This window comes from Paroedura picta, chromosome 1, assembly GCF_049243985.1.
Source record: "Paroedura picta isolate Pp20150507F chromosome 1, Ppicta_v3.0, whole genome shotgun sequence".
NCBI classification, from domain to species: Eukaryota; Metazoa; Chordata; class Lepidosauria; order Squamata; family Gekkonidae; genus Paroedura; species Paroedura picta.
In genome coordinates, this window is record NC_135369.1 from 24,140,614 (window position 1) to 24,422,838 (window position 282,225).

Here is a 282,225-nt window from a genome sequence, read left to right on the forward strand (position 1 = left end):
CATCGGTACCTTTCTTCCATGGTGGAATACAAGACAGCACAGTGGGGGTGTCCCTGGGCACAGCCCAGACCCCACACTGTGTCGCTTCTGCACAGCGGCATCATTAGCTGGTTATTAAACATTTATACCCCACTTCTCTGTAAAGTTCAAAGCCGCTTCTCCCCCAGTCACAGGTTAAAATGCAATGGCAGCAATGCAAAATTAAGGTCAATTAAGCATTAAAGAATTTGCCACAGTACCTTCTGGAAAACTGGAACCGCACACATGCTGGTGATCACCCAAATGGATCTATTAAAAAATCACAAGGTATTTGAAGGATGAGCAGCCTGAATAGCCCAGACTTGTCAGAGCTTGGAAGCTAAGTAGGGTCGGTGACTGGCTGCAAGACCATTATGAAAGACCAGAGTTGCTTTGGAGAGGAAGGCACTGGCAAACTACCTCTGCCCAGCTCTTGCCTTGAAAACCCTATGAGGGGTTGCTATGAGAGTTGGGTGTGACTTGATGACAATTATTAGTATTTTTCAAAGGAATGAGCTATCAGTGGCCATGATGATTAAACAGAGCTTCCACATTCAGAGGCAGTCAACGAATGTCAATGCTGAGGGGGAACAAGAGGTGGTCCTGGCCTTGATGTTGTGCCTGGTCATCAGGTGGGTCACTGTAAAACTGGCTGACAAACTGCATCCACCCTACATCTGATCCAGTAGAGTTGCTCTTACATTGGACAGATAATTATCCTAGATGCTTTAGGCTGATCCTGCACTGAGCAGGAGGTTGGTCTAGATGGCCTGTATAACCCCTTCCGGCTCTAGGATTCTATGACTCTACATTTTTAACAGCCACAAGGAAGTAAGCCTTGCCCTGCAAACATCCACATAGAGGCCATGCCATAAAATGGGGACCACAATCACGAAAGAAGTTGGTTTGGCAGAAGAAGACCGCACCTGGCAAACACACTGAACAGTCAATAGTAATTAATGCGTAGACTCAAGATGACAAGTGGGTGGATAGACCATAGACTGCATCAGATATTTTGTAAATTATAGGTCTGCGTGCACTGAGGTCAAGTTCACTCATATCACGACTTCGTACTGAATGGGGAGAAGGCAGAGCATCAAGGGGAAGTGGAGCTCCTGAATCCCTTCAAGAGGAGGAGGGAATTTAGGCAGGGGGAGATTCTCACCCCATGCACGACACTGCGCTGATCAAGAGTTGCCATGCAAGTGTTACGGCTTGAATCCATCATTGCATCCCACCACAGATTGCAGTGGAGGAAATCACCCCCAACATCCTGCTTTTCAACAGAGATCAAAGGGAGCAGGCATTAAAAGATCAGCAAGCCCCCCCCCTCAATCTGTGCTTCAGCCTCACCATCTGCAACATGCAGCTGATCTGGTTGATCTTGCCAGATTATGGAGATCATGTATAATAGGGAGGTGCTTTTTTCGGTCATTGGAAGCTTTGCTCTGTAAATGCTAAATATGACCAAGGGTAATCAAGAGATGTACTTGCTGGTTTGAGCTAGGGATCAGTGGCGCAGACCTGGGGGGGGGCTCTGCCCATGCTCTGAACCCATAACTAGGGAACAGATCCGAGCACTTAGTTTTGGCTAATGAAAAGCGAGACTGCTCAGCTGCACTCAGCAGCCATGGCTCACCCTTGAACTGAAATCTAGCCACAAAGGGGAGGGGGGAGGGAGAAAGACGGCCGGCCATCTTGTATTCAACCACAAAATAAACATTGAAAATGGTAGGCCTAGCTAATATGATCAGTAGAAGTACCAGCTATACTGCTGCAGACTTCAGGGGAGGAAAGACTGGGAGAGGTTGCCAGGAGGGAGGGAAGGAGGCCAGTCTTGTAGGCCTAACTCCTGTTGCCTGCATATGAACATGAAATCTGGCAAAGGACGAAATGTGGTTTCTGTGGGAAGGCACACAGGCTCTCTGTGGCCTTTAATCCAGGGCCAAACCCTTCAAACCAGCTAACAAAGGCCACTGCTCAACTTGGGGACTGATATAGCCCGACATGTTTTTAGGCCAAAGCAGAAGGAGGAGGAGAAGGTTGGTTCTTATATGCTGCTTTCTCTACCAGGAATCTCAAAGTGGCTTACAATCCCTCTCCCTTTCCTCTCCCCACAACAGACACCCTGTGACATAGGTGGGGCTGTGAGAGCTCTGAGATTACTGAAGAAGAGTTGGTTCTCATATGCCACTTTTCTCTACCTGAAGGAGTCTCAAAGCGGCTTACATTCGGCTTCCCTTTCCTCTCCCCACAACAGACACCCTGTGAGGTAGAAGAAGAGTTGGTTCTTCTATGCCACTTTTCTCTACCCGAAGGAGTCTCAAAGTTGCTTACAATTGCCTTCCCTTTCCTCTCCCCACAACAGACACCCTGTGAGGGAGGTGAGGCTGAGAGAGCCCTCATATTACTGAAGAAGAAGAGTTGGTTCTTATATGCCGCTTTTCTCTACCTGAAGGGGGCTCAAAGCCGCTTACAATCGCTTTCCCTTTCCTCTCCCCACAACAGACACCCTGTGAGGTGGGTGAGGCTGAGAGAGCCCTGATATCACTGCTCAGTCAGAACAGCTTTATCAATGCTGTGGTGAGCCCAAGGTCACCCAGCTGGCTGCATGTGGAGGAAGAGTGGGGAATCAAACCCGGCTCGCCAGATTAGAAGTCCACACTCCTCACCCTAGCAGCACAGGTGCCAACCTTGGGCTGGTCTCTTCTCCAACCACACCTACCTCACGCAGCTGTTGTGAGGATAAAATAGGAGAGGGCGCTACTCGTACTAGCCGTCTGCTCGTCCCCAGTAGCATATTGGATACCTTCCGACCTGAGGGGCTCATCTTCCGGCGTCATATCGTTTTGCCTTTCGAACCTGTCCATAGAGTTTTCATGGCAAAGATACTGGAGTGGTTTGCCATTTCCTTCTCCAGTGGATCACCTTTTGTCAGAGCTCTCAGCTATGACCTGTCCATCTTGGGTGGCCCTGCACGGCATAGCTCATAGCTTCACTGAGCTACGCAAGCCCCCTTGCCACGACAGCGATCCTTGAAGGGGAAAAAGCAACATACAAAGTTAAAACATTTACAGTGTTCTTAATACCCCCAGCTAAAATTTCCCAGACAGGGTTTTGTGGTAAAGGAGCCAGTCTTCTAACCCTGCTCCTCACCCAAGCAGTGAGGCCAGCCTTTACTGGTAGATGTTCTTTTGGACCTTGACCATAAGTCCGGTAGAACAGCTCGGTCTTACAGGCTTTGAGGAACTGATTTCGGTCCTACAGGGCCCTGATCTCTCCTGGGAGTGCATCCCTGATTGAAGCCAGTTTCACCTCCTTTGGGCCAGGGACCCTGAGCAGATGTTAATCCGAAGATCTCTTGGGCGACTGTAGACTGTTGGAATATTTATTTATTTATTTTAGATTTATATGCAAGATATAGGTAAAGGTAAAGGTACCCCCTGTGCAAGCACTGGGTCATGTCTGACCCTTGGGGTGACGCCCTCCAGCGTTTTCATGGCAGACTCAATACGGGGTGGTTTGCCAGTGCCTTCCCCAGTCATTACCGTTTACCCCCCAGCAAGCTGGGTACTCATTTTACCGACCTCGGAAGGATGGAAGGCTGAGTCAACCTTGAGCCGGCTGCTGGGATTGAACTCCCAGCCTCATGGGCAGAGCTTTCAGACAGCTGCCTTACCACTCTGCACCACAAGAGGCTCATGCAAGATATACAGTGTGCATAAGATAAAGGGTGTCCTGTAGGGCAGGGGTAGTCAAGCTGTGGTCCTCCAGATGTTCATGGACTACAATTCCCATGAGCCCCTGCCAGCAAACGCTTTAGGATGCTTAGGGCTAATCCTGCGTTGAGCAGGGGGTTGGACTAGATGGCCTGTATGGCCCCTTCCAACTCTATGATTCTATGGTTCTATGATTCTATGATTCTATGAATTGTAGTCCATGAACATCTGGAGGACCACAGCGTAACTACCCCTGCTGTAGGGGGTATCGGAAGACATATATATTTAGCATGGATAGGATAGGAACTTCCTGATGACTTTCAAATTATCTCCTCCAGTGTCCTGATTGGCTCAACAGACTTACTTCTTGTTTGAGGACGCTTTCTCCCTGCTTGGCTCCAGAGCAGTTGTTGAAAACTGCCGCTAGGTAGGATGTTTAAACCTGAATACTGCTGCTCCCAGCAAGCTGTCTTGCGGTGGTTCACAAAAGAATAAAAATCATATACAACACAGTCACATCATTAATAATCCTATAAACAATCCCTGAAAATCCTCTCTCTCTGTGCTTAGATAGCTGTTTCTCCTCTGAATAAAAACTATTTTATTCTTTAAATTGCCTGGTGCTGCACCCAATCTGCACATTCAAAATCTGCCCACATAGAAGCCAAAAGTTCCCACATCGCTGTCCCTTCTGAAATACCGGGGTACTTTGTAAAAAAAGACATATGCTGGCATGTGCCATACAGATTCTCAATGTGAGGATAGCCCAGGATTGCCCGATCTCATCAAATCTCGGAAACGAAGCAGAATTGGCCCTTTGTAGTACTTGGCTGGAACAGCAAGGTCATGATAGAGGCAGGCAGCGACAAACCGGCTTAGAACGTCTCTTGCCCAGCTGCCAGACAATCCTAGGACCTCCTAGCTATACTACACAAGTGCCCCATGATAAAGATGATAAATAACAGTGTTTGACCCATTTTGAACCAGTTGGCCTCCAAAGCTGTAAGGAAATAGAAGATGCAGAGGGATGTAAGGATGTTTCCTGTTTGTGTAAAGTGAGAGGGATCCATCCCCATAAAACATTAGGATGTGAATTTCATCAAAAGGGAAAAAAGGCTGGCTATAAATTCACTAAGATGAAATGCCTCCTCTCATCCACTTTCCACAGAATGCTGCTTCTACCACGATGTCAGGCATTTCTACCTTGCTTTTCTCCCCAAGGGAGACCCAAAGCAACTTAGGAAATTATCCCATCTCCATGTTATCCTCACAACAATCCTGTGAGGTAGGTGAGGCCAAGTGTGTGCAACGGCCCAACCTGATCCAGTGAACTTCCATAGCATAGGTGGGGGTGGTGGGGTTTGAACTGGATTCTCCCAGTTGGTAGCCTGAAATCATAACCACTACCTCTGCACCAGTACAAATGGCACCTTTTTGGCCACCCATCAAAGAACAGTTGTTTTTTATGCCCTGCTTTTCACTGCCCAAGTAGCTTTACAGTCACCTTCCTTGCCTCCCCCCATAACAGACATCCTGCGAGGTAGGTGAGGCCGAGAGAGCTCTGAAAGGACTGCTCTGTGAGAACAGCACTATCAGGGCTGTGACAAGCCCAAGATCACCCAGCTGGGCACATGTGGAGGAGGAGCAGGGAATCAAACCCGGCTCACCAGATTAGAAGCCGCTGCTCTTAACCACTACACCAAGCTGGCTCAGATGATGCCACAGCTCCAAATACAGCCCACTTGGAAGGAAAAGGACTTACACTGCAGGGGAGGACCGAAGGCTTGATTTTTTTCAGAGGAGTTTACCAAGGCATTTGAGAGAAATCCGAAAGAAAGCCTCACTTCAGGGAATATTTTGGAATCTAAAAGCTTGGGGGGTGGGGGGGAGTGTGACCTGTTTTTCTGCCCAGCCTTTGATGCTGATCTGGGGCAATGAGGCGCAACAGAGTCATCGGCTGTCAGGGGGAAAAAATATCCAGGCTGTCTGCTCCCATCAGGTCAGAAGGATCTAAGGCAGCGCTGTGATGCCTAAAGGTAAATTCCTGGAATAAGGAGGATTTGTCAGCAGCTTTTGATCTCAGCTCTGTAGCATCTTACAAAATGGAAATCTGAGAGGCACTGAAAAAAAAAGCCCAGTTATGAAAAGGTGGGGAATTCTAATTTATTGCAGACATCTGGGGTGGGGGGAAAGGTGGAATTTGGGACATCCAAAATGCTGTGCAGTCTGGAAGAGATTTTGCAAAATCATATTGTTGACGCCAAAGGTGGCTAGAGCGGATACATCAGGTGACAGAGGCAGTGCGCTGGCAGAGCAGAGAACTGGGATCTGCCAGACTGCAAAGACTGTGAGACACGATCCATTTTTCCCATTCTGCAAAGCCTGCCCACCTCTAAACCAGTCTTCTGACCTAGGGGAGGGGCTGGGGCTCAGAGGCAGAGCATGGGCTTGGTCTTCAGAAGGTCTCCGGTTCAATCCCCGGCACCTCCAGCTGAAAGGACCGGGCACTAGGTGATCTGAAAGGTCCTCTTCCCCAAGATCCTGGAATCTGCTGCCTCTCTGAGAAGGCAGCACTGGCTGTGATGGACCAAGGGTCTGAAGCAGCATATGGCATGCGTCCCTCAGCATGGTTGCAGTACCTTCCTGCATGGTTGCAGTACCTTCCTGAAAAAGGATCCACTCTGTTGCAATGTGGGCGAAAAAATTACATGAAGAGACCTCTTCTTAAAAAAAGTCACCCTGATTTATTATCCTTACAAAACCCATACAACTGGCAGACAAATCCAGACACCCCCCTCCTCCCCCTTATTGCAAATACGACCCCAGAGGCAGCAAGTGCGACGACCTCACCCTTCCCCTCCGCTCAGCTTCATTTATCTTCGCGCACACCCCCTCCCCTCCCTTCCCCTCCCCAGGCTTTCCTGTAAACAAGTGTCTCAAAGGCTCTGATCCGCATTTCTAGCCAAGCGGGGGCAGGAACCTGCTGGTAGCAAAGCTTCTTTCTGACAACGGATAATATTGGGCACACCAAGCACCCATCCATTGAGAGAGCCACACCTGAAGCATTCACCTAATCCTGCTACTTTTCAGGGCCCCTGTTGTGGGAAGAAGAGAGTCTTGTGGTCCTTGGGGTATTCGGGAGGAATTTTGACCCCTGTGTCGGGACAGGTATTGCTTTCCACGCTCCCCGCTAGGCACAGCAGGCGACGCAGCCGTGCTCAGCGAACAGACACAGTCCTGAGCTCCGAGTTCAGCCCCCGGCTTGGTTCAAAGGGACTTCCGGGGCCGCTTGAGGAAGGAGAGGGTGTAGTCCCGGGGGGCTGAGGCCTTCTGCTTCTTCAGCTGCACCTGGGACTGAGCCGTGAGCTGCAGCTTGATCGCGCTCGAGTTAATCTTGGCGGCCACCAGCAGCTCTTTCATGCCCTTCATCTTCTCGCTCTGGAAGGTGAGGAGGGGCCCTTCGGGAGGGGGGCTCGGGCCGCTACTGGGCACCTCCTCCTTCTCCAGAGTGGGCTTGTCTGGCCGCTGGCCCGAACTCGGACGTCGGCGCTCGGTCACCTTCTTGGGCAGGGGTGGCTCCTCGGGCTTGGACTCGCGGCGGGGACCGCGGCGTCGCCCCTCCCGCGGGTCCTCGCTGCCTTGGTCGTCATCATCGTTGGCATCTACTTCTCGGCTCACCAGGGTCACTTTCTGTCGCACCTGACGAAAGGGAGAGCGGGCACGAATCATACACGGGTTGGTGAGCCTCAACACAACTACTTGCGATGACCACCCGCCAAGTTACAGGATGAGTCAAACATGCTGCAAGTGCTGGGGGAAGAGAGTGTCAGTCACGGAATACTGACAATCAGTGCAACTTCTGCAAGCCCAGTGGGGAGCTACTGCCAGTGGAAGGAAAAGCTCAATGACATTTGGTTTTAGGCACAGGACAGGTTGTGTGCTACTGGAAGGAAGTGGGAGTTTGGGGCCGGGAGGACAGAGAGCCCAAAATGAGCAAGGCCAAGAGTTAAGGAAGCAGCAGCCTTTTACACAATGAGCAGACACCACTATAAAATCTTGTCTGCCAGTTTTTAATCTTTTTAATGCTTCTTGAGTGCCATATATTACCTCTGGCAGGGTGATTTCACAAACCCCCTTGGGCTTGATCCAGGGCTTCCCACAACCAAGCCAAGCTTACAAGCCTCTGAAGATTTAAGTTCAAAAGGGGTTAGTCAACCTGTGGTCCTCCAGATGTCCATGGACTACAATTCCCAAGAGCTCCTGCCAATGTTTGCTGGCAGGGGCTCATGGGGATTGTAGTCCATGAACATCTGGAGGACCACAGGTTGACTACCCCTGACCTAGATTACCCTAGGCATCCTATCCCCGTTTCCTAAACCTGCTTGGCTCCAACTAGAATGGATCTTTATTTCCTTCTGAGAACTGCACTCCCTCCGCAAATATCATCAAGCTTTGATTATCCCCTGCCCTACAAGAATACATCTCCAGCCTCACAAGGCACTGCTGGCCTGTAGACCCCTGAAGGTTATTTGATACCAGAAAGGATTCTCCTTCTCTGATGCACATACAGAGAGGCTGGATCTCCCTGACTTTCAAAACCACATTCCACCCATCACTCACCGTCCCTTCAAAGCGGCTCAGAGACTGCACCAAGAAAGTGGCCCAACCCACGTGGAGAACCGGCGTGGGGCTGCCCTCTTCCCATTTGCAGATGCCGTCGTAGAAACGGAGGAGGTGAGCGAAGCACTCGGGATCCTGCAGGGCGGAGCCACCTGCCTGGGAGGGAGAAAGCTAGGAGAGGGGAGAGGGGTGGGGTCAGTTTGTTACTTAAACGGGGTGGTTTGCATGGGGTGATGAAGGACACCCAATGAAGGACACCACAGTGAGCTTCCAGAAGTTATCTGAATAAAGGAGAACCCCGGCTATAAACGCCTTGAGTTCTCAAGACCAAGTAAAGTTACGTGATTTTTATAACAATTTCTGGCCATGCAGAAATGTCCCCTATAACTTCATGCAAACTTATCTTAACACGGTCACGTAGATATATGCAGACAAGCATATAATAATCAATCTTGCTCACCCATCGTAAGTCATGCGTCCCCATCTTTAATAAACACCAACCAGGTATAATAAAATATTAATTCGGTCAAAAAAACCTTTCCAAACTCTTCTTTAGCATAAACCACTCTATGTTGTCAAACCTCTTGCTTAGTCAAAGACTTCTTGCAGCCACTCTTACTGTCAGTCTTAAAGAACCAGACTACAGGGATGATATATCTCCTAGACCTCTTTTATATGCCCCTGCAAGGTAGGTAATTCTCACTGTGATCTAACTTGAGGGTTCCTCTCCTATCTATGCAGCCACCAAATTTGGTTGATTCTTCCTTTTCAGTTTCTCCCTCTCTGAATCCAAGGGCAAGATTCTTCATGTGTTTTGATTATGCCCGTCTGACCTCTTGGATTCAAAATATGTTCCTGCGCAAGACATCTTTCTCCAACAACCATAACCCTCATTGTAAATCCTGTAGTCCAAGCTTCTAGTCCTTGCAGTTTACAGCTCTCCACTTGCTCGCCTCCCACGCCCTTCTCCTGCATCCTACTGTGCACCAGAATGGCCTTTTTAGCTTCCAGGAAAAGGGACATGATTCAGTGGTATGCAGAAGAGCTTGAAGGATGGGGGTGATGTGACAGAGTTCTACCTGCATCCCTGGAGAGGCATTGACTGTCAGAGTAAACAATACTGACCTTGACAGTCTGACTCAGGGGAAGCAAGCTTCCGGTGTCCACCCTTCCATACTTGGGTCATGCATGCAGAGGAACTAGGTGCTAAATTGGGCTGCACCAATGCAGACTTACAGATCAGCTTTTCAAACACTCCCTTATGTTTAAAAAAACACCCACCCTGGCCAATAGAAAAGCAGCTCTATAAGCCAAGAGAAGGGCAGAACCTTTCTCCCTGCTACGCTCCTTTGCTGCTTAGAAACCGGTCTCTCTTTTTTTAACAGGAAGGAACACTCAGAACTGGAATTCGCCACCTGCAGTCTGAAGCTGGATGGCCCATTTCAGCCACCTCTGCACTCTGCCACTTCACTGCCACCTCATTCTCCGGCATGTGTAAACCACCGCACTTCCTGCCACACTGTTTCCTTTGCCCAGGCACGCCTGCACTCCCCCCCCCACACACACACGACTGCTCTGTTTGTGAAGCCTAGCTTGCAGCTCAGAGAATTCCTCTGCCCCAGCCTACGACTCACAGTCAGCTAATTTCTGCTATCTACTGTAGGCCGCAGGTCTTTGGGGTAGGTATCCTATTTTTTCCATGTTCTTTCCAAAGCTTCACACAAAGCACTGATTAAAAAAAAACCCAACCCAAATGCTGCTTCTCTCCCATTTCTGGACACCGGCAGGCAGAGCGACCTCCACTCCGGGCCCCTCGCCACCCTCCTTACCTCTCCTCTCTCACCGCCCCCCTTCTCCTCTGCCGAGTCAGCAAGGCTGGCCACCTCTTTCAGCAAGTTGGGAATGACGTCGTTGGCCACGTCAAAGAATTCCTTGTAGATCTCTTCATCCTCCCGGCAGTAGTTATAACTAAGGAAGGGAGGAGGAGGGCATGTGAATGTGGGGGAGCTCCCACCTGCAGGGCTAGGAGATGTTTTACAAATGAGAGTCTAACGCACTGGGCAGAAAGTCACTAGAACTATACAAAAGACATGTGTATTTTGACCAAGCTCTTCCACAATGCCAAGTCCACAGGGGTAAACGTTTCCTCAATTGGAAAGCTATAAATTCCCCCCCATCATCTCCAGTTCCTTTTATTCTTGTGCTCTACAGCAGTGGTCCCCAACCTGTGGGCCGCGGCCCGGCGCCGGGCCGCGGCTCCCTCTCCCCGCCCCCCCCCCGCAGTAAAAAACTTCCCAGGCCGCAATCTTGCGGCCCGGGAAGCTTCTTACTGCGGGAGGGCGGGGAGAGGGAATCAGCGGGTGTGGCCCGATGCCCTGCCAGTCCCCAGCCTAATAAAGGTTGGGGACCACTGCTCTACAGCACAAGTCTTAAAACTGAGTGCCACCAGAGGACTGTCAGGTTTTGTTGACATATTACACAAAGATTAGACGACAATGATATGTCAACTGTGAATTTTAAGTTGTAATGATATATCAATTACAAATTGCTTTCAAAGCCCCCCAAGGGGGGGAATGTCACTCGCAAAGGGCTGCAAAGGGGAAGATGTCACCGGGAGGGAGGGAGGGAGGGAGGGAGGGAGGGAAGGAAGGAAGGAGGGAAGGAAGGAAGGAAGGAAGGAAGGAAGGAAGGAAGGAAGGAAGGAAGGAAGGAAGGAAGGAAGGAAGGAAGGAAGGAAGGAAGGAAGGAAGGAAGGAAGGAAGGAAGGAAGGAAAATTTTGTTTTTATGCCACCCTTTCTTGGTGGGCTATGGGGGTTTAACAACCAAGTTCAAAACCATCAGAATGTTGTGACACCAATAAAATAACAAAAGCCCGCCTCCTTAAGAAATTTGTTCTTATGAAGGATGCAAAGAGCTTGGAGGGTTTGTCTTAACTGCAGGTAGATTTTTGGCAGGGAGGCCCAGTGGTTATCCTTCTGGTTTCAACCACAGGCCTGGCAGAACAACTCCATTTTACAGGCCCTCTGGAATTGTCTGATCCCACAGGGCCCTGATCTCTCCTTCAGGTAGATATGAAACAGGAGTAAAATCTCCTTGGAGAAGCAGCCCATGATTCCTAGCTGGCCCTTTTAAATTCTCCCCTTCCCTATCTATGTGGCCAGTGGGCCCGGAGAAGACACTCACTCTTGGATCACCGTGGCCGAGTCTGCCCAGGCCTCTAGTGCCTCCTTGACGTTCTTGTTCCGACAGTGGTAGCCCGCAAGGTACATGTATGGGTAGATGTGCTCATTGTTGTAGTACTGCTTGGCAGAGTTGATCCCCTGTGGAAAGAGAACCAGAGACAGACGGGCCTTAAGGCAGAGTGGCATCAGATCTGGACATTTTTAGGATCAGTTAATTATACATATTGAAGGGGGAGTTAAGGGAAAAAAGGTGATCAATTAGCCTTTTCAGAGAAAGACACAACCATGTATCATTTAACCCAAGCAGTTGAGAAGCCAATTCCCCGGCAGTATCGTCAGAACGTAGTAAAGCGACTCCATGTAAACCAGGAGGATCCCTTGCCATGTGGAGCAGCCAATTGTACCGTTGCTACCCCCTCGGGTAACAGAACATCTCAGTTCAGTCCCCTCAAATGTCAGGCACGTATTAAGTACCCCTCGTCAGTTTACAGGAAATGCTCTCATTGGTCAGGAAGCCCAGCTGTAGAAGGATGAAGACCAGGGATGCAGAAGGAGACCCATCCAGTCCCATGCAGAAAGATTTCCTGCAGCCACAGCAATATTCTCCCTGCTCTTGCGATCAGAAAGCAACATGCAGTTTGTCGGAACAGAGGGATACCTTGTGGTAGAGAAAGAGGGGATCGGGGCGGCCAGGAGTGGGTTCGAGCTCCTCCAGGTCAGCCAGATTCCCCAGAGCCATCGGGTACCTGTGATGGGAAAAGAGGCGTTGAGAAAGCTAGTGGAGAGCAGACTTTTTCTTTACAGTGTTCTCTCTCAGTCACAGCTACAGCCACTTTGAGTCTTGGATAGTCCTGGAACTGTTAGGAATCACCTGGTATGCTTTATACACAAAATGTAATTTTATGAAATTGTTAGGGATGGAGTTGTTGGGGATATCCCAGTTTCCTGCTGGCGAAAAGTATCCCCTTTTAACTTTTGGAGCCAGTTTGGCAATTTGGTGACAGAACTACACTAGGATCGGGGAGACTCAGGTTCCAATCCGCAGTCTGCTGTGAAAGCTTGCTAGATGACCTTGGGACTCTCCGGGTCAACTGGTGGTGGTAGGAAGTGCTGTCAGGTCATAGATGATCCATGGTGACCCCGTAGGGCAGGGCTGGCCAAACTGTGGCTCTCCAGATGTCCATGGACTGCAATTCCCATGAGCCTCTGCCAGTCCTGGCAGGGGCTCATGGGAATTGTAGTCCATGGACATCTGGAGAGCCACAGTTCAGGCACTGCTGCTGTAGGGTTTGTATGGCAAGGAAAGAGCAGAGACAATTTGTCATCACCTGCCTCTACATAGCAATCCTGGTGTCCCTTAGTGGACTTCCATCCAAATGCTAACCAGTGTTGATCCCTCTTAGCTTCCCACTTCTAACAAGACCAAGCTAGTCTGGGCCATCCAAGTCAGGGCCACCGTAGCCCACCTCACAGGTTTGTTGTGGACATAAAATGGAGGAGAGGAGACTGACGTGCTGGGTCTCCACTGGGGAGAAAGGTGAGGGATGCATGAAGTAAATAAATAAATGTGGCCATGCCAGAACATCACAAATGAATGCACAGGGAGACGGCTTATAGTGAGTCAGGCCCCTAGTCTAAAAAACACGGTATTGCTTGCTCTGACTGGCAGCTGCTCTCCAGGGTCTCCGATGAAGATCTTTTACTGAGTCAAAGCCCCACTCCAAAGTGGCAATGCCTGTGCACGAGGTCTCATAGGAAGGAAGGCTGTTGCTGTCCGAAGGCGAACAGTCTGGAAATTAGCAGGGTTTCTAGGCTGTTGCTTCACTTTAGAGAGGCTGTCTCCCTCCCTCCCCCTTCTTGGGAGGTAACATTAGGAAGCAGCAGCTGTTTCAAGCCAAGTCCACCCCCTCCATCATCTGACAGTGAGACAGCAAAGGACTAGAACACAAACACACAAATCGGCCTTCCGGGCGAATGCGACGAGAGGGAGGGGCTGCTGCTGAAATAGCGGCCGGACAGAAGGTGCCCACGGGCAGAGGCAGGCCTTCTCCAGAATACTGACCTCTCCAGATGGCCCAGATCAAAGAGAACCCACAGCAACTTCTGCAAAGGACGGAGACAGAGGAGGACGTGAGAACAGCCAAGTTCCATCAAGCTCCTTGCCTCCTGTTTCGCACAGTGGCCAACTGCATCCCCCCCATCCAGTCCCCAACAAATAGTATTCAGAGAGTTGCAGTTTTTGAACAGGGAGATTGTATTTAGTCATCTAAACACCGCCTGCGGACTAAATAATTCGCTAACGGGTAATGAGGCCGGATCTGTCCGTGATGAGGAAGGGTCCGGATTGGACCCTTCCTCTGGACAGACAATCAGAGGGACCAATCGGCAGGCGCAGTTGCTCCCAGCCTGATGAGGCGAGAGGCGCGAAGCGCCTCTCGCCGCGTCAGGCCACCACCAGACAGAGCCCCCGGCAGTCGCGCGGAGCACGGCTGCCGGCGCCTCCCTGCCTCCGCGGGCCTCCCTGTCGCCGCCGCCGTGGACAGCCGCCCCCGCCGCACGGAGCCGCCGCAGACAGCCGTTGCCGCGGGACAGGGATCTCCCCTCCTTTATGAAGAAGAGTTGGTTCTTAAATGCGGCTTTTCTCTACCCGAAGGAGTCTCAAAGCGGCTCACAATCGCCTTCCCTTTCCTCTCCCCACAACAGACACCCTGTGAGGTGGGTGAGGCTGAGAGAGCCCTGATATCACTGCTTGGTCAGAACAGCTCTATCAGTGCTGTGGTGAGCCCAAGGTCACCCAGTGGCTGCGGGTGGGGGATCAAACCCGGCTCACTAGATTATAAATCAGCACTCCTAACCACTGCACCAAGCTGACATGTCATCCCCTCCAAATAAGAAATAAGAGGCATCTACTTGTCCAAAAACTGTACTTAATAGGCAGGGAAGGGCCGCTTGACTTTTTCTACCCCATCTATATTTTTTTCTAAACGTGTCTTTTGCCCCAAAGCCAAGTGGGGGAAGGATGAAAAGGAGATCTAGAGGAAATGACCAAAGTAAGAGATACGGGGATTGGGCAAGAAAAATATTCTGGTCTAAAAGAGGCCTGTAATTTATTGCACAGGGGTAGGAGACAGGAGTTCCTCGGGAGCGGCTCTCCCCCACAGAGCAGGGATTTGGGGGTGTCGCCAGACCCATCAGCTCACCTGTTGTAGCTGCAGCAGTTCTAGGCTGTCGGTGTGCAGATCAATAGAGGGGTTGATGGCGCACACCATGAACGCCACCTCCATCTGGCGAGTGCAGCGCAGGTAGGAGCCCTTCAGATAAAGCCAGCTCTGCCAAAAACAAACAAAAACCAGAGGAGCGCATTGGCAGGTGAGAAATCCAGAACTTCAGTGCATGCTTGCCCACCTCTCCCCAGTGCTGAATGTTGGGGACTTCAGACACTATGGAAGACGGGGATGGTGATAAAAACAACATTACAAAATACACGTTTCACGTGTCCAAAAGTAGGTCCCATAAATTCTTTCAGGAATCTTTGCAAACAGCCTTGTGAGGTAGGCCAGAAGGGTTATCTAGAGCAGGGGTAGTCAACCTGTGGTCCTCCAGATGTTCATGGACTACAATTCCCATGACCCCCTGCCAGCAAATGCCTCCTGCAAATGCTGGCAGGGGCTCATGGGAATTGTAGTCCATGAACATCTGGAGGACCACAGGTTGACTACCCCTGATCTACAGGTTTTTATGAGCCTTCAGTACAGTGTGCCTACTGGACCCTCCATGACACTTCCCTCCTCTCTCCAATTGTTTCAGCTTTCCCCACCCCCAATTATGGCTCTATCCTGCCCTGCTCTAATTGTACCCACCTTCATATTTCCGGCAAGGCAGAGAGGCCAAGAGAAAAGCGGTTTGTCTAATGCCACCTAGCAAGATGAAATTCAAACCAGATGCTTCCCAGAGCATACCTGACTTCTGCGTGACACCAGGTGTGTGCAAAACCCTCCCACAGACACGCCTCCACCCCTGAGCTAAACTTGGTTACCCGCTCTGCGACGCCAGAGTTGACCGTCTGCCCTCTCCGGTCCTCGTTGCCCTTGCCATGCCACGTCACCTCCGCCGTCTGCTCACCGTCCTCGCCAAACACAACCCAAGCGTGGTCCTCGGACAGCGCCAGGTGCACATCCAGCAGCCCCAGTGCCTGGCAGGCCCCCACGACAGCAAATGCCACGCCGGAGCTGTCCAGCTTGGTGCCTGAAAAGGAGAATCTAGTCTCAGACAAAAGCGGGTATGACAGGCCAGAGATGAAGTCACCAGTATGACACCACTGCCTGCCAACCGGTTGTGTCAAAAGGCAGGACTTTTCAAATCAACCCTGTGTTTCCATATCTCATGGAACTGCCTTATAATGAATCATACCCTTTGTGCATCAATGAATTATCTACTTAGACTCAGAGTTTCAGGCAGAGACAGGTCTTTCACATCATTTGCTGCTAGTCCAGTGGTTCTCAACCTTCCTAATATCGCGACCCTTTGACACCGTTCCTCATGCTGTGGTGACCCCCTACCATAAAATTATGCAAGTGTTGTTTCAGAGAAATTAAACAAACTGACCAGTGGCGTGAAGATCCATTTTCATGATTGTATATACATTGTTTTTTTTTCTGGGGTTTCTCAGTTCAGTTCTGTCTCTTGTCCCACCATACCGATCTCGCTCTGTTCTTCTGCTCCAGACAGACGAATAATCTATCTCTATCTACCCTGCAAGGCTGTTGTGTGGATGGCGCCCCCCCCCCCAGCCAAGCAGCTTGCCCTGCCGCGACACCTGTGAAAGGGTCATTCGACCCCCACGTTGAGAACCATGGTGCTAGACCCTTTTAACTGTTTTTTTTTATGGGGGGGGAATTGAATCACAGAATCATAGAGTTGGAAGGGACCTCCTGGGTCATCTAGTCCAACCCCCTGTACTATGCAGGACACCCACAACCCTATCGCTCACCCACTGTAACCTGCCACCCTCTTGAATGCCAAGCAGGTGCCCTACACTGAGCCACGGCCTCTCCCATCACAACGGGAGGCCACAAAATGGCAGCACAGGGACCCATTCAGAGAGCATGAAACCTCACCTGTGATAAAGCTGAACAGGGATTGGATGTGTGCCCGGTCTTTGAAATACGAGCGGCTCAGGCTGTTCCAGATGACGTCTGAGACTTTCTTAACCAGCTCCCGGGAGGAGTAACCATCAGGGCGGGGATAGAGCGAGAGATCAACTGCCCCACGGATCTGGGCTGTGAAACGGGCGTGCAGAGCGCCAACAATGCTCAGGTCGGCCACTGGGAAGTAAGTCAAGCTGTCAGGGCCTTGGGCTGGCTCAAAGCTGATCCCGGGTACATTGGTGGGTAAGACGCGGTTGACAGCCAGGAAGTGCTCCACAAAGCCCAAGACTAAGGAAAGAAGCACCAGGTCCGGTTGTTCCCGCCGAAGCTCCAGCTCAAAAAGGCGCACCACATCCGACACCGAGCGCAGGGGGAACAGTGCCTTTTGTGCGCCTTTCAGCCCCATGGTTAAATACAGCCCTGCATGGGGAGGGGGGAGAATATGAAAGGGTCACATACAGTGGAAGAATTTATCACTCTCATTCTATCAGGCAAACAATAGAAACAGACAGTCTAAGTTCGGAAGAAGTGGTTAGAGACACAATTTTAAAAGTTTGTTTCTGTCTAAGAATATCCCAGAGAGCCAGGAAAGAAAGTTTGCAGAATGTGAGTGGCTACAGAGCTCACATCAGAGACCTAAAACAACTAAGGTAATACAGGCACTTATTGTAGCTGGATATTACAACCTTACTGTTCAAATGTCAGCAGGGTCATGAATTCCCTAGGGTGGGGGTCGTCAACCCCTGGTCCGCAGCCTGGTACTGGGCCATGAAGGCCTCGATAATGGGCTGGCGGCGGCCACCACTGCCTCCCCCCCCCCCGCAGCGAGAAGCTCACCAGGCCATGAGAGAAGCGGCCGCCCGGCTAGCTTCTTGCTGCTAGAGGGGGGAAAGAGGCACACGCAGTGCCCGGGCCGCTGGCTCTTCCCCAGCCCCGGAGGCAGTCCTCAACCATCAAAAGGTTGGGGACTGCTGCTCTAGGGCAGTGGTTCTCAACCTTCCTAATGCCACTACCCTTTAATACAGTTCCTCCTGTTGGGGTGACCCCCAACCATAAAATTATGCAAGTGTTCTTTCACAGAAATTAAACCAAAACTGACCAATGGCGTGAAGATCATGATTGTATATAAATTGGTTATAAATTGGCGGCCGCCTTCAGGAGGAGTGGCAACAGTGATCTCCCCCACCAAGCTGCTCGACCTGCCGCAACCCCTGTGAAAGGGTTGTTCGACCCCCAAAGGGGTCCTGACCCCCCGGTTGAGAATCACTGCTCTAGGGTATCTGAAGCAAATATTTATTTCCGCTTCCATTCTTCTTGTTGCATAGGCATAACATCAGTCTAACTTACAGGGTTGTTTTAGGGGTGGCAAATTCCTGGAGGTTTTCAAGTAGTGCCTAAGAAAGTCTGGAGATGGAACTCGAAGTGGATGTGACAGCACATGATAGGACTTCCAAGTCAAAAGTCAACTCCTTCCTTTCCTGTAATGTTACTTCTTCTACCAATGTCCGGATTTTAAATATATCACTATACTCTACAGCAGGGGTAGTCAAACTGCGGCCCTTCAGATGTCCATGGACTACAATTCCCATGAGCCCCTGCCAGCGAATGCTGACAGGGGCTCCTGGGAATTGTAGTCCATGGACATCTGGAGGGCCACAGTTTGACTACCCCTGCTCTACAGATTCTTTTAATTGATAAGGTGAAAAATCCTCTCTGAAGACCTACAGAAAGTCAACTATCAGCCACAGTCTCATACCTGAGAAAAATACTAATCAGTTTATCCTAGTTTTTAGAGCAGCCTTTCTCAACTTTTTTACCATTGAGAAACATCTGAAACATTCTTCAGGCTTTGAGAAACCCCAAAAGTGGCATGATTGTGCAGGATATGGTTGGAAAGCATAGTTGTGGACATGGCCACCTAAGGCCCTGCCCTTCCCTTCCAAGACCATCACTGGTGATTTGGGGAGGGGGGTCAACATGACCAGATATGCTCATAGCAGATAAATGTTTAATAAACTTAAAAAATATATTAAAAATTAATTAACTTCCACCCATTTGAGAAACTCTTCCAGGGCCATCAAGAAACCCCAGGGTTTCACAAAACCCTGTTCCAGAGGCTCAACAGTATATTACAGAAGTGAACTTCCTAGAACAGGGGTAGTCAAACTGCGGCCCTCCAGATGTCCATGGACTACAATTCCCAGGAGCCCCCTGCCAGCGAATGCTGGCAGGGGGCTCCTGGGAATTGTAGTCCATGGACATCTGGAGGGCCGCAGTTTGACTACCCCTGTCCTAGAACATGCACCCACTGTAGTCACTGTAAGACTTCCAATTCTCCTAGACTATGGTATACATTACTGACCAGTTTTCAAAGCTGCCAGTTCTTTCAGAAGAGCTAATGTCTGTAGTCTGGAGATCAGTTGTAATTCCAGGGAAACTCTTGGTCCCCTCTTGGAGCTGGGAATTCTGACTGTTTTGAAGCATGCTAATTGCTTCAAGCTCCAAGAGCAGAATACTATATGAGTATTTACAAATGTACAATATGGGGGGGGGAACGGGACTGATCTTTAATTAATACAAATGTGCCAGCTTAAATAGTGATCCATCACGGCATCAGCTTTGTGTGGGGGCAAGCCACTTCTTCTACTTGAGCTGTGACCCCTGTTAGTGGGTCAGAAGACAGAGAGGCATGGGCAGGCAGAGCGCAGCACCAAACAGTCAGGACAAAAATGGCAAGAGGCCGTTTTAGACGTATATGCTCAGTGCCTATTCGCAACAGCAGCAACGGGCTCCTGCTATTGCTGCAGTGAACGCACACTGGATTTACCGGTCTCACAAGAGCTGATCCTACAAGAGATCTTTCAGGTGCCACAAAGCTCCTTTCCCCCCGTCACAACACAATAAACAGAGCTATCCCACAGGTTTTTGTGTTAGATGCACAGAGAGGAGGGTCATCAATCAACCGCAAGCAGAACTTGCGAAGAGCTGCTTGGTTTCAAATGCCCTCCCCGCCCCCCCAGTTACCGCCAAAACAGGGAGGCAGATGACATATGCTCTCCTCCAGCACCACCACCGGCACTCCCCCCGCCTCCGGCTTGCAACTGAATTCCCCCCCCCCCTGCTTCTTTTGAGGAGGAAAGAGGGGGCTGCAAACAAACCCGCATCCCTCCCGCCACACCCCCTTCTCCGTCTCACCTCTCCAGCTTTCTAATTTGAATGCACTGCTGCAAAATTCGCAGCCATGCTCAGCGCGCACGGAAACACGGGAGTTGGAGTCTTGCGCCGCGGAGGCATGCCGGGAAAATCTCCGCGGGCTTCTTGCCACGGAGCACGCCCCTTTTCCGGCAAAGAGCCAACCAGGCAGCCGCGGGGCATCCTGGGAGTCTTGTGTGGATTACCGATCGTTGCCCTCCCCCGTGTAAGAAAGAGGGCGGCTCTCCGGTGCATGTTGGGAATCGTAGTCTTTTGTCCTTTACTGTTTTTCAGGTGTTGCGCAGCAAGTTTTAGGTACTTGAAGAGATTGGAAGAAAAGGCTGGCCGAGGGAGGGGTGAAGAGGTTATAGTTGCGATTTTGGGGGGTTCCAAACTTTAGAAATTCCGTATTTTTGCTGCGGTTTGCAGGCCTTTAAAGCTTCCGTCTCAGAACAGAGGGGGACGGCGGAGGCTCGTCGTTTAGCGTTGCTCAGATAATGCCTTTGAGGTCAAACCTTGACTCAAAACCTGTAATTTTCGGCCTGAAGTGAGCTGGAAAGCGGTTTGCATCATGTGGTTGGGCTTAATATGAAAGGTCTTGAGTGGTTTTCTCACGTGGTTTTGGATTTTGCATGAACCAATATAGGTGTACGACTTTTATCTATTTCATAGAATCAGAGCTGGATGGTCATCTAGTCCAACCCCCTGCACAGTGCAGGAACTCACAACTCATGGTGACCCTGATTTCATGCCCTAGTGATCCCCTCCGCCCCCAACCAAAAATCTCCAGAATCCATCCTGGCCTGGAGGAAATTCATCTACCATTCCACAGTGGCGATCAGCAATTCCCTGGGTAGGCAAAGAGCCCACACACTGGCACATCCCTTCCTGCCCACCCAAGGGTACCTACTTTCAGACAAGACTGAAAGGTGTTTAGCAACAAAAGCAGATCTCAGTATAGACTGTATAAGAACAAGGTAATGCCACTAAATTTGGCTTTAAATCTGTTACCTTGTGCAACACAGCCATAGTTCATGGACAGAGATGTTGAGGTACTTCCTGTTGCTCTTAACCTGCAAGGCAACTGTGTTTCCCCTCTGGTGTTTGGGACTATTTTGGATGGGTGTGGAGTGGATTTTCAATTTCCGTTACTGAAAAAAGAATGGGAAATGTGAACTCTGCAGATAATGCGCTGGTAGGTGACAGGGCAGCGGTAAAGTTTAGTTATTTGCCTGCTGCTATTCCTCAGCGAATGCACCTGCTCCCCTCCCCCATCTTTTTAACTTTTGTAACATTTAGACCAGGGGATATTTCCCCTCCTGCCTTAATGGACTCAGCCACAAGCTAGAGAACCAGCAATGTTTGTGAGTTCTCTTATAGCTTATGCGCCTGCATGTGTCCTCTGCCTTAAACTGCCTCCTGTCTCTCCCCCACTCAGTTCTCCCCAAGCCTGCCTGTTAATGTGGGTGGTGATACTTCTGGAGGCATGGTTGGCAGGCGTGGCCAGCTGACATCACTACCAGGGCTGCTCAAAGTTCGAAAAATTATTTCAGTGGCTCCTCCATAGTTAAAAGGTTGAAAAGGGCTGTTCTAGACTGATAGTTCTGGTGAGCTGGAAGAATGATGTGCAGTAGAAGAGCAAGGTTCAAGTCCAGCAGCATCTTAAAGACCAAGATTTACAAGATTTCCAACTTTCAAGAGTCAACGCTCCCTTGATCTGACATAAGGAGATATGATTCTCAGAATCTTATCCCCTGGAAATCTTATTGGTCCCAAAAGTATTGCTGAACTTGAATCATATGTTGTGTGCATTTTCACAAAATAGGCCAGTGTGGTGAATCATTCCTTGCCTTTACTGAAGGGGAACTAAAGCTGGGCGATTTCTCAATGGCCTTCATCCAGAGAGTCCATTTCATAGCATCATCTCCTCTGAAGGTCAATTACCTCTGAATGTTGCCAGCATGCCTAGAGAAATATGTTCTCTCTGTTGAGTAAAGACTTAATGTGCACAAATGGGCAGTGAAAGCTTATCATGGGCCAGTGGTAAATAGCACCACTTGCTAAATAGAGTCCTATTAAGCCTCTATTAAAGTGAGAGGACATTTGTCTCCATGCTAGCTGGCAACCTTAAGAGGAGGGAAGATGACCAGGAGGGAAGTGGTTATCCATCCTGTGCTGCCTGGAGCTGGGAATCAGAGGTATCATGATAGACCTTGTGACAAATAGCAGGAAGCTCCACTATGCATTTATCGCATATATGGTCCTTAAAAATAATCCAAAAGAACTAAAGGGTAATGCCAGCGGAAACATCACAAACTAGTAAGCAGCCTTTTAAACTGAATTTAATATGTTGTAACCTGCCCCAAGCCTGTTCACAGAAAGGGGCTGTCTATACATCTTCTAATAATAAATAAAGCTCTCCAGAACCTTTCTGCAAGCAGGATATTTATTTAACTATGTGATCCATTTAAAAAGATGCATCCCATTGTTAAAAAACAGAGGATGCATGGGCATGCTATGGCTCCCACCTAGTGGAATGACCTGCCCAAGAAAGTCAGGAAGGGTTCATATGCAAAATGGGCAAAGCAGAAATGCTCACAGAAACATTTTTGTAAGGGAATCAGACCTGTGGGGCCTGGACTGGTCTGAAAGGGCATTTTTATAAAGGACTATATGATTGTCACCTACTGCAATGTTTAGTGTATCATCTTGCTTTAGCTACATTGCTTTGTATTTTGTTAATTCCCCCTCTGCGTAGTCCATGTTATGTCAAGGTTTCAGCCAGCGTTTGTATTGTTTCCTAGCCTCTGCGATCCTAGGCTCATTGCGTGGCTAGTGGATGTTCTGTGCTGGCTGATGGAACTGTTATTTTGTAATCCACTTGATACTCTGTGAGAAAGGTGGGCTGCACATTAATTAATTAATTAATTAATTAATTAATCAGGAAGCCAGATGAAGCCTCGTTTGTGGATGCCCAGTAAGGGAAGTCCCCATAATTTTGGTGGTTTAAACGGTAATGACTGGGGAAGGCACTGGCAAACCACCCCATATTGAGTCTGCCATGAAAACGCTAGAGGGCGTCACCCCAAGGGTCAGACATGACCTGGTGCTTGCACAGGGGATACCTTTACCTTTTTATTAGGATTTTACCTATTAACACAGGAAGCACCTCCTCCTTCCCAAACTCAAAGCATGCAACTGGTGGTGTGATAGACTGAAAGCCAGCTGAAGACATTTTGGGGCCTCAGGCCTCGTTCTCTTTGGTGACTGGCAGTCATTTTAGTGTAGTGGTGCAGGGGTAGTCAAATTGCGGCCCTCCAGATCCACAGACTACAATTCCCATGAGCCCCTGCCAGCATTTGCTCATGGGAATTGTAGTCCATGGACATCTGGAGGGCCGCAGTTTGACTACCTCTGGGTTAGAGTGCTGGAACAGGATGTGGGAGACCCAAGTTCATATCTTCACCCTGCTATGAAAGCTCATTGGGTGACCTTGGACTCTCAGTCTAATCAGCCTCACAGGGTTATTGCTGTGAGGATAACATGGAGACTGAGGGAATGCTAATGTAATCCAGTCTGGGTCCCCCTGGGGAGTAAAGCAGGCTATAACTGTCTAAATAAATAATTACAAATTAATATGGGCTTCAATATGACTCAAAGTTCTCTTCAGCAAAGCTTCATTGAAATGGACAGGAGGCCCTGTTCATTTCAGTGGACCATACCCTGGTGAAATTCCCCTACTTCAGATCTGTCTCCTTCCCTCAGAGCTGCCCTTAATACTCTTTGACATCTGCTGCTTGAGGGGAGGTCTCACCTTCCTGGAGAGATCCAGGATCAATCATCTTTGCTGCTTTGACCATTTAGATTTCGTTTCACCCTCATACAAAATCTCACCCTTCCCCTCCTGTAAAACGTACCGATTTCTTCATGTTTTTTATGCGTGTGTGTGTGATAGCAAGTCAAAATTATATGAATATTAAATGTATAAACAGAATCTATTGTCGTCCATACACACGGCTTATAAAAACTGTACAGTATACGTACATTACACAACTGACACTACAAAACTGACAGCGCGGAAGGGAACCGAAAAAGTATAAACAAATGCAAGAAGGAATTAAAAAGGAGAACAGTTGCACGTCCCTTGTTTAAATGCTGCTCAGCCAAGAAGCTCAACTCATGATCTTTGGTGTCCGTGTCTCTCAAGCTAGTTTTCCTCTCGGGAGCTGCGATGAGGATCAGAGACATAACATCCCCCCCCCCCCCACAAACAACAAAACCCTTGGAGCAAGGGCAAGCAATAAAAGTTATAAATAAAACAGTAACAAATAATTGCTACAATGTACAAAGGTGGTCATTAAGAATAGGACCAAGCAAGCTTTGATGGGAATGTTATATACAAACACCACTAACCCGCGTGATTAAAAATACCTGCACAGAAAGACGCTAGCAAACCAGTCTAACCAGCTCCCTCTTCTGCCTATGCACCATTTCTGTAGACAGCACCAAAAGCCCAAACTGTGGTTGCTATCCCCACAGAGGTTACTCTCTTCAGCCAGAAGCTCATACAGATGATATAGACCAGGGGTAGTCAAACTATGGCCCTCCAGATGTCCATGGACTACAAATCCCATGAGCCCCTGCCAACAAACGCTGGCAGGGGCTCATGGGAATTGTAGTCAGACATCTGGAGGGCCGCAGTTTGACTACCCCTGATACAGACATTCTGTTGCTTCCACAGGGTGGTAATAATTCTGGGTCTTTGCCACTGAGAATATAAAGCATTTGCAGTGGCAACACAGTATGCACAAAATGGTTTCCCCCTGTACTTTGTTTTCTGCCCCCATGGCCACCATTCCCCTCCTTACGCTACCCTAGGATTTTGCATGCTTTTATTATTATTATTTCAGTTTATATCCTGCCACTCTCTGTAGACTCATGGCGGGTTACATAAAACCAATAAACCCCCAACAAAACAGACGCCACTTCTAACATCCTAAAACACAAAAGGCAGCATAGCCCCTATTCTTTCCCCATTCTACAGTCCATCATCATAGGGTGGAGATTTGTAGAGTGGTATCACATTGGCCAGAGGAGGGGCCCCATATGTTCCTAGTCCCGGTCTCCAACCAAAGAGCTGGCGGGAGAGCTCTGGTTTACAGGCCCTGCAGAACTAAGAAACCTCCATAAGGGTCATCAGCTCTTTAAAAAAAAAAACAACCTGATAATTGATACATCATTACAGCAATATGTCAGTTACATTTGATAACTAATTGGTAGCCAACATATTGCTGAACTTTAAGGCTAGAGTGATATGGTAATTATTGCTGTTTTTTTTAAAGCCACGCAAAGTGCTGTAAAGGTATTACGGGGCAGGGGGGGAGTGGCTGCAAGGGTTTGAAGTAAGGAAAACGGAGCTAATCTGGTCAGGATTTACAAAAACATGCACCTTCCTTTCCTAAGGTCACGTGAATACACTCCGATTGAGATCTTTCCCAAAAGATCGTATCAGGTAAAGTTAGGGAAAGTTCAGAGCAAAGGAGGGGGAAGCCTCAATAGTGAACTATTAGGGGACAACATCGTGTGGATGCTCGAAACCAGACCAAAACCGTCAATGAGGAAGCAGCTTAGTATACCCTAAGTGAGATGCTTGTTTTCCTATTTGTTTTACCTGCTGCTCCATGTCGTTTACCAATGGCTTCCCGTTCAGAGTGCTGATCTGATGCACCCTTGCTTAGTTTCACTAATGCTACAGCATCTGTGCTCAGAACATTCACCGAGCACAACGTTCCCACATTCATAGTGAACCTACAGACAGGGATGGGCAAAAGTTAGAGCACATGACCCCCTCCACTCACCCAACATCTGAATGTTCTTCAGTAGATTTTTCACCCCATTTCAGAGTAAGGGATGAACTGACAGCTATGAAAACTGTAGGTGGCAATTTTGGACGATCCATAAAATGGGGGATATTTATCTCCCAAGTGCCTCGGGAAAAAACCCTCTCCTAAAGAGAGCAATATTATCAGCATTTATCTCCTTTGCATCTCACTCTTCTTCCAAGATGCTCCCAGAACACACCTGGAGTTACCCCAACCAGCCGCACGTAGAAACCATTGCAAATTTAAATGCCCTTCACTGGAATGCCCAGTTCCCCCTCCCAGGGGAATCCTTCAAGGACATCCTGTTGCTTGTTTTGCAGGTTGTCACCAAAGCCAACCGTCCTCCCACCTCAGAAGACTCGAAACCTTTTATTGGAATGTTCCTCTCTCCCTCTCCTAGTTCAGTCTGGGTGTTTCCCCTGCCCCCTCATCAACATCTGTTATGTACAAAAAGAAGCTTTATTTCTGGATCCTACAGAAACAAGTGCAAACCAAATGCAGTTTTTAACCCTAATGATAAATATCCAGCAGGTTAGGGAGTTGAAACAGGGAAAGGTGGGGGAGTCTATAACAACATCATCAAATGCCCCTTCATCATCGCCAGTACAAAAAAATGAGTCCGTAAGAACTTCAGAATTGCCTGGCTGTATCAGACCAACAGGTTCATCTAGCCCAGTGTTCCGTTTCCAGCTGCGGTCTGTCAGAGGATGCCCTCCGTGGCCAGCCCGGTGTGAGGAGGTTGCCTGCGACAGGGACCCCAGGCTACCGCTGCCGCTGGGGGATGCAGATTCCGTGGGAGCGAGAACGCACATAGCCAGACTTGCAGGTGCAGCGGTAGGAGCCGCTGGTGTTCACGCACCGTTCCGTCTTGCACAGAAGCCCACGCTGATTCAGCTCCCGGCACTCATCGATATCTGAAAGAACGGGAAGGGAACAGAACCGCACTTTGTAATCTGGAGTATGCAAATGAAACATCCCCACATTCATTTTCTTAACTGATTTATTTGGTGGTTCTGAACTTTGTCTGTCCCCTTCTGTTGCCGTTTTGCTTCAGTGGGTGAAGAATTTTCTGTTTTATTCAGCATTCCCTCTCTGAGCCCTTTTTCCTAACCAAAGTTTTGATGGCTGCTGTTATGCCTTGTATGTGGTTTTAACTCTGTTTCTAATTGTTTTAACGATGTGTTTGGGGGAGGTTTATCTTCATGGTCTTACAATGTGCTTTTATCAAGTATGTTTTAAATTGGTAGCTACCTTGGTGGCTAAAAAGGGCAGAAAAAGTGAGATATAAATTTTGTAAATAAAAAAGTAAAATGTGGAACTTGGAAACCCCTGGGGGCAATTTTTCAATCATCAAAGAAGAAGAGCTGCTTTTTAATATCCCTCTTTTCACTACCTGAAAAAGTCCCAAAGCGGCTTACAAACACATTTCCTTTCCTCTCCCCACAACAGAAATCCTGTGAGGTAAGTAAGTCGGAGAGAGCTCTAAGAGAACTGCTCAGTGAGACCCTAAGAGAACTGTGACTAGCCCAAGCTCACCCAGCATGTGGAGGAGTGGGGAATCAAACCCCATTCTCCTGATCAGAATCCACTGCTCTTAAGATGGAGATGCTTTTAAGCAGTCTTCTGCAGTAAGGTAAAGGTAAAGGTATCCCCTGTGCAAGCACAGAGTCATGTCTGACCCTTGGGGTGACGCCCTCTAGCGTTTTCATGGCAGACTCAATACGGGGTGGTTTGCCAGTGCCTTCCCCAGTCATTAACGTTTACCCCCCAGCAAGCTGGGTACTCATTTTACCGACCTCGGAAGGATGGAAGGCTGAGTCAACCTTGAGCCGGCTGCTGGGATTGAACTCCCAGCCTCATGGGCAAAGCTTTCAGACAGCTGCCTTACCACTCTGCGCCACAAGAGGCTCTTTCTTCTGCAGTAAGGAAGGCTATAGAATTCAGGAAAAGAGGAAGCTGAAAAGAGGAGGGGGGAAGGTCCCAGAATTTGACAGGAGTATTGCATGCTCACTTTAGAGTTATCCTGTCTGTATACTGCAGTCTGTTTTGCATTAACCACTGAAGGGGCTGCCACATCCATCGGACGTTTGGTCTGCCCAAGAGTGCCGCCTCAGGGCATGCTGGGAAAACAAAGACTCCCCCACTCCTTACCCAAGCAGCGGGTGTGGGTGCTGTCCAGCTGGAAGCCCAAGGGGCACTCGCAGACCAAGCCCTGCTGGGTGCGGACGCAGCGGCCGTTCACGCAGCGGCATTCATCGGAGTCCTCCTCTGAGCTGTCAGCATCTGGGACAAAGACAAGACAGAAGCAGTTAGGTCTCCAAGTTGCAAGTTGCCACCCTTAAAGTGTTCGTATCCCAAGTGGAAGAAATCCTCCAAACAGGGGCAGGCGAGAGCTGAAACAGCTTCCGTGCCACTGGGTTGCTGCCCCTTGGGGAAACGGCAGAGCAGGAAGAGCCAGGGGGCTGCTGCACAATTATGGCCCCCTACACCCAATTTTCCTCTGCATTTGCACTGGGGTAATGGTGCGTCTGCACTAAGATTTGCTCCATGATCCCTGTCCTACACACACACACACAGACAGACACACACAGAGTGAGCTAGTTGGATTATAACTTTTTTAACCCAATACAAAAAGCTAGTTAACTAGGAAGGGTGGTAGGTAGGAGGGGAAACAGCACTGGTAATGGGCAGCACACCCCTTTCCTTCCATGCTCTATCCAAATTCTTTCAGCAGTGAGCTACCAAAGGAGCTTTAGGAAAAATCACAGTGGAGTGCAGAAAATCACAGCACGATGACATCATGCCAAAGCTACAATCAAATCTGGAGTGTGTGGGGGAAACAGAGCAATAATTTGAGAGCCATCTGCCCGCCTCCAGATTCACTGGCTCAGGCCCATTCAGCACACACAGGATAATGCACTTTCAGTGTGCTTTGGCAGCTGGATTTTCCTGTGTGGGACAGGAAACTCTACTTCTAAAGTGCACAGAATAGGCCTAAGAAGGGCAAGAGATGGCGGAGGAAACCTGGATGTTCTTATCAACTGCCTTCATATCCTGGCCGTGCCTTTTCTCCAGACCAACAGAAAACAGAGCACCAAAGGTTGGATGCTGAAGGGTAAAGAGGTATTCAGGAAATGCAGGGGGGAAGCCTATTTTTATAATACCAAATGGTGGGTTTTCTCAGCTGGAAAGGCTATTTACACTCAATGGAGTTATAGTCCCCCCTTTATTTTTTTAAAATTAAATGTTATTAAATTAAATGTAATTTAAATTAAATGTAATTAATTATTAATTAAATGTTTAGCCCACTACGCTAAAGACTCATGGCGGGCTATAATGTATAAAACCTAAAAATCCCACAGAACCCTATAACCCCTATCCCGTAAAACAGAACAAAGATGTAAGATTGGTGGCATAATCGGCCCCCCTACCCCGCAGCTATCCACCACCAGGGTGGGGTATGCAGGATGTTACTGCATAGCCTGAGGAGGGGCCTCGTTGTTCCCAGCCCTGGCCTCAACCAAAGACCTGGCAGAAGAACTCAATTTTGCAGGCCCTGCAGGCCATGATTATCCTATTTAGACAGACCTCAGTTGCTTCCCTCCCTCAGCCCATGGATCTCACCTTTATGCATTTTGCTGAACAATGAACTGTATTCCCAGAAAGAGTTGCTCTCGCTTGGAGTAGACTGGCAGTTCAGGCCTAGGACAAGACAGGGAAGCCGAGGGTCTCATCACTCTCACAGGCAGCAGGGTTGGCTCATTGTGTTGACCACCCAGTTGTGCATTGAAGCCTTTCTTCCCAGCCCCTCAATGGGAGGAGAAAAGACACTCTGCACATGCTTGGGGCCAAGGCTGTCTGCATCCACTGCATCACACATGCCGCAGTTACCTGGGCCACGCGGGGGGCAGGGGTGGCACTGGTAGCTCCATCCTTTCCCATACTGGCAGCAGCACTCCTCGTAGCTGAGCTGGGGACCGTTGAAGGGAGACGAACACATCCCGTCCTCCCCACGGAGCTGCCAGCAGACATCGCGGCGGTCGGTCACCCTGTCTGGAGGGGAGGGGCAAAGAAGGAACAAAGAGAGCAACCAGCTTCGTAGTACTTAAGAGAGTCTGCATAGCGCTCATTCATTCATTCATTCATTCATTCATTCATTCATTCATTCATTCATTCATTCATTCATTCATTCATTCATTCATTCATTCATTCATATATTCATTACACTGTCAGTCACTATGACATCTAAGCATTCTATTATGCTTTGCTTCTATCCCGAAAACAATCCTGTTAGGCAGGCAAGAAATAAATATAACCCCCAGATAGCAAAGGGATGGGTGGGTAGAGAAAGTACAGTGGGCCTAAAGCCATTCGGTAGGATCAGGGCAGAAGCAAGCTTTGATCCGGTGGTTTTTTGATTCAAAGTTTATTTTCAGGTCCAAACTAGACATTTGCTCTTAAGGGTCCGGGTTCCCTATAACGGTGGCATTCTGAGTCCAAATTTAAATTACTATCCCTGGCATGCATGAAATGTACCTGGCCTCAACCGAGGCCAGGACCTTTTCAATCCCGGCCTGGCGGAATGAGCTCCTGGAAGAGCTAAGGGCCCTGATGGAGCTCATACAGTTCTGCAGGGTCTACAAGATGGAACTCTTCCGCCAGGCTTCTGGTTGAGGCCAGGCAAGGGAAGATCTTGGGCCCCTCCTCTAGGCACCAAACCTGAGAAATATGGCTGCGGGGGTGGGTTGAGGTGATCGAGATGGTTTTAAAATTGTTTTTAGACTGCTGCATTTTTAATGTATTTATGTTGTTAATTACCGTGAGATGGCTGGTCCAGAAGCGGCAGTTTTCAAATGCAATAAATAAATGAATTCTTTGCATAGTTGGGAGAAACCCGGACCCATCTTTCCAAAAACACTAATGTCAGTTACAGGACCTCTTCGACACACATACCCAGAATCCACCGGGCCGAATCCTGCAGAGTTCTAGGGCTTACCTGCCTGTGTTTCGGGGAGCTGGCATTCCTTTCCACTGGGGTCCAACGTCCAGGGAGGGTGGCAGTCACAGGAAAAAGACCCCACAGTGTTGGTGCAGTGCCCCAGTTTGCACACCCCAGGATCCTGGCATTCATCCACATCTATAAGCATGAACAGGAGAACAAGCCTTTCAAAGTGTGTCTCCTCTGCAACACACATCCCCTCCCCAGTGAGATGGGACATCCCTGCCTGGATGTTTTAATGCTTCTTTGATCTCTGATGCATAAAGCCAAAGTAAAGACAGTTTATTTATTTATTATTATATTTGAATACCGCCCTCCCCAAAGGCTTGGGCCGTTCACATGAAACAGAACAGAAACAGTACAGGTAACTTAGATTAACAATGATGAATGAAATGAAACAACAAGCAACATGGAACCGTAGAAAAAATAAACATTAAAGTAACGCATACTGATAACCCAGAGGGTTGGGCGGAACTGCAGTAGGTGCCATAGGAGGGGGCTCAGGAGGAGGGCCCTTGGGAAGTGATGGTACAGGTTGTCCTCAGCCAAATGCCTGGTGGAGGAGCTCCCTTTTGCATGCCTTGCAGAACTGTTCAAGTTCCATCAGGGCCCTGATCTTCTCTGGGAGCTTGTTCCACCAGATGGGGGCCAGGCTCTGTCCCTGGTTGAAGCCAAGCGAGCTTCCCTGGGGCCAGGGATCACCAGGAAGTTGGAATTGCTAGAGTGTAAGGCTCTTTGGGGGTGTAAGCAGAGAGGCGATCCCTCAGGTACACTGGGCCCAGACCATGTATGGCCTTGAAGGTGATAACCAGAACCTTAAGTCTGATCTGGAATTCAACCAGAAGCCAGCGCAGCTGCCGGAAGATGGGCTGAATGTGGGACGTCCAAGGTGTTGCTGTGAGGAACCTGGCGGCTGCAGGATTAGTTGCAGTTTCCGGATCAAAGTCAAGGACAGGCCAGCGTAGAGCGAGTTACAGAAGTCCAGCCTAGAGGTGACCATCGCATGGATCACTGTGGCGAGGTGTTCTGGAGCCCAGTAGGGCACTAGTAGTTTGGCTTGACGAAGGTGGTAGAATGCCAGCCGTGCTACCATCGTGACCTGAGCCTCCATTGAGAGGGAGGCAGTCCCAGGCATAGTTCTCTGATTCAACAACAAGGACAGCAGGTGGGTGGTGTTCCTTACAGAACGGCTCACTACGGAAGACAACTGGGACACCAAACAAAAGGATATTTGAAAATTGATGCTTTGATGCAGGCGGGCGTGTTCAAAAAGGGTTGGCTGATTGGGCGGTGAGAAGGCTGATGATTAAGGTAACCTGCATCTAGTCAAATCCTCAGTGCAGCCTGTTTCAAGCATCTTCTTTTGTTCTGTTTCTCATAATTGGTTTTTATGCTGTTTATTGCAATTGCCAGCGGGGTGTAGTGGATAAGAGAGGTGGACTCTAATCTGGAGAACCGGGTTTGATTCCCCACTCCTTCGCATGCAGGCAGCTGTTGTATTGGACCTTGGCCAGTCACTTCAGACCATGCTGATCTTGGGTTGCCTTCGCCTACGAAGACCATGCTGTCTGAAAGCCCACAGCATCACTTTCCTTCTCTTTTCCCATTCTCCCCACCCTCTGCTAATGAGGTCTGTGCCTCAATTTAGTTTGAGGCAGGGTTGCCAAACTTCATGTGTTGTCTGGAGATTTCCACTCCCCCCCCCACATATACACACACCTTGTGCTCTGCAGGTACAAATCTGTTGGGCATTCCAGGCCCTCGGGAAGCGCGTCTGGCCTCGACCAGGGCCAGGGCCTTTTTGGGCCTGGCCCCTACCTGGTGGAATGAGTTGCCAGAGGAGCTATGGGCCCTGCGGGAGCTTTCAGCATTCCACAGGGCCTGCAAGATGGAGCTCTTCCACCAGGTCTATGGTTGAGACTGGCAAGCTAAGGAAAATCTGTTGACCCCTCTCAGGACAAAGACATCACTTTATGAATGGCGGACTTGGTTTATTTGCCCTTCCTTGCCTTTTTTTTTTCGGGAACAGAATTGGGGAATTTTATGGTTTTGCCGCATCTTATTGTCTTTATCTGTTGTATTTTTATGTCTGTGTTTTTAAGGGGTATTTTATCCGGGGTTTTATACAGACACTTGTAACCACGAGCCATTAGGAGTGGCGAGCACAAAATCTAATGAACAAACCGACCGACCGACCAACCAACCAACCAACCAACAAACAAACAAACAAACAAACATTACAACTGGTCTTCAGGCAACAGAGATGAGTTCACTTGGAGAAAACGGCTGCTATGGAATGTTTTTCTCTATGGAATTATACCCCACTGAAATCCCTCCCTTCCCTAAATCAGTCCCTCCATCCCCAAAATCTCCAGGTATTTCTCAACCTGGAGCCGGCAACCATGACTTGAGGCTTTGCCAGATATTCCACATGCCTGGGCAATAACACCTGGTTTATTTTGCTACGTAGCCGGGACAACAGAAGACCTCTGGGAATCTCCAGCTGGCAAAGAACCTGCAGCTCGTTCCTTGGCCCAGGGCTTAAGAGGGAGGTGGAAGCAGGCCGTGAACTGCCTTCCGAGGGGCACGCCGCTCACCGATTTCACTGGCGCTAATGCACTTCTTCTGGGTGGCATCGTAGATGGTAGAGACAGGGCAGGCACAGCGGAAGCCCCCTCGGGTGTTCTCACAACGCCCATTCATGCAGTTGGATTCATCTAAACACTCGTCCACGTCTGAGAAAGCAATGAGCATACAATTCAGATCCTGTATCTGTCACATGCACAAGCGCCCCCAGGTGCCCTCACCCACAAGGGGGGCACATGCAAGGGTCTTCCCACATAGGGAGACAAAAGACCACTGCCTGCACTTTCTTGCTCACTTTCTTGCCCCCCCCCCCCCCCGTTCCTACCAACACACTCCAAGAGGTTGCCATCGTAGTAGAAGCCTTGCTTGCAGTAGCATTCATAACCGGGCTGCGTGTTGACACATTTCCCTTCCTTGCAGATTTCCTGTCCGAACAGGGCGCACTCGTCTATGTCTGTAACAAAGGGAGGAGGCAGTCAGGCCACACCACACCCCTCCCCGCCCCTCTCAGCAGTACACTGAGCAATGCGTTGCTCCAAGAAGGCAGTTCTTCTCGATTTTCACAAGGACTACACTACCACAGTTGCAGGGGTGCTGCTAAGCTGTTAATGAACGACAAGAGCAAGCAGCAGCTATTAATTATGCCCAATAGCTAAATGGAACCTTCATGTTCTAAGGCAGTCTACCCCTCAGTGTGCCATGCTTGAGACAGGGAATGGAGGGTGGCCACTAGAACGAACGCAGGAACACACATGAAGCTGCCTTATATGATAATGAGACCTACGGCCCATCAAGGCATTCTGCTCCTGGACTTGTTTGCATTATTATTGTTAAATGTTGTACTGTTACCCTGTTATTATCAGTTAGTAATATTAATTGTTATAGTTATTTACATGTATGGTATAGTTCTCAGTTCTCTATGAACCGCCCTGAGCCTTCAGGGAGGGCAGTATATAAATGTGAATGAGAATGAATGAATAAATGAATGAATCATAGTCAATACAGTCTACTCAGACTGGCAGCAGCTCCCCAGAATCTCAAGCAGAGGTCTTTCATGCCACCTTCTGCCTGGTCGTTTAACTGGAGAAGCTGGGGACTCAATCTGGGCTTTCTGCAGGCCAAGCACACGCTCTAGGACAGAGCCACAGCTGATCCCCTTCCAGTTTTTATGGCTCCAGGAACGCCAAGGCGAAGCCATACTGTTTCCCATGGAAGCCCTTCCCCAAGTCCAAGGAATGCAGGGGAGGGAGAAGGCACTTTGCTGAGAATCACTCCCTGTTTAAACTGTTCCTGTGACGCAGTTCCAACCCGGTGGGGCTGAGAATGGGCTGCAAGTCTATCCAGGGTACCTGCTTCAGAACAGGACGTGCTCACGGGAAAGACCCGGGGTTCATACAAGCCCTTTCTTGTGGGCAAGCTGGGGGTGGAGGCTGGCTCTCAGGAGACTCACCGCGGTGTGCTGGGATGCCGTAGTTGAGAATGGCGTCGTCTAGAATGAAGCCTTTGCCATCTGGGCAGAGGGTGTGGAATTCCACTGGGAGGGGCGGCAGGGAAGAGAGCAGAGATGTTACGGGACTGCAGACCAGCTGTTTGGCGCCTCCCACTCCCAGGCCTACCCCTCCCCGCACATCTGGCCCCCCTACCAGAATTGAGGACAGGACACGGGTAGATTTCACAGTGGTCCCCCCACCCGGCCCCCAGCGAGCAGCAGCACTCTTGGCGGGTGATGTTCGTGGCCAGGACGCTGTCGCAGAAGACGGTGTCGTCGAAGTTCAGGTAGCACTCTTTTTTGTTGTGGGGCAGCTCTGGAGAGAGAGAGAGAGAGAGAGAGAGAAACAGATAGGGGTCACCATCCCACACTGAAGATCCCCGAAATAGCACTCTCTCAGAAACACGGTGGGCTACGCTGACTCCCCCCGCCTAGAAGAAGAACAGTTCGTATATGCCACTTTTCTCTACCCGAAGGAGTCTCAAAGCCGCTTCCAATTGCCTTCCCTTTCCCTCTCCCCACAACAGACACCCTGTGGGGAAGGTGAGGCTGAGATTGCCCTAAGATTACTGAAGAAGAAGAGTCAGTTCTTATATGCTGCTTTTCTTTACCAGAAGGAGGTTCAAAGCGGCTTACAATCACCTTCCATTTCCTCTCCCCACAACAGACACCCTGTGAGGTGGGTGAGGCTGAGAGAGCCCTAAAATCACTGCTCGGTCAGAACAGCTTTATCAGTGCTGTGGCAAGCCCAAGGTCACCCAGCTGGCTGCATGTGGGGGAGGAGCAGGGAATCAAACCTTGCTCGTCAGATTAGAAGTCTGGGCTCCTAACCACTACACCAAGCTGGATCCTAACCACTACCCCAAGCTGACCTACTGACGCACTCACCCTCACAGCTCTGCCGGTCTTCCGAGGGAGCGAACCCGTCATCACACACGCACACAAAGGAGCCCTCGGTGTTCTCACAGGCTCCATGCGGCTGGCAGAGGTCAAGGTCCTTGGCACACTCATCCACATCTGCAGGAGGCAAGGACACTCTCGGTCCCTGGTTTGCACCACCAGCAAAGGCACACCCCCCCACCCCCCCACCCACCCCTGGGGCAACAGGCAATCTCGCCTCTTGGAGCCAATCTGTCCACGTCCCCCACAGCCTGCAGGCCAGAGGACTGGGTGCCTGCAAGGGCTACTCAAGATATTTGGGGCCCAAGCAAGACACCCCTGTCCTTCCTTCCACATCGCTGGCAGTCACAAGCTGAGCTCTCTGCACAGTGCTAATACGGCCTGGCAACCGGGCTGGTCTGAAGGCTGCCATTAGACGGAGGCCATGCCGGGAGCAAGCCCAGCTCCACCATCACCGGCAGCAACACAGGCTCAATTTGGACCCGGCCAGTGCAGTCCCAGGAGGCAATGATCACGTCAGCATTGAGGGAGCTAAGCCCAGTGACTTTGCAATGGGAAAATTTGCAATGGGAAATTTGCAGTATTTTGCAGGCAGGACAGCCTCCTGTTCAGGGAGGAGCTTCCACTTGCAGAGGACCGGGTCTCCCATTCCGGGGGGCCGTTTTCTCAGGCTTCCTGGCTGTCCAGGCAAGCGGACCGCCTCTTCCCGCCCCCCACCCCACGGGGACGAGGGAAGCGGCTCCAAACCTTGGCACTTCCTGCCGCTTTCCAACTGGTAGCCGGGTCGGCAGAGGCACTGGTAGGAGCCCACTGTGTTCACGCACTCTCCCCCCACGCAGGCCGCTGGGAAGTCGCACTCGTTCACATCTGTGCTGGCCAAACAGGGAGAGAAACAAGGGGCTCATTTCGAATGGACAAAGGGAATGGCTGGCTGGGTGGGAGGCTTGCCTTGATCGGGTTACACGCATACAGGGAGGCTGCTTGTAGTGAGTCGGTGGGGAGGGGAAAAGGCACTTTCAGCCGGATGGCCATTTCCTGTGGAGGCTGCAAATATGAATCATAGAATCATAGAGTTGGAAGGGGCCATACAGGCCATCTAGTCCAACCCCCTGCTCAACGCAGGATCAGCCCAGAGCATCCTAAAGCATCCAAGAAAAGTGTGTATCCAACCTTTGCTTGAAGACTGCCAGTGAGGGGGAGCTCACCACCTCCTTAGGCAGCCTATTCCACTGCTGAACTACTCCGACTGTGAATGGTGTCTATGAATACGAAGGAAAGAAACACACACGGCCCTTGCGCCCTGCAGCCTTTTTCCTGTGGGTGCCCCTGCCAAGGGTCACTTTCCTCACACTCACCCACTCCCTCCCTCCTGAAAGGGGCTGCAGCCCAAGCACCTGTTGCAGTTCCTCAGGGAGGCAAGGAATCACAGCAGCATTCTGCACATGCTCAGAGGCACTCAGACAGAATTCCTTCTCTTCCTGGAATTCACGCCCCATTTTTGAGGCTGTCTCAAAGGAAGCTTCTAAGAGCCCCTCTTCCCACGCCTCAAGCCAGCACGGAGGACGATCCTGCACACAGCCCATGGCCTGTTCTCACCTTCACAGCGGGGGCCTTCCTTCACAGCCTGGAAGCCCACCGGGCACTGGCACTTAAAGGACCCCAGGGTGTTCACACATGCCCCGTTGGCACACAGAGACCCGTCTTCACATTCGTTGATATCTGCAGAGGAGGAAGCCAGCAGGTTTGCCCAACAAAGGCCTGAGCAGCCCCTTTCTGGGCAGAGACGTTGTCCGTGTTCTCCCATGAAAAGCACCCAGCTTGTTCTCTCCATGGGCAGTTAGAAGGACCTGACATCTATTGCAGGGGCAGCCAAACTGTGGCGCTCCAGAGGTCCATGGACTACAATTCCCATGAGCCCACACCCCACACCTATTTGCTAAAGAGAAACTGGCTGATATTCAACGCAGCAGTTACCCCAGGAGACAGGTACTCTGCACCTTTGCAAAGACATGCAGCGTAATACATTCTGCCTTTGAGCCCTGTTGCTCTAACCCAGAACCTAGGACACCTCCCCGGTCAACACCCATAGCTCCTAGGTCATTCTCTCCCGGAAGAGTGGCGCTTCAGCTGCCATTGGTTGGGCTGCTGTGAAGTCACACACAGCAGATGGTAGGGATTCCCGCCTCCCCCCTCTGCAAACCAAGGAAAGGCAGTTACCAAGACAGCTCCGAGAATCCGGCGCAGGAACAAATCCATCCCCACAGGTGCAGCGGAAGGAACCCGCCACGTTCTCACACCACCCATGCTTGCAGACGGCCTCTTCGGAGCACTCGTCCACATCTGTGGGGAGAACAATCGAGAGGGTTTGTGCTCCCAGGACATCAGTGGGGGAAGAGGGATGAAGACGAGCAGAGCTGAAAGGCACTCCCCAAAGAGCCCCTTTCGTGGAAATACAGAGCCAAAGGGGACCCCAAAGCCATCCAGTGAAAGACGGGCCATGAGAACTAAAGCCTTTAAAATTAAATAGAAACTGGTTCTCCCTTGTGGATAAATGTCATCATGGAGAGCAGCTGTACATTAGCAGCAAACCCAGAGGTGGGTTATAACCAGCCAGGATTCTGCAACCAGCACAGGAAAGGGTGGCAGTGCACAGTGGTCAGAGCAATTAGCAAGCTCTAAAATTCTGGGGAGGAAGGTCAATTCGATTCTGATCTGGAAACTCTTGCACACAGGCCTTGATGTCTTAAGGTTGGTGTCAGTCACTAATTTCTGAAGAAATGGCCTTTGGCATATACCCCAAGTCACTCTGTTGTTTGCTTTTATCTCACAGGTTCTGGGCCAGGATTCTCCCACTGAAAATAAGTTCTGGAGTAAAGAAGCCGTTCTCAAGTTTTTTACCACTGAGAAACCCCTGAAACATTCTTCAGGCTTCGAGAAACCTCAGAAGTGGCACGATCGTGCAGAAAAGGGTTGGGAAGCATAGCTTGGACACGCCCACCCAGGACCCTTGCCCTCCCCACCCCCTCCAGTCCCATCACATTGTGGGAGAGAGGGAGCAGGTCAACATGACCATATAGTCCTATCACCCAATCATTTTTAAAATTAAAAATGTACTAAACTAATTAACTCCCACCCATTTGGGAAACCCTTCTAGGGCCGTCAAGAAACCCCAGGGTTTCACAAAACCCTGGCTGAGAAAGCCTGGATTACAGCAAGCCCTGGGAGGGAGCCCACACCCGTCATCTTACCATAACAGACTCCATTTTGGGCGCGGAAGCCTGGCTGGCAGGGGATGCATTTGTAATTGCCAGGCCGGTTTTCGCATCTCCCGTCAGGGCACGTCCCGGGGTCAAGGCACTCGTCGATATCTGGAAAGAAAATGATGGTAATAAAAAAGGACGAGAAACGCAACAAACACCAGAAATTAGCAAAGTGCTGGGAAATGTCTGGAGAGCTGTACTGGCTGCACGCAGCAATGGACACAACTATTCCTGCATTCTGGCCACCTAGTGTGCAAGGATTTTGATTTTGGGTGCCTTGAATTTTCCCTCTGCAACATCTATGATTGATTCGCAGTGACCCTACCTTTCCCCCACGATATCCAGGAGTGGATATAAGTCACTGTATTTGAAGAACCAGCTTTGAAAGCCTTCAGTATAAGTGTAAATGTTCTGCATTTTGCCGGATTAACTTCCTGGCCTGTGCCTCCAACGCTGGCAGCAAAGCAGGCTGTCCCTGATTGGTCAGTGCCTGGTTTTCTGGTTGCGAGACTTCCCTTTTTGCCCTCATTTTAGGATCTATTTTAAAGTGACTGCACTCCAGAAGTCCAGACTTCTCTCAGCGTAGATTCACCTCTTGAATTTATTTCCCCCTCCTCGTTCTCTGCAAGGCTGCTGTCTCCAATCCTCCCCCCCCCCCGCCGCCGCCCATTCAGGAAAAGAAAAAGAAACAAGTAGCCTCCTGCTGCAATTGGCTCCTCTCCCAGCTTGCTCTGGCTCGGCAGTCAAAAGACAGAAATAAAGCACTCTCCTATAATGCCGGCTGGACTCCCCCCGTCCCCCCTTGTTCAGGAAAAGAAAAATAAACAAGCAGCTTTGCAACCACTGCTCCCCTCCCCGCTCTGATCTTTCCCAATCAAGTGCAGAACACTTTCTGTTTCAATTGGGGGGTTAGACAGGAGGAAAATCTGGGTTCAAATCGATCTGAATTTAGCAGGATCGATAATGGAAAAAACAAAGTAAGTGCAGAAATAGCCCTGGACAGCTATGTTTCCCCCCCCCTCCCCTTTCCATGGTCAATCCTGTACCTTCACACAGAGGCTGGCGGGAGGACTTCAGGCGGTAGCCCAGGTGGCAATCACACTTGTAGTGTCCTGGGAAGTTGATGCAGGAGCCGTGGTCCCCACAGACATTGGGCTTGGCGCATTCATCAATGTCTAGGTCGGGGAGAAGAGGTGGCAGAGAATAAGCAGCCCCTCATCCTCTGGTTTGCTGCCCCTCCTCCTCCCTCGGCCCAGGCCTACGGACAAACTCACCCATACAGGAGCGCACACCCTTGTGGATCTTCAGCTGGTATCCCCGGTTGCAGTGGCAGTTGTAGGACCCCCCCGTGTTCATGCACACGCCCTTCCCACTGCCACACGGCTCTGTCTCGCACTCGTTCACATCTGGGGAAGGAAGAAGGATGCTGAGCAGGAACACGGGCAAAGGTAGAACTCCAGAGTCAGCATGGTGCAGCGGTCAGAATGCTGGACCAGCATCTGGGAGACCTAGGTTCAAATCCCAACTCTGCCGGGGAAGCTTGCTGGGCGATCTGGGGCCAGTACCGCCCCCTGGGCTGGCCTGCCTCACAGGGTTATCATGCGGGTAAAATGGAGGAGAGACAAATGGTCTAAGCTGTTCTGAGTCCCCATTCAGGGCAAACGCAGTAAAAATAAATGACGCTTTGGTATCTGTTCAGCCCTTCTCATCTCCCTAATTATGAGGGATCCCCCATTAAGGGACCACCACTGTGCTTTTCAACCAGAAATGCCGGGAAGGTCCTAGTAACAAAGGAGAAACAGAATCTATCCAGTGGCTTAACTGAGTATAAGAATATGAAGTCTCTTATGTCATTTATTTAGATTTTGACTCTGCCAAAGAGTCAAAGTCTAAATAAATGGCATAAGAGACTTTTTATCTTCTTATACTCAATTAAGCCACCGGATAGATTCTGTTTCTCCTTTGTTACAATTTTGGAACCGTCCACTTTTTCCGTGCAACACTCAGTGTTATATTATGGCTACTTGGGAAGGTCCTAGGGGCAGAGACTCACAAGGCCCTGGCTTCACTTGCTAATGATTATTTCTTTTTCGCAAACAATGTACTGAAATGCGGTTCAATGCACACCAGCACCTACCTACGCAGTGCCTCAGCTGAGGATGCCAGCGGTATCCTGAGTAGCAGTGGCACATGTAGCCTGGCGTTCCAGGGATGCATTCTCCGTGGCCACAGATGTTGCGGTTCAGTTTGCAGATGTCCGTCTCTGAGGAGAAAGCCCGAGCCGTGTTAGCTTGTCGACAGCAACAGGAGACAGTAGAGCCTTAAAGACCGACTCCATTGGCAGGAGAAGAGCTTTCGTGAGACACTACTCCCTTCTTCCGGAACAGGTAGACAGGAATCTGGAGAAGCAGTGGGGCGTGGCTCATGAAAGCTCCTCCCTGGCTGCAAATTGGGTCAGTCTTTAAAGCGCTACTGGACTCTTGCTCTTTTCCACTGAGGAGGAAGGCAGAGAGAGATGGGAAAACAGACTTCTCAAGACCCCAGGGAAGGCAGAGACAGCCCCATCGGAACAGGCTTCTTGTCTTCACCCCCAGGTCCAGTTGGAAGTTCAGGCCTGCCCAGGTATGTGTCTCTTCCACTTGAGAACCCCACTGCAGACCACGGCCGGCCCTGGAAAGAAGCTGTGGGAGGACATTGCCCTGACCCTTACCTGTCACCTGAGTGGGTGCGACATCCATGGTGCTCCTGTTTTTATCTTCCTCCTCGAACTTCACCACCACGGCCATGGTGGGCTTAGCCATCACCTCTGGGAGTCAAAATGGAGACGCTGCCTGAGAATCTGGCCCTGCATGCTCCCCACCCCCATCCCAGGCAGCACAGGGGCACATCCAGAGGACATTTCCAGCCCCAGGGTCCTCATGCGCCACCCCCCCCCCAGATCCTGCCCACTCACCAGGGTAACGGGGGGTGAGCGTGGGGATGTGGACCGGGATGGGCTCCACGCGGTGCTCCTCTGAGGTCGTCACATACGCTGGTAACTGGAAATGGGGTATTGGTAGCCTGAAGCGCCATTGCTCCAGTGCCCTCCCCATGAGAGGGGGAACGCTTCCCAAGCAGTAGGCCCCGCCAAGGCCCACCCAAGATGTTCTGGTGCCAGGACAGAGGAAGTCACACGGCATCTCCACTTTCCCGCCAATCAGCATGGGGCCTGGCTGGGGGAAGCGATTCTCTTGAGCCAGCCTCCCACACGGGGAAGAGCAGCTTTCTTGACCTCCTCCCGTTTCACGTGACTTTGGGGTGGGGGGAAGCGAGCCCAGGTTCTGCAGATGTGTAGGAGCGCTAACACAGTTCTCGCATAATTGCACGGTTGGGCAAACCATCCATCACAGCAGGGGTAGTCAACCTGTGGTCCTCCAGATGTCCATGGACTACAAATCCCACGAGCCCCTGCCAGCAAATGCTGGCAGGGGCTCATGGGAATTGTAGTCCATGGACATCTGGAGGACCACAGGTTGACTACCCCTGCATCACAGCACCCAAGCCCCACCTCCTCACGGGTCTGCCCTGGTTTCCATCTCCACAGTGCCGAAACCATCTCTGCATGGAGCTCTACCTCTGAAGGGTTCCCACTCAAACCAGCAATCATTTCGTCTTCTTGAACAAGCCATTAACTTCATTTCCATCCCACATGACTACAGATTTCCTCCTCTCCTCGTCCAGAACTTACCACAGCTAGAGTCGCCGCTGCAAGACACAAACCGAGAAGGAAAGGAAAAGAAAGGAAAAGGAAAAGGTTAGAGCTTCCAAAAACGGGATGTGGTGACAAAATCCCTGGGAAATTACGGGGCATGTAGCTGGGTAGGATTTTACTGATGACCATTTGGTGGCCCCCATCCACCCGAACACCGATGGCAGAGTGGTAGAGAATCTGTCTTGCATGTGTAAGGTCCAGTGTTCACTCCCAGCACCTCCCGTTCAAAGGAGCAGGTAGTGGGCGATGCGGGAGACTTCCCTCTGAGACCCTGGAGAGGTGCTGACGGGGGCCAGGACTCAATAAGAGTAGGAAATGCAGTATACCAGCGTGCTGCATGCCTTCCTGCCCATCCTTCTCATTAGCGGAATAAATCACACCAAACAAGAAGCCGATGCAAATTAGATTAATTTATATACTGCCTGCACGCTTTACGGTTTAGCATGCACATTATTTCTGAAGGCGTGCTAAGGTTCATGTGAGGTGGCACTTCCTAGGTTTCCCTGACCTGGAGCCTTGGGAATTCTTCAACACACAGAATTTGCCTAACACAGAGTCAGGCCACTGGTCTATCATGGTCTGTATTGCCTGCTCTGACTGGCAGTGGCCCTCCAGGGTCTGTGTTGCCTACGCTGACTGGCAGGGATCTTCAATAGAAGAAGAGTTGGTTCTTATATGCCGCTTTTCTCTACCCAAAGGAGTCCCAAAGCGGCTTATATTCGCCTTCCCTTTCCTCTCCCCACAACAGACACCCTGTGAGGTGGGTGAGGCTGAGAGAGCCCTGATATTCCTGCCCGGTCAGAACAGCTTTATCAGGGCTGTGGGGAGCCCAAGGTCACCTAGCTGGCTGCATGTGGGAGAGTGCAGAATCGAACCCGGCTCGCCAGATTAGAAATTGGTGCTCCCAACCACTACACCAAACTGGCTCTCACTTATTATCTTATCCTTTTAAAACTGGAGAAGCTGGAGATTGAACCTGGGGCCTTCTGCATGGGAAGCAGCCACCCTGCCGCTGAGCCAAGCCCCCCCCTGCCCCCACCTCTTAGGCCTCCCCTCTTCCTCTCTTAATCCCTCCCCGCTGGCTCCTGACCTGGCTCCTGAGAATCACTCTTGGCGGGCGGGTAGGTGGGGAGCTCTGCGCGAGGCTGCTGCTGCTGCTGCAAGTCAGTGGTCCCTTCCGGGTGTATCTGGAGTGTGAATTCGCTCTCCCCTTGGATGGTCAGGGTCTGGTGTGAAGTCAGGATGTGGTACCCTTTTCCCGCAGGGCAGATCTCTCGGAAAGCGGCTGCCAGAGTAGAGAGAGGCATGAGCTCACCCGTAAAAAGAAGCCCACAGTTGCAGACTCCTGCAAACACCCGCAAGCCTCTCTAGTACCAGCAGCACGCTAAGCGCTGTACAAAAACGCAGCGAAGGGCCGCATTCCCCCTACGCTGTGCATGTGAGCGACTGCCCATTGACACAGGAAGCCCCACTCAGCAGGAATCTGGAGCCGTGTAAGGCCTTGCATTCAAGAAGAAGAAGAAGAAGAAGAGTTGGTTCTTATATGCCGCTTTTTCCCTACCCAAAGGAGGCTCAAAGCGGCTTACAGTCGCCTTCCCTTTCCTCTCCCCACAACAGACACCCTGTGAGGTGGGTGAGGCTGAGAGAGCCCTAATATCACTGCCCGGTCAGAACAGTTTTATCAGTGCCGTGGCGAGCCCAAGGTCACCCAGCTGGTTGCATGTGGGGGAGCGCAGAATCGAACCCAGCATGCCAGATCAGAAGTCCACACTCCTAACCACTACACCAAACTGGCTCTGTTCTGTTCCAATCAGGATGTGAACTGTCTTGCTCAGTGTGTGTGTGTGGGGGGGATTAGAGGGACCTTGCAGGGGGGGGAAATTCAGGACGCATAAGAGGAAACATTTCTTCACTCACTGAAAAGTTAAACTGTGGAACTCACTGCTACAAGATGTGGTGTTGGCTGCCAACTTGGAAGGCTTTTGAAGAGGAGTGGACAGATTCATGGAGGACCGGTCCACCGATGGCTATTAGCCATGATGGATATTGGCCCTTTCTGGTACCAGGCCAGTCGCTGGGGGAGCCAGGGCTGTTGAGGTCATCCAGCTTGTGGGCTTCTCAGAGGTAGCTGGTTGGCCATGGTGCAAGCAGAAGGATTAACCTGACGGGTCTTTGGTATTTCTTAAGACTGGAGGAAATGAACTTGAGGCTGACTTACAGAAATTCTGTTGATGTCTACAGCAGGGGTAGTCAACCTGTGGTCCTCCAGATATCCATGGACTACAGTTCCCACGAGCCCCTGCCAGTGTTTGCTGGCAGGGGCTCGTGGGAATTGTAGTCCATGGACATCTGGAGGACCACAGGTAGACTACCCCTTGTCTACAGGATGCAAATGTGTATGCAAATATTGATACATATCTGTATTGTTGCGGGTGAAGGAGGAGAGTGCAAAAGTTGGCTTGAAACTCAACATCAAGAAAACAAAGATCATGGCATCCGGCCCTCTCAATTCCTGGCAAATAGATGGGGAAGAAATGGAGATAGTGACAGATTTTATTTTCCTGGGCTCCAAGATCACTGCAGATGGGGACTGCAGCAAAGAAATTAAAAGACGCTTGCTCCTGGGGAGGAAAGCTATGGCAAATGTAGACAGCATCCTAAAAAGCAGAGACATCACCCTGCCAACAAAAGTGCGTTTAGTCAAGGCTATGGTATTCCCAGTTGCAATGTATGGCTGCGAAAGTTGGACCATAAGGAAGGCCGAGCATCAAAGAATTGAGGCTTTTGAACTCTGGTGCTGGAGAAGACTCTTGCGAGTCCCTTGGACTGCTAGGCGAACAAACCAGTCAGTCCTAGAGGAGATCAGCCCTGACTGCTCTTTAGAAGGCCAGATCCTGAAGATGAAACTCAAATACTTTGACCACCTCATGAGAAGGAAGGACTCCCTGGAGAAGAGCCTAATGCTGGGAGCGATTGAGGGCAAAAGAAGAAGGGGACGACAGAGAATGAGGTGGCTGGATGGAGTCACTGAAGCAGTAGGTGCAAACTTAAATGGACTCCGGGGAATGGTAGAGGACAGGAAGGCCTGGAGGATCATTGTCCATGGGGTCGCGATGGGTCGGACACGACTTCGCACATAACAACAACAACAACAACAATCTGTATTGTTCTTTGTTATACGTAAACCGCCCTGAGCCTTAGGGGAGGGTGATATATAAATATAATAACATAACTAACTAAATAAATAATCTAGTGGGTGGCCAAATTGTAGCTCTCCAGATGTCCACAGACTACAGTTCCCATGATCCCCTGCCAGCAAGTGTTGGCGGGGGCTCATGGGAAATGTAGTCCATGGACATCTGGAGAGCCACAGTTTGGCCACCCCTGGGCATGAGGTGCTCAGGAAAAACAAGGGCTCCTGTGGGAGGGGCCAAAAAGAAATGGACAGGGGCTAATCCAAGTCTGCCAGAATGCAGGAGGCAATGGGAAGGGGAACAGGCCTCTCTGCTGAGGTTCTGGCACTGCCCACTACCCCACAGTAGGCACGGGCAGGGGCGCTGCTCCCACTTACCAGTCCCATCAGCCGGGCAACGCTCGCAGCGGGCCCCCCAGGCCTTGCCCACGCTGCAGCAGCAGGTCATGCGGGTGAGTTTGGTGGGCAACGGGTGCTGGCACTGGTTATCGGAGCTCACCAGACGGAAACACGAACTCTTCTCCCCGGCTTTCTCCGCTGTCCCTCCCCCAGAGATAGAGAGGGAAGTCAGAGCATTCTCAGCCCAGCCCCCCCCCAGCGCCCCAAAATGCACTCTGGCCTCTCATTCCATCCTGAAACCACCAGACAAGGGTTTGATTTAGAAAGAAAGCAGCAGGCGTCTGACCTCCTGGTGACTGTGCCCCAGGGCTCAGCATACAGAGGGCTCCGTCTGGCGATATATAAAAGGAGACAGAAGCGGCGCTGACTCTGCGCAGCGTGTTTCTGGCTCCCGAGAAATCGGAGCACGGCAAAGAGACAAAGGCTGGAGTCACGGCACAAAAAGCCCCGCAAGCCTCTGCATTGGCTGAGTCTGATTCCCTCTGTTTCTCCCCATCTCTGTTGCAACTTCGGTCCTCCTCCGCCCCTTGCAACAAGGATGCTGCCAAGACTCACATCAATTCTGTGCAAACAGCCTGCGAGGCACTGCAGAGAGCCCAGACATCACTCTGGGCTGGTCCCAGAGGACTACAGCTCACCAGAGGGTGGTACCTCACCTTGAATCATAGAGTTGGAAGGGGCCATACAGGCCATCTAGTCCAAACCCCTGCTCAACGCAGGATCAGCCCTAAGCATCCTAGAATCATAGAATCATAGAGTTGGAAGGGGCCATACAGGCCATCTAGTCCAAACCCCTGCTCAACGCAGGATCAGCCCTAAGCATCCTAGAATCATAGAATCATAGAGTTGGAAGGGGCCATACAGGCCATCTAGTCCAAACCCCTGCTCAATGCAGGATCAGCCCTAAGCATCCTAGAATCATAGAATCATAGAGTTGGAAGGGGCCATACAGGCCATCTAGTCCAACCCCCTGCTCAACGCAGGATCAGCCCTAAGCATCCTAAAGCATCCAAGAAAAGTGTGTATCCAACCTTTGCTTGAAGACTGCCAGTGAGGGGGAGCTCACCACCTCCTTAGGCAGCCTATTCCACTGCTGAACTACTCTGACTGTGAAAAATGTTTTCCCTGATATCTAGCCTATATCGTTGTACTTGTAGTTTAAACCCAATACTGCGTGTCCTCTCCTCTGCAGCCAACAGAAACAGCATCCTGCCCTCCTCCAAGTGACAACCTTTCAAATACTTAAAGAGGGCTATCATGTGCCCTCTCAACCTCCTTTTCTCCAGGCTGAACATTCCCAAGTCCCTCAACCTATCTTCATAGGGCTTGGTCCCTCCGCTGCTGCAGCTCAGCTGGTGACAATCTTATTTCTTTTAGGCACCAGGGCAAAAGTATCTATTTCCCCAGGGCTCTCAGGGAGTTTCATCTTTTATGAGCTGTTCTTACAGTCGGCATCTAGTCCAGTGGTTCTCAACCTATGGAACGCGATCCCCATTGGGGTCGCATGGCTCCTTCTTCAGGGTCCCCAGGTTGGTTGCCACGGCGGTGGCTGCCTCCACGCTCCCCTGGACGTTGTGCGCCTGTGCGTGCACACATGCCGCCGCCGCTGACCCTGCCGCCACCGCAGTTGGGGTCGCAGCATCAGAGCAGTTGAGAACCACTGATCTAGTCTGATTCAGGGAACTCAGTATTCAAGCTGCTCAATGTTTTGTTTTTGTATTATGTTATGGTTGTCTGGTTGCAAGGCACCTCAAGCAGGGGCCCTTCCACACACTTTGGATAATGTACTTTCAATATGCTTTTGCAGCTGGATTTTCCTGTGTGGAAGAAGAAGAGCTGGTTCTTATATGCCGCTTTTCTGTACCCGAAGGAGGCTCAAAGCGGCTTACAGTCACCTTCCCTTTCCTCTCCCCACAACAGACACCCTGTGGGGTGGGTGAGGCTGAGAGAGCCCTGATATCACTGCCCGGTCAGAACAGTTTTATCAGTGTCGTGGCGAGCCCAAGGTCACCCAGCTGGTTGCATGTGGGGGAGCGCAGATTCAAACCCAGCATGCCAGATTAGAAGTCCGCGTTCCTAACCACTACACCAAGCTGGCTCTGAAAGTGCATTGACAACATGTGTGGAATGGGCCCAGGTCTCTGGAGAGGCAGCATATCTCGGAACAAATGCAGGAAGGGTCTCCCTCAGTCAGGATACATACGCACACAATGGGTTCGCGAGGGCCCCAGCATGTGTCCCGGCTTGCACGCACAGCGGAAACTCCCTTGGGTATTCAAACATTCGCCCCCTTGGCACACTCCTTGCATGGCACACTCGTTGATATCTGCAGGGGGGGAAAGAGAAGCACATGACTTGTGGTGGGGGACGAGGAGCTGAAGAAGAGGCAGGAGCCACGATTCTGCTTCCTTTCCCCACAGCAGCCTATCCCCATTCTCTTCCCTGGGGCTTCCATACAGAATTTCCCAGTAGATTGGGCCCCACATTAATCACCACGTGGAAGGGTGCTTTTGGGGCATCCAGCCCCCAAAATATTCTGTGACAGGCCAGCTGTTATGTCCGGTTTACAGATGGTGAGTTGAGTCTGGCTGGCCTTGGGTACGTTGGACTGGCAGCCAGATTTGAGCCCAGATCGAAGACTTTCCTTTTTGTTGCATATCCCAGACTTAAACTGGCTCATAACTCCACAATGAAGCCAAGAGCTCTCACAGGAGCAGGCCCTATCACCCAGTTCACCCTAAAACCCTCAGGCTTGCTCTTTCTTCATACCTTGGCAGTGGCTGCTGTTCAGTCGCTTGTACCCCTGCGGGCAGTCACTCCCCATCTCCCCGCGGACAGGGCCTGTCTTCTGCACTCCTACGTCTGAAAGACAGAAACATGCATTTGAAGAACACCCCCAGCAGCTCTCTAACAGGCCATTCCAGCAAGCTGTCTTAAGGGCTGGGCCTTTGGCAAGATGAGATGCTGGCAAGATGCGTTAAGGTGCCTTCCAGAAGCCTCAGAGTCCCTATCGGGAATTTCTACATAGGATTCTTAACCATCTTCCACCCACCCCTCCTCACACACGCCATTCTCTCCTGCCCTCTGTTCTGGAAGGAAACGGGGGCTTCGCGAAACCCAGAATATTATTTCTCTTTGGAGAGGGGCAGGATTATTGTTTTGCCATCAAATCACAGTTGACTTATCACAATCTCTCAGAACAGTGGATCTCAACCTTCCTAATGCCCCAACCCTTTAATACAGTTCCTCCTGTTGTGGAGAACCCCAACCATAAAATTATACAAGTGTTCTTTCACAGAAATTAAACCGAAACTGACCAATGGCATAAAGATCCATTGTTCAGGATTGTATATAATTGTTTTTTTTCCTGGGGTTTCTCAGTTCAGTTCTGCCTCTTGTCCCACCGTGCCGATCTCACTCTTTTCCGCTGCTCCAGACAGACGAACACTCTATCTCAATCTACCCCACAAGGCTGTTGTGTGGATGGTGCTGCCCCGGCCAAGCTGCTCGCCCTGCCGCGACCCCTATGAAAGTTTCATTCGACCCCCAAAGGGGTCCCAACCCCCAGGTCGAGAACCACTGTCTCAGAGGGTTTTCAAGCAAGCAGATGTTCAGAGGCGATTAGCCATTGCTTGCCACTGCACCATGACTCTGGCATCCTTTGGAGGCCTCCCATCCAAATACAAAGCAGGGCTGACCCTGCTTAGCTTCTGAGATCTGACATGATCGGACTAGCCTGGGCTGCCCAGGCACAGGGAGGTGGCGGAACTACGAGCCTCAAACGGGATGTGGTAGGTAGAGGGGGGGACCGAATTTCCCAGCCCCACTGTCAACATCACCCAACAGCTTAAATCTGTGGGAAACAGGGAGGGCCCACACTGTGGGTGAGGGGAAGTTTCCCAGGAGGACAAGAATGCCGATTTCAGTTTTCCCAGGCCATAAACCGTGAGTTTGACAGGAAACACCAATGGCTAGGAAAGGGGAGAGAAGAAAATGAGAGACTGCCAAAAAACTACAGAGCTGGCGGGGTGTGTGTATGTGTGTGTGTCAGGTAGAATGACTTGTCAGTGAGTAGGCCCCACAGAAAACTCGCTGGTTGGAGGAATATGGCTAGAAAGGCCGTACTCGATCCCTTCTGCCCCATGGTCCAGTGATCCCTCACAAAGACACAAGCACACACTCACATCTGTTTCCTGGAAGACTCTGCTTTGCAAACCACTGTGGGAACACGGCTGGTGCCAGCCCCGCTGCGATGAATGGGGAGGAGGGGCCGACAAGTGCACACTTGTGCATTTCCAAGGGCCTTGCACCAGGAATGCGCCCGCAGAGACAGCAACCGATTCACGGGTGCCCACGACGGACGTGGCATGCGATGGCCAAACATGACATTCCTTGTGGGGAGGGGAGTTAACCCATAGGCTGCCTCGGGGCAACCGGAGTACCAAAGCGAGGGAGAGGCCTGCCGACTGCGGGGGGGGGGGGGCTGGGGGGCTGGCTGAGCACATTCCGAGCGACAGCCAACACAAACAGCCCGGCCTCTTGCACAGCGGCTGCATGAACTGGAAAATCCATTAAGCCAGGGCTGGGGGGGGGGGAGGGAGGGTGAGAATTCAGACTGACATTCTGGCCCCATTCTGCCACGGTTGGGCCCGTAGAGACACCACTGGCAGATGTAACCCTGAGGGCAAATGGATTTCGCCCCCCCCCCCCACTCTCAACCTCCATGCGCTTCTTGAATGCAATGAAATATATGGAAGTCGACAAGTTTCACCCTCCTGATATGGAAGGCTCCCACTGTTCCTCTGGCAGATTGGGCAGGGAGGGAGTGTCTGTGCATTCAGCAGCTGCGTGGCAGGCAAAAATTCACCCGGTGTGGCTTTCTTCTGGCAGGGGGAATGCAAATTGCCAAGGGTTGTTCTCTTTGGCTCAATAAGGATTATCATCTCCAGTATCTGGGAATGGCTTATCACAGCTGGAGGCACCAGGGAGCCAATCAAGCAGGGTTGCCAACCTCCCAGTGGTGACTGGGAGCTCCTGTCATCTCCAGGCGACAGAGATAAGTTCCCTTGAAGGTCATGGCTGCTTTGTAGGGTGGGCTCGATGGTCCAGAATACCCCACTGAAGTCCCTTCCCTACTGAATTCCTGCCTTCCTCACACTCCACCCTCAAATCTCCAGGTATTTTCCCAGCCTGGAGTTGGCAACCCGACAATCAAGCAGAGGGAGGGACCAGTGGTCTGACTCCCAAGAAGGCAGCTTGATACCTTCCAAAGCTTAGTCAAGGGGACAACTTTATTTAGGAGGGAAACGGCTGGCAGGTCGTAGTGATTAGAGGGCTGGAACAGGCCTTCTTTATGCCCCGTTCTTCTCTCCATTTGCAGTGACAACTGCATTCACAATCCATAGCCCGATATTCTTCTCTGCAGTCTCCCTTCATTTTACTTCATGCCTCCCAGCACGGTAGGCATGAAGGGATGGGGGAAGTGGAAAATTGCCCCAGATGCAGACCTGGAAATCTGCATCTCTGACCCACACGCTGACCTAATCCACTTTTGAGAGATCATAATAAGGCAACATAGGGGGGGGGGGGGCTCTGTGAGGCAGCAGGAAACCAGAAGGTGAAGAATTGTGCAATAATATCATGCTGCAGTTTAGGGGGGAAAACCCTGCTGAGAGGAAATGCTCATTTGCTCTGAAACTCACTGGGAGACCATGGGCCAGCCATTCTCTCTCAACCTAATCTGCTCCACATGGTTGTCATGAGTTTCAGGGCAACACAGAGCTAAATGTCTAGGCCTGGGTGACCCAAGTTGAAAGGCCCGCTTGTCCCAAAACTCACTAGGAGACCTTGGGCCAGTCATCCTCTCTCAGCCTGAGCTGCATCACAGGGTTTCCATGAGGACAGAATGAGGAGGGAGCCCACGTATACCCGCACCGAAAGCCCCTCAGAAAGGAAGGTAGGATAAGATCATTTGAACTCAGCTCTCCCTAGTTTAGCAATGGCCAAACTATGGATCTCCAGATGTCCATGGACTACAATTCCCATGAGCCCCTGCCAGCGTGCTAGCAGGGGCTCATGGGCATTGTAGTCCACGGACATCTGGACAGCCACAGTTGTGATCACCCCTGCCCTAGTGTAAGCCCAATACCTCTCCCCCCCATATTGTCATTCCCCCTTGCCTGTGTGAGCCCAGTAATGCAAGATGGTATGTGGAGGAATCAGGGGGGAAAAGCATTACAGGGCAGGACAGTGTGGGAAGCTGACGGGGATGAAACAATCACAAAGAGCCAGGGAGCTAGAGACTTCACCAGCACACGAGATTCCGAAGCCATAACCAACGGGTGTCATAGCCTGGGGGAGAGAGGAGACAACAAGAGACTTACACTGCAGGTGGGGGCATTTGTGGCACTTATTCTGACCCCAGGAGGTCCCGATGCTTCCGCAGCAGTCCTCCTGCTTGGTGAGGCCTGGGAGGGGGTTGCTCCCGCACTGGGTCCCCAAAAGGAAGGGCAAAGGCAAAAGTTAGAGGAACAGATCTCACTAGTTCCAGCCACAAACTTCTTGAGCACATGTCCACACCATATGCAAAAACGACTCATAAAACTAGGAGAGGACATAGGGTTGCCAGCTCTGGTTTGGGAAACACATGGAGATTTTTTTTGGGGGGTATGGAGCCAGGGGAGAGTGTAATTAGGGGGGGAGGGACCTCAGCAGGGTCCAGTGCCACAGATTCCTTGTTCCAAAACAACATTTTTCTCCAGGGGGACTGATCTCTACTGCCTGGAGATCAGGTATAATTCCACGAGGTTGCATTGCCCCACCAGGAGGTTGGCGACCCTAGAGAGGAAAGGGAGTCCGATCTGGTTTCTGGTCTTCAAACATTTCTTGCGCTCAGTAACCAAAGGACATGGTCCTCAGCATTTAAAAACACAAGTGGGACAGCTGCAGCCATGTACTTGCAAAGATTTCTCCTATGATCTGGGCATGGCCTTCTTGCAGGGGACTAAAAGACTCTCTTAACACACTGAATCATAGAATCATAGAATCGTAGAGTTGGAAGGGGCCATACAGGCCATCTAGTCCAACCCCCTGCTCAATGCAGGATCAGCCCAAAGCATCCTAAAACTGCTTTTTTCCCGAAACAACAGGCGGCCCAAGGTTGCAGGAAACAGATGAACCTCTTCTTGGGCTGCTTTATCTGAATGCCCCCCAAAGTTCAGCACTGCAAGAAATGGCAACTGTTCTCCCTTCACACCTCCCAGAATGAACAATTCAATGCTCCATCTACTCTAAGATTGCCAACCTTCATGCAGTGGCTGGAGATCTTTCCACTATTACAACTCATCTCCAAGGGACAGAAGGGTCATGGCTCAGAGGTACAACATCTGTTTGGCACGCAGAAGGTCCCAGGTTCAGTCCCTGGGAGCTCCAGATAAAGGATCTGGTATAGGTGATGTGGAGGATCTCTGCTGGAGACCCTGGAAAGCCATGGCCAGACTGAGTAGACAATACTGACTTTGAAGGACCAAGGGAGTCTGATCTGACATAAGGCAGCTTCATGTGTTCACCAGGAGTAAATTCTTGCTGTGGAAGGTGGACTCTATGGCATTATGCCTGACTGAAGCCCCTCCCCTTCCCAAGCCCCGCCCTCCTGGGCTCCACCTCCAATATCTCCAGGTATTTTCCAACACGGAGCTGGTTGCCTCCCTCTCCCCCCCCCCCCCCGCCAAGTAGATTCAACCTCCTGATCAGTTATATCAGCTGCTTTCCTTTGCCTTCTGCCATCCTAAACTATTTTCGACAATGCACCAATCCCACTCACCATCTGTTTGGGCAGCGTCTCCTGAAAGCAGCGTCCCAAAGGCTTCTGGGTGGGAGGCCTGGTATACGCAGGCTTGGGGGCTGCCGGGTGCTGGATCAGGTGCTGCTGGCTGCCTGGGCCGCTGTTCTCCGAGCTGAGGCTGTCGATCCGGTGGACTTGCACTGAGGCATCCGGTGGGTGATGCACACGGACGTTGACCAGGGGCTGGTGCACCTGAACTGGAGGGCAAAAATATGAGCCTTCAGGGGCGCCTTGGCAAGCACTAGCCCCTAATCCCAAAAGCCCTGGGAGGAAAAACGAGGTTCCCGTCTTGGAAGCCTTTAGCCCATGGTTTGCCTAGCAGAGCACAGACCAAAGAGTCTGGGGATGTCTGATTCAGGATGGCCATTTGTTGGGGGCAACTCTCCCCAGTTTCTCAAACTTAATTTCTCCTGGGGGCACCCACATGTTGGACCCACCAGCGCTATTACAATTATTAATAATTTCATTTAGAAGAAGAGTTGGTTTTTATACCCCGCTTTTCATTACCTGAAGGAGTCTCAAAGCGGCTTACAGTCGCCTTCCCTTTCCTCTCCCCACAACAGACACCCCGTGAGGTGTCTCCATGAGAACAGTTCTAACAGGACTGTGACTAGCCCAAGGTCACCCAGTTGGCTGCATGTGGAGGAGTGTGGAATCAAACCTGGCTCTCCAGATTAGAAGCTGCTACTCTTAACCAATATACCAAGCAGGCTCTGGGCGGTTCACAAGCTTAAAATATAAAATTCCAATAAATGTATGATTGCTATAGTTTAAAATAACTGTTCCAATCAAAACATCTCCTATTTCAGGGGATGGGGAATGGTGATGTATAGGTAAATGGGTGGGGTGTTGGTTCTTGAAGAAGAAGAGTTGGTTCTTATATGCCGCTCGTTCACTGGTTCACAGATATTAGCAGTAATTCCTGGCCTCAACCACAGGCTTTGGACCCGGGAACAGCAGAGAGGTACCCTTGCACAGCTGAGTCCCCTAAGTCTGGAGCTGCATCATTTGCAGTGGTCCAAAGATTACTTTGGGGTGAAGAGCTTTTTCAGTATTGTTAATACCGGTGGCTGGATTAGGAACCAACTTCAGCCTCGTGCCATAAGTGGCAGAAAACAAACCCTGTACACATCCCAGGGGACATCTATCTATCTATCTATCTATCTATCTATCTATCTATCTATCTATCTATCTATCTATCTATCTATCTATCTATCTATCTATCTATCTATCTATCTATCTATCTATCTATCTATCTATCTATCTATCTATCTATCTATCTATCTATCTATCTATCTATCTATCTATCTATCTATCTATCTATCTATCTATCTATCTATCTATTTATCATACTTATATACCGCCCTCCCGGAGGCTCAGGGCGGTTTGCTTTTTCTTCACTATCTCTGCCTGGGTTTACCCCCGGATTCTGTTTTGGCTTGTACCGAGGAGTAATGCAGGGCTAAGGTTGCACCAGAGGAGGGTGTGGGCCTTTGGGTAAGAGCAAACTTTAGAATGGTGACCCCATTGTGGATTAGGCTGCTGGGCCATTTCTGGCATTCGGGAAGCCGGGAGTGATGGAGTGTGATGTCACATCTGGTGGGAGTGTATGGATGATGTCATTTCTGGTGTCATGTGACTTCCATGGGTGTGGCAGGGAGGTGTGGCCTGCTGACATCACTTCCGGAGTTTCTCAAAGCCTGAATAATGTTTCAGTGGGGTTCTCAACAGAAAAAGGTTGAGAAAGGCTGGTATAGACAGATATGCAAGGTCTTTTCCTTTAGCCTGAAGGAATGGGGCTGAAGGTGGTGGTGAGAAGTACCAATTGCGCACATGCTCAATGGTTCATACTTTTCAATTAGTCATTTATTCCTGCAGAGCAGGGAACACAGGGGTCAGCCTTGTAATCTGGCTTTTGGGTGTGTGCATGTGTCGGGGCTCAGCTCTGGAGCCTATTTACCAAGACAAGGCAGCTTTTGAGAAGCAGCAGCATGTGTGCCTTCTTTCTAGTGAACGGCTGTTCACAACAACCAACCCTACGAGTCTGGACTCCCAGGCAAGCTTGAGCATCTCTCCACTTAGAAACTAAGCGCTGCTGCTGAGACCTGAAATGCCCTCTGTGCATGCTCAAAGATCCACATTTCTTCACAAGTTCCTAGAACTGAGGCTTGGTTTCCAGTTAAAGCATAGGAAGAAGATGAGTTGGTTCTTATATGCCGCTTTTCTCTACCCGAAGGAGCCTCAAAGCGGCTTACAGTCGCCTTCCCTTCCCTCTCCCCACAACAGACACCCCTTGAGGGAGGTGAGGCTGAGAGAGCCCGGATATTACTTTAGGTCAGAACAGCTTTATTAGTGCCGTGGGGAGCCCAAGGTCACCCAGCTGGCTGCATGTGGGGGAGTGCAGAATCAAACCCAGCATGCCAGATTAGAAGTCTGCACTCCTAACCACTACACCAAACTGGCTCTCAATATGGCCCAATTCTGCAAAAGGTCCACTCCACGCCCTCAAGCTTCTCTACTGGGGTACCTTCTGAGGAGTGCTGGCTGGGTCCCAAAGGCACCATGAAGGTGGAGTGGCTCACAGTGCCCTTTGAGCCAGGCCCGGAGGAGGAGTCGCCATGGCTGTCGGAGATGAGCTGGACCGCATAGATGGCATGCTTGCTGGAACCCGTCTCCATGGGGAGACCTTCACTGGAGACCCGAGCCTGCTGTCCTTGGCTCTGCTGACCCGCTGGCACCTGGCAGAAGCGACCTGTGAATTCTGGCGGGCAGAGGCAGTGATTCCCAGATGTACACTGGCCGCCATTCATGCAGGGAAGAGGGCAAACCACTGTGGGGAGGAGGGGACAGAAGAAGAGTTAGCACAGATGGCACAAGCTATCTTCCCAAACCAAGTCTGCCGGCCCTCTAACAACCCACCCACTACCGCATCCAGTCAAACAGGGCATTATGTCTAAGAAGACACCCAAGTTAGCTGTGGTCACCCAGCAGTGAGTGACTCATGTTCAGAGGACATCTGCTTTCGTGCAGCAGGTCCCAGGTACAATTTGCAGACCTCTCTAGTTAAAGGTTCTCAAAGCAGCAAGTGTCAGGAATTATCTCTCTAAAACAAAAAAAGTTGGTAGCCATGTTGGACTGTAGCAAAATCCAAAAATAAATTCCACATAAAAACTTACTAAGGCCATAGAGCGCATGACACATGGATCGTATCTGGTTGCGTCCTAGCATGCTTTCTCTATCTAAGACACTGGAGAAACTCTGGGGGCCAGAGGCGGCAGATTTGGCACAAGATGGCTTCATATTTTCCCTATAGACACTCTGCACATGCTCAGCAGATCTCTGGCTAAGGTTATCTCGTACCATAGTGGTAAAAACATTACTCTGAAATTTAGTGGTCTGTGAAGATTAGGACCTCACCTTCTTCCTCCCCACAGTAAAGAGTACACAATCCAAGGCTCACACATGCAGAGGTAGGGATGAGATGGTAGAATGGATTATAACATTACAAACTTCAGGTGGAGAACTGCAGGAAAAGGTGGGAATTTCCGCACATCGGTCAAAATAGCGAAATGTCTGCTGAATGCAAATGCGCAATATTATATTGCGCCTCACCTTATAGCTGTCTCGCCTTTTTCAGCCACCTTTTCACATGTTTTACCCTCCTCATTTGCGGAAGAAAAAGGCAGAAGAGAGAGCAATGTGCCTTATACTTCTTGTGCGTTGGCCTGTCAATCACTTCAGGCAACCAATCCCCCCGGCATATCTGGTAGCTGTTTAAAGGTCCCACGATGGCCGCAATTTAAAAAAAATTACTACTTATTTGTTGCAATGCATATGCATGGCATCATTAAGCCAGATGTTATGTCGATCTCACTTCCATGCCCTCATGACACACCCATGGCACACCTGTATAAATCCGCCAGGCAGTATTTTGGAACATTCCTGGAATATTAAGAACTCACAGTAGGCACAAAAGCAGTATAACAAACAAACTGTGCTAGTTTTCTTCTTGCAGGCCATTTTTAATGCAAAGGAACATGCAAAACTGAATTTCATCACCTACAGTTTAACATGGTGCAGCCCAGTCTGTTCTACTCCTTCTGATCTTTGTGTGCATATAAAGTGCAGTCAAGTTACAGCTGTCTTATGGTGACTTTCAAGACCAGAGACATTTAGGGCTGGTTTGCCCTTCCCTGTCTCTGCATTGCGCTGGACTTCCTTGGTGGTCTCCCATCCAAATTCTAGCCAAGGCCAACTCTGCTTAGCTTTTGAGACCTGACAGGATCAGCTAGCAAGAAAAACCAAACTTAAAAGAAACAAGTTTACAGTGCTGTATTTTGCTACATCCAGTGTTCTGCATTTAATAAAATCCTTTGGGATAAAGTGTCCCAGTTACCTACCCATTTCCCCACACATGAGAACCAGGCCCGACCCTAGCAAAGAGCAAGCAGCCCTTTGAAGATTTGTGTGTTTGTAGACACAGAGAGACAGGTGTATAACAGGGAACATATTTGGATTTAAATATGTCAACAGCTCTGTGCCAGACAGCTGCCAATCATAAATGACCCAGGAATGTCCCTTCCCTGGGGGCCAAATCACTGCATAAACCGCCCCCAGACAGAAGGGCGGGGAATAGATGCTTCATTGGTCTGATTAAGCCGCCGGCACTTTGGGGACTTTGCCACGGAAGAGGCTCCGGTTATGACAACAGTTCAGCCTGTCTGAAGAATCTGAGCCCCGAATGAGTCAGCTGCCAGGAACCTGGCAAATAACCCCTCCAGCACACAGGCCCCTCCCTGGGCACTTGTCAGCCGGTTCCTGGTAGCTCTGCCCAAATGTCTCCATTCACAAAACAAATAAGGACAGAGCCCAGCAAGGAAAGGTCCTTCCCCGTGTGTATTTGCAAATAAATGCCTTCACCTCCCAGGCAAAGTAAGGCAATCCATTGCATACCTCAGGTCTGAGGTGGGAGGTGGGCCAGGCTTGCCAGGCATATAAACATGTGCATGAAAGACCTCTCAATCGTTCGGTTTCCTCGATATTTATCCTAGCAGGGCCAGGCCCATGGACAGACTTCCTCCCTCAATGTGGCTGCTGCCACGTTTCCAGGTGGGGCTCCAGACTAATGCCCACACGCCTCAGCCATTTCCTCAGAACCACCGGAAACTTCTAGAACTGTCTCACCAAGTCCAAGGTGTCTGTGTGTCTGATGCCTACGAATTGTTGGTGTCTTATATGTACAATCAAAACTTGCCTTTACCTTCCCCCTAAAGTTCAGAAGCCTTTGCTTGCTTATAACGAACACTTTCTATAAATAACATTTAAAAATTTGCCCACATACCTTTTAAACTAGGAAATCATGGCCCAGCCGTGGTAGCTAAGGAGGATGTATCCCCCCCCCTTCCCAGTAACACATTAATTATAAAGATCCTGAAAAAATACACTCGGAGCACGGAGAAATCTTGGGTGGGCTTGATCCACAACTAGGTGGAGAGCAGGGGAGGGGATCACACACTACCAAGTAATCTCCCCTCCAAATTATAACATTGCCTATTCTCAGTCTAACCACTCTTTTCCTCTGATATTCCCTACTATGGTAGCACTTAGATTTAAGGGGCTTTATAAAATCGGAATGGGAGAGACTGAAATATTGAATCATAGAATCATAGAGTTGGAAGGGATCTCCTGGGTCATCTAGTCCAACCCCCTGCACTATGCAGGACACTCACAACCCTATCGCTCATCCATTGTAACCTGCCACCCCCTTCAGCCTTCACAGAACCAGCCCCTCTATCAGATGGCTTTCCAAAGATGGAGAATCCACCACCTCCCGAGGAAGCCTGTTCCACTGAGAAACTGCTCTGTCAGGAACTTCTTCCGGATGTTTAGACGGAATTCCCCTGGGGAAAATGGCTCCTTTGGAGGGTGGGCTCCATAGCATTGTATCCTACTGACGTCCCTCTCCAAACCCCACCCTCCTCAAGAGCCACCGGCAAAACCTCCAGGATTTCTGGATTCCCCAATCCAGAGTTGGCAACCCTACTTAAGATTCAGCTTTAACATGCTTATTCTTGCAAAATCAACCGAGTAAAACTGTTAAATCCTGAAGGTGCCACAAAGTTCTTTACCAAATTCCGTCAACAGCCGTTTAACATTACCGCTAAGAAATCCCCCAACAGAAGACGCTGTTGTTGTTTTAAAATGTCCTACACCAAGCTGTAACTTTTGGACTTAAAATTCCAAAACATTGCCAGGTCTTGATTTTTTATTTTTACTTCTGCAAATGTCCTTTCAGATTCGCTCTGGAGAGCCGTCCATGGTCACCGAGATACCTGGCAACGCACGGCTTGTTCTGTTTGCTTGGAATAAATTCAGCAGCTCGGTAAAAAAACCTTCTGCAGAGATTGGTTCCATTATTCAGCTTCGCTCCACTCTGAAGTGGGAGACTCTTGAAGTTCAAATGCCAGCTGGGTTGCATTCACTGGATGGTAGCCTCAAATGCTCCCATTTGCACTTGTGGCGGAGTTTCAGCAGCTGACGTGAGACTTCCCAGCACATTTAAGCACCGAAGCCCAGATATGCCTACTTCAGAGAGTGTTCCTGTTCACTGCCCCACAATAATGACAGAGCCACTGGCTTTATAGTACACTTGCAGAACTTAGCAGAAGACTTTCAAAAGGGGACTCCTGCCTAACTTGGAATTCATCTGCAGGTTCGGACTCAAGAGAAGCTTGCAATGATGGCTGTTGTTCTTATCGTCAGCTATTCAGTCGTGTCCGACTCTTCGCAATCTCATGGCACACTGGCCGCCACAATCCTCAATCCCGCACCGCCTTCCCTGGCTGTGCAGTGTTATGGCCGGTGCCCATTCTGATTGTGTTGTCAGCCTTGGGCTTATCCGCACTGGGCTTTTAAAGCTGGTTGGGTTCAGATAAACCAAAGCCTTCTACACTTGATAGTGATTTCCGGTCGGGATTTCCCCCCTCATCTGCACAGGTGAGCACTGACCTTGAAGTCAAAGGACTTATTCTCTGGAATATCCAAGAGTGGATTTTCCATGCTTCACCAGAGAAATGGGAGCCCATGGCACTCTATTCTGGGTGCAGATGAGCTGCTTCATTCAGCTTTTCCCCTCCCCACCTGCTGCAGCCGCACCTCCAGCACTGACATTGTGCTGAGGTTTCTCCTGATTGGTTGATTATGCCTAAACTCCTGTACTGTGGAAGTATTTTTCTGCTTTTCCTGGCATTAATCATTCCCATCAGAAGGAGTTAAAGATGAACCTGTGGTTGTCTTCAGCTGTCCCTTCTCCCAATCTGTTGCATGTGTTTGGGCAGGGTGGGGGAACGCTTGCAAAAAGTCCGTGAATGTTCTGAATAGGGACACAGGCAGCAAACTTAGCCAAGTTAGCTCAGTGGGTAAAGCACGTGCCTTGAAGCCATAGCTTTATGAATTCAAGGCAGGCTGTGGGTCTTTTTTCCCCAAGCAGGAGTTTTTATTTATTTATTTTGCTTTTGAACAGCTCATGTTTTTAAAATACACCCTTTTAAAATGTAATTTTCAAAGTAAAAAAAATTAAATAGAACTCCTGCATGGGGGGGGAAAAGACCCATATGCATCCTTGAACCCATAAAGTTGAGGTTGTAAGGTAAACAGCTGACTCACTGAGCCAGTTAGAACTGGCTGCCTGTGGCCCTACTAAGAACATTCACTGACTTTTTCCAAAGTGTTCCCCACTCAAACACAGGCAGCAGATTGGGAGAAGGGACAAAATACCTCCACACAGTTGTTTTTTAAATAAAAAAATCCCAGTGTAAAACACCCACTTCGCTTTAAAAAAAACCCCACAAAGAGGGCAGCCTGGGGAGCATTTCTCACCCCACCGCCCCCTGAAGCCGTGAAGCAATAAACAGCTCATCTTTACTTCTGATATTAATGCTTATCAGTTTGCTAAAGCTTCCCCCTTTAGTGCAATGGAACCACCAGAAGTTCAAGGGGCTGCTCCTGCTGGAAACCAGACGATCAGCAGAGACCAATCAAACCAAAGGAGAGGGGAGAAAAAACTCTCAGTAATCAGGTTTTTCTGGTTTCCAGGGAGAATAGTCTATTTGGGTGCAGATTATAGCAGGTGGGTTAATGCTCTTTCCAGTCGAGGAAATAATTGTTGTAGATCTCCACCAAGATCCGAGTCTGATTCGAATAGAAAACAGCAGGACCAAGCCACCAAAAAACATGGGTGCAGACTCAGCCCCGGTTTCCTTTTTCCACTGACCAGTCCTAGCATCATCACTGCATGATATGCCCAAAATAAGCGAGCTGGAGTTTTGTGATTTTGCCTACCAGTGACATATCAGGCTTTATGTGCTGTAGTATTTCCCTGTTTGTGACTTCTGCTGTCCATGGAACCCACAGAAGTTCAAAGGAATCCTCTTCTCCGATTTTTTCATCGTCCAACTTTCACAGCCATAAGTGGCTATTGGAAATATGATAGATCTAACTAATCTACATTTGGTAGGCAGGCTTATATATCTAGCTCTCTACAAAAAGCAAGTGTTTCTCCTTACGGTCTGATGCACTTCATTCAGATTCTGCCCACATTGCCAGTTCATCAACAGTCCGTCATGGTCTGTGCTCACTCTGATTGGAGCCTTTTCTCTTTTGACCCAATCTTCTTTTCAACTGTGTTCTGTAACGTTATGTAACATGCCCATCTCTTTCACACTTACCTGCACCTGACCTGGGCCCATTCCACACACAATAGATAATGCACTTTCAATGCACAATGCAGCTGCCAAAGCACACTGAAAGTGCATTATCCTGTGTGTGTGTGTAATGGTGGATAGGCCAGGCAAGCCCAATCTTGCCACATCTCAGAAGCTAAGGAGGATCAGCCCTGGTTAGCCCTTAAAGGTTGACTTCCAAGGGATGCCAGGGTTGTGACGCAGGTAAGGGAAAATCACTTCTGAATGTCTCCTGTTCGGCAGCTGGATAGCCTTAAGCTCTCCTGGCTATATTACACACGTGCCACACGACAAATAAACAATACAATCACCTGCCTCCTGATCCTTTTCTTTGGAGAAATCGGGGCTTGAACCTGGGACCTTGTGCAAGAGCCACATCCCACCATTTGCAAAAGCTTTATTCCACGGTGAGTAGGCTCGTTTTAAAATGCAGTAAAATTCTTCATCATTTTAGCTTTGGCAGCTGTTTCTGGAAAGTCAGCTGAGATGCTAGGTTGCCAGATCAGGCTGCTAGGCCCATAGGTTAGCGCATACTTTCCAGAAATGAAAGTACTACTTCTGTATCCTCTAGCTGGTATCTAAGAGGTTATGAATGAACTGTGTGCATTCAGCACTTATTTCTGTTTGTCAGTCACATGCTAATTCAAATGTATATGTCTAAGGAAGTTGGAATCCTTATTTATCTTTATTTCTTCACCTGCATTGATACAGTCCCCTTTGTCAATACAGTGGACACTTGTTGTTATGGATTTTCCCAGCTGTGTGGCTGGTAATCTGGGGCCGCATCACATTTCTGTCTTATTTGAGAGTCTCCTGGGGGATAGACTGAAACTAGGAAGCACTTTTCCTGTGTCCGGGTGGTTAATTAGAAAGTCTATTAGGAAATATTTGTCCTGTGTTTGGATGGAGTTCATTAGAAAGCCCATCAGTCAAGGTCTTGCCTGTCTTATCTGATGAACTTTTGTTTTTAGAGTCCCATGGTTTTTTATTCTAGTGATTTTTAGGGCTGGTAGTCAGAATGTCTGATGGAAATTCCACAGATATTTATCCCAGCCTGAAGACCTGGTGCTGATGCAGTGAAATGCTAGCATTTATCGAATGGCAACAGACTGCATGGTGTTTTATGGGTAGGTACTAATGCATGATAGTGGCTGAGAGGCAGCATGGCACAGTCATTAGAGTGTCAGACTAAGAAACCCTGGTTAACCCTCCCCCCCAATCAACACTTGTCATGGAAACTTGCTGGGTGCCCTTGGGCCATTTTCCTTCTCGCAGCCTAATCTACCACACAGTGTAGTTGTGAATATAAAAACAGAGGAGGGGGAAATACACTTTTGGATTTCTATTGGGAAGAAAAGAGGGTATAAATAAAATATATAAAAGAAGGTAAATGAAAGAAGAATCATAGAGTTGGAAGGGTCCTCTAGGGCGGTGGTCCCCAACCACCAGGCCGCGGCTCGTTGGCGGGCCGCGAAGGCCCTGGCACTGGGCCGCAGCTCCCTCTCCCCGCCCCCCCACAGTAAGAAACATCCCAGGCCGCAAGCTTGCAGCCCGGCAAGCTTCTTACTGGGGGGGAGAGGGAAGCAGGGCCGCACACGTGCAATGCGCATGTGTGGCCGGGACACGCATGTGCGCATGTGCGGCCGAAAAAGCGCATGTGTGGCACTTTTGTGCATGCATGCATGCACAAAAGTGCCATGCATGCACGTTTTCGGCCGTGCATGGTGCATGTGCATTGCATGTTTCGGCCGCGCATGCATGGCATGCGCGGCTGGGCAATCGCCCTCCCTGCTGCCACCAGTCCCCAGCCTGAAAAAGGTTGGGGACAACTACTCTAGGGTAATCTAATCCAACTCTCTGCAGAATGCAGGAAATTCACAACTACCTGCCCACCCACAGTGATTCTATGCTCAGATGATAAAGAAGAGCTGTTTTTTGTCCCTCACTTTTTAGTACCCAAAGGAGTCTTAATGTGGCTTACAAACAAACACTTCCTCTCTCCATAACAATAGATTCAAGTGGGTAGATTTGTTGGTCTGAAGTAGCACAACAAAATTTGAGTCCAATAGAACCTTTAAGCCCAACAAAGATTTATTCAAGCTTTCATGTGCATGCACACTCTGAGGAAGCCATTGGACTAAAATGTTGTAGTTCTCCCCACAACAGACACCCTGCGAGGTAAGTGGGGCTGAGAGAGCTCTGAGAGAACTGTGACTGGCCCAAGGTCACCCAGCTGGCTGCATGCAAAGAAGGAATGTGGAATCAAACCTGGTTCTTTAGATCAGTGGTCCCCAACCTTTTTATCACTGGGAACCACTCAACGCTTGACAATTTTACTGAGGCCCGGTGGGGGGGGGGTAGTTTACTCCTCTACTCTCAACCACTGCCCTAGTGCTCTCTGATCGCTATGGTAATGTTTAAACATCCCTTCAAAATAAGATACAGACACGCCACAACAATGAACATAAGGAACATTTTATTTTCATGGAAATTTTAACTCATGACAATGACAAATCAATGGGAACCCTGAGCTTGTTTCTCTGCAACGAGATTGTCCCATCTGGGAGTGATGGGAGACAATGACACCCGAAGTGTGTTGTAAAGGGCCGGGGAGGATGAAGTAAAGGGCCGGGGGGGGGGGAGAAGGCGTCCTTCGGGGCCCACCTCCAATTAGTCGACGGACCACATGTGGTCCGTAGCCCACAGGTTGGGGACCACTACTTTAGATTACAGTCTGCTGCTCTCAACCACTATATCAAACTGGCTTTCAGCATGGTGTAGTAGTTAGGAGAGCACCTTGGTGTAGTGCTTAGGAGTGCAGACTTCTAGTCTGGTGAGCCGGGTTTGATTCCCCACTCCTCCACATGCAGCCAGCCGGGTAACCTTGGGCTTGCTACTGCACTGATAAAGCTGTTTTGACCAAGCAGTAATATCAGGTTTCTCTTAGCCTCATCTACCTTACCAGGTGTCTGTTGTGGGAAGAGGAAAGGGAAGGTGATTGGAAGATGCTTTGTTTCTCCTTCTGGTAGAGAAAAGTGGCATATAAGGACCAACTTGTCCTCTTCTTCTTCTATCTCACAGGGTGTTTGTTGTGGGGAGCGGAAAGGGAAGGCAATTGCAAACTGCTTTGAGACTCCTCCTGGTAGAGAAAAGCGGCATATAAGAATCAACTCTTCTTCTTCTTCTTGTTGGTTTTCTTCTGGACTAAAGCACTGCTTACATATCCATCAAGCAGTTATACACCAATGTCCAGAAAGTCACAGCAATGTCCAGAAAGCCCAGTTGAATTTCTAAAGGGCTTCCCATGGGGGTAGTCAAACTGCGGCCATCCAGATGTCCATGGACTACAATTCCCATGAGCCCCTGCCAGCCTTTGCTGGCAGGGGCTCATGGGAATTGTAGTCCAAGGACATCTGGAGGGCCGCAGTTTGACTACCCCTGGTCCAGATTATGGAAATGCAACTGAGGCATCTCAAGTAGAGGTCAGACACTTGAGGACAGACGCTGAGCATTATGCAGATCCATAATTACACTGGTATATTTTGGGGGCGAGTGGGTAGCACACACTTGAAGATGCAAGGTGTCTCGAAATAGATAACAGTGGAGACAAAGCCCCGGTGCGTAACAGCCAGATGTGCTGTGGCATCACCAGGGACATTGTTGCAGCCCATCTTTTTGTGGAATGTCGGTTTACAGACTCTTTGCATCCATGCAACTCTGTTAGAAAATCCTGCAAATCACTAGGAATGCCAGTAACAGAAGGTCAAAGAACAGAGTTCTCATGGGCTGATATATACCCTTTGCCATTAGGGTGGATTTTTTGTAGCAAACAGAAGACCCCTAGTTGAGGCTTCTGGCATAGATTTTGCCTTTTTCGCCACTGATGCACACTGAGCTAACATTTTCATTGAGCTATTTACAAATTTTCTTTCCTAGTCGGTCATCACCAGTTTAGACCACAGCTCAACATATGGACACATGTGCATCCCCACCGGATGTGGCGTTTTCCACATGTGCACTGGGTCAAGTGACCACTGGGGTTTCCAAAGCAAGAAACTTTCAGACACGGTTTGTCATCGCCTGCCTCTGTCTCAAGACCCTGGACTTTCTTGGTGGTCTTCCTTCCAAAGACTGACCAGGGCCAACCCTGCTTAGCTTCTGAGTCTGACGAAAATTATGCTGGCCTTGGACGAGCCTGGTCAGAGCATAAGTACACCTACAGGCACTCAGGTCATCTGCCTTACACCCCCCCCCCCAAGTACCTTGGCATTACCCTGGATAGGACCTTAAACTATCCATTTACTTAAATTTATATATTGCCCTGTGTTCCAAAGTGGACTCATAGAATCATAGAATAATAGAGTTGGAAGGGACCTCATGGTCATCTAGTCCAACCCCCTGCACTATGCAGGACACTCACAACCCTATCGCTCATCCACAGTCACCTGCCACCCCCTTCAGCCTTCACAGAATCAGCCCCTCCATCAGATGGCTATCCAGCCTCTGTTTACAAATTTACAAAGATGGAGAACCCACCACCTCCCGAGGAATCCTGTTCCACTGAGAAACCGCTCTGTCAGGAACTTCTTCCGGATGTTTAGATGGATTTTCTGTTGAATTAATTTCACCATCTTACAAATGCAGCAGCGAAATTCTCACATGAAACAACATTTTCCCCAAATGATGTGGCACAACTTGGGGGGCGTCTGCTATAACACTTAGATGCTCAGCTTTGGGGCTGGCCTATAGTACTGCAGAATATGGTGTGTTAGTGTGGCTCAATAGCCCCTGTATCCACAAATTTGATGTCCAACACAAGGCAACAACGAGAACCATCAGCAGATGTATTAGACCTCCTATGACCTTTTTGCTAACGGCCTCGTGCCACGTTGCTTCCCTGCATCTCCAAGGACAAGATGTTTTTCTTCATGAGTATAGAAAGAACATAGAGAACAAACATTTCCACAAGGACATGACTGATGTGGGTCCATCCAGACCAAAGTCCTGGCACCATGCAATAAGATCTACACAAATCCCGCAGTCACAAAATTTCAATCTAGGGAACGTGGATGCAAACAGGTCCACCGGATATCCATAACCTGATAAACACCAACGAAAGGCCCACAGAATTTGCCTTGCCATGCAAAATGTGGAAGATGGCTAATAGAATACAAGCAGGCTTTGGCAGTTGTGCAGACCTATTGTTTAAAGGAGGCAGAATACCAGACCCTGAATGTGATTGTGATGCAGTCGGCTAAACTATTTTCTATCTGTCACAGGAATGTGAGCATTGTTCTTTCCAGGGAGATGTGAGGGAGCTCTTTGAACTCTCCCCACCTGCAACTGAGTGGACTGAAATTGAGATATTAATATTTAGGGGGATTGCCCACTTGGCCTGCATACCCTTTGCATCAATTTGGTTACGTAGTTTATATTATGCTTAACACTATTTTGCTCCCTTATATATTTGGGAAGTAGCCTCCTGGGAGGAGACTGTCTGGGGCTCTGTTCATCCAGGTCCACCCTGATTGGCCCTCCCCCTCCAGGTCCCACCCTCCCTCCTTGCCTGCTAGAAGCCTTGTGGCTGCAGCCCTGGACAGTCTCCTCCCAGGAGGCTGTTTCCCAAATATATAAGGGAGAGAAATAGTGTGAAGGATGCTTTCTCTGTGTGACTCTGCCAAATGATAAATAAATGCTCAAAAGTGTGTCAGAGGTCAAGATCCACAATTCACCCAGATCTTGAGAAGTTTGTACTGCACTGCCTCACAGGGCAGCCTTACCAGACCAGTCAGCTGTTGCTTTGGAAAAGATGCCGTTCTGCTACCCTCTTCTGCCCACTTGCTTCTGTGGGCTACCAGGGTCCCTGCTGGCTCCCACTCAAAGTCTACAGAAGAAAACACGCCCTGGCGGGGCTCTTCCACAGCAGACCTACAGCCTGTGGTCTGTTCACAGCTGGGAAGCCTCTCTAGGCTTCAGCCTCCACGAAACTGCACCACAAAGGGAAGGAAATGATTAACTGGAAATCCCGAAATATAAACTATCTTAAGGACCTAATAGAAACAAACAGAAACACAAGGGCAGCCAAAAGAACAGACCGTGAATCAGCAGACTGTTTAAATAAAAGGCCAAGGGGAACAGAAACATCTTTAGTGAATGCCAGAAGTTCATCAAGTCCAGCGGCACATGAACAGCTGAGTGGAAGGAACTCCGCGACTGTAGTGTCACAACCAAAGAGGCCCTGCATTTTGTAGCAGTCTGTCTTAACTGACCGACAGGAACGTACAGAATCAGATGGTCCTACAGACATCGTGGTGCAATGCTGTTCAGGGTCTAAATTGGCACCTTGAATTCAGCTTGGAAGGTAAGTGGCAGCCAGCGTACCTCTTTTGAAGCTGAGAGCGGCGGGTAATAAATCAAAATATAATAAATATAATAAAATAATAATGCATGTCATTCTCTAAAGGAGCCCCCTGTCGCCAATCTGGCTTCCGCATTCTGCACCAACAGCAGCTTCTGAACAGTCATCAAGGGCAGGTCTATGTTAAACAGATTATAGTAATCCAGCCTAGATGTCGTGTATGCATACATCGCTGTGGCCACACCACATACTCAAAGTAAGACTACCACTGAAGCTGCCGGGAGGCGCTACGTGCTATCAGCCTCCTCAAGTGCAAATTTGGATCAAAGACTACACCCCCATCCCCCAATTACAAAGTTGTTCTTCCTTCAGGAGTACGACTTCACCTGCAACAAGCCAATTTCTTGCCCTCCAACGGCACTGTATTCTGAAATATTCGTTGGTAGCATCTTCCATATGGATATTAAACAGCATGAGATAGCAAAGGAAATCTGCAGATGCAGGGGCACAGCAATAGCTACCCATAACACTACCAGTAAGTTCTGCACCGGGAACCATCAGAGGAATTCACAGCAAAATTGTATCTCTTAATTTCATACCAGACAGATGGCCCCAAGGGCCAACGGCATCCAAAGTCCCTTGAGAGTCACCTGTGAGACTTGTACCTTTTCCACACAAGGACTAAGGCCCGGGCCAGCGCTAGTCTGATTGCGGGGCCTGCTTCCAGATGATATCAGTGCCGGGCTGGTCTGACTCAGGGTCTCTATTGCCCCATGGCAAGGGAATGTGGATTCTTCCATGTTCCCTTCCTTGCTGTGGGAACCATTGGGCCCTCTGTTTGGGCAGGCCCACATGGTAGGGAAGAGTCTGGCTGTCCAGGCCTGGCTTCTCCTGATTACGGTGTCCCGAAAGGGACAAAAAATGCCCCAGGTGGCTCCGCAGGTCAAATGCCCTCATGCGAAAGCAGGAGAGAATCAGCCCTCATGCGAAAGCAGGAGAGATGTAAGCCATGCAGAAATACCCAAAAATGAGGCTCACATTAGCATCATGTTGAAGGTATCAGACAAGTCTTGAGATATTAAGGGAAACTGGAGAATATTTACCTAGTTCCATAAAGAATGACTTGTGCATGGGGAGATTCTAGCTCGGAATTTAGATTTCAGCAAAGCTGGGCTAGACCAGACAGGAGAGGAGAGAGAGGAGTATGTGGGGGGGGGGGGCAGGGAGTCAGCAGCCAAGCCAGCCGAGAGGAGGGCAGGTTCCTTCCCACTCCGGCCCCATCCCTTCCACCACCGGCCTCTCTCTATAATTCCCTCCCAAGCAGCAAAGTCAACAAATGCTGCGGTTTCTGGTCACTCCGGGCACCTCGGACTTCTGCGTGAGGAAAACAAACACCGAGTCACTGAGCGGAAGGCCGTACAAAAAAGGGGACGGAAGCTCCCATCTAAAGTACGGGATGTGTAGGAGGAGGGAGGGAGGGAGAGAGAGAGGGGGAGAGAGAGAGAGAGGAGGAGAGCATCGTAAGACCGGACTAATTCAGAGACTTGGCTCTCTGTACGTTCCCAGAGGCCCCACCTCTCCAGGTCCTGGCTAGCAAGATGGACTCCTAGGCCAAAGTTCCGCCTTTGGATTCTGTAAGCTGAAGAGACAGAAAAAGCTCTGCCCAGCACACAAAGTCAGCCATGAAAAGCCTTCCACAAGAGCTTTCCACCCCAGTTGATTCCTAATAGGAAACTGGCAGCTATTTTCCAGCCCAGCTGCTAAAGTGATACACACTGTGAGCAAGTGGGAAAACCAGGAGACGGCTGGGAACACAATACCACTTGCCAGTTTGTGTGTGTGTGTGTGTGTTGAGCACATTGACACACCTCCAGTCACGCAGCAGCAGAATTCGATAAATGTGAACAAAACACTTTAAAAGTTTCCAAGTCCATCCCGAGAGCCTGTTCAGAAAACCACAACTAACATTTTTGTCCGATCGGTTTAAACTTTCACTTTTCATCTTTCACCTCATATGTAATAAAATATACCCCCATATAATAACACTTTGCAGTTTGTGTGGCGTAAATGGCATATATTTCCCCCCAGCAATCCTTGCAACAGGAACAATATGGCACAGCCTGATCTTGTCAGCCCTCAGACGCTAAAGGAGGGCCGGAAGCGAGACCACCAAGCAAGAGTCCGCTGGAGAAAGCAACAGGGGATTACCTCTGCATCTCCCTTGCCTTGAAATTGGTCCATAAATTCCATTATTTGGTCACCACCAGACAGCACAATCATACCCGTACTCCTTACAGTGGACTGGTTCAGGGCAGAAAGGACCTTTCAACCAGGGAGCTCCTAGTTCAGAGACTCCCAACCAGGGGTCAATGGACCGCCTGGTAGCTCCCCTCCTACCTTAATGGACTTGGCCACAAGCTATGGAACTGGCTGTCCAGAGGGCGCAGTGGGTAGGCCATGGGTGTAAAAATCAAAGTTAGTTGTGTCATGGTATTGGGGAGAGGGTCTGGGCTGTCTCCTCAGCTCCTTCCATTCTTTCAAGCCGACATGAGGCAGAGTCATCATAGTAGTAGTGAAGATGATGAAGAAGAAGAGTTGGTTATTATATGCCGCTTTTCTCTACCTGAAGGAATCTCAGAGTGGCTTCCAACTGCCTTCCCTTTCCTCTCCCCACAACAGACACCCTGTGAGGTTGAGAGAGCCCTGATATTCCTCCTCCGTCAGAAGAGCTTTATCAGTGCTGTGGTGAGCCCAAGTTCACCCATGTGGGGCTGCATTTGGGGAGGAGCGGGGAATCAATCCCAGCTCACCAGATTAGAAGTCGGCGCTCCAAAGCACTACACCAAGCTGGTATAGCGGAGAGGAGCAAAAGGAGAGCAAAGGGTGGTGATGTCACTTCCGGTGACGTGTCACTTCCGGTGACGTGTCACTTCCGGTGACGTGTCACTTCCGGTGACGTGTCACTTCCGGTGACATGTCACTTCCGGGGTGTGTGACAGGGAGGCAAGGCCAGCCGACATCACTTTTTGGGGTTCTCGAAGCTTCAAAATTTATTTCAGGGGCTCCTTCACAGTCAAAAGGTTGAAAAAGGCTGTCATAGTTCTTGAGTTCTTAGTTTTCCCCCCCCCCTCAGCACTGACTTTCTCTCCCTCCCTCTTTTTCCATAACAACGAGGGAGAGATCCAGTGGGCCATCCAGAAGACTCACAGAGTAACCCAGCTGTGGGCTGTAAGCCATCTATGGATTCTGGATTATGTCACCACAAATATTCTTAAATTGGTCAATGCAATATTCAACACAATTTAGGGAGGCATTGCTTTTATGGCTCCAATTGCTTTTATGGCATTCATAAAGAAGAAAGCCATTGGAGTATTAAAAGTCAACATTCATTGTAATGTACCACACACTAATGCAGATGCAAATAATTTATCTATTTAGCTTAATTTTTCCTCCTTCCTAGCTGTCTCCTGCATTTTATCCCTCTTTTCCTACGAAGTCCTCAGGGTGGTATACATGGTCCTCCTTGCCTCTTTTCATTCTCGTAACCATGGTGTCAGGTAGGTTGGGCTGGGAGAAAGCTACTAACCCAGGGGAGGCCAAACTGTGGCTTTGCAGGTGCCATGGACTACAATGACCATGAGCCCCTGCCCGCAGGCAGTCCATGGACATCTGCAGAGCCACAGTTTGACCACCCCTATACTGACCCAAGGTCATCCAACAAGCCTCATGGCTGAGTAGAATCTGGGTCTCACACATGCTTAACCAACGCGCCGCAGGGGCCTTGTGCACTGAGCAGAATGGCTCTGGCTGTGTGGCAAAGCCTTCAGACAGCTATTTTCCCACTTAGCCAGTGCAACAACTCAAGCAGGACTGTGGTGCACACAGAAGGCCGTTAATGAAGGGGTAAAGGGAGAGTGGCTCCTGGGTGGCCACTACAGACGGCAAAGTCTCAAGTGACTCAGAAATGCCCTTGGGGCATGGTTTCTTGGGCATCACTGTGGCACGGAACTTAATTCAGAACTTACTGAAGGCCATTGTTCCGTCCGCATGACTTGTTCCTCATGCCCAGTGGACATATGAATAGCTGCCTGATGCGAAGTCAGACCCTGGGCCTATCCAGATGGAAGCAACCCTCACACCTGCCTGGATCTTTTTATCACTGGAGAGGCCAGAGGCTGAACCTGGGACCTCCTGCTGGCCTGGCGGATGGTCCACCCCTGAGCCGGCATTCCCACCCCGCCTTTTCTTGTTTATATGTTTCAGCCTGCCCTCAAATCGAAAGGCCACAACACCTCTTGGAACACCTGCCCAAAGAGGCAGAATTCTGTGCCGCTCGGAAGCTGGCCATGCCACCTGCAACCGGCAGGAGAAAGGACCCTGGGAATCTGGGGCTGAAACGCTCCACGGTCCAGACTGAAAGCTGAGCCGTTCTGGGGCTGAGCCACAGGCCAACTTTGGCTGAAGCTTCAGCTCGCTGCCCAAATCATCTTGGCTGTTGCTTTTCCTCAGCCAAGGCTTTGGGGCCCCGTGGGTGCATGTGCGTGCGCGGGTTTGTCTCAGCCAGCAAACCAGTGCGGATCTGCCTGTGTGCACAGTTGGCTAACGGTTCTGAGCTCAGCCGCCGCACGCTGAGGCTGTCGGGCCCCAGGAGACGGGCCGGGACATGAGGTAAGGTTTTCCGCCAGCCAAAAGCAGCTGAGGGAAGAACAGGCAAGGGGGGAGAGCGGGAAAGAGAATGGAGAGGGGAGGGGAGGGGAGGGGAGGCTCACTGGAGCAGCCTGTGCCTTATCTCACAAGCGGGCCAAGTGGAGCACCCTGCAGCAGGAGGGGCCCGGGGCACCACCCGTGTCCAGAAGGAAGCATATAAAAGCACACAGCTTTTTTTTGAGGGGGGGAGAGGACATTTGCGCTTGACTAGGCCTCCTCCAGGGGGGACAGATTCAAGAGGATAGCTGCATTGGTCTGAAGGGGCACAACAAACTTTAGAGTCCAGAGGCACCCTGAAGAGCAACACAGTTTGATTCAAGGCATGAGCTTTCGTGTCCAGGCACCCTTCCCCAGACCCCGAGGGGCAGTGGGTCTGGCATTGCCCCTCTGAAGGGCCTGCGTGGGATCCCCCAGGCGCAAGGGAACGCCATGCCCAGGTCCTGGGTGGGCAGCAGAGCCAGGGAGAGGGCAGAGGAGTGATCGCACCTCCCTGCGGAAGGGAGACGGGATGAGCGACTGTCTGTCAGAGCTGAAGGGCTAGACGGAGGGCTTAACCCTTTGCTGGCGGGACTCGCCGGCGCTTGTTTTCCAAGAAGCCCTGCCCAGGGGAACGGTGCCCTCTGCGCCCGGGGTGGGGGGCAGAAGGGAGGCCATTCCCCCAGAGAGCACCCGATGGCAGGGGGGGCACTGAAGGCATGGGCATGGCGCTCCCCCTCCCAGGCGGCTGAGCCCCCGACGGGCGAGTTCGGGCAGCCTCGCCGGGCCCCCATCCATCCCGCCCGCCCGCCCCGGCGCGGCGCCTGCTCACCCACGCGGAAGCCGGAGCCGGTGAGGGTGTCCATGGAGTGGCCGTTCTCGCCGATGAGGGTCATGTTGGAGCCCGGCTTGCAGCTGTCGCGGCACTGGCCCTTCAGGCACGTCCGCTTGCAGATGAGGGGGGCGAAGACCACCTTGAAGCGCTCCCGCGCCAGCGCCGTCCGCTCCGAGGGGCCCGCCGCGGCCGAGGCGCCGGCGACGGCGGAGGCAGCGCCCGGCCAGCCCAGCGCCAGCAGCCACAGCACGGCCAGTCCCCGCGGGGGCATCTTGGCATCCCGCGCCCCGAAGGACAGGCCCACTCGCTCGGCCGCCGAGCAGCGCAGCCGAGCGCGCCTGGCCCCGACGGGGCGCACCGGAGGCGCCGCGCTCAAGGCGGACGAGCGGGCGACGAAGGAGGGCCGGGCGGGCCGGGCCGGGCGCCTCTGCCAGGCTGGAGAAAGCTCGCTCCGCCGGGCCCGCTTGCTCGCCTCGCAGCCAATCTCCGGCCGGGGGCAGGAATTTGGGAGCGCCGCCAAGAGACGCCGCGCCGGCGGCAGGAGGAGAAGAGGAGAGGCGAAGAGAGGAGAAGCGAGGCGGCTCCTGGCCGGGGGAGAGGAGCCGCGCCGGGACGCGCCGCCAGGGGGCGCGCGAAAGAAAGAAAGAAAGAAAGAAAGAAAGAAAGAAAGAAAGAAAGAAAGAAAGAAAGAAAGAAAGAAAGAAAGAAAGAAAGAAAGAAAGAAAGAAAGAAAGAAAGAAGAGCGAACAACCGCTGGAAGGACAGAAAGTGAAGAGGGAGGGAGACTGGCGGAAAGTTATGGGCCTCAGTCCGCTCTCTCTGGAAGAGATGCGCCGCTTCTGCGCTAGACCTTACTAATCGGACCACAGCCTCAGCCCCCTGCTCCCAACCTTAGGCTGTCGGAAGCCAGCCAGCCAGCAAGGCATAGGAACAGCCCTGCCCCCCCGCCCCTTCACAGCTAGGATTAATTTTAGAGGTATTGTGCCTCTGTCCATGGAGGTTCCATTCAACTCTCCTGGCAGACCGACAGCTGCGCGGACAGGCTATTGGCATTTATCAGTCCGCCTAATTAGGACCATGCAATCCAACGGGGGGGGGGGAGCCTTTATTAGGACCTAGACTTGTAAAACAGTGTCATAAAGCAGTCCCCAGTTTTTGAGTCTCTCAGCACGTTTCCATCGAGTTCTGGAGAGGGGTGAGGTTTGCAGTTGTCCCCCCCCCCCCCAAGGAACGTGTGAACCAGCCAGCAATCCCGAAAGGGAACTGGCTTGTTTGAGAAGTGATCCTGGCTGCCCCCTGCATGCGTTAATTCCTAAAGCACTGTGGGTGTGAAAAGTGTGTTTTACACTAACAACCTGGCCCTTTGGGCACTCTCATCCTGCCTATCAGACTGGCAGGGAACCGAGAATGAAAGATGACCAGCAGAGGGGACCAAGGGGGCATGCGTGAATTAATCTGGCGCGGATCCCTCACCACGAACTTTCATGTCTGAACTCAAGCCCGGTTATTGTCCAAGGAAGTTGGTTTGGCTGACAGCCACTCAGGGATGAGTGTTGTACAGGTACATGTACGAACCAGCCCCAAGGGGGGGGGACAAAAAAGGGGGGGAACCACCCTTGACACGATAAAGAAACCAGTGGGAACAAATTGGCAGTGATTCATGCCGAGTTGGCTCCAGACATTTTGGCGCTCCATGGCACCCCTCCCCCGACCAGCGCTGTCTCACGTGCATGTCCTACTAGAACGCACAGGCGTTGTGTTGCAAATGATGATGTCATCCGTTCAGTCCAACCATCGGCGATTCTATAGGAAAGACTTTGCCATGCGCCCCTGTCTCTGACTGCTTCTTTTAGTTGGTTCATGGTCATCCCCTTGAAGTCCTACTGTATTCCTCAACGTGGTGAGGGGGGGAACTGCGGCACTCATGCCCCACAGGCCAATTACAGAGGCACAGGGAAGGACCTGGCAAAGCACCCCGTTTTCTTGCCAAGAAAATTCTATGGAAAGTACGGCAACTATGGTATGGAGTGGCAGGCCCCCCCAGGCCACAAAGTACTGTGTTGGAAAAGTCCCTGTGAATTTATCCCCCTCCCGTCTCCTACAATACCATCCTGGAGCTTTGGATACGTTCCAGAGATGCTGTAAGGTCATAACATAGAATCATAGAGTTGGGAGGGACCTCTAGGGTCATCTAGTCCAACTCCCTGCAGAATGCAGGAAACTCACAACTTCCTGCCCACCCACAGTGACCCCCATTTCAAGCCCAGAAAGTTCCATGCCCACCACAGTGACCTCAGTTCTATACCCATTCCCCATCATCATCTCAGAAAACTCTTTCAGGTGCCAACCTGTAAATGGGCAAGCTCAATCAGTGCCCATACATGTGCCCCGACATTATGGGATGGCCTTCATGATAAGGCCAAGGAGACTTCTGCTCTGTCTGCTTTCCGCAGACTGTACAAAACTGAATGATTCAAGAGGGCTTCTGTTTCATAGTTAATAGAGCTTGGCTGTAACTAAAGGGTTCAGAGAGTTACTTGGTAAAGGGTCAGGGACCGTGGTTTACATGCTTTATATATCACTTGCACTGCCTGTTGCGGTAAGCAGGATCCTGCTATTTACTGTTTATTTACTGCAGCAATTTATTTACTGCAGCAATTTAATAGGCCATGTTAATACTGGTGCTTTGCTCCATATCTCTGTTTCCTATTTCTGGTTGGTTCCCAAATCCTATTGCGTTGTTTCTCAGATGCCCCACCCTGTTGACCATATTGACTACCTCTGCGTAATCCACTAAGTCTCAGTTAGAAAGGGGGAGTGTGAATAACATGAATATATAATCGCCACCTGCATCCTGAATGTTCACTTGGAACGCATCCGTAAGAACAGAAGAATCCTGTTGGATCAGACCAATGGTCCAGCTAGTCCAGCATCCAGTCTCACACTGTGGCCAACCAGTTCTTCTGGAGGGCCAACAACAGGGCATACAAGCTGAGGCCTTCCCCTCAGGTTGCCTCCTGGCTCTGCTTTTCAGAGGTTTAGTGTCTCTGAATGCGGAGGTTCCCCTTACTCGCCATAGCTAGTAGATAGGCCTGTCCCCCATGAATCTATCTAATCCCCCCTTAAAGCTTTTTTCTATTTCTGAGGGCATCACCACATCCTCCGGCAGTGAATTCCACACTTGAATCACTCTCTGTGTCACAAAGTGCTGCCTTTTGATCCGAGCCATCACTCACGAATACTTGTTGACAGTTTTGCATTCAGCCGCCGCAAAGATGTCCGTAACGGCTGGTGGAAACTATTGATCTGTATTCGTATTCTTGTTCACGTTTGTTTGTTTAAAATGATGGATTGGGAACCGCCGTGGACACTTGGGTAGAAAACCGGAACAGAAATCGTTTCCAAAGGAGCACAAAAGAATGGATAAAGGAGCTTGGCAGTTAATGAGTTAACCAAGAGCTGCTCTCTCCCCCCCCCCCCAAAAAAAAAATCAGCAACCACAGTGTCTCTTTCCTTAATGGAATTTGGCTTGCCACTTGGAAGGGCTACTGCAGAGCACGCACATTAAGAGGCTGTGGCCCAGAGGGTCCCGCATTCCAATCCTGGTATTGGCAAGGATCGGATGGCAGGTGATGTGAAAGACATCACCCTGGAGATGTCTCCCGTGGATACCCTGGAGAGCCATGGCCAGTTAAAGAAGACGATACAGACCTTGTGTACTGATTAGGATATCAAGTTGGGATGGGGAGACCCAGGTTCGAATCACCACTTGTATCAGGGAAGCTAGTCACACATTCTCAGCCTCACATACCTCGCAGGGTTGTTGTGAGGACAGAATGAAGTTGCTTTGGGTCTCCATTGGGGAGGAAGGTGGGTTCTGAATGGAATAATAAAGGGTATGACTTAGACAAAAGTCTCTTCATCTGGGAACAGGGTAAAGTATCTGGGCACCAAGCCCTCTGAGGAAAGGCTGAGGGACTTGGGAACGTTCAGCCTGCAGAGAAGGTGGTGGAGAGGGGACATGATTGTTCTCTCTCAGTATTTGAAGGGTTGTCACGTAGAGGAGGGCAGGGAAAGGTTCCTGTTGGCAGCAGAGATTAGGAGCCACATTAATGGGTCTAAACTACATAGAGAATGAGATTGGCAAGGTATTGGGGCGGGGGGGGGGAGCATAGAGTAGTTCAGCAGTGAAATCGTCTGCCTAAGGAGGTGGTGAGCTCCCCCTCACTGGCAGTCTTCAAGCAGCGGCTGGACAGATACTTATCCTGGATGCTTTAGGCTGATCCTGCATGGCCTGCCTGATTCCTTCCTAGGATTCAAAGGGGAGGGACACAATTTTTAAAATAAAGATTAATAGAACGTAAGTTAAGTGCTCTCTAAAGGTGTTTTGTTACCCACTTTGGGGCTCCTTTGGGTAGGAAAAGCAGGGTATAAAAACCAGCCCTTCTGCTACCTGCTGGTCTTTGCTTCTTAAATAATCTCGCCCTGCCTTCAAACCCTCAGGAGAGGCACCTGGAAAGAGGTGACCAACAGACATTAACGTCAAGCAGCCAGTTAAAAGGCCCACAATCAAGCCATGGACCCTTTCTAATTGGTGAACAGCCCTTCTGGCCATAGTGCCAGGACTGTAAAAATGAAATTTCTGGTGGGGCAGAGGCTGGATTTGGGGCAGAGAGCAAGAAGAGCTCTTTCAAGGGAGGGCGAAGTGTCAGGGGGGGGGGAACTTCCAGGGACAGTCCTGCCAAAAGTCAAACTATCCAGCTAAACTGTGAGATCCCGGAGGACGGGACGAGAGGGGGCTTTTTGTACCTTCTGGCTGAAGCCCTTGAAACTCCTGTGCTGGTGGTGGTGGTGGGTTGTCGCAGGACACAAACCGTACAACAGTGTGGTAGGGGGAGAAAAACCCTTTCAACTTCGGTTCTCTTTGCTACTCTTCACCGCTCGGATTTCTCCAGCCCGGGGGACCAAGGGGTTAATGGCAGACAGCTCCAGAAGTGTGTGTGTGTGTGCATGGGAAGGGGTCTTTTGTCTGGCATCTGCAAGGGGGCCTCGCAGCTTTATGGAGATGGGGGTCAGGGGGGTCAGGCCAGGCGCGTGTCTGTGCTTTTCAGACACGCTTTCCTGGGGGGAGGGAGAGGCAGCCATTTTTCAATGGGCCAGGAGGCCTAGCCTGGCCTGCCCCCCACCCCTAGGGAACAGGGGGCAAGGGTGCAGGGGGTGGAGGGGCGGGGAGGGGTGTTCCCCCTGTGTGCAGAGATCCGAGACCAACTGCGCCTCTCGCTCGCACACAATGAGCGACTGTGCAGCTGAAACAATCCCCCCCCCCAGCCGAACACAATTGAAAGCCCCCCTTGGCAGGCCAGCCTGTTTGTGTGTGTCGGTTCAGCCTACCTTGGGCAAAGGATACCTGGGGGTGATGCTCCTGCAAGGTGTCTGGAGAAAAAGAAGGAGCCTGGGTACCCCCAAATCTGCCAGGGGGAAAATCATGACTGTGAGTCTTCCGAACAGAGTCACAGTAAGAAGAAACCATCCCTTTTGCATTGTGTATTCTAGAACACGAGATAATATGCACCTTGGGCTGCTAAATCTGCAAGCCCAAAATGCTCCTGGCCTGGCTGGTTTTTTTTTAAGGTAACTGACCGTTCAACAGTGGTCAGACCTGAATCATTTCAGAGTTTGTGTTTAACAGCACAATTCTTCTCTGGGCGATGTTAAACGAGGGAAAGAGACCAATGGAACACACCCACGGTGCACGCATGTGCTTGGTTGCACCTTGCTGCATGACTAATGTCCAGCAATCCTGTCTGGAAGCCCTGCTGTGTCCTCATTCAGTGGAGCATAATCTTGGATCTGGAGTTACGGTTGGAGGCAAAGACCGAGGTCAAAATGAGAAGTCCAGAGGGGCTTTCCACTGTAAGGACACAAATGTTTTCCACACAGTGAGATCCCCTCTTTCAGTCTAACGGAGTGGTGGATCTACCTCCAGGAGCACCCCTTGTTTACAGCCTCCAGCCCTGTAGTGGCAACACCAGAGGGAAAATAGTTCTGGCTTGGCAAGGAGAACAATTGGATGAGGTGGAGTCAACACAGAGTAACATCTTAGTCTCTAGCACTAGGGAATACCCAAGTTCAAATCCCCAGTCAGTGCTAACGTCTCGAATCTAACTCTTCGCTTGGAGCAAACCCAAATAATGCCAAATGAGTTGCAAGCTTTCGCATCCTACTGGACTTTTCTTCAGGCTGCATACTCAAGACAAGAAGAGAAGGAGATGCTTCAGGAGACTGCTGATTCCAGAGCCTTACCGGATGTGTTGCAGACTTGGCTTGGGTGGTGCTGGGTGCAGCACAGGTCTCCAGTTACACCCCTGGCAGCCAGGACAAAGAAGCAAAACAAAAAGTAGTTTTCCCATGGAGAACAGAAAAGCTGGCCATTCGTCGGATGCCTCTCCAGCACGCCACGGAATTCTCCGGTCCCTCGTGAGGCAGAGAGCAGCAAGGCAACATGGCTGCCTCCATCGTGACAGAACTGGGGAAGGAATTTTAGGAGATGCCCTAAGCGGGAGTCAGTGGGAACCAGATCAGGTGATATTACCTGGTGGTTGGAAGACAAACCCCCAATGAGCATCGCCGTGTGCAGCTGAAGAATCCTTTCCCTTCCACTATTTTGGGCAATTCCAAATTTACCAGTCAAAAACGTGTTGAGGCATGTTGGTCTTTAGAGAAGTCGCACAAAACAAAATGTCACAAAGATCTCACTCACTCACTCACAAGACCCACCCTAGAAGTTCCTCCTGGAAGGCTAACCCATCTTCAGTGGCTGATCTCAAGCTGTGAGCAACAAAAGGTGCTCTTGAACATGCACAGAATGCCTTTTCCTCCCCGAAGAAGCGAAACCAAGGCCCTTTCCTCTATAGAGAGACTGATGCTGGAAGCCACTTCATACGATCCTTGGAAGGGGACAAAATAAATATAGAAATGTATCCTCATTCCACGGCTCCAATGAAAATTAGGTAATCAGGTGAAAAGTTTCTCACTGATTAAAGTGAAATGAGCTTCAGATTTTTAATGGGTAATTTTATCTCCTGGACTGATTTGGGGACCAGTCTTTCGATTCCCCAGCTGGTGTGCCGAGTCGGGCCAGAACTTCAGGGTAACAAATTAATACTTGTTAAAAATTAAAATGCCTTCTCTGGACTTTTGCGGAGTCTTTTGCGGGGCAGGGCCCATCTGCCCTCCTTGCTCCCCTCCTTTCCCTGCAAAGGGTTAACCTCCCACCAGCTCTCCTCCCCCCCCCTTCCCGGCCCATTGATGCTGTCAGCCTCCCTGGGGTATCAGCGCACAGCCCACCCCCCCTTTTGTGGCTGGCGGTCGTGTGCCACCCCTTGCCCCCAATCTGCATAATGGCAGGGCCCACGCGCCAGAGCTCCCATCTGCTGCCTCGCCCCCACGGGACCCTCAGCCACGCACTCAGCCCAACGCCCATTGGCTGCCCCACACCAGCCATCTGCAGCCTCCAGCCCACACAATAGGCGCTCAGGCCTTTATATAGGGGGCAGCCTGTGCACAGAGGCCAGCTGGCTCCCCACTGAAGGCAGGGCAGGGAGAGGCCCACCGGCGCACGGCAGCTGCAGAAAAGCCGGATCAGAGCCGTCTGACCCGCAGGCGCTGGGGGGACCAAGAAAGAGCCCCAGCCCTAACTCGGGGAAGCATTTCTAAGGCCAAGAGTCCGGGAGGAATCCAGAGAGAAGCCTGCCAGCACCGAGACCTCACTGGGCTGCAAGAGCATACCAAGCCCACAGCCTCGACGGGGACATCGCTGCTCACTCCAGCTGGTCAAGCGAGTCCAGATCTTGGGACACGCAGGCCCCGAACAATGCCTCGTGGGTTCCTGGTGAAGAGGACGCGCCGAGAGGGCCCCGTGTCCTACCGCATCAGAGCTCTGCAGGACGACCCCCTGGCCGTGCCACCTCCCAGCGGAGTAGTTCTGCCCTCTGCCCACCGGAAGCTACCCAGAGTGGGGGGAGTCCTGCCGGAGTCCTGGCCTCCCTCCCAGAGCCCCCTGCGCTTGGTAAGCACCACTCCGCTGGCCAGCTGCCTCGATCGGGGTCTGAACTCTGGATCTCCAGCACCAGGGGAATCTGCTCCAGCGTGCAGCTCGCAGTCTCCCGGCTTGGGTTCAGCCTGTGCCGTAGCAAAGCAAGCCCCCCCGCTGCCTAAGAGAGCCAGCCTGGGTTCCAAGGAAGGGTCCCCGGATGCAGTAGTCTTGCTGGGTGCCTTTGTCTGCCAGCTGTGCCAGGAGTCCTACCCTGGCCCCCTCGCCCTGGCCCAACACTGCTGCTCCCGCATTGCCCGGGTCGAGTACCGCTGCCACGAATGCAGCAAGACCTTCAGTTGCCCGGCCAACCTGGCTTCCCATCGGCGCTGGCACAAGCCCCGAGGTGGCGGGCACGTCGGGGGCACCAAGGAGAACGAGAGTCCGGAGGCAACCAACAGTTCCAGTCTGCCACACCCTGGCTCCGTGGAGGGCAGCTACCGATGCTCTCATTGCCCCAAGAGGTTTCGGCGTCGGGCCTACCTCTGCAAGCACCTGGCTCTGCACACCGCCACCGCCACCGCGCCAGTGCTGTCGGAGAGCCAGCATCTCCACGGCAACCTCACTCCTCAGTGTGCTTCCTGGCCCAAGAAGCCGTTTTAGATAGGCCACTCCTCCCAGCTCCTGGACCAGATGCAGGTAAAAAAGGGAGAGGGGGACACTAGTGGATGGGGAGAAGGCCATTGCCACACTGAGAAACGCCTCTCCTCCACAGCTCCCTTCCTGCCCCGCTAACTACACTCCCCAAATCACCCCCCTGCCTCCCCCCACCCCATAACCAAGGACTGGAAATTATCTGACTTTGTGGCCGAGACCTTTAACTGTCCAGCAGCTGGGCCCATTTCTCAATGAGGCTGAGAGCTACTCCATCCTCCTGCAATTTTGCACCAGTCCTGTATCCCGTGAGGACGGAGCAAGGATCAAACTGTGCTCAGACAGAAAGACAATCTCAGTCCTGGACTCGAAAGGCTTTGGGATGAAAATGTTAATGGGGTCAAAAAGGAGGTTCCAGGCATGGCTGTTTCCTCCCTTCCCAGGCCGGGCCAGGCCAGGAGAGAGGCCCAAAGTCTTGGACACAAGAAGCTTGCGAGTTGTCAGAATTGTGGACTTTGCTTAATTTTTTTTATTTGGGGTTGGACGGGAAAAGAAAGGGGGATATCAATGCAAAATGTTGACAAATGGCTTGTATTTGTTTGATAGTAAATGGAGTATTTAAAAAAACAGTCTTGCATCTTTCTATGCATGTGTGCAGAAGGGAGCCTGTGGTGTAGAACCAGCGTTGTGTTAAAGAAGAGCTAGAGTTCCCACTGGGCCGAATTTTCCTGCGTTAAACTGTTGTTTGAATGCCATGGCAACCCGCAAGACTTGCTGTGTGCACCGTGCTCCCCTCCCTGCTGTGAGGACATAGAATGTCTGCAAATATCCCAATTCGCATAATGTATGGGCCTAGTGATTCTGATGCGCCTGATGAAAGGAGCGCTAGGTCACAGGAGCTGGTGCTAGAGAAAGGGCCACCCGTCTGTCAACTGCCAGGGGTTCCTGCTTTATTCCAGTTTCTCACTGGAAATGGTAGAATGCAGCCAACCAGGCTCTGAGGAGAAAGGGCCATTTTGCAAGGGGAGGGGGGACCTTCACAGAGCTCCTGAGGACAGGAAAAGTTGGGTGCCGCTGGCATGCAGACTGCACTGCTGGGCAGACCAGGTGGCCAAAAACAAGGAAGCTGAGCAGAGAGATTAGTGACACCATGAAGTGGAAGGGCTAAAGGACACCAAGGCCCACTGGTGGAAAGAAAAGGGGGAGAATAAACATGTGCACTAAGAGGTAGAAGAAGAGCTGGTTTTTGTGCCACTTTTTAGAGTTGGTTCTTATATGCTGCTTTTCTCTACCCGAAGGAGTCTCAAAGCAGCTTACAATCACCTTCCCTTTCCCCTCCCCACCATGGACACCCTGTGAGGTGGGTGAGGCTGAGAGAGCCCCGATATTCCTGCTCGGCCAGAACAGCTTTATCAGTGCTGTGGCTAGCCCAAAGTCACCCAGCTTGTTGCATGTGGGGGAGTGCAGATTCAAACCCGGGTCTCCTAAGCACTACACCAAGCTGGCTCTCCCAAAGGAGTCTCAAAGCAACTCACAAAGGCCTTCCCTGCCTCTCCCCACAACAGGCACCCTGTGAGGGAGGTGGGCCTGAGTGAGCTCTGTATCTCAAAGTGGCTGACCATTGCCTTCCCTTCTTCACCACACAACAGATACCCCGTGACCCAGCTGGGTGTAGTGGCTAAGAGTGGTGGCCTACAATCTGAAAAGCCAGGTTTGACTCCTCTCTTATTCACACGCAGTGAGCTGGGCAACTGTGGGCTAGTCACAGTCCTGTTAGAGCTGCCTTCATAGAACAGTTCTCTCAGAGCTTTCTCAGCCCCACCCTCACTGAGTGCCTGTTGTGGGGAGAGGAAGAGAAGGCGATTATAAGCTGCTCCGAGACACCTTCAGGGGGTGAAAAGCAGGGTCTAAAAACCAACCCTTCTACTTCTGAGAGAGCTGTGACCAGCCCATGTGAAGGAGGAGTGGGGGATCAAACCTGGCTCTCCAAATTAGAGTCTGCTGCTAGGGATTTGCTGAGCATTGGGGGGCGGCCAGTGAGACAGGCAGGCGGGCAAGAGACTCGCATGGGTTCCATTAGATTGACAACAAAATGTCCTCCGTGAGACCCAAGACTGAGCCCACTTAATTATACAGCCCACATGGAAGAAACAAACCACTAAATACCAGTCTCACAAGAACAAGCCCAGACAAGCCCAGAAATGGCTTCCGGCTTTAGTCTGGAAAGAAACCCCCAATCATAATAGACTTGGAAGGGACCTCCAGGGTCATCTAGTCCAACCCGCTGCAGAATGCAGGAAATTCAAAACTACTGCCCACCTACAGTGACCCCAATTAAATGACCAAATGACGCCCCCCAAACCAGACACGGCAGCCAGTTAAGGTGTGTGCCTTTTGCAGGAGGGAGAGGAACAGGAAGGGGGGTGTCTTTTGCAGGAGGGAAGTGGCTGCCGCCTACTTGGGCTGCCCTTCCAGGCAACTCCTTGAGAAAATCTCATGCTGGGATCCAGGTAGTCCCTCTTTCAGGTGCTGCTAGACTTGCGTTTTGTGCCGCCCCTCCCTCTCCCAGGCCTCCCCTTCCCCAAAGAAGAGAGACGGGCCCAGGGAGTAGATGCAGACCATGTCTTTATTGCACAAGTAGGGGGTGCGCGTTCTGTACATTCAGTTCCAATACAGGCGGGAGGCTGAAGAGGTCGGGGAGGGAGAGACAAACGGACAGGACGACGGATTCTCTTCCCCTGCCCCTGCCCTCCCTAAGCCTTGGTCCCCGGAGAAGAAAGACAAACAGAGAGACCAACTAGACAGACATCCTCTCTGGAAAGTGATTATTTACACAACACAAAGACCAGGATCCAACGAGGGGGGAGGGGGACTGCGCCCCGAGACTCTCTGCACCCGCAGGCAAGGCAAGGCCCGGCTCCGAGGATGGAGGGTGGGGAGCAGAGAGGGAAGATTATGAATGAATAGCACCACGGAAAGAGAAAAAAAGGCTGGCTGGGCAGATGCCTCTCCCCCCCCCCCCCCCCCCAGGAAGAGTCCACAGCTAGGCAAGAGAGTGGAGAAAAGGCAGAAATACGGGTCGGGAAGGGGGTAGGGTCTGTCACAGCTTTCAAATAATTTCACAGTTAACGAACGTGCGGGCTGGTGACCCCCTCCATCACTTTAGAGGCGGGACACAAACCAGCCAGAATCAGTGCTGGAATCCAGGATCAGGATGGCGGAAGGAAGAGGAAGCAGAGAGAGGATCTCAAGGCAGGTTCAGCTCCCTGGATGGAGGGTCAATTGACGCAGGTACGGGACGCTCTCCCCTACCTCCCCCCCATCCCCCGCCCCCCCAGAAGTGGTCTGCAGTTATTGCCTGGTGAATGATCCGCCAATGGACCCACCGTTGGGGGGTTTCCAGAGGGGCTAGTGGTTATCAACAAAGAGAGGCCTTGGGTCTAAAGCAGGGGTAGTCAAACTGCGGCCCTCCAGATGTCATGGACTACAATTCCCATGAGGGAATTGTAGTCCATGGGAATTGTAGTCCATGGACATGTGGAGGGCCGCAGTTTGACTACCCCTGGTCTAAAGTCACGACCCGCTAAAAACCTATCACTGGTCAGTGAGTTGCATTGCACAACTGCGAATAAAGGTGACCGGCTGGTGCTCAAATCAACGGGATATTGAGCAGCTGCTCCGGAAGGGGGAGTGTGGGGGAGCGGGCAGGCTTCCCCCGTGGGTTGAGTGGGGCAGCCAACCTCCAGGCGGTGCCTGGAAATCTCCCACTATTACAATTGTCCCCAGGTGACAGCGATCAACTCCCCCGGAGAAAACGGCCGCTCTGGAAGCTGGACTCTATGGCATCATGCCTCAAGCTCCGCCTTCCTCAGGCTCCGCCCCTAAATCTCCAGATGTTCCCAAGACAGAGCTGAATCCCTAGAGCTGATCCTGTTTTTCTGCCTCCCCCCTCCCTTCCTAAAATGTGCAGTGCCTCCAAGTCAGCGGCGAGAGCAGCTTAAGACTGCATCTCCCGGATATAGACCATGAGCCAGTGCAAGGCGGGCCCTGGAGATAGGGGGTAGGGTAGGGTGGGAAGAGTTGGGGGCTGGTATCACACAGACCAGCCAAGTCTCTGCTGTGCCTTCAGTACATATTGGGGGGGGAGGGAGAGTGAGAGGCAGTACACCCCCACCCCCCTGCTTCTAAGAACAAAAGGTGAGAGGGATGTCTCAGGGACAGTGCGGGGGTGTGGGAGGCCCCCCCAGCATCTGCGTGACTTGGCTGAGCTGAGCTGCCGCCGTCTCGGATGCCTCTTTCAGGCGCTGCGTGTTCTCTTGGAGGCTCTGCACTTCTGCCTGCAACGCCGCCTTCTCGGCCTTCTCCTGGGGTGGGGAGAGACAAAAGCAAGGATAGAGCTGTGATTGTGGGGCAGGAAGGGGGGGGGTGGAGTCTTCCTCCCCACTTCACCCTCAGTAGTTAAAATGCTTTAAAATGACACCACCCTTCTTGTCCTGAACCTGGAACCCGCTATCGTTCCTTGTCGATTACACAAAAATTAAAAACCACACTGCGCTAACCGTTTGGGCGGAACCAGAAGAATCGCAGCCCGAGAACGGCTGGCCAGTCCGAACCAGTGTGACATTCGCCTCTCCTGTCCCCTCCTGGGTGTCTGGCTATTGCCCCCCATCCGTGTAGCGGTCAATTCATCCACGTGGAGAGTCTACTACAGATTGCTATCCTTAATACACACCTCTCGTGAAAACTGTAACTGGATTTCCAACAGCTAAGTGCTTTAATCGGCACCGTGAACGACTTTATTTGTATGAATGCTAAATATTTGTGCTTGTTGGACATTGTTGTGTTTTTATCATCGTTATAATGGTAAGAATAACTTTATTTTTATAGACCGCCCTTCCTTGGTTGGCTCAGGGCAGGTTAGAAATGTCTAAGAGATGGAAAATAAAAACATACCTCCACCTTACTCCCTCTCATGGTCCCAGAGTTGCTCTGAGGTGGCCTAAGACATCCATTTTGCAAATGGAATACACTCAGGCAGACTTTCTCAACCAAGGGTTCATGAAACCCTGGGGTTTCTTGCCAGCCTTGGAAGTGTTTCCCAAATGGGTGGGAGTGAATTAATTTTTATATATATTTTTTTATTCTGCATGATTGCACCACTTCTGGGGTTTCTCAAAGCCTGAGAATGATAAAAAAAAACTTGAGAAAGGCTGCACTAAGGTATGAATGCACAACATTAAGGTCTTAGGTGAGAACACTTTGCTGTCACATTGCACACGGGGAATCTGGAATAGCTACACGCAACTTAACACACAGGCATTGCACAGTCTGCACAGCATTTTCACACAGTTTTAAGGGCTGCTGGCATTTCCAGGGCCACTGCCCACACAGCTGGCATATTCCACACAGCTGGAAGTAAATTCCAGACACAACACAACACCCTGTGCTTGAGGGGAAAGCCAGGCTCAAGAGCAGCGCGCCTGGTTTGTAGGCAGGTATGATCTTGGTCTCGCTAGTTCTAGGAAGTCAGGTGCTGTGAATTATGTGCCACTTTGGGCAAAACGAATTGCAACAGCTGCCACCATTTTAAAGCGCATGGGGCTTGGTACTTGAAAAGATCCAGGGTAGGTGGGAGTAAGTTCAGTGTCCTGCTCTCATGGCATTTAAAAATCATTTTACAGTGATGACAGCATCCATGCGGCACCTGTCAGTTTATTATCATGTTTAGTTTGGCCCTCAGAATAGACAATATTGAGCTATAGAGGCACTTTGGTATAGTATTTGGCATGCAGGACTCAGTCAGCCAAGCCCAAATCCCCAGTCTGCCACCGTAGCTTATCTTGGCCAGCCATACATCCTCGGCCTAACCTACTTCATCTGAGATTAAATCGGAAGAGAAAAGTTTTTTTAGCCACTTTGGATCTCATTGGGGAGAGAGGCTGGCTATAAATATACCGAAATAAATAAATACATGAGTAGTCATTGATTTTTCCAGAGTTCAATTCTACTTTGAACCCACAGGCTTCAAAATGGGACTCATTTAGCTATAAGAAGAAGAGCTGGTTTTTTGTACCCTGCATTTTTACTACCCGAAGGAATATTGATGCAGTTTACTATCCCTATCCTTACTATCCCCTGTCTTTCCTCTCCCCACAACAGACACCTTGTCAGGTAGGTGAAGTGGAGAGCTTGTGATCCAGCAGTGGGGCAGTCACCCACCTAAGGCCCCCAACCCATGGGCCAAAGACCACTGAGGTCAATGGATTCGATTCATAGAATCATAGAATAACAGAGTTGGAAGGGACCTCCTGGGTCATCTAGTCCAACCTCCTGCACTATGCAGGACACTCACAACCCTATTGCTCATCCACTGTAACCTGCCACCCCCTTGAGCCTTCACATGAAGCACCATCACAGGTTCATGCAGAATCAATTTCAGCCCTCTTCCTGTGGGTAAAGTGGCATTTGAGTTGAGCAGAGAGATGTTTTGCCGAGAGCATGCAAGTGAATGCCCAGCCGAAGAGCAAAGGTTAGCATGTCCTTTATTTTCAGAGCAGCCGAGCACTTCTGCTGCAAAGCAACACGGCAGAGTCCAAAACTGACTCTGAAAGATGTTCTTTTACCCCAGAATAAGCACCAACACGCCAACACCCCGCCAAGCACGCTCTGATGCTCCTCCTTTCAAACACAGTGGCCCACTGGGCATTTCTTACTTCAAGGAAAAGGATCTTTGATCTGGCAGGACCAAACGTTCCCCTTCCCGCCCCCAGTTTCCTGCCTCTGTTTTTCCAGCTCACCCTCTGCAGATCTTCCTGTAGTTTCTTGAGTGTGGATTCCAAATGCAGGACCTTGTCGGGGAGGCTGAGAGCCTGCTGTGATCTGGGCCGGGTGAAAGGGGATTTGGGGGAGGAGGGGGAAGGAAGACACAGGCAGCCAGTTAATGTGTTGTAAGCAAACACACACAGAACTGCTTTGGGAAATGTCTGTTCTCCTTGCTCTCCGCCTGCTTCCTTACACAGCAGGAGGCCTTATCTGGAGCCCTTTCAGCTTGCAATCTTAACCTCACCACTCCCTCTTCTGGCTACTATCCCGTCTCTGTTGTTCCTAAAGATTCACCCCCTCCCAGCCTTCCTCAATCAAATTAAATTAATGTGCATGTCTATATATTCACCAAGCCCCACTAACAAACACAGGACTCATTTTGTTTCCTTTCAGTTCATTTCAGACCTTGCAGAAACCCCCTGGACTGCTTTTGCAATCCTATAGAGGTGCTGTGAGAAATGTTCATGCTTGTTATTGTCAGGAATCCCCTGGAATTACAGCTCATCTCCAGGAGGGAGAGATCAGTTCCCTTGGAGGAAATGGCTGCTTGGGAGGGTGGACTCCATAGCTTTATATGCTACTGAGGGCCCTCCCTGCCCCAAATCCTGCCCACTCCCAGCTCCACCCCAAAGCCTACAAGTATTTCCCAACCAAGAGGCAGCAACCCTAGCTGTTGTTTTTTGCCATCAGGTCCCAGTTAACTTATGTTTGACCTTGTGGCGTTTTCAAGGACAAAGGTGTTCAGAGGTAGTTTGCCATTGCCTGCCTCTACGTCACGCCCTTGGTACTCCTTGGAGGCTTCCCACCCAAACACTAGCAAGAGTTGACCCTGTTTAGCTTCTGAGAGCTGACGAGATCAGGCCAAGCCTGGGCTATCCAGGCCAGGGCCTACCCCCTCCTTGAATTTTGCCCCGTAGTATTAACAGTGGCTGTGGGCACAGCAGCTGCCTGTGGGCACAATTAAATCAACCTGCCTCTCAGATAATAACCCACAAATATTGAGAAGAGGATGTCCCTCTGTAGGTACAGAAAACCTGAAAAGGAGCAGCTAGCAGCAGCAGGGAAAGAAGGTCCAGACAGAGGGTCAAACCAGGGCAAAATGGACAGCAGCGCATTATTTGGCCACTAGATGGCTCCATACAGAGGTCTTTGCAGAGGCAGAAGAGAGCAGGGGTTATGAACCGTATTGCCCTGAAGATGGAAGGGAAGGGAGGCAGGAGGGTGATGTGTGTGTGTGTGTGTGGGGGGGGGCACGCTGCAGGACAGAGGAAATCCCCCCATGCTCCTTGTTCCTCCCCAGCATGCTCAAAAGGACAGACACACATGCAGCCCCTTCTTACTCCTCAATGGGTTGCTGCTGAGCGGAGCCCCTCGGGACGGCCATGCACAAAGATTCCCTGCTCTCCAGCACGTGTTGTCCTGGGAGGCAGGAAAAGAGGCACAAGATCAGAGACCCAGCCCAAGCCCCAGACGAAGAGCGCCTCACAACACGCTCTCTCTCTTTTTGGTTCCACTTTCTTGTCTCGTGGAACTCCCTGCCGCAGGACGCCACAAGGGCCAAAACGATGATGGACAGTTTCAACAAAGCCTTAGAGAAACATGCGGGAGGAAGCTGACTGATAAGCCACATACGGCTAGACGGAAGCATCCTAGTTTGGCAGCAGTGCTCTTTGGATACTGCAGTTCCTCAGGAGCAGAGGGGCCCTTGTTACATATGCTCAGGGGGTCAATATGCTTGGCTAATGGAGGGCTGCAAAGCATTTCTCATGTTCCCTTCCCTGCTGTGCTGCCGCTGAAGCCCGCCCGCCCTCTTCAGCTCTTAAGGTAAGAAGCGCGACATCCAGGCTGGCTTGCACAACAGAACCTGTCGGGATCTGTAGCTTGTGACTAGAACCCAGGACCCTTCAGGACTATCCCTGCTGGAACAACACAGCCCTTCCGGGTCCCCACTCATTCTCCAAAACAGACTTAGGAGAGGCCCTCCCCCATGGTCCAATCCTGTCCTGGATCCTTCTGTAAGCACAGGGATTCTTCCACTTGCCATTCCCCATAGTCCTCGGCTTCATCCGCTCCTAGATCCGGTTCCTGTGCCCACCTCCACCCCCATAGAGCCTTGCCCTGGGTCAAGCATACCTTCCCTGGAGAGGGCTTCCAAGATGCTGTTGCAAGCAGATGCCAGATTAGCAATGGACTCCCACTCATCCTCCAGGGGCTCCCCAGCTTCAGAAAGGACTGTGGGCAGAGGAGAACACCAGTGCAGTGAGCCCCGCCAGGGGGGGGCGGAATCGGTGCCTCTCGGGGGCCAAAGTCAGCGTTGGTGTGGGTGGATGGGGCGAGGGGTGGGGAGAAGCTCTTACTTTTGGTGATGGAGTTCCTGAGAGAAAGCGTCCGTGGCAGGAACTTCTCGGTTTCGCTGGATTCGGAGGGGGAAGAAGCCCTCTCCCCAGAGGGCAGAGTCCGGGGACCTCTGACCTCTTGGCTTGTGTTGGAACCTTTCTTGTTCACACCTGGGTCTCCAAGATGGTCCTGGAAGACAGAAGAGGACACTGTGCATTTTGCAGTTCTCTGTAAAGACAGCTTTCAATCCTGAATGTGAAGTTCAGCAAGCAGAGATTTTTAGCTTTTCTTTCTTTTCAACTATTATTATTATTGTTTACATTTGTTGTCTGCCCTGTCTCTGTGGACTCAGGGTGTTCTGAGGAGAGGGGGTTCGAACGTGGGTCCCTCAGATCCTAGTTTAACATGCTAACCTCTACAATACATTGGCTGGTAGTTGATCAAAATTCCAATATGCCATTAGCAAATATGTTCTTGGCTCCTCAAATCCTCTTTTAGCTCACCTTATTGCCAGCTTATTTTGTTTCGCCAGAACCTCTGATCCCTTCTGTTCACCTTCTTTGGAAGATAACAAAGACCTTCCATTTTGAAAATGAAACCTTTTGCCCTTTTATGGCTTTGCTGGCATAGGTTGTCAGCTGTGCAAAAATCCTTTTACACTTGGTGGGACTTTTCCTGACTTGAGGTATGTATTCATTTGGGGCCTCAGTTAATGTAGTTTTAAACTGTTTCTTGGCATCCTGGAGGAATTTGATGGTCTTAATTCTCCCTTTCTCCTTCCTGCTGGCCGACGACTTCATTTTTGCAAAATCCTCCCTTTTGAAATCCCTTTTGAAGTGATTGCTTTGGACTTTGGGGACAATTTTCGCCTGACGTGAATGCTGTTGGTGCATAATCATCTACTTCTCAGCCCAGCGTTGAACCAGTTCCATCTCAGATAGGAGGCACACACAAGACAGTTATTGAGAAAATTGTCTAAATTTACAACTGTTCATAGGAGAGGAGATGATAACATACAAAGAGTCCTGCTGGATCAGACCAATAGTCCATCCTGTCTCACACAGTGGCCAACCAGTTCCTCTGTAGGTCCAACAACAGGGCAGAGAGGCCAAGCCCTTCCCCTGAAGTTGGCTCCTGGCACTGAGATTCAGAGGCTTAGTGCCTCTGAATGTGGAGGTTCCCTTCAGCCACCAGGACAAATAGCCATTTATACTTATCCTCCATTAATCTATCTAACTCCCCTTTTTAAGCTGTTCATTCCTGTGGCTATCACTACAGCCTCTGGCAACAAATTCCACATTTTAATCTCTCTGTGTAAAGTAGTGTTTTCCTTTTGTTTTTCTTCAACCTACTGCCCGTCAGCTTAATTGTATGCCCTCAAGTTCTAGTATTTTGGGAGAAGGAGTAAAATTTCTCATTGTCAACTCTCTCCACCCCATGGATAATTGTATAAACCTGGACCTTGAGGCATCCAGAACTCAGAAAAAGCTATATACACAAATATTAGGACAATACCCAGCTACTTACGGTCCCCTGCTCTGGAGGGACTTTAGGTGTGGCAGCCAAGATGAGGTCAGGAGGGGGACTAGGGAGGACAGGGGTGTCCTGAGATGGTACCCTGAGGAAAAGAAGAAATGGGGAGAAAGGAACAGATAATTTGTGTTGAGGGATGGGAACAGAGCTGATCCTTATAAGAAATGGGGAACTCAGTAATCACATCTAGCCCACTTATGGCAAAGCCTGAACTGTTTTGATGACTATATAGATATATCAGTCATTTGTAAACATGTGCCACCTGGGGGGTGCTATTCCCTATCATTTCCTCACTGTGAAATTTCTTCAGTACTGAAGCTGGAAGGGTACCGTTTACTCTGCTCTTTTGCTGGAAAAGAAGGACATGCCCTCCCCAATCCAAACCCTCCTCCCAAAATCATGAACATACGAATACACGAAGCTGCCTTATAATGGCATTCTTTCCTTTGGAATTCTTTCCACCGACTGGCTTCAGCTCTCCTGGGCCTCAGGCCGAGGTCTTCCACATCACCCTGCGACTTAGATCCTCTCAAATGGAGATCTCCAAGAGGGATCTTGGGACCTTCTGCCTCCAAAGAGGAAGCTTTACCTTTAAGCCTCAGCCTTGATAGTACAGAGCACAGCAGGCCTCACCAGCTGGAGAGGGCATTGCTAAAATTGTGCAGAGTGATTTAGCTCCAGACATTTCATCAGAGATGAAGGGGAAAAATGGCTCTCCCATTTCCTTGTTCCACCTCACCCCACCTGAAGGTTTCCACGGCAGCTTCACATGAAAGAAATATTCCTGTTTACAGCAACTAGATCCAGAGTGGGATCTATTTGCATATATTTATTTATCTCAAGCTTTTCCTCCCACTGCTGGGACTCACAGCAACTTAGAACACCCGCCATTCTCTCACAACAACAACCCTGTGATATGATGGGCCCAAGGTCACCTAGCGAGCTTCTATGGTAGAAACGGGGATTCAAACCATGGCCCTAGTCCACCACTGTCTACTTCACCACGCTAGAGTTCGGATGTCCAGTCTCTGGGGTGGCCACCTTGTATTCTCAGGGGGTAGTCTATGCCAGCCATTCTCCATAGGTGCCCTGGCACATGTGAAGGGGGGCAGAGATGGGAAAATGTGAGAAGGGGAACCCAAAGGGTTTATAGAGAGCCCTGGTAACTGAACCAATGAAATACCCTTTTTGTCACAAACAATGTCATTAAGTGCTAGGAAGTTCATCCTTTGTCAGGGGAGAGAAAAAGAAAACCTATAATTCATCCCTTTGTATGTGGTTGAATTAATGCATTCAAGGGGAAAAAATGTTCCAGTTACCTGCCTTGCGTATATACAAGACAAGGCACATCGAGCATAGTTAATTCACTCTTAGCTGACGCCTTTTTTAGCCTAGCTCAAGGTGCAAACGGCCAGCCTACCACAGGGGGCCCTGGAACCTGAAAAGAGCTCCTAAAGGGGCCGTGGCAAAAAAACCAAAACAAAACATTTGAGAATGGCTACTCCTACCCCAGAGGGTGTTCTAGGAATCCTGTTCTATGAAGTCAGCACCATCCACTCATGGCAAGAGGGATGGCAAATTAGGGCCTGGAGGGTCACCCCTAATCTGTAAGAGCTTTTCATCTGGCTCTCAAACGCCTTATGGGTTGTTAGAAAGCTTAGCCCAGGGGTTGTCAACCTGTGGTCCTCCAGATGTCCATGGGCTACAATTCCTACTACTACTACTACTACTACTACTACTAATGTTAATGTTAATGTTAATGTTAATGTTAATATACCACCCTCCCCGGGGGCTCAGGGAGGCTTACATAATAACATAAGAATAATACATGGAACAGTCTATAAAACATTTGAATAACCGTGCAATAATAACTTATAATTGTAAACATATAACATTATAATTGTATAACCAATAAACAATTCAACGTTGCAACATACAAACAGGTCCAGAGTGTATAGGTGGTGTCCTGAGGGGGAGGGCAGGGGGGAGCAGGGGCCTTTGGTCGCTGTTGGTTATGTCTGGTGTCAACCAAATGCCTGGTGGAAGAGCTCCTCCTTGCAGGCCCTGCGGAACTGTTTAAGCTCTCCGTCAGGGCCCTGATCTCCTCTGGGAGCTCGTTCCACCAGGTGGGGGCCAGAACAGGTGAATGCTCTGGCCCTGGTTGAGACCAGGTGGACTTCTTTAGGGCCAGGGACCTTTAGCTGGTTGGTAGCAGTGGAGCGCAGGGCTCTTTTGGGGGCGTAGGCAGGGAGGCAGTGTTTGCTGGCAGGGGCTCATGGGAATTGTAGTCCATGGACATCTGGCGGACCACAGGTTGACTGCCTTAGCCCACTGGGCGATGCTCTTGAGAAACTGCTTGACAGCTTGGGGCCAAGAGCCATTAACATCAGAATTGCTGGCCACACCTGAGTCTTTGCTGACTTTTGAGGCTCCAGGGTGGACCACTTTTTTCAGTATGCCTCCCAAAGGGTGTTAAGATCATCTGACCAAAATCTAAACCAGTTGGGGGAGAACTGAAAAATAAAATGTTTTATTGTGTATAATGACTGGGGAAGGCACTGGCAAACCACCCTGTATTGAGTCTGCCATGAAAACGCTAGAGGGCATCACCCCAAGGGTCAGACATGACTCGGTGCTTGCACAGGGGATACCTTTACCTTTACTGTGTATATCTATATAGGATTTTATATCTTCATTGATGTTTTATCTCGTTACAAATGGGTTTAAGAAGAAAGATTTGTGTTTTTTATTTATTCTTTCTGTGCTTTTTGCCAGTTCCCAGCACTGGAGATTCAGCTCAGAACCCTGAGCAGAACACAGAGACCCAGATGGGGACTTCAGGCCGAAAACTTTGCAGGAACTCACAATTTGGAAGAGTAAAAATCAGGAGACAGACCCAACCATCATGTACAAATGTGCTCCTTCTGCTCTCCTCACTTCCGTACTCTGCCTTACACTGTCTGAGAACCACTTTCTTTCATTTTTAGAAAAACCAGTCAGCCAGCCTTTTACTACACTATGACAAAAAGTTGCTACCAGTAGTAGGGTTGCCAACCTCCAGAGATGGCTGGAGATCTCCTGGCAACAGAGATTTGTTTACCTGGATAAAACTGCTTTGGAAGGTCCTTCCCCTCCCTAAACCTCGCCCTCCTCCTCCTCCTCAGAAAAGTTGGTTCTTATATGCCGCTTTTCTCAACCCAAAAGAATCTCAAAGCGGCTTACAGTCGCCTTCCCTTTCCTCTCCCCACAACAGACACCCTGTGAGGTGGGTGAGGCTGAGAGAGCCCAGAGATTACTGCTCGGTCAGAACAGCTTTATCAGGGCCGTGGCGAGCCCAAGGTCACCCAGCTGGCTGCATGTGGGGGAGTGCAGAATCGAACCCAGCTTGCCAGATTAGAAGTCCGCACTCCTAAACACTAAACCAACCTGGCTCTCCAGGTATTTCCTGGAGCTGGCAATCCATAAAGTTGCTTTCTGGCCACAACATATCAGGTGCCTAATCCTGCATCAAGTTATCCTCAGAAGAAATTTTACCAAGAGGCTCTCCTGTCTGCCCATGGTGGTGACTTCTCTGCTGGAATGGGAATTCCCAAGATTTTAAGCAAACAGCAAACGTCTTTTCTGCAAACGTCTTTTTCTTCTGTGTGGGCATAACTGAGGCAGTAGGCCTCAACCACATTTTCTTCACGTTTCCCACACACACACACCAAGTTCCTTTCCACCATCACCACCACTACTACCCTTCTCAACAGCCAAGAGGGTCAAAATGTAGACCCAGCCACATCTGGGACCCAAACTGAAAGTGTTTTTCACAGCCCTGGCTTCACAGTTTCGCACAGTTTTAAAAGCTGACTAATACTGAAGAAACCGGATGGTGCATCACCCACACAGTCTGGACCAAGCCTGCCCAGTCTGCTCTCAAAAGAATGTAAACACTAATCATGGAGGTTAGCAGTGAGCGGCCACCAACTGGAGCCTGGCCCACCGAGATACCCTGAGCGCTCTTTTGGATTCCTCCAGCTCCCTTGAGACCCTTGCATGGAAACAGGTGTTGGAAGGGGAACACAAATGCCTCTTCATATCTCTGCCAGCAAAGACCATCCTCTCTCTCTCTCTCTCTCTCTCTCTTTCCTTAGCCCTCTTCCTTGTCTGCTCAGGTAGTACAGAGAGTAAGAGAGAGGAAGGGAGGGAGTTCTAATAGTTAATCTTGCGAACACACTATTTGCGTCCTGGCTGGCACCCCCAAAGCCAGCTTGTGAGTAGGGTGACATGCTCACCGTGTATTTCTGTGAGAGGCAGACAGAACAGGTGTGCTGTGGATGTCAAGAAATCCAGCACACAAGCTGCAGGCTGGGGCTACTCACGGGTTAGAGGGCAAAGGCGAGGCATCGCTGTGACTCCGAAGGAACTCTGTCCTCTCCTCTGCCAGGCTGTGAGGGGGCCCATCCTGCAGGGACAGCGAGTGGAGGACCTGAACGGTGGCTGGCTTGAACCCGGCTTCGCTCCCTGGCCTGGTCAGCTCTGCTTCCCCGGCGGGCGGTTCGCTCCTCCTCTTCTCTTGCAAAGATTTCTGGTAGAGCTCTGAGAAACTCCTGCCCAAAATGAACAAGCCAAACGGCATCAGAGTCCTGCCCAATGGGGGATGCTCCAAGGTGGGCTCAAACTAATCTCTGGAAATTGTATCAAGCGGAACAGCTTGTGCGTTTGCAGCAGATGACTAATCCCTGCAAGCATCAAGGGAATCAGTGGATGGAAAGACTCTTGCCATCAGGACAGAGCTTTTACTGCCTCCTCTGTTCTCTTTCCTTCCCTCGTGGAGTGGAATTGTTAGGTTTTTGCATGTACTTTGGGCCTGTTGCTCCTTTGTATTGCAAACTGCTTTTTAAACTGCTTCTGTATTGTATTGTAAGCTGCTTCTGTACACAGTACAGAAAAGCAGCATATAAGAATTCATAGAATCATAATTGGAAGGGACCTCCTGGATCATCTAGTCCAACCCCCTGCACTATGCAGGACACTCACAACCCTAATACCCAAACAAATACATTTTCACACTTGTTTCTTATCTCGTTGTCACTCACCCTTCAATTTATCAGAGAAAGGTGGGCTCAAATGACTTAAAGGAGGTCTGAGCAGGGCTGCCCCTGAAAACTATGTTTTTATATGAATTTTATATGTTTTATTCTACTGTAAACCACCCTGAGTCTTACAAGATAGGGTGATTAGTAAATAAAATAAAACTGTTCAGAAATGCCAGATGGTACATTTGGAGGAGGGCAGGATGCTGTTCCCATTGGCTGCAGAGGAAAGGGCATGCAGTAATGGGTTTAAACCAGTGGTCCCCAACCCCCGGTCCGGGGACCGGTGCCAGTCCGTGGATCAGTCGGTACTGGGCCGCAGCTCCTCCTCGTCCTCCTCCCCGGCTGCTGCCTCGGGGGCTGCCCTGCCACTCTGCCGCCGGCTCACCTTTGGTGCTCTCCAGCGCCCACCATGGCTGGGGCTCCCCCTCGGCATGGAACTGTGCAGCTGCTGCTGGCAGAGCCCCCCAGCGGGTGGTGGGAAGATGGGGCACTGGCGGGAAAGCAAGTGGAGCAGGCAGTGGTGCCGACGTCCCTCGGCAAAAGACTACCCCTCCCCCAGGCCTCAATATAATTGTCAAGTGTTGACCGGTTCCTGGTGATAAAAAGGTTGGGGACCACTGGTTTAAGCTACAAGTACAACGATATAGGCTAGATCTCAGGAAAAAATTTTTCACAGTCAGAGCAGTTCAGCAGTGGAATAGGCTGCCTAAGGAGGTGGTGAGCTCCCCCTCACTGGCAGTCTTCAAGCAAAGGCTGGATACACACTTTTCTTGGATGCTTTAGGATGCTTTGGGCTGATCCTGCGTTGAGCAGGGGGTTGGACTAGATGGCCTGTATGGCCCCTTCCAGCTCTATGATTCTAGGATTCTATTACAGAGTGCTTTAAACCAGAATGATATGAAACTGGTGCTTAGGTGCCTTCACCGGCTACCCATTTGTTTTTGGGCCCAATTCAAGGTGTTGGCTGTTTTCAAGCCCTTCCCTTAGGAGTCCACGTACCAACGAAGGTGACAGGAACATGAGAAGAGCCCTGCTGGATCAGACCAGTGGTCCATCCAGTCCAGGTTTCTCCCTGACATCATGGCCAATGCAAGGGCCTCTGCAGGTCCAGCAACAGGGCATAGAGCCTGAGACCTTTCCTGATGCCACCTCCTGGCTCCGGCTTTCAGAGGTTTAGTGCCTCTCAATGTGGACGTTTCCCTCAGTCACGAGGGGCCTCGTTTTTGGATGGTCCTGCCTACCGGGGCTGTTGGTTCCGCTACAGCCTGTGCGTGTTCCTGTTCAGAGGCTGTGGCCCCGGTTTGAAACAGCCGGCCCAAAATGGTGCCGAAACCTCCTATACTCTCTTCCTTCCACAAAAGGTTTAATTATTTTGATGCAATTTTAAGAGGACGAGAAGAGCTCATTTTTTATACCCCGCTTTTCACTACCCGAAGGAGGTCCAAAGCGGCTTACACACACCTTTCCTTTCCTCTCCCCACAACAGACACCCTGTAAGGCGGGGGTGAGAGATCTCTGACAGAACTGTGCCTGGCCTAAGGTCACCCAGCTGTCTGCATGTGGAGGGTCGGGGAATCAACCCCAGCTCTCCAGATTACAGGCCACTACACCACTCTGTCTCTCTCTGATTCAAAGTGTCAGTTCTGACTTGTTGCCAGTTTCCAGGACCCTTTTGGTCTCCTGAGATCCTGCTTGCCATTTTGGCCACATGCAACTTGCTTCCTCCTCGGCCACACAGTCACAGTGGTGCATAGAGGAAGCCCCCCTCCCCTCAGGTCCCACAGCAAGAGCCCTGCTTCGAGGCCACTGGCTATTTGCACAGAAAGAGAGCCTATCACCAGGACAAGGACCAGGGAAGAAATCAAAGCACAAGAAAGCACACCAGGGTGCCCTCCCTCCCCTAGCCCGCAGCAGCCTCACCTCCTGGGCTTCCCGTTCTCATCCGGGGGAACAACGGTGATGGTGACCTTCTTGGCGGTGCGTAGGAGCTCCGAGGTTTGGCTGTGGCTGAGGCTGGGCAGAGCTCTCTCGCACACCCGGACCAGGCGGGCTCCGGGCTGAAGACCGGCCTTCTCAGCAAAGGTGAAGCGCTCCACTTCGGTCACGAAACCCTCCGGGTCCATCTGGAATCCCAGCTGGCCAACTCCATTCCGCAGCAGGGTTAGCTCCCGTGTCTCACACCCTCGGGTCACCAGCTGTTAGGGGGACCGGGGAGGAGGAAGAGAAAGACAACAAGAAGGGATTATGGGCCAGGAAGACAGGGGACAGCACCCACAGGAGCTGGCATGTGAGCCATTCACTTGCAGTCACCATCACAAGCAGGGAGTAGTAAACGCCCTTTGCGTAAATGCCCTATTTGATCTGGGCGAAGACACACGGACACATGAAGCTTCCTGGTACTAATTGGACCCCTGGTCCATCAAAGTCAGCATTGTCTACTCAAACTGGCAGCAGCTTTGCAGGAGCTCAAGCAGAGAAAAGTATTCCACATCACCCACTACCTGGTCCTTTTAAATGGAGATGCTTGGGATCGAACCAGGAACTGCTGCGTGCCAAGCAAATACTCTGTCATGGAGCCACTGGGCCATTTCTGTTGAACCCCACTGATGGCCTGTTTAGTTCGCAGCCAAATTAAAGGCACAGACACTTACCTTTAAAGCCAGGGACCCACCCACCTTAAAGCTGCTGGCCTCTCCTTACGGGAGCCCCTGTAGCTGTTGCGGTCAATAGATTAAGATCCGCTTGGGGTGGCTTTGTTGACGGATGTCGGGAGGCTGGCTGAGACAAGCCATGCAGAATGCCTTCCCAGAGATGAAGGTACGGAGGTACGGAGTGTGGATTTTCTCATCTCTTTCCAGACAAGATCATAGAATCATAGAATCATAGAGTTGGAAGGGACCTCATGGGTCATCTAGTCCAACCCCCTACACTATACAGGACACTCACAACCCTATTGATGCAAGTCATTTGGGTTGCAAATCATTTGGGTTGCACAGACCTGCTACCAGCTCTACTGATTTCATTTACAGCCTCTTGTTTTGCGACAGGCTCTGTTATTGCTGCAAGCGAGAGGCTAAAAGCATCTGAATTTCAGGGTTTGGGGTTCCAAAAAGTTATCCCTGGTTTGGAGGAATATCGTTGCAAGCCACCTGAGCAGGGCAAAGGCAGGATGAGTTTTTATACACACATAAGGACACCATAGAACCATAAAGTTGGAAGGGCCAACTCCCTGCTCAGTGCAGGATCAGATACATAGGTATATATGTAAATCTGTGAAATCAAAGTCACAGGTTAGCTCTGAAAAAGAGCTTCAAGGCAAAACATCCCAGAAACCTAGGCATTGTCCTAGAGAGTAGACATATAATCTGCAAGGAAGAGATTTTGTATTACATCGTGCAGCTTTCAGTGTGGCTTCTTGAGCATCTGGGACAGTCTGGCTTTACACTGGCCAGTGTGGGGCGGTGGAGAGCATTTCAGTCTAGGATCTGGGAGAGCTGGGTTCAGTTCCCCACTCTGGCACAGAAACATGTTGAGTTTCCGCAGATTAGTCATGCTTCTCCGAATATACCTTGCAGGGGGATTGTTGCAAAAATAAAATGGGTGGGGGAAGCATGATGTTATAAACTTTTCTGGGGTCCCTCTTGCCGTACAGCCATTTCAAAAGTTTGTGCTGCTCCTCTGGAACTGTGAGATGTCACTGGACCCAGAGGTTTTGAAGTTTATTTGAGCCCCAGTTGCGGTTCTCGTAAACGGCATCCCAACCCGGTAAAAGGTAAAGGTAAAGGTATCCCCTGTGCAAGCACCGAGTCATATCTGACCCTTGGGGTGACGCCCTCCAGCGTTTTCATGGCAGACTCAATACGGGGTGGTTTGCCAGTGCCTTCCCCAGTCATGACCGTTTACCCCTCAGCAGCAAGCTGGGTACTCATTTTACCGACCTCGGAAGGATGGAAGGCTGAGTCAACCCTGAGCCGGCTGCTGGGATCGAACTCCCAGCCTCATGGGCAAAGCTTTCAGACGGCTGCCTTTCCACTCTGCGCCACAAGAGGCTCAGACCCGGTAAAAAGCTCCAAAATGCCTCTGAGAGTACCAAGAACGCCAGCTCCCACACACAGAGAACAAGCCATGTGCCACACTCCACAACGTAGAAAGCAGACAGCCAAAGGGCCCGAATTTCGCATCTCGAACCAAATCCTACCTGCAACCGGTGGACGATATCCTTGATGTCTGTCGCCTGCCCCTCGTCCACACGCATGCAAATGTAGTCCCCGGTCTCGTAATAGAGGTCCAAAGTGCAGCTTTCTAAGAAGGTCCAAGCCAGGATGTCCCTGCAGGAGCAGCTGAACACCACCCTCTTCTCCCGGGCCTCAATGAGGACTAGAAACTCAGCCGAGATGCCCAGGAGGCACCGGAGCTCGGGGGTCTTGCACTCGGGCCCTCTGCTGCCGTCCCGGGCCCACACGCCCCACACCAAGGCCCCCGCGCTGTGTGCCTCCGCCCCCTTGGTGTTCTTGGACTTCTCGCGCTTCTTAGAAGCCAGGGCGATGAGTGCGAGGCGAGACGAGGAGGCCTCCAGGGTGCTCGTGGTGGCGTGGTTGAGGGCCAGGTCCCGCAGGTACTCCTGGCGCGTACGGGTCGCCATCGCGTGGAACTTCCCTGAGCGTTCAGCAGCGTTTTCGGCGTTGATGACCTTGGCGAGCAGGAAGTCCCGGAAAGCTGGGCCCTTCACAAAGCAGTTCTCGGCCGGGATGAAGGGACCGAACGGCGGGATGTCCTTGGTGCAGCTGACAGCCACGCTGGGCGAGGTTCAAAGGAGGAAAGGAACAGGTCGTTTATGTCAGGGCAGAAAAATTCGGCTTTGGAATCCTGGCTGCATCTTGTCCTGAAAGTCACCCTGGGGTGGTGACTTTTTCTACCCATTTAAAAGAAGAAGTATAGTTGTTTTTTATATCCTCCTGTTTACTGCCCAAAGGCGTCTCAAAGAGGCTTACAATCACCTTCCCTTCCTCTCCCCATGACAGAGGAAAGTGGGACTGAGAGAACTCTGACAGAACTGCTCTGTGGGAACAACTCTAATAGGACTGTGACTAGCTCAAGGTCACCCAGCTGAATGCATGTGGAGGAGCGGGGAATCCAACCTGGCTCGTCAGATTAGAAGCCACTGCTCTTAACTGTTACACAACAGTGGCTCCCTAAAGATACAGATGCTGAGGCACAGGTTCAAGGATGCACAATGAGCTGTCTAGTAGAGGTGGGATCCAACCTGCACCAAGATTTTGGGACTTATGGCACAACCACAGAATTTTGCCTTGGGCACAGCTTAGCTGGTGTGATGCAGCAGTCAGGGCGCTGGACTAGGATCTGGAAGACCCAGGTTCCAATCCCTGCTCTGCCACTGAAACGTGCTGTGTGACCTTGGGCTAAATCACATCCTCTCCGCTTTGCAGGATTGTTGTGAGGAGGAAATGGAGAACGAGAAGAAGAATGCAAGTCACTTCAGGCCCACTAGGGAGAAAAGTGTGTTATAAACATAGTGAATAAATTAAAAATCAGTGTTCAAATGTAAAATGCCTCCACCGCCTGTTATTTTAGGCCAACAGTGAGCTTTGGGGAAGGACCCCCTTCCTACAGGCCAGTGGGATGTGAAATGGCTTCTGATTATATGAACTTAGGCAGATTGTGAGTGGGTGGGCAGGAAGGGACGTGTCGGTGTTTGTCACTTGTGGCCCTTCTTTGCACACCCAGGGAATTGCCAATTGCCGCTTGGGGTGGTAGGTGAATTCCCTCCAGGCCAGATTTCTGGAGATTTTTGGTGGAGGGGTCACTTGAGAGTGGAACTGGGGTCAATGCGGGTGGGCCGATAGTGGTGAGTTCCTGCATGGTGCAGGGGGCTGGACTAGGAGACCCTGGAGACCCCTTCCAACTCCATGATCCCATGACTCAGCCGGGATCAGAGTCCCAGAGGGTTAACCACATTAGTCTGTAGCAGCGGGATAAAATGGGAGCTCAGCAGCACATTACTTCCCACTCACTCCAGCATCAATCTTGGTGAGCCAGAGGTCACTTTGTCAGATCCACAAGGCGCACATCCATCAGGCCAATGTCTGCATGTGACAGAACAAAGACACAAAGAGGTCTAGACCAAGAGGAGGGCTCAGTGGCAGAGCCTCTGCTTGGCAAGCAGTTCCACAGGTTCAACCCCCAGCATCTCTAGTGAAAAGGACCGGTACCTGGACAACATGGAAGACCTCTGTTCGACTGCTGTGAATCACAGGAGACAACTCTGACCTTGACAGGTCAAAAGTCTGACAGAATAAAAGAGCTTCATCATTCATGTTTGCGTGTTTAATGACTATACTAAACAATTAACTACGAGTGGGTGTGAGACATCTCTGTTGGATAATATCAAGCGGACAGCCGTGTCGGTCTGCGGTTGCCGAATAAAAGTCAAGTCTAGTAGCATCACAAGAGATCAACAACATTTTCCATGGCATGGAAAATGTTGTGAGTCAAGGCCATTTTTGTCTCAGAAATGAACTCTGAGTCACAAAAACTGATACCCTGGAAATTTTTGTTGCTCTCCAGGTGCAACTGGACTCAGTGAGGTCTACCAGTTTGGTGTAGTGGTTAGGAGTGCGGACTTCTAATCTGGCATGCCAGGTTCGATTCTGCGCTCCCCCACATGCAACCAGCTGGGTGACCTTGGGCTTGCCACGGCACTGATAAAACTGTTCTGACCGGGCAGTGATATCAGGGCTCTCTCAGCCTCACCCACCCCACAGGGTGTCTGTTGTGGGGAGAGGAATGGGAAGGGGACTGTAAGCTGCTTTGAGCCTCCTTCGGGTAGGGAAAAGTGGCATATAAGAACCAACTCTTCTTCTTCTTCTACCCCTTGCCCACTAGGCCCCTGCCCCTTGCGGTTCCGTAAAACGGGCAGTGAGAAGGTAGGAGGAGCATTCTGGGAAATAATAAACCTTTCCCTTTCTATGGGGATCTACCCAGAGGGTCTGAAGGAAGCAATGGTTCGGCCTCTGTTGAAAAAAACATCATTGAAGAAGAAGAAGAAGAAGAGTTGGTTCTTATATGCCGCTTTTCCCTACCTGAAGGAGGCTCAAAGCGGCTTACAGTCGCCTTCCCATTCCTCTGGATCTGCAGGACCTGTTCAACTACTGCCTGGTTTCACATCTAGCATTCCTGGGCAAGGTGGTTGAGAGGGCCGCCATGGACCAATCGCCAGCATATCTGGAGGACTGTCCTAGTCTGCCTTCTGTACCAGTCATGGGATGGAGACAGCTCTGGTGGCCCTGATGGAGGGACTGAGGCGGGTCGGCCCTTTTTGGCCCTGGCTCCTGCTTGGTGGAAGGATCAGAGCCCTGTTGGAACTTGAGCAGTTCCGCAGGGCCTGCAAGATGGAGCTCTTCCACCAAGCTTATGGCTGGGGCCAGCAACAATGACATCTTATCGGGACCTCCCCCCTTTCCTCCTCTCCCCTCCTCTCCTCTCCCCTCCATTATGGGGCTGGTGGTTCTTGAGTTTTAATTTTTAACTGATTTTACATTAATTTCATTGTATTTTAAATTGTATTGACTTCTGTCACAATTGTCTATTTTTTTCTTTTGTATTGTCTGACTTATTTATGCCATGTTGTATACCATCCCGAAGCATCTCAGGATAATTAAAAATTATATGAACTGAAACAGGCTGATATAACCAAGTGGCAAAGCTGGTTCTACAGACTGGAAATGTTTCAGAGCAAGCCACATGAAAAGTCACCTGCTGCCACAGAAGGAGAATGAAGGCCGCAGGCCGACACGAACAGGGTTGTCTTCCCTTTCTCGGTTTCTCTGCAGGGAAGTGGTTCGAGTGCTTTTTGGACACGTGTGGCAGGACAGAGAGTCAAGTCCTCCCTCCTGTGTGCTTTGAGGAGCTCTGATTTTAAACAGGAACGCTAAGAAGGAATGCGCAGTTACACCGCTACAGCTATTAACCAGGCCTCTGGAGAAACACGAGTCCCTAAAAAGCCGACTTCCAGCAATGAATGAGGATTTTTCTTTCAAACTCCTATTGAGAGGGACTTTTAACTGGATTCTGGTCCCTTTTTTAGTTGTTTTTGGAAAAGTGTGACTTTTAATAGATCCCTGTATGTCGTTTTGCGGTTCTCCCAAATGAAAAGTCTCTTTGTTTGGCTCCAAAGACATCAGACACTCTTCTTAAGGACTCTTGTAGTGGAAAGAGGTCATCGTTCATCAAAGACCTGCGTAGAGCTACCCCTAAACGTTTGATATCTGAGGGGCTGGCTTCATGTGATACTGGGAATTCAGAGAATGGTGCTTTCGGTTCAATTTTTCTTTTAGATAAAAGATGTTTTGGGGGTGTGATTCATTTCCTGACCATGGTGAGAGGAAGATTTCAAACTCACTTTCATAGTATCTCCTATTCGAAATGATCGCAGGAAAGTCACAGCACGACTGTCACAAATTCAGTACAAGCAGGGCCGGCGTCAGCATGCCTCAAGGTGGGGCGGCCTCCCACCCATGCCTCTCCCATCCCCTATTCCTGTGCCCTTTTGCTTGCAGCCCCTCCCACCACTCATGCTTCCTGCTTCCCAGAATGGAGCGTGTGCGGGTTCTGCACAGCGATGGCCCTCCTGAATGCCCCGGCTGCCACACTACCATCTGCATGCACCATGCAGCACTCTCGGGGAAAAGCCAGGCAGAAGCCTCTGCACGCGGGCAATGGGAGAGTTGGGGAAGATGGGGAAACAGTGTGCAGTCAAGAGAGGGGTTCCTGGACAGGAAGGAATGGGGGTTTGAGGAGGAATTGATGGGACCAAAAGAGGGCCTATATTGTTTGCCCAGGGCCCCCCCCCTCCCAAACCTGGAACCGACCCTGAATACATGTAGCTATATTTTGCCCTATTGGGACATTTTGTTATTTATTCAATTTATAAACTGCCCCATCTTGTGTTGTGTCCTACATTGCAGATGTCCCCTTTTTAGAGCACATGTTTACTTTTTGGGGTGTCCATCCTATTTTGGGCTTTAAAAAAAACGATGAAAATGTTCTGTTTTGGGGGTTGGAAGGTTAGGAATATTCCTAGTTAGTCAGTAACAATAAAAACAGCTTAAATAGCAGGGGGGAGGAGGAAGAGAAAGAATAATAATAATAATTGTGTTTTATACCCTGCTCTTTTTCTACCAGAAGGAATTCAAAGCGGCTTATAATGGCCTTCCGTTCCTCTCCCCAAAACAGGCACCCTGTGCGGTAGGGTGGGGCTGAGAGAGCCTTGGTAATACTGCTCTGTGAGAACAGCACTATCAGGGCTGTGACTGGCCCAAGGTCAACCTGGCTGCATGTGGAGGAGCGGGGAATCAAATTCAGCTCGCCAGATTAGAAACTGCCATTCTTAACTACAACACCACACTGGGTCTCAAACGAGATTTGTCACGGGGATCACTTGTTTGAAGGAGTTGGGAAATATGTCCCCTTTTTTGTTTTTCAATATTCGGTAGCCCTAGCTTCCTGAGATGGACGCCTCGCCCTGCTCCCAATAGCGGCACCTGGAGAAGGATATGCTCTCGGCTTCATGGTCTGGATGGAACAGACAATACAGGTGCAAGCGAACAGGGGGCTTCTTCTCCTACTAAAATTTACGTCTTCAAAAGGTTGTACCTCCCTTCCAGCACAAGGGGGCACACTTTTGAGGAGGAAGAGGAGTTTCAAAATTCTTTACCTAAGCTAGCCTGTAGAAACGCACATACATACATACCTAGGCCTAGTCTGCACACAATAGATAATGCACTTTCAATGCTTTCAGTGTTCTGCACAGGAAAATCCAGCTGCCAAAGCACATTGAAAGTGCATTATCCTACTTGTGCAGAATGGGCCCTAGCATAAACGAATGCTATATTCTTTTTGATGTGGTCAAATGAGGCAGCTCCTGGGAGAAAAGTGTTTCAAAGGATAATACATTCATGTTTTTCAGTCCTTTGCCCCAGCAACTAGATGTAACCTTTTCCACCCAACTTAATCTAATTTTATCGGTAGCACATCCTGTTTTTCAGATTCAGAAAATGGCTCCAGATTTTGGATTTGAAACAAATTATTTTCTCTCTGCTTGTTCCCCCCACTGCCCAGTCCATATTTCCAAGCGTTCTGATGAAGCGTTATGAACAACCTGAAAGCTTGCACTGGTGTTGTTTTGATGCACAGTTTTGGGGTATTTAGGTTGGTCCTTAAGAACACGTATCAGGCAATCTGATTTCAGAGTCTGTCGGCAGACTGACACGGTTGTTTGCATCCTTTTACCTGTTTCCCCATTAAGCATCCTTTGCACATTGCCTGTGCAAGACTCTTGACTGTCTCTCTACCCACAGCATGGTCAGAACCAGCGGAATATAAACCCCAGCATCATCCTTGAATCAAACATAAGGAAGAGGGAATGAGGAACTCAGAAGCGGCCTTGTACCTTCACTTGGGAGCTATGAATTTGGGACAATGCTTCCGGCCTGTGTGGAAGTGCTTGGAAACCTTCCGCCCCACAGTTCAACATCCAGTTATTCTGAGACAGCCAGCATGCTCCTAGTGGTCAGAGTGTCTGACTAGGATGTGGGACACCCGGGTTCGAATCCCCACTTGGCCACGGATGTTTGCTGAGTGCCCTTGGGCCAGTCGCTCTCTCTCAGCCTAAGCAACCTCACAGTTTTGTTGCAAGGATCAAATGAAGGAGGGGACAACAACGTAAGCCACTTTGGGTCCCCACTGGGAAGAAAGAGGAGCTATGAAAGTAGTAAAATAAGTACTTGGAGATTCTATTGCAGGGGTAGTCAAACTGTGGCCCTCCAGATGTCCACGGACTACAATTCCCAGGAGCCCCTGCCAGCGAACGCGTTCGCTGGCAGGGGCTCCTGGGAATTGTAGTCCATGGACATCTGGAGGGCCGCAGTTTGACTACCCCTGTTCTATTGGGATGGAAAAGTGGCATATAAAATTTTAAAGTCTGGCTTTCTCAAGCAAGGTTTTATAAAACCCTCGGGGCTCTTGACCACCCTGGAAGGGTTTCCCGACAGGTTGGGAGTAATAATTTTTTGATATATTTTTAAATTTGTTAAAAATGTTATCGGGTGATATGACCATATATGATCATGGTGACCCACCCGCCCCTCCCAAAATGGCCAATGATTGGCCTGGAGGGGGTGGGGGAAGGGGAGGGTCCCCCGTTGGGCATGTACAAAGCTATGCTTCCCAACCATATTTATATTTGTTTATTTATTTATGCATTTATATCCCGCCACTCCCAGATGGCTTTTGGTGGGTCACAAAACGTAATAAAATCCCTGATAAAACCCATCACTAAAACCCAGTATAACCCAATAAATAACCCAGCCGTGGCGATAAAAACGCCTTCCTTCCGCCAGCCCCAAAGATGGTGGTCCCTTGGGGACACAGGGGTTGGACCAGATGTTAAAGGTCGGCCTGGGGGGAGGGGCTGCGAGATCTTCCTGCACCATCCCACCACTTCTGGGGTTTCTTGAGGTCTGAAGAATGTTTCAGAGGTTTCTCAATGGTAAAAAAACTGAGAAAGGCTATTTTAAGTAAAGAAATAATAAATACACGGCTTCTTGTAGATTCACCGAGTTTACAAATGTAACGACTACAAAATATGGTTAGACAGCACTCTGACAAAACTCTGTTTGTGAGCTGCTCAGCAGCTGTGATTTCATTTGCTACTCCTTATAAGCTCTGGTCCGGTCAGTCCTAAAGGAGACCAGCCCTGCCTACTCCTTAGAAGGCCAGATCCTGAAGATGAAACTCAAATACTTTGGCCACCTCATAAGAAGGAAGGACTCCCTGGAGAAGAGCCTAATGCTGGGAGCGATGGAGGGCAAAAGAAGAAGGGGACGACAGAGAATGAGGTGGCTGGATGGAGTCACTGAAGCACGTGGTGCAAACTTAGAAGAAGAAGAGTTGGTTCTTATATGCCGCTTTTCCCTAGCCAAAGGAGGCTCAAAGCGGCTTACAGTTGCCTTCCCTTTCCTCTTCCCACAACAGACACCCTGTGAGGTGGGTGAGGCTGAGTGAGCCCAGATATCACTGCCCGGTCAGAACAGTTTTATCAGTGCCGTGGCGAGCCCAAGGTCATCCAGCTGGCTGCATGTGGGGGAGTGCAGAATCGAACCTGGCATGCCAGATTAGAGGTCCGCACTCCTAACCACTACACCAAACTGGCTCTCAGTTTGGACTCCGGGGAATGGTGGACAGGAGGGCCACTTAAATGGACTCCGGGGAATGGTAGAGGATAGGAAGGCCTGGAGGATCATTGTCCATGGGGTTACGATGGGTTGGACACGACTTTGCACCTAGCAACAATAACAATAAGCTCTGGTGCTGGTGTAACCCTAGTTCCTCAGGAAGGCCCACAGACTCCCCTCTCCTCCTGCGCAGTATCCAGTCTCTCTTCCCTTGTCTGCCTTAACCATGGTTTAGCACGACACCTCCACTGGCGCTAATCATAGCAAGAGCTATTAAGGACGGAGCCTTTAAGCAGGGCCTGGAATCCCGGCTCGAGATCAGGGCTTAGCACGGTTTTGCAAACCATCCTTGAGGACAGAGCTGCTTTGCATTAATTGCGGCTTGTGGCAGCGCATCTGTCAGGCTAAGCCCGTTAAAGACGGGAAGACAGGAAGGGTTCTGTTAGAGATGGGGAGGAGAAGGACGCCTGCATCCCTGTGGCTGTACTGCAAGTGGGAAACTGGAGTCTGTGGGGAATTCCTTACATACTGGGTCTAAGTGATTTATAGGCCAAGGAAGTGGAGAATAGCCACAGTTCTTAAAAATCTCTCATTAGCAGGCACTTGGAAAAGAAAAAGGAGGCCGGAATCAAGGGCAACAAAGAAGGGTCCCCATCAGGGCCTACTTTCAAGTCCACACACCCCTGCAAGAGGGGGCTTCCTGTCCAACTTTGGCAAAACCCACCTCATGCCACTCCCCCTTTCCCCTTACCTGTAAGTAGTGTGTTCCGTGGAGGGCTCGTGCACCCGCACCACGATAAATACGTGCTGGAAGTGGGAGCGGATCACGCGGGGGGTGAAGGGGAGCGCCCCCGGCTCCTGGAAGACGATCGTCACGATGTCATTCCCAATGTGGCGTTTTCGCAGCAGCTGTCGGAGAGGAGGGAGGGAAGAGGGATTTTATTGCCATGCCCCAATGACAAATGATCGCTCGGTCTCTGGGTGGCCGAGCAGTCCTGTCAGCGTTTGGCTTTGAACCGGTGCGTTCCTTTTACAACCCTTCCCTTCCCCAAAGCAGATCAAGGTGGCGTACACTGCTCTCCTCCAATTTATCCTCACAACAGCCCTGTGAGGTAGACCGAGAGAAAGCAACTGGCCCCAGGTCACCCTGCATGTTTCCGTGGCAGCAGGAGGATCTCAGTCTGGGCCTCTTCCAGTGCCTAGTCCAAGACCCTAACCACGACAGCACACAGACGTGATTATTCGGAAAGAGTGTGCCATGAAGCCTGTTTTGGTTTCTCTGGTGCATTTGCACACAGGTCTGCATGCAAATGCGCTCCCCGTCTCCCATCTCCTGTGCTCACTTGCTGGCGGTTGTTTGGAGTGTAGGGCAGCATGGTAGAGACGTGGAACATGATCTCGTAGTCCTGGTACATAGTATAAAGGGAATGCGTCCCTGTGGAATCAGCTGCAAAGAGAAGGAGAGGGAATGTGAGAACGCTCCCTTTAGAGCAGGGCACCCCTGCCCCTTTGAGCCTGCAGGCACTGCAGGAATGCTGACACGGGACGGTGGGTGCAACCACAAAAGGAGCGCTGTAGGTGGTGGAGCCAACCACAGACTGACTGAGAGTAAGGCCATGCATAACTTTAATTGTAGCGTTTTGGGCAGGAGCTTTGCCTTTTTAAAGGTGTTTCAAAGTATTTCCTTGCACACACACAGATTGTTTGGTCGTGCTGCGAGGATCCTTGTGCTGTTATTGTGGTGGCTGATGGAGAAGGCACTTTTTAAAAACCTGCCAATCAGTTCTCTGTTGGCCAATGGCAAGCCCTGCTAGACAAAAGCTTCACCCAGCCCTGCCTACTTCCCGACAGCCCTTGAGAGGCCCCAGGAAAGGTGTCAGCGGATGCCACAGCTTTGAGGACACCTGTTTTACCATCTGTTCTCAATAGTCTTGTGCCTGTCCACCAAAAGGGAGCGTGGCCGTTTCCCCACTAATTCCTCACGCTACGAATAAGGCCGATCGACATCCTAAATGAGAAAGCTGTTTGCTCCGCTGGATCTCGGCCCCACATCCCCCACAGTCTCCATCATCAGAATGCGGGAAGAACCTTGCAAGATCAGGCCACACGTTCAACTGACCCAGGGTTCCATTCCTCAGAGCGCGCCACCAGATGCTGCAGAACGATTGCTGCAGGGAAGCCGAGGCCAAAACCTCCCTGCAATGTTGGCCCCAAAAGCACTCAGGGGCACGGCAGGGAGGCTCGTACCACGATTTCATGCTGCTAAATGTATTCCAGTCGCCGTCTGAAAGCCTCCACCAAACACACTGGACCCGCTCCAAACTCACTCTTGGTGTCTAGCTGGGCGCGATATTTGTCAAAGCCGCGCAGGCGTACACGGTCTCCGAGGAGCTGCAGGAACCCCTGGAAGGCCGGCCCCGCCTCCTCGTTGTTGTACATCTCCTCTTCGGAGCCCTGGCCTGCCAGGCAGTACAAGACCCCCACTTTCCGGTGGAAGCTGAGCTGCGGGGAGAAGGAGGAGGGACAGAGAGCAGAGCCACATTAAATGAGAGCCATCTAGTCACCTGTCCACAGAGCTTCATCCTTCAAACTCGTCTCACAATTTTTAGACAGGCTATCATCTGAACGGATTTTGCTGCCGGGAAAGAATTCCCGGGACGCCGGAAGTAGAATTGGCAGCCACAGGGGTTCCCGGAAAGCAAAGAATTCTACAGAGTACAAGAAGCAGGCTAATGTCCGTAAGCGATTATTTTACATAGTTCACAGGAAAGGGTAATAACATTGTGCATTGCACTGAACGTACATTCCCCTGGAATGTTTCTTCTCCTTTCTGGCTTTTCAGAGTTCAACAGGCATCGCCCCAAAGCATTTTCAAATGCTTCCCTGCAACCCTACGGAGAAGGAACTTGCTCCCCCACACACAAAAATGAAGGGAGTGGATATTCTTAGGATTCTTAGGCTGCACCATTCTCCCCCCAACGTCAGGTTTTGCTGTTGCCCCAACACAGAATAAACACAGCACCAAAAAAGGGGGAGCTACTGGATTCCAACTTTGGCCAGCCAGCTACCATATCTGGTGTTAAGAAAGAAGTATTTGAGGAGGTGCCCTGGCTCAGAGGTAAAGGACCTGCTTTGCATGCAGGGAGCCCCAGGTTCAATCCCCAGCGATTCCAGTTAAAGGGAATAGAAAGTAGGTGATGCTGCCAGTCTGAGTAGACAGCACTGACCTTGATGCATCTGAGGTCTGATTCCATATAAGGGAGCTTCATATGTTCATACGTGCAAATGCTAAGGCAGGTCAGTGGGTACAAGAGGGGAAAGGACTCCCCCTTTTCTGGCCCTCAGGGTTCCTCCCATGCTGATGTGCGTGTGTTTGTGTGTGTGTGTATGTGTGTGAAGGGGGTGTTCCCCCAACCTCATCTCACATCTAGACTCAGTCCATACGTCCCTCTCTGCAAACTTACCCCTTGTTCGTCCAGCTTGATTAAGGTCTCTGGCACTTTGGGGGAACTGGAGGCCAAACGGAGGCACGGCAAGTTCAGCTCCGGGATCAAGTACTCCAACAGCTTCTTGGGGGCGACTCCTCGCGGGGAGCTGTGGCGGATGGCCAGGGGCAGCACCTCCTCGAGAATAGATCCCCGCAGGGTCCGGAGCTGGCAAAACCGGGGGGAGGGGAAGAATGTGACAGATGCCAAGAGACTTAGGAGAATCGCTTCTGCTACAGGCACATCCTGTGGCCATTAATAACAAGAAGGAGAAGATGTGATTTTTATACCCAGCTTTTCACTGCCCAGAGCAGCTTACAATCACCTTCCCTTCCTCTCCCCACAACAGAGGTAGGTGGGGCCGACAGGACTGCTCTGTGAGAACAGAACTATCAGGATTGCGACTAGCCCAAAGTCGCCCAGCTGGCTGCATGTGGGGGAGCGGGGAATCAAACCCTGCTCACCAGATTAGAAGCCGCGGCTCTTAACCACCACACCACCCCCAGAGCAGGCACAAAGAGCAAGGCATGTTGCATGCGCTCACAGGCCACCACTGAACGTGTCAGAAATATCAACTTCCTTTTGACGGCAGCTTCCCCTCCGCAGTCTGTTTCCCCTTTCTCCATTTGCATCTTCTCATCTTCCCACAGCATAGCTGGTCTCCACACTCTGTGCAAATCCCCCTGTCCCTAATTTCGTCACCCGGCTTCCTCTCCACCCCCCCTCCCAGCAAGCACTCTGGCCCATCCTCACTTCCCTTCATCCATCCCCATTGTCCTCCTTGTCCTCCCTTGGCCTGCACCGCAGGAGTCCCTACAGAATGAGGTCACCGTCACACAGTGCCTTGCAGGCTACGGATGCCAAACAAACATCACAACAGTGGCAAGCTGGCAGAGCCCACCTGGCTTGTGCGGATGATAAGGCGATAATTGTACTGAGGGCCCGTGCAGCCCTCCTTCTCCTCACGCCGCAGGGACACGGCCACCGCTCCCAGCTGGTCGTCTATCCCAAAGAAATTCTGGTGCTCTGTGAGGACAGAAGAGAAGGGCCTGAATCCCGGCCCGGCTGCCCACAAAGCCAACGGCTCCCGCAAGTAGCAGAAGCTTTTATCCACGGACAACAGCTGGCAGCCTGAGCCCAATGCCCAGCCAGCTGCTGTGATAAAGGAGAAAGGAGAAATAGGAAGGGATACAGCAGTGACTAGGCCCGGCTTGGGAATGCCCCTTCTAAGTTTGGCCACCTGCGCTTTGGCAGGAAGGAATTGGAGAAGGGGAAGAGAAGTCTTGTCATTTGCCTCAGACATTCTGATACATGCCAGGAAGAGGGAGCAGGAAAGCACCCACCAGAAGTATAGGGCAGGCAGATGGTTTGCCCACAAAGCACAACAAAAGAAGAAGAGCTGTTTTTTTGTACGCCGCTTTTCACTACCTGAAGGAATCTCAGAGTGGCTTAGAATTGCCTTCCCTTCCTCTCCCCACAACAGACACCCCATGAGGAAGGTGGAGCTGAGGGAGCTCTCTGAGAACTGCCCTGTGAGAACAGGCCTAAGATGACTGTGACTAGCCCAAGGTAACCCACCTAGCTGCAGATGGAGGAGTGGGATATCAAGCTACAACAAATGAACAAAGTATTTAATATATAGTGTGCACATGTAGAATTTAAAACACTGTCTGAATGTCATACTGCACAATTTAAAAACATTTATGGTGGATGAATACGTCCTATGAAGCCTAATCATCCACCAGAAATGTTTGCAAATTGTACAGTCTGACATTCAGACCCGTAATGTTTTTAGAATCAGTCATCTAGTCCAGGGTAGTCAACCTGTGGTTCTCCAGATGTCTATGGACTACAATTCCCATGAGCCCCAGCCAGCAAATGCTGGCAGGGGCTCATGGGAATTGTAGTCTGTGAATATCTGGAGGACCACAGGTTGACTACACCTGATCTAGTCCAACCCCAGCACAATGCGGGAACTCACATTTACCTGCCCACCTACTCACAATCTGCTTAAATTAATAAAATCAGTATGACTATCTAGCCTCTGCTTAAAAACTTCCAAAGAAGGAGAACTCTCAACTTCCCAAGGAAGCCTGTTACACTGAGGAACCACTCTAACTGTCAGGAACTTCTTCCAGAAGTTTAGCCCAAACTTCTTTTGAATTAATTTTAACCCATTGGTTCTGGTTCAACCCTCTGGGGCAACAGAAAACAACTCTGCTCCATCTCTCTATGACAGCCCTTTGAAAATGGTTATCATAACACCTCTTAGTTGTCTTCTCTTCAGGTTAAACAGACCTTTCTCATACGACTTGGTCTCCAAACCCCTCACCATCTTTGTAGCCCTCCTCTGGACACGCTCATGTTTCTCTACATCTTTCTTCAGTTGTGGTGCCCAAAACTGAACACATTACTCCAACTGAGGTCTAACCAGAGCAGAGTAATGTGGCCACATCACCTCACGTGATCTGGACACTATACTTCTTTTAATGCAACCCAAAATCCTGTTTTTAGCTACCGAGTCACTCTGCTGACTGATGTTCAGTGGATGATCTACCAAGACCCCCAAGGTCCTTTTCACATGTACTACTGCCAAGACAAATCTCACCCATCCTACAGTGATGCATTTGATTTTTCCTACCTAAATGCAGAAGTTAACATTTTTTACTATTAAAAGTAATTGTATTGAATTTAGCCCAGTTTTCCAGCCTGTCAAGATCATCCTGTATCCTGAATCTGTCTTCCTGTGTGTTTGCTACCCCTTCCAATTTAGTATCATCTGCAAATTTAATAAGCACCCCCCTGTTCTTTCATGCAAATAATTTATGAATACGTCAAATAACATTTTATATTTTAATTATATATGTGCGCACTCTATAATATTTTATTTTTTACATGTTGCAGCTTCACCCTTTTGATGTAAGTAACTTGCGGCAAGTTGGAAAATTTTGGATTGAGTTTGTTTCCCCTTTTTTTCTGCCTGCTGGAGTGGGGAATCAAACCCAGTTTTCCAGATCAGAGGTCCCTGTGCTTAACCACCGCACCAAGGTAGTACTATAAACATTTATTTCAGTATTAGGGGCCAAGGCTGTTGCATTCAGGAATACAATGGGCGCTAGACTGGGGACCTGGAAAGGCTGGAGGCTCCCAGGCAGGGAACTCGGCATCAGCCTCCGAACCTCAGAGGGAAGTGGAAGGAGGAGGGGGTGGTCAGGGGTGGGGGACAGAAGGCGATTGGCTGGCTGCTGGACAGATAGGCAAGCCGGTTGGAGGAGTTGGCACTCAGGGGCAGGACAGCTGCTCTGAGTGGGTGTTAAGCCCTGAGTGGCACTTAAGGCATGATACATGCTCCTTCTCCAAGGCCTTATTAGAATTATTAAGTGGAACAGATGAGTCTTTGTGAGTTCTTTCTAAGAAAGAAGTGAACTTTTCCCACCCAACTCTGAATTCGTATTGGGAGGATTACTCGGGGGAAGGGGGGTGTTGAGCTGAGGCAGAGATTTTCCCCTTCACATATCTGACTCCTGGACTTACAGAGGGGCCATGGCTCAGTGGTAGAGCACCTGCTTGGCATGGAAAGGGTCCCAGGTTCAATCCCTCGCATCCCCAGCCTAAAGGATATGAAAGACCTTCAACGAAGACCTTGGGCAGCCACTGTTATTCTGAGAAAACAATATAGGCCTTGATGGGCCAGTGGTCGGATTCAGTATATGCCACATTCACGTGTTCAAATTCATAATGAAATACGTATTGTTAAGGAGCCGTAAGACATTTGTTTTATTTTGTCACAACTCTTTACAAACATCACGGAAAGTATTTACCCCTAATGCATGCAGAATCTTGCTGATGGCGTTTAAATCAGGCTTTCTCAACCAGGGTTTTGTGAAACCATAGGCTTCTTGGCAGCCCTGGAAGGATTTCCCGAATGGGTGGGAGCGAATGTGTTAAACATTTATCGGGTGATATGACCCTATATGGTCATGTTGACCCCACCTCCCCAAATGGCTAATGATGGGCTTGGAGGGTGTGGGCAAGGGGAGGGGCACGAAGTGGGTGTGTCCACAGCTATGCTTCCCAGACATATTCTGAATTATTGCACCACTTCTGGGGTTTCTTGAAGCCTGAGGAATGTTTAAGGAGTTTCTCAATGGCAAACAAGTTGAGAAAGGCTGGTCTAAATGCATTTGTTCACTAACAGCGTCTCCACACTCAGGTTCATACCTCTAACGAGACCTTCCCCCAACCCTAAATCTTTCTATCATTCAAACGTTTCCATGTAAGTTGGAATAGCCTTCTTGGAGCGCCGTGCCCGACAGAACAACTGCTGCTGCTAAAGAAATAATTGCTCAGTGCGCTTCAATGCCCATCCAGCGCTTAATCACCTTTAAGGCACAACTGCTGGGAATTATGGGACCCAAAGAGAATTAAACATTTAGCACCCAGTGGCTTCTTCAAACTGCATTTCTGTTATTACACAGAGCATGGGAGGGCAAAACAAAGCCCTGGAACTGGAATCAGTGCTCCATTGGGAATTTCTCTGTTCCTAAACTGAAAGGCAAAATATTGTGTATGGTTATGGAAACAGACCACATCCCGGTACACATTTGTGGCCCTGCTTTCCCATTTTCCCAGCATACCTTAAAATGGACATCTCTACTCAGTTCCGTGCACCCTTCCCTCCAAACCACACAATCCTATCTTCCTACCGATAGCCACTCACCCTTGCCGAAGAAATGCTTCCGATAGTAGCAGGCTCCCAGATCGGCATATTCGATAGCGTGGCCCGCCCGACTGGTCCTCTGCCCGTAGCTTTCGCGGGGTTCTTCCAGCACAGAAACAGCCATATTGGGGCAATGAAAGCCCGCCAGAGACCCCCGGTGCTGGCCTAGCCCCCACTCCGTCTCGGCCCCAGCTTCCACACGGAAGTAAGGGCAACTGAGCACCAGGGGTCCATCCTTGTCCTCACCCACCTCACCCTCCAGGGGGGGCACCGTGCCCGCCAAACGAGGTTGCGAAGCAGCTGACGCTCCCGTGGTGACATTACCCTGCTTCTCGACTTCTCTGGCTACCTCGCCAGGCTCGAACAGGATGCTCTGTACATCGTAGTGTGCCAAGTGGCGGCCCCACACTGGCGTGGGCACCTCAAAGGGCACAAGGCGCGGGCTGCCCCCATCCCCAGGACCAGCGGGGACGCCATCTCCCTCCGTCTCCCACACCTCGTTGGCTGCCAGTCCTAGAAGGAGCAGGGGGTCCCGGAAGCGCCGGGCGGTGGGGCTGCCAGCCCGTGGCTCTTCGTGGCTGTGTGCCCGGGCCCGAGGAGGCACTGCAGTCTTTGTGAACGAATTTGGGCCACTGTTGTTGTGAGGAATCCCCGTAGAGTCTGACGGCAAGGAGGGCGGGGCAGCCGCCTGTTCCCCCTCGCTCAAGGTCACGTCACTATTACTGCGATGCATCAGATAGCTGTGCCGCGGGGACCTCAGGGGAGGGCCACAGTGCCCCACGAGGGGGCCCTCACCCGCCGGAGTCTTGGGGGCCCGGAAGGCGTCAAACGAAAGGGAGGTGAGATGAGGGCGGTTTGAGTGGCGTCGGATCTTGCGGACAAAGAGGTCGTCTGACTGCATCGCCCCCGGGCATGGACCCCCCTTCCCCTGACACTGCCCCGGCAACCCAAAGGGCACGTGTGATCCGGGATCCCACTCTGGTGGGGATAAGGATTCCTGCCGCTTCTGTGCTTTCCTCTAGTCAAGCGGACAGCAAGCAAGATGTTGGAGAAACGGGTGGGATGTCCCACCCATGGGGAGGGCCTTCCAAATCTGCTTAAATGCAGCTGTGGTAGGTGGGATGTTCGTTGGTCTTTGGCACCATGATGAACCTGCTCCCTGCAGAGGTATACATCAGTACAGAGCAGCCAGGTATGGGGACACCCTGTGAATTTCCAGGACGGGACAAATAAATCCAGCCATTGGGAGCACAGCTTCCTGTAAAAGAGAGAGGTACATGGAGGAGAGTCAAAATTAATTGATGCAGAATGGTGGGGTAATCCAAATAAATGGGATCATGCTTCCAGAAATCCCCAAGCCTTGACCACTGATTCCAGATGTGGTCTAAGCATTTGAGGCGGGGCTGTGGCTTGGTGGTACAGTAGACTTTCTCAACAGGAGTTTCATAGAATCACAGAATAATAGAGTTGGAAGGGACCTCCTGTGTCATCTAGTCCAACCCCCTGCACTATGCAGGACACTCACAACCCCATCGCTCATCCACTGTAACCTGCCACCCCTTTGCCTTCACAGAATCAGCCTCTCCATCAGATGGCTATCCAGCCTCTTGTTTAAAAATGTCCAAAGATGGAGAATCCACCACCTCCCAAGGAAGCCTGTTCCACTGAGGAACCGCTCTGACTGTCAGGAACTTCTTCCGGATGTTTATGAAACCCTGGGGTGTCTTGATGGCCCTGGAAGGGTTTCGCCGCTTGTTATATATATTTAAATATAGGTCATTTAAATGTAGGTAATTTAAATGTAGGTAATATCACCACATATGATTACCTCCCAAAATGGCCGATAATGAACTGAAGAGAATGGAAAGGGGAGGGGCCCTGCCCATAACAATGACTTCTGGGAGCTTGGCAAGAGCGTGTGGCCTGCTGGGATCCCTTCCAGGGCTTCTCGAAGCCTGAAGAATGTTTCCGGGGCTTCTCAATGATAAGAAGGATGAGAGAGGCTGTGGTAGAGCATCTGTTTGGCATGCAGCAGGTTCAATCCCTGGCATCTCCAGCTGAAGGGATCAGAGGGCAGGTCACATGATGCTGAAGCTGCCGGTCTGAGTGGACAATACTAACCTTGACGGATCAAAGATCTGACTCAGTATAAAGCAGCTTCATGTGTTCCTCTGCTTTGCATGCAAAAGATTCCGGGTTCAGTCTCTGGATCAATTCGCAGGTGATATGGAAAATTTCTGAAAAGCCACTCAAGAGTCAGAGCATGGGAGGGCAAAGCTACTCAAGAGTCAGAGAATGAGAGTTCTGGCCTTGACAGGCAAATTCAGCAGGAGGCTATTTCATGTGCCCATGTGAAAGTGGCCTATCACCCCACAGAGAAACAGAGAGGGCTTCCTGTGCGCATTAATAGAAGTGTACGTTGTGTGCTGCCAAAATCCACCGCGATTCAGCTATCGGAGAGCCCCCCACAGCTGGCTTACAAAATGTTTCAAAACGGAGTGCTGCCCTTCATTCAGCAAAGACACAAGGCCCCCAAAAGATCCATCTCTTTAGTTCAGGGTGTGCGGAGGATGTGTAGGAGGAAACAAAACAGAATCAAAGGACACCGTTTGGAGATAGTGGGCATGGAGGCTAAAGAACTGCACCTCCTAATTCATTGCAGATCAAGCCAATATTAAAGGGGCAGCTTAAAAGTCTCCCCCTGACTTCTGTGCCACCATTTATTCCACATTCCTGGAAACTAGCTGAAATGCCCAGAGCTAGCAAATGCAATCAACTGATGGAGAAGGGGCATACATTTTCCTTAGCACCAAGGGCACCCGCAACTGGCATGTGCAAGGCAGGGAGGGGCTTCCCAGTAGGACTGCCAACCTCTACACATCTCCCACCCACTATAACAATTGATCTCCAGGAAACAGAAATTGGCTCACCTGAAGAAAATGGCCACACTGGAAGGTTACAGCATTATACCCCATAGCAGGGGGGACAAAACTGTGGCTCTACAAGTTCCCATGAGCCACCATAATGCTCATCCACTTTGGCCACACCTGCCCCATAGCATTATGCTCCATTAGGCCCTCCCCTCTGCAAACTCCGCCCTCCACAGGCTCCACCCCCCAAAATCTCCAAGTATCTCCCAGCCTGGAGCTGGAAACCCTGCTGCCCAATCAGGCTCCTCCTCCATTTCCCACCAATAGAAAAAGCTCTCAAGGCAGGGCTAAGCCCAAAGAGGAGGTCAGTTCAGGATGAAGCTTTCCAGATGGAAGAAATGAAATGCCCTTCATGCAGCATATGTTGCTCTCACCTTCAGGGTCGCCATGTTTGTGGTGGAGCTAAAAGGAACTCTGCACTCCCTACCCATTTAGGCTAGAATCTCCAGGACTAGCTCAGGGGTAGTCAATCTGCGGCCCTCCAGATACCCATGGACTACAATTCCCATGAGCCCCTGCTAGCAAATGCTGGCAAGGGCTCATGGGAATTGTAGTCCATGGACATCTGAAGGGTCGCAGTTTGACTACCCCTGGCCTAGCTATTTGACACAGTGTCACCCCACACAGTGTCACCCCCACCCTCCAGCCACCTCTGTCATTTCCAGGTATCAACCGAGGTACTGGAGGTCAGCTGAGCCCCCGCAGTTCAGATGGCACAGGCTAGCAAGCCTGGGTCACGCCCAGTCAAGGACAAACCACTGGCTCGAGATGGGAGGCTTCATTTGGTGAGAACTAATTAGGAACCAGATGGCTGACTCCTACCCATAATTCACTGCAACGAAGGTGGCTTTCTAAGAGACAGAGGGCAACAACAGCAGCAATTCTCATCTGGGAAAAAGGACTAGCAATAAGGCTGAAGACATCCCCCAGGGCTGGCCAAAGTATGGCTCTCCAGATGTCCATGGCAGGGGCTCATGGGAATTGTAGTCCATGGAAATCTGGAGAGCCAGATTTGGCCACCCCTGCGACTTACCCGGCTTAAAAAACAAAACAAAACCCTGATGTGGGCATATATAAATGTGAATTTCCCCACCTCAGGGTGAATGGAGACTGGTGCCTAGAAACTTGTTGCCAACCAATGAGAACCCTGCAAAGACTTAAGGGGACATCTCATTTTCCTTCATATCCCCCCACTGACTATTTACATTTTCCCTTCCCTGGCAGCCTCCACAGCCTTTCTCTCTTTCCTGCTTCTGTCTCTTCTTCCCATCCACCAGGCAACTGACGTTCACTTTTCCCTCCCCACAGCAGCCTCTCCACAGGAAAAGTGTGGGCCAACTGTGAAAGGCGGCAGCAGCAGGCTTGACCCAGTTAAAGGGTGGCTGGCAATGGGCATATCCTAGAAGACTTGAATGCCAGGCCTCACCTAGAAGAGCCCTTCCACATCAGGAGACATGGCGGAAGATGGGGGTGGGAAGCTTTTCCAGGGCTGATTTGGCCTCCCAGTCCACCCTTGCTCCTCCAACCTATGGCTTGTATTTTATAGAAAGCAAGGCAGGGAAGGCCCAGAAATATTGTTTTGGTTGCCAAGCAACCCCTCAAAATGGCATCTGAGAGCTCAGTGGGCATCCTTGTCTTAAAGCTACAGGTATTGTTTCTATTATTGAGCGAAATTTTAATCCTCAGCCAATTTTTTAAAAGACGTTTTCCTCTGCAAACTTGGCACTTCCTTCAGTTTTGTAGAGAAATCCCCTCTATTGGTCCCTAGCTTCATTTTATTGATCTCTTAATCCCCACACTCTACAGCCCAGTCCAGAACTAGATAGACAATGTTTTTACCTCGGAGCCCGAGATCTGATTCACAGCACGCCTGACACTCTTCCCTTCATCGCATAACAACTCTGCATTCAGTGCAAACCGTGGAGGTGGGAGGAAGAAGAGAAAGCGGCCCTGTTCTGATAGTGTGTCTGGGAGTACAGAAGCAGGCTACGGTGCTATCAAAGGATCGCAGAGTGTGCCGAAAGCTCCCTCTGCTCCTGCGCTGCACATATGGCGAAGTGCAAGATCAAACTTCTGCAAACGATCAAAAGATGAAAGAAGACGATTTCCTGGCAATAAAGCAAAAAGAGCAGGAGGAAACTTGGCCTGCTCAAACCGAGAGGAGTAAGTGAGCAGCTGGCACAGACGGAGGGAAAGTGGGGTAGGGGGGGCACTGATAAGGAATCACAGCAGAATTTGCTGAGAGAGAGAGCACTTTCTCCTGACAAAAGCAGGACTCTGGAGTGGCGGCATATAAATTCCCTTGAAAAAAACATAATCGCAAGACGTTAGCAACCAAGTCCGATTGCTTCAAAGAAGCGGGGCTAATGAGGGATGCCAGCCCTTGGAATTATAGCTCATCTCCAGGCTAAAGAGATCAGCACCTCTGGAGAAAATGGCTGCTTTGGAGGGTGGACTCCTCTGAAGTCACTCCCCATCCCAAATCCCGCTCACTCCCAGCTCCACCCCCAAAGTCTCCAGGAATTTCCCAGCCCAGAGCTGGCAACCCAGAGGGTCTCCCTGGCAGCTCCTAAGCGTCTCCCGGGTGCCTTCAGCCAGCCTCCCCTCCCCTCCTTTCTCACCCATAATATGCACATACCCCAGGCCTAGATGCTGCAAGGAAGAGATGGCCGCTAAAAGGGGGAGCAGGTGGCCTCAGCTGCAGGTCCCTCATGTGCCTGCCATGCTTCGGTGCCTTCTGCACATTTGCAGGGCATGAAACTCCCCTCCCCACCCCAAAGGCGAGGCCAAACCATCGTTCCCCAAAGGGAAATGTTTTCATGCTTGCAGAAAAGGCATGAAGAAAACCCGACTGCGCTGTAGGAGACAGCCACGCGCAAGTCTGGTATCGCACCTCACCGCGGGTGCAAAGGAGAGAACTGTAGCTGCACAAGCTGTTCTCACCCATGACGTCAGTGTTTTGCATCTCCCCCACACCTGCAAACTAAGCGCAAAACCTCCTCCGGCTCAAGAACACATCCGGTTTTATGATCGACCTCTTCTGCATCTTTTCCAACTGTCACAACTTATCGCAAGCAATGCGGTCCCAGCTGCAACAGCGGTCACAAGGCTGCACAAACAGGGCCCACGGCATCAGGAGGAACAAAAGACCCCCCCACACACACACACACAAACTCCCACCTCCAGGGGCAAGCTGCAACCCCCCAGGCATGACTCTCCACCTGCCCTGGGCCACCACCCAAGCCGTGTGGGTGCCTCTCCCACAATAGCTCTAGGTGGGTCAGGAAAGAAAGCTAAGCTGCACGCCACCACTCTGAATTGATCGACCCAAAGAATTCCCCCAAAGGTTGTTTTGTCGAGTGCGTAAACAGCCCAGCGATCCTGGTTCCCTGGGGTGCTTTGAGTTCTTACCAGTCATCGCCCCACAAGCGAAAGGAAGGAAAGCTGCCATTGTAGCTCCACGGGGTTGCTTGAGGGGGAGAGGGAAGGGAAAGGAATGCCTGGGTCTCTGAGGAAGGAAACGGCCCTTAGACACGGCACAAAATTCATTCTGTGGCTGATGGGGTAAGGGCGGGCAGGGCAGAGCAGAGCACCAGGGAGCATAGGAAGGAAAAGACAAAGACCTCGGTGACAACAACTGGGGAGGGGGGGAGGAAACGGGACGGGAGAAGGGACATGGAGGGACAGAGAAAGATCCACGGACAAACACCCCAAGCTGGAGTCGCTTGCAAGATCGGAGAATATTTTTGTAGGCCTTGACCGTTTCATCAGCCGAGCACAGTGCCCCCCCACCTCTGTAAAGCCCCTCCTTTCCCATTCAAAATGCCACTTCCCCAACATCGATCCGCCTCACCCTGCCCAGAGAATCGGTATCTTTTGCTGAGGGGTAGCGGTCTGACCTGGCCTGACAGCGCCGCCGCGGTGACACACTTCCTGTAGCGCAGGAAGTGTGGCGCAAGTGAGTCGGTGCCCCCCCACCTCAGCTACATTTCAGTTTCTTCCTCTTCTTCCCCCCCCCCTTCTCACGCAACATCCTCAGGAAAGAGCTGGGCCTTGCTGTAAATCCACCCCACACACACACACACACACCCCACACCCCACACACTCCACAGTGCTCAGCTCCTGCCTGTTTCAGTCAGCTGGGCCTCGCTGGGATCGAACCGGCCTGTCCCAAGGCATCTCCTGCCCTCTAGTATCCGACAATTGTGGGTGCCCCCCCCTCCCCAACAGACTACTTGCTTTCTATTCCTTTTACCCCAAGGGGCATTTGTAGGGAAATGACGAAATCTTTGGAGGAGGGGAAGCTGTTCCCAGGGTCCCCCAGCTGTGGCCTGGGCCTGTACTACCACCCCACCCCCTGTAGCCTCTTCCCCCTTTCTATCGATGGTCGTGCAAAAGGGCTCTTTTGCAGCTGAATCTCCCAAAGCGATGAATGGGGGGCTTTCTCCTTCTGCCTGCGTGGAGGAGGAGGAGGGAAAGGCCATTGAGTGCCATTTGGGCTGCGTCAGTCCCCAGCGGCCTTGCAGTGTGGACAGGGGACCATTGAGAGATTGCTGGCATCCAACTGGAAGTAGCTTGGTAAGTGCATGGCTTGTTTGCAGCTCGGTGGGGTGGGGGTGGGGGGGAGCCCAGGCTTCTTGCACACCATCCTAATTTCATAAGCCACTCCAATCCTTTGTGGGGTCTATCCCCCTCCACACAAGTCTTTCATACTTCCAAGTACCCCAGGCACCTGCCTGCAACTGGATATTGCTCAACAGTTCTGCCACTTTTCTGTGGCTCCAAGTCACAGCTGACTTCAGGCGACCAGGAGCTCTGTGACCCTCAAACTGGCTGCACACCAAGCTCACGCAGGAGAAATGCTGGCTGCTGCTTTGAAACCTCTGTTCAGCAGCTGTCTGAAGGTCAGAAGAAATCAGTTTTAAAGACAGACAGACTGACAGGCAGGTAGGTAGGTAGATGATGGATGGATGATACCCTGATTTACTCCCCAGTAGGGACTCCAAAGCAGTTTACAACTTCATAGAGAGAGCCAGCGTGGTGTAGTGGTTAAGAGCTGCAGCCTCTAATCTGGAGAGCCGGGTTTGATTCCCTATTCCTCCACATGCAGTCAGCTGGGTGACCTTGAGCTTGTCACAATTCTGTTAGAGCTCTCTCAGTCTTACCTACCTCACAGGGTGTCTGTTGTGGGGAGAGAAAGGGTGGGCAATTGTAAACCACTTCGAGTCTCCTTCAGGTAGTAAAAAGTGGGGTACAAAAAAGCAGCTCTACAAAAAAAAAACACCGCAAAACACCCAGCTTTTCATTCTCCACTTCCGCCATTTTATCTTTGCAGCAAGATCAACCCCATGAGGTAGACTAGGTCAAAAGAGAGTGATTGATCGAAGATCCCCATGACAAAGCGTGGATTCAAATCTGGGTTTCCCAAATGCTAATAAAACATTCTAACCACTACACCACGCCGGCTATTTTGAATACCAAGAATGGGCTCCACAATTTACCCCCCCCCCAAAGGAAAAAAGTACTTGCAGAGAGTAGAAAATTGTGAAGGAGGAAGAGATCAGGAACAGGGAAGAACTCCTTAGTCCCTCCTTCCTCGTTGCTTCTCCTGTTCCCACTTTCTGGGATGCCCCTCCATCATCCTCTGCTTCTCCCTTCCCAACTGCACTCACTCACTCCCATCTCTGCCAATGTTGAAAGGAAATAAAGGACCCCAGAAGACCGGTCCACACATCCACATATTTCATTGCTCATGACCTGAATGCCCAGCTTGACTAGACGCTATGTAGATGGGCTTCTCAGAGCAGTCAGCAGGGAAGCCAAAGCACTCCGTGGGTGCTTAACCCTTGACAGCTGGTTCACGCACCAAGCTGTCACTTGATGCCACACTCCTCCGGAAAGCAGCACGCATGTGTGAACCAGCCCTATGTTGTGCAGATGTGTGACCTGCAGAAGGTGCCTGGCAGTGGAGATTCCAAACCAAGGTCCCTAGCAAGAGCTAGGGAAGAGTGGTGTTTTTTTTTTTTTACATTCTTGTAATTCATCCGGGTTAAAATGGGGGGGAATCTGATAAAGAGCAATGTGCGGAATGCCACTCAGTTGCTTTTCCTTCCTCTTGTTTTCTCTGCTAATAACATGCAGGGATAAGGGCATCTTGTATGGGGTCTCTCCCTGCTCCCTCTCATAGTGCCTTTTCAAACTAAGTCGCCCTATATTGGACAGAGGATGTAGAAAAAGCACAATGGTTCAAGGACAATCCAAACCTGCTTTTTCATATAAATGAAATACATTCTGCTGTCCTGTGGAACTGAGTACCACAAGGTCCCTGGGCAGGCTAATTTATGGGCAGTGGAACCATCACTGTGTATCTTAATACACTGGATCATCAAGCATAGTCACCTTTTAACAGGGGTAGTCAAACTGCGGCCCTCCAGATGTCCATGGACTACAATTCCCATGAGCCCCTGCTAGCCCCTGTAGTCCATGGACATCTGGAGGGCTGCAGTTTGACTACCCTTGTCGTGCTAAGGACAAATAGCACAGATTTCTGCAACCTGTCAGTCCAGAGCCAAATGTGGGTCAGTAGGGAATCAAATATATAGCTTAAAAAAAAAAAACCCCGAAGACAATGAAGCCTTTACCTTATGGTACACTGGAGGGATAGGTGGAACGCTAGAACAGCCAGTTTATATAGGGAACAGCAGGCCAAAAAGGGGGCTTTTTAGAGAAAGGGAAATGGTAGATGTAAACAGTTTCCAGAAATCCATGTGCAAACTATGCACAGATTTATGGCAGTGCACTAAAACAATTGAGCAGGGTGCTCTTGTGTACACATCTCTTCCTGTGAGACCCTGAGCGCACCTCTCCCTAATAATAGGGTTCTGGCTGCAAGGAATGCCATAGATTAGTAATCGAAATGTCCATTATCAGCAATGCTAAATTGCATAGCTTAGATTACGCAAACAGATTTGGCTCTTTGCCAATCTCTTGATCTGCATTTTGATACAGTTTGCCCATTTAATTTAAAACACACACACACACACACTTGCAGACCCTTGAGCTACAATGATCAAGCCAGGCCCTGTCTTTCAAAAGTAAGGTTGCATGGCAGAATGTGTGACTCTGAAATATAAATGGTTCCTTATCAAGTTCGGTTGTTGTGACTAGTAGGAAGCACGCACACACACCTGAATTTACAGAGCAGAAACCTGGATTTCCCAAAATAGACTCCACTTTGCAGCAGTGGGCGGATTCACTCTAGAAATTCTCAATTAGCTTCCTTCACAACAAGGGAAGCATTTCCCTAAAACCATACCTTTCTGTGCCAGACTAATTACTTTTGAATTTAACCCCTCCCCCAGAGGTAAACAGAAGAGCTTCGCTCCTATAATTGGAGTCACTTACACAGATTAGAATCTCTGCTGATTACTCCTAAAGTGCATTTCAGAGACCCTCTTTGTGCATCTGGGCCAGCTTTGGGGAAACCCCAGGGAGTCTTTCATTCAGAGGGGTCACAAACATGAGCTGCGCCTCCCCCTTCTCAGGTACAAGTGACAGGATGGGTATTGCAAGGTATACACATTTTAGCCAAATTAATCTTCACCTGATCCCAACTGTCCACAGATTAGGCCCACTAACTGCATCCGCCCCATCTCCTAAACAGCAAACGAATAGCTCTTAAAACAGGCGATATCCCTGGGAAGGTCCCGTGTGGCTGCCTGGTTGGAGGGAGATCCTCCTGGTGGACAGGGCCTTGTTTGGGAACAAAAGGAGCCCTCCAAGTGGTGAGAGGTTTTGCAAAGGAGCGCTGGCTGGCTGAAAAAGAACCATCTTGCCCTGCTTCCAGCTCTGCTTATGCGAAGATTCCTGTGAATCTCCAAGAGGAAAAGGAGATCTAGGAATGAAAAACCACTCTGGGTGACAACTCTCTCTCCATGTGCCCTTGACAGTCCTTGATCCCCTGCCTGGCAATGGCAAGTGGAGGTCCCCCAAGCCCGTGCAGAGGAAGAAGGATCACCGACTGAGGGGTAGGAAAGAGCAGCTGATCTACATTCTCGGATCCTGTGGCCGTCCACCCAGCAGCCAGCAGCCAGCGGGGAAAGGACAGGGCTTGGACTGATTGCTGAGCTAAGTCTCCATCCCTAAAGGATGCGATATTGGGCTCCCTTTCTCTGATCCGCTTTCCAGCTTTGAGTTTTCATCCTAACCCGGATTTGCAGACCTACATCAGTGGGAGTATTTAGGCCAACCCTTAATGTATGCAAAGGGGGGGGGGGGGCACAAGCCTAAACCCGCCTGAAAAGCACAGGCTCTGCCCTGCTCTAAAAGCAAGAGGCTCGCAGGTCTGGATTCTGTACATGCTCAAGAGAATGCTGGCACTGATTTCTTGCGAGCGTTGTAGCCGCAAGGAGGGACGGATGCGCAACCCAGCCTGGCCTGCAAGGGAGCCCTGGCACGGAGGCCGGGGTCTTCGGGCACACAATAGCCGGGGTGGGCAGCCCTGGGAACCTTCCCGTGCGCGCGCCCGCCGCCCTTGCGCTGCTGAGCTCGGCTTTGACGGCAGGTTTTGTGCGGGGCGCGCGCTGCAGTGCCTCGTCTGGCCGGTCATTTTTTTTTAAGGGGGGGGGGAAGAGTATCGCTGTCACGTTGCAACGTGCATCGTAATGTGTCAGGATGCGCGCTTGTGGACCTCGCCGGGCCCGACCTTGCGTGCTGTTGAGCGCCGGGGGTCAGCGGCTGCCCTAAAATCGCTTTCCAAATCCAGGCAAGACCAGTCCTCTCTTCTCCCTACCCACCCACCCCCTCCCGGCATCTGAAAAGGCGGCGTCTCCGCTCGCTCGCGCCCTGTCCGCTGCACGCCTCCCGCCCCAGCCCTCCGCCCGGAGCCCCCTTGCACGTGCCGGAGAGGCCGGCGCGCGGAAGCAGCCGCGACTCGACTCCTCGCCTACCTCGCCGCGTCCGCCGCCGCTCCAGCCCGCGCGACCGGACGCCGCCAGCCCCGCGTGTCCCCTCCCGGGCGGCCGCCCGCCCGCCCGCTCCCGCCCTGGCTCCGCCCTCGCCTGCCTCCGCTCCATCGGGGGCGGGGAGACCCACAGTGAGGAGGGGGCGGGGAGCGCTCGCTCGGCGGCGTCACTCGGCGGGGGAGACGGCTGCGGGGCGGGGGGAGAAGAAGCCGGGCGACAGCTGGCCCGCCCGGCCCCTGCGAGAGCGGTGCGTGGCCTGGCCGTCGGAAGCAGGGCCCTCTGCACGTGGACGGCCTCGAGCAACTCTGCCAGGCCCTGGGCTGTTTGGGGCGATAATGTCAGGGTCCAGAGAAAGGCAGTCCCACGGGCATGGGCACAAGGCCTACTCATAGAATCCCCCTACAACTATAAACGGTGGGGCCGAAGCCAAACGTCTCCCAGAGTCCCCTAAGCTCCAAGAGGCAGGCCTCAGCCAGCCATCCCAGCAAGCATGCGGAAGCTGCCAACCCTCCTTAGCCTTAGGAGACCAGCAAAGGGCAGGGCTGCGTGTGGGTGCATCAACGCCTTCATTTTGTACAACAAAATCAGATCGTCTGGAGCCGGCAGGAAAGCAAGCCTTCACTCTCGCATTGAGCTCAGGAAGACGCCATTGCCTCCATCCCAAATCTCACAGGTGCCAAGTAGGTGGGAGTGGCAAGAGCCTCAGGGAAGTGCAAGTAATCCAAACTGGTTCATGCCAAGACTCTCCTGCCTGCCCAGTCCAGAACTCCAGCCCACGGCCTGGAACTCCCTCTCCCAACCTTTGAGGATCACGGGGGGGGGGGGAAGGAACACCACTTGTCATCAGCAGTGGGGGGCTCAAAGGCTTTGTTGCACCCAGGGCAACCCGTCATACCCCCCCCCCCAATGTTACAGACAGACAATTCAGCACAGACCTCTTTCAGTCCTCAAAAGATTGTGCAAAGCATTTCCCCCCCTGCATTTTTAATTTTTATACCAACCAAAAATCCAGGGCCAGGGAGAAACAAAACAAAATATAATAACCCCAAGGAACAACAATGAGCAGAAAAAAAAATCTTCCTGGAGTTGTCACCAAGAGCAATTTGGTGTCCAAGGTCAGTCCTGTGTGGGGCAGGAAAAGGGGGCAGTGCATGGAGTCCTCCCATCTTCAATGTCCCAAAAGACTGAGCCCATCCCCCCTGCAGGCAAAGGGGGAGGGAGGGAGGGGGGCACAGAAGGCTGCAGCGATCAAGGAGGAAGAGCCCCCACTCCCCTTATTGCTGTCCATGGTCCTGAAGGAATGAGGAAACAAAGGGCTTTTGGAAAGGGGGCAGGGGAAAAGGAAGAAAGTCAAGACGGGACCAGCCCGTGTTTCCGTAGGAGATCGAGCCCTCCCCCCCCTTAGTACTGATGCTCCAGAAGCGGTTGTGCAGCTGCGGGGCTGTCTTCTTCTCGCTGCCGCCCCCACTCTGCTACGGCAGGGGCAGACTCTGTCCGGGGGCAGCTCCCGCAAGGTGTGGCCAACAGTTCTGGAGGTATTGGGGTGGAGTCGCCGCCGCTGCCTTCAGGGATTGGTCCTGGGGTACGGGGCTGGGAAGAGAAATCCGCCAAGTTAGTCTCTCGGTTTCGCAGGTGAGGTGTCTTTTCAGAGAACTGTCTCCTCCTTTTAAACATCTGGATAAAAACCCTTTGTTGGGAGACGGGAATGGAGACACTTCCGCTGTTGTTAAATTAAGCCTCTCTTTTAAGCAAACAACGCATAAGGACTTCAAATTTCTAGGGGAGTGACTCCTGTATGTTCCTTCCTCCGACTCCCCAGAAATATGTTGACAGAGACTTAAGAAGGGACTGGAAAGAAGACAGCGGAAAGGTGGAAGGGATCTAATCAAGGATGAAGTGGGGAGGGGGGCAGGGAGAGAGAAGGGCTGCCTTGCAGCAGAAGGGATTTATCCTGATTTAATTCCTTTTAAAGACATTAACCCAAACCAGCCAGCCAATCCTGTGCCTGCCCTTCAGCTACCACCGCCAGCTGCCCTGGGGGAAGGAGGGAGTCACCCTAATCGCTTTCTGTTAGCACTAAGTGGATTGTGGCACTGAAGACATTGCTGGACTGGGTCTGGTCACCTGGCAAGGGTCGGATATGAGATCTGAACCCCCTTGGCCAGAAGGGCAGACTTGTTTGTACACATCCATGCATGCAGGCATGCATTACCCTAGAGCTTTATGAATGCTAGGGCTCACTCCAGGGACATGACCACTTAAATAGTGTAGGTGTCAGAGAATCATAGATTAATAGTTGGAAGGGAGCTCCTGGGTCATCTAGTCCGACCCCCTGCACTATGCGGGACACTCGCAACCCTATCATCCACTGTAACCTGCCGCCCCCTTGAACCTTCACAGAATCAGCCTCTCCATCAGAAGGCTATCCAGCCTCTGTTTATAAATTTCCAAAGATGGAGAAACCCACCACCTCCTGAGGAAGCCTGTTCCACTGAGAAACTGCTCTATCAAGAACTTCTTCCAGATGTTTAGATGGAATTTATTTTGAATTGATTTTACCCCATCGGGTCTGGCCTGTCCCTGCAGAAAATGTGCAGACACAGCCTATGGCCTTCTCTCTCCTCTATTAATTTGAACTGCAGCTCCACCTGTTAGAGGATGCTGGAAGAACAGACTGGCCCATGCCTAGGGGGATAGGCCTGATCCACTCTTGCACTGGGGTAGGAACCCAATGTAGGACAGAGAATTTTGAGAGCCAGCAGGGTGTAGTAGTTCGGAGCGCCGACTTCTAATCTGGCGAGCCGAGTTTGATTCCCTTCCTCCTTATGCTAGTCACAGTCCTGGTACAGCTGTTCACAGAGTAGACCTGTCAGAGCACTCACAGCCCCACCTACCTCACAGGGTGTCTGCTGTGCGGAGAGGGAAGGGAAGGCAATTGTAAGCTGCTTTGAGACTCCTTCTAGTAGAGAAAAGTGACATATAAGAACCAACTCTTCTTCTTGCTCTGTCTTAGGAAATTCCTGGAGATTTGGGGGTACCGCCTGGGGAGGAGAGGGAGTTTAGCAAGGTGTAACACTACAAGGCCACCATCCAAAGCAACCATTTTCTCCAGGGGAACTAATCTAGATTGTCTGGAGGTCAGTTGTAATTCTGTAGGTTGGCAATTCCATTAAGACTGCTGAGTTAAACATAGGCCAAGAGGTTTTCCAGGCCAGAGGACTATTTAACCTGGAAAGCAAACAGCTGATTGAACCTGGAAGGAAAAAAGCTAGCAAGCATGTTCTACTGGGGGAGGGGCAGAATACACACCTGAGGTTTAGGACTGCCACTGGCACCTGCGGCCCCCACTGTGGCAACAGCAGACGGCGATAAGGAAGAACTGCCCTTGGCGCATGCTGGGGGCGTTCCAGGCGGGATGTCGACCTCTCCCCCCGCCAGCCCATTCAGTCCCTTGCGGCTGGGCAGGCTCCACTTGCCACAGAGGCCCTCATAGGCGAAGGCAGAGGGGGCTCCGAGTCCCGGGCGTAGAGGCAGAGGGGCACGTCCAGCCCCCTCAGCCACGGAAGCCAAAGAGCCGGCGCAAGAAAGCTGACTTCCCAAGAAGTGTGGCCCAGGGGGCCAAGATGCAGCTGGAGTAGGCACAGGCCGTCCTTCGCCTTGGCTCAGTGAGGGGGCTGGCTGGGGCTGGACCAGCCAGCTTTGGCTCTGAGGAGGAAGGTTGGGCTCAAGTCCTAAGGCAGGGAAGGGAGGAGAAAAAACACACATGGGTGTCAGGCTGGCTGAAATTGTAAGCCCCAAAGGAGCTTCAGCATGCACAGTCTCGCTTCCCCTCAGTACCGTGTAACTCTCGCCAACACAACTGGGGCAAAGGGAGATGCAGCCAGGAGATTCCCCGGAAGGCTTGAGCATGTCTCCCGTTTACTGTGAGCATGAGGAGGACACCTGCTTTCCAATATTTCTGCAGGGCTAGCAAATCCTACTGAAACCTCCACCAAACAAGGTCAGCCAGATGACAAATTGGCCCCTGGCTCCCACTCATCCTGCCCCTTGCTGATAGGCTGGGAAAGGAAGCAGGCTAGCCTATCAGCATCCAGAGTGGTGACAGGCTTCACAGTATGGACCGTCCGTCCATAGTATGGAGTGTCAGTAAAAACTGAGCCATTCCTCCACTCAAGGCAGGGCCCAAAGTAGAGCAGCTCTGAGGTCATGGCCTTTTCAACCACAAGACAGCAGCCAAAACGTGCACATGCACTGAGCTGTCTGCAAGAGCTGTGATAAGAATCAGGTTGGTTGGAAGAGAGCGCACAAACACTAGAATTGCATGGGGTGTGGGTAGGTAGCGGACCAGTCAGGAAGGCCAAAAGGGCAAAGATGTCTGAACTTACCTACCAGCCACTGAAATATTGCATGGCTTTGAAAAGTCATGTTTTTTTTCCTTTGAAAAAATGTTTCCAGAGCGGATAATAAGAGGATACGGATGAACTTTCAAGCCCATCTCCCACCCTCCTCACTTCGCCTTTCCAATTGGACCTGGGGGGGGGGGGGAGGGAATAGCAGAGTCTCCTCTCCTCCGAGTCCCAGGCCCTTAAACTGCAGGTGACCGCCATACCTGTTTGAGGCTGCGCGGTGGTGACAGCCGGTTCAGGGGTGTGTGCAGCCATCGGCCCGGCACTGTGGACAGTGCTTCCGTGGACCTGAGACCCGTGGATCGTGGGGTTATTGCTGAGGGAGGAAGAGCCGCCACCGCAATCTGAATCCTCAATGTTCCCTCCGCTGTTGCAGCCGGCCCCGCAGCCCTTCTGCAACCTACATGGCGGGGGGGGGGGGGGGAGAAGAGCGGTGTCAGAAAAGACCTTGACCTGCTGTGCCTTTCCCTCTTCTGCTCCTGGTGGGATGTCAGAAGCTGCTCCCTGACCTCCACCCCCAGGATCCCAAGGACACATGGAGAGTGGATAGCTTCCTCCCTCCCTCCCTCCCCCCCTCCCTCCAGGAGTTCCTCCTCACCTCTCCCAGCTCCGTATGAACCAAGAGGAGATGCTGTGCAAGCTGATGGGGCCCCCCCACAGGGAACGCAGCTGCGGGTGGCTGCCAGCGTAGGAAGTGGTGAGGGGCGAGACGTAGATGGGGTAGCCGATGGGCTGGTCGCAGGAGGAGTTGATCATATTGCGCAGGGCCTGCTTGGCGTTCTGGATGCTGCCGCGCTCCGGGTTCCGGTTCCGGAGAAAGACGAGTTCCTGCTGCTGCCCGGCCCACAGGCCCCGCACGCACTCCCGGTTCACCTGAGGCAGACGGGGGAAGCTGTGTCAGGCCACAAGGCCCGGAGTCAAAGGAGGACCGACGGCATTTTGCCTCCTGGGTTTCTGCCGTCACAGAGCCTATGATGATGTGCTGCACAGACTCCCTAAGAGATCTCCCTCCGAGACACACATGGGTTTTGTGTTCAGAGAGGCTGCAGCGTGAGGTGCCTCCCAAATGCACTCGGCTCGTTTTGCTCCTCCCTCCAAGCAACTTCAATTGGATCTGAACTGGGAATTGCTGGACAAGCCCCCAAGTGACATACCAGTCACAGAGGACAAGCACCACTGACAGGTTCTGGGTACTGGAAATCTGTGCTGTAGGACAGCCTGGCCCTGTCGGCTTTGCTGGACTGGACAGCGCCTGGCCCAAACTGCTGGGTATGCTGCCCCACTACTACCACCAGCAGCGGACTGTGTCCTCCTCGATAGAATTTCCCCACGCCATCATCCACAAAGTCAGCCCTAGGCATGCTGGGCATGAAAGCGCAAGCTGACGCATGGAAAATCTTTCCAAACCCCAATGGCTGGAGCGGGGTGTAAGAGGACTCTGAAGAAACCACTTCCAATGCAATTTGATGAAAAGACACACCCCAGCGTGATAGTGAATCAGTGCCCTGCGTGGGTGAAGCTATTTGTCAAAAGCAACCTTAGAAGCGAAGAGGCTTGCCACGGTTGTATCCTAGACTGCTCAGCTCTGAACACTAGATGCTCTTTTTGCCCCAAGAGAAGAGACCAGCTTGCATTCAGCCAGGTAACAGCAAGAGCTTTATTGCTGCCCTCTGTTGCCATTCTGCCAGGGCCCCAGGGCATCAGGAGACAGAATACCTGCTCTGTCCTCTCTGTTCCCCTTTTCTGTTGAGGTGGGAAAAGCATCTCAGTTACTACCCTGGGGGCATTCCTCCCTCACCCTGTCCCAGGAAAGTAGAAACATCCCTCCACTCAACTAGTGGCCCCACTCCATGGCCTTAACGGTTTGGCACAAGCCACCGCTACTTCAGTGGTGGAGAAAACACAATGTGGGAAGGGTTTGTGGGGGATAATGAATAATTAATCCCCAACCATATAGTGCAAGACTGTTATGCTTGGGGGCTAGGAGAGTCCAGGAGGAGGGCTGGCTTTACCTCTCCCCTGCTCTCTACGTTCTGTGGGGGAAGCACATGACTCCCAAAGTCTAGGAAACTATGTACTTTAAAGGACTTACATCCTTCATTCGCCTTCTGCCCAAATCCCATTTTTCTTTGCTCTTAACACTCCACGCCGCTCTCAGTGGAACTTTCCCATCAGTTACTACCAGACCCTATTAACTGGAGATGCTGGGGTTTGAACCTGGGACTTTCTCTATGCATCAGCGGTGTCCTGCCCTTGAGCCACTCTGCCCTTCCCCTTCAACAACAGTTCCAAGTTGCGCTGTTTACTCTGTTCTTATACCCTCAAACAAACTGTTGTGGCCCCCACCCCCACCCAGCCCCTGGGCTGCGAAGGTTGGACTAACCGCCCTCCCCATCCTTTTCGGCGGGGCTCATTTTTTCCCACCCAGTTTATACCTGTGGCTAACCCAACCCATGCAAAAAAGGAAGTTTCAGCATCTTCCGAGACCCTGGAATGGGTTGGCCCACCTTGATGACCCGAAATCCGAGGTAGCGCTTGTTGAGCATGATAATCTTGTACTCGTCGCTGGCGTCGTCCATCACGTGACGCAGGGCCAGCAAGGCAGGCGTGTTGGTGAGGATAGCGCTGCGCCACGCTGGGTCCCCCTCGTGGGAGATCACCATCTTCTCCTCGTTAGACGTTATGGCGTCGTACAACACAGCCGGGTCGTCATATTCATCCGGAGAGGTAAAATGATCCTTGGAAGGGGAGGGGGAGGCATCGTGTTGGGTTTGTGGGGGAGACCCACCAATTTCCTTTCCAGGACAACATGGGGGGATTTCTACATTTTCAAACAAGTGCTTAGAGACCTTTTCCCCTCCCCTTTTACCTAAAAAGCAAGGAGGAGAGGAAGGAGGGGCAGAACACACCTGGTGTAGCTTCAGGGACATGCGCACCCCGGGCGCCACCACATGATGCAGCAGATCCATGTCGGCAAAGACCCACTCATCGCGGGGTGATGTGATTCGAAAATCTCCCTTGAAGAGTGCGTGCAAGCCATAGAGGAAAGGCTCCAGGCTGCGGACAGGGGGAGCAAGTGTGTGAGAAGGCGCGGGGAGGACAGAATCCAGTATCTGAAGGAGGGGGTGGGGCAGATCTCACCTGGCTGACATGCTGTGGGAGGCCGTGCCCAGGGCCCGACGGCCCAGGATGCAAAGCCCAAAGCACAGGGTCACCAGAGGGGAGTTCCAATCCCGTTCCACTGTCTGCAGAGAGCAACAACAACAGCATCAAGATGAGTAACAGGTATGAAAAGAAAAATAGGGAAGGGGGTAGAACAGAACCAGGATTCATATAATTTAATCTTACCCCTCTGTGCTGAAACTGGAGAGGAAGGCTTCAAGCCTAGGGCAGATAGACTGGACTACTTCAGAGATCAAGATGATTTTCAGGATATCAGCTGTTGTGAGCTGATGCTCTGTTGGTCACAGAGCATTGACTCTCAAAAGCTTATCCTTATCCATTGTTTATATATTTGTGAAACAGCCTGGGGGTGGAATGTGTCTGGCTGTGCAAGCTGGAATAGGGCTAATCAGGGTGCAGCCAGAAAAACTGCCTGCACCCTGATTGGCCCTGCACCTGCAGCTCCCATCCTCTGTCCCTGGACTCTAGCCTCTTTGCTCTGACGCGCCTCAGTGCCTGGAGCCAGCAGCAGGAAAGGGGAGAGGGCCCTAGGCAAAGGATCATGGTGGAGGGCCACCTGGCGTGCTAGGCAGGGCCTGCTAACGAAGGCTGCTGCCTGCTAAGGACCTCTGACCCCGGCCCTGCTAACAAGCTGGCCAGCCCCCACCCGCCCCACTTGATCTGGCTGTGAGCTGCCGCCCAAAGCCATCTTAAGCTGCCTGGCAAGGGGCCAGGAGAGAGAACCCTTTCAAGGCCCATTCTTAGGAACGGGCTTTGAAGCTAGTATATATATCTTCAAGATATATATATATCTACAAATCTATGCCAAGGGATGCCTGGAGATGTCCCAGGGGGAAGACGCTAGAGGACTTCGGGCCTCTTTCCTGCACTGACAAAACCTTTGCTTCTCTCCCAAGCGCCTGCCCGATCTTTGAGCGGCTCATTCCTAGAGGAGCCATCCTGTTGCCATTCTTCTTTCTAAGATCTATTTAAGGTGACTGGTAAGGGCCCCTGCGTCATCAGCAAGATCACATAGAAGGAAGCCAGGCTTCTGGCCTCCTCTGCGCTTCCATTTGAACCCGACCTCAGCCTCTCCACCCCAGCAGTGCCATGTCTGGAACATAGTCAATAGTCAAGCCCGCCATACAGAAAAAGACCCTTCCCTCACAAAGGACTCTGCACTCCCTTAAGGACTAATAAAGTAGGCAAAAAAAGGTTATGTCACAACACAGTGAATGATGCTGAGGACCTATTACACACACAGGAGGAAGGGGGACTGGGAGCAGCCCCCTCCCAGTGCTTGGGATCTGGAAGGGCTTTCACCAGTGCAGCCAGGCTGAGCCCCAGCACCCCTGGTTCCAAGACACCAGACCCTCTTGCCGCAAAGGCCCACCTTCTCTCTGCGGCCGGCACAGTACTGGATCCAGTCGAGGTAGACGTTGCAAAAGGAAGCAAGGGTAATCCCTGCCATGCGGTGGTCGTAGTCCTCGTCTATGTTGAGGTTGAAAGTGGGGTCGCTGTCTGCGTAGTTGAGGGCGGTGCAAGGCCGGAGGGCTTCCTGGATCCCCTCATTGGCTAACCAGTCCTCCAGCTTCGGGGAACAAGTCACGTAATAGATGATGCTCTGCCAAGGAGGAAGTGGTGGATGGGTGAAAGAGAGAGAGAAAGAACAGAGCGTTAGTCCCATGTGTGCCTTAGCACAGGTGCTGCACAGGCAAGCCTCTGCTCAGCTCCTGTAAAGCCAGTGAAGAGTCCCTCAGTACATCTGTCCTTCTCAAGATGAAATGCTCAGCGATGGAACACTGACCAAGAGCCTGGCTTCAGGAAGGGAGGGGAAAGTCCATTGTGTTTTGCTCTGATGGCTGGGGAGGAGCTGGGGCTCAGTGGAAGAGCAGCTGCTTAATCTCTAGAAATCTTTCCCCAAAAGGGCTCAGGGGATTAGGCGACGGGCCTCTGACTGAGACCCTGGATTCCCCATCAGAGCAGCCAGTGCTGGCCTTGATCGATCAGAAAACTGACTCAGAACGAGGCAGTTTTGTGTGCCTGCAGGGTCTGGGCCAGTGTGCAGGGCATTCATCGGGGCATTCATCAGAGGTGCAGAGGATGCAAAAGGTCAGCCGGACACTTAGTTTGCATGTGCACAGCCCACACAAAATGGCTGGAGAGAGGGAGATGGGGAAATGGGGTCCTGGGGGAGACCAGAGATACGACCCAGGAGGCCTGAAGAACAGAAGGGCAGAAGAAATGAGGGAGGAACAAAAGGCATCTATAGGCGTCTCCATCTCTTCCACCAGGGCAGTGAGAAAATGGGAACTTCTAGTTCCTAGGGGAGGCAGGGAGTTTAAAAGGTAGAGGCATGCATGTTTCTGGGAGGGGTGGTCTGAATTTCACACGGTGAAATTCTAAGTAGAAAACTCTAAGTAGATCAGATGGTGACTGCAGGTTTCCTGCAACATATGCCAGCAGAACGAGGCTCAAAAGTGCTGCAAACCCTGAACATGCGTGTGTTCAACCGGCCGCTTCTGCAGCTTGGTCAACAAGACATCATTTCCCTGCCTTAGTAACCTCCGACAGACTGCAGCCGGGTCCATCCTTTCACGGTGGCAACAAGAGCTCCAGACTGGGGTTGGGAAGCACCGGCTCAAGCCCCTGCTTGCTTTGGGGGCTGGCTGTTCTCACCCGAGCCCACCTCACAGCGTTGTAGTGAGGACCACATGGCAGGACACACAGGCTGCTCTGAGCTCCGTGGAGGAAAATGGGCTAAAACCAAACCACCAAAACTCCTCCCTCCTCACCTTGACGTAGTAAGTGATGAGGATCTTCCGCAAGTCAAAGACCTGGAGCATTGAGGCAGCGTTATTGTCGCTGATGCTGTAGCCCTCGAGGACGTACTTGGTGGCCGCCACTTCCCAGGCCAGCCAGCGCTGCCCGAAAGCCGCGTTGAAGCTCAGCATGCGGGGCAGGTGGCCTGGCTCACAGCAGCAGCAGCCCTCGTCCTCTTCCACGCCCTCGGTGATGGCCTCCACCTCCCTCTGCTGGCAGTAGGTACCTGCACGAGGGAGACAGCCCCACAAGTTTCCTATAGGGTTGGATTTAAGGTCCATGCATACCCATCCCGGCCAGGTGACTGACACTGCAAAATGCACACCATACAACTGGAGAAATTCAGAGGACACTGTGATGGCCAACCAGTAATGGCCAACCAGAAACTGCAAGGGAGCTTCAGCCCTTGGTGTCTTCGACTTCCCTCTCACTCCCCCATTTCCCACCACAACGGCCCTTGTCCTCACCGCGGAACTCGAGGCCTCGCAACTGGAAGGTGACCAGGCCATTGCCGATCTCGATGAGGTGGACCAGGGCGTTCAGGTAGTCCGAGGCCAGGATGAAGCAGTCCCCCGTGGCGTAGTTGCCCCACCGCCCGAGCAGAAGGTCCCCACAGAGCGCGTGCTGCAGCGAGCGGGTCAGGTGCTCATAGAAGATGGAGTTCAGATTGTTGTCGTCGGCACCTGCATGCACAGACAGACCCCATTTTAAGAGCACTGGCAGCGGGGATTGCTTCTGATTAGTTTATATGTTTTTGGTGGCCAAGACAAGCATTGCGCCAGCCACCTGCCTGCAGCACACTTTGTACGAAGAGAAGAGAAGAAGAGCTGGGTTTTAGGACCCCACTTTTCACTCCCCAAGTGAAAGTGGCTTAACAAATACCTTTCCCTTCCTCTCCCCACAACAGCCCCCCATGTGCTGTAACTGGGGCTGAGAACGCTAAAAGAACTGCCCTAAGAGAACTGTGACTGGCCCAAGGTCACCCAGCTGGCTGCACTTGGAGGAGTAGGGAATCAAACCTGGCTCTTCAGACTTGGGGCTGCCGCTCTTAACCACGACCCCCAAGCCAGAGAGGTGCAGCGGATGCTGACTTCCCACTGGGAGTTGGGACTACACAGCTTGTCATCTCCCCCTCCCGGCCATGGGCACCTGTCACATCACACGAAACCCACCTGGGTTACGGTCCAGCTGTGTGGCCAGTCTGGTGTTGGAGTGATCAACTCTCTTGGTGCTGAGGGACAGAAGAGAGGGAGAAGGCTGCAGGGCAGTTCAAGCACAGGAAGCCCAGCCCAGGGCATGAGAGGCTGGGTGTTCCTCCAGTGAGGGACCCCAGCACAGAGCCCCCCCCCCCCTCCAAGACGAAGCAACAGGCCAACTCACTTGTAGTCACGCTCCCAAAACTTGACCGGGCGGGCGTAGGACATGATGAACACCGCACTGCCCAGCAGTGGGTTGAGGGGAGTGGAGAAGAGGGAGGACAGGACAGCCTGGACAAACAGCATAGCCGAGTCTGGGCAGATGCCAGTCAAGGAGGCACCAGGACAGAGAGAGCAGGAGAACCCCAAGAATTCAAGTTCTGCAGGGAACAATAGCCAGTTGGGCAGCTCCTTGCAGGGACTGGAGCCCCTCCCCTCCCCCGGCATCTCATTCCCTCTCCACAGCTTGCCGACCAAACCGGGGAGGGCTCTTGAGAACAGGGAAACCACAGCTTGAAAAGGCCTGGACTGTTCTGTGCTTTAAAGTATGCAATTTATTATTATTATTATTATTATTATTATTATTATTATTATTTAATTTATATCCCACTTCCCCCTGGGGGCTCGAGGCAGGTCACATAAAAATCTAAAATAATAAAAGCACAATAAAACATAATGCAATTAATACAAAAGTTTTACTTAAGTCAAAGAAAAAGTGAATGCCGCCATCAAATGGAGCAAGGAGGCACACGAGTTCTGTCGAACAGGCAGAAGTTATATGCCTCCTCACTGTTCGGAGGATGTGCTCCGCTCCAGGCAGCCTAAAGGAACCCTGCCACATGCAACCCCTCCCTCGTGTTTATTTAATGCATTTGCACTCCCCTTATCTTCCCACTGGGGACAAATCAGTGGGCTCTTAATCAAATCAAGCAAGATACTCCTTCCTCACAACAGATACCAGGTGAGGCTGAGAGAGCTCTTAGAGAACTAAGATTGGCCAAAGGTTACCCAGGTAGAGGAGGTGGGCAATCAAACCCGGATCTCCATATTAGAGGCTGCTGTTCACAATCACCACACTCCATGCTGGCTCTCAAGAGAGGATTGCTGGACTAGATGGACCACTGGTCTGATCCAGCAGAGCTCTGCTTATGTTATTATCCCCTAACCCTCTTTAAAGCCCCTTATGTTGTCACTGCAACTTCCTGTGACAATACATTCCGCAGATTAGTTGGAAATCTACTCCAAGTCCCCTTCTAGTTCCCTTGGGATGACCCTAAGAGTCCTGCAGTAAGGGATTCCCCTCTGCCTACCTGTCCTCTCTATACCGTTCACCATCTTGGAAGCCTTCACCCCACCCATTCCCCTTCATCATCATGGCCACAAAAGGATACGAGGCACAGCGAAAGGCTGAGCAAAGGCGTGGAAAGCCGAGCCCCACGTGATCTGCCAGGGGGCGATGTAGGTGAGCACAAACCGGAGCTTGTACAAGAGATCCCACAGCTAGAAGTATACAAGAGGGAGAGAGATTTGTACACGAAGCCAAGCAGGGACCCGAAGTAATTTGTGAGGAAGCAGGAGTTCTCAGGCTTGTGCAAGTTCTGGGCCCCTCCCGCATCCTTGGCTAAAAGCAGGCTTAAAGGGTTAAAGGGGACAGACAACACAGGCAGCCATACAGTCATGCTTGGTGGGAGCACAAAGACCACCCTTCCTATTTTTATCCTTTAAGCATTTCTTTCTGCTGCAGTTCCTCTCTCAGCTCCTCACCTGCCAGCCTGGCTCACCTTTGCTCAACAGGGATATGTGCCACCCAATAGAACAACAAAACTCTCTAAAAGGCTCCTGCTGCAGAAACCTATTCATTCATTTGGTTTTTATTCCAGACTGATCAATTTTTAAAGATTTTGAATTTAAATTGCACTGGTTTTTAGCCCTTAAATTGTTATAAGGTGCCCTGAGGACACTTGAAGAGAAGTGGCCTACAAGTCTAAAACTATGTAAGTGGTTTGGGACTGGAGCATTTCACGGGCTGCTTGCTCCTAATGACGCGTCAATAAAAACTCCTACGAGAAATAAGCTTTTTTGGGGGGAAGGAGGGGGAGTCACCAGAGGAAGGCACTATTCTGTGATAATGCTATAGTTTCCCACAATTCTTTGCTCGCCCCCCCCCCCCCGAACTAGTGACATTCTTAAGATGCCAGCTGAAAAAGCCCCATAACTAGACCTTATTTATTTGTTTAATATATTGCCCCTCCCTGCAAGCAGACTCAGGGTGATTCACGACACACATCTCGTACATCATATTATAAAATCACAGTGATAACATTATTAAAACCTTGCAGTGCTCCACGGTTCCTGCTCATTAGTTAAGTCAATCTGCCTCCTAGTCTACCTTACGAACAAAATACAGCATAATATTATTTTTCAGTTTCTATTTAGTGGAGATGAATGGATGGAGGCTCGTAGGTGATGTGGGCTGTATTTGATTGTTCCGGCCTCAACCACGCACCTTGCTGAAGAGAACTGACATGACGAAGTAGTCGGTGAGGAAGCCCTCTGAGTAGTGCTTGTAGTCGAACTGGAAGAAGAGGACGGTGAAGCCCAGCGTGACGTATTGCTGGGGAGGGCAGCAAAAAGAGTACCGCAGAAGCTTCATGCCCGCCACGGTGATGAGAAGGGCACGGCAACTGGGAGGGAGGAGGGAGAAAGAAAGGGGCACGCAGTGTTTTGTTTTTAAGAAAAGAACCCCGGAAGGTGAATCCGCCGCACTGTTGTTCAAGTACATTTTTAAGCTTCGCGCTCTGGTCTCTGGAAGCCCCGCTCAGCCCCTTCCCTTTGGCTTCTGTGGTTCTGCCCATCCTTGAGCACAGACTTAAGCGGGCCTTTGCAACCAGAGGAGTTACAGACCTGCATCTCAGAAGAGAACTGGCATTTTTCAGAGGCTCACAGATTCATGGAGTTGGAAAGGGCCATCTAGTCCAACTCCCTGCTCAATGCAGGATCAGCCTAAAGCATCTGTAAGTATCTGTCCACCCACTGCTAAAAGACTTCCAGTAAAGGGGAGCTCGCCACCTCCTTAGACAGCCGATTCCACTGCTGAACTACCCTGACTGTGAAAAATAGCCAATGCAGTTCTACACAGAGTTTAAAACCATTACCTATGGGTCTTATCCTCTGCTGTCAACAAGAACTGCTCCCTGCCCTCCTCCAACCTTTCAGATACTTAAAGAGAGCAATCATGTCCCCTCAGGCCCAGTTCCAGACAGAGTCCCACGCTTGCGCAAAACAGTCATAAGGAGCATGACACATGCACATCTGGCCATGCAGGGCAGTCAAGAAAGACCCAGAACTGAGTCCCAGCCTACAACTCAGCCCATTGGGAAGCCCTGCAAAAGTTTGATGCTTACAGCTGTAAGAGAGCCTGTGGAGTTCAAGAGGAGGGAACTAAGCACAGAAGCCTTCATGAGCCAGCAGCTGCTTGTTCCTTCCCAGAACCAGAAGGACACGATGCCCATTGGAAAACGTTCCTTAATTAGCTGCAACTGGTAACAGCTGCAGAGTCCAGTTGTCCCTGTGGCAAGGATTTTAGTGACTGGGTCACCACACACCCCCTGTGCAGGTCTGGCAGTCGCTCACAGAGTGCAACCCAATCACCAACCCATACACCCCCACCCCCACAGCCAATCCCACAAAGCAGGGTGGCAATCGAAGGTGCAGCACCTACTAGATGCAAAACTTGTCCTGCTGCGGGGCACTGACGAAATGGGCATCGATGGTGAGGGCGTTGAGCACCACGGCTGGGTAGATGAAGTACTTCTCCACGCACTGGAGCCAGGCATAGAGCTTCTCAAACCACATCAGCTGGGCAGCACCTGAAAGGGGGGTGGGGGGAGAGGAGTCTGTCATGGTCTGCTGTGGCATCTCGTCCGTCAGCATCCAAAGTGCCACAGAGCAGAGCAGACCACCTAGCATGCCGCTGTCTATTCTGACCTGCAGGAGCTGAATTGGGTCTTGGGCAGTGCCCCAGTGCTTACAGACATCAGGGATTTAATTGGGCACATTTCTGCAAGCCAACCATTTCCTCTGCCACCGAGCCCTCTGATGGCAGCCTCTCCACCTAGAGAAGGAATACGGAACTACCTGCACAACACACGTGTATGAGTGAATCCACTTATATCTTGCAAGGAATTCGCAGAGAAGCTAAAAATTGAAGTGTGCATTATGTACCATCAAACTGCTTCTGATTTATGGGGGTCATAAGAATAAATGACCTCTAATACGCCCTTGCTCAGATCTTGCAACCTGGAGGTCGTGGTTTCTTTGACTGAGTCAATCCACCTCATCTTTCATCTTCCTTGGGTCCTCCTGCCTTCAATTTTTCCTAGGAATATTATATTTTCCAGTGAGCTCTGTCGTATCATGACGTGACAAAAGTATGATTAGCCTCAGTTTAATATTTTTTTCTTACAAGGAGCAGAGTTGGTTCTCACATGCTGTAAGCCAAAGTGGCTTACAATTGCCTTCCCTTTCCTCCCCCCCCTTTCCTCACCCTGTGAAGTAGGTGAGGCTGAAAGAGCCCTGATATAACTGCTCGGTGAGAACAGCACTATTAGGGCTGTGACTAGCCCAAGGTCACCCAGCTGACTGCATGTGAAGGAGAGGGGAATCAAACCCGGTTCACCAGATAAGGAGCCACCCACTCCTAACCACTACTCAAAAAGAACAAGGGGAGAAAAACCTTAAAATCCTGCAACTAAATACTTTTTGAAAAAGAAATAAAAAGATAAGGAAAAAATGTAACAGTGGTGGAGGTCCTATACATACATTTCTATAGTTTCCAAATATCTAAAAATAAGTCCATATGCAACTGCTGACTATATTCCATGCATTCAAATGCTGATAAGAGTTCTAACATCCTCAAATCCATTGATTTACCAGGAGATTGGATTTCTCTCAGTTAAGCCATTTTAGATTCAAGAAGAACTTAGGCTTGATTTGATCGAGAACCTACTGATTTAGAATCATAGAATAATATGTTGGAAGGGACCTCCTGGGTCATCTAGTCCAACCCCCTGCACTATGCAGGACACTCACAACCCTATCGCTCATCCACTGTCACCTGCCATCAGATGGCTATCCAACCTCTTTTAAAAACTTCCAAAGACTGAGAACTTCCCACCTCCCAAGGAAGCTTGTTCCACTGAGAAACCGCTCTAACTGTCAGGAACTTCTTCCTGATGTTTAGACGGAATTTCTTTTGCATTAATTTCATCCCATTAGTTCTGGTCCATCCCTCCGGGGCAAGAGAGCACAACTCTGCTCCATCCTCTATATGGCACCCTTTTTAATACTTAAGGATGGCTATCAGATCCCCCTCTCAGTCATCTCCTCTACAGACTAACCAGACCAAGCTCCCCCAACCTTTCCTCATAAGTCTTGGTCACCAAACCCCTCGCGATCTTTGTTGCCCTCCTCTGCACAAGCTCCAGTTCATCTACATCCCTCTTCACCTTAATGTTTTGTCACTAAGCACATAAAACAATAAAAGCTAAAACATCCCTTTAAAAAGACAGTTGATGCTGAAGCCCAGAAAGAATCAACAACCCAATTCACTCCAAAGCCCTCCAGAATACACGAGCTCTACACCAGGAGGCCTGCCGGAAAGCAAGCTGGAAACAGAGTCCCACAAGGTTTGTTGACGGGTTGGGCGGAAAGGAAGTGGAGCTGCCGGGGCTAAAATCTCTGCACCCAGACGAGGACAACACAAATGCAAACTGAAGGCATGCACGTACCCCTGCACCACCTAGTACTTACTGCGCACTTCAAACTGGCTGTACTCCCGCGGCTTCAGCATCGGTTGTGAGAGGCAGAACCAGGGCAGCTGCTTCCGTAGCTGGGGCAAGAGGTAGTGGGTGAGGAAGCCCACCAGGCCCGCCAAGGCATAGAGCACATACCCTAGAACAGACTAAGCACAGAGACAGGACTTGAAAGGGAGCGAACACAAAGACACAACTGGAAAAATCCCTACGGCTCAAGCGCAAACGACAGACGCCTCTGCATACGTAGATGGCGCGACCCCCACCAGCCTCGCCCCCACCATGCGAGGTACGATCAGCAATACCCAGGGACACCACAGGAGGCGCAGTGCTTGTGACCCAACCCCCCCTCCTAGAATGCCCCTCTTCTCAAGAGTACCTCAAGAGCGATGAAGACCGTGCTGGCACTCACGGCAAACGTCAGGACAGCAATGACCAAACACATAACCAAGTCCGAGTGAAGGATCTCTCTCTGCGGGACGGCGAGGAAGAGACGGAAGGAAAGGACACAGTGAGAGGCTGGGGCTTTTGGGACGCACAGCCCCCTCATTCCAAGGATAAGCAGCCCTTTGCTCCTGGCCCCTTAACTCCTCCCCGCCTACAAGCCTCCCCAGGCCGGCCCAACTCCACAATACTGACTACTACTTTACTTGCTCGTGTTCGTTGCTTACTGCCTAGTGGGGCTCCATTCCTGCCATTAAGAGCACAGATGAGCAACACACCTGCACAGCAGGGGCCCCAATACTGCTTGGAGTACCCCCACCTGCAGCAATTCCACACCTCTTCCCCAAAGCCCCTCACCAGAGAGCTGCGCAGTTTCTCAGGCAGTGGATCCTTAACACCGACAGGGGGGCTTTCCGCATTGCGGTTTTCGAATTCGGGGAACAGCTTGGTCCGGATCAAAGCCCTGTTGGGGGGGGGGGGGGGGTGATAGAGACACCCTTGTTGAGACCCCAAAAGTCAAGTTTTCCCCCCCTCCCTACTGTACACCCATCTGGAGACTCCCTAGTAACTCTCCTCCCTCCCACTTCCCAGAGCACAACCAGCACCATGCACCCTCATTCTCTCACTGCTGCTGCAGGGAAAAACCTCCAGTGCAGCAATCTCTCCCTGAACTAATCTCCCCATAACTAACCCCCTAGGGCCAGTGGTTCTCAACCGCCCTAATGCTGCCACCCCCGCAGCAGGGACAGCGACATGTGCACAAGCATGTGCACACCCCGCTGCCACTCCTGCTCGCCGCAGTGCTCGCCGTGGTGCTGGCTTCCTCCACGCTGCTTCAGTGAGCTCCGAGGCGGCATGGAGGAGGCCAGCACTATGCTGCCGCTGTGACCCCCGGTAAAGGGCTGAATGACCCCTCGAGGCGTTGCAACCCCCACCTTGAGAATCACTGCCCTAGGCTCTGCTACAATACCCCCCCCCCACACACACACACACACAGACCAGAGAACAGTGGGGTCGCTGCTCTGGCGGCTCAGGTGATACGAGAGAGCCATGAGGAGGCCGCAGAAGACAGAGAAGAAGACGGGCACGTGCTGGTCACTCCACGGTGCCTGGAGGAAAGCAATGAGAGGAAAGAGAGTCAAGCCCAGTGGATTCCCCCACATCTGAACCTCTTGAAGCCTAATCCCAATTAATTCAGCAACAGGCAGCCTTAAAAAGGCCACTCCCCCCCAAAATTCCTCCCACCCAATCTTAGTGACATGCCCCAATGGTCAGACTAAAAATATTATCTCGCCCTGGCCCCACTGCTGCTAGTGGCTGTCAGATGTCTCTGGAAGCTCACAAGGACCACCTGATGGTGACAGCCATTATGCTGCCCATCCTCAGTAGCTGGTATTCAAAGGGAAGACTACCTCTAAATGTGGAGGATGGGCCTATTGGTGGATACTGGCCATGGAGACTAAAGGGAGCCTCCACAATCAGAGGCAGTAAACCTCTGAATATTGGTGCAAGGAGGCAACATCAGGGGAAGGCATCTGTGCCTTGTTGTTGGACTTCCAGAGGGGGTGGTTGGCCAATGAGTGAGAAAGGGAGCTGGACTAGAGGGACCACTAGCGTGATCCACCAGAGCTCTTATGTTCCTATGGGGGCTTTATTCTCAGCTGTGATGGATGAGGAACACTGGAGCTCTGAACATCAGATAAATCTCTTAGAAAAACCTGACAAGTGGCTTCCCATCACTGCATCTTGCCAAATAATTTAGCAATTTAATTATACAAGTAAAATTGTGTACTTTTGTCTGTCTTTCCTGAAAGTAGGGCCCATCGAGGACATCGGAGGCCCCAAGTTCTAGCATTATGAGAAAATCAGTGATTTCACCCTGCCCATATCTCTTCCATTAAGTGACTGAATCAATCAGAGGGACATCGGGCAACCCCACCATCCACCAGCATCTCTTGACTGGGCAAACTCAGGGTCGATTCTCTCAATGAGCATGTGGAAGAGAGTGGGGAGAGCATGGAGGACCAGGAGGGAAATCAAACTCATCCTGGGGGGCAAAAATTACAAGGTGGTCCACTTCAGCATACTCTCACCTAGTGACAAAAAACAGTCCCTTCACAGCCTTGATGTTACCCAGGGCTTAGTAAAAAACTCATCTCATTCCCATAAGGCCAGACTAGACCAATCTGCATCCCCCACCCCCCAGGGACCAGGTACCTTGATGGCTCCAAGGCAGAAACCATAGAGAAGGGCAGCCACAAGGATGCTGCGGAGGAGTCCAAAGAGGGCAGTGAGTGGGCTGGTAGCAGCTGAAAAGAGAAAGGAGGTGGACCCATAAGCCCCTGGTCTCCTCCCTGCTGACCCACCCTTAGCAGAAGAAAGCAGGCACAGCACCATCTGTTGCCCACTATAGGGCATTACGGGCTCTGTTGTTACCCTGCCTCTTACATTAACACATCGATAAATCCCAACAGTACAACTCTTTGACAGAGCTAAATGCAAGGTTTCTCCCAACAAGTGACTACCAACCCACTTCCCCACTGGGGAGAGGGAGCTCTGTCCCACAAGTAAGTGGTCCAGCCAATGAGGTGCAATCGGAGACAAATGCAGTCTGTAACATCATTACACCATCCTTCCTCTAAGAAATTCCTAGACAGGCCAATTGGTCCTTCCCTTTACAACAATCCTGCAAGGTACTAGTCCAAGGTCACTGACAGAACGCAGATTCAAGCCCAGGGCCCTGCAGTCTTAACCCAGGATGACCTTTGGAGTCACCTCCCAACTCTAGAACAAACAATGGAGGTTCACGTCAGTGATGCCTTTTGGAAATTAAGGGGAAGCTCCATGCCTCCAAGTGGACCCCAAGAATCCTCAGCCCCCTCCTGCCCTTCCCTTTGTCGCTCTTTCTTCACCTGTTCCGCCAAAGATGTGCATGTCCACCTGCTCCAGAAGATACATGAAACATGTGTTGACTTGAGGAAGGAGTCCAAAGAGGAAGATGACGGGGAAGCAGAGGATGAAAACTGGGGAGGAGGAGAGAAATCAAGTCGAAGACCACCACCACCACCACCTCACTGCCCAAAGATTCCATAATCCTCCTGCATAATAAACCCATACCCCTCCCCCACTCCACATTCAGCCACTCACCAGTAACCACATCACGGGCACAGTAGAAGAAGTCAGCAGAGAAGAGTGCCAGGCCATAGAAGGCAACAGGAGGGAAGGGCACTGCGCGGGCACACAGATCCAGCAGCCAGATCAACAGACACGCCACGCAGAAGTAAACGGGCCGGCTGTAGGCAATGATCCAGTTGTGCCCCTGCCGACAGAGGGTGTGGTTGTAGAGCAGGGGCTATGCCTGCTTTGTGCTGGGCTCAGCGTTTATTGATATTTATTTATTTATATTTATTTATTTATATTTATATACTGCTGCTCTCAAATGTCTTGCGACGGTTTACAAAATCAATAAAATACAATAAAATCCCCTAAAATCACCCATTAAAACATATTTAGAACAGCAAAATATCAAGAAGGCGGACAATAAAATATATACCCACTCCCCTTCCCATTCAGCATGGGCCTGTCACTCTCTATCTGGGAGAAAGGAACCTAGTTTAGCCTATGTTTAAACAGAAGGACGCATGCAGAAGGACGCCTGCTGGGAAGGGAATGCTGCATTAATGCTTCTCAGGTCATGTCTCCAGGGTATCATTAAAGGCTTTGGAGAAGGACATCTGATGCTACTTTTGCTTATTAGGAGCTGCTCATCGAGGAGTGCGATTGCTTGCATGGCCCCTCTCCATGGCTCTTGGATGCAGAGAGGTTGTTTATGAAGCCTATCTGGTGCCAAAGATTCACTAGGTGAAGGTGCTCTCAGCAAAGAGAAGCCCTTCTCTTCCACCAAGCTACCTACAATAACTACACAGTAAGAATCCCACCAAAGATGTGACAGTTGGATACTCACGTGCATCGGAGAAGCAGCATCAGGTTGCACGCTCTGTAAAATAACAATAACCACCATGAAAATCCAGCATTCCCAAAAGTAGTCAGGAGGCAGTAGAAAAATCAGATTTCTGGTCCCTACCAGAAAGCACTTTTGGCACTGATAGAGGAATGTTGAAAATTCACCACAGACAGAGATCTGTGTCTGCTGCCCCAGGTGCTAGGTATTCGGGAGAGAGGGGTGGCAGGAAGAGGTAGCATTTGAAGGGGAGAAGAGCCCAAATTCTGTCTGCTGGTATTCTCCTAACGTCCAGACACAACACATGATGGACAGTCAGCAAGTCAAGACTGCCCAGGAAAACCATGCCCCTGTGCACTATGGGCAAAAACAGGTTAAATCAACATCCCAAGTTTAAAACACACATGTTTTATCTGAGGTGAACACCTGAAGCTGCATTATACTGAATCAAGATCTTTGGTCTACCAAGGTGAGTCTTGCCTTACTGACAGTGACTCTCCTAGTTGCAGGCAGAGATCTTCCACATCACCTGCCACCTGACTCTTAACAGGAGATGCCAGGAATTAAACTGAACATTCATCCACTGAACTTTTTTTGGGGGGTGTATTTTACATTTCTCAAATGGGGGGGGGGGAATCTTTGCAAATAACAAGACAGTTCTCACAATGCAGCCTGGGCCACACATGCCGCTACGCCTCAGAGACAAATTTTTCATAAACCATGCCAAAATGTAGATCAGCCTAAATGTGAAATGCTATTAATCAAAGGCTTTGCTCAACAGATGCAGGAGTTATTTGGAAATATATGTCATCCAACACTGAAGTAGGCAGAAGGACAATTGTTTAAAGTTCTAATAATAATACAAACATACAACCAAGTTTGCATTTCATAAGCAAAATGCTTCTCAAAATGTACTTGTGCATTTTAAAGTTGGGATGTTGATTTGTGGCATTCCTTGCCCTGTCTCTTGCCTATAATGTACTGTATATTTTGCATCAACCTGAACCCAACCACCATCATAGCATTCCACGTGTACACCACAGAAAGAGCTCCTTGGGTTCAGCTGATCATTAAAAGCACTTGAGTGTTTGAGGGAGGCTTTCTTGTAAAGCAGCTCCTGGTTGGTGCCACCCCTTTGTCGAGCAAAGTTGCTCAAACAGCATGGGAAGCTTTGAAGCTCTCGGTGACAACCCACGACCGCCACAAGGTAAGAATAGAAGTCCAGCAGGAGCACATGACCCAAGCCTTTATCTCAGAAGCAGAGATCCTCCAATGACTTGGCTCAACCAAAGGCCCAACCTCCTCCTCACTACATGGGAAGGGACCCTTGTACCTAAAGGAACGTGCAAAGGACAGGAGTCCCACCCCCATCTGGGGCCAGAAGGCATCCACACATGGCAAAATGCCATTCAAATCCAAAGTCATCAAGGCCGAGGGACACCAGCAAATGTCTCATTGGTTGGGATGGGCAGCCTGGGGGCCCGGCCCCACAAGCAGAAAAGGATGGAGTTGGCTGTGGCCAGCCTGAGCGCCAGGATTGATTGATTTATTATATTTATATATACCATCCTCCCCAAAGGCTCAGGGCGGTTCACAGAAAACAGAAACAATACAGATAACTTAGATTAACAATAATGAATGAGGTGAAACAAAAGGCAACATGGAACAGTAGAAAAATGTGGGGAATGTTAAATTAACTCATACTGATAGCCCAATGGGTTGGGCGGAATTATGGTGGGTACGCCACAGGAGGGAGGCTCAGGAGGAGGGCCCTTGGGAAGTGATGGCACGAGTCAACCTCAACCAAATGTCTGGTGGAGCTCCCTTTTGTATGCCCTGCAGAACTGTTCAAGTTCCATCTGTCCCTGATCTCCTCTGGGAGCTCGTTCCACCAGGTGGGGGCCAGGATGGAGAACGGTCTGGCTCTGGTTGAGGCCAAGCGAGCTTCCCTGGGGCCAGGGATCACCAAGAAGTTGGAAGTGCTAGAGTGTAAGGCTCTTTGGAGGGTGTAAGCAGAGAGGCCATCCCTCAGGTACACTGGGCCCAGACTGCGTATGGATCAAGCTAAGACACAACATCAGCTTGGCATGCAGAAGGTCCCAGGCTCAATGCCTGCCTGCCATCAGTAGGTGATATGAAAGGCCTCTACGCAAGACCTTGGAAGGCCACTGCCAGGTTACAATAGTAAGCAATACTGACCTTGGTGGACCAATGGTCTTGACTCGGTATAAGGAAGCTTCACGTGTTTGTGCACTTTCAAGGAAGGAAAGGCCTTACCTTCAGCAGGGAGTACTGGCAGCTGGCGATGACCACACAGAACTGGAACACCCAAATGTCCTGGAAGAAGCCCTGAAGGAGGAGCAGATAGCCAAGAAAGGCCACCAAGCTCACCAGCGACACCACAAACACATTTTCTGCCACCCGCCGGTTCCTGGAGAAGCAGAAGAACAATTGTTAATTGTCTGAACTAATACTGAAGATCCCAGTTCTAGGATGCCTGTAATCCACACCTTTGTTTGGTCACTAATTATATGGCAGTTCTGAGCTCTGGGAACCCGGTCAGCATGCTGGGCCTTGCTTGCTGAATGCTGATAGCGCCTGGGAGCAGGGCATAGAACATCCAGTCACAGCCAGGGCCCAGCACAAAATCCTACAGAAACTGCTGACTGGAGCACAGTAATGAGGAAGAATCTATCAGTGCATCTACAGCAATGGTTCTCAACATGGGGGGTCAGTACCCCTTTGGGGGTTGAATGACCCTTTCATAGGGGTTGTGGCAGGGCAAGCAGCTTGGCCGAGGGGGGGACGCGATCTACACAATAGCCTTGTGGGGTAGATCAAGATGGGTTGAGAACCACTGATCTACAGGAATACACTGAAAAGCTCTTTTGAGGGCAGGCAGCAAATGGTTCTGACGCTTCCCCCAAATGACTGTGCACATTCACCTTCATGTGCAATGTGAGAATCCTTCTAGCAAGGCACATCTACGAGGCTTCCAGTTCCCCAAAGCTTTGGATAGCGATGAGGCTGAGAAAACCAAAAGCAGTGGAGAACCAATATCCTTGCAGGCACCAGGCACCGCCTCCTACTCCAACACTTTCAATGTGGCAAGATCTTGCAGGTTTCTGCTTGTGCTTCCATGCCTGGCATGACACAGAGAACCGCAGACTAGCCTGGGACAGCTAGACCAGCTACTGGCTCAGGTGCTTACCGGTCCAGCAAAGCCAGCAGGGCCAGGCGGTCGTAGCGCACACGCATCCAGTGCCCAGGGAGCACCCAGAACTTGTAGTATTGGCGTGGGTGGCATTTGTCCTCAATCATCAGCGTGTTCTCCTGGGACTCGTGCAGTGATTCTTGGTCCAGAAGGTCAAACTGAGGAGGGTGGAAAACAAAGTGTCAGCAGGTGTAGAAACGACTTGTCTGCTGACCTCTGCAGCAACTATTTCCTTCCCACAAACCCAGGCGCAGGTTGCATACCATAGCAACCTCAGATTTTCGGAACAAGAAGTATCGGCAAATAGTTTGCATGCTAGGAAAAAAGTAAATGCTTGAAAACACAAGGATGTTAAAGGCTAGGTTGGGAAAGGCAGATAAGACTAAGCAAAGGGAGGAAAAGCAGAGAGGGAAAACTTTAATAAAAGACAAAAAGCAGCCACCTTCACTCAAAGACCAATTAACTGGTAAAATGCCACGCCAAAGGATGCGGCAACGTTTATACCCAGTTGCCTTTAAAAGCGGATCAGGTACTCTCAAAGGGCAGATCTGTCCATGATGACTGAGAAAATGGAACTTCCACATCCAAATGAAATATCCCTCTAAAGACCAGCTGCTGCAGTACAACAACAGGGGGAAGCTTCTGGCTTCCATGCCCTCCTTGTTGGCCTCCCTGGGGCACAGTAAGAAAAAAATCTAGTATTTTATATATTGCCCATAAAACCTGTTTAAAAAAAACAGCCGTGTTGATTTGCAGTCAAGTGACTAGCTTGAAGTTCAATAGCACTTTTTCCTGTGTTGGGGAAGCTGCATTGGTTGCCAATTGCACTCCAGATCATTCAAGGTTTTGGTGTTAACCTTTAAAGCCATCTGTGGTCCAGGACCTGCTTTCTCGGTCCTGGTCCCAACCTGGTGGAATAAGCTCCCAGAAGAACTGAGGGCCCTGAAAGAGTTATCAGTTCCCCAGGGCTTGCATGAAGGAGCTCTTCCAACCAGGCATTTTTTGAGGCCAGGCTATGGAAGATCTGAAGTCCCTCCTCAGGAGACCCTGAACACCTAGGGCAAGAAGTGCCCCACTCCCAAGGCTGGGTGAAGGCGGGGGCAGGGGAAGGGCCATCGGCCTGTGCTGGACTGGTGAGGGGGGCAGGAGTAAGATGGAATTATGCTGCCTAGGAATTCTGTAATTTTATCAGGGGTTTTACTGTAACTGTCACAAGCCAGATTGGCCTGGGAATGGCAGTCAATACATTTAAAAACACAGCGGTAATTGTGTAAGACAAGAAAAGGGGCAAAAATATCAGCAACGCTCCAGTGGCACTTGGGAATAAAAAGGCATTGTCCCACTTTCTACAGGTGCGAAGGAAAAAAACAAACAAAACAGAGGCCAGGATCTGCAGGGGCTTGCCTTACTACATGCCCACCCTTGGCATGACTGTCCAATTCTCAAGAGGCCTGCCTCATAGCAAAGCTCCTTAAACACATGCTGCTATTTCCCTCCTCGCCCTCGTCTGCACAGTGCCAGGTACAAGTGCAGCAAGCACAGTGACAGCAAACACAGGTGAGAAAAACTGCCAGTCTGACACTTCCTGTCTAGCAGGGCACAAGTACAAATGGAAGTGCTGGAGTTTTAGACTGGTTTTCTTATTTGTAAAGATCACACAAGCTCCCAAGAGAAAACAATACAGCCCCCTGCTTCCAGAAGCTAGTTAAGACAGATTCCAAGATGGAAGTTCCATGGAGATGCTCTTCGGACCTGACCCATCACCACTTTGAATTCGGGGGGGGGGGGTTGTTCTCACCTCGGGGATCTCCAGAGGAACCCTGCGCACTTGCATGCCCTGAAGAACCACGGGCCGTGGCTGCAGCAGCGTGAGGGCGGGAGTTCCTTCAGGCACCTCTGCGGAGTTGAAGCTAGAAGAATGTGAATGTCTGTCCCTGCCAAAGCAAACAATGGGTGAAAGGGCAGTAATCACCCAAACAATGTCCATGGGAAAGCACCACACCCAAAGACAACAGGGCCACGGGGCAGAGAGGTCCCGTGGATTATAAGCATTCTCTTTGTACTTCGCCTTCCAATCCTGGAGCCATGTCAGCCACATGCTTCTTTATAAGCTTCACTAACAAAAGGTACCAGTAAGCTGAACAAGAGAAAGGTCCTGATGAAGCAAGGTGTTCAGTTACTTCTCATACACACAAACACAGAAAGGAAACAGGAAAGGCCAAAGAATTCCCTGTCCCTCCATTCCCAGGATTCTTCAGTCTGCCACACAGCAGAGAAGAAGAAGAAGAAGAAGAGTTGGTTCTTATATGCCGCTTTTCCCTACCCGAAGGAGGCTCAAAGCGGCTTACAGTCACCTTCCCTTTCCTCTCCCAACAACAGACACCCTGTGGGGTGGGTGAGGCTGAGAGAGTGCTGATATCACTGCCCGGTCAGAACAGTTTTATCAGTGCTGTGGCGAGCCCAAGGTCACCCAGCTGGCTGCATGTGGGGGAGCGCAGATTCGAACCTGGCATGCCAGATTAGAAGTCCACACTCCTAACCACTACACCAAACTGGCTCACTTGTTTGCTAACTGTTTATTCTGATGTCTGGCTCAATCTTTTATGCCACTAAAGGCAATTACAGGTCATGTGCACCTGTTTGTATCTGGCTCAATCCCTCCCAAAGGCTCTGACTAGAAACTCTGGGGCGACGTCCTGAAATTTCACTAGAATCATAGAATAACAGAGATGGAAGGGGCCATCTAGTCCAACCTTCTGCACTATGCAGATCCTGCTTGTGGGACAAAAAGGGGGTCACTGGCACAGAAGCAGGGAATAGCCCCGTCCTCTGCTACGTAAACACAGGACTCTTTGGCAAAGTAGAAAAGCATGCCAAGATAACCTGAGGCCAGTGCCACATCAAAGTTCCCCCAAACACGGTGCAATCCTTGCCTTGGCAGGGCTTCCTCTTTGGGGTTCATCATCACAGAGCCAGGCTATCAGTCAAGCACTTTGCTGGGGCCAGAGCACTCCCTTGGCCAGAGACCCTTGGTTACAGCATGGCACAGCATGACAATGGATGCTTAAGAGCTCAGACAAAGGAGGCCTCACCAGCCGCTGTTGGTTGTGTGGTCTGTTCCAACTTGCTGGCTAATTGGGTTCTCGTAGCCACCCCCTGCCATACCGAAAGTGTAGGAGCGCCGGACTCCTGGAGGAGAGGGGAGAGAAAAGGGTCAGCATGCCGAGGAGTGAACAAGATTGCTACTGATCCAGCTTTCCGCAGGGCTCGCAAGACGGAGCTCTTCCGCCAGGCATATGGTTGAGGCCTGGGTGGGGTTTCGGCGCTACCATCAGAGGATCCCCCGGATAGGTTAGATCTGGCTCTCCACTTCCATCGGAAGAGAACCTGGCCCTCGGGCTGGATGGGGGGTTGGGTGTATAGAATTCTCTAGGGAAGTGATGGCCGTCTGTTTTAATTGTGATAAGAGGAGGAGGTTTATGGTTTATGGATATTGTTTTATAACTGTAAACTGCCACGAGACCTTTGGAGAGTGGCGGTATAAAAGTCTATAAACAAACAAACAAATAAATAATATCTCCAAGTCACCTCAGCACCAAGAGTGCTCCAGAACATCAGGCCACACTGTCAGCCTTCCGGAGTTGTTTTACCAGTTTTCCGAGCAAGGGAGTTTAGCTGCCACCAGAGCGGGAAGGATTAATTTGGTTTCAATGGGGATTATGATTTGATGTTTATCAGATTTTGAGATGACGGTGATAGGATATAAATTATCAAGTTATAAATAAAGTAAAATAATAAAATAAGAACACCCCTCTCCTCAAACAAGCATCTCTCTATGGATAAAACAGTGCACTCTATACAAGATAACTTTTTAGGGAAAAAATACTAATGTTGAGGTGGACTCTTGAGTGCAAACCATTTTTTCCCAGAACTGCAACTAAAGGTGCTTTTCTTACCAACGTCACCAGACAGAAACCCTTGGGAGAGTGGCTTAGAACAAAACTATGGAACAGGGCAGCCATGGAACACCAGCCATCAGCAAGGCCCTTGGAGCTCTAGAGCAGGGATAGTCAACCTGTGGTCCTCCAAATGCTGGCAGGGGCGCAGGGGAATTGTAGTCCATGGACATCTGGAGGACCACAGGTTGACTACCCCTGCCCTAGAGTAGCGATCCCCAACCTGTGGGCCACGGACCACATGTGGTCTGTCGACTAATTGGAGGTGGGCCGCGAAGGACGCCTTCTCCCCCCCCCCCCCCCCCCGGCCCTTTACTTCATCCCTCCTGGCCCTTTACAACACACTTTGGGTGTCATTGTCTCCCATCACTCCCAGATGGGACTATCTCGTTGCAGAGAAACAAGCTCAGGGTTCCCATTGATTTGTCATTGTCATGAGTTAAAATTTCCATGAAAATAAAATGACCCTTATGTTCATTGTTGTGGCGTGTCTGTATCTTATTTTGAAGGGATGTTTAAACATTACCATAGCGACCAGAGAGTGTTAGGGCAGTGGTTGAGAGTAGAGGAGTAAACTACCCCCCCTCCCCACTGGGCCTCAGTAAAATTGTCAAGCGTTGAGTGGTCCCCGGTGATAAAAAGGTTGGGGACCACTGCCCTAGAGCACAACGCCTGCTGCAACCCCTCTAAGCCACCACCCACACATACAAATCTATCACTTCAGCGAGCCCTTAAGCCTCGTGCAACACCTGCTCTGTTTACACCGAAACAGGAGTTGATGCAAGGCAGGAGCAGGAACACAAGCGGCTGTGCTTCTGCAACCCTTGTGCATTACCCAGACGTGCCCACAACTGACCACGCTCGCCAGATCTCATCAGATCCTGGAAGCTACGCAGGGTCAGCCCTTAGTATCTGGATGGGAGGCCACCGAGGAAGTCCAGAATTGCTAAAAAGAGGCAGGCAGTGGCAAACCACCCTCTTGCCTTGAAAACCCTACATGGTCCTCATAAGTCAAATTGAAGGCCCCCTCCAAAAAGAGCGTTATCCTCTCCCTATCCTGGGTGTGTCTGTCCACTGGAGGAAAGACCATTACTCCTTTCTTGTCTAGAAAAATGAAGCATTCTGGGAAATCCTCAACTGAACAGGAACAGAAGGCATTCCTTCTGTTGGGGGAAGCATCTTCTCCTGCTGCTGAAATGTGTATCCAGGTGGTACACCAGTCCTCTTGCACACCGTCCGCAGGAGCCCCTGACATGGCTCTGCTTCGGCCACCGTGCATCCTCCCCCCCCCCCTTGCTCACTCACCACTCTCATCGTAGAAGTAGTGCACGGCCCCCTCGGAGGTATCGTCAAAGTTGCAGGCTTCGTGGATGGCCCCCCGCGGCAGCAAGAGGGAGCTGGCGAACTGCAGGGCTGAGGGGAGGGTGAGAGCACGGGAATGCGACGAGGCCCGGCCCCGCTGCAGATCCTGTAAACTGCACAAAGCATTGTGGGGGGAGAGGAAGAATAGTGAGCAGCTGCTAAATGGGGGAAAAAACCAGGCCGTCTGAAGAAGGCAGGGTCTTACCTGGGTGGGGATCCCATCACCGAGGATGGGGGGGTGGGGTTGCTGCCTGCGTTATGCCGCCGCCTCATGGCCTGCATGCGCTTCACGCTGCTGGACCGGTCCGGCTTGGGCCCTTCCTCACCGGCGGAAGCTGCAATAGAGCACCCGCCAGAGTGGCCGGCAAGGAGCCTGAGTTAAAGATATGCGAGCCCATGGACACAGAAGCAGACTAGTGTTTATACAAATTAAAATCAGAGGCCTGGAGTGAAAACAAGTGCATGACACAAGTCCAAGTGTGTGTGTGTGTTTGTGTGCACACACGCTCTGCCGGGACTCCCAATTACAACCTTCCAGCCTCCATTCATGCTCTCCAGGCCCAACAGCCACCTGCCCGGCCTTCTTGTGAGAGCTTCTATAAGAAATCCCCCAACCTCCCCTAAGCAGCCTGTACCAGAACTGAGACTCACACAAAGAAGATGTTACCTACCCCATTTAGTCCACCAGGCTCTGTTTCCCAGACTCCCCCTAAATCAGGCATGCCCCTGGAGATGTAGACCCCCCTCCCCCCGTCAACAGCTTTGCACATAAATGGCTGACCCATATTATAAGAACATTTAGCATAAGAAAAGCCCTGCAGGATCAGGCCAGTGGATTAGATAAATACATGAAGCCGCCTTATTCTCAATCAGACCCTTGGTCCAGCAATGTCAGTACTGTCCACTTAGACTGGCCCTGGCTTTCCAGGTCCCAGGTCTTTCACATCATCTACTGGCAGATCTTTTAACTCAGTGGTCCCCAACCCCCGGTCCGGGGACTGGGACTGGTCCGTGGATCAGTTGGTACCGGGCCGCAGCTCCTCCTTGTCCTTCTCCTCGACTGCTGCCTTGGCGGCTGCCCTGCCACTCTGCTGCTGGCTCACCTGTAGTGCTCTCCAGTCGCTGCAGCTATCCCTCAGAGTAGCATTGCGCAGCTGCTGCTGGCAGCACCCCCCAGCGGGTGGCAGGAAGTCAGGGGCGCCGGCAGGAAAACAAGTGGAGCAGGGACTCAGGTGGCGGCAAGATCCCTCAGCAAAAGACTACCCTCCCCCCCGGGCCTCAGTAAAATTGTCAAGTGTTGACTGGTCCCCGGTGATAAAAAGGTTGGGGACCAGTGTTTTAACTGGGGACTGAACCTGGGACTTTCTACATGCCAAGCAGAGGCTCCACCACTGATCCTCAGCCCCCCCCCCTCTCCCAACCTAGCCCAGCAGCCTGTCTCAACAACAAGCAGGTCTTCCTCTGATGCTGCCTCCTGGCACCAGCATGCAGAGGTTTGCTTTCTCCGGATGTGGAGATGTCTGGTGGACCTCTCCCTCCACGAAGCTGTCTGGACCTGCTCACGGCCATCACTACATCCTCCGGCGGCATAGTGCACAAATCGAACTGTTGGTTCAGAGAAAGTCCTGCCATTCCAGGCACTCACCTCCTCCGACGGCCCCTTCGGCTTGCAGCTCCCCCCTCCAGCCAGGCTGGTTGGCGGACTGGCTGCGCACGGTGCTGCCCGATTCCTGCTCTGCCGTTAGCTTCCCGGCGTGGGATTCCAAGTCTGACTTGGAGACTGTCAGAGGGCCCGGGGGCTTCACCTCCACGTTACTCCCATCCATGCTGAGCACACGGGCGTGGGTCTTGGCGCTGGCGGTACTGCCGGTGCGCTGGGCATAGTGGGAATGTTTGGAAGAGAGGACGGCGCCTTCGGGGGGCGGAGGCGGAGGGGGCTTGGCTTCGGCAGGGTGGTGCTTCCCGTGCTGAGCAGGGGCGTGACGCTCGGGAGAGTAGCACGAGGTGCTGGAAGAGCTGTCGGTGCTGTAGTTGTGCTGCGAATGCAAACTGGAGGCCCGGCTCAGGTCGCTGCAGTCACTGGAGTCCTCGTCGGCAAAGAAGCCCTCCGTGTAAGCTTTGCTGTCCAGAAGCGTGCGCATGGGCAAGTAGGAGCTGCCGTGTTTGCGCGCGAGGCGCCTGCGGCCCTTGAGGCCCAGCTCCTTCGGCCGCACCACTTGCTCTGGGTCAGGGCCGCCCCACAGCTCGTTGTCCCCCTTGACCGTTTCCAGGGAGTTCAGCGTGTTTTGTGTGTCAAAGCTCAGCTCCCCGAGAAGGCCCAGCTCGGGGGAACGCAGCAGCTCGCTGTCCGACAGGGCATCGGTGTCGCTGCCTCCGTCCGGGGGTGGGGACAGGCTGGCCACCACCTCCTCCCCCAGGGCTCCCTCTCCGGGCGCCGGCCCGAGGGACGGGCTGTCCAGATGGGTGGAATTGGTTTTTTCACTGCGGTAGCTGCTCAGGGTGCTCGGGGTCTCTTTGTCGGTGCCGCTGAAACAGCTGTCTGAAGAGCCGGCCTTGAGGGGCCGCTCCTGGCGGGGCTCCAAGGGCTGGTAGTCGGTGCCCGAGCGGCGCTTCTCTCGGCGGCTGTGGCTGCTGGCCTCGGGAAGTGCCAGGCTCAAAAAGCTCTGGCTGAGTTCCTCGCTCAAGCTGCTCTTGATGAGGGGGCTGAGTGGTGTGTCCCCCACACTCTCCGACTCGCTGGCGGTCCAGCGTGGCAGTCGTGAGCCCGCCCCGGCTGGGGGGGACTGCTCGGAGGAGTCCGTGCTCTGAATGGATGTCTGGACTGGGAGAGATGGGGGTGGCTTCCTCCCGCTGGATGATGGCTCCGCCTTAGGCACGAGCAGCAGGCTGCTGTTGGCACCTTCCAGGTCAGAGGGCACCCGAGCCACCTCAGCAGCTACAGAGGGAGGAAGGAGAGGATTACTGAAACAGCAGGGCAACACACGAAAGGCATATCGGCTTCTGGGGACTGTAAAGGTAAAGGTATTCCCTGTGCAAGCACCGAGTCCTGTCTGACCCTTGGGGTGACGCCCTCTAGCGTTTTCATGGCAGACTCAATACGGGGTGGTTTGCCAGTGCCTTCCCCAGTCATGACCATTTACCCCCCAGCAGCAAGCTGGGTACTCATTTTACCGACCTCGGAAGGATGGAAGGCTGAGTCAACCTTGAGCCGGCTGCTGGGATCGAACTCCCAACCTCATGGGCAAAGCTTTCAGGCGGCTGCCTTACCACTCTGCGCCACAAGAGGCTCTTCCTGGGGACTGTAGCCAGATATTTAAACGTGCGCACACATGGGCATGCACGGCTGCATGTGGAGGCTAACAGCCTTAATTCAGAGAGCAGCTTCCCCCATGCCCAAGTAGACAGCTTTTAAAAGTTGCTTTCAATAGAATATATTTACTACATTAAAAAGTATTTCCATGCCTTTTTTCCCCCAGCCTGCAAGCCATATACAGACCTCCACAGCTACATACACACCTTTTTTCAATGTGCACAAACCAGCTCAGGGGCAATTTCCCAAACATCCACAAAAAACAGATTCCTGATGCCCAATTGCTTCACCCAGTGCCTGAAGAGCATCAAAGATCTGGAAAGCTCCTTCACATTTATTTACTCATTTGATTTGATGTATTTACATCCCTCCAAATCTCCTTAAAATCCAGGAGATTAACAATGCAGCAATAAGTTCCCAGGACACAAAAGCAAGGGAACAGTCCAAAAAGAGGTTTAAAAATGCAGTCAACTCTGCTAAACAGTCCACTGTCCAACCAGTGCCCTTGAAAACAGAATTGCCTTCCTAAATACATCTAGCGATGGCATCTTTTGCACCCCCTCTGGTAGGCCTTTCCACAGGATTGGATCTACCACGGAGGGAAAAAAGTTGTTGCCGTATCATCTTAGGAGGTCACACTGCAGGAGAAAAGGCTGAAGAGCACAGCTGGCACATGGGAATACACCATGCGATGCTATTCTCCAACTGCTACAATCTGCCCCACATCTCACTATCACAAGTAAGTGCTTCACCTCACAAGCACTGAAAGAGCATTTTGAACATACCACAACAAAGCCACTCTAAAAGCATCTCTCTCCAAATATGCAATCTTTTGCTCTTTACCTCCATACATATAATAAGTACATACACACAACCAGTTAAATGTTCTATCTCTGGGGCTCTCCCCCCTGCCTGCCAGCCACCTCTCATCACTTATTTAGCTGTTCCTCGTGCAGTCCTCAATATCTAGCCGAAGGTCAAAAAGTGCATGTGCCCCTATCTCACAAGTCTAAGATTATGTCTTCGCTTCCCTCCCTTTGCCTAGCATTGTAAGTTTAGAGCAGGCCGATTCCTGATGCAAACAATCATCAAATCGTAGAATTGGGAGGGGTCGTACAGGCCATCTAAACCAACTCCCTGCTCAATGAAGGGTCAGCCTAAAGCTCTCTAAGTATCTGTCCACCTGCTGCTTAGAGACTGCCAGTGAGGGGGAGCTCACCATCTCCTTAGGCAGCTGATTCCACTGCTGAACTACTTGGAATGTGGAATCCCACCCCCACACCCCTGGATATCTAGCCGGTACCATTCCCCACACAGTTTAAACCCATTACCATGGGTCCTATCCTCTAAGTCAGGGGTAGTCAAACTGCGGCCCTCCCGATGTCCATGGACTACAATTCCCAGGAGCCCCTGCCAGCGAATGCTGGCAGGGGCTCCTGGGAATTGTAGTCCATGGACATCGGGAGGGCCGCAGTTTGACTACCCCTGCTCTAAGTGACAGTCTCTCAAATACTTAGCAATCATGTTCCTTCTCAACCTCCTCTTCTCCAGGCTGAATCACCCTTTCACATAGCTAAAGAACTGTGCTTGCACATATTAACACATGCTTCTCAAAATCATAAGCCAAGGCTTGGTAAATCCCAGGCACCAGGCTATTGTAGGTCCTGGGATGCCTAGTATTTTCACAGTTTATTCTGTTCTGTCAACCCTTGGAACAATCCTAGCAATTCTCAGAATAAGCACAAAGCTTTTAAAATATCATTTCACTTCAGAATGCATCTTGCTGTATGAAGTTCTCATCACTCCTTGTTTATTGTTCATGTTATATCATTCAGTGGTGGGGGAGGAATTCATTTCTTAGCCACTGGCTCTATACGCTGACTCCAACATTCAATGAAATGGCGCTTTGAAAAGCAATAATGTTCTTAAGAGAAACTGGCTAGCTTTCATCATAATGATAATAAGCTGGGTTCCTCCCATCATTTATATACCACAACGTTTTTGTCAGAGCTTTGAGAGAATGACAAGCAATAGCGAGGAAGCTAAGATTAGGCTTTGAAGTAGCAAAAAAAAAAAAAAATCAGAAAATGTAGCCATAAAAATATGACACCCCAAAGGCTGAAAAAATGAGTCTGGCTCCTCAAGCCAAAGAAAATTTGTCAGGGCCTGTCATGGGGATCAGCAGCAAATCTTTAGGAGGCCTAAAATTTTTAGGAGGCCGGAGGATCAGCTTGATGTAGTGCCAGCTGATGGAACCTCACCAGCAAGGGCAGCAGATGCCCCTTCCCTGCTTAAGGTCTTGGCAAAACAGATTCAGACGCAGCGTGTTTTGCTCCCTCTTGTCCCAAAAACAAGGCCAGAGACTTACTGCAGTTCTCAGGGGAATGGCGCTGGAGCATGTCCCGATCAGCTGCTGTGACAATGACATTGTTGCTGCCCTGCTCACGCACGAGTTCCTTGATGTCTGCGGAATGAAGCAGCAGAAACTGCACAAACTGCATCCTATTCAGACACTCTAATTACTCGGCCATGTACAAGCCTCAGACGCTCTGGCCCTAATCTATGCTTTTCCTCCCTGTCTGCCCTCTGTTCATCCCTTTTGCAAGGGAGGGAACCCTGACTCCCCTCTCTGGCTCGAGAGCTTGAAAGCATCGGGGCATTACCATTCCCTGTCCACGCATGGAGATACACACGTATGTGGATAAAAGGGAGGGAAAGTCAACCACGTATGCTACTTAGGGTTCTCGCTGTGGAGTTAAAAGGACATTATGAATGAAATTGGTAAATAAATAAGTCAGCAGCTGGTAAAGGACACACATCATCGTAGACTGGGAAGGACTGGACACAAGGGGTTTGCGGAGATGTACCCAATGAATTACTCTCTCCAATGACTGAGCAACTGCAGAGTGATTGCTACAAGATCAGGAGTATTCTTACTGCTTACCTCTTACAGGGCCCCCATCCTCCAGGTGAGGCAGCAGATCCTAGAAGGGAAAACACACACAGAGGCATATGTCACTGTTTGGCAAGAGGATTTTGGGTGGATTCTCAAACACAGAGGCAGTAATGAAGGGGGAACTAGAAGCAGGTGGAATCTCCACTTTACTACAATCTCTTGATCAACACTGAGACCCATTAAGTGAGAAGGGAGCCAGTAAAAACTCTCTTAACACAGAGTTCTCTCAAGAGATGCAGCCCTGCCTCCCAAAGGGAAGAGCACCCATTTCACTACCCATCTGAGGAACTTAATTTAAAGCTAGGACTTCACCACAGAACCCCACAGAACTCAAACATTATGACATTATAATAGGAAGGTTTCTAGACTCTCACAGAGTGGCTTTTATTCTCCACTTGGACGCTTAGAAAACTCAGTGCACCCAGACAGGCACAAGCCCCAGCACCTTTCATTCTATAAAACGCAGCTTCTTATAGAACCTGATTCTGTGAACTTAGGCAGATTGTGAGTGGGTAGGCAGGAAAAGTGGGATCAGAAGGCAAATTTCTTCCAGGCCAGGGATTCTGGGGTTTTTGGGGGGAGGAGGCATCATCTAGCCTTGGAACTGGGGTCACTGTGAGTGGGCAGGTAGTTGTGAATTTCCTGCATTCTGCAGGGGGTTGGGACCCTGGAGATCCCTTCCAACTCTATGAAAATATACTGAGAAGGGAGGCAACAGTTGGTCTAGGCTAGAAGCATCCCCAAACTCCTTCTGCAAGCCTCAGTGGTCTATGGTTGAGGCCAGGGCTGGTGAGATCTGGACTCCCCCCTCCTGACCAAGTAAGATCTGGCTACCCCCTATTAATCCCCCGAGGCGTCTTTACATTCTGTGTGAGTGGGGATGGGTTCTTAGTCTGCTGCCGACTTTTCTGGTTTTATTGTTTGGATTTTCTGTTCTTTTAGAGAGATTTTGTTCTAGGGTTTTATCTACTGTTAACCAGTGCGATCCAGTTACAGGGGTGGTGGGGTACAAATTAAATACATTTCCCTTGACAGCACTGAACTGCTTTAAAACAAGCACTGCTTTTCCCTTTTATAAAATCCCAGGAAAGGAATGACAGACTGAAGCAGCCCAAGGTATCTTCCTCATTCGTACCATGACCTGGTTGAAGCCAAACACAGAATGCTGGGAACTGCACCTCACTGGAGGCGTGGAACTGACTTTCCGGAACACGGTCATCTCCACTCCACCAGGGTCTCTGTGAAACAAAAGGACATGCCATGTTAGATGCGTTTAAATTAACACAGATGACAGTGTGTCACACTAGGACCTGGGAAGGGGAGGTTCAAATCCCCATTCTCCTACAGAAGCTCACTAGTTGACCTCAGCCAGTCACTCTCAATTTTAATTTATCATACAGGCTTATTAAGAAGATGAAATGGAAGAAGTAAGAATGTGACAAGCTACTTTGGGTCTCTACTGCGAAGGAAAACTGAGGATAATATAAATAGACAAATAAATTCTAAAGCTGCACTGTCTTTATGGGTAACTCTGTGTGTGCGCGCGCGCACATCACGGTGTGATGACATACTGGCAGATATAGAATACACAGAGGTACAATTTTGAGCATGCACACAGCCAAACAGTAATGTGTCTGCAATCCAAGCTGCCCCGAATCCCATGAATTTTATGCTGCCCTGTCCAAGTACCCTCCAACAATTGAGAAGGTGTTTTGGCTTCACTGACTGTTCCTCAGTATTTTAGATTTACCTGTGGCTGGGGAAAAAGCAGGCACTGCTCCTTTGGCTGTCCATTAGAAGGCAACCACAGGAATTTCAGAGGCCGCTTTCAGGGCAAGGAACATGATGGGCACATTGTTCAGAAGTCTGGAAAAGCCCCAAGAGTCTGGTTGCCCACACAGATAGATGCATTACAGGGGCACCTCAGAACTCCGGAAGTGTTTCTAGACCTCACACAGGCCTAAGCCTAAGATCCAGGAATGGCTCCCACAATTCAGCATTATGTCCATGACTTTGCCTTCCCCAAGTTCTTTTTTAAATTAAAAAAAACTCCAGAAATTTCCAACTCATCACAGACTCCTAGAGAAGAATTGGTTTTTATACCCCACTTTTTACTACTCAAAGGGGTCTCAAAGTGGCTTACAAACACCTTTTCCCTCCTCTCCCCGCAACAGAGGTAACCCAGCTGGCTGCATGTGGAGGAGGGGAAAATCAAACAGGGCTCGCCAAATTGGAAGCCACCAGTCAACCACTACACCAAGCTGGCTCTCGGTTAATGCAACCCAGAATGTAATGCGGAGGAAGAGAAAACACCTAACTCAAGAATATACAGACTCCAGGTAAGTAAATAATAGAATCCCTCTCCTGCAATGCTCCCTCTTCACCTGGTCAAGTTCCCTTCGTCAGCAGCAGCTCCTTCATCAGTCTTTGCCCCCTCTGCTAGCACTGAGTTCTTCTTCTCCACGATCTCACCCTGGTCAAACATGGTGTGCAAGCGATAGTTGACAGTTTTGATGGCAGTGAAGAATGTGGCCACCACAGCACAGTACACACCTGCCACCACGATGCTAGGAGGCATCACCTGTCATAAAAAACAAGTAATAACAACAAGACTGTAAATCCAGTTCAGTATGTAAATCCCCACTAAGAAGAAGAAGAGTTGGTTCTTATATGCCACTTTTCTCTACCCGAAGGAGTCTCAAAGCGGCTAATAATCACTTTCCCTTTCCTCTCCCCACAACAGACACCCTGTGAGGTGGGTGAGGCTGAGAGAGCCCTGATATCACTGCTCAGTCAGAACAGCTTTATCAGTGCTGTGATGAGCCCAAGGTCACCCAGCTGGCTGCATGTGGAGGAGCGGGGAAACAAACCCAGCATGCCAGATTAGAAGTCTGCACTCCTAACCACTACACCAAACTAAATAGTTCTCTGCACAACAGAAGTAAATTAGGTTTGGTCTGAATGACTGCACTTTTGTAAGCAAAACAGTACTTCTACGAAACCAGCTTATACTAAAAATGGTGGAAAGAAGCTTTGGAGTAATACAGAACTCTTGTTCAAATGTGCAAAGAAAAATATTCAAAGCATGAAAATACAGACACTGACATTACATTTGTAAGCTAGTGTTCGCATCATGAAGTAGCATTTAGATTCTTTGCTTTGAACTCCTACTCCTGACTAAGAGCTATGCGTATCCTCTACACTTCAAAGCTACCTTCACAGACAACAGGGGCAAGAAACTTGCCTTTTTTAAAATGAAAGATGAGAGCATCAGGATGATGAATTCTCCTACCCAGCACCTAACCTGAGAGACGGACAGTAGCTGAAGAGGGTGATGAGACTGAGAAAGCAGTATTTATTTAACCCTTAGTATCAGCACAACGCCTTTTCTTAAGCAAGTATTCTCCCTCCTGAGAGCTTCATATTGCAGCCTTCGGACTGGCAGTACTAACTCCCAGAAAGGGCATCAGCATGCGATTCACCTTCTGCGGTGACACTTTGCTAACAAACCTATTTTAGTCCCAGAGCTGCAAAAAATTAACAAAGATGCATCATCCACTATGCTCTTGACTGGGGTACTTGCATTCCTCATCTGAGCTAATCTGTCGGACCCCAGTTGCAAGAACCATTTTGTCACAGAACCCGAGATGAAGACTGGTTCCCAAACAAGACAACTCGTCCCACTGCAAAAAATGGTGAGAACGGATGCCACCTAAGTCTGATTGTTCTTCTTTAGATACCGGTGAGTGGCCATGTTGGTCTGAAGCAGCAGAACAAAGTTTGTGTCCAGTGGCATCTTTCAGAAGGAAGTTTAATTCAAGGTATGAGCTGCTGTGCGCAAGCACATGACATCAGTTACTGCAAAACAGAATTTCCTCAACCATTACATATTGGGGGGGGGGGGTTAACTGCCAGGAAGGGCAAGCTAGAGTCAAGATGCATAAGAAACTGGACACTTACACCTGAGATTGAATTAAGGCGGTTGTCAAGAGCTGTGAATGGCAATGTATCAGCATACAAATACAACAGTTAGCTCAGTGGTATTCCCAAGACCAACTAAGCTCTTCCTTAGAAGTGTATGATGAGAAAGGCTGCAATCAGAAAACAAATATACCCCCCCAAAAAAAAGCCCCAGCTGTGGGAGAACTACAAGCAGACCCTGCCAAGTTGCAAACATTTAAAAATACATTTGCAATAATTCAACAGCCCAGAAGGATGGATAGGGCTGACCCCCCCCCTCAGTTCCAAGACTGTTGCTGAAGGTGGCTAAGCAATAACACCAGCTTTCTGTTCTCTCCCCATAGATGGCTGAAAAATAATGCACTTCAAATCTTCAAATCCTGAAACACCACAAACCTTCAGCCTTATGCAAATGTGCATTGGAAACATTAAAACTGCTGGAGTTTAGCCAGCCTCCCATTTACAGATGCCTGAACACCTGGGATGTTCTCCAAGCTTCATACTCAAACTACAGTTTTAAAGTAGCTACAATGCTTCACAATCCCCTTACAACAATTCCCCTTACAGCACAGAAAGGCTATCCACAATAGGAACATTAAACATCCAAAACTTTTAAAGAAAAGCTTCTTTAATGGAAAGATGTTAAGGCACCATCATGCCTCCTTTTAACATATAGCCTCGATTTCTCTTCTAGAGTACTCAACTGCTTCCACTGCAGGCAATTCCACATTGTTATTTCTATCCAGTTAACCCCCAACGGTAAGCTTAGGTTTCTTTTGTGCCATCATTAGGTTTCAGAAAGAATGGCACTTCTTTTCTAGTTGATCTCCTTGACATGTATCAGGAATGCACTGCATAGAAACTTCAAAACCTAGAAAATGAGATTTCCCTAGGGAACAAAAGCCAGTGAGGAAGGCTATTTGGCTGAAAGCATCCAGAAAGCAACATCCAATTAAGCATTTCATTCCCTGAGTAAGGAACTGAAACACAAGTAGTTCCAAGCTGTTTGTCTGGCCAGGTGCCTTGAAATTCAGCCTGAAGTTATTACACACCAAATTCAGTTTCTACAGACATCTTGCAGAGATATTAAAGGCTTCAGATGCAAAAGGTAAACAGCCAGGTAATGATGAAAAGGTATGAAGTATCCATACTTCCAGCATTTCTATTAATTCTCAATTGGCTTTTGTATTCTTACATTTACACTGTCAGTTCAGACTTCAGGCAATTTTTTTTGTTTAAAGGAGACCCAAAAAAAGTCTTGGGAAAGGAACTGTTCTAGGTAGAAGGAGCAATACATGAGAAAGACAAAGATGCCCAGCATCTCCTATACAAAAAAAAAACAAAACTGCTTGACAAGTTAATACCATCAGCACACATCTACTATTTTTCTCCAACCACCTTTGCAGCAGATGTTATGTACTGCTCCCCAGACTCACCATGTACAGCAGGAAGGGGAAGGTGAGCAGGAAAATCCAGGTGTAGAGGTGGAAGCAGTTGGAGAAGGTGCTCTGGTGAGGGTCAAAGAACCAGCCGCCAGTCAACGAAGCCCAGACGCCTTGGCGTAGAATCTGCAGGACTTGTGACCCCATGTCCACGGTGGGGCCGCCTCTTCCTCGTCCTCCTCCTCCTCCTCCTTAAGGAACACCACTGCCCAGCTGGCCCTCACAATGTCCTTCATCAAGGCAGCTTACAGCCCATGATCCACAGGGCTGGAGAATCCAGAACCCTTTTCTCCCCCACTTCGCTTTTTAGCTGCGTCCTCCTCAAAAAGCCCTTCCCTGACAGGGGGGGAGGGGGTGGTTCACGGCACGACGGAACTGCCCATTCAAAGCAGGCGTGCCAGCCCTATCTGCGCTTCCCCTCCGAGCAACCACCCCCTCCCCCCGACCGCCTCTTTCTCCGCTTGCCCCCTGCCCCCGGGGCTCACGCCATCCTACCTCCCAGGAAAGGATCCCGCCACCCTCTAGGGAACCTGCTAAGGGAGCACAGTGAGGCCACCTAGGCGGGAGGGGAGCGAGCGAACTGCGGACAAGGAGGCCAGCGGTAAAGGAGGCTCCGAGTCCCTGGGGTGGCCCCTGGGGAAGTTGAAACCGGAAACAAGCCGGGTAACGGCCACCCCCAGGGTGGAGAGAACCCAACTCGTGTTCACTTCCGAAGTCAAAGGTCAACCCGACTGGGCTAGCATGAGGAAGGAATCTTGGCGCCTAATCCTAATCAAGGTCTGAGGAGGCCGGAAGAACAGCCCGAGGAATAGCTACAGCGACGCGCATGCGCCATTTCTCTCCCCCCCCCCCCCCCGTACCGCTTCTAAGACAGGAAGTAAAAGCAAAGGGTCAAGGAACGAGCGTCGCTTATGCGCGAGCATAAACAACCGCTTTTGCGCGTGCGTCTTTCACCCGCTCCTGTTACCTGCCCTGCTTCCCAGTTGAGACTTTTGCGCATGCGTTTCCGCCCCCTCTACCCGGTTTAAAGGAAAGCTCGTTCTTGCGCATGCGCCTAATCTCCATCCTGTGTTGAGAAAGTGGCAAATGCGCAGGCACGTTTGAAACGACGGGCCTAAAGAATGGCGGATGTTGGTTTTAACTGGAGTCGTTGTTAAATGTGCGCACGCGCTAGTTTCCGGGTTTGATTTTTTTTTTCCCCTCTCTGTTTTGGGCAGGACATTGAATGGGTTTTTAAAACGTTAATAAGGGGCAGGCCAATGAGGAACAGTTCTTTCCCCCACCGAGCAAGAAATGGAAGAAGACAGGCAGACTGTGCATGTTCTATGGGGAACTGCTTGAAAAGGGGAAGGGGTGGTTACTCTGAGAGCAAGAGGAAGCATAATAAATTGTTGCTGATTTAGGTAAAGTGACTCTCTGCGTGTACTTTGTATTGATACTGCTGGCGTTTGTTATGCTCAATCATAAAGTAGGCTGGTAAGTTTCATAGTTAAAGAACTATGCTCTGGGAGGTCCCTGATTCAAATTCTGTTTCTGTTGTAAGGCTTAAGGGGGTGGCAGGTTACAGTGGATGAGTGATAGGGTTGTGAGTGTCCTGCATAGTGCAGGGAGTTGGACTAGATGACCATTGAGGCCCCTTCCAACTCTATGGTTCTATGATCCCTGAGTTGGTCTTAGACAGTCTTAAGTTCTGATCTTTTTATTATTTGGCAAATTCAGCCACAACAGAAATAGACAAGATTGCTTTTTGCTTGTTTTCAGAAGAATCAGGAGGAGAGAGGTAACCAGGCATCCTTTGGAAATGCTCTAAAGTAGTGTCCCCAACCCCCGGTTCGGGGACTGGGACCAGTCCATAGATCAGTTGGTACTGGGCCACGGCTCCTCCTAGTCCTCCTCCCCGGCTGCTGCCTTGGGGGCTGCCCTGCCACTCTGCTGCCGGCTCACCTTTGGTGCTCTCCAGCGGCCATCATGGCTGGGGCTCCCCCTCAGCGTGGCACTGCACAGCTGCTGCTGGCAGCACCCCGCAATGGTCAGTGGGAAGTCAGGGGCGCTGGCGGGAAAGTAAGCGGAGCAGGGGCTCAAGCGGCAGCAGCTTCCCTCGGCAAAAGACTACCAGCCAGGCCTCAGTAAAATTGTCAAGCGTTGACCGGTCCCCAGTGATAAAAAGGTTGGGGACCACTGCTCTAAAGCTATAACCAAAAAGTATCTGCTTCTATTAGAAACTTGTGCCTGTATACATGATGAAACTGGAAGCAAAGTCTGCATGGCTGATATTAAATTGCAAGGCAGCTTGTATAGACAAAAATGTTCCTTTAGATAATCAGAGCTAAAACTCTATTAAAATCAATTCCACCCACTCAAAATAAGTGCAAGGCAACTTAGAATTGGTATACATAAAAATCACCACAGTATATCTGGAAATAATCTAGGGTTGCCAACTCCAGGTTGGCCATTCCTGGAAATTTTGGGTGGAGCTTGGAGAGGGTGGGATTTGGGGAGGGGAAACAGCTCAATGGGGTGGAATACCATAGATTCCACCGTCCGAAGGAGGCATTTTCTTCAGTCAAAACTGGTCTTTTAAGATCTGTTGTGATTCCAGGAGGTCGTCAGGCCCCACCTGAAGGTTCACAGATGAAAAGCAAACTGGCAAACTGGCTATGTGGAAATAAAGTATCTTCTCTATTCTTAAACAGAAACAGCAACATCAAAATGATATCCTGTGATAAACTCGTTTTCAAGGAGGAAGTCCATCAGTGGCTATGCTTCTCAAATTCTAGATTAGCGATCCCCAACCTGTGGGCTGCGGACCACAAGTGGTCCGTCAACTAATTGGAGGTGGGCCGCGAAGGATGCCCTCTTCCCCCACCCCTTTACTTCATCTATCCCGGCCTTTACAACACACTTTGGGTGTCATTGTCTCCCATCACTCCCAGATGGGACTATCTTGTTGCAGAGAAACAAGCTCAGGGTTCCCATTGATTTGTCATTGTCATGAGTTAAAATTTCCATGAAAATAAAGTGTTCCTTATGTTCATTGTTGTGGCGTGTCTGTATCTTATTTTGAAGGGATGTTTAAACATTACCATAGCGATCAGAGAGTGTTAGGGCAGTGGTTGAGAGTAAACTACCCCCCCCACTGGGCCTCAGTAAAATTGTCAAGCGTTGAGTGCTCCCCGGTGATAAAAAGGTTGGGGACCACAGTTCTAGATGACTCTCAGTAAGTATTCAGTTCTATAAAAAGTGTCCGGTCTCTTCAAGCAGCGGTGGAGGTGGAGGTTTAAGCTATGGCCAAGTCCAAGAATCACACCACTCACAACCAGTCTCGCATCTGGCACAGAAATGGCATTAAGAAGCCCAGGCCACATAGATCTCTGAAGGGGGTTGATCCCAAGTTCCTGAGGAACATGCACTTTGCTAAGAAACACAACAAGAAAGGGCTGAAAAAAATGTGGGCAAACAATTCCAAGTAACCGGCTTGCCTTTGGATTTGGAAAGGGACTGACTTGCTTGGAGTCTGAGCAGCAGTTTTTCCTCTTACTGTTTGTTTTTCACTCAAGGCATTTTCATAGAATCAAAGAGTTGGAAGGGGCCATACAGGCCATCTAGTCCAACCCCCTGCGCAACACAGGGTCCTAGATTAGCATCCTAAAGCATCCAAGAAAAGTGTGTATCCAACCTTTGCTTGAAGACTGCCAGTGAGGGGGAGCTCACCACCTCCTTAGGCAGCCTATTCCACTGCTGAACTACTCTGACTGTGAAAATTTTTTTCCTGATATCTAGCCTATATCGTTGTACTTGTAGTTTAAACCCATTACTGCGTGTCCTTTCCTCTGTAGCCAACGGGAACAGCATCCTGCCCTCCTCCAAATGACAACCTTTCAAATACTTAAAGAGGGCTATCATGTCCCCTCTCAACCTCCTTTTCTCCAGGCTGAACATTCCCAAGTCCCTCAACCTATCTTCATAGGGCTTGGTCCCTTGGCCCCAGATCATCCTCGTCGCTCTCCTCTGTACCCGTTCAATTTTATCTATGTCCTTCTTGAAGTGAGGCCTCCAGAACTGCACACAGTACTCCAGGTGTGGTCTGACCAGTGCCGTATACAATGGGAGTATGACATCTTGTGATTTTGATGTGATGCCCCTGTTTTGTATAAATAAAATTGGGTGTAATGTCCAGGTGCCAAAAAAAAAGTGTCCAGTAGACCATAGGTTCAGATATTTCAGTGAGGGATCAACGCGGCCACAGCCTACCACTGAATACTTACTGGGAGTGGTCTAAAATAATCTGTTAACACAGAGAAATTTGAAAAATATACCCACTGATGATGAAGGAATTGCGCTTGTGGAATAAGAGGTACCCGTTTTTTTTTTTTGTAATCCAGCATGGGCACCTCCCCAAAATGCAGAATATTTCCTTTACTATGGATCTCCTCCACCAGGCATTCGCTTGAGGCCAACCGACTCGGAACATCTGCTGGGCCCCCCCTCAGAAGCCCTTCCATGACTGAGCAATTTGATCTCCCCAGTTTGTTGTTATTCATGTTGTGTTGTGAATTGTTACTTGACAGATAGTTGTAATGCTCTACTGAATCTTGTATAATGTTATAGATTATTATAATGTTCAATGTAAAGGTATAATGTTCCATGTAAACTGCCTAGAGCTGTAAAGAATGGGCGGTATAAAAATCTAAATAAATAAATAAATCTTAGCTCAGAATGGATGTGCTCAAAACTCCAGTGGCATTCTCAAGAACAACTGGAAAAGAATCAGCCCAAGATGCCCAATGGTTCAAAAAGATTGGGTACCCCTACAGTCAATAATTAGTAAATTCCTGCTTTTCCAAGTACAGTGGGATGAGAACTGAATCCGAAAGGACTTTATTTTATTTGGTTAGTTCACTTATCGAGGGGATCCCTTCTCACTAAAATGCAAGGCAGATAACAAAATATCTTGTTTCAAATCAACCAGGTTATATAAAACAGCCAAAACACTGTAGTAGGATTGGGATAACAGAACATGAGTCAACATAATGGGTCAGGCTTGGTTCTTGGGAATGAAACACAACCTTATGTATTAAAGGGCCCAGGGGCACTCATAAGTGTGGTGACCCTTGAGAAGTTCTTTTCTGATCTCTTAGCAGGAGGAAACTATTTTGAATCAGGAGCATCTTAACAGCATTCTAGGACCCCAGGGAAAGTGGTACACTGGGTCCTACCTACACAACCATTTACAGGAATAAAAAGGTAAAGGCTTGGACCAATATACCATGAGCCTTAAACTTGAAAATATATCTTATATAAACAGCTTGTCCATTCACAGATCACAAACTATCGATACATGAATAGATTAGCATGGGATCTAATTCTGCTGTAAAATCCTGCTTTAAAGGGGAGAATGAAGCTGCATTTGCAGGGCCTGCAAAAAGGAGCTCTTCCACCAGGCATTTGGTTGAGACCAGGCATAACCAACAGCGAATGAAGGGCCCCTGTCCCTCCCACCCCAGAACTCCACCAGAGCACTCTGGACCTGTTGTGACATTGCACTGTTGCGCTGTTATATTGTATTGTGTGTTGCTACAACTTATTTGTTGTATTATTTAATTGTTACAACCACTGTTGTTAATATTATTGTTGAATTATTAATGCAGATTGTTTCATGTATGGTTCATAAGTTCAATGTAAACTGCCCTGAGCCTCCGGGGAGGGCGGTATATAAATATAATAAATAAATAAAATAAATAAATTTAGAGGGGCTGTGGCAGCGCACACTCTTTTCATGTTCAAGACGTCTCCTCCCTTGATTTGGTCACCGACACCTCCAATTCAAGGTTGTGAGGTAGAAAGTGTTGTGTGAAAGACCCTTCACTGCCTAGCAGATCTGAGTTCTCAGTCACAAGTCCAACTAGGTGCTCCAGTGGTCACTGTTTGACTTGGCTTGAGGCCCACGCCTTCATGACCCATCCAAAGAGAACAATACTAGGAGACAATCATCTTGCCCTTGCTATGATCAAATTATTGGACCTGACCTAGATGCTCTTACATAGGAGGCCAGTCACATGATGTACTCCAGCTTTCCCAGAATTTTGATGAACCCAAGAGGACAGTACTGGCTTACCTTCCCATAATTCCCTCCCTTGTAATTGGCCACTGATGTTCACCAGATCTTGGATACAAGACTCTCCACAAACTTTGTATTATTGGCACCAGACAAAGGAGTTTGGTATGAATGCATTGGGGAGGGATAAAAGTTATAATCCTGTAAGCAATCTTTCCGTGCTCCTTTATATAAGATGAGTGGGAGGGCCAGTGGCTGTGGCAATTAAAAGGGAAATGCACCCTGCCCAGAGCAAGCAAGAGAAGCTGTTGCTGGTTCCTGACAAAGAGCTAAGTAAGGTGTGCAGGCTTTTAGGCTATGCAGGGCTCTACAGACTAGTGAACTGTTGTTCCCTGATCATTTGGTTTCTGCAAGGCTCCTTGGCTAACTTCTCAAGAGATGCGGGCTCTGGCTTGGTTCTGAACATGGTAAATCCTTAGCATACCCTGAGGTGTGCCAGGTGTGCTCAGGGATGTCAGGTGAATTTAATTGGCACATTATCAATCTGTTAGTTATTACTTTTAATAAGTTCCAAGGTCATGCCCTATTTAAATTAATTGTGTTGGTCTTATAATTAACGTCAGTGTATCTTGTGTTTATTGAAAAGCACTTTGCCTGAAAAAGACCTTTAAAATATAACTAATCGTCATCATAATAAATATTCCAGTGGAGTCTACGGCAGCCAAAATAAAGAATGGTGGTACCTAAAGGCCAACTAGGGATCTAGCTCACCAAACCTCTATGACAAAATCAATGTGTGAGTCTTTTGAAGTGTCACAAGACTCCTTATCTAGTGATAAGCTGAGAGGCCCTTTGTCCCCTGGTGTTCCACAGACTAAACTCGGCACATGCACAGAGGCGCCGCTGGCCAGCAGGCAGTGGTCGCTCAGTTAATTACAAAAGAGGCCCAGGGTTGTTAGAATATCGCCTTTTGTTGGGTGGGCGCAAGGGACCGTCCCTCGCGGAGCTGCGAAGGATTCTGTGGGACTCCGACGCTCGCGTTCTCCTTCCCCCGGCTTGCGTCAGCTCCCGCGGAAGAGACCTGTGCAAGGGCTCTGTTTCTCCTCGGCAGGCTCTGCAGCCAGGAGCCCCCGCAGTGCAAACAAGTTCCCGGGCTGAACCTCGGCTATTGTTCCACCCAGGCGCACCAGAGCCGGACCCGCCTCTCCCGGGGCAGGCCGAGGAATTCAAACCCCGCCCCTGCCGTGCCTTCTCCGCCTCGTTCCGTCCGGCACTTTCGCCTGAGACCCAGCGAAGAGGCAGAGCCGGCCGCCCGCGCCGTCCGTGCCGCCCCCTCGACGGCACGGCCGCCCAAACTCTCCGCTTCGCTTCGCGGGTTCTTTCCGGGCGCGGGGCTGTGGACGGAGCCCGGCGAGCGCTGGACGCGGAGCCGGCTCGACTTCGAAGAAGAGGACGGGACGGGCGAGCCCAAGGCGGCGGCGGCGGCGGAGTTCCTCCTGGAGCAAGAGGGCAGGCAGGCAGGCAAGGCTTTGCCGGCGCGATCCGCCCGGCTTCGCGGGCTGCAAGGGGCTGCCCGAAGGTGGAAATAAGCGGCAGGGAGCGCCTCCCCCATACCGTTTTCCCTGGAAGCGTGTAGACGGAGAAGGCGGCCGGCTCCGGGGGAGGCGATGGAGCCTCTCCGACCCCTCACTCTTCTCTGAGACCGGAGGGGAGGGGCCGTCGGCGGCCTGGAGCGCTAGCCCTCCCTTCCCTTCCTGCCCCCTCCCCGGCATCCCTCCTACATGGTCCCTGCCCCGTCGGAAGTGGTGGGAAATTGCGGGAAGGGCCATGTGGGGGACCTAGATGCGGCTGTCCTGGACCAGCAAGGCCCCGACGACCCCCATGGAGCCCCTGAAAAGTATGCTCCGCAAGGCGCCGCTGGTGGCCTGGGGGGGAGGCTCTCGCGGCGGGGGTGCCACCGCTTACGCCAACCCTGTCTGGACGGCGTTGTTTGACTACGAGGCTGCCAGCAGCGACGAACTGACCCTGCGCAAAGGCGACTTGGTGGAGGTCCTTTCGTGGGACGCCGCCATTTCCGGCGACGAAGGTTGGTGGGCCGGCAAGGTGAACAACCAGGTGGGCATCTTTCCCTCCAATTACGTCTCGCCCAAGACGGGCGGCTACCCCGGGCCCGAGGGCCCGCCGAAGGCCGACTTCCAGGACCTGAGGCTGGAGGAAGTGATCGGCGTGGGGGGCTTCGGCAAGGTCTACCGCGGGAGCTGGCGGGGGGAGCTGGTGGCGGTCAAGGCCGCCCGCCAGGACCCGGACGAGGACATCAGTACCACGGCCGAGCGGGTGCGGCAGGAGGCCCGGCTCTTTGCCATGCTGCGGCACCCCAACATCATCGCCCTCAAGGCCGTCTGCCTGCAGGAGCCCAACCTGTGCCTGGTCATGGAATACGCCGCGGGGGGCCCGCTCAGCCGGATGCTGGCCGGACAGAGGATACCGCCCCACATCCTCATCAACTGGGCCGTGCAGATTGCCCAGGGGATGCAGTACCTGCACTGCGAAGCCATCGTGCCCGTCATCCACCGAGACTTGAAGTCCAACAACAGTGAGTGGAGGGGCTGACCAGAAGTTCTGTGGGGGGGGGGGGGGAAATATACAAGTGTGGTGGAGGGGCAGTGGCTTAGCGGTAGAGCCTCTGCTTGGCACGCAGAAGGTCCCAGGTTCAATCCCTGGTGTCTCCAGTTAAAAGGAGCAAGTAGTAACTGATGCAGAAAATACCTGTGCCTGAGACCTTGTAGAGCCACCACAAGTCCGGGTACACAATCCTGATCTGGGTGGACCGACCGATGATTGAGTTTAGTAGGAGTCAGCTTTGTGCGAAATTGAGTTTGGAGTTGAAACCACTAACATTTTACTTACTTGACTTATAACCCCCCTCCTCCCCAATGGGGATTCAGTGTGGTTTATGTTCTCTCCATTTTAGCCTCACTCCAAGCCTGCACGTGACTGGCCCAAGGTCACCCGGCAAGCTTCCCTTGCAGAGGGAGGATTCGGACCTAGTGTCCCAGATCTTGGTCCAGCCCTCTAACCACACCACAGCACCACACTGGCAATGCTGCTCAAGTGTGACCTTGTCAAAATCCGTCACCTGATTCGTTTCACAAAACTTGTGTTCTGTTTGCAGAAGTGTCAAGGCTTGTTTGCAGCCTAAGCTCTTTCCTTCCAAAGCTGCTTGAGGGAACAGTCCCCTTGGATATTCCCCTGCCAAAGCCCCGCAGCGATGCATAGGGACTGAGCTCAAAGCCTGGAGCATTGGATAGCATCCTTCATGGCTGCTTTTAACCCACCAAAGGCTTTAACCTGTGCTCTCAAGATACCTGACAAGACCAAGGCACTCCAAACTAATTTAATGGGCACCCAGACTGCTCTGTGGAGGATTGGGAAGAAAGATGAATTAGAGTCATGGCCAACCTTTGTGTCTCTTTGGAAACTTGTGAAGAGAGAGAGCGAGAATGCCTCTGAGCATGTCCTAAGTACTACCTTTTCACCCTGGAGTCAGCAACTCCTTTGCCCAAATCTCTGGTGTCAGTGGGAAGGGTTTTTGCGGTGGAGACAGGCATAAGCTTTGACATGTCTCTTCTTTTTTTTAAATGAAGTTTAGTTTGTCACACCCTCTTTTGCCCCAGGAGTTTGTCACTAGACTGTGACCTCTGTGACCCAGGGCCAGAAGGAAGTGACGCTGGCTCTCGCAGAAACTGGTTCTGCGTGCCCCATTTCCTCTTGCAAGGCTGAGAGAAATGTTTTTCTTTCCATGCAAACAAGAGCTTAGGGATCAGGAGTTTTTCCTCTTGCAAGGGTTGGGCCTCTCCAGCTGTGAGCTGGGGGGCTGGGAGGGGGAGCCGCTGGAGACCTAGCCAGGCAGTAGAAAGTCTCCCGTTCCCACCAAGCTTTAGGGATGCTCTAAGACAGGGGTAGTCAACCTGTGGTCCTCCAGATGCCCATGGACTACAATTCCCATGAGCCCCTGCCAGCAAATGCTGGCAGGGGCTCACGGGAATTGTAGTCCATGAACATCTGGAGGACCACAGGTTGACTACCCCTGCTCTAAGAGGTAGGTTCCTCATAAGGAGTCTTGTTTTCCACGCCTTGATGGGGAAACTCTTCCCAATCCCAGGCAGGCAGGCAGCCATTGTTACCTTGGGAATGACAGGAAAGCATCCCATGTATGTTCAGAGGCACTCCCTCTTTCGCACGGTATTGCACAGCGTATGAGCAGCCAGCTGAAAAACTGCAGTTTGGATCTTAGCTCACCCATAAACTCACAAGGTGACCTGCAGCCACCAGAGATTCCCCCCTCCCACTCAGCCACCTGCACAACTGCTATATAATCCGGCAGCTCTGTCTTACAGGGCAGCTGCCGTGTTGGATGTGAGGAGTTTAGGGGAACAGGATTTCCCTTGAGCAGTAGTCCTATTACAGGCAACAGGCTGGCCATTAGGATGGGGAGGTGCATGAGGAGGGCCGGAGGTATATATTTGCAGGGACTCTGAGTGCTTGCTTGGGGGATGCAGGAATGAATGGGAGTCATTCACCCAAGAGGAGGTGCTATCGGAGAAGGGCTTATTTCTGCCTTGCCTTGACCCCCAGCCCTTGAAAATCCTTTTCACCCTTGACCCCCAGCCTTGCCTTGACCCCCAGCCCTTGAAAATCCGTTTCTGCCTGCACAGCCGCTCCTATGCCATCTTTCTAGGTCATTCATTCATTCATTCAGTTTTCAACTGCACCTCTTGGCATGTGGTCTCGGGGCGGTTTACAACAATTCAAACAAACAATGAGCATTAAAACAATAGTAACACTTCACAGTTAATAACATTTAAAACCATTAAAAAATCTTATTCACTAGAGCAGGGGTAGTCAAACTGCGGCCCTCCAGATGTCTATAGACTACAATTCCCATGAGCCCCTGCCAGCATTTACTGGCAGGGTCTCATGGGAATTGTAGTCCATGGACATCTGGAGGGCCGCAGTTTGACTACCCCTGCACTAGAGCTACCAGTCTATGCCGTTAGATTAGCTCTGTTCCCGTCCGGATTCCAGGGCGGGACTTCGGTGGAGGAGGGCCCTTTTGGCATGTGGCAGAACTTAAGGGCAATAGATAGAAACTAGATAGTTGCCTTATATTTATATGTACTCCAAAGGAAGATGACCTGGAATGTAAGATGGCTCCCTTAACAGCGTTATATTGTGTTGTTGTTTTTTTGCCATAAGAGCTGACCCTGCTTAGATTCCAAGATCTACTGAGATCTGGCTAGCCTGGGCTATCCAGGTCAAGGCCAAAAAGTGTTATATATATATAAGCGCAAAAATGTGTTACTGGATATAACTGTAACTTGTACAGAAGTGTAAGATGGTCCCCTCTTTTATTTGATGGTATACTTCAGGAAAAAAACAAGTGTTTGCGTAAAATCTAGAAGTAGGGGGTTCCACCATGAGGATCCAAAAACCTGCACATGTGGGCCATTCAGGGCTCAAGTTTATATTTTGGAAAATCTGGCATAACCACCAGGTTTGCAGAATAATGTTAAAGGAGTGGTTATAAGCCCTGAAAACGTAAACATTTTGCCTGCATGCATATTCTAGCAGAAGGGAAGCCGATGTTCAGTGAGTTGGTTGCTGCAAAAGACACTTGGTATAACATAGCCTTCCAGGAGACAAGGGGACTGGGACAGGGGATAGGAAAGGCCATGGTGAGAGAGGTCAGGTGCTGGTATGGGGGAACGATAGCCAGGAGTGGGTGCCTAGGAATGCAGCGTCTGAGATGACAGAAATTAATTGCTAAGTGTAGGTAGAAGGAAGCAGAAGAAATGTAGTGGGGGGAGGGAAAACAGGGTCTATTGTGGAGAGGGAGCAGGATCTGGAACAGATGGGGTGAGCAGAGGCAATGGGGAAGCAGCGGCAATGGTGGGGAAGGGAGCCCGCAAGGGAATATTGGGGGGGGGGGTGATTTTGAGGGGTGGCAGTGAGGTGAGGTTTCCAAATCATTTCCTCCCGCAGTTCTTTGAAGGCCCTCAGGCCTGATTATGTACAGTAGGCCTGATTATGTACAGTAGATCAGCCTTTCTTAAGTTTTGTACCATTAGAAACCACTTAAACATTCTCCAGGCTCCGAGAAACCCCAGAAGTGGCACGATCCTGCAGAATACGGTTGGGGAGCATAGCTGTGGACACGCCCACCTGAGACCCCTCCCCTTCCCACTCCCTCCAGGCCCATCATTGGCTATTTTGGGAGGGGAGGAGGGAGGTCAACATGACCATATATGGTCATATCACTCGATAAATGTTTAACAAGTTTTTTAACATATATTAAAAATAGTTAACTTCCCCCCATTCGGGAAACCCTTCTGGAGGGGGGGGGGCAGCGTTTCACCAAACCCTGGTTGAGAAAGGGGGGAAAGTCACTAGGCAAGGAAGGGGGATTTACCTTCTCAGGGGATTCCTCAGGTGTGACAAAATACGTACATTCACAAGAGAAAGTCTAGCCCAGGCTTTCATGAAACCGTGGAATTTCTTGACAGCCCCAGAAGGGTTTTGCTGATTGGGTGGGAGTTAATTGTGTGTGTGTGTGTGTGTGTGTGTGTGTGTGTGTGTGTGTGTGTGTGTGTGTGTGTGTGTGTATATATATATATATATATATATAAATTAAGTGATATAATAATGTATGGTTATGTTGACGATCCTCGCCCTCCCTCGGCCCCAGTAGCCAGTAATGGGCCTGGAATTGGTGGGAAGGGGAGAAGCCCCAGTCTTACAAATCCTTGCTGGCCGAGGGATCCCCTCCAATGGCAGGAAGAATTCCACCAGGAGAGCATTGTGTCCCTGCCTCCCCCCTCCTTCTGCAGCCCAATATGCCCCGCAGAAGGCTGTTCCTGGAATAGCATTTGCTGAAGGTGGCCTCTGGGACTGCAGCAGGCAGAGGGAGGCAGGAAAACTGCGTTCTGCTAAGGAACGTTGGATCTGGGCTTGTGTGCTCACTTGCTCTTGGCTGTAGGCCTGTGGGCACTCTTCAAAGGGCTGTATACATTTTAAAGCATTAACACGTGCAAACTTAGTGATGGTGTTTTGCTCCTGTATGCACACCTGATTGGGAAAGGGAGTAAACAGATACCCCAAAACCTGGCCGTAGTGATAAGCCTGACGGGCACAGGAAGAGGCGAGAAAGAGGAGAGTTATTCAGATTCCCTTTCCCATCTCTCTTTTGAGCATCGGCAGTTGCTCCCCATGACACTGTGGGGGATGGCTCCAGTTGCTCACTTGGACATCCCGGACTCTCATGGGTGGTCTGTCTCCCACTGTCTCCACTTGTTCCCCCTCCCCCCCCCCAAAAAAGACTATGCTATCAAAAAAACCCACAATTTATTTTAAATTAGTACGCAAGTTAAAAAGTTAAAGGTATCCCCTGTGCAAACACTGAGTCATGTCTGACCCTTGGAGTGGCCATATAGAAAAAAGTTTGAGTCCAGTGTGGCACCTTTCAGATCAAGAAAGTTTCATTCTGGGTCTAAGTTTTTGGGTGTGTGCACACTTCCTTGGGTATCTTATACCCAGAATTTTGTTAGTCGTAAAGGTGCCACTGGATTTAAATTTTGTTCTGTTGCTTCAGAGCAGCAAAGATAATCACCTGAACCTAAATTGCCGGTATGGCCAATAATTAAAGTGTGAGTGTGTGTGTGTGTAACTTTGGAGGGAGTTCATCACATTCAGGGTCCTTTTCGCTTCTAGTAGATATAGGTAACTGGTGGATGAATCCAGCAATTCCTTCTTGGAACAACACCCAAGGGGTAAAGTGTAATTCGTGAATCATCTTGGATAAGTGTCATAGGGGGAGGGAAAAAGTACCTGAACCATAGAATTTGAACCCGGGTGAGCATACATGCCTATTGTATGTTTTTATTCTGCCCCAGTTGTATGGATTAGCGCACAGTGCTGCATATTCTCCCTCCACCAGTGACAGATGTACATAACTTCATGTACAATAGGCTAGATATCAGGAAAAAATTTTTCACAGTCAGAGTAGTTCAGCAGTGGAATAGGCTGCCTAAGGAGGTGGTGAGCTCCCCCTCACTGGCAGTCTTCCAGCAAAGGCTGGATACACACTTTTCTTGGATGCTTTAGGATGCTTTGGACTGATCCTGCGTTGAGCAGGGGGTTGGACTAGATGGCCTCTATGGCCCCTTCCAGCTCTATGATTCTATGATTCTACAAGAGAAAATTCATGCACATTGAGCATGTGACTGAATCTTGAACTCTCAAGCAAACTGTTTGGGAGGAGATGAGACCTGAACTCTTCTGACGCTGATCCTAATTAGGGGTGACAAATGAAGATAGGTCCACCTCCGGACCCTTTGCAGTGGCATGTTTTGCATAGCTTTGTTTGAGGTAATTGTTGCTTGCTGGCATCATTCCTAACATTGCTTGTTATGTCTTGGATCGTGTGCTGATTTCCTTTGATGCTCCTATAAAGGTTGCTTTCCTATTCAGCTTGCTAGAACAGTAGGGTCAGCCATGATGCCATGGCAGGAATCTATCTGCCTAGCACATTTCCCTCCTTGCCCTTCCTCCAGAGATCTCATGGTTCTTTTTTCTCCGTTTAGAATCATTAAATAACAGAGTTGGAAGGGACCTCTTGGGTCATCTAGTCCAACCCCCTGCACTATGCTGGACACTCCCAACCCTATCGCTCATCCACTGTAACCTGGCACCCCCTCGAGTCTTCACAGAATCAGCCTCTCTGTCAGATGGCTATCCAGCCTCTGTTTAAAGATTTCCAAAGATGGAGAACCCACCACCTCCCGAGGAAGCCTGTTCCACTAAGAACCCGCTCTAACTGTCAGGAACTTCTTCCGGATGCTTAAACGGAATTTCTTCTGAATTAATTTCACCCCATTGGTTCTGGTCCGTCCCTTTGAGGCAAGAGAGAACAACAATTTGACAGTTGCAAGAATCCTGTGAGGCAGGTGAGGATGGAAGAGAGAAGCCAGTGACTGGCCCGAGGTCACCCACTCAGATTCATAGCTGAGGGGCGATTTGAACCTGGGTTTCCCAGTTCCTAGTCTGACACTGTAGCTACTGTGTCACGGGATCTCTGTGATGCCTGTTCTTTGTTGTTCAGCAATCACAGTCCAGAGTTTACAGGCGGGGATGGAGATGGGACACCACAGAATTGTGCAATCCCAGGCCGGAAGCCCCAGCAAGCTCCTCTGGTGTATATCCGTATGCTTGTATGTCTATTTTGAGTCTTTCAAGGCTTGTTGGTGAGTTCAGTAGTGCCTTAAAGACCAGCAGAAATTCCTAGGGTATACCCTTTCTCACTTCTGCTCACATCATCAGATATACTCTGGATGTAGTACAACAAAAATTGAGTCTAGTAGCACATTTGAGACCAACGAAGATTTATTCAAAGGTGCTATTGGACTCAATTTTTGTTATGCTACTTCAGACCAACACGGTTTTCCTCTTGAATCTAACTGCGTGAAAATTGAGTCTAGTAGCACATTTGAGACCAACGAAGATTTATTCAAAGGTGCTATTGGACTCAATTTTTGTTATGCTACTTCAGACCAACACGGTTTTCCTCTTGAATCTGCGTGAAGTAGTAGATTATGGAAATACCAGACTGTGTGTGTGTGTGAGAGAGAGAGAGAGAGAGAGTGCAAATACACACTTACAATTCCTGGATATGTTATTCTATTAAGGTCTTTTGCTGGCGGAATGAGCGCTTCTTAAAAAAAGAGGCAATGAGGTTGAACAACAGCATGAAACCCACACTGCTGATGAGTAGGCTATCCCCTGCCCTGATCCCAAATATGCATGCATGCCTGTGATTTTTCCAGTGGGCAGGGAAAGGCATTCAGTTCAACTCTCTTCCCAGTCCTCGTGCTCCAAGGCATTGGCCGAACGTCAGCCAGACTCTGGATCTGAACCCCAGGCCGGATGAAGAGGTTCACATACGTTATCCGGCTAAGCCATAAGAATGTACGGAGTGAATAAGGAAATGTTTTTTGTGAATGCCCTGAGAATTTGGTTTCTGGAGCTATGCACTCACTGTCTCTTTCAGAATCTTGTGAATCTTGGGGAGGAAGGGCAGGATGAGAAGTTTTTAGCTGACCTGCTTCCCACGTAAAGCTTTGAGAAGTGTGGCAGGACACCAGGGAGCACAAGAAGCTGTCTCGAGCAGCTCTGCTGGAGAGGTGGCATAGAAATTTCCTTTTTTCAAACGAAGAGATGCATTTAATGAAGCGTAAGATTCTGTGTCAGGAGACTGCCTGTTGGTGTTGTTGCAATGGCGGTGGCCTCAGAACCTATGATAACAATTTGTGCTCCATGGCAGGTTAGAGAGCAAGACTATGTCATCCCCAGTTTGCAAATTTGGGCCTGGGGACGGTTCATAGCGACTGGTCGAAGGGCGAAGGAGCCCTTCCGAGACAGCCTGCTAGGTATTTTTCGGGGATTTCTCCCCCACCCACCCCCACTGGCGCCACCCCTTCCCATCCCTGTTGGATTTCCTCCCTGTTGGATTTCCTCCCTGTTTTTATTGTCAGACTGGCAAACACACAAACACTGGCTTATTTGCTTCTTTGGCAGAGCAAGAGTTATCCCACAGTTGCAGCCTTCTGGAAGGGGCAGTGCTGTGTTTATGTCTCCCCCACCCCGCGGCCCCCATGCTAGTCTTAATGCCTGCTAACTCTCCCCTTTCTGTTCTGTTTTCCTGACCAGGCCAGTGAGCACAGGAAGCTGCTGCTTATCAGCGGAGCTGCGGGGAAGGCAGGAGGGGAGCGTAGCCAACGTCCCCCTCCTTTCCTTCTTGCCTCTCTGGGCTTTCCTCTTTCTCACTCCGCCCACCCCCTGCCATGACGGTCGGGTTCCAGTTCTACCAGTTGCTTCCTTATCACCAGCTTGACTGGCTGTTCCAGTATCAGTTCTGCTCTTCCCAGCCTCCAGCCGGGCCTGTCGCTTTGCTGTCACTCAGACAAGTGTGTCACCCAGTGATATGAAGTTTAAGTCCAGCGGCACCAACAAAGTTTAATTCTGGGTATAAGCTTTTGTGTGCGTGCACGCCTCTTCGGGTATCTTATTTGCTTTCGTGTGCATGCATGTTTCTTCAGGTATCTTATTTGCTTTCATGTGTGTGCATGCTTCTTCAGGTATCTTGTTTGTTCTGTTGCTTCAGAGCAACAGGGCTACCCACTTGAAACTACCCAGTGATACAGTTGTTTGTTTACGTAAGATACTGGTTGCATTCTCAGGCTTGGCTGGCCCCAAATTCAATAGTAATCTGTGCAATGCCTTTTGTCGGACAACCCAAAACGATGCAAGACTGGGTGTGAGTTTTTGAGTTTACCTGAACTCTTCGTCAGGCAGTGTGTGCGCGCACACGGGTATGTGCGCCTGTTTGCTCTCAAGTTGCAGCAGACTTATGGCAGCCCATCATGGGGGTTTTGAGGCAAAAGATATGCGGAAGACATTTAACATGTCCTTTATCCGCAGCTTGGTGGTCTCCCATCTAAATACTATCCAGGGCTGACCTTGCTTGTCTTCTGAGATCTGACGAGATTGGGTTAGGCAGGCTGGTTTTTACAAAAACCATAAAAAGTATTGGGGGGGGGGGAACGACACAAACTCATTTTCAAGAAACTGTTCTTGCACTGTGTGCAGAGACACTGACCTTTGCATATTCTAGAGTCATGGTATCGAAAATAGGTTTTGGAGGTGCACCAGACGGTTGAGATTAAGTTCCAGGTAGAGCCAGCCCTGCCTGGTTGTTGCAAACCTTCTATCCTGGAAACCTTTAACCCCAATCTCTTTAGCAGTTCTTGGAAACAGAAGACCGGCCTCGAAAGAGCCTGGCTTTGACCCAGCAAGATCCCTTTGGATGTGGAGGGACTAGCTGCGATTATGCAGCTGGGCGGGGGCAGGGTGGTGGTGGAAGGCACTCTGCACATGCTTGGTGGGGAAGAGCACCGTCTTCTCGTTAGGCGTGGGAGACCAACCTCATTTTAAGCCCCTCCCTCAGGAATCACTAGTGTGGGTGTGTGTTGGATCGATCACTCCGTAGGGCCCTTGGAAAGCTGCGTCTGCCAGCAGGATACTATGGTGTTATTCCAAAGAGGGCTTCCCTTCTGCTAGAGGCTGCTGGGGGAGGGGGGAGTGTTCTTCACCAGCCTCGCCGAAACAATGACCCAGTCCAGTGGGCCTGGCCGCTGGCTTCCTCCAAGCCGCTTCCTGCTAGCTGTGTTACTCAGGCTTCCTCCCTGCCTGGGCCGGTGGGGGTGGCGGCAACGGCCGGGTGGGTGGGGGGAGGGAGGCAAGAGAGGGAAAAGAGCACCAACCGAGGTGGGGCAGGGCAGGGTGCCATGGTGGGGTTCTGCCAGGGGAGCCCCTTCTCCCTGGGCCGCCCTCCCCACCGCCTGGCCGAACAATGGGCTGATTCTCCTGCCAGCCTCGTACACAATGGGGAGCTCAGTGACGCCGAGTCCCTGGGAAATGTTTGAGTCGCCTACGGGTCACGGGGCCGAGATGCAGCATTGAAGGGGGAGGCTTTCTGCTGTGGTGCCAGGCTTAAGCTGGCCAGTTTGCCTAGCAGAGGAAATGGTCAAGACTTTTTCTTTTTTTTGGGGGGGGGGAGAGTGGGGTGCTGCTCAGGACTCAGGGGAGGGGTTTGGAAGAGGAATTCCCCTTCGTGGGTCCCTCTTGGTAGTGGAGGGGTTTTCCTGCTGGTCTCTCTGCCTGGCTTCATTTCAGCCAGGGCTCGTCCAGCGCCTGCTTCCCAGTGTTGGAGCCTAGCTCTTGACCATGTAAAGAGTGCTTTTGAATACGTGCGGAGGTCCTTTGCTGAATCATCACATCCTGTTCTCTCATACCTAGGATTACAGGCCGGGGGTTCTTTGGTCAGGGAGGCAGTCTTCTTAGAAGGCAGCTACTGAAGGCAAAGCCTGCAACTTCCTCTCTCCCTTCCGGTACGATATTTCCTCCCCGCAAGCCTTTGTTTTTGCTGAGTTCACTCGGCCTGGCGATGCAATTTTAGTATCCGTCAGACTCTAAGGCAGGGGTAGTCAAACTGCGGCCCTCCAGATGTCCACGGACTACAATTCCCAGGAGCCCTTGCCAGCATTCGCCGGCGAATGCTGGCAAGGGCTCCTGGGAATTGTAGTCCATGGACATCTGGAGGGCCGCAGTTTGACTACCCCTGCTCTAAGGGTATGCTGGCGAGAAGCATCCGATGCCTGTCGTAGAAAGGTTACCATTTATGCTAAGGCAAGACAAGTTGGGTCGAGAGAGAAGTGAGGGACTGGCAGATACTCAGGATGGAGGGGGTTAAAGGAACAGGAAACAGGAGGCTAGGATAGTCCCAAAAAGGTTCTGAGTGGGAGAAAGGGAAGCAGCCTGATGGATGGAGACGGGGAAACAGGCCTAAATGTAAGGCAAATTAGGGCAGAACTGAAGGAACAGGTGCCTAGGAAGAATTTCTTTAGATATTTTTATTCTGTCTTTCTCCCCAATGGGGACCCAAAGTGGTTTACAACATTATTCTCTCCTCCTCCCAACAGCCCCCTTCTGAGGTATATTAGGCCGAGTGAAAATAACTGAGCCATATTCACCTAGCGAGCTTTCATGGCAGAGTACAGATCCATATCTGGGTCTCTCAGATCATGGTTCAATGCTCTAACCACTGCGCCATGCTAGAATTCTAGGTTTTTGAACTGCTCTGAGACTAAAGGTGGAATGAAAAGGCCAAGGAACTGGCAAAGTTCCACAGGGCCTGTAAAACGGAGCTCTTCTGCCAGCTATAATATCTAGTGCACCCTTGTTAGATGACTGTGGGATCTTGTCATCTCGCCTTGTCTACTTGAGTCAGCATCGAGAAAAGGCTTGAGAGAAAAATCTCTCTTCCATTTTGGGTGTGGAGTAGAGAGAAGAGAGAAACCTAGTATATGCGACTTCACAAGGACACAAGAAGATGTTCTGATCATTTTCTCATTTATGTATTTACTAGTAATCAAGCCCGCTGCAGGGGAATGCAGCGGGCGCTAGGACCTTACTGTGGTCTTCGGCGTGCTGGTCTGCGGCTCCTTCAGCGGCGGCGGTGGCGGCGAGCTTCTTGCAGGCTGGTCCGAGGGTCCACTTCTCGGCGCTCTGGCGGCCAGGCATGGCAGCGGCCGGGGCTTCGCTCCTCCTCGGGCGCCGCCTCCTCCTGCTGCTCCTGCCGGCTGGCTGTGCGTCCCCTTCGGCCGCCGCTTGTCCGCCGACGCCGCCGTTCCTGCCCCTGCTGTTCCTGCTGGCCAGCGGGCCCGGGCCCTCGGCGGCGGCGCGGGGAGAGCCGGTCGGTGGCGGCGGGGGAACGGCAGGCAGCGGCGCAGCTCCCCCGGGCGGCGGCCTGACGCGGCGAGAGGCGCTTTGCGTCTCTTGCCGCGTCAGGCCGCCAGGCAGGGAACCCCCGGCAGCCGCGCTTCGCGCGACTGCCGGGGGCTCCCTGGGTCGGCGGCCTGATGCGGCGAGAGGCGCTTTGCACCTCTCGCCGCGTCAGGTCAGGAGGAACTGCGAGCCGCGCTGTGCGCGGCTCGCAGTTGCTGGAGCTGGGAATCGGAGGGACCAGTCGGCAGGCGCTTCCGATTGTCTGTCATGAGGAAGGGTCCAATCCGGACCCTTCCTCATCACGGACTAATCCCACCTCCAGAGCCCTTACCGAATTATTTAGTCCGTGGCGCCCGTGGCACCACGGGCGGTTTAAAGATTATTAAATTTATATATCTCCCAGAGTTACCAGCCTGGGGTGATTCACAACCATATGCAAATTACAATTATAATCAGTTAAAACAGTTAACTATTCCATAATCGCCCCCACTGTTCTGGGTATGTTGTAGAGCGGCTGGAATGTAACGGCTACATTCAGCAAACATTTCACTATATTTATCGCGTGCAGAAATGTCCTCAGTGTTTTTTGGATTAGTGCTGTTTTTAGGGTTGGGTTTTATGGGGATATTTTAATATGTAATCTGCCTTGAGCCCTGGGAGGAAGGCGGGCTATAAATTTAATAAACTTACAAAAGAGAAGTCAAGGTTAAAGCAATTGAGATGCGGTTAATATTGTAAATGAGTGATAAGGGAGTGAGTCCAGTCTGGTTGGAGTACATGATCTTTGGTAAAGAAGATTTCCCTGTTGCACAAGTTTGGCTACAGTTGCTCAGCGATGCCCTCAGGGCCATATTTGGGGACAGAAGTTCAAGGTTTTACAGACTGGGGCCCTAATTTAATTTAATGTCCATTGCCATCTTAAAGGGGATGACCCATAAGACTATTAAATTCAGAGTCTAAAATTACCTAGCTGACCTACTGAGTTTTGTCCCTGGAAAACGGGTCTAGGGTAAGACCTTGATTCTAGGGTAGATGCCTTGGTGTCCCTGGTCTGAAGGTGACTTGAAGGCAGCACAGAAAGCTATAGGACTCCAATGGCAAGGGCCAAAGAGAACACAGCCATAGCAGCAAGAGAAGGATGAGGCTAGAAGAGGCCTTCCGAGAATTTCAGCTTTTCATGCTGTACTGTAAATCTCCCCTTTTTGGGGTGGAGTGGGGTCAAGTTCTTGGAGCGCTGGAGCTGGATTCTTTCCCCAAATGGAGTTGAATAAGTTAGAGCAAGGGAGTATGTCTCCTTCTGTCCCACTCTGGCACAGTTTCCATTATCTGTGTGCCAAGAGTGTGGAGGAAGTTTGGCAGAGCAGCCAAGAGCTGCCAGCACAGGAAACCCATCTAGCACCAGGGCGGTGCTCATGAAGGCAATGTTCCAGCGGTCTGTTGTAGTGTAGAGCTGGCTGGTGCTCAAGATAAAGAGAAAAACTGTATTTGGTTGGTTGCCGGATGCCATGGCTCAGTTTGGGGTTCCCTCTTGTCCCGAGAGAATCTTATTATGCATCATGTTTTCTCCCAGGGCCTCACGATCCATGCATGCTTTGTAAGTTCCTAGGTGTGCAGACTCTGAATTAGAATGGGATCATGGTGTTCAGGAAGAAGGGCTTATGTCCTCCCCCAAATTCATTTTCCCGACCTGGATTGGCCCTTGGAGGCTGGCTATTTGGCTTGGTGGGGATTGTGTGTGAACTGTTAAGGTATACAAAGGTTTCCCCATTTTAGTGCCATCGTGGGTCGGGAAAATGACACGTGGGGCAGGCCATAGCACCTTCTCCCCACACTGGGCCCCTCACTGAGGTCAACTGGCTCCCCCTGGGAAGATTCCCTCTGAGGCATGGTATCAGAAGGTCTCTTGAGCCAGGGGAGGGAGTTTTCACTGTCAAGGGGGATTTGTAATTAGGGGTTTTAATAATTGTTCTATGGGGTTTCATTACTGTGAGGTTGTTAACCGCAATGAGCCATTTTTGGGTGTGGTGGCATAGAAATTGAAATATTTAAATAAATAAACAAACATGCCATAGTCCCCATCTGACTCAGATCTTCATGCACCTGGAAAATCAGTTGCTAGCGCAGGAGCTCCAGGAACATTCAAGGAAAATATAATATGCAATTAAGCCTTTTTTCTGTCTCCTGAGGAAACTGGGTGGGGCTACTGCCCTTTTCATGTCTGTCAAAAAGGGGAAGAGTTCTCTTTAAAAAGTTGTGCTCAGGAGGAATCCCTCTTTGAGGTCATTCCCTCTGATTCCCATGCCTTTCCTCTCAAGGTCAGATTTTTCTGGGAGCTGGCTGAATTAACTTGTCAATGGCAAAGGTTGCAAATGCTCAAAGGCAATTTGTTAAGAACCTAAAGTCTCTGTGGTGAAAACAGCTGTTTAGCCGTGGAACAGAGTCCTGGAAGAAATTTCCCTCAAACCTTTGCAAACTGTTGTAATTTGCAAGATCGCCAGTGTGCATAATTGAACAGAATATAAAGGGTGTCCTGCAGGGGGCATCTAACTCTCATAAATAGGATAGGAGCTTCCTGATGATTTTCATATAGTCTCCTCCACTGATTGGCTCAACAGGATACTTCCTGCTTTTTGAGGGCACTTCTCTCCAGCATTTAAACAACATCAGAATGACTGCAGACAGCTAGCTAGAAGTTGTTTGAAGAAATTAGAAGTTGTCTGAAGCTCAACCCTTCAAAAATGGAGGTCCTGGGCAGAAAGGGTCCAAGCAAGGAAGCATGACTGCCCATTCTGGACAGGGTACATCTATCTGTTGTTCACTCCGCTAAGAACCTGGGTGTGATTCTGGACACCTTTTCTATGGAGGCACAGATCACAGGAGTAGCATGGCTGGCATCTTACCACCTGTGCCAAGCCAAACTACTAGTGCCCTACTTGGCCCTGGAACACCAAGCCACAGTGATCTATGCGACAGTCACCTCTAGGATGGATTTCGGTAACTTGTTCTACGTGAGCCTACACTTATTGCTTTAGGATGCTTAGGGCTGATCCTGCGTTGAGCAGGGGGTTGGACTAGATGGCCTGTATGGCCCCTTCCAATTCTATGATTCTATGATTCTATCCCTGATCTGGACGTTATAATTGGTCCAGAATGCAGCAGCCAGGGTTCTCACGGGAACTCCAAGAGCTGCACTGGCTATCAGTTGGATCCCGGATCAGGCTTAAGGTCTTGCTTATCACCTTCAAGGCCGTATGTGGTCTGGGTCCAGTGTAACTGAGTGGCTGCCTCTTGCCTATGTCCCTCAAAGAGCCTTACGCTCAGCCAATACCAACTGGCTAGTGATCCCTGGCCCCAAAGAAGCACTAGTTTGGCCTCAACTAGGCCACTTTGAGAGGCTCTCACACATTTCAGAATCTATACATAGTTGTTGTTCTTCTGGATAATATTTTATTCTTTAAGCCAGTGGTCCCCAACCTTTTTGAGGCTGGGGACCAGCAGGGCAACTGCCAGCCCACGCATGCGCACATGCGCGGCCGAAATCACACAACCGCGGCACTTTCATGCATGAGCACATGCGCGAAAGTGCTGCGCATGCTCGATTCGGCCGTGCATGGCGCATGTGCGCATGAGCGGCCTGGCCGCGGCCCTGATTCCCTCTCCTGCCCTCCCGCAGTAAGAAGCTTCCCGGGCTGCAAGCTTGCGGCCTGGGAAGTTTTTTAATGCGGGGAGGGGCAGGGAGAGAGAGCCGCGGCCCGGCGCCAAGGCCTTCACGGCCCGGTACCGGGCTGCGGCCCGCGGGTTGGGGACCACTGCTTTAAGCAGCTGGGTGGTGTACACTTTCTGCATAGTTAAACTCTGCCAACACAAACAACATCTAAAAACAAAGGTATTCTGCTGAAATATTGGGCATTCCCTTAAAAAGGCAGGTAGGCCAGGCAAGACGTTCCAAAAGGTCAGCCCTGAAATGTGTGAGAGCCTCTCAAAGTGTTTGTTCAAAGTGCTTTTTTTCCTGTTTGTCTTTGAAATTCACAGATGTTCCTTCAAACACAGAGAATTCAGTTCTTCAGAGAAAGGGAAAGACGCAGTCACAAGGTTGTGAGGGGGGAGATGAATATTATTTCTCCACTCTAAGTCCGCTGCTCATGAATTCTTTTCCCTGTGGCACAGTGGAAGCATTAGCAGAGCTGCTGGTTCCAGACTATCCCCCTTCTCCAAACAGGATGTGATGTAGGCCCCGGGGCCATCCAGACAGTTAGGGTTGGGCCACATTTATTGCATGTGGGGCTGACTTCCAGGTATGGGTGTGTCTTGCCCTTGCTGTGTACACAAACCTATCTCCTCACTGTTCTGGTGGAATGCTTTCCTTTGTGGGAGCTGCTCTCGGAGCAGCCTTTGTGCAAGAATCCCCAACAGGCATTGCACTGGAACCGGAAGCCCTCTGGGATCTTGCAAGCAAAAGCCATAGAGAAGCAGGAGCAGTATTTGTGTAGATCTTTCTCAAAAATCCATTCCCTCATTTTAAAATATGTAGGTTTTGTTCTTTTATGCCACTTCATGCATACACACACACGCATCAGACATGGGACAAAATCTAGGGTTCCCTGAACAATTGGAAAGAAATAACAAAAGAAAAAAGCCATCTCTGAAGTTTAACAGGTCAACAGCAGTTGCCAGCTTGACTGGTTGGATCATTCCAGCCCAGGTGCCCACAAAGCATATACTGCTGAGAGTGCATTTTCCATATTTTATTATTTATAATGTTGGATCTATATCCCACCATTCTCCAGGGACTCGTGGCGGCTTACAATAATAAAAATTCCATATTGAATAAAAACCCCAACAAATCCTCCAAAATTGATGACTAAAATGCTCTGAGCAGTTAGGGTGAAGGTGCAAAGATGTTAATGCCCAGCCTGGGGAGGGACCATATTGATCTTGGTTCTGGCCTCAACCCCAGTCCTGATGGAAGAGCTCCATTTTACAGGCCCTGCGGAACTGTGAGGGGCCCTCAGCTCTCCTGGGAGCTCATCCCACAAGATCGGGGCCAGGACCAAGAAAGCCAGGCGTACTTCTTTGGGGCCAGGATTAGTACCCACAGAGTGAAGAGCTCTGCAGGGAGCATAAGGAGACAAGCCATGCCACAAATGGCCTTAAAGGTCAATACCAGAACCTTGAACCTGATCTGGGCCAGAACTGGCAACCAGTGCAGCTGCCTCAGCGCAGGCTGGATACGGGCCCTCCATGGTGTCTTAGTGAGGACCCTGGCAGCCGAATTCTGTACCAGCTGGAGTTTCTGGGTCAAGGACAAGGGCAGGCCTGTGCAGTAACTGTTATAGAAATCCAACCTAGAGGTGACCGTTGCATGGATCTCTGTGGCCAAACAGTCCAGGGGCAGGTAGGGTGCTAGTAGCTTAGCCTGGCAGAGATGAAAAAACGCCATATGAGCTACCCTGGTGACTTGGGCCTCCATAGATAAGGAGGGATCCAGAACCCCAAGTTCCTTGCTGAGGCCGAGATGTTAAGCTGAAACCCAGCAAAGATAGGCACAATCCACAGGACCTCCATCTTGGGCGGATTGAGCTTCAGATGACTCTGCTCTAACTATGCAGCCGCGGCTTCCAAAATCTGGCAAATGTATCTGGGGGGGAGTACGGGCAGCTGTCCGTGTGGAGGTAGACCTAGGTGTCATCCGCATATTGGTGACATCCCAGCCAATAGCTCTGGACCAGCTATGCCAGAAAGCGCATAAAGATGTTAAACAACGTGAGGGAAAGGACCGCTCCCTGTGGGACCCCACAAGGGAGTCGATAGGGATGCAAATAGTTCCTTTCCCACCACCACCCTCTGTGTCTGGTTCTGGAGAAAGGAGCACAGCCATTGAAGGGCTGTCTGTCCCTCAAATTCTGGCCCCAGCAAGGCGGTGGACCAACAACTCGTGGTCAACCACGTCAAATGAGGTCGAGCATCACGAGGCTGGCTGAACCACCCCAATCCTTAGGCCAGGGGTAGTCAAACTGCGGCCCTCCAGATGTCCGTGGACTACAATTCCCAGGAGCATTCGCTGGCAGGGGCTTCTGGGAATTGTAGTCCACAGACATCTGGAGGGCCGCAGTTTGACTACCCCTGCCTTAGGCAATCAGGCATTCCTATACCTGTGGGGGAGAGTGCTGCCTTGGCTCCTGAGATGCTCAGGAAAAATACGAGCACATACATATTTTAAACAAATTATTGTAACTGGCTGTTGTTGTGGGTTTTCTGAGATATGTGGCCATGGTCTGGTAATTTTATTCCCTGATGTTTTGCCAGTTACTGTGGCTGGCATCTTCAGAGGTAGCTCTAGGCAATATGAGAATCTCCCTCTTCAGGCAAGGAGAGATTCCTATCTTGCCGTGTCCTACCTCTGAAGACGCCAGGCATGGTTACTGGCAAACTGTCAGAGTCTAAAACTACCAGACTGGAGCCACACGGCCAGTTGAGTCTGGCTATGACAGCCTCCCACAATTCAAATGATTGTAAGCTGGTCCTCTCACTCAGCAAGCCCAAATTACAAGGGTTCAGAATGCCTCAGCCTAATAATTGTCAGGAGCTAGCGGACTGGAACGCATCTCAGTTATTTTAAAACAGCTGCGTTGGCTGCCAGATATTTTCTGAGCCCAATTCCAGCTGTTGGTCATGACCTTTCAAGCCCCTCACGGCCATTTACATGAAGGGCTCTCTCTCGCCATACATGGTCCTTTAGCTGACACTTTCTGGCTGACCCCCCCCCCCCCCCACACACACACACACACAAACACACAACTTGCTCACTTGACATCTGCTAGACAAGCCTGTTCCTTCTCTAGAACTCCTTACACCTTATGGAATGAGGAGGATGACTGTGGTAAATTTTAGATGCTTGTTGTTGTTGTTGTTAGGTGCGAAGTCGTGTCCGACCCATTGCGACCCCATGGACAATGATCCTCCAGGCCTTCCTGTCCTCCACCATTCCCCGGAATCCATTTAAGTTTGCACTTACTGCTTCAGTGACTCCATCCAGCCACCTCATTCTCTGTTGTCCCCTTCTTCTTTTGCCCTCAATCGCTCCCAGCATTAGGCTCTTCTCCAGGGAGTCCTTCCTTCTCATGAGGTGGCCAAAGTATTTGAGTTTCATCTTCAGGATCTGGCCTTCTAAGGAGCAGTCAGGGCTGATCTCCTCTAGGACTGGCCAGTTTGTTCGCCTTGCAGTCCAAGGGACTCGCAAGAGTCTTCTCCAGCACCAGAGTTCAAAAGCCTCAATTCTTTGACGCTCGGCCTTCCTTATGGTCCAACTTTCACAGCCATACATTGCAACTGGGAATACCATAGCCTTGACTAAACGCACTTTTGTTGGCAGGGTGATGTCTCTGCTTTTTAGGATGCTGTCTAGATTTGCCATAGCTTTCCTCCCCAGGAGCAAGTGTCTTTTAATTTCTTTGCTGCAGTCCCCATCTGCAGTGATCTTGGAGCCCAGGAAAATAAAATCTGTCACTATCTCCATTTCTTCCCCATCTATTTAAAATCATTTAGACTCCACCTTTCTCCTTGTTGGAGACCCAAGACAGCTCACATCATTCTCTTCTCCTCCTGTTTTATCTTCACACAAACCCTGTGAGAAAAGGCTGAGAGGCTAAGATTGGCCCAAGGTCAGCTCCCATGGCACAAGTAGGGATTCGAACCTGGGTCTCCCAGATACTACTCCAACCCTCTTAGCCACGGCATCACACTGGTTCTCAGGCCTCACTCTAGCCTTGTCATGGAGTATAGACTGGAGGCATCTTCTTGCAGGGAGGGCAAATTGGGGTTTTAAAGTACCTTGCATATTTTTAACTATTGGAATTTTGAGCTTACAAGGGGAAGCTGAGATATAAACACCTTCGATAAACAAATCCAGCCCCTTTGCACAGGTATCAATGTGCAATCGCCATTTTATTACCAACTGCTAAGACATCCCTTGGCCTGTCCAATATGTTTTACCTGCCCTTCCTCCAAAGGACTCAGGTTGCGATACCTGGTTCCCCCTTCCCCATTTTATTCTCACAGCGGCCCTGCAAAGTGGGTTAGGATGGCTCAAGTTCACCCAGCCAAGCAGAGTGGGGAAATAGGGCCAGGCCATGCATTCATGAGTCCCCTATCCCTCCTCTCCTGCTTCACCTTTCTTCCCATAACCAGGGTTATCATTTCATCTGGGTTTGTGGTAACTTGGGGTAATACAAACCAGAGTCTGAAGCAGGTGTGGGTTATCTATGCAAAAACCCTTGGCTTCAAACTCAGGACAGTCCTAACTCATCTTCATGGTGGTTTACACCGGTGCAAATGTTACACCATAATATGATTAAAGCAGACACAGAAAGAAAAGGGGTGTGGGGAACAGGAATTTGTGCCAGATAAAAGAAGGAGGAAAGCACTTGCAAGCTCAGAGTTTACTCTCAGTCTCTTAGTCATGGTGAAAGGATTGGCACTGTTAACGCTGCACAGGATCTGCACAGCAGAAAGATCAGCATCTCTGAACACCCACATGAAGCTGCCTGGCAGTGAGTCAGACCATTGGTTGGTGAAGGACACCTTTGTCTAGGCTCTCAGGTGGTGTCTTGCATCACCTCCCACCTGAAATATGAAGATGCCAGGGGCTGACCCTGGGGTCTTCTGCATGCAAAGCAGGTACTGAGCCACAACTCCTCCCGGCTGATCTGTGGATCCCAGACTTCCCAGGGACTGAGGAATACCTCTCAGAGTTCCAGTTAGCTTTTTAATAGGTAGCAGAAGCAGCTTGGCATGTAGAAGAAGAGTTGGTTTTTATATACCGCTTTTCACTACCCAAAGGCTGGTTTTTATATACCACTTTCTACCACACATTGAATTAGTTTTTTTGAGGTTTTTAAAGGTAATCGGTGGATTTCTATTATGTCATGGTGATCTGTTATCATAGTCTGCTGTATATGTTAAGTGCTGTCAAGCAATGTTCCTGCTAATTTTTTCCTCCTCCTGTGCAGAGCAGTTAACATCCTAAGCAGAACAGAACTGTTGTAATCTTAACATGGGCAACGGACAGTGGAAGACCGTGTGCAGCTCTAGATAGCTGCTGAGTGGAGCTTCCTGTGTTAATGAGCATCCACTCACACTGGTGTTAAGTCACTCTTGGCTTATGGCAACTGCGAATCTATGGCAACTGCGAATCTTATGGCAACTGCGAGTCTTAGAGCGGCTCACAATTGCCTTACCTTTCCTCTCCCTATGAGGTAGGTGAGGCTGAGAGAGCCCTGATATTACTGCTCGGTCAGAACAGCTTTATATCAGTGCTGTGGAAGAGGAGCAGGGAATCAAATCTGGCTCACCAGATTAGAAGTCTGCACTCCTAACCACTGAACCAAGCTGTGTCTCTACATTTCCTACCATTTACCAAGTCTAGGTTTCACTTAACAAAAAGGCTCTTGCTGATTTTGTTGCAGAGGAATTTTTTTATCCTTCATCTTTGCATTGAAAGAGACTAAAGAATTGCTAGACATTCAGAAGTACTAGTGGGTCATGGCACGAGTTCATTATAATACTATAGTGATCTACTGGTCAGTTTTTCAAAAAGAGCTCTCTGACGATGGGCTTAGGCAAGGAAAATGGTGTCAATGTGGGCAGGATCATAAAAAACAATTCAGAACTTCTAATCTAAACAGCGCACCAAATCACGTAGGGGTCCCCAACCATTAATGTGCCCAGTGCCTAAAGAGGGCCACATCTTAAACCAAAATGTAACAAAATTACTATCCTACTTATTTAGATCAAAAGTAAACATTCAAAGAATGAAGAAATGTTAACTTTAATGCAATCCATTTTGGAACAATATTTTACTGTGGAATCCTTTTATTTAGCTAAACATGCTTACCTAGTCAGTTTGATTTGTTGTGGCTGTTTTCTGTTAGCCAAGGCATTGATGTCCAAGTCAAGGTTTGTGACAGACAATCTTAAAATATCATGTAAATGTTCATCTGTAAGCCTTGACCTGCACTTCGATTTCATGATTTTAATCTTAGAAAAGGTTTGTTCACTGCTTTATGTGATGCCAAAGACTGTGACCATTCCTGCAGGAAATTTCTTTAGGTTGATAAATATATCAGGTAGACCAGAATAGAAATCTAACAGACTATTTTTTTTGTAAATGTCTCTGAGATGATCACTGGCTTGCAAATCAATTTGTTCCATCTGAAAAAAGTTGCTTGCATCTTCTGATACTATTTCAAATGAATTCTGAAACATTCTAATTTCCTTTCCAAGCTTTTGGCAATCAATGAATCTGTTCTGATATTCCACCTGCAATAGGTTCAGTGCTTTGATATGTCCTTCAGCATTGAATTGTAAATTCCCATCTGTCACAAATTTTAGTCCATTGCAGCATGAGAAGTTGGAAAAGTTACCTTCACTAATTTGCTTCACAAAAATGTTTAGTTTTTCTTCAAAAGCTTTCAATTCTGTATACATGTCACACATCAGCTTTCTGTTCCCCTACAACCTTAGATTCAGTGTGTTCAGATGCTCTGTGATATTTGGTAAGAAAGCCAAATCAAAAATCCATTCAGAGTCAGATAGAGCTTTTTGACCTTTTCTTTTCTCCTTAAGACAGCCATCAGTTTCATGATGAAGACTGAAAAAATGTTTGAGGACTTTGCTTCCCCTAAGCTACCTGAATTCTGCATGGTACAATACATCCCCATATTCTTTGTCTATCTCTGAGAGAAAATTTTGAAACTGACAATGACCAAGGTCATGATGCCTGATGTAATTAATGCTGGATACAACAATATGCATCACATTTTCCCATTGAGGAATCTTACTACACAAGGCTTGTTGATGGATGATGCAGTGAAATTGTATGGGAAGCATACCATTTAATTTTAATATCTCTTCATTGATTTTTGCAACTACACCAGTTTTACTTCCCACCATATTTCTTGCACCATCAGTTGTGATGCTTTTCAATTTATCCCAACTCAGACCAAGATTTTCTACTGACACACCTTAAAGAATATGTTTTCTGCAGTTGTGATACCTCTACAGTGCACACCACTCTTCTGTAATTCTAAAGTTCAAATCTATCCCCTTGATAAAAAAAATTAGTTGAGCAGTGTCTATAATGTCATAGCTCTTATCTTCTCATCAGGCATCCGCGGGAGGTGGTCGGTTCTCCATCTTTGGAAATTTTTAAGCAGAGGCTGGATAGCCATCTGACAGGCTGATTCTGTGAAGGTTCAAGGGGATAGCAGGTTACAGGATGAGCAGCGGGGTTGTGAGTGTCCTGCTTAGTGCAGGGGTATGGACTAGATCAGTGGTCCCCAACCTGCGGGCCGCGGCCCGGTGCCGGGCCGCGAAGGCCCGGTACCGGGCCGCGGCTCCCTCTCCCCGCCCCCCCCCCGCAGTAAAAAACTTCCCAGGCCGCAAGCTTGCGGCCCGGGAAGCTACTTACTGCGGGAGGCGGGGAGAGGGAATCAGGGCCGGGCGCGGCGTGGGCGCGGCTCGCGGGCGCGGCCCGATCCGCGGGCGTGGCCCGCGCGGGCGTGGCCCGATGCCCTGCCGGTCCCCAGCCTCGGAAAGGTTGGGGACCACTGGACTAGATGACCAATGAGGTCCCTTCTAACTCTATTATTCTATGACTAGTAAAAGAGCCCATTGTATTCCAAATACAATGGGCCCTAGCAGGGGGGTGGAGAGCGAGGGACTGGCGAGGGCAGGGTGAGGAAAGGTAGCTTACCGGTGAGAGGGCTGTAGCGACGTCGGGCAGCTCCTTCGCGGCGGGCAGCTCCTTGGGTGGCTTCTTCTCGGCGGGCAGCTCCTTCGGCGGGCGGCTCCCTGGCGCGGTCTTCTTGCCGGCGGCCATCTTCGTGTGCCGGCGATGCGTTTTTAGAGGCCGGGGGCTCCCTGGGCGGCGGCGGGCGCGGCCCGTGGGCGCGGCCGGCGGGCGTGGCCCGATCCGCGGGCGCGGCCGGCGGGCGCGGCCCGACCCGCGGGCGCGGCCGGCGGGCGCGGCCCGATCCGCGGGCGCGGCCCGATCTGCGGGCGCGGCTCGCGGGCTTAGAGGTTAGAGGTTTAGAGCTTAGAGGTTCTTAGAGGTTCTTAGAGGTTCTTAGAGGCCGGCTGGCTTGGAGCAACTGCGAGCTGCGCTACGCGCGGCTCGCAGTTGCTCCGGCAAGGAATCGGAGGGACCAATCGGCAGGCGCGAAGCGCCTGCCGATTGGTCCCTCCGATAGTCTGTCATGAGGAAGGGGCCAATCGGCACCCTTCCTCATCCCGGACACAGCCCGCCTTCCAAGGGCTTACTGTTTTATTTAGTCCGTGGCGCCCGCGGCGCCACGGGCGGTGTAAAGATTCTATGATCTAACTCCTCCCTTTCCTATTAAATCCACTCTAGCTGCTATTAGCTGGGGATTTTCAATCTGACCGTGGCAAAGAAGAGAAGAGACCCCTGCCCACCCAGTTCCCAGTTCTACAGTTCTCAGAAGCATTGGGCTATATATACAGGCTAGGAACAATTTTTAAAATATGGATTGTGAATCTGGCCTACCAGATGGAAAAGTTGCAGTCCTAAGTATATTGAATAGTATGAGATTTATTTCTTAAATAAATATTTCTTCACCGTCCCTTGAAGTTTAAATATACATCTGATAATATGTTTTAATTTTAATACATTAAAAATTGCGGGCTCTCCAAAAAAGGGCATGTAGACAGAAAGAGTGAGTGAGGGCAGCCTTCCACCTGGAACAGAGTATATGTCATCAAGCGGGTTTCAAACTATATGCAGGATGCACATACACATCACTACTCGCAGCCAAGCCTCAATCATGAGAAGTAAAATGGCAGCCAAAGGGAGGGGAACTTGACCGGAGGAAGATATGAGAAGGGGAATGCCATAAGAGTACTCAAGGGACCACTCACCGGCTTCTGCAATCACAGATGTATAAGCAGACTCCTAGCTGGAGCGAGGAAGGGAGGGGAGGCAGAATCAAGCAAGGCCAGAAGTCAGAGCAACCAGCTCTTGATGTGGAAGGAAGAATGTTTCTGCTTACAGCAGCAACCTCACCAGTAACTTTGGAAGCCACTTGTTTGATGTTCAGTATGCAAAACATTTTGTATCCTTTTTTTGCAAAAATACCAGGCCTTTTATTGTATTTTTCCCGATTTTCTTTTGCAAAAGCAGACTTGACATCTCCTGAACCCATTCACACAGCGACTTTACCTTCCTTATATACATACATATCTTCAACATGGTAATTCATGGAGGGGGGGGGGTTAAAAAGCTGAGTGGCATGGGTGCCTGAGCTTTGTTCTCTAGCAAAACACCTATAATGGCCAAAATGCTACTGTGGAGGAGGGGCTGACAGAAGGAACTATGGAGACAAACAAACAATGTGGCTATTGTCTTTTTTTGCAAGAAAGGAACAGGATGAACAGCAGTAGATGGTGCCCCTTGAGGCAGGAAGAACAGTATGGATCTGAGGGGAAATGCCCTGAGGGTGACAGCAGCAGACAAGCAGGTTGGAGGGCTACACAGAAAGAGGTCGGGGGTTGCATGTGGCCCGCTGGCCTCACCGTTGGGGACCCCTGGTCTAGTAGATATTTCTTCTGCCTTGAATTCCTTGCTTCTGTGATGTTTTCTGAAGCCGCCCCATCATCCTCTGTTCATTCTGTTTCCACATTTCCCCCAATTTTCCTGCAATCCTAACTAAACCTGGTTTGGTGCAATCGGTATGAAAATTGTGCAGCCTTTCGACACAGTGTTTAACAGTGTTGCGTATTCATGATCTGAATCATGGGCATTCTTGTTTATCTGTGTATTCTCACGTAGCTCTTTAGCGTTCAGCCAGCTTGTCAGGAAAAGTACAGTTCATTAGCGTGGCTGAAAGAACAGTAGGTGGTTGGGTTTAATGTGTGAACAGACGCCAGTTTTAGCCTTATAACTTTACATTGGGAATTTAATTAGAGTTATATCTCGCTGTACCCGTTGCTTATCTGTAGAGTCAGCTTGGGGACTGATGATTTTAATTAGAGAACAGTGTTGTGTTAAAGGTGGAAAGATTTATTGGTGTCCCTGTCACCTTCTTTATAAAAAGTGTCGTGCTCAGACTAGCTTTATCTTGTCAGATCTCAGAAGCCAAGTAGGGAAGACCCTGGCTAACATTTGGCTAGACCTCCAATGAATACTAGAGTCATGACATGGAGGCAAGCAGTGGCAAACCACCTATGAAAGTCTCTGGCTTTGAAAACCCTACCACAGGGGTGGTCAAACGGTGGCCCTCCAGATGTCCATGGACTACAATTCCCATGAGCCCCTGCCAGCATTCGCTGGCAGGGGCTCATGGGAATTGTAGTCCATGGACATTTGGAGGGCCACCGTTTGACCACCCCTGCCCTACCGGGTCACCAGAAGTCAGCTGTGATTTGACAGCAAAACAACAAGAGGTTAATCAGGCTCTCTGCAGGGGTTTTGAGTCAGGAAAGATCTTAGGTGAGATACCTGGGCTTCAAAACTTGACATAGTATTCAGCCAGTCCGCTAAACCTGTTTACCTTTGTATGCTTAATTAAATCTGTGAAATGTTAGGAGGTCTGGTTTTTACTGCATGCTTTTTTTTCTGTGCAAGTGAGATTAATTAGCACTTGTATTTACTTGTCAGGTTCTTCGCTGAGAAAAAGAGCTGTGCTTTATTTTAAACCAACAACTCAAAATAAGTTATCTGTTTGCTTTGGCAAAAGATCAGATAGCCAAATCCCAATGTCTCATTGGGTGATAAGCGATAAGTCTCTCTCAGAGAGTGTATCTTGGAGATCTTGCAACTGTCAAAACTAAGGAGGAAAGTTCTGATTGGTGCAGATCCCTAAATTGGGTGTGAGATCATTTGTCACAGCAGGAAGATGGGCATCTTTAGAAGTGTTATCCACAGCAGCAGCCTTTTCTTTACCTCAGTCGGCAGTGGCTACTACTGGTGGTGACTACAGTGAGCAAACCTCTGAATGCTACTGCTAGGAGGCAGCCTCAGGAAGGCCTTGGCCTCAGTGCCTTGAGCATTGGGCTTCTAGAGCCAGCTTGGTGTATTGGTTGAGAGTGGCGTCCTCTAATCTGGAGTACTGAGTTTGATTCCCCATGCCTCCTCCACATGTAGCCAGCTGGGTGACCTTGGGCTAGTCACAGTTCTCTAAGAGCTTTCTCAGCCCCACCTCCCTCACAAGGGTATCTGTTGAGGGGAGAGGAAGGGAAGGTGATATGTAAGCCGCTTTGAGACTCCTTCTGGTAGTGAAAGGCAGGGTATAAAAAATCAGGTCTGCTTCTCGAGAGTGACAAGTTGGCCACCCTGTTAAACAGGATAGCTAATTAGATAGATCACTGGACTAATCCAGCAAGGCTCACCTTATATTCTTAGGCTACCGCCTACCTACTAGGAGGGTTTCCCCCCAAAACTTTAAAAAACTGGTCATATTTAGATCACTATAATGATCTGTTGCAAACATTTACTGGTTTGTTTGTTTATTAGAATTTTTATACTGCCCTCCCTTACGGTTCAGGGCGGTTTATGTACAATGTTGTGGGTATTATATGGAACGACCTAAGCATAAAATATAGTCAAAATAACATCAACAATAACCCAACAGTGGTTTAAATTAACATAATATCAGTGAGTTAAGTCAAAAATATTATAACGTGAACAACAACTTAGATAAACCCCCAGAGAGGTCAGACAGGTGTAGGCCATGGAGGAGGTGTGTGAGGGGGACCTGTAGATGTTATTGGGTTGGTCAGTCTCAGGCCTGGTGGAGGAGCTCCATTTTGCAGGCCCTGATGAATTGTAGTTCAGGCAGGGCCCTGATCTCTTCACGGAGCTTGTTCCACTAATTGGGAGCCAGGACAGAAAAAGCTCTGGCCCTTGTTGAGGATCAATATATTTTCTTTCATTTTTTAAGTACCCGTATATACTCGAGCATAAGCCGACCTGAATTTTAGCCAAGGCACCTAATTTCACCACAAAAAACCTGGGGGAACTTATTGACTCGAGTATAAGCCTTGGGTGGGAAATGCAGCAGCTACTGATAAATTTAAAAAATAACAATAGATACCAATAAAATTACATTAATTGAGGCATCAGTAGGTTAAATGTTTTTGAATATTTATTTCAAAGAAAAACAGTATAGCTCTGTAAGTAGAAAAGAGGGTCAACAAAAATAATATATCTACAATACCAGGTAAGTGGGACCTTCACTCGTGTATAAGCCTAGGGGGGCTTTTTCAGCATTGAAAATGTGCTGAAAAAGTCGGTTTATACTTGAGTGTATATGGTAAATCTCTCGCACTTTTCTTTACAGAGTTATAAGAGGGAAGGTAGTGGCTGCTCATTTCTCCCTATGACTTTATGGTGAAAAGGGCCATGGAGTTTTATGGGTTGGATTGTGATTTTATTGATTATTTTGTAAACCACCACAAGATGGATATTGTCGAGAATGGTGGCAGAGAAATCAAACAAAAATTAAATAAATACTTTTTTGTTTTTAAATGCGAAAGCCAGAATAAGTACCATTGCAATAGACTGAAATAGTATTGGGGGTAATATCACGTGAATGCTGTAGCACTTTAGCTATAAGTGATTTTTTAAAGACCACTGACAGTGGGAAGGGGAATTTACAGCCACGGGGGAGGCTGAGGCAAGGAAAGTCCAGGAAAAACTTCCATGTGGATGTTCTATTGCATCAGTGACTGCCTCTCCGTTTGCAACAGCAAGAGCTGCACAGAGAACTGTCTCATATGTGAGAGAGATCAATGTAAAGCAGGAGAAAACACAGAAAATGGATAATTAGGGACTGACACTGTGTGGATGCCCCCCCCCCAAAAAAAAACAATAAACCCTGACTCCAATTTGAATGCCAAATGAAAGCAAAACCTCCATGTGGAAATAGTCCTGCTTTGCAGGAGTGATTTTCTCCCTACTTGGCTGTTTTCAGGAACTAAAGAGTGATCAGTTACATTCAGACACTCAGCTGAACAACAGTTAAATGAATATGTCCAGAAACCCTGGTTAGCATCCCTGATTTTTCTCCTCTTCTCCTTGTGCACAACATGATGAAGGAATCGTGGCTTAACACTAATACATGAGGGCAGCCCTGTAGCTAAACAGGAGCTCTCTCACCCCTTGGCTTGAGAGTCTTGGCTTGTTAAGGGCGAAGGAACAAAGACTCAGTAAAATGGTTGTGAAAATCTCAGGTTGTTCTTTCTTGGACCTGCAAGCTCCTCTCTGCTCAAATCCCATTCATTACGCCCCAAATCTCTGTCTCTTCCTCTCTTCTAGTCCTGCTGGCTGAATGTGTGGATGACGGAGATGTGAGCGGGAAGACCTTGAAGATTACAGATTTTGGGCTGGCCCGTGAATGGCACAAGACCACCAAGATGAGCACAGCGGGCACCTACGCCTGGATGGCACCAGAAGTCATCAAAAGCTCCACTTTCTCCCGAGGCAGCGACATTTGGAGGTGAGAGCGAAGCCCTGATCCAGGCATGGACTCCTGCTTTAGAACCACAGAATGCCAAGAGGGCAGAGAAAGGCAGGGTCCCACGACACACGTGAAAGCCTCAAGTCCCCACAGGAGTGTCTGAGACTTCCTCCCTCTTCCCACTGCTGTTCATAATGCAAAGCTCTCAGGACTCTCAGAATTCTTCAGTGAGTAAATTAAAGAAAGAGCAAAACTTTCATGAGAGACAGGGTATGTGTTTGTATGGGGCGTGCCTGCTGAGACCCCCCAAATTTGCATCGCTGATTTCACAGAATAAGGAACTTCGGGATATCCCTTCAGTCTTGATCTCAGTCATTGTCAACAACAGGGCCCCCCAAAGTGATACCCATATTCTTGGGTGCCCACCAACTGTTTTTAGGCCCAAGAGGGATCCTGATTGGCCACTGGGGGTCTGATTGGCTTTGTTTCATCAGCAGTTGCCACCAGAGTTGGTTTTATCATCTCTCTCCCCTCTTTCCCAGTGTATTTTTTAAATTGCCTTTCTTCTCCGTAGCACTTGAGCCTCCTGTGTGGTTGGTTATGCCTCCTGTGGTGGCCGTTTTGTGGTTGAGGTCTCCCTCCTGTGGCAGCCACCACTCCCTCCTGTGGCAGAATTCTAATGGTGTCCACAGATTGGGAAAGGTTGGAGCCCCTTCGTTGACCGTGTGTAGAAAGGAAATGGATTTTAATTCCCAAGTACAATTTTTATTCCCTAGAAACTGTGAACCACAAACTAAATAGGCCCAGGATCCTTTTCAACTGAAGTGGCCAGAAAGATTTGCATTATTGATAATGGGTATTTCACAAAATAAGAAACGTTGGAGGGCCTTGATTTTGGCCTGAATGAGGGTGGGGGTCCCATTGAGTACAGAGACAGAGTTCCAGTCACTTCCTGCTGGTGTGCTGGAATTTCACGACTTCTCCTGTGTTCCTTTTTCCTTCTAGTTACGGAGTCCTTCTTTGGGAGCTTCTTACAGGGGAAGTCCCGTATCGAGGCATAGATGGGCTTGCTGTGGCTTACGGTGTGGCTGTCAACAAGCTGACGCTGCCTATTCCATCCACCTGTCCAGAACCCTTTGCACGCCTCATGGCAGGTAAGAGGACCAGGAAGGGAGGTTGGAATTGGAACCGGGCTGAGAACAGAGTTCCCTAGGGTGACAAATGGCCTCTTGTGTGACTGTATTGAGGAACCCACAAGTCCTGTTTCTTTAAACATGTCAATGCTGCTCTCCCAACTTTAGTGTTCTCTCTCTCCAGCCTCCTCAAATAGGTCTCTGAGTCAACTAAAAATATTTTTTTATTATGTGTATTAAGTGCTGTTAAGTGTCTTTTGATTTACGTTAATCCTATGGATTAATTCAAATGGGTAGCCGTGTTGGTCTGAAGTAGCACAATAAACTCAGAGTCCAGTAGCACCTTTAAGACCAACAAAGATTTATTCAGGCGTGAGCTTTCGAGTGCAAGCACTCTTCCTCAGACTGTGAACTCCTTACATGACAGGGAATATATAGCAAAAATCAATTCTGTTACAAAAAGGCAGAGTGCTTGTACTCGAAAGCTCACGCCCTGAATAAATCTTTGTTGGTCTCAAAAGTGCTACTGGACTCTGATTTTATTGTACTTTGGATTAATGTCGTACAGAATGTCCTATTGTTAAAATAATAGCATTGGAAGGGTGTTTTTATGCATTTGTTTACTTTTTGGGTCCTCAGTGGAGGGACCCAAAGCAGCTTACCTTGACCACCAATCCTCCATTTTATCCTTACAACAACCCTGTGAGGTAGGTTAGGCTGGGAGTGTGTCTGGTCTCATGCCACCCAGTAAGTTTTCATGACAAAGCAGGATTTGAACCTGGATCTCACAGATCCTGGTCTGACACTTCAATCACTACACCACACTAGTTCTTCAGAAGTCCTGAAGGGGTGGGCTGGCTTTTCAGTCCTTGACCTACCCCTCTTCTTAACTACACGCATTTTGAACCAGCCCTTCTGAGATATGGCCATGGTGCCTCTGAGCACGTACAGGTTGCCTTTCTCTTACTGCTGAAACGCTGCTGCTTATCCTTATTATTTTGTACATTTTTATCTCAGCCTTCCTCCGAGGAACTCAGGATGGCCTACATATTTTCCCCTCCTCCACTTTACTTTCAGGACAACTCTTGGTGATAAAATAGTCTGAAAGAGAGTGAAGGTCACCCTGCAAGCTTCACGGCAGAGTGAGGATTTGAACCTGGGACTCTCGGATCCTAGTTTTCACTTTAATGCTCCCTTTCCCTGGTGACAGTCTGAGAAGATGGTCCAAATCCCTTTTCCCCAAAAAGCTGGGAAGGTTGTACTTTCAAGAAGGATTCTCATGCTGATACTCTGGACCTCACTGGGCAGGATCTGCTGGCACTTCTGCACCCCTCTCCATTTAAACAGACATACCAAATATGTATTATTTGCCAATACAGACTTCATTAGGCAGGGCTGCCCTGATTTGCACAGGGAGAATTTTCTTGGGATTTATGGTGCCCTGATCCCATGCCACTGTCTCCTCAGGTGCAAGCACAATGGGCTTTCCTGAGTCAAGGGAGGTGTTTGTACCTTTTCCATAGCCCCACCCAAGCCCCCATAACTCTAGCTGTTGCTCAGCATCCTCTGTAGCGTGGCACCCCCCCTTCAGGATCATACCATGCTTAAGACAGTTGTCATAAAAGCCCTTTGCAGCCTTACAGACACATAAACTGGAAGGCCACCAATTGCTCATTTTGGGAACACCTGCACATAACCCTTTGTGTATGCATAATCACCATTTTGCCTGAAAAGGTATGTCAGGTGGATTTTCAGCCTTGGTATATGCGTGCCAGAGCCTAGGAGCATTCTGATATACATTTTCTGAGCCTCAGAACACCCATGTCAGAATTTTCCCAGGTTTTCCTGGCACATATTTACTGTGGCTGAAAATCCACCTGTCACATCTTTCAGGCAAAATGGTGATCACATGTACCACTTCACCCTGTACACTTTATCCTGTAGACCCAGTTTGGTGTAGTGGTTCAGAGTGGTGGCCTATAATCTGGAGAACCAGGTTTGGTTCCCTGCTCCTTCACATGCAGCCAGCTGGGTGACCTTGGGCTAGTTACAGTCCTCTCAGGGCCATTCTCACAGAGCTGTCAGAAGCTCTCTCAGCCCTACCTCCCTCACAGGGTGTCTGTTGTGTGGAGAGGAAGAGAAAGTGATTGTAAGCCTCTTTGAGACTCTTTCTGGTAGAGAAAAGCGGCCTATAAGAACCAACTCTTCTGCTTCAGTAATACCAGGGCTCTCTCAGCCTCACCCACCTCACAAGGTGTCTGTTGTGGGGAGTGTAAGGGAAGGCAGTTGTAAGCCTCTTGGAGACTCCTTCACGCAGTTCAACACATAGTTGAACAAAAATCATCCCAAAAGGGCTGTCCTCTTGTGAGAATCCTAATTTGAGAGACACATGTCTGAATTCCAGTGCGCCTAAAATCCATAAGGTATGAATTCAGATGTGAATTTTTCAGGAGTTAAAATCTGAGTTGTTTAGTGGTTACAGAATCAGACTAGGACCTGGGAGGCCCAGGTTTAAATGTGCAAATTGCTTGTTCTCGTTCTACCTCCCAGGGTTGTTGTGAGGAGAAAACGGGTGAGGGAGAAACATGTGCACTGTCTTGAGCTCCTTAGAGGAAGGGTGGGTTAGGGAAGGATAGGATGTCCTCAGGCAACAAAAACATCCTACTATGAATAAGAGAGTAAAATGAAAAGAAATTGTGGGAGGTGTAAGCCCAGGAGAATAAGAGTCTCTCTCCTCTGTCTCGTGTGGCTTTAAGGTGTCTGGCAGAAATATCATATTTGTGTTCTGTGCAGTGTCCAACATCCTCTGGGTATCAAATGTATAGCTGCAAACCAGACAGATTCTCATGTTGCCAAAGGAGGAAAGAGATAGAGAGGAGAACCTGGTGGTTCCACCCCCGGACACTGACACCCCTTTGCACCCTGTTTCTCCTCCTTCCCAGAGTGCTGGGAACAGGACCCCCATCGCCGCCCTAGCTTTGCAGCCATCCTGTCGCAGTTGACGGTGCTGGAGGCGCAAGTTCTCCACGACCTGCCTCAGGAGTCCTTCCACTCTATGCAAGACGACTGGAAAGTTGAGATCCAGAACATGTTTGATGAGCTGCGTGCCAAGGAGAAGGTGAGGGAAAGAGAGAACAGTATCCAACCTCCTAGCACTTCCAGTGCTGGAATATCCTTACATATTTTGGATAAATATCACAGGATTTAAAAAAATATATAGTCTGTGTCACTGAGTCCCTTGCTTCCCACCTCCCCCCACAGCGACTGCATGTCATGGAATATTCGCAAGCATTGGAACCGTTCAGGGTGACAGTGCCAACCATACAGTGCCGATAGACTATGCAGCTTTCAGTCGTGGAAAGCAGAAGATCAGGGGCTAAAATCTCTCATGGAACATGCAGGCAGGAGGAGTTGTGTGGGAGTGCTAGACAGACAGGAAGTTGAGAGGGAAAAGGCTAAGAGCTTCCAGGTCAGCAGGTGGGGTCCCCGGGCCCATTACCTCTCCTTCCAGAAGCAAAGTGCCCCTCCCTCTAGGTTCCCAGAGCCCAGCTTCCTCTCTCGTTGCCCCGGTCCTCACGTTCCCCCTCCCCCTGTCCCCCCCAGGAGCTGCTGAGCCGCGAGGAGGAGCTGAGGCAGGCAGCCCTGAAGCAGAAGTCGCAGGAAGAGTTTCTGCGCCAGCGAGAGCACGAGTTGGCCCAGTGGGAGCTGGAGGTTTTCGAGCGCGAGCTGAGCCTCCTCATCCAGCAGATGAACCGGGAACGGCCGCACGTGAAGAAGCGGAAGGGGACCTTCAAGAGGAACAAGCTGAAAGGGAGGGACGGCGAACGCATCAGCATGCCCCTCGGTACGACCCTCGTGGGGAAAAGTTGCATTCGGGCGTTTGGTGGTGGGGAGGAGAAGATGAAAATTGCTGTTTCACAGAGGCTAAGCAGGGTTTGCCCTAGTTAGTACTCAGATGGGAGGTCTCCTAAGGATGTCCAGGGAGATTGGCAGTGGCAAGCCATCTCTGTAAATCTCTTCTCTCGAAAACCCTAGGGGGTTAGTTGGGACTTGAGGACTCTTTCCACCCCAGGAGTCTTAATTCAGGCTTTTCTGCATTCTTCTCTTGTACCTCTTTTTTCTTGATGTCCCTTTGGGAACAGGGGCCACAACTGGACTATAATGTGTTTTCCTTTCCTCTCCCCTCAGATTTTAAGCACCGCATTACCGTGCAGGCTTCCCCCGGTTTGGACAAGAGGAAGGACTTCTTTGAGGTGGGGGCTGGTGGCTCCCCCACGTTCCCACGATTCCGAGCTATTCAATGTGAGTGATGATTATTTGGACCTGTGGGGGTTGGGGTGGAGTCTCTGCCCCATTGTTGGCCCTCCAGAAGAACTGGTTGTCCACTGATGCAAAGAGGATACAGAATATTCGTGGTCAGAACTAAATGCAAAATACAAAACCGTACAGAATAGGGAGCAGAATCAAATATTCGAAAGAATAATCCCAACATTTATTGGAGTACATCTTCAAATAATCTTCTCATTCCAATACGGTTTGTAAGTTGATAATCTAATTTCTCAATGACAAGTATGTCGGTTATGAACTCATTTCATTCCACTTCTTCAAATATGTGAATGTATTCCTCTAGACCAGGCTTTCTCAACCAGGGTTTCATGAAATGCAGAGGTTTCTTGATGGCCTTGGACGGGCTTCCTGAATAGGTGGGAATTAATTAATTGTTTTGCCTTTTGAACTTGTCCATGGCATTGAACTTGTCCATGGCAAGATCATGGCAACCGGCTCTCTCAGTTCCTGGCAAATAGAAGGGGAAGAAATTGAGATAGTGACAGATTTTATTTTGCTGGGCTCCAAGATCACTGCAGATGGGGACTGCAGCAAAGAAATTAAAAGACGCTTGCTCCTGGGGAGGAAAGCTATGGCAAATCTAGACAGCATCCTAAAAAGCAGAGACATCACCCTTCCAACAAAAGTGCGTTTAGTCAAGGCTATGGTCTTCCCAGTTGCAATGTATGGCTGCGAAAGTTGGACCATAAGAAAGGCCGAGCATCAAAGAATTGAGGCTTTTGAACTCTGGTACTGGAGAAGACTCTTGCGAGTCCCTTGGACTGCAAGGTGAACAAACCGGTCAATCCTAGAGGAGTCCTGCTTGCTCCTTAGAAGGCCAAATCCTGAAGATGAAACTCAAATACTTTGGCCACCTCATGAGAAGGAAGGACTTCCTGCAGAAGAGCCTAATGCTGGGAACGATCGAGGGCAAAAGCAGAAGGGGACGACAGAGAATGAGGTGGCTGGATGGAGTCACTGAAGCAGTAGGTGCAAACTTAAATAGACTCCAGGGAATGGTGGAGGCCTGGAGGGTCATTGTCCATGGGGTCGCAATGGGTCGGACACGATTTCGCACCTAACAACAACAACAACAACAATTAATTGTATATATTTTATTTAAAATAGTTAAACATTTATTGGGTGATATTACTATATATGGCCATGTCAACCTGCTCCCCTGGGTGGGCGTGTCCACAGCTGTGCTTCCCCACCATATTGTGCACAATTGTGCCCCTTCTGGGGTTTCTTGAAGCTTGAAGAATGTTTCAGTGGTTTTTCAATGGTAAAATAGTTGAGAAAGTCTGTTCTAGACCGAAGTCATATACAGCATTCAATTTCAGTTCTCCAACACGTGGAACTTCTCTAATGGTCTATCTACAAAAGCACTTGGAGCATTTATTTGTTTGTTTGTTTGTTTTGTTTTGTTTGTTTTGTTTGTTTTGTTTGTTTGTTTATTTATTGTTGTTGTTGTTATTATTATTAGATTTATTTCCCGCCTCTCCCGATAGGCTCGAGGCGGGTCACAACAACTAATCTCATTAAAATTCCCATTAAAACATCAATCTACTAACATGATGGCTAAAAATCCCTCCCCCAATTATCAAAGAGGTGAAGAGGAAAGGATAGGGGAGTAGCGTACACTCCAACTCCTAGGGGGGGAGCGATGTCCCTGATTCGCTGACCCCAGCCTCAACCATAGACCTGGTGGAAGAGCTCCATTTTACAGGCCCTGCGGAAAGCTGACAAATCCCGCAGGGCCCGCAGATCACCCGGGAGCTCATTCCACCAGGTAGGGGCCAGGACCGAAAAGGCCCTGGCCCTGGTCGAGGCTAGGCGCGCTTCCTTCGGGCTGGGGACGAAGATTGTTTGACGATGTTTTTCAATTAATTTTGAGACTATTCTTTAGAATACTTTATTGTATAGCCTATTCCATACACAGTTTTGTATTTTGCATTTAGTTCTGGCCACTGAATGAGGCAGGATGCTGGGCACTGCTCTGATCCAACAGTGCTCTCCCTACATTTTTATGTAGCTGGAACCAGGAACGCTCTCAGACACACAGGAAGTTGCCCTCAGCCCCACTTCCTTTTCTCATCTTGATATAGTGCTGTTAAGGAGGCCTGTTTTGAAATGGTTACATGAATCAAGACAGAAGTCCATTTGAACATGAGTCAACAGTGTGACTCAATGGTTAAAAAGACAAATGGGGTTTTGGGCTGTATCAAACGGAGTATCATGTCCAGATCACGGGAGGTGATGGTACCACTTTACTCTGCTTGGGTTTGGCCTGCGTTCAGTTTTGGGCACCCCAATTGAAGAGTATTGTAGACCAGTGGTCCCCAACCTTTCTTAGGCTGGGGACCGGCAGGGCATCGGGCCGCGCCTGCGTGCCCGCGCGGGCCATGCCCACGCATCGGGCCGCACCTGTGGGCCGCACCCACATATCGGGCCGCGTCCGCGCAGGCCACGGCCACTCATCGGCCCGCACCCGCGGGCTGTGCCCGCGCAATGCACGTGCGCGGCCCGCACGGGCGCGGCCCGGCCCTGATTCCCTCTCCCCGCCCTCCCGCAGTAAGAAGCTTCCCGGGCCACAGGCTTGCGGCCTGGGAAGTTTTTTACTGCGGGGGGGCGGGGAGAGGGAGCTGCGACCCGGCGCCATGGCTTTCGCAGCCCGGCACCGGGCCGCGGCTCGCAGGTTGGAGACCACTGTTGTAGACAAACTGGAGCATGTCCAGAGGAGGGCAACAAAGATGGTGAGGAGTTTGGAGAACAAGACGTATGAGGAAATGTTGGGGGAGCTTGGTCTGTTTAACCTGGAGAGGAGATGACTGAGAGGGGATTTGATAACCATCTTCAAGTACTTAAAAGGCTGCCATATAGAGGATGGAGCAGAGTTGTTCTCTCTTGCCCCGGAAGGACAGACCAGAACCAATGTGATGAAATTAATTCAAAAGAAATTCTGTCAAAACATCAGGAAGAAGTTCCTGACAGAGCGGTTTCTCAGTGGAACAGGCTTCCTTGGGAGGTGGTGGGTTCTCCATCTTTGGAAATTTTTAAACAGAGGCTGGATAGCCATCTGACAGAGAGGCTGATTCTGTGAAGATTCAAGGGGGTGGCAGGTGACAGTGGAAGAGTGATACGGTTGTGAGTATCCTGCATAGTGCAGGGGGTTGGATTAGATGACCCATGAGGTCCCCTCCAACTCTATTATTCTATGATTCTATGAATTTGCAACATTTTCTGAGAGCTAACACAGGAATTTCAGCGGGACCCCAGCTATAGGCTGGGCTGCTGTGATGTCAAGAAATGTTCAGCTGGGAGAAAGGGGAAGAGGGTCAGCAGTAGAATGTGGATCAGTGGAGTGGCTTACCTCCTACAGGGACCAAGTCCTATGAAGATAGGTTGAGGGACTTGGGAATGTTCAGCCTGGAGAAAAGGAGGTTGAGAGGGGACATGATAGCCCTCTTTAAGTATTTGAAAGGTTGTCATTTGGAGGAGGGCAGGATGCTGTTTCCGTTGGCTGCAGAGGAGAGGATGTGCAGTAATAGGTTTAAACTACAAGTACAACGATATAGGCTAGATATCAGGAAAAAAATTTTCACAGTCAGAGTAGTTCAGCAGTGGAATAGGCTGCCTAAGGAGGTGGTGAGCTCCCCCTCACTGGCAGTCTTCAAGCAAAGGTTGGATACACACTTTTCTTGGATGCTTTAGGATGCTTAGGGGTGATCCTGCGTTGAGCAGGGGGTTGGACTAGATGGCCTGTATGGCCCCTTCCAACTCTATGATTCTGTGATTCTGTGACCTGGAGTGGGACAGCCTGGCCATTCGTCGCCAAGGCCTTCTTTACCAACCGGTGTGGTGTAAAGAGTTGTCCATTTGAAAGATGTCAGCTGAAATGTTGCTATGCCACAGGAATCTGATTCACTGTTTCTAGGATTGAAAAAAGTGATTTCCGTGGAAATAGCAGATCTTCATGACTGTTGCTCCTGTGCATGTCATCACTGAGAAACATTGCAGCCTATATTCGTGGGAATTGTTTGCGCTTCAACAAACTTAGGTTGCAATTTTTGTCTGTGATGATGTCCATATAAGCAACAGTTAAACTTTTCTGATTGGCCAACCATAAATTGATGTCATGGGTGGACATGTACGCTGTCACGCATAATGTTCTGAAACTTCTACACCATAACGCTCTGTAACCATGACAGATTGAGCCCTGTGCTGTCCAAATGTGGCCACTGAAGCTTCTTTTTTTAAAGGGGCGCATGGTGCTCGGGGGAGGAGACCTTTCCCTCCCCTGCAGTTTTCCCGGTTCTTAAAGAAACACACACACATGTACATGCGCTCACTCACACACTCTCTCTCTCTCTCTTTCACACACACACACACCATACATTTTCCACAGCAGAGAGAAAAATGCCATAGAAAAGTTTCAGGTGCCCATTTTCATGCCCTTATAGAGTTTGAACTGATTTACCCTGTTGTGCAAATGTGCCATTTGATGCGCTTAATTCCTTTTCCACACAGTGGACCCAAGCGAGAACGATCAGAACTGGGGCCGCCAGTCACCACGTCGAGGGGAGGAGACCTGGAATGGCCGAACCAAGAGTCCCAATTCTCCCAAACCGTGGGAGAGCACTACCCAGAACGGAAGGTAGGGGGCACAATTTCCCTGCCCCCCCCTCCACACACATACTGCTTGCCTGCCCTGCTCATTTTCAGTTACTCTCCTTTATAGCAGCGGACATTTACTGTGCCAAAATGGCAGCCATGTTCCTGTTCTCACTTTTGAGAGAGTTTGCATATTGTGTGTGTGTGTCTGTGGCGGGGGGGGGGGGGGCTGGTAGCCATCTTCCAGTTCCCCATTTTGTATCTTGACTTCACTTTGAATGGGAGCTGAGGCAGGGGTTTTGTTCTAGCATTCCTTCCAAAGGGGAACATTGAATGGTGCGAGGGAGCAGGGCCAGGAGCACCTTTCGGATCTCTGTTATGCCCACCGTGGAGCTTCCCCAGAGCTGATCCCCAAACTTGGTGATGGAAGGGGAGGGGGAAAGGCATTGATGCACACAGATAACTTGTATATGGACAGACGTTCCCTGCATCATCTGTGTGAGCAGGCAAGTGATGTGCCATGTCTTCGAATGCATGCTGAACCCTTTCCCGTCCGTCTGTTCTCAGGAGAAGGTCACGCTTGGAGGAGACTACCTGGTACATGGAGCCGGAAGTACCAAATCCTCCTACGCAGATCCAGACCCAGCTCAGTCAGAACGGTGAGCCCCTCCCCGCTGCCCCTCCCTTTTGTCAGCGGCTTTGCACTACTGTTCCCCTGGGAGTGCTTTTTGAGTTGAATCTGGTGTGCTGGAGTGGCAGGTTCAGGGTTTTCCTGAACACGTGTGCCCCCTGACCTGGGCAGATACTAAGCAAGGGATGGGGAGTACTTGGATGGGGAGGCCCCTGAGGAAGTCCAGGGTTTCTGCAAAGAGGCAAGCAAGGGCAAACCACCTCGGATCCCCTAGGGCAGGGGTAGTCAAACTGTAGTCCTCCAGATGTCCATGGACTACAATTCCCATGAACATCTGCCAGTGTTTGCTCGTCCCTGGCAGGGGCTCATGGGAATTGTAGTCCATGAACATCTGGAGGACCACAGGTTGACTACCCCTTCTCTAGGGCAGGGGTAGTCAAACTGCTGCCCTCCATCTGGCAAGGGCTCATGGGAATTGTAGTCCATGGACATCTGGAGGGCCGCAGTTTGACTACCCCTTCTCTAGGGCCTTGAAATCCCTGTGAGGTTGCCATAAGTTTGCTGCAGCTTGATGACACTTTCCACCACCATGAGTTCAAGAATTGCCTGAGTTCTGGCTGTGCTCCAGAGCTCAAGGCGCGCTCTCTCTCTCTCTCTCTCTCTCTCTCTCTCTCTCTCTCTCTCTCTCTCTCTCTCTCTCTCTCTCTCTCTCTCTCTCCCTCCCTCCCTCCCTCCCTCCCTCCCTCCCTCCCTCCCTCCCATTTCTGACCATGATGCCTTTGAGTTCTACGGAACTCTCTTTCCAGGCTGCCGAGTGGAGGAAAATATGTCCAAATGGGCTGTTTTGTGATATCCTTATGGAACATTGCAGGATGTGGAGAAAGGAGAGAGAGAGAGAGAGAATATTTTCTTCCTCCTCCCTACTCCCTTAGTTTTGATGCCCCACGTTGAGACCAAAAGAAAAAATGTGCCGAAAGAATCAGAATACCTTTGTTGACATATAAAGAAGAAGAAAGTAGTAGTAGTAGTAGTAGTAGTAGTAGTGACAAAGCAGTTGTTCTTTGTCACTACTGCAGTTGTTGTTGTTATGTGCGAAGTCGTGTCTGACCCATCGCGACCCCATGGACAATGATCCTCCAGGCCTTCCTGTCCTCTACCATTCCCCAGAGTCCATTTAAGTTTGCACCTACTGCTTCAGTGACTCCATCCAGCCACCTCATTCTCTGTCGTCCCCTTCTTCATTTGCCCTCGATCGCTCCCAGCATTAGGCTCTTCTCCAGGGAGTCCTTCCTTCTCATGAGGTGGCCAAAGTATTTGAGTTTCATCTTCAGGATCTGGCCTTCTAAAGAGCAGTCAAGGTTGATCTCCTCTAGGACTGACCGGTTTGTTCGCCTTGCAGTCCAAGGGACTCGCAAGAGTCTTCTCCAGCACCAGAGTTCAAAAGCCTCAATTCTTTGATGCTCGTCCTTCCTTATGGTCCAACTTTCACAGCCATACATTGCAACTGGGAAGACCATAGCCTTGACTAAACGCACTTTTGTTGGCAGGGTGATGTCTCTGCTAATTCTGCAGTTATGGGACCTCATTCCCAGCTGTATAAACTTGGCAGCCAAATCAATAATTTGAGAGTTTTTGCTTCCTAATGGGAAATGATCTTAGTCTCATGTTGTTTAGGAAAAAGTGGGTTGATGAGCCACCCATGAATAATAGCATAGAACAGGCAATAGAAAAACACCGGTAAGATGGGTTCAATGAAGCCAAAATTGCAGGGATGTATTCTTTTAGAGTAGGGTCTTTTTGTATATCTTCCTTGAAATACGGCCGAGGGGAGAGCAATAAATCTCGCTGTGCCCAAAAGAGTTACTGCCTCTTTTCACCACCTGGAGAGGAGCGTCTGCATCCACTGGGGGGCGCTGGTTCCCATGCAGAAGGGACCAGACTTAGTCCTAGCGTCTGCCATTCAAAAGAGCCGAGTGCTACCAAAGTGTGCCCTAACTTGGGAAAGAGCAGGCTGCAATAAAGTGAGTGGGTCTGTAATCGCCATGGTTTTATAATACTGACCTTCATGGACCAGTTGTTTCATTTGGAAGTATTCAAAGCTTCAAATGACTGTTAAAGATATAGATGCAGCTGTTGAGTGGACTCACTCACAGCTTCTATGAATCAAGAAGAAGAAGAAGAAGAGTGGGTTCTTATATGCTGCTTTTCCCTACCCGAAGGAGGCTCAAAGCGGCTTACAGTCGCCTTCCCTTTCCTCTCCCCACAACAGACACCCTGTGGGGTGGGTGAGGCTGAGAGAGCCCTGATATCACTGCCCGGTCAGAACAGTTTTATCAGTGCGGTGGTGAGCCCAAGGTCACCCAGCTGGCTGCATGTGAGGGAGTGGGGAATCGAACCCGGCATGCCAGATTAGAAGTCCACATTCCTAACCACTACACCAAACTGGCTCTCAAGAAAGGGCAAAGTTCTCCCGTGCAAGCCACTTTGGGATGAATGCTTTTCCTCTGAGGAGCCCAGAGCAATGAGTACAGTCTCCCACAGGCCAGCTGGGTAGTGGTTAAGAGCAGCAGCTTCTGATCTGGAGAGTCAGGTTTGCTTCTCCACTCCTCCTCCACATGCAGCCAGCTGGGTGACCTTGGGCTCGTCACAGTCCTGATAATGCTGTTCTCTCACAAAGCTGTCCTGTCAGAGCTCTCTCAGCCCCACTTACCTCTCAGGGTATCTGTTGTGGGGAGAGGAAGGGAAGGCCGCTTTGAGACTCCTTTGGGTAGGGAAAAGCAGAGTATAACCTAACTCTCCTTCTTCTACATCCTCATGACAACCCTTTGAGGTAGATTAGGTGGAGGGACTGGCCCAAAGCTCTGCCCAGCCAGTTTCAGGGCTGATGGAGGATTTGAACCCCCAGCCCTGTTCACTTCTAGTCCAGTGCTTGCTGCATCTTGCCCTACAGTTGTGAAACAGCTCTTACAAGATGCTTATTTGCAGCAAGCCTAAGCAGAAGGAAGTCTGCAGACAGGAAGTTAACACAGGGCCCTCCCACTCCCTCCCTTTGATGCCAAACAGACATGCAACGCTTAGTGGTCCTCAATGCATGGGATCCTAGGAATACAGCCTCCAATTTACAGTTGACATTTGAAACTAGGAATGTGCCTTCCAGGGTATGCTTTTCTGATTCTGTGAAATGGCTGATCTCCCTCCCCGCCCTCCTTTCTCGTCCTCATAGGCAACACCTCAGGCGATTCCGTTGAAGCGGAGGATCCAGCACCGGAACGGCCCAGCCCTCCCCGCCTCATCCAGAGGGCCCTACTCCGGGGCACGGCCTTGCTTGCTTCCCTCGGCCTGGGCCGAGAGCTGCCATCTGCCCCCCAGGAACTCCTGCCAACCCCCCCTGAAAGGGACCCCGCCCCTGCCCTGCTGGTGGAGTTGTGTAAAGAGGATCCCCCCACCGATCTCCTCGTCGACCTTGCCTCCGTGGGCGACAGGGATGCTTTGCCTCCTCTTTGGGCCCAGATGTCGCCCAAGATCCCAAGACTGGCGGAGGGTCGTAGCAACAAAACCCAGAAATGGGGTAAGTTACTGGTTGAGTAGTTTGGACGGTACAGCAGCCGGACGATGCTGACACAAACTAAAAGCGTAATCCCAAACCTGCAGGGACCTGAGTGTTGTATTTACGTGTTTGAAAGGTGGTCACTTAGAGGAGGCCAGGGAGTGGTTCTTGCTGGCAGGAGAGGATTGGACCTGCAGTGATAGGTTTCAACTACATGTAGAACAGTACTGGCTGGATCAGGGGGGAAATGGTCAAAGTCAGAGTAGTTCAGCAGTGGGATTGGCTGCCTAAGCAGGACCTGGACAAATCCTGGATGCTTTAGGCTGATTGAGCAGGGGGTTGGACTAGATGGCCCGTTTGGCCTCTTCCAATTCTATGATTCTGTGATTCTATAGATATGAAATTCGAATCCGAAATGCTCAAACTTTGCTCTTGACAATGAGTACCAAGTTACATGGAAACCTGTAACCCTACAACACCTGCATGTGGATGGATCTGGGGTGTCTGTGGCACCCTCCCTCCCCATCCAGACATCCCCAGGGTATGTTGCCAGCGCAGAACCTGACCTGTGTACTTCAAAGAGGATAAGGCCCATGCAGGACCACAAGTACCGCCGGATATGCACAGCTTCTGACTTTATCTAGTAGTGCAGACTTCATCTGCTCTTCAGCCTGTGTGCAGTAATAGGTGTGCATGGCCCCCTCACTCTTGATTGTTAAGAGCAGCAGAAGACAGTTTTATCCAGAATGTCATTCAGTTAGTTTCTCCCCTGCCTCAGGCTGTTTTGGTGATTTTAGTTCCTGGCCTTTTGTGTATTTTCTGCATTTCTGTTTGCATTGTAAACTGCCTTCAATCCTGTCAGTAGAAAGGCAGCCACAAAATGGTTTAGATAACTGAATAAATAACAGCACTGTTCATCTGCTTGGGGGACAAAAGCAAGGATCCAGATGATGCCTCACAGCCCTCATACCCAGTTCTCCCCAAACAGCTGAATGAGGCTACCAGCAATGATTTGACAGGGATTAGCAGGCCCTGCAACAGATTGCCGATTCTTATGTTTGATAAGGGCTCTTAAAGCCAACAGGAGCTGTAAATGTTATTGGATGAAGTAGTTTAGGAAAACACACATTTGCCAGATGATTGACAGTGCAGACTGCCGCCAGGTTGCAGCTGACCTCCCATGGGGGTTTCCAGGTGAGGGACGTCCAGAGGTGGTTTGCCATTTCCTGCCTCCACATCATGGTCCTGGCATTCCTCAGAGGCCTCCCATCCATATACTAGTCAGGACTGACCCTGCTTAGCTTCTGAGATCTGACAATATTGGACTAGCCTGGGCTGTCCAAGTCAGGGCGTCAAAAGATTACAGGGTTTTTAAAATTTGGTGAATTATCAGATTTGTCCATTTTAGTGTAAATCTATCTGCATATTTTCAGAGCCTCAACAAGGGTCCCCTTCCGAGTTGTCAGATGAAGCGTGAGATAATTTTACCATTCCTAGAATAAAAACCACCTTTCGTCCCTACCAGGAGAAGTTGTTGTTTTTGTTTTTTTCTTTTAATTTATTTCTTTAGGGATTTTTATACCGCCCCTCGTGGACTTTGCCATCTTGGGTTGGGATGCAATTAATTAATTTATATACCACCCTCCCCGCAGGGTAGTTTGCGTGAAATGGGAACAATACAATTAACTCAGTTTATAGTGATGTGGTAACAACAGTAACAGTAACAATGAGATAATGGTAGTAATAAACATTGTAGAACAGTAGAATACTAGAACATTGATTAACTTGTACTGAGGCCCAGTGGTTTGGGATCTGTAATGATTGTCGGAGGGAGGCTTGGGGGGGCCTGTGGGAAGCGGTGGTTCGGACTAACCTCAACCAAAAGCCTGGCGGAAGAGCTCCCTTTTGCAGGCCTCAGAGAGTTCCAGCAGGGCTCCAGTCTCTCTCAGGAGCTCATGCCACCAGGCAGGAGCCAGGGCCGAAAGGATCAGGCAGATTTTCTTAGTGCCAGGGATCCTTAACTGATTAGTGTTGTGAGATCTAAGAGCTCTGGGGAACAGGCTTTTAATTTCCCATTTGAATCTAATGCCCAAAGCTGCATTGGGCAATTTGTGGCTCTGCTGACCAAAACGAGGCGTTGTGACTGGACCAGGTAGAGCCTTAGCTACCCCGCTTTGCCACTTGGGTGTGGATTTCTACCTGCTGATTCCAGTTAGCACAGTCTGCTGGGGAGGATCCCCCCCATTCTTTAACCCAATTGCTAATGTTTGCTTCTTTCTGTTCCCTGCAGATGGAACAGCTCTCCCATCACCCTCCTCTCCACGCAGCCCACGGTCACCTCGCCCCGCCTCTCACTCCAGCCTTATCTCCCGACCCCGGCCTTCTCCCGTCCGCAGTCGTATCGACCCTTGGAGCTTCGTGTCTTCCAGACCCCGTGCTTCACCCGTTCAGTCCCCCCAGCTAGGGCCACGCCTGTTCAAGCCACTGAATTCCGAAGGCACCAATCCGTTTGTGGTGCACGAGCCCGATCCGTTCATCTGTGGGGACTTCTCAGCCCCAAGGGAGCCTTCAGCGCCTACGCCCCCTGACCCCTTTACCATTGCGTCCAGTTTGGCTGCTCCGGGGCAGCGTAGTAGTCCCACTCTCTTGCCAGGCTGGACCGCCGGCCGCCAACGACCCAAAGAAGAACTCCCAGCCCCGCCCTGGTGGTCAGCAGCTGCAACCCCACAAGGAAGAGCAGACCCAAAATGAGCGAGAGCAGAAGAGGGAAGTCCCGCCTTCCAGAAGCACCTTTTGTTCAGGAAGTTGGCGCCTTCGATAGAACCTCGTGCTCAACTGTGATTGGACGTGAGGCTGCAAATCTGAGGCTAGAGTATCGACTGCTTCAGTAGGGAGAACGTGACTATGCCTAGATGGTAAAGGGGGCAGGGGAACCTTCTGGAGAAGTCTTCCTCTTCACTCCTCACCCCCTGCCTTGCCATTTTTTCAAGGATGTGAAACCACTTACCGCCAACAAGAGTGCCCTGTGCAGCAGAGGGCTGCGAAAGCAGGGAGGGGGTGTGTGTATGTGTGCGTGTGTGTGTTTGTGTGTGTGAGATTACAGAGAGCAAGGGGAGAGGGAGGCAGTATGATGGGAGAACCGTTTTCCTTGCTCTGCATAAGGAACACTACTAACCAGCCATATCCGTGGGAGGAGACACTCTCCTCTTTGCCCCGTTCTGCACATGTCAACTGTGGACCTTGGAGGGTCTGGTGGATCAGCCAGACTGGCAGCTGCCTGTCTTCCTCATCTCTTCTCCAGTCGCCAGCTGGCCCCCTGCTGCTGCAGCAGCCATGACCGTGCCCACTGGAGGCAGGCTGTGCATATCGGAGTGTCAGATGTTTTGTGAGACCTGGCCACTAGAAAAATTGCCTCCTCCTCACCATTCCTCCGCCCCTGAGCTCAGCAAAGCCAGCAATGCAGAATCTGCTGCAGGCTCCAGGGTGCCACAACAAGCCTTTGTAATACTTGTGTGCAAGAGTGAGTGCCCAGTTGTGCCAGCATGAGAAGAAGCCGGTTGGATACAGGTGCGGCTGCTTGTGGTTCGGGCATCGTCCACCTGTTCAGCAAGGAGTGTGAGTGAGAGAGAATGGACAAGGCACACACGCAAAACCTGCCATGCTTGGGATGCTGCAGCAGGTGGTGCTCTTGCAGTCGGCAATCAATGGCACTTGGAACGTGCAATTCTACTGTGTCCCCCTCCCCCCCTTTTAAAGTCATGCCTGTGCCAGGCTCCCTTGGGCCTTTCCCACTTCAGGTGCCCCAGGGAGCCACTTGTGTCAAGCCCAGCCCAGCTTGGAAAGGGCCAAGCCTGTGAAATGAGACCAAATAAACCTCCAGTTCTTGCCTCCGGTCTCCATTCTTGCCTCTTGTCTCAAGAGGGACTCGGAATCCATCGTTGTTGATGTGAAAACATCTTATGCCACACCCTAAGGGGGGGAAAAGCAGCGGAAGTTGTTATGGAAGTGAAGTGGCATTGTTGGGGGAGGTGGCAGGAGGAGTGGTGGCATTCTGAGGGGAAGTTGGGGAGGGAGGGAGGGAAGAAGCAGCAGGGAGATGGAAGGAGAAGCAAGGGATGAGGCAGGGAGGGCACAGGGCTCTGGAGGCAGCCTGGAGGAGATGGGGGTCATTTGTGGGGCAGGGCAGTGTGATGAGTCCAAACTAGTGAAGCCCAGCCCCTCCCCACTGTCTCCCTCACAGAGCCAGCCAGGTTAAAGTCACTGACTGGAGTGGGAGTGGCTGATGAGCAAGAGATCAAGCGAGGTTCAGCCCATTGCCCTCCTGCTGTCCATCTCGCAGAAAACTCTGCAGCCTCAGTGGAGAGGGACAAGCCTGCAAAGCAAGCTCTTTAAACTTTTCCCTTGCAGCCTCAGAGGGCTGCACAGAAAGGGAAGAGCAGCTGGGCAGGTTCTTTAAACTTCCCTCCACACAATCCATCGTAGGCCATGAAACCCTGCTTTCTTCTCTGGGTGAGGGTCCTGGCGCCCCTTAAAGAGTAACAGTTGGTGACAGGGTAGGATGCTTTCACGTACATCCTACATGAGAATAGGATTCTGACAACTTTTTTGCAGACAGAGCTGAGCAGGGAATGGCTGAACACCCTCTTTCAGCAGAGGTTAGAGACTGCAGGAATTCAAGACAGCAGCTTGATCATATTCCGTGCTGAGGAGGGTCCGCGGCTGAGCAGCAGGGTTTCAGCTTTGCATGCAGGTTCCAGGTTCAGCTTCTGCAGTTAAAAGGGTCAAGTGGGAGGTGACATGGACAACCTTGACCCGAGACCCTGGAGAACCCCTGACAGAGCAGACAGTGATCTGATTCTGTATAAAGCGGGTTCTTGTATATTCATTGGTGATAACATAAGGCTTGCCGGAGTCATGCACCTGTGGAAGATTGCACCACACAGTTTCCCCCCAGGATTGATGCCCTGAAATGGTAGTCTCTTATGATACAAAGCAAAGACTTCCCAGAGTTTTTTGGACACTCCCTCATTGTTGATCCTCTTGGCTCTCTAGAACAGGGGTAGTCAACCTGTGGTCCTCCAGATGTCCATGGACTACAATTCCCATGACCCCCTGCCAGCAAATGCTGGCAGGGGCTCATGGGAATTGTAGTCCATGGACATCTGGAGGACCACGGGTTGACTACCCCTGCTCTAGGAGGTCCCTTGAGTTTTTGCAGCTCCCCACCACATTGAGGAAAAATGCCCTTCACTCGGAAAATAAACATCTTGGTGAGCTGCCACCACCTTTGCTGGCCAGATTGCTGTGCTGTGGTTAAATGGGAGGGAAAATAGCTCCACAGGACGTTTCCTGCTTCTACGTTAAAGGGCTGCAGTCCAAACCAAAGAGGGGTCTAGTATGTGGCTCTCTGTGAGTGATGGCTTGCATTACAGTATTTTCCTAGGCACACAGGGTAGAACACGCAGTGCTCTGTTGTCAAAAGAATCCTTTGTCTTAGGACCTCCTCTGGAATCCTTTGTCTCTGGGCAGGGGGTGAAAGGAGGGTCTGCAGGACTAGGGCCAGGGTGGCTGGGTCTTCCCAACTGGTAGCTCGGAAGGCGCGGACAAAGATGAAACTAGTATTGGGATTCTGTCTCCCTTCCCCAGCCATCCTCAGGGTGGGCCATATGTTGTTACCAGCCAACCTTGAAAGCTTTCTGCTCAGTTTGGTTGGGAGCAAACCGGCAGGTGAAAACAGCCCTGCAGTACCTGCAACTCCTGGCTGCTTTCCTGGCTGCAATGGGCCAGCTTTCTCCTGAGCACCTGGTCGGGTTGGTTTTGCCTTGGAATCGCCTGTGACGGCATCTGCAACGAAAAGAAGTACATTTGTGTTGTGATTCCGGGGCAATTCCAAAAGGAGCAGCGCCGTTTTGGAGATTAGGAGGAATGAGCCTGGGCTGGGATCCAAGGCAGCCAGGAGGTCTTCGCTCTCCTCGGTTTTTTATCTTGAGGAGGGGGATAGAGCCAGGCCTGTGGAAACTTTACAGCCTCAACTTTCTGGCAATTTCAGGGCTCCTCCTCTGATGGTCCTGGCAGCTCGGGCAGCCCGCGGGGATGGTCCCGGAGGGCGTCTAAGGTGGAGGCATCGTCCCCTGCCTGTGATTCTGGGGCTGCTGTCGCGAGGGCGGCCAACAGGTTGCGGCTCCAGGCGGCTTCCCGCCTCTGCTCCCTGGCGGGGGCGGGGAGAAAGCCTCACCTGGCGGGGCGCCTCACCTGGCCTCGCCTCGCCTCACCTCAGCTGGCGGGCCGGGCCGGGCGATGGCGGCGGGGCGCGTGCGGCGGCCGTGGCGCTACGGGCTGCTGCTGGGCGCCTACGCGCTCTTCCTGCTGCTGGGCGCCGGCGTGCTGGTGGCCCTGGAGGGCGCGCCCGAGGAAGCCCTGCGCCGGGACCTGCGCGCCGCCCGCGCCCGCTTCCTGCACGACCACCGCGCCTGCCTGGCCGCGCCGCAGCTGGAGCGCCTCCTCGAGCGCCTGCTGGTCGCCAGCGGCTACGGCGTGTCCGGCCTGGGCAACGTCTCCGGCGACGAGCTCTGGGAGTTCACCTCGGCCCTCTTCTTCACCGCCAGCGTCCTCACCACCACCGGTAGGGCCCCCGGGACGCACTCCTGGGCAGCCCCTCGGGGGGGGGGGGGGGCGGCAGGGGTCTGTGGAACTCACTCTCCGGCCGGGTTTGCCTGGCTGGCGAAGGGCGCCAGAGCGGGAAGGGGAAGCCCTGGGACATCCCCCCCCAAAAAAAGAGAGGCAGCCTCCCTCCGCCCAGCCAAACAGCAAGCCCCCCCCCCTTCAGTGGCAGACTGGACATGGGATGGAGAGGGAGCAGGTTGCTGCCAAGGACACAGAAGGAGCTCCCATATCCCTTAGCTCTGTGTGTGTGGAGGGGCGACTTGGTAGGGATGCCAGCCTCAAGGAGGGACCTGGGGAACGCCTGGAATTCCAAAATCGATGCTTTGATGGGTGGATTCTAGGCTTCGTAGCCCACTGGGCTCCCTGTCTTCTCCAGGCTCCACCCCCAAATCTCCAGGAGTTTTCCAACCTGAAGCTGGCAACCCTACCCAATTCCTCCCCCTAGGAGTGGTGGGCAAACTGTGGCCCTCCAGATATCAATGGACTACAATTCCCATGATCCCCTGCCAACAAATGCTGTCAGGGGCTCATGGGAGTTGTACTCCATGGACATCTGGAGGGCCACAGTTTACCCACCCCTGCCCTAGGGCTTAGTCCTCCCCCTAGGACTTGGGGTTGCAGTCTACAGGGCCATGTCTCCTCGAGAGCACACCCGCAAACTTGGCTCTGGGCACCTGAGACTCTCTTTCTGTGACATGGCAGGTTTCTGTCCTGCCTGCCTGGATGCATTTTGGGCAGTGTTGTGGGAACAGCTGCACACAAGGAAACGTGACGGTCCGCAAAGGAACGAATGGAACCAAACATCATAAACTGAAATCAGCTACGGTTAAAGAGCAGCGACTTCTTAACCAGGTAGAACCAGGATGGGCTGGCCCTTTGGTGCTCCTGTGGGGCCAGCTTGTCTAGGAGCGTCACTCAAAGGAGGAAATGCCAAGCGGGGGAACAGGTTACTAACATCGAATGGTCAGGATAAGCATTTTGTTCTCCGGGTAGAGCAATTTTTGTTTGTCGGGAAAATAAAATGCACAAAAAACTTCTATCTTACGTTGCTGCAATACTCTTTTTCTCTTCACTGTCAGCCCCCCTTTTTTCACAGACATACATTGTTCAAACTTCAGGCATCAGTGATTAAAGTTCCTTTGTTTGAAAATGTCATTCTGCCTTCCCAGAAAATGCTGGGACAATGTCTCCAGTAATAAGCTCTTTGGGCATTCAGGACAAGACCTCCCAAAATACAAGCTCTAAACAGGATGTCCAGGTTGCAACTCCCGGAGGTAGCATTTAAGTGGAATTAGTGGTGGTGCCTAAACACACAGTAAGGAAAAGGAAAGGAAAGAACTTCATTTTGGGGGGAAAGAACTTCAAGGAAGGAAAGGAAAAGGGAGGTCTTTTAAATCAAGGAACTGACTCCAGGCTGCCATGCAATTAGCTTCGTTCTTGGGCTGGGCCATTTCTTTAAGAGCAAAGACATATGTACATATTGAAATCTCCAGGAAGATTCACATGATTTAGGACAGGGGTAGTCAACTGTGGTCCTCCAGATGTTCATGGACTACAATTCCCATGAGCCCCTGCCAGCATTTGCTGGCAAGGGGCTCATGGGAATTTTAGTTCATGGACATCTGGAGGACCACAGGTTGACTACCCCTGATTTAGAATAGACATACCTATGGAACTTGGGCAATTTGGGGGGGGGCATGTTTGTATCTCTTTCCCTTTAAGACCACTCCTCCTATTATGCCTTGGAGGATGACTGAAAGAGGGTTTCTAGAGTGATGTATCAACAAAGAAAAATGATAGAAGAAATAATTCTTTAAGCAACATTGTCAAGATAATACAGCAGGAGCCAGTTACACTGACTGCCCTTTAAACTTACATGATCATGATTGCTGTGTTTAAATGATGAGTGTTCAGTTCCTTCCTGGTTTGGGTGTGAAAGTTGTAGAGGTGTGCAAACAGAGTGAGAGTGGTTTGCAGCCTGTTTTCTTTCTCGGAAATCAGACGGACAAAAGTACACACAATCCCTCACATATTCTACATTCCTGAGTCTGTAAGAGCTACCACGTCATTAAAAGCACCAACCCATTTGAAGAAGAACCCTATGAAGCCTGAAAGCTTGCGTCTTGTGTTTTCAGCCTGAGTTGAGCCAAGGGAAGTGATGGCTTCACTTGTATCTGCCCTTCCTTGTCTGTTGGGAGCAGTGTGATTGGGCGAGCTCACGGCTTCTTTCTCTTGCTTGCAGGTTATGGCCACATGGTGCCCCTCTCAGCCGGGGGCAAAATATTCTGCGTCTTGTACTCGCTGCTGGGGATCCCGATGACGTTGCTTCTCCTGGGCTGCCTCCTCCACCACCTGCTGCCCTTTGTGAGCTACCGGCCTGTGCATTACATCCACAGCCGCTGGGGTTACTCACGGAACCGCGTGGCCCTGGCCCATGCAGCAGGGCTGGGGCTGGCCACCCTGGGACTCTTCATCCTCATCCCAGCTGTCTGTTTCTGGGCACTGGAAGGCAACTGGAACTTCCTGGAGTCTGTCTATTTCTGCTTCATCTCACTCAGCACCATCGGTCTGGGGGACTACGTGCCCAAGGGAAGCTCCAAACCAGCTCTGCACGAGCTGTATGAGCTGAGCGTTACCTGTAAGCCATCACGAGGGGGCAGTATCCGGCAGAAATTATTGTGCAGTTGATGTGTGTGCTGGGGGGGAGAATGTGTCTTGCCACTGGGTTGGGATATGAGCACTGCTTTTTCTGGCAAGGATTCTGTATTTGTAACAACTGCATCAGAAATCTGACTGTTGCAGCTCTTTTGGAGATGCAGGGAGGGCTGTGTGCATATGAGAGAGATTAGCCTGTTGAACTTCTGTCTACTATGCATCTGTTAAGCGCAGGGTGAAAAAAAATAGGGGGACTGTTTGGGAAAATAGAGCCAAGTTGCCCTGGAAGAAGAATAAGAGGGGGCTTTTATACCCCACTTTTCATTGTTCAAAGGAGCCTCAAAGCAGCTTACAATCGCCTTCCCTTACTCTCCCCACAACAGAAAGACTGTGGGATAGGTGAGGCTGAGAGAGCTCTGAGAGAACTGATAACTGTGAGAACAGCTCAAGAAGAACTGTCCAAGCCCAAATCTAAGACCCTTCAGCCTAGAGAATCATTGAAAGACAAGTAATCAAGCTAACAGCAATTTCCAAAATTGCTAGTTTTTGAAGTAGCGTGCTCAGCCACACAGTCAAAACAAGTCTGGGAGAGATTGCTCGTTTTCAAAGTGTCCCTTCGTCAGTGGCTCTTGTGGTTATTCATATTTCCATATGCTGCATTTTCTGTAGAGCAGAGCGGCCATGCGATCTCTCCTCCAGGAGTCTCACGGCCAGGCTGCATGAGCACCGGCAAGAAACAGGTGGGGAGAACAGCCAAGGAGAAGGAGCAATGAATGGGGGGGGGGGAGGCAGAAGACCAGTAGAGCAGTGGTAGTCAACCTGTGGTCCTCCAGATGTTCATGGACTACAATTCCCATGAGCCCCTGCCAGCAAATGCTGGCAGGGGCTCATGGGAATTGTAGTCCATGAACATCTGGAGGACCACAGGTTGACTACCCCTGCAGTAGAGGACTGGTTTGGAGAGGCAGGGGAAGAGGGACAAAGGCAGGAGTGGTGGGAGGAAGAAATGTTAGGTGGGCTTATGCAGAAGCAGCAAGAGTGACAAGGCTGCAAACACGAAGATCTGTAACAAGTACGGCCCTGCCTTGGCTGTCCCAAGCTAGCTTAGTATTATCAAATCCTGGAAGGTAAGCAGAGTCAGCCCAGCTTAGTGCTTGGATGGGGGTCCACCCAGGAAGCCCAGGGCTGCTTTGAGCAGTCAGGCAATGACCAACCACCTCTGAACATCGTTTGCTTTCAAAACCCTACAGGAGTCAGGGAATGAATGCTGTGACTGTACCGTGCAAACAACAGCACTGGAGAAATGTTTCCTGCTCTGATGGAGGAGATGGGAAACCCTCCCTCCCTTACAGTCTTTTCTTTCCTCCCAGGCTACCTCCTTGTGGGTCTTCTGGCCATGCTCCTGACTCTGGAGACAGCGTACAGGCTGCAGGAAGTCCGTGCTTTCCTCCACTTCTTCGCCCCTGCTGGGGACTCTTCCCAGGAGGACGAGGACCATGTGGAAATTCTGGCCAGGGACCAGTTTGCTTTGGCCACCATCTCTCCAGTCAGTTCCCCAGACCGGCCCACGGAAAGAGGGCCCACTTGACATTTCTCTTGGCAGAAGTGGGCAGCCTCCTCCACACCCCCTGCAGCCTTGCCCTGCAGATTTCCCCTCCTAGGGGAAAATATTTGGCTGGGGAGACAGAAGAGGCCCCATGGGGAAAGTTAGAGCGGTTCCTCAATGGAACAGGCTTCCTCGGGAGGTGGTGGGTTCTCCTTCTTTGGGAGTTTTTAAGCAGAGGCCATCCGAGAAAAATGTGGGTTTTATGAACTTCAGCAGAATGTAGGGTGGGCAGAAGGGACTGTGTTGGTGCTTGGCTCTTGTGGCCTTTTCTTGCGTGCCCAGGGTAATGCCAATCACCACTTTGGGGTTGGGAGGCGGATTTCTTCCAGGCAAGACTGGTCAAGGATTCCGGTTTTCATGGAGGGGCATCATCTGGGCTTGACATTGGGGGCCACTGTGGTAGGCAGGTAGTTTTGAAGTTCCTGCATTCTGCAGCAAGTTGGACTAGACCAGGGGTAGTCAACCTGTGGTCCTCCAGATGTTCATGGACTACAATTCCTATGAGCCCCTGCCAGCGTTTGCTGGCAGGGGCTCATGGGAATTGTAGTCCATGAACATCTGGAGGACCACAGGTTGACTACCCTTGGACTAGAGAACCTTGGAGGTCCCTTCCAGCAATATGATCCTATGATTCCTTGAAAGTTACTGATGGGGAAGGTTAGGGGCAAGGTGGGCTGGGGATCATTCCATGCCAGCGTGCCAGAAACCAATAAGAGGTTTCTACTCTGACTGGAAAAACCAAACTCTGTTCTACTGAGACCCATGGGGGCACTACCTACACTCTTCTTTATCCATGCTGGATACTTCGTTGAGATGCTTGACGTCTCTCAGTTGAGTCCTGGCAGTCTTGCCCTTTCTCTGAGATCATATTCCTGGACTTGCCCTAATCTGGAAGACCGAGATTACCCCAATCTCATCACATTTGAGAAACTAAGTAAGGTTGACCCTGGCTGGTATTTGGACTGGGAGACCACCAAGGAGGCTCAGGGTTGCATCCCAAAGGCAGGCGAACCACCGCCAAACATCTGTTGCCTTGAAAACTTCTGAAAGGATGGCATTAGCTGGCTGCAACAGGGTGACACTTCCCAGCACCACGTTCCTGGGCCATTTCTGGCGTCAGGCATCTAATTTGGGCCACCTCTCAGCATCTTGGCAGATAAAAACCAACTACTCTAGTCTTGTTCAGGAGAGTCGTGTAGCACTTCTTGCAGACTTGGAGGCCCAGGTGGGTGGGGCAGCCAGTGGCTCAGCTCCTGGCAAAATCTTGGAAGCTCCCAAATGTACACACCACACCTCATGCACACCCCGAACATTAACTATTGAGATATGACAGCCATTCCCCACCCCACCCTGCTGCATCACATATTTGCACAACTGAAGTTTTTGAAAAGTGGCGTCAGTATTGCCACTGCTGGAACAATGGCTGGCTGCACCAGCTTGGGTAGTTCCATTGACCATTCTGCCCCCTGGCACCATGCAGGCAGATCTTGGGTAGGGAATTAACTCTTCTGTCCTCCTGGGCATGAAGAATTAGCTAGAGTGCCCTATTCCAAAGCCAACTTTGTCCTCCCTTCAGGTGCTTATGGGAAGTCTACTAGAGTTTCCTCCTTAGCCAAAGGCAGGCAAAAAGGCCAAGCCCAAACTATTAACCCCTTCCTGCCAAACAGTACTGTATTTCATCTTGGAATCTGGAAGCTAACTTTTTACCAAGTTTGAGTGCAAATATGCATCTCTTCCCATGTGTCCACACAGAGGATGACTCCTTTTGTTTCCTCAATTGGACCAGCATTTTCTAAACTTTCCCCTCCGCACATCTGAAGAAGAGTTGGTTATTCTATGCTGCTTTTCTCTACCTGAAGGAGTCTCAAAGCTGCTTACATTCACCTTCCCTTTCCTCTCCCCACAACAGACACCCTGTGAGGGAGGTGGCTGGAACAATATGTTCCCCTATCCTTACATATTTCTATTATTTGAATGGACTGAATGGACTTTCTGCTTGCATGCATATGTGAGCATAGACACCGACAGCTCTTCCTTTTCCATTTAAGCTGAACTTTCACTTCCTTCCCAGGATGTTTGTCAACATCCTGTTGCTGACAGCTGGAGCTGTCGCAATAGCTGAAACGTGACATATGGGGGGTGATCAACAAGCTTTTATAATTGAGGAGCCAAAGCACATTAAAATTCAAAGCAACAAAGAGCCCACATATGAAAACATATGTGCACAACTGAAAATAAGCAATGTTGCTGGTAATTGGCATGTTGATGAATAATCCATAAAATTTCCACAGCCCAGAATCTTGTTTGTTGAGAGTCCTTTATTAGGAAGTTGCACACTCAGGGTCTCACAATTAGTCATTAATATACCCAGGAACATCCAGCACAATTCTTTCAGTGCATGGGCATAAATTGTGCATGATTTGTCCTTGCGTCACCGGCAACTGATCACCTCTGACATCTCCCTTTCTAAGAAGCATCTCTACAATGTCCTTTGCTCATGTGCAATCTCTGCCTTCCATTTCTAGCATTCCATCAACCCCTCCAACACACCTTAATGTGCTTTGACTTAAATATTTTCTTGAAGAACCTTATTTGGTTCCACACTGGGCCACATTTGGCCCTGGAGCCCTAGGCTGTAGACCCCCCCCCCCCCCCCGTTACCCTGATGTCGCCAGCAGTCACGAAGGATCTCCTCGGTGACCGTATGTCCATAACTTATGTGTATTTGTGTAAGACGTACGAAAAGGATCTGGGGATAAATGCTTCGCCACAAACTAACTCCTCAAACCTCATGTCTTTTTGATATGTTTATTTCAAACCCTGGTACAAATTTAGTGCAAATAACCTGGAAGAGACCAACCTGAGGGCTGTGGGGCTGGGGCAGGAGGGAAGGAAAGGGTGGTGTGAAACCGGGAATTAAAACTTCGCCACGACCAAATCTGGCTGTCAGAGCGTCCAAGGCACTTTGTGACTTTTGTACCATCAAAGGAGAACAACAACTTTGATCATTAAAAAAACAAAACAAAATACAGGGCCCCGTAAAAGCTTTGCTTTAAAAAACAACAACAACGGCATCCTTGGTTTGAGGAGGCGGCAGACGTTAGAGCCAGAGGAGGAGCTCACTCACGGAGAGGCATGCGCACACACACAAAAATAAATAGATCTGAAGACTGGAGAGGGAGAGAGAGATTAAAACGGTTGTTTTCTGCTCTCTCCAGATAATAGGTTCATGGGCACCGCCCTAAAAAAAAACAATGCCATCCAACATATTTTCTAGGTCATGGACAGTGGGCCAGAGAAAGCAAGCAGCTCAGGGCTTCACCCACCCCAAACCCCTCTTTGGCATAACTCATGTCAAGCGACAAGCAGCTGAAGGCCCCAAAGGACTGTGGGTAATGATTGGGCACTGGCAGGACGCAATACTGTGTCAGGGCAGGAGGTATCCCTGTGAGAGCGGGGGGGTCGGGGGGGCTGTCTTTAGGGAACAAGAAACGCTGCCATTTGCTGACTCCCCCCGCCCCCGCTGACACGAGTGTGGTGGTGGTGGGGGAAGAGTAGCAACTTGCTTTGCCCTTCTCAGCTGACGCGGCATTTCTCCTTGCGGCTGAGCTTGCGTCTTCTCTGTTGCAATCCCCGTTCTAGTCTGGCATCCTCTTCCAGAGCTCTAGGGCAGCGGCAATGGGGGTAGGGGTAGGGGGGAGGACAGAAAGTGAGATGTTAACCCTTTCCGGGATGTGGATAAAAATCAACATGGCAGATGGCTATCATTGTACTTTTTGCTCTTACCATTTTACAACTAATAAATGGTTGCCAACATTTCCATGGAATTAATCAAAGAGCTTGACCAGGGGTGGCCAAATGGGGGCTCTCCAGATGTCCATGGACTACAATTCCCATGAGTCCCTGCCAGCAGGGGCTCGTGGGAATTGTAGTCCATGGATATATGCCTGGCCACCCCTGACCTTGATGATTTCACGCTACTCTCTCTGGCACTCTCCTGCCACAGCAAGCAAACTCACATTGGGATATGCCCTCCAATATCACGCTAGGTTAATCTTGCAGCACATCCACTTCACGGTCTTTCCCTCCCAACTCCTCCTTCCTGTACAGATACTGCCTGCTTCCCAAAGGGATGTAATTGCTGGGGGGGGGGGCAGGGGGATTCGTAAATTTTTGGAAGGGGGTAATGCACTTGACTACTTCACTGTACTTAAAACGTCCCGTTTTGCCCATGAAAAGAAAAGAGAAGATATATTCCAGGGTGGGAAAAAAATCTCATAGTAAAACTCTGTATGTATTACTATTAAAGTATCGATTCTCATGAAGGCTTCTCTCTCTCTCTCCCTCTCTGCCCTGCTTGTGCCTCGTCTCCCATTTCCTCAATGCATTAAGAATTCATGAACGGATCCGTGAACACAGTGCTCTCTTGCTCTCTCGCGCGGTTGCTTTGCAGAGGCACAGAGAATCCATTATTGCAAAGAACGCTGCCAGGCACTTGGTCGAAGAGCTGCAAAGGTTTTAATCTTTCAACATCTTGATAACCCTTAACATCCACACCTACCTTGAGGCTGGCGCCAGGTCAATTTGGCAGAGCCCAATGGGGTTAGGGGGCGGGGTGTCAGGTTTTATTGGTTGTCTTGTGATTTTATGACCTTGTTGTGAACCACTGCAAGCCAGCCGGCCTGAGAGCGGTGGTCAAGGTTTAATAATTAATTAATTAAAGGTGCGTGAAGCGTGAGGGCAGAAATCTAGTTCCTCTCCAAGACTCCCATCTATACGCACACCTTTCCCAGGGCCCATCGTCTTCTCTCTGCCTTCCCCAAGCACCAGGACACTCTTTTCCTTCCATTCTGCACCCAAAGATTAACCTCTCAAAGGCAAGCTGCAGCCTGGTTGGAATACTTTCCCCTCCAACCTGAAAATCCCGTCTCGCCCATTCCAGCGGTAAGTTTCGTTATGAAGGAGGAAAGCAGCCTGTACATGCTCAGAGGCACTAAGGCCTTTCTTACTGCTCTTGTCCCCAACCCAGGATGCATCTCTGAAGGAAGTCTGAACAAGCGGGGCATCCTGGTCACTGGCCGAGACACAACACACGAAGGTAGTTAGTTGCCCTTTCTTGAGTCAGGCTAATCCTCCGTCGGTGCCATCTCCTCTGACTGGCAGCAGATTCCAGCGTGCCAAACAGTGGCCTTCCCCATCACCTTCATATCTGATCCTTTTAACTGGCAATCACAGAATCAGAATCACAGAATCATAGAGTTGGAAGGGGCCATACAGGCCATCTAGTCCAACCCCCTGCTCAACGCAGGATCAGCCCACAGCATCCTAAAGCATCCAAGAAAAGTGTGTATCCAACCTTTGCTTGAAGACTGCCAGTGAGGGGGAGCTCACCACCTCCTTAGGCAGCCTATTCCACTGCTGAACTACTCTGACTGTGAAATTTTTTTTCCTGATATCTAGCCTATATCATTGTACTTGTAGTTTAAACCCATTACTGCGCGTCCTTTCCTCTGCAGCCAAGGACTGAAATGGGGACCTTCCGCAGATGCAGGACCATGGCCCCACAGCCCTTCAGGAGGCCAAGGGAGCCCTGCCCTGAGAACATGCAAACCAGCAAGGCCCCCGGCCTTCTGCATTTTGACTCCAGCTGACTTGGGGTTTGCTCGCCCCTTGTTGCTCTGCCTTGGTAACTCTTCCCAAGAGAAAAGGCTCTACTCACATCCTTTCTTTGATGTCCAGGTCTCTCACCAGCTCGTCCCTCTGGTTCACCAGGGACACCAGCTCTTCCAGGAGAAGTTGCTCCCGCTGCTTATGGGCTTCTGTTTTGATCCAGTCTGGGGGGGGGGGGGGAGAGAAGAGACTCACTGGTCACAGACATTACAGTTCATCCCTCCCAGCTTTTATGTATCGCTGTTCCCCCCCCCCCCCCGGCCAACCCTTCCCTAATCTGGGAAGACTCTTGGGAGTGACTCAGAGGTGGAAGCATATTCAGGAAGAAGAGACACCCCACGTTTCTTTACCCCAAGAAGTTCCACATAAAATATTTCTGGTAAGGCCTTGGAGGAGGAGCTTGTCTCATGGCTTAAGTGCCACTCAGCGCTTAACGACCACTCAGAGCAGCTGTCCCGCCCCTGAGTGCCTTCTCCTCCAAGCAGCTTGCCTGTCTGTCCAGTAGCCAGCCAATCACCTTCTGTCCCCCACCCCTGACCACCCCCTCCTTCTTCCACTTCTCTGAGGCTACAGATCCCTGCTGCGTGAGAGCTGCCCCTGCCTGTGAGTTCCCTAACAGCTGCCTGCAGCCTTTCCAAGTCCTGGGGGGAGGGGGAGGCCATCTACAGAGTTCTTCCACCCCCACCCCCCAATTCTGAATGCAATAGGCTTGGCCCCTACTAAACATATAAGTAACACCACACAAGCGCTCAGTATGGGCAAAAGTTTGGAATTGTCCCAATCGGCAACAGTCTGTCTGCAGAGGCACTCTTGTTTATTTTATTTATAAATGAGGGGAGCAGGCATGCCTCTGCAGCACCACAAGGGGTGCCCCCTAAGTGGCTTACATTGGGGTAGTCAACCTGTGGTCCTTCAGATGTCCATGGACCACAATTCCCATGAGCCCCTGCCAGCATTTGCTGGCAGGGGCTCATGGGAATAGTAGTCCATGAACATCTGGAGGACCACAGGTTGACTACCCCTGGCTTACATCACTCTCTCCTTCCCCATGTTATCCTCCCAGCCTCCCTTCTCCTGGCCGCCCAGAGAAGTGGCAGCAGGCAGCCTTTCCTCTCCTCCTCCAAGGCCCCGGTCTCACCTTCAATGGCCATCATGGCTCTCAGCTCACGGCTAAGGAGCTCGAACCGCCGCTCCAGGTCTTGCTCTTCCATCCTGGAGGACGAAGCAAAGGCTGTGTTCACGCCAAGGGGGCCCAATCAAGTGTTAGGAGAACCTGCCCAGAATCCTGCACTCTTGCTCTCTCTCTCTCTCTCTCTCTCTCTCTCTCTCTCCCGCACATGTGCACATGCTGCCTAGGCAGGGATGGGTTCCCAAACAGAGAGAAACAGACCTATTCACTGGCAATATAATAAATATATTCATAAAAGAAAGAAAAGTGTCCTGTTTTTGTAGTTTTCCTTGTTTCTTTATACTGTAGGACTTCTGTCAAAACGGAATCCAGGTAATATCCGTTTTCAGTGAGAGTCTTTCATCAGTGACAAGTCCTTATATTTATTAAAAGTCTAATACTGGCCACAGGCTCACATAGGTATGGGGATACCAGTCTGTATTGATACGTTCCCAGTGGATTATTGCCAGCGGATAGGTCTGTTTCTCTCTGCTTGGTTTAATTATTAGACCGTCCTTCTTAGACTCAGGGATGTGTTCCCAACAAGGGTGGCTATGCACAGGGACTTCCCTCAAGACCAGCGATCTTGACTGTGCTGCCTTAGAAAGCCGGCAGAGGACGGAGGCAACTTGAGCTGAGATGCCGCAGGGCCCTGTCTAAAGAGGCAGTGTTCACCCATTGAGCACACAGATGAAGAACAGCCAGATTAGAAAAAGAAGAAGAGCTGTTTTGCTGTGCTTCTCTTCTCACTACTGGAAGGAGTCTCAAAGCGTCTTATGTTTGCCTTCCCTTTCCTCTCCCCACAACAGACACCCTGTGAGGGAGGTGGGGCTGAGAGAGAGAATGGTGACCAGCCCAAGGTCACCCAGCAGGCTGCAGGTGGAAGAATGGGGAATCAGTCCCAGCTCTCCAGACTAGAGGCTGCCACTCCTGACCACTACACCATGCTGGCTCCCCTGAAATCTTTGAGGGTGAAAGCTTCTGAGAGTCAAAGCCCAATGCATCAAACCTACCAGGTGAGCTCTTCACTCCAGAAAGCCTCCAGATGGAGCGGCAGCCATCATGTCTCCCCCTTTCCCTCCCCAGGGTCAAGGCATCACCTTCAAAAGCCATTTGATGACGGGAGCTTGGGCTCTCAAAAGCTCATCCCCTCAAAACTCCTGTTGGCCTCTATGATTTGGATCTGGCTCTTCTACATCAGGGGTAGTCAACCTGTGGTCCTCCGGATGTCCATGGACCACAATTCCCATGAGCCCCTGCCAGCGAAAGCTGGCAGGGGCTCATGGGAATAGTAGTCCATGAACATCTGGAGGACCACAGGTTGACTACCCCTGTTCTACATGGCTACTCTCTGAAAGGAAGTCAGTGCCTGGCCTGCGGTTCTGCTCCCTCCCCCCCAACACCGGTTCAGACATGCCAGTCACGTCCACACTCGATGGATGGGCAGCCAGATGAGGCCATTGTCTCCAGGAGTGGCTAGTGCACTCCTTGTGCTGTTTATTCTGCAATGGCTTATCCAGATGTGCCAGCCTGCACTTGGAGCGGAAGCCATCTCGAGGGTGAACGTGAATGTCAGAACAGCAGCACCCAGGGTTCTCCCGGGGGGTGTGGGGGGGTGCATGGTAGAAGCCTTCTCCCAACTGGTAAGCATCCTTCCCGGTGCAAAGCCCTTCCTACACCCTGTCAGGGGAAAACTGGGCTGAGGGTTATAGGAAGCCCCTCCCCTTCGCCTCCACCACACTCACAGAAGCTGCAGTTGGTCCTGCCGCCGGATGAGGGCGTTCTTCTTATTCACCAGCGTGAACCATTCCTGGATCAGCTCCTCTTCTTTCAGCTTGTCAGCACCTGAAATGGCACAGCCAGAGAGAGAGGCTGTGTGAGAATCACCACTCTAGCAGGTCCTGCTGTGTACTGCCTGGGCTCAGTTTTGCATAGCTGTAAAATGGGAACGGCCAGGAGTGAGCCGGTGGGCATAGATTCAGGACCACATTGCCCAGTGACTTGCCCCTAAGCTCAGGCTTGTCTGGGTCACTTGGGGCGAATGTGCATCGCCTCTAAGCGATCACACAGAGAACTTTCTGTAATCAGGAAAGGGATTCTCTTTAATGTCAAAAACGAGGAGTGAACGGAAAACTTGTCACACTAACTGTGAATCTTCCCTCTCGGTGGTCCAGGGTGGGACAGTCTGGGAGAAGCTCCTCCCTCCTGAGGGGGAGAGACTGCCCCACCTTGGACCCCTGGATCATGAGCAAGTAGCTGGCAAACAGTGCCGTGAATCAGCATGTTACGGAAGCTTTTGTACCTGCTAACCCCCCTCATTGGGCTCACAGGATTACTTCCAATTACGAGCTCGCTGGCCACGCAAGGGAAATACTGCTCACTGGGGAGTTTACTCACATATATGGTTTAGACAGGAAGCACAAGCACACAAAAGATATTGGGTTCCCACCCCCACCCCTTTTTCAGTTTTCTTTACGTGGAAGGGAAGCTGCAATCTTGTGTGTTTGCATCTCCCACAGGTAGGCTGTTCACACAGGAAGCCTTCTGAGCACAAATTAGCTCTGTCATACGTGCAAAAGAGTGTGGGCGACACTGGAGTGGGGCAGGGATTCCGCACCAGCCTGATGACGGCAGAACAAGCAGCACAGGGAAGACTGAGAGGATAACAGCAGCAATGCAATTACAGAACAGGAAGCGTCAATTCAATGGCACTAGGGTGGGTTCAGGTGATCCACCCCTGCATCCCCCATGCTGCATCGATTCAAGATCGCTCTCAGGCGTGAAAGGCATCTTTCTGTCTACTTCACAGTGTCGTGGACATTGCATACAAGGCATTCCCCCACATCTATCTATTTCTATCCCCTAATACAGGGGTAGTCAACCTGTGGTCCTCCAGATGTTCATGGACTACAATTCCCATGAGCCCCTGCTCATGGGAATTGTAGTCCATGAACATCTGGAGGACCACAGGTTGACTACCCCTGCCCTAATATATTTCTAACCCCCCAAATCTTAGGGCCATATCCACAACTACAATTTTAAAGCAGTGCTGGAGCTTCTTAATTGCCCTGGCTGCAAAATGAGGGAAACATGGACTGTGTGGTTTTCTAGAATACTCTTCAAAGAGCATGCTCTAATCATCAAAAAACAGCCATATGCAGGGTCTTATGAGAAAAGCTAGGCCAGTTCAACCAACCAAGAACTAAATCTGTGTAAGACCTTTTAATAGACCAGCCAAATTAGTCCCAAACTGGGCCAGCTTTCACGCTCACCAGAACTCTTTGTCGGGCTCAGATGTTACAAAATTGAAAAAAGACAGAAGGAGAATCTTCAACCCAGGGCTGTGCACAAGGGGTTTCAATGGGGGAGGGGAGGGTTAACCCCCCCCCCAATAAAAGATTAAATGAAAGAAATACAAAAAACTACTCCTTGCATCAACGAAAACCAATCAGCAAAGGGATGAGATAGAAAAATTTTAAGAAGAGAGTTTAAGAATTCAAGAAAAAGTGAGAATCAACCAATTAAGAAGTTTCATGGAGGTTTGTTTGTTTGTTCATGTGTTTGTTTATTTTTTGATTTATAGACAGCTGCTCCCCAAAAGGGCTCACGGCAGTTCACATCATCATAACAATAAAAACATAACAGGTTCTGGAATGTATTGTACCTTTTAAAAATCCTATGCACTGACCTGCTTAACCACAGTGTTGGTGATCAGGCTTCCACAAAGTTTTGTGCTAATTTGGTTGGTCCCCATAAAATGAGTTAAAAATGGGATTTTGCATAAACAATCTCTTCCACCCAGCAATCCTCAGTGTGCAGTTCCACATTTGGACATTGGGTGGCACCAAAAGGTTGCTTGGGACAGCAGAAACCCAGCAAGGACCAGAGAGGGTCACCTCTAAGGAAATCCAGTTCCCTGCTGCTGTTCCATCAGAACTGTTCTGGCTGCATCAATGCCAGGAGTGGCTGAACTGTGGCTCTCCAGATGTCCATGGACTACAATGACCCTGGATATCTGGAGAGCCAGGCCCTCCTGTTCTACAAATTCCTTCCAACCTTGTATCACTTTTGGAGCCAGAATGCTTTCCCCACCTGATTCCATGAGTCCTCGTAGCTCCTTCTCCACAATGGCTGCCCGTCCATCGATTTGCCTCTGTTCTGTTTCTAATGCCCGAAGTTCAGCTACTACATACTGGCTGGTGTCCTGGAATTTCTAGGGCAAAGCCCAGACACACATTAGAGATATGCCCTCCTGAGTCAGGGTGTGAAGGACAGTATGAGAACAGTGGGACCCAACAGTGGTACTGATGGGCACCGTGGCATCTGCCGCCACCTTCTGTGGCACCCGCCAAGTGTTTTTAGGATGTGGGTGGGGCAAATTAGGGATTTTCCCCAGCTATGCTTCTGACTGACTATTGGACATTTAAATGGCTGCATAGACCTTTTCTTCACTGTGCCACTGCGGCACAAGGATCTGTACTGTGTTGCCAAAATGAAGCAATCATTTTGTGGCTGGCTCTGCCTCCTGCAGCAGCCATCTGGCGTAGCCATTTTGTTGCTGCGCCCGTCACAACCTTCCAGAATACCATATGTCTCTGCAGGTTCAATAAACTGGTGATTTCTAAACAGAGGCTGGATAGCCATCTGACGGAGAGGCTGATTCTGTGAAGGCTCAAGGGGGTGGCAGGTGACAGTGGATGAGCGATAGGGTTGTGAGTGTCCTGCATAGTGCAGGGGGTTGGACTAGATGACCCAGGAGGTCCCTTCCAACTCTATGATTCTATGATCCCTGAGACAGACACAGTCCCCACCACTTCCCAACAGAAGGGTTGGGTTTCCACTTTTCTCACACCAAACCTGTTGCCTGCCCCCCCCCCCTCTCATTTATATACTGCCCACCCCCATCCCGAAGGCTCAGGGCAGCTTACATGAAACGGAAACAATACAAATAACTCAGTTTATAGTAATGTGGTAATAACAATAACAACAATATAATGATACCAATAAACATTGTAGAACGGTAGAATACTAGAGCAGGGGTAGTCAACCTGTGGTCCTCCAGATGTTCATGGACTACAATTCCCATGAGCCCCTGCCAGCAGGGGCTCATGGGAATTGTAGTCCATGGACATCTGGAGGACCACAGGTTGACTACCCCTGTACTAGAGAACATAAACCAACTCGTACTGACGGCCCAGTGGGTTGGGTGGATCTGCAATGATTGCCATTGATGGGAGGCTTGGGGACCAATGGGAAGGGGTGGTTCAGATCGACCTCAACCCAATGCCTGGCAAAGGAGCTCCCATTGGTAGGCCCTGCGGAACTGTTCGAGCCTAGTGGCTGGAGAGTCACATGCAGCCTCGTCTCTGCCTACCCAGCCCAGCCAGCTTCGGGCACATTTCTCTTCCTTCCACCCTCACTTTTCTCAATCATTAAAATGGGAGCTAAAAGAAACTTACTTCACCGGGGTTACTGGGAGGAGACCCAGACCTATGGCGCTGCCATGTGGAATCAGATCAGTGGTGCAGCTAGCCTAGCATGACCAGCTACAGACTGGCAGCAGCGGCCTTTGCTCTGCTGCCTGAGACCTCCCAGTGGAAATGTCAAGGATGAAATCTAGCAGAGGCTGTGTGCGAAACATTTGCTGTAAACACTCAGCTCTGTTGCTTCCCTGGCACAGGGCACTGGGAAAGAGGCTGAGCAGACCCTCGAGGAAAGGCTCTCCACCAGCCAGCTCTCTCCTCAGATCTGCCACATGGTTCCCAGCACAGCCATGAACTCTAGAGCTTCACAGTCTTAACGTGAAGGGCCTATTGTCGGCCATTTGCTTTCTGCTCTGGGAGATCTTATTATTCTGGTGAGGGATGGGCCAGCTGGAGATGGTCCCTGTGGTCCAACCGTGTTGTCCTTAGCAAAGATGGTGGCAATGCACACATGTCACTGCAGTGAAACACGGCATGGGGGAACAGCTCTGCTCACAACTAATGAGTCGGGCGAGCGGCTCCCTACAAACACAGTCGGATTAAGGTTGGGGAGAACAAACGAGCAAGCAGCCTCGTGAGCAACAAAGCCAGGCAGAAGAGTATCACCAGTGCCTCAGGATCTTGAACAAAGAGCAAACAAAGCTGTAGTGCACTTTTTACTGTTGCTACTGGGCTCAAATGTTACCCTACTGCTACAGAACACAGCTACCCAGTTGGAACTATCCACAAAAGCAGGGAACTGTTTTTATTACAGGGTCCACAAGTATGAGACGCCAGGTTTTAAAAATATAAGAGTCCTGCTGGGTCAGACCAGAGGTTCTAGTCCAGCCACTGAGAGACAGTTTTAATCTGTCTGCTGTGAATTCAAGCTAAAATGAACGTGTACTAAGATATCTGCATAATCTTAAGTGCTTAAATATTGTCTGGTATCAAAGGTCCTTTTAGTCTGGGGCTCTAGTCTCCAACACCGGCCGTTGAGAGACCAAAAGAGGAGAAGAAAGCATAAAGTAATTTAATTTCAATTATCCTGCTCTGTTGTCCATCACCCCCAAAGGAAGGCAGCTAATTTAATGCACCGTTTGTCCCCATCATCTGGTAATCTAGGGTAGAGTGTTTTTGAATTTGCAGCCTATATTCTGAGCTCTCCCAGCAAACTGCACCAGAGCACATTCGACAGCTAGCCTAGCTCTTCCCACACCTTACCGGAACTTCCTCTTCATTGGTGCTGTTCTTGAGGCCAGGGTCCTGGACCAGGTTCTGGGAGGTAGTGCTGGAAGGAGCTATGATGAAGAGAGAAGAAGCAGGATTACACAGAGCTAATAGCAGGCATCTAGGAAGGAGTGCATGGGCTAACCGTTGGAACCAGCATAGGCTGGAGCTTCCCCCTGCCTCCTGATGGCCTGTAGAAGATGTACAGCCAGGGGGACGTACCACCCCACATATGCACACTGAAAGCTTCAGCCACACCTGACAATCCACAAACTCACCTGGAGGTTGCTGCACCTTTGCTGTGCCATGCCTGAGTCTTGAACTCTCATCAGAGCCCTCATCCTGGGGGACCAGAGAGGAACAGGGTCACCACACCAGGACACACAGAATACAATCCTAGCATTATTTTTTTTTCTCACAGGGGACAAATTTAACTTGTACAGAGAGCCCACCTATTTGCCCATGTATACACACACACACACACACACACACACACACAATGGAAAACTTTATCATGAAAGGAGAAATCAGATGTTTTCTATGTGCCTCTTTTAACCATGCAGCCTGGATCTAGGGTCCTCCACCCTGGGTCCTGCATAACAGGCAGATATGCACTGCGGGCTCTCCTCAATTCACAGCAGCACGATGCCTGATTTGGGTCATGGCTACAGCTCATGTGAAGAAGGGTCTTCAGCTTCTCCACTCAGCCCCGTTTACCCAACCCGAAATGGACCTGGGGAGCATTTTGGGCCCACTAGGGATACTCACACAGACACTGCAGACCCAGCCTGTCCACTCCATAAGGTGTAAAGAGGCCTCAAGAACAATGGGAGAAATCAATGCTCTCAGCCTTTAGAATCATAGAGTTGGAAGGGGCAATACAGGCCATCTAGTCCAACCCCCTGCTCAACGCAGGATTAGCCCTAAGCATCCTAGAATCATAGAATCATAGAGTTGGAAGGGGCCGTAGAGGCCATCTAGTCCAACCCCCTGCTCAACGCAGGATTAGCCCTAAGCATCCTAAAGCATCCAAGAAAAGTGTGTATCCAACCTTTGCTTGAATGCCAGTGAGGGGGAGCTCACCACCTCCTTAGGCAGCCTATTCCACTGCTGAACTACTCTGACTGTGAAAATTTTTTTCCTGATATCTAGCCTATATCGTTGTACTTGTAGTTTAAACCAGTGGTCCCCAACCTTTATTAGGCTGGGGACTGGCAGGGCATTGGGCCGTGCCCGCGGGGACCGCATCCGCGCGGGCCACGCCCCCGGATCGGGCCGCGCCCCCAGGCCACGCCGCCGGGTCGGGCCGCGCCTGCGGGCCGCACCCACGGGTAGGGCCGCACCCGCGGGCCGCGCCCGCAGATCGGGCCGGGCGGGCGCGGCCTGCACGGGCGCGGCCCGGCCCTGATTCCCTCTCCCCGCCCTCCCGCAGTAAGAAGCTTCCCAGGCCGCAGGCTTGCGGCCTGGGAAGTTTTTTACTGCGGGGGGGGGGGGCGGGAAGAGGGAGCCGCGGCCCGGCGCCATGGCCTTTGCGGCCCGGCGCCAGGCCGCGGCCCGCAGGTTGGGGACCACTGGTTTAAACCCATTACTGCGCGTCCTCTCCTCTGCAGCCAACGGAAACAGCATCCTGCCCTCCTCCACGTGACAACCTTTCAAATACTTAAAGAGGGCTATCATGTCCCCTCTCAACCTCCTTTTCTCCAGGCTGAACATTCCCGAGTCCCTCAACCTATCTTCATAGGGCTTGGTCCCTTGGCCCCAGATCATCTTCATCATAGAATCAAAGAATCATAGAGTTGGAAGGGGCCATACAGGCCATCTAGTCCAACCCCCTGCTCAATGCAGGATTAGCCCAGAGCATCCTAAAGCATCCAAGAAAAGTGTGTAAATTCTTTTGCCACAGAATGCCACATTCATTCCTAGTGCCACATGGAAGGGGTAGGGATAGTTTTATTGGCATCACACCCCACTCCACTCCCTCCACCCAAGCCAAGGGCATTCCATTTTGGAGCATCCCCGTGCCTCTATCAGAGGGAAATGCAGAGGAGAAAAAGGCAGTGCAAATAAGGTGAGGTAGCAATACCATCCTCTTTGCAGGTTTTGGCTCCAGCACAAAGGACATGCAGAGCAGGGCACAAAGTCAGCCTAGTCGTCCCATGGAAATATTTGAAATCGTGAATACCAGGGGAGTGAACCCTGAGATGCAGAAAGGGCACGATAGATAAAGAGGACGGATTCCAGAAGGGTGTTAGTCTTCCGCAAGGGGGGAAAAAAAGACAGGCGTGCAAATATTGAAAGGTTAATGCGTTTATTGTAGAAGAAGCATTTATCAGTGAGACACCACTTGGTTACATGCAGGGTCACCCAGCCAGGCAGGTGTCTCTAATCTCACAGACAGAGAGAAGAGAGTACATAATACTGCACCGAATAAAAGGGGGCTGGTTCTTTGTTCCCCAGGGCAATGAGAAAGGGAGCTACACAGAATGCTTCACACAGAAACAGTCTGAATCACGGCATTGAATTATTTGCCCCCATCTCAGTTCACCCTGGGTTGGGGGCAAAATGCCCACTGGAAAGTAAGGAAGAGAAAAATGCCCCTGCTCTCAGGTAAGAAGAGAGACCCAGACAACAGATCTAGCTGGCACCAAATGAGGAATGAGCCACACTTTAAGGGTGGTGAGGGAGGGGGAGGAATCATAGAATCATAGAGTTGGAAGGGACCTCCTGGGTCATCTAGTCCAACCCCCTGCACTATGCAGGACACTCGCAACCCTACAAATAGAATAATAGAGTTGAAAGGGACCTCCTGGGTCATCTAGTCCAACCCCCTGCACTATGCAGGCCACTCACAACCCTATCGCTCATCCACGGTAACCTGCCACCCCCTTCAGCCTTCACAGAACCAGCCCATCAGATGGCTATCCAGTCTCTGTTTAAATATCTCCAAAGATGGAGAAGCCATCACCTCCCGAGGAAGCCTGTTGTTCCACTGAGTTAGAAAGGATCAAAGGCTGTGCCACTGCAAGGGCCACGAGACAGAGCGGGCATCTCCTTGCAATGCACAAGGCACCTGCTTCCCAGGACTCCCCCTGCCCCAGCTTCAGACCATGCAATCCAGACTGCAAGAGCAACCGCAGAGGCTAAATGCCGTGGAGAAGCAAAGAGTTCCAACTATCCCTGGTGGTCAAGCATGCTGGGCAGTTTGGTCCCCAAAGTCAGCAACAGGTTGGGTTGGCTTTGAAGCTGGGAAAATGTGATTCTGCAAGCCTCACTCCAAATTGGGGAGGCCGAGACCTGCGGCCAGGCCTCCAAGGGGTAAACATTCTGAGTGTAGCAAGACAGCAAGAACAGTCTGCAAGAGTTTAGCGCGGCCGAAACTGACAGCCTGTCATGCAACACCTGCCCCGCCAGAAACACCAGCAGGCGCGTCCAGTGCCTCCCGGGAGCGCCACTCACCGCAGCCAGCCTTTTGGGGGAGTCCTCTGGGGGGCCGCCGGCATCTGCTTCCTCCATCGACAGAGAGGATTCGCTCTTGAGTCGCGAACGCCGCTTCTTCACCAAGTCTGCATCCCGCACGTGAGCAAAGGTGGACTTGCCCGCATGGGGCCGCGGAGGGGCTACAGGACTCTGCTGGCTCCCCGTGGAGAGGGTGCGCTGCAAAAGGCGCTCCGTGCCGCTCCGGGAGGCAATCCGCTTCAGCCGCGGAGGGGGAACCAGCTTCTCGCCGTTGCTGGCCGACGGTTTTCCATCGGACTTTTCCGTTTCCATCTCATTGTCCTCTGGGGCCTCTGCTCCTGCGTCTTGGACGGGGACCGCACTGCTAGCTAATTCCTTCCCATCAGGCACGGAGGTTTCAGTCCCAGAATCCCTAGGGGCAGAGAACTCTTCGTCTTGTTCGGTGCTCAGATTGGCGGCGGCACCGTTAGGCACCATGTCCCAATCAAGCTTTGAGGATTCAGCCCCAGAATCCACTTGGGCCAGAGAAACTGGCTCATGTTCCGTGGCTGAATCAGCCACGCCGCCATTTGTAAATGCTTTTTCCTTAGGCCTAGAGTCGTCTACCAGAGAGTCCTTGGGGAAAGGCTGCAAGCTTGGGGTACTTTCAGTGTGCCCCTCCACCTCTGCAATCTCTGCTTCACACTCCACAGAGCCGAGGGGCTCCAACTTCAGCTCTTCAATGGCTTGGGCACTGGCGCCATTTACAACTACCTTCCCATCATCCTTTGCAGCATTCACAGGTTCCGACGTCTGCTCCAGCTGAGCGGCCAGCAGAGGTTCCGCCTCACCAACTCCCGCCTTCAAATTCTCCGTTATGTCTCCATTCCCAAAGCCGTCTACAACATCTGTGCTTTCTGCACTCCCAGCAGGTTTTTGGGGAAGGCCCTCCACCTCTGGTTCTTGGTCGTTCCCCATCACGGTGCCAGATGTTTTTGTTGTCTCAGAGTCCTGAGCATCTGGGCTCTTGGGAGCCTCTAGCTGAGAGACGGCAGCTTGGAGGGACTGAGAATAAAACATGGCAGGATCGAGAGAGCCAGAGATGTCGGTGTCAAATTTACCCACCTTGTAGGTGGTCTGGCTGCTGTGGCCAGCGAGCTGGACCACGTTCAGTTCTTGCCCGGTGAAAAAGGCCCGGATTTGGCACAGGTACGTCATGACTATCAGCCGATCCGGCACCGTCAGGAAAACCATGTCAGCAGGGTCCATCACCCGGGAGATCCCCAAGGAGGCAAAACCATCAAAGGCCTGAGGGCAGGAGGAGAAAAAGGGAGAGAGGCTTGTTACTTAAACATACGGGGGGAAATTTAAGATCATGACCCTCAACTCCCCCATAGCCTCTATTAACGTTGGCAGTAATACAGAAGCTGAGAGAGAGGAAGACAGCAAAAGGTGAAAGAGGTCTCTCACGTCCAGGCCCCACCCTCGTGAACCGCGCCGTCTCTTTCTTTTCTTTACCTCAGGACAGACCCAAGAAGTGGGTGAGGCGGACGGTGGCTTGCCCAAGGCCACCCAGAGAGTCCTTGGCAGAGCAGAGGATACAAGGCTCCCTTCTCCACACCCTCCTGATACCCACAGTGTTTCCAGGCGTTTCTTCATTCTTCTCCCGCCCTAGCGAGGCTGGAGCTACCAACTCACCAGTTTGTTGTTTTGTCGGATATCTAGCGGGTCCAGGGCATCGTACTGGCTGGAGAGGGGAGGGAAATATAAACTCAGTCGGTCGCCGTTGGCTACCCCAAAACCCTTCCTGTCTAATATTCCAGGAATCTCTCCCCACTCCTTTCTGTCTCTCCCTCACACACACATTGATCAAATTAGTTGTAGCCCCTCTTCAGTGTCTTTCTCCCACTATCTGTGTTCCACACCCCCATCTGTAACTTTGCAACAACCACACTCCTCAGATAACTTTTTCATAGGTCACCTCGCACTCACTAGCTTGCACTTTCTGTTACCAAGGCCTGATCCTCCTGGAACTCATTTTACTCTCTCTTCTGTCATTGCTCCAGCCACCCAGCCAGGGCTCAGAGACTTACTATCAGGCTGATCAGCTACACGCAGGGGTAGTCAAACTGTGGCCCTCCAGATGTCCATGGACTACAATTTCCAGGAGCCCCTGCCAGCATTCGCTGGCAGGGGTTCATGGGAATTGTAGTCCATGGACATCTGGAGGGCCGCAGTTTGACTACCCCTGAGCTACAGTTTCTGCTGCAAAAGTGGGTAAGGGGTAATTTACATCAGCAATGTTGTGAATGAAAAAGGCACATGTGCTTATTTCCTGGAGGCTACTTTAGTTCCAGTGCAACGTACGGAATCAAATACGGCTTTTTGGGATGGGGAAAGTGCAAGTTTATTTTCGTGTAATGCACTTAATCAAAAGGAGGTGATCAGGGCGACTAAAATTATCCGTACTGATTGACAGCCCTGGTTATAAGGTCTCAGCATGCCCCTTCTGCATGGCACAATGCTGCGCTGCCCCTGAGCAACAGCAGAAGCAATGCAGGATCCAATCTGACCCGGGAGCCCCTCTGTGCTAGAAGCTCTTTGACACTCCAGCACAGGGGTAGTCAAACTGCGGCCCTCCAGATGTCCGTGGACTACAATTCCCAGGAGTCCCTGCCAGCATTCGCTCATGGGAATTGTAGTCCATGGACATCTGGAGGGCCGCAGTTTGACTACCCCTGCTCCAGCAGGTTCGACCAGCAGGTTCGACAAGATACCTTCAGTACCAGCCCAGGAAGAACAAGCTACTCAACTCACATCTTCGTGGGGTGGAAGTGATGTAGGATAGCACAGAAAGCCAGGCCGTTGCGCCAAGAGGTGGTGAAGTTGGTGATGCGGATGCCCCTGTAGCCGGCCGTCACTTCCTGACACCATTCCAGCAAGGACTGGCTGGAACTCACGAGCGTCGGGCTGCAGGGGGAGTCAATCTAAAGGGCGAAGGGAACAAACGGTCATGGCCACAGGTAGTGGTGATAGGGCATGTCCCTGTTGAGCCACCGTAGTTATGATACTCTCCACGCCATATTCCATACTGCCCATGTTACAGCAAGGGGAAGGAGAACCCGTCCAAACAGCATGCCCAGGAACCTGGAATTCAGCATCACTCTGCAAATTCTGTGGCCAGGAACATCCAACAATTAAATGGGCTGCGGGGCAGGAAGCATATGAACTATGGCAATTTTGCATCTTCATGCTACAGAACTTGTTCTGCTTGGTGCCTGTTTGGTTATTTCCCTCCAGATAATTTCTGAGTCATTTCTGGCAAGGGAGGAGATGACAAAGCACCCTCCTTCCGGGTAGTAACATTGAGCCTAACCCTTCGCTTCTTCAGAAAACTGAGCAGATGCAGAATTCTAGAATGGAAAGTAAAAAACGCACTCACACAGAACTGTAGCTTCTGCAGAAAACCCATGCCTTAAAGAACAAGTGTGTGTGTGAGCATTCATGCACATATTCAAAGATCTCTGAACCTGCCCTGTACAGTGCAAAGGCTGGCCTCTTTCCAGAATGGGAAACCCACCCCTTGTCCTAGGGTCCCATTCCTATATCCCAAGTTATACAGTCCAGAGATGATCCCATCCTAGATGGTATTTTCTCCCCCTCAGCTGTATATTCCCCACTCCTGCCTCAGCTGAAAGAGTTTAAAGCTCACCCCTCCAGAACTTAACCAGTTCAAAACAAAGAAACTCTTAGGCCCCAAAATCGCATAGTTTGCCATAGCAACTGATCCTCCCCTCACAAATCAGGCACAGCCACCCCCCCCCCACCAAATCCAGTCAGAATAAACAGAAAATGTAAAGATGGCTTTCAAAGATGAGGAGTGGGCATGGTCGTCTGTACCTGGGCCTCCCCTTGACCTCTGAAATCCGGAGTTGTGCCACAGGATATGGGGGTGGGCACCAGAGGCTCATGGCTGGGCTTGGCCTGCTTCTCCTTGAGGGCCCTGGGAGCTGGGAGGGACAGGATGGCATCCTGAGGAGGGAGAGGAGGGAGTGGTGGGGAGAGTTCCATGGCCAAGGCCTCCACTCCATCACTGCTCCTCTCTGGCAAGCTCTGCTCTGCAGGAGGCCCGTCGGGGCTGGCTTTCCTTTCTCCTTCTTGACCTCCACCATCAGGCAGATCCTGGCATTTCGCTCCCTCGTGGCCAATCCCTGCCTCTTCGTGGCCAGGGGTGCTGCTCCCCGAGAAGTCTGCATGCAAAGCTTCTTGGTCTGTTCTGCCTGCCTTTGCCAGCGTGACCTCCAGAGTATCAGCTGGGAATTGCCATCCACCATCTTCCCCTTGGCCCTGCTCCTCTTCCTTCTCTGGTGCAACACATTCCACGCTTGAAGGGTCCTTTTCCGCCACCTGCTGCACGGCACCTCCAGAAGACACGTTCTGACCCACGTCGCTCCCACCACTTGGCTCTCCCTCCTCCACTCCGGCAGGAGCCTTCAGGGCCTCAATTGGGAGACTGTGCTCGGTGGCTGTTGTTTCCTCTTCCTTTCCCCTACAATCCACCCCTGGATCAGCCAGGGAAGGTGTGGGGCCCTCTGCCCAGCCCACTCCTGCAGCCTCTTCCTGGCCCTGCTCCACAGCAGGTGGTGAATGTGCTGAAGTCTGGAGCTTGCCATCGGCAAAGTCAACCTCCAGGTGTACCTCCTGCCACTCCTGCTCCACCAGACCTCCTGGGGAAAGACTGCTTGATAAAAACGGGTGTTTCGGCATCCCAGAGATCTGACCATTCTCTATGTCTGACCCTCTCCCTACCTGATGAGCCTGCGCCTGAGGCCACGGTTCTGGAGGAGGTGCTGAGTCCCTTCCAGAAGCAGGGCCTCTGTCCTCCAAGCTAACTTCAGCCTCAAGCTGGCTCTTCTCTGGTTCTGCAAGAGGCCACCAAAGGGATGGCTCTCCCGTGACAGGCTCCCTCTCACTGACAGAAAGCTCCTCCTTGCCTATGGGCTGTTCCTCCTCCATCTCACCCCCAGCTGGAGACACGACTGGCAGTCCTGGTGGCTGCCCCACCTCTCCACCACCTTCCCCACACTCCATTTCCATCACTTCTGCGAGGACGCTGGAACTTGTCAATGCAGGAGTGGCGTCTAGCGTTGACCAATCTCCCCCTGAGCTCTGGGCCTCATGGCTGGGGGACTCCTGGAAATCTTGGGCCACTGGGGGCAGCCCCATGACAGGAGACAAGGCCAGGAGTGCTGCGTCTGAAGACCCTCCTGATCCTGCTTGGTTGGTGACAATGACGGGCCTCTGTTGAGGGAGGCTCATCTCCTCCACAAAATACATGACCACTGAACCAGGGGCCTGTGGTTGAGAGGTGGGCACTTCCACAGGGCTCCTGCAGGACGATGTCTCCATTGCTGGGCTCTCCGGGGCAACAGGCATTGTGGGACGGGAATCCCCCTCTGAGGGTGTGGCCATCTCAGCCTGGGGATTCCCTGGAAGCTCCAGCGTCTTCTCCAGCCGCCGTTTTCTCTCAGGAGGTGCCTCAGGTGCAGCTGTATGCCGTGTGGATGCATCTGTGGGCCTGGCAGGGCCCTTGGAAGGACTCTTCTTCCTTGGTGGTGCCGATACGGGGTTCTGCTCCCGGGGTTTCCACACATCAGTAGGCCTGGAGATGAGAGAGAGAGAGAGTTGGGGAGGTGTTGCATAAGTTCTGAGGTGTGGTCCCAAAAGGATAATCTCCCTTCTTTTGACTCTCCAGGCAGCTGCTCTCCAGGGTCTAAGGCAGAGAGGCCTTTCACATCACCTCCTCCCTGATCTCTTTTAACTGGAGATGCCAGGGATTGAACCTGGGGCCTTTTGCAGGCCAATCCTATGCCCTACCACTGCACTATGGCACCTCCCTGAACAGGAAGGGCAACAAAAGGCTTGGTAGCTAGCAGTCGGCCTTAGGAAATGGAGATAGATGGGACGGTTCAAGTGTGGTAGGAAAGTAGGTCACTTGATTCAGAGCACACCTGCTGGGTAGAACAGACCCCCTCTGAAAGCACTATACACCACCCCCTTCCAGGAATCAGAAGTCTTCAAAAAGGACATCCACCTGGGGCCAGCCCCCAGCCATCCCAAGACTTGCATCGTTATGAAGTATTTCTGTGCAAAGTCTCTCCGTCAGGGTTGGCAACTCTGAATGGAGAAATGCTTGGAGATTTGGGGGATGGCTCTTAGGGAGGGACCTCAATGGAGTATAATGTCACGGAGTCCACTCTCCAAAGCAGCCACTTTCTCCCAGGGGTACATCTCTGTTGTCTAGAGACCAACTGTAACAGCAAGAGATTTCCAGACTTCACCTGGAGGTTGGTAGCCCTACTGACAGTTGCTGCGTCTGGGCCATCCCCGCAGGTCACATGCAATAGGGCAGCTCTCCCCATTTTACTGAATGGCCAATCACTCTTGCTAATGACTGGTCTGATTTTATTCTTGTGGGCTGGGCCTCCTTTTAGAAGGCATCTTGCCCCTTGCAGTCCTTCGCTTAGGTTCGCAGCAGTGGGAAGGAGAGTCGAAAGAGCAGCTAGTCCCAGGCCTTCTCCAATGCTGCTAAAGAGATGGACCATCCATCCACCTTGCCTGACTCAAGACAGGCCACATGCAAGAGCACCCAAAGGGGAAATGACTGCAGAGAGTTCCAGCAAGCGAGCCAAGCCACATGGCTCCAAGGGAAGGTAAAACTCCACAGAATTCCTGAGAGGAAAGGAAGCTCCTTCCCTAACCTCTAATGCAAGCAGTCGGTGGGGAAACCATCCAGTGGTCCTCAAAAAACAAAGCTGATGGGAGCTCCTTTTAAAGCCCAAGGCTTGGCGTCCTCATGCAATGGGGCCGAGTTATATCCTGCTCCCCTCCTCTGTCCTCCTCTTTCCCCTGCCCTTTGCCCCCAGAGGCCTTTCACTTCCCAATTGCTCTGGAGAGCAAACTTCTCTTTTCTCCTTCTGGGTGGAACAGCCTTGCTTCTTCCCAGTCTCAGGGCGGGAGGGGAAGAAACTATATCTAGCGCCCTTCCCCCTGCGAAAAAGGAGAAACAAAAGTAGCAGCTGTCGTTGGTCTCGCTCGCTTGGCTCTTTGGTGCCGGCTAACATTTAGGGCCACCCAAAATAGAGGCCTCTTCCTGGCAGGATCATGCAGAGGACAGAGAGCCAGGCCGCTCCTGTGCGCCCTTGATGGGGGAGAACAGCCTAGCCTTCTACTCTCCCATCATTAGTCAAGCCGATTCCCCCTTCCCTGCGCATCAGAAGAGGGTGTCCAGCCCCCGCCTCCCCCCCAAGAGAGGGACTCACCTAACTTCGCTGGTGCTCAGCAACGCTGGACGTCCTGGTAGCCGTGCAGACCCCTTCTCTTCTTCCTCCTCCTCTTCAGCCCGTGCTCGTGCTGGTTCTGCGGGAGGGCCCGTCCCTCGCTTCTGGGTGCCTGGCCCCCGCTGGGTGCTAGTCGGTCCTCTTGGGCCCGCATCTCTTGCCCCGCCATAGCCCACATTCCCAGCATTCTCCGTATCACTTACTGCTCGGGGTGCTGCCATGGAGACGGTGGGGGCTGACTCCGTCACGGGACGAGGGGGCTCCGGCTGCGGAGTGCTGCCCTGGAGGGAATCTGCTGCTTTCTTAGGCACTTCGGTGATGGCTGCAAGGACAAGTCCAATTTAGGGACGGGAATCATGTGATTCGACAGTGAAATAACGAGAAGGATTTTTATTTTTACCCTTTGTATATTTCTGTAAAGGTTTAAACAATAAGACCAGCGATGAGCAAGTGAGTCTGCTATAGACAGCCAAGTGCAAAAAAGAGTCTGCAAAGTTAAACCCCCTTCCTGGACTGAAGAAGCAGCAGAAAAAGAGCTGCTTTTCTCTACCCGAAGGAGGCTCAAAGTGGCTTACAGTCGCCTTCCCTTTCCTCTCCCCACAACAGACACCCTGTGGGGTGGGTGAGGCTGAGAGAGCCCTGATATCACTGCTCGGTCAGAAGAGCTTTATCAGTGCTGTGGTGAGCCCAAGGTCACCTTCCTGGCTGCATGTGGCGGAGTGCAGAATCACCTCTCAATAGCACTAAGAATGTGTGACAATGAATGTGTGCGACAATAACAATAATAGGAGTTAAAATTAGCAACAAAAGCACGTTTATAACTAGCAGCAGCATCAACTCTAGGTATTATTTCTAGCGTAACCCATTCAGAGGGTCCATGGCCAAGTATAGATGTGTTTGTGTGGGGTGTTTTTTGCAGAGGTGCCCTTCTAAAGTTACATACTAGTCATGGATTCTCTTCCAATACATCTCCCAAAGAGCACTGATCTAGCAGTCAGAACTTGTTCAGGGTTCTTGGCTCCAAAGAAGTGACATTGGGCTCAACCAGCCTTCCACTTTTCCTACAGCAGGGGTAGTCAACCTGTGGTCCTCCAGATGTCCATGGACTACAATTCCCATGAGCCCCTGCCCCATTTGCTGGCAGGGCCTCATGGGAATTGGAATTCATGGACATCTGGAGGACTAGAGGTTGACTAAACCCTGCCCTACAGGGCCTTAATCTGCTCTGCAGGGCCTGTAGCTGTCCCACCAGGCCTATGATTGGGGTCTAGAAATAACATTGAGAAGCTGGCCTCCTCACCTGAAAGTCCAACCCTAAACAATCTAAGAACTTATCTGGCCCGCCCTCCGTATTTGTGATCATCTTTCTTTATAATGAGGCAGCAGCCTGAAGGTTGAATGAATACCTAAATGGGGTTGATTCTAATTGTGATCATGAGTGTTAGAATTTTAAAACCTATTTAACAATTAGTGTGTTTTAAAATTTCTTGCAAGCTGCCCTGAACCTCTGGGGAATGTAAAAACAAAATAAATAATACCATAAAATAATAAATGTATAAATAATACGAACAAATGAATAAATAGAGAAGTAGCCATGGTAGCTTCAACTATCGTGAAGTTGGATAAAGTGTCCTTCATAGATTTGGGAAATTGTCAGGTTCTACCCACATCACTCAAATACTTTGGCCACCTCATGAGAAGGAAGGACTCCCTGGAGAAGAGCCTAATGCTGGGAGCGATCGAAGGCAAAAGAAGAAGGGGACGACAGAGAATGAGGTGGCTGGATGGAGTCACTGAAGCAGTAGGTGCGAACTTAAATGGACTCCAGGGAATGGTAGAGGACAGGAAGGCCTGGAGGATCATTGTCCGTGGGGTCGCGATGGGTCGGACACGACTTCTAACAACAACAACAACAACACCCTCATCACATCCTACCTCTCCAGTTCCCAGGCCAGAGAAGAGTATATGATTACTGTGTCCTAGAATGGCTGCAAAAGGGTCTTTCTAGGACAATGTCACATACTAGCTGTTCTGACCTCTCTAGGACATCAGTGCCATAGGCTGCTCCCCAGTAGCCAGGCACCAGGATCAAGGAGGTGGCAGGGAGGGGGTTACCCTTAGAGGGCAACAAGCCTTCTAACAGTTAAAGCTTTTAAAGAAATTTACAAGATGCGGAAAGAGAAAACAGACACCCCATGCCAAGTTCCCATCAAACAGCATCATGGCACTTAGGTTAAAACTGATCCTTATTGCTGGCATTTGGTGGCCATGGTTCACACTGCAGTGGAGTCTTTCATTGAGGTGCATGTTCAGTTGTTCTGTGATTTGTACTTTAGATAACGAGAAGCTTCTAAAGTTGCAATTTGAAGTAGAAAACTAGTAAGGGGGTGGGAAAGAGAAAGGGTCCTTCGAAGGCTTCACACTGTTCCCCCCCCCATGATAAAAACTCTCTTCGCCCCTCCCCCCTGCTGCTTTTATATAACCCAGCTCAGATAAAAACAACCCAAGGGAGGAAGTGATTTTCAGTGGAGGGGGGAAAGTGCAGGGGAGGGTTAAGCAGCCCCTCTCCGCCCACGTAGGTTTTCCACTTCAAATTGGCAGTCATGTTGCATAAAAGGCAAACAAATGATCAAATAAAAGAATTACAGAAGTACACTAACAGGGAGTTCCACCCTCAGTGCCCATTCATAGCATAGGCAAGGAGGAATTGGCGCTCTGCAGAAATAATCAAAGAGAAAGTTGCGTTTTTTTTTAAATTTGAAAATGGGATGTGGGTTGAAGATCAGTGTTTTCGCACTGCGATGTTAAAAGACAAAAAACCTGATATAATAAAGGAAGCCCCATACAGGAATCGTTATTCTGCATAAACGGAAAGGATAAACTACAAGGTGTGGTTTTAAGAAGTAGGGATGGTAGGTGAATTTTCTCCAGGCCAAGCTGGATTCTGGAAATTTTTGGTGTTTGGAGGGGGGATCACTTGAGTATGAAATCAGGGTCACTGTGGGTAGGCAGGTAGTTGTGAATTACTGCATTGTGCAAGGGGTTAGACTAGATGACCCTGGAGGTACCTTCCAACTCTATGGTGCAGGAGTGATACCCATGCAAATTTGTTTCTTCCTTTTTAAAAAAATTCCAGAGGAATGAGGTGTGAGGAACACAGACTGTTCTATCATGGCCACTGGGAGATGGCTCCATCTGTTTCGGGTACTTTAAAACCTCAATCTAGAACTTTTTGCTAAGGGAAACAAGAATTGTTTCCTTTAAAAAGTCCTTAAATGTATGGGAAGAGGCTGGGGTTGCTTGACGAGAGGATAAAAGCCACTCTGCACATGCCCAGAGGGATTTATGTATTCCAGGGCTCAGCCACCAAGTTAAAAAAAAAAGGGGGGAGCTGAACTTTGACACAAATCAGGCATTTCTCATCACATCATATCCTGATAGTCCTTTGACTACTAACTGCATTTTTATCCTGCCCTTCCTTCAAGGAGCCTAGGGCTATGTTCATGTATCCTCACAAGAATTATATGAGGTGGATGACACGCTCCAGCTTTCCAGCTGGCCTAGTCAGTGCAACGTACCAGCCACTTCTTACATCTGAGCCGTGTGACTTCCTATTCTTAGCTGCATGCTTGTGTTTTCCAAAGAAAGTGGAAGTGTATTCTTTCTTTAAGTTGCTATGAAAGCACCTTTACAAACAGGCACAAACCTTGATAACGCCTTGCTAATGCAATGCAGCAGTTTCTTTTCACACTTGCACAGGGCACGGATCAAAACATGTGCAAAATGCAGCTGCTGGGGTCCTCACGGGTAGATCTTGGAGGACCCATATCCATTCTGTGCTGAGGCAGCTGCATTGGTTGCTGGTTGCAGCTCGGAACAGGTTCAAGGTTTGGGTTTTGACCTTTAAGGCCCTTCATGGCCTGGGACCTACATATTGCCCTCCCCCCCCCACTGGCCCGCAGCCTAAAAAAGGTTGCAGACCACTGCTCTAGCAGCAAATCCCAAAGTTTAATTACCCGCTGAATAAAGCAGTATTTCCTTCGGTCCATCCTGAACCTACTGCTCATGAACATGATGTATACAAACAGAACAAAAAAAAGAATATTTAAACAGCACTGCACCATATAGCAAGGTGGGAACCGGTCCTAAAAAGGAAGAGACTCTAATGTGAGACCACGTTAAGTAGGGGAGCAACTAGAAGGTGGCAGCCAGAAGACCCTTAGTTGGCATACTGGGGAGACATGGTCCTTTGGATACGTAATCCTGGGCCATGAAGGAATTTAAAGGTACAACCATCAGTTTGACTTGAACTCTGAATTCTTGTTAAGCCTTTTTGTCGCTTATCCATTTAGGTCAGGAACGAGGAAGACATGTGCCTCTGCCATCATTACAGATGAAACACCCACCAATCCACTCCACTCAACTGACTCCTTGCGGTGCTGCACACATGGCTACCAAACCTGGATTAGGCAATGCCTGGAGCGTGGCGTCTGGGGATGGTGGGTTTGGGGAACCGCAGTGGGGTCCAATGCCACAGAGTCCACCCTCCAAAGCAGCTGGTTTCTCCAGGGAAAATGATTTCTGTAGTCTGGAGATCAGCTGTAATCCTAGCAGAGCTCCAGGCCCCACCTGGAGGTTGGCAAACCTAGCTGTACATCACCCTCCAGATTCCAGGCTATGCCTGCAGCTCCACTGCAGAGCCCCTGCTTTGCAAGCAGAGGGTCTCGGGCTCAGTCTGTGCTATGTCCATCTTCGGTTATGCCAGGGCCTTTTCAGTCCTGGCCCCAACCTGGTGGAATGAGCTCCCGGAAGAGCTAAGGGCCCTGCGGGAGTTAACAGCTTTCTGCAGGGCCTGCAAGATGGAGCTCTTCCGCCAGGCGTATGTTTGAGGCCAAGGCAGTGTCCCGTTAGCCCATCTGAGGATCCCCTCCAATACTGAGATCTCTAACATCGAGATCGTTACATTAGATCTATTAGATTGGCACCCACTCTCCTTGAATGTTATTTGAATGTTATTTATCCCACCATGCTGAACATAGGGAAAATTGGGACTGGAATTATGGCCACTGCCGTTTGTATGATGTAATTGGGGGATTTTATTGTGTTTTAATTGTTTTATGTTGTAAACCACCGTGAGTCCTAATTGGGCAAAGGCAGTCTATAAATCAAATTATTATTATTATTATTGTTGTTGTTGTTGTTGTTGTTGTTGTTGTTGTTGTTGTTATAGGTGTTTGGAAAGACTTTTTGCTGCTTAAAGACTTTTTGCTGCCCCAAAGAGCTGCTGCCTATTAGAGTCAACAGTTTGAGGATTTAGATGGACCCACAGGCTGACCTCAGGGATGCTACCCTGGCACTTACCTTCCTTCCTGAGGGCGCTGGAAGAGGCAGAAGTCACAGAGGCTACTCGGCTTGTGCCCTGAGCCGAGGCATCCTCCTCTTCCTCTGCCAGGGTGTTCAAATCCCGGGAAGTATCTGTGTAAAGGAGATGGGAGGAATGAAGTGCAGGGAGAAAAGAAAAACAGAGAGAGGTGGGGTGAGCCTATCTGCTGCTTGCCCAAAATCTCAAATTAATCTAGATCAAGATGGGTAGCCATGTTAGTCTGCCCGTAGGAGTAGAAAAGGAGTCCAGGCGCACCTTAAAGACTAACAAAATTTGAGGCATGGTATGAGCTTTCATCAGTATCTGAAAAGGTGAGTAGTGACTCATGAAAGCTCATATCCTGCCACAAATGTTGCTAGTTTTAAGGTGCTACTGGACTCTTGCTGTTTTCAATTGAATCAGTCTGTTTTCCCTTGCACTTCTTAGATCGGGAACAACCTAATCTGTAAAGCCTTCGGCTTAATCCCCTTTGAGGAGCCAAATGACACATGCTGTTCAAGATGTCCCAGGTTCAATCCCTTGGATCTCCATAATGGAAACTCCAGGACAGGTCATTCATACTCCTCCCCAAGAGGGAAATGATACTTGGGAAAGTCTTGGGAAAGGGGAGACGGTGAATTCTTTCCAAACTGAAACTGACTCTTTCCGATTGCTTTAAATGCTGGTAGGGAAAATTTTGTTGTGCACTACAAAGAAGTCTCTCCCTCTGCCGGGGGCAGGGACCATTTCCCATCAGGGAAGCAATGTGGAACATGGAATGCATGAAAGAGCTGACCCACCCTTCCCCAGAGCCACAGCCCCGATCCATTTTGAGCCCTGATGTAGCTGCTTTCTACAGGCAAACATGGCAGGAGTTCCATTTGTGGAATTCCAGCTCCATGTGTAAGTTTAACCCTTTAGCCACAACTGAAATGCCAGCACAGATCTCAGAACAGTTTTTGATCGCTCATCCCTTGATTGTTTAGTCCAGGCTTTCTCAACCAGGGCTTCATGAAACCCTGGGGTTCCTTGATGGCTCTGGAAGGAAGAAGAGTTGGTTCTTATATGCCGCTTTTCTCTACCCGAAGGAGTCTCAAAGCGGCTTCCAATTGCCTTCCCTTTCCTCTCCCCACAACAGACACCCTGTGAGGTGGGTGAGGCTGAGAGAGCCCTGATATTACTGCTCAGTCAGAACAGCTTTATCAGTGCTGTGACTAGCCCAAGGTCACCCAGCTGGCTGCATGTGGGGGAGTGGGGAATCAAACCCAGCTCACCAGATTAGAAGTCGGCGCTCTTAACCACTACACCAAGCTGGCACCAAGGGTTTCTCATATTGATGGGAGTTAATTTATTTTTTAATGTATTTAAATTTGTTAAACCTCTACTGGGTGATATGACCATATATGATCATGTCAACCTGTTCCCCCCTCCCAAAATGGCCAATGATGGGCCTGGAGGGAGTGGGAAGGGGAGGGACCCTCAGTGGGCGTGTCCACAGCTCTGCTTCCCAACCACATTCTGCACAATCGCGCCACTTCTGGGCTTTCTCAAAGCCTGAAGAATGTTCCATGGGTTTATCAACGGTAACAAGATTGAGAAATGCTGGCTTAGCCTCTTCCTTGATCTTTTGTTCTCCTCTCCGATAAGCAGCACAGGGCAAAGGCTCTTATTCACTTAACTTATTCTGTAAACCACCAGTGGACACTGGCATGGATAAAGGAGGGGATGAAAGATCCAGAGCAAGCGAAACCCCAGGAGAAATAGTCAGACTCATTTCCCCAAATGAGAATTTTGATTGGACCTGAAAGCATGAATGGGAACTGAGAGGAGCACAACACTCCCCTTTTGCCTCTCAGTCATGAAAAGGACCATGTGGTTAATGGAGTATGATTTGATTTTGCACCCATACGCAACCAACTAAAGGGAGTTCGGGGGAGCCTACCTGCAAAATAGTCCGTCAACACATTTTGGAGGAATCCTGAACAGACGAAACAGGCAGGGGGAAAAAGAAAGAGGAAGAAAGAAGGAGAATGACTACAGGCAGAAGACTGGGCATGCAACAGCGCATCCAGGAGAAGACTACTAATCCTAGGAGGGGGGAGAAAATAAAGAGACATTTTAAAAAGTCCATGCATGAGTAATGATGCTTCCAGCAGTGCAAGAAGATGCAGACCCTCCTGATGCAGAACAAAGAAAGCCGGGACCCCATCCCCCAGAGATGTTTGTGGGGCTGGTTAGGAGGGGCTGAAATGCTCTGAAATGTTAAAATAACACAGTACTGGATACGCAGCAGACGGAGTCAAGGCTTCAGAGAAAGTCCGCTTTAAATAAACAATTTTAAATATGCTTCTGTGCCTCATGGTGTCAAAGGATCGACAAAGCCTCAAGAACAAGAGGGGAGACTGGGGGGAGATTTCTCTAGGGTTGTCAGGATAAGGCTTCAGCATTTGGAACAGTTCCTGACCCTCCCATGGCCAGCAGCGGAATAACAAACGGTGCAAATATTTGCAGTTTTTGCATACTACGTAGCTTACTGAGTTTGGACCATGTAAACAAATGACAGGAGCCAAGAGCGTGCACAATCCCAAATTAGTACTGGTGCTGCAGGAAAAGTCCAAGGGGAAGGTGTGCCGGAATCTCAGATTGTGGGGGTAGAAAAGGAAGAGATTTAGGAGCATCTGTCACAAAACTAGAGGGACTCTGGCCCAGGGCAATTCCAAAGTAACCGGCAGCTTTGGGGATGAGCTTGGGAGAAGAAACTTCCTGTTTTCCCCATGTTGTACCCTCCCACATTGAAATACCACTTTCCACATTTAGATCTTTCAGTGCCCCCTTTCTGCCTGACAACACTTGATAAAAAGAGGGGAACAGAAGCACAATAAATGCAACCGTCAGACAATAAAAAGAGATTGAAATTGTTTGCAAAAAGGTTTCATTAATTATTTAAACTGTTTTAAACTCAAACCTGGGTTGAAACAAGTTTAAATACTTAAATCTAGTAGCAGCCAGAAAACTTGCAGCCCACAGCACAAACAGCTATCTTTACCCAAAGAAAGAGAAATCCTCCTTTATGCAAGGGGGAAGAGACTGGCTGGGTCCAAGTCAAGCCTACAGAACATGACGGAAGACACCAACTGGGTCTCCATGGGGGGGGGGGGGGAAGGTCCATAGCCAACAAGAAGGCCCCAACCCCAATAGCTACCCACCCACTTTGGAAGGGGCCATCAATAACAATCTGAGCATTCAGATGAGCCCATACCGAGATTTACATATTTTAGCTTCAAGACCTTTAAGTCTCTGGCAATGCTCTGGCCAGGCTCATCTCTATCCTCAGCAAGACTCCTTTCATATCAAAGTAAACATGACAAGAGCGCAGCAAGGCACCCTGGGGAACCTCAAGTCTACTACAAGCTAACCTTTTACTAACATGCCTTGCAAAAGTTGAACATCCAGAGCTCCTTGTAAGACCTCAGCTCGTCCTCAATTCAATTTTAAATCAGCTTTGGGAAAAACTGCAGGAATCCGGCCGCTTTGACTGGAGATATTGCCAGGAAAGACTGGATACATTTTTAATCCTGGGACACAGCAGTGGGATCAAGACACATCTCCCTCCTCCAGTTTTTCAAGAGACAGCCATTATGGTCTCTGGGACCAGAACCAAGAATTGGGAAGGAGGCCCTACCTTTAGAAGGCACTCCATGACCCGCTCCATCCACCATCCGACTCTGCTTTGGGGCATCCTCGGATTCTTCTTCGCTATCGGCAAAGTCATCCAGGTTGCCAATATCAGAGGGTTTGACGCTCATCAGGCTGGCTAGACTTTGCATGTCCTCGTCCCTGCAGAAGGGCAAGAGGAGAGGAGAAAGGGTGTCATAGGTGGACAACTGCCTTTTGATGCACATAAATTACATGTGAGCGTGTGTGTGAAGGTTGCCTCCTCATGGCAGAATTTTCTGGAGACCTTATGATCTGGAAAGAAGGAGCTGGCGAGGCCCAAACCACTGTCTGGTTAAGAAGGTCCCACGTGTGACCGCCAAGCTCTCCTCCCCTGGAGGTAATACTCACGTGGCTTTCCCCTCATACAGGAATGCGCAACAAAGCGTGAACTGCAGTGTGGCTGCCACCACCTTGACCGACCGCGGCTTCAGCTTCAGCTTTAGCTCGACCTGGGTAGGAGTTGGGCTGGCGAAGCGTTTGAGGTTTATGTCCACTGAAGCCAGCACCTTGCGCTGCCCTTTTGACTCCTGGTGTGGGGGCAATGGACACCGTTTCAGCATACAAACCCTACGCACAAGCTCAGCCTTCCTTTCCCTTGCCCCACAGTTGACCGTACTCTAATGTCTCCTGCCTGCAATGCTCTGAAAGAGCCAAGCCGCACAACACCCATTCTCCAAATTCGATGGAGCCTGGTATCAAAATAGCTACCCTGCTCCTCTCTGCTTCACGGTCATTTTGGGGATGTGTCATGGAGGGGAGCAGCAACATAAATCTACTTTTCAAAACATAAAATCACAGCACAAATTAAAGGAGTCCCTAGTTCAGAAGTCCAACCTCCCATAATTCAAAAGAAATAATGTTCATTTATACACCACTTTTCTCCCCATTGGGAACCCAAAGCAGCTTATATGTATTCCTCTCCTCCATTTTCAGTCTGTGGTGGGCTAAGCTGAGTGTGACCAACTCAAGATGAGCCAGTGACCTCCCATGAAAGACTGGGGACTGGATTTCAACTAGGGTCTCCTACCTCCTAGTTTAACACTCTGAACCACTGCACCAGATCTGGCTCTCACATAATATCGGATACTTTTAATTACCATTGCTATGTCTATAATATGGGCCTCTTGTGGCGCAGAGTGGTAAGGCAGCTGCCTGAAAGCTTTGCCCATGAGGTTGGGAGTTCGATCCCAGCAGCCGGCTCAAGGTAGACTCAGCCTTCCATCCTTCCGAGGTCGGTAAAATGAGTACCCAGCTTGCTGCTGGGGGGTAAACGGTCATGACTGGGGAAGGCACTGGCAAACCACCCCGTATTGAGTCTGCCATGAAAACGCTAGAGGGCGTCACCCCAAGGGTCAGACATGACTCGGTGCTTGCACAGGGGATACCTTTACCTTTTATGTCTATAATATCTTGACCAGCTAAAGATTCCAATTAGACAAACTTAAAAAAATACAAATAAATTGGTCATTGTGACCTATAGTATCTTCTAGCCCAGGCTTTCTCAACCAGAGTTTTGTGAAACCCTAGGGTTTCATGGTGGCCCTGAAACCATTTCCCAAATGGGTGGGAGTTAATATATATATTAACAGCTCGTCGGAAGTCAAGATGGACTTTGGGCAGTAGCAGAAAGAGCTGTTAAGTCACTAAGACCCTGCTTTGTTTCCAGAGGCAAGGAGAAAACCCCACTCCTAGGCCCTAGGCTTGGCCGCTCTAATACCAGGTCCCAGCCCCTGAATCAGGCCTGCTTTAACATACATTTTCAATCACAAAAGTCCAGTCCTTGTCTTCATATTCCTCCACGTGGGGGTCCTGGAAGAAAAAATTAAGAGAGTTGCTCAGTGGGATTAAGTGTACAACGCACAGGACTACAAAAGAAATACACACACTGATTTTGGATACGACACTCGAGTTAGCTTTATAGGAAAAAACTATTCAGGAGCCGAAATGGGGTCACGCATAGGACAACAGACAGCGCAAGTGTGCTTATCTGTGCGCACAGGGAGAGACGCAAGTTTAAACATGGATTTCTGAAAGCAAGCCTTCAGTCCCCTTTGCTCACATTCTACCCAAGGACCTGCTGACAGATCTCAAAAGGGCTTATCTAGACAACTTCTGTGTGTCAGAGCCTACAAGACTGCCCAGGCTGGGTTCGATCCGGACATGTAGATGTCATACCCGATACAGCGTCACCATGATGTCCACATTCTCAGGCACCATCCATACCACGGTGCCTCGATAGGGGTTCTTGATCCCTGGTTGCCAGCTGTGTGCCTGAGAAAAGGAGCAGAGGGACAGATAAAACAAGGCCCTTCAGCGTGTAGCTCTGGCACAGTTTTGAACCCTGCAGCTTCCCCCCCCCCCCCCCGTTGCAAGATTAATCACTCTGGATAACCCCCAACCTGCATGAGAGAGGTACACACCTTGGAACAGATCCGCCGGTTTCTTCGGGTCCAGACCACAACCAGTTTGTCTGGCTGCCTAGGGTCAGAGAGGGAGGAATCAGAAACAGAGTGCAAAAAGAAGCAAGTTTACTAGCCCAAAAAGTTGCCTACTTGTCCTTTTTCCTACGTAGACTATTTGGGGCATTCTGAAGACCTAACATATTCCCATGTACAAATATTTTCCTGCATACCTGTAGGCAATTCTCACTAGCCATAGGTGCACAGCCTCCCACCGAGTTTAGTGTTCTGCTTCCAACAGTAGTCAGCCAGATGCTTCTGGGAAGCCCACAAACAAACAAGACCCAAAGGCCTCCCCCATCAGGATCACCCCACCAGCATTCAGTGGTATGTTGCCCCTAAACATGAAGGTTCCATTTGCCAAATGTGTCCATTAAAAACTACACTACTGCATGTTGGACTGGCAAAAGCCACATGACTGCACAGTAGTTTGTTAACATGCTAGATCAGGGGTAGTCAAACTGCGGCCCTCCATTCGCGAATGCTGGCAGGGGCTCTTGGGAATTGTAGTCCATGGACATCTGGAGGGCCGCAGTTTGACTACCCCTGTGCTAGATTAAGACTGGGAAGACCTGGGTTCAAATCCATGTTCTGCCATGATTTTCACTGGCTGACCCTTGGACAACCGTTCTCAACCTAGCCAAATTACAGCTTAGAGAAGATGGGGGCGGGGTTAAAATATTTATCTGCCGAAGCTCCATAGGATGGTGGCAGAAGTGCTATAGGGTCAAAATCCACTTATAGTGACCTGCTGAGAGTTTAAAGATATTTTAAAGGCAGGAAATGAACAGAGGGGTTTGCTATTGCTTGCCTCACCTTTCTCGGTGGTTTCCCAAATATGTACTAATCCAGGGCCAGTCCAACTCAGCTGATCTGACAAGATCAAGCTAGCCAGGGCCATCCATGCCAGGGCTAAGGATACGATAAAAAACTGAAAGTACAATTAAAAAAAAAGAATACACAGGCTACTCTTTCTCCATAAGCCCATCTAAATAAGTGGCTACTACATTTTGGGCGTAGTCAGCTGTTTATGAAGAATTTTTTAAAATTCCTGCAACTATGATTTAGATGAAGGAATAGAGGGGGTACTTATTAAATCTGCATATGACACTAAACTGGGAGGGGCAGCAAACACACCAGAAGACAGACTCAGAATACAAGACGATCTTGACAGGCTAGAAAACTGGGCTAAAATGAATTTTATTAATAGTGATGATAAATGTAAAGTTCTGCATTTAGGTTGGAAAAATCAAATGCATCACTATAGGATTGGTGAGATTTGTCTTGGTGGTAGTACACGTTAAAAGGATCTGGGGGATCTTAGTAGACGAGCCACTGAACATGAGTCAGCAGCGTGACTCAGTAGCTAAAAGGGCAAATGGAATTTTGGGCTGTATTAAAAGAAGTATGTCCAGATCACGTGAGGTGCTGTTGCCACTTTACTCGGCTCTGGTAAGACTTCAATTGGAGTTCTGTGTTCAGTTTTGGGCACCACAACTGAAGAAAGATGTAGAGAAACTGGAGCGTGTCCAGAGGAGAGGTTTGGAGACCAAGTTGTATAAGGAAAGGTTGAGGGAGCTTTATCTATTTAGCCTGGAGAAAAGACAACTAAGAGGTGATATGATAACCATCTTCAAATACTTGAAGGGCTGTCATAGAGAGATGGAGCAGAGTTGTTTTCTGTTGCCCCAGAGGTAAGGACCTGAACCAAGGAGTTGAAATTCATTGAAAGAACTTTTGGCTAAACATCCAGAAGACGCTCCTGACAGTTCCTCACAGTTAAAGTGATACCTCAGTGGAACAGGCTTCCTTGGAAGGTGGTGGGTTCTCTTTCTTCAGAAGTTTGTAAACAGTTTCTTTAACAGAGGCCAGAGAGTCATCTGACAGAAATGCTGATTTTATTGACTTAGGCAGATTGTGAGGAAAGGATGTGCCAGTGTTTGTCTCTTATGGCCCTTCCTTGCATCCCTAGGGAATTGCTGATCGCCACTGTGGGATGGTAGGTGAATTTCCTCCAAGCCAGGCTGGATTCTGGAGATTTTTTGGGGGGAGGGGGGGAATCATTTGGGCATGAAATCTGAGTCACTGTGGGTAGGCAGGTAGTTGTGCGTTCCTGCATTGTACAGGGGTTAAGACTAGATGACCCTGGAGGCCAATGTCAACTCTATGATTCTATAATTCTAACTACAGTCAATCTGCTTCACTGGGTTACCTTAACATTCTAATAGTAAGAGAGAAAAGAAGTGTCTCTATCCAATTTCTCCATGCTATGCACTATTTTATTTGTTTCCCAACAATGCCAGTTCTGCTCCTGCATTACACAATTCTGCTCCTGCCTTACACAGTCATAATTATTTAAAATAGTTATAATTACAATTATTACCTATGATTGCAATAATTACAAATATAATTATAATTACAATTATTTAAAAATCTCCATTATGCTACAGATTCTTGCTGGGAAACCTTGGGCTAGTCGCACGCACTCAGCCTGACCTACCTCACAACAACCTTGCGAGGATATGACAGTCAAAAGGAGAACAATGTAAGCCACTTTAGGTCCATATTAGTGAGAACTAAACATTTATGCCCTGACTTTGTTCCATCACAAACCCTTAAATAGCATTCATGGGTATCCCCAGTTCTCCCACCTATACTCTTCCCAGACCTACCCCTGCTTAGCTTTATTATGTACTTCCAACCATCAACTATTGTAGAAGATCCTGGGTTCAAGACACCACTCTGCCACGAAGCTCACTGGATTAAGTTTCACTGATTACTTTCTCTCTCTGACAGCCTGATCTACCTCTGGATAAAATGGAGGAGGAGAGAACTGTGCATAACATCCAGCATCCCTTGGCGGAAGACAGGGATGAACAAACAAACATAAAAAAAACTGATATGAAAAATGATTGAGAAAGGAGTGCCTTTGGCCACATACAAAATATGAGGTGGCACAAGCAGAGTCATCTGAAGCTCAGTCCTTCAAAGATGGAGGTCTTGTGGGTGGGTAGGAAGGGACCATGCAAGAAAGCACACCTGCCCCACCCTGGATGGTGTACAGCTATCAATGGCTCACTCCATTAGGAGTCTGGGTGTGATTCTGGATGTTTACCAATGGTCATGAGAGTTGCATGGCTGGCATTCTACCACCTCTGCCAAGCCAAACTACTAGCACCCTACTTGGCCCCAGAACACCTAGCCACAGTGATCCATGCGATGGTCACCTCCAGACTAAACTTCTGCAACTCGCTCTATACAGGCCTGCCCTTAGCCTTGACTGGGAAACTACAGCTGGTCCAAAACGCAGTGGCCAGGGTCCTCACAGCAACATCAGGGGTGTTTTATGTCAGTGTATATATCACAGATAAAAGTTAAATCCCCTTCAGTTTCAAGGGGGGAAAAGGATAACAAAAGATCCTACATTCAGACACTAGTACAAGTCAGAAATTAGGACTGAGAGTCAGTCAATGTCTCCCCTATTCCCTAGCCGTCACCAGCACGTGGCTAGCTTGTTGGCTGTGATGGAAGTTGTCAGTTTCCCCTTTCTACCTAAGCCAGATCAGGGGAGGAAACTGTCTCCAAGGCAGAACTGAGCATCAGGCCAACTGGCGCCTGATCAGGAGCCAAATTCGGTTCCATGTATACAGCCGCCAAGTACTTCAATGAAGCAAGAGTGCGTGGCTGTCACTTTCATGTGCCCAACTCATTTTGAGCCCAGAGTGGGCTTCTCTTGGTAAAGCAGGGCCTTGACCACTGGGGCTGCAGTTTATGGTCTGTGAGGTGGCACAGATGGTGAATTCACATGCAGATTGTCAATTTACATTCTGAAAAGAGCCTTGTGAACGGAGGTTTTCAAGGCCATGCGGCAACTTGAACTTCTGTTCCGCATGGGTGTTATATTGGTGAATACATTTATCTTCCGCTTCCCAGGCTCCCTGGGTGTGTCACCAGTCTTCTACCCCCTCCAAACGGACTAAACCCCACCCAGCCAGCAGTACAAGCACACAGAATTACATGCTTTAGGATGCTTAGGGCTAATCCTGCGTTGAGCATGGGGTTGGACTAGATGGCCTGTATGGCCCCTTCCAACTCTATGATTCTATGATTCTAAAAAGAATCTTTACTGTCCTTCAGGCCCGATCATGTTTTCCTGCTACCTTCTCTAATCATCACAGTTCTTCCCCAGACTGGTCCTTGAGGTAGGACCCAGGATGCCCACACCAGGGCGAATAAAATTCCTTTCCCCATAGGGAATTCAGGTTCAAACCCACAGATGCCAGGGTCCAAGCCCCTGCCACTCGTGCCTAATCTAACATCCCGAACATTCCCATGTTCTGAAACCAGGGGTCTGGGCTCCCTTTTCACCACAAAGAACACCTTAATAACACACAGGCCACAACTGTGGCCCTGATTAAATTCGGTTCTGCTGCTGGGCCCCCAAACCAGCAAAACGAAGCTACTACTGCCACCTCATCTAAACCCACTGAGACTTCCTGTTGCCAGACTTGAGGAGGCAGAAATACTCTCCTGCCACATAGCAGCTGAAAAATTAATTTTTGTTACATGGGTTTCTTTTTCTGATTTTATCCCCACAACAACTCCTGAGGTTGATGAGGCTGATAGAGTCAGTGTTCCATAGTCATCCAGCAAATAATATAGCAAAATAACGACCTGAACCTTGGTCTCTCTTAGAATCATAGAATCATACAGGTGGAAGCTACTTCTAGGGCCATCTAGTCCAACTCCCTGCACAATGCAGAAACTCATATTCTAGTCTGATGCTATAACCACTATACTGTACACACCGCCTCCAGATCCCAGGACTGAACCTCAGCTAAACCAGCAGAATAGGGAGGACACATTTTGAAGCAGAAATTTCTATTGCTAAGCATACTATGAACAATTAGTTGACGTTTATGGACAACGTATGGACAGATGTTTGGAAAGTATCTCTCCCTGCCTTTCTGCTTAACACACCACTCAAGAGAACCGGCAAACTAAAATTTCAAAAAAGAGGAAATAGATAAAATGCTGGATGGAAATATAAAAAAAACCCAAAGCTCTAAAGTAGCAAAAGCCAAGGAACCACTGCCTATGAGCCGTTAATCACAAAACAGCACAACTAAAGAAAAGCAGAATAAAATACCAAATACAATAATGAAAGTAATAAAAGCATTACAACCAGCGATAAAACCAAGCACTCAGCCATAACAACCTAAAAGCATGGAAGAAAGTTCAATAAAATCAGCAAGGGTGTGCATTGCAAAGCACTGGAAGGTTGAACGACAACAGATCAAACTTCCTGCACAGTCACTCATGTGAGCACATTTAAAGATGCTCACATTTAAAGTAGCCTATGCACTTGGGAGAGGAAGCCTATGCACGTCCATGACACTTTATTCCATGACACTCCCATGAAACTGTTCTTGAAAATGCAACCTTTTTGCTTGTATATACCAATAATGGGGAAAAGGTGGAAGTGTCCTGTGTAAATTCAGCCTAAATAGGGCCAGAGACAAGATGTGGCATGGAGTTTCAGAACCTGGGAAGCCACCACCAACAAGACCTCCATACACATCCCCACTGTTCTATGAAATTATAAGCAGCTTTCGTTGATTTGCTCTTTACATACATTAATATACCATTGCCCTGTTCTCTGGTTTTGTGGTCTGCTATCCTTAACACTATTTCGCTCACTTATATTTGAGAAACAGCCTCTTGGGAGGAGACTGTCCGGGGCCCTGTCCATCCATATCCACCCTGATTGGCCCTCCCCTTCCAGCTCTCACCCTCCCTCCTTGCCTGCTAGAAGCCTTGTGTCTGCAGCCTCCATTGTCGCCCACAAGGAGAGAGGCAGTGACAGGACTTTGCGGCCCGCAGGTACGCTCCTGCTGGGAGGGGGCCTCCCTGCAGGCCGCAAAGCCCTGTCGCCACCAGCGGCGGGAGGCTTTCCACTCCCTTTAGCTGCGGCGAGAGCACTTGCCAGGCCAAAGAGGGCCTCCCGTGGTAGCGCTGCCGCCAGTGGGGGGAAGCTTTCCACTCCCTTTAGCCCACTTTATGGGCCAAAGGAAGCCGTGGCCACCATCTCACACTGTCCTGCCTGCCACCCCTTTCAAAGCCCATTTTTATAATGGGCTTTGAATCTAGTTATTTATAATTGTGTAATCCACTTGGTGTCTCAGTCAGACTATAAATGAAGTAAATAATGATAATACTGAAAGACACAGACACATCAGTGTGGCAGCAAGAACTGATCCTGGGTCCAGCTCAGCTGCAATGGAGTTTCTGCTATGCAGCAACTGGAGGCCATTTTGGAGTCATTAAGTTGGCCACCTCTGGCCCACTGTGTTCAGTTCCTCAGGAGGTTCTCTCAAACAGACTTTGCTGCAACGCCCAGGGACAGCAAAAGAGAACAACTCTGCTTCATTTCCATGAAGTACATGCAAGAGTTCCCAGTGGCATTGGGACCCATCTTAGCACATAGACATGTTCCTCCTCACGTACCTAAACACCTAGCCAGGATCTGACGGGTCACCTACAGCTTCCATCTTAAGATGATGACATCTGTCATTTGCTAGTGCTAGGAATCTTGGGAAAGCAGAAGCCAGTTATATTGGCTGCTGATTTTATGGCCAGAGGTTACTGACAACCAGGTCCCCCCACATACTAAAGAGTGCCTTACAGCAAATGTGGCTATGTTACATGGAGCCCACCTCCGAAGTCTTACCTCCCCTCCCAAAAAACTTTTCTATGGGTTTTAATAACCGTGACTATAGCAGAAGGGACCACACCACAATGAGAAAGTAGCTCCGATGCCCAGCTTCATCTAACGGCATCATTTATCCTCCCAAGCCAGCGGCCAAAGGCTAATTTTAGCCCCAGGGCTGCGAGGTCATAAATCCACTGCAGGCCGCTGGGTTAAATTTGGGCTCAGAAAAGAAACTCAATACAGCCACCTTTCTCCTCTCCTCACAGAAAGGCCTAGCAATGTCAGGATCACTTTCACCACAGAGCTAGGAAGGTGGACCAGCTCCTGACACGGGCTGTATATCCAAAGGTTATTCTCAGGACGGGGAGAGCACTGAAAAGTGCAATCCTAAATCAATGGGCTTAGTGGGGTATAATTCTGTTTATGAGTGCACCAAAATTCCACCCTGGGAGCCGTATCTTCTAGCTACTTTTTGTACATGTTCACAGGCTATAGTTCCTAGCGGAAATAAATTTCAGTTTTGTAACTAGATGCTAGAAAATATTTATTTATTTATTTATTTATTTGTTTATTTGATTTCTATACCGTCCTATATGGCTCAGGTTTGCATACAACACCATAGGGGGATACATGAAACGAATCAACATACAACAGTCAAATACAACAATAACAATCCAACAGTGGTTCTAAACAACACAACTTGATGATTGTCTTGATGATTGTCAACAATCCTGGAAAAACACCTCCATACAATCAATGATCCTTGGGCCCTGTGTAGGAGATATGCCTAAAGAATAATTTCCTGCCACCATTTAATCCTCAAACCAACTTCAGAAGGTTAATTGGGCTAACAGGGAGTGATTGCCCCAAGGTCATCCGGCAAGTTTGTGGCAAAATGGATATATGAACCTGGGTCTCTCTAATCGTGGTGTGAATCACTGATCTTCTTCAAGCTGTAGGCCCTTTTTGGACACCATAATAAAATGGCTGCTACAAAGGCCAATCGCAGAACACTGGAAAGTTCTACAAAATGTTAGGAGGTCCCAAGCCAAATACCCTCCTACAACAGAGAAAGCTGTTTCCAAATTGGAGCTCCCTGCAGACACAAAGGGCAGGACTGAGGCCCTCCTGAAGTATCTCTTGTGTCAGTGAAATACAGAAATGGCGGCTTACAGCAAATGAAAAACATACAGTCCAGGTTTATTGGTATTCAAGACAGACTCAGGCTTTAACTGTAGCAGAAAGTTTACTACTATGTTTACTAAGTTTACTAGTATGAAAGTTTACTATATGTGTTAAGAGTCACATAAGCATTTTTAACCCAAAGAGCTTGGCCCGGGGACACTTACTGTAAAGTATCTGAACATGAGCAGAATGCTTTCATCTTACTGCAGATGTCTCCCCTCATCGGAGATATGAAAATAAAAGTTTTCAAAAGGGGACAGCACTAGTTTCAGGAAATTAAAAACCTTCGCACTAGGAACAACAAACTGGGCCTAAGAGAGAGGCAGTTTGAACCATGCCGGAGATTTTCCATCCTTAGCTGGTTGATGTTAACAATACATTTCTGTGATGATGGTACTATTACTTGCAGGAGCTTAATTTAGCCTCAGAACTTATTTTACAACAACAACTCAGCCTTGTATCAATGAAGCTTTCAGGCTGAGCTTAAACCAGCATCCATCCATCCATCCATCCATCCATCCATCCATCCATCCTGCCAAGTCATGAGAATTAGGGTGGGGCTGAGCCTTGACTCACAGAAAAAGGCATGGGCTGAAGAAAGACTGAGGGCCCAGTAGCTGGAGAACCACCTCGGTTCCCAAAGTTGATGGGCCTCATTCTGTTTTTATTCCACTGGGCCCCCATCTGATAAACCACACACCCCTTTTAATTGTTCAGACCTTCTGGTATTCTAACACACCCTCCTTAGCATCCACGCTCCCTTTTCCATTTTTAGCTTCTGCAATGACTAAATATTTATCATTTCCCAAGGCCCTTATACGGTCTTTGTCATGTCAGAAAGGGGGGGGGATCTTATTGCATCCTTCTCTGCCTGTCTCGTAAAAGTATTCCATTTGCATCTTCCATAGTCTAGCTGTTGCTTCTTGCCCTGGCTATGGGAGGGGGGTACACATCTACTGAAGACCATTTTGCCTCCCCTTCAAACAAACCTGTCAAACAAACCAGATGATACAATGCAAAAGGCAGATACATGACCATGCCCATCTGAGACTCTATAGGGGAGGCATGCTACCTCTTACACAACATACTATTTCACTGGCACCGCAATAAAGTGGTTGGCATGCATGTGCCCTGGGTGAGCTGTGCCCACCCCGATTCTCCTACCCACTTCTATAGCCCTCCCCCCTCCGATGTCTCCTTTTCCTGTTCTGAATTCAGCCTAACAAGGAAAACGAAATGGCAGTCCAGTAGCATCTTAAAGGCAAATCAAATTTATTCCAGTTAGTCGTTAACGTGTCACAGGTCTACTGTCTTATTTTATTGCTGCCCATCTGGAATTACTCTACCAAGGAGTTCAGGAAAACACAACAACCATTGGCTTCAGTATGAAAGTTAACAGGGAATGAGAAGATGAATCTAATTCCAGCCTGCTCCCCACACCCCCAGAGACTTTCCTCTATCCCAAAGTTGTCCATCAGAAGGGCTCACGCTGTCTGTCAATGTTCAGCCTTAGATCCTATTTTACAATGCCAGGATTCAATCCAAAAGATGCTCAGTGTCTCTGTTCATGTACAATGCATTTTTTGCTTAGAACTGAAAAACAAATTTTCTACCCTATAGGTCTGAGCTTAAGGGAAAGAGGTTTGCCTACTGCAGAGGGCTGAGCTTTGGCATTTCTCCACCTTGCTTTTCATTCACACAAACAAAGCAATGAATGTTAGCCCAGGCCAGCCCTGAAGAACTCCAGAACTCCTTTCAGACCTCCTTTTCTCCTTT

At 50.3% G+C, this 282,225-nt stretch overlaps 8 protein-coding genes across 20 annotated transcripts in view; 3 read left to right on the top strand and 5 right to left on the bottom strand.

The window, feature by feature from the left end:
- Nucleotides 1–6,470: 6,470 nt before the first annotated feature.
- MEN1 (menin 1) lies at nt 6,471–20,031 on the bottom strand. The gene is made up of 10 exons (XM_077328070.1): nt 19,883–20,031; nt 16,658–17,107; nt 15,577–15,785; nt 14,741–14,869; nt 13,603–13,643; nt 12,199–12,286; nt 11,542–11,678; nt 10,187–10,325; nt 8,358–8,528; nt 6,471–7,436 (listed from the first exon to the last, which is right to left on the bottom strand). Exons 2-10 carry the CDS (start codon nt 17,091–17,093, stop codon nt 7,005–7,007), a joined length of 1,782 nt encoding a protein of 593 aa, XP_077184185.1. The 5' UTR covers nt 17,094–17,107; nt 19,883–20,031; the 3' UTR covers nt 6,471–7,004.
- A 3,824-nt stretch (nt 20,032–23,855) lies between these two features.
- Nucleotides 23,856–75,401, bottom strand: LTBP3 (latent transforming growth factor beta binding protein 3). The gene is made up of 28 exons (XM_077328080.1): nt 74,796–75,401; nt 56,709–57,011; nt 54,161–54,378; nt 52,722–52,827; nt 49,108–49,200; nt 48,542–48,664; nt 46,318–46,476; nt 43,837–44,031; nt 42,723–42,739; nt 41,949–42,033; nt 41,706–41,801; nt 41,133–41,258; nt 40,270–40,401; nt 40,042–40,170; nt 38,984–39,103; nt 37,953–38,075; nt 37,332–37,454; nt 36,483–36,602; nt 35,724–35,852; nt 34,990–35,151; nt 34,797–34,880; nt 33,672–33,800; nt 33,358–33,495; nt 30,758–30,898; nt 29,653–29,814; nt 29,386–29,463; nt 27,913–28,044; nt 23,856–26,675 (listed from the first exon to the last, which is right to left on the bottom strand). Exons 1-28 carry the CDS (start codon nt 75,067–75,069, stop codon nt 26,524–26,526), a joined length of 3,849 nt encoding a protein of 1,282 aa, XP_077184195.1. The 5' UTR covers nt 75,070–75,401; the 3' UTR covers nt 23,856–26,523.
- Nucleotides 75,402–82,361: 6,960 nt separating this feature from the next.
- LOC143832938 (insulinoma-associated protein 1a-like) lies at nt 82,362–84,093 on the top strand. The gene has a single exon (XM_077328093.1). It carries the CDS (start codon nt 82,672–82,674, stop codon nt 83,491–83,493), a length of 822 nt encoding a protein of 273 aa, XP_077184208.1. The 5' UTR covers nt 82,362–82,671; the 3' UTR covers nt 83,494–84,093.
- A 1,999-nt stretch (nt 84,094–86,092) lies between these two features.
- On the bottom strand, nt 86,093–131,677 carry SIPA1 (signal-induced proliferation-associated 1). 5 transcript variants are annotated; one of them, XM_077328105.1, is made up of 16 exons: nt 131,592–131,677; nt 119,714–120,971; nt 115,895–116,019; nt 114,973–115,161; nt 113,836–114,010; nt 112,852–112,955; nt 112,260–112,417; nt 103,456–104,053; nt 101,178–101,452; nt 98,541–98,768; nt 94,171–94,261; nt 92,664–92,832; nt 92,440–92,538; nt 91,647–91,725; nt 90,282–90,363; nt 86,093–87,848 (listed from the first exon to the last, which is right to left on the bottom strand). In XM_077328105.1, exons 2-16 carry the CDS (start codon nt 120,612–120,614, stop codon nt 87,696–87,698), a joined length of 3,426 nt encoding a protein of 1,141 aa, XP_077184220.1. In that variant the 5' UTR covers nt 120,615–120,971; nt 131,592–131,677; the 3' UTR covers nt 86,093–87,695. The 5 variants fall into 5 exon arrangements, with proteins under 5 accessions (XP_077184220.1, XP_077184246.1, XP_077184256.1 ...); XM_077328131.1 differs by lacking the exon at nt 131,592–131,677 and adding an exon at nt 126,497–126,543; XM_077328141.1 differs by lacking the exon at nt 131,592–131,677 and adding an exon at nt 126,055–126,077.
- An 867-nt stretch (nt 131,678–132,544) lies between these two features.
- Nucleotides 132,545–174,482, bottom strand: PCNX3 (pecanex 3). 3 transcript variants are annotated; one of them, XM_077328163.1, is made up of 35 exons: nt 173,606–174,482; nt 170,594–170,790; nt 169,345–169,447; nt 168,198–168,237; nt 167,622–167,717; nt 163,589–164,878; nt 162,149–162,278; nt 161,887–162,056; nt 159,718–159,814; nt 158,424–158,535; nt 156,623–156,783; nt 155,689–155,842; nt 153,415–153,447; nt 152,598–152,769; nt 152,363–152,473; nt 151,668–151,759; nt 150,450–150,559; nt 149,808–149,913; nt 149,386–149,478; nt 149,005–149,155; nt 146,915–147,062; nt 145,700–145,877; nt 144,585–144,693; nt 143,378–143,507; nt 143,170–143,228; nt 142,465–142,680; nt 141,970–142,223; nt 140,568–140,798; nt 139,154–139,257; nt 138,922–139,069; nt 138,520–138,750; nt 136,611–136,885; nt 136,216–136,412; nt 134,916–135,337; nt 132,545–133,196 (listed from the first exon to the last, which is right to left on the bottom strand). In XM_077328163.1, exons 1-35 carry the CDS (start codon nt 173,756–173,758, stop codon nt 133,008–133,010), a joined length of 6,462 nt encoding a protein of 2,153 aa, XP_077184278.1. In that variant the 5' UTR covers nt 173,759–174,482; the 3' UTR covers nt 132,545–133,007. The 3 variants fall into 3 exon arrangements, with proteins under 3 accessions (XP_077184278.1, XP_077184272.1, XP_077184289.1); XM_077328157.1 differs by having other exon boundaries at nt 158,424–158,559; nt 173,606–174,481; XM_077328174.1 differs by lacking the exon at nt 167,622–167,717 and having other exon boundaries at nt 158,424–158,559.
- Nucleotides 174,483–180,948: 6,466 nt separating this feature from the next.
- Nucleotides 180,949–229,672, top strand: MAP3K11 (mitogen-activated protein kinase kinase kinase 11). The gene is made up of 10 exons (XM_077328237.1): nt 180,949–182,259; nt 211,393–211,573; nt 212,540–212,688; nt 215,610–215,785; nt 216,271–216,511; nt 216,856–216,969; nt 221,524–221,650; nt 222,175–222,266; nt 225,462–225,806; nt 228,076–229,672. The coding sequence occupies exons 1-10, from the start codon at nt 181,509–181,511 to the stop codon at nt 228,534–228,536; spliced, it is 2,637 nt and encodes an 878-aa protein (XP_077184352.1). The 5' UTR covers nt 180,949–181,508; the 3' UTR covers nt 228,537–229,672.
- A 2,244-nt stretch (nt 229,673–231,916) lies between these two features.
- Nucleotides 231,917–239,808, top strand: KCNK7 (potassium two pore domain channel subfamily K member 7). Of its 3 annotated transcripts, none has more exons than XR_013229478.1 (4): nt 231,917–232,407; nt 234,691–235,086; nt 236,474–237,164; nt 237,282–239,808. XR_013229478.1 is itself a non-coding variant. In XM_077328251.1 (3 exons), the coding sequence occupies exons 1-3, from the start codon at nt 232,083–232,085 to the stop codon at nt 236,689–236,691; spliced, it is 939 nt and encodes a 312-aa protein (XP_077184366.1). In that variant the 5' UTR covers nt 231,917–232,082; the 3' UTR covers nt 236,692–237,227. The 3 variants fall into 3 exon arrangements, 1 of the variants encoding a protein (XP_077184366.1); XR_013229480.1 differs by having other exon boundaries at nt 236,474–237,147; XM_077328251.1 differs by lacking the exon at nt 237,282–239,808 and having other exon boundaries at nt 236,474–237,227.
- Nucleotides 239,504–282,225, bottom strand: part of EHBP1L1 (EH domain binding protein 1 like 1) — a 46,714-nt gene continuing 3,992 nt past the window's right edge. The window contains exons 2-20 of one of the 5 annotated variants that reach the window (XM_077328214.1): nt 272,514–272,571; nt 272,269–272,364; nt 271,849–271,902; nt 270,442–270,620; nt 270,059–270,213; nt 268,319–268,354; nt 266,376–266,489; nt 260,997–261,336; nt 257,575–259,336; nt 256,492–256,661; nt 255,373–255,421; nt 254,800–254,982; nt 250,518–250,581; nt 250,234–250,310; nt 247,640–247,760; nt 245,293–245,392; nt 243,518–243,591; nt 242,429–242,543; nt 239,504–240,373 (exon numbers count right to left, since the gene is read on the bottom strand). In XM_077328214.1, the coding sequence (XP_077184329.1) occupies nt 240,286–240,373; nt 242,429–242,543; nt 243,518–243,591; nt 245,293–245,392; nt 247,640–247,760; nt 250,234–250,310; nt 250,518–250,581; nt 254,800–254,982; nt 255,373–255,421; nt 256,492–256,661; nt 257,575–259,336; nt 260,997–261,336; nt 266,376–266,489; nt 268,319–268,354; nt 270,059–270,213; nt 270,442–270,620; nt 271,849–271,902; nt 272,269–272,364; nt 272,514–272,571 (3,835 nt within the window). In that variant the 3' untranslated portion in view covers nt 239,504–240,285. Of the gene's footprint in view, nt 240,374–242,428; nt 242,544–243,517; nt 243,592–245,292; nt 245,393–247,639; nt 247,761–250,233; nt 250,311–250,517; nt 250,582–253,695; nt 254,983–255,372; nt 255,422–256,491; nt 256,662–257,574; nt 259,337–260,996; nt 261,337–266,375; nt 266,490–268,318; nt 268,355–270,058; nt 270,214–270,441; nt 270,621–271,848; nt 271,903–272,268; nt 272,365–272,513; nt 272,572–282,225 lie in introns of all 5 variants that reach the window. The other 4 variants (XM_077328197.1, XM_077328188.1, XM_077328206.1 and 1 more) reach the window with 4 other exon arrangements.

Bases quoted from the DNA above. Each gene is read 5' to 3' on its own strand.
- MEN1 (XM_077328070.1), bottom strand. From the start codon at position 17,093: ATGGGGCTGAAAGGCGCACAAAAGGCACTGTTCCCCCTGCGCTCGGTG. The intron at 15,786-16,657 runs GTGAGGTTTCAT...TCTCCTTTTCAG, and splicing joins CCTGTTCAGCTTTATCACAG to GCACCAAGCTGGACAGCTCC. The intron at 11,679-12,198 runs GTATCCCTCTGT...CTCTTTCCACAG, and splicing joins CCCTCTTTCTCTACCACAAG to GGGATCAACTCTGCCAAGCA.
- LTBP3 (XM_077328080.1), bottom strand. From the start codon at position 75,069: ATGCCCCCGCGGGGACTGGCCGTGCTGTGGCTGCTGGCGCTGGGCTGG. The intron at 41,802-41,948 runs GTGAGTGGGCAG...TTTGACTCCCAG, and splicing joins GCTCACCCCCCGTTACCCTG to AGGTGATGGCTAAGCCCACC. The intron at 33,496-33,671 runs GTAGGAACGGGG...TTGCTTTCTCAG, and splicing joins CAACCTCTTGGAGTGTGTTG to ACGTGGACGAGTGTTTAGAT.
- LOC143832938 (XM_077328093.1), top strand. From the start codon at position 82,672: ATGCCTCGTGGGTTCCTGGTGAAGAGGACGCGCCGAGAGGGCCCCGTG.
- SIPA1 (XM_077328105.1), bottom strand. From the start codon at position 120,614: ATGCAGTCAGACGACCTCTTTGTCCGCAAGATCCGACGCCACTCAAAC. The intron at 101,453-103,455 runs GTAGGATTTGGT...TCCCCCTAACAG, and splicing joins ATATCGTCCACCGGTTGCAG to CTGGTGACCCGAGGGTGTGA. The intron at 87,849-90,281 runs GTGAGCTGGAAA...TCCCCACCCCAG, and splicing joins TACAGGAAGATCTGCAGAGG to GAGAAGGCCGAGAAGGCGGC.
- PCNX3 (XM_077328157.1), bottom strand. From the start codon at position 173,758: ATGGGGTCACAAGTCCTGCAGATTCTACGCCAAGGCGTCTGGGCTTCG. The intron at 147,063-149,004 runs GTAAGTACTAGG...CCCCCCTTTCAG, and splicing joins CAGCCAGTTTGAAGTGCGCA to GTGCTGCCCAGCTGATGTGG. The intron at 136,413-136,610 runs GTGAGGAGGAAC...CCCGCCATGTAG, and splicing joins TTCATACGGAGCTGGGAGAG to GTTGCAGAAGGGCTGCGGGG.
- MAP3K11 (XM_077328237.1), top strand. From the start codon at position 181,509: ATGCGGCTGTCCTGGACCAGCAAGGCCCCGACGACCCCCATGGAGCCC. The intron at 215,786-216,270 runs GTGAGGGAAAGA...TGTCCCCCCCAG, and splicing joins AGCTGCGTGCCAAGGAGAAG to GAGCTGCTGAGCCGCGAGGA. The intron at 222,267-225,461 runs GTGAGCCCCTCC...TCGTCCTCATAG, and splicing joins GACCCAGCTCAGTCAGAACG to GCAACACCTCAGGCGATTCC.
- KCNK7 (XM_077328251.1), top strand. From the start codon at position 232,083: ATGGCGGCGGGGCGCGTGCGGCGGCCGTGGCGCTACGGGCTGCTGCTG. The intron at 232,408-234,690 runs GTAGGGCCCCCG...TCTTGCTTGCAG, and splicing joins CAGCGTCCTCACCACCACCG to GTTATGGCCACATGGTGCCC. The intron at 235,087-236,473 runs GTAAGCCATCAC...CTTTCCTCCCAG, and splicing joins GTATGAGCTGAGCGTTACCT to GCTACCTCCTTGTGGGTCTT.